The 247,900-nt window shown below is 40.3% G+C and overlaps 5 protein-coding genes across 8 annotated transcripts; 3 read left to right on the top strand and 2 right to left on the bottom strand.

Moving 5' to 3' along the window:
• Window positions 1-26,723: 26,723 nt before the first annotated feature.
• zbtb16a (zinc finger and BTB domain containing 16a) lies at window positions 26,724-170,980 on the top strand. Its single transcript, XM_085364687.1, has 7 exons — window positions 26,724-26,931; window positions 29,978-31,304; window positions 81,761-81,858; window positions 115,663-115,749; window positions 150,365-150,535; window positions 165,385-165,555; window positions 168,651-170,980. The coding sequence occupies exons 2-7, from the start codon at window positions 30,067-30,069 to the stop codon at window positions 168,878-168,880; spliced, it is 1,995 nt and encodes a 664-aa protein (XP_085220813.1). The 5' UTR covers window positions 26,724-26,931; window positions 29,978-30,066; the 3' UTR covers window positions 168,881-170,980.
• Window positions 170,981-192,717: 21,737 nt separating this feature from the next.
• Window positions 192,718-198,990, bottom strand: htr3a (5-hydroxytryptamine (serotonin) receptor 3A). Its single transcript, XM_085364058.1, has 9 exons — window positions 198,921-198,990; window positions 197,954-198,117; window positions 197,614-197,658; window positions 196,977-197,086; window positions 196,715-196,884; window positions 196,093-196,253; window positions 193,758-193,968; window positions 193,170-193,406; window positions 192,718-193,028 (listed from the first exon to the last, which is right to left on the bottom strand). The coding sequence occupies exons 1-9, from the start codon at window positions 198,988-198,990 to the stop codon at window positions 192,718-192,720; spliced, it is 1,479 nt and encodes a 492-aa protein (XP_085220184.1).
• Window positions 198,991-201,957: 2,967 nt separating this feature from the next.
• On the bottom strand, window positions 201,958-210,107 carry htr3b (5-hydroxytryptamine (serotonin) receptor 3B). The gene is made up of 9 exons (XM_085364057.1): window positions 210,074-210,107; window positions 209,246-209,409; window positions 209,011-209,055; window positions 208,760-208,869; window positions 208,010-208,179; window positions 206,442-206,599; window positions 203,428-203,638; window positions 202,635-202,844; window positions 201,958-202,223 (listed from the first exon to the last, which is right to left on the bottom strand). Exons 1-9 carry the CDS (start codon window positions 210,105-210,107, stop codon window positions 201,958-201,960), a joined length of 1,368 nt encoding a protein of 455 aa, XP_085220183.1.
• An 808-nt stretch (window positions 210,108-210,915) lies between these two features.
• usp28 (ubiquitin specific peptidase 28) lies at window positions 210,916-236,470 on the top strand. Of its 3 annotated transcripts, none has more exons than XM_085364686.1 (26): window positions 210,916-211,059; window positions 213,691-213,768; window positions 215,132-215,252; window positions 215,953-216,040; window positions 217,045-217,207; window positions 220,634-220,720; window positions 220,829-220,966; window positions 223,002-223,072; window positions 223,176-223,252; window positions 223,330-223,478; window positions 223,591-223,718; window positions 223,908-224,003; window positions 224,072-224,251; window positions 224,456-224,664; window positions 225,518-225,588; window positions 225,853-226,081; window positions 227,500-227,835; window positions 228,520-228,653; window positions 229,177-229,458; window positions 229,734-229,829; window positions 230,424-230,602; window positions 230,917-230,995; window positions 231,855-231,934; window positions 232,397-232,520; window positions 234,217-234,415; window positions 235,218-236,470. In XM_085364686.1, exons 1-26 carry the CDS (start codon window positions 211,000-211,002, stop codon window positions 235,391-235,393), a joined length of 3,630 nt encoding a protein of 1,209 aa, XP_085220812.1. In that variant the 5' UTR covers window positions 210,916-210,999; the 3' UTR covers window positions 235,394-236,470. The 3 variants fall into 3 exon arrangements, with proteins under 3 accessions (XP_085220812.1, XP_085220811.1, XP_085220810.1); XM_085364685.1 differs by having other exon boundaries at window positions 210,918-211,059; window positions 213,694-213,768; XM_085364684.1 differs by having other exon boundaries at window positions 210,918-211,059; window positions 227,503-227,835.
• Window positions 236,471-238,806: 2,336 nt separating this feature from the next.
• On the top strand, window positions 238,807-244,697 carry orai2 (ORAI calcium release-activated calcium modulator 2). 2 transcript variants are annotated; one of them, XM_085364056.1, is made up of 3 exons: window positions 238,807-239,073; window positions 240,711-240,934; window positions 241,841-244,697. In XM_085364056.1, exons 2-3 carry the CDS (start codon window positions 240,716-240,718, stop codon window positions 242,408-242,410), a joined length of 789 nt encoding a protein of 262 aa, XP_085220182.1. In that variant the 5' UTR covers window positions 238,807-239,073; window positions 240,711-240,715; the 3' UTR covers window positions 242,411-244,697. The 2 variants fall into 2 exon arrangements, with proteins under 2 accessions (XP_085220182.1, XP_085220181.1); XM_085364055.1 differs by having other exon boundaries at window positions 238,807-239,089.
• The last annotated feature ends 3,203 nt before the right edge of the window (window positions 244,698-247,900 follow it).

The following is a 247,900-nucleotide window of genomic DNA, read 5'->3' as shown; positions in this document are numbered from 1 at the left end:
GTCATTTGGTTCATATTCAGACTTTTTTTTTGTTGTCTCTGAAGGTTTCTGGTCCAGATGTATCCTAAGCCATGATAAATGAAAGAAAACACCAGTGAAAAATGTATCATGCTATAAGTACTACTATTAATTGGTTTCAACCCTGTTGTCCTAAAAATGACATTTATATACAGCAATCTAATGGTTTTTTACAAGACACGTAGCTAATGCATGCTTACAAATTATTTTATAGATTTGCTCCGAGTTAAGGGCAAGTCTATAAACAGTGCATTATTTGAATTACACGCATCAACACGTTTGGGGTAAAACACAGAGAAGGTGATCATGCATACATTTTGACTGAATGTATTTGTGCAACCTATTATCATGTTGCTTATTAAGTGTATATAAACTTAAGTTTCAGGAGACAAGTTGGGTTTAAATTAAGTGGTGACAGTGAAGAATACCGAAGAGTACAAATGTGTTTCTTTGCAGTGATTACATCTCTTAAAGTCCAGCTTTCAAGGCTGGATGAAGTCTTGTTTCAAAGAAGAATTGCTACCTTATTTTTGTCTGAATTTGGTGAAAACTTCTGTTACATACTCGATATCATCAGTATCCTAAAACCCACTAGTCATTTATTAATACTGTTTTCGCTCTTCACCAGCTCAAGCAAGTTAACATGTGACCAAATGTAATAGACGGATTGATCATTGATTATATATTAAATAAATGGGACCAATGAAATGGGATGCTACAGGATGTAAATAATGGAAATCTGACTTATGGCCACTATTTCTTCTGGGTAGTACTTCGGTAAATTAAGCTATATAGATAGATCTGCAACTAATATTTGACACTGTCTGCTCTCTACCTTACATTGAAAATAATGCAACTTCCTGTGTATAATTTTTGGTCTCACTGTTTGACTACAGCAAACCATTAGTTTTAGTCCTTGTGAGTTTACCTTGGAAGCAGTATATAACAACACAAACCCATTAACGTTTTTAGATTAATGGAGGAAATTTACCTTTACCTCCTTTTCTCTCACATGCTGTCACCTCAAAGTCTCCTTCTAGAGGTCTCCTTTAAGCATTCTTGACCAGCTGTTTACATGACAGCTTTGGGCTTAAATGTGAATCAGAGGCCAGATGTGTTCAGTTCAGTTTGTTTGTTTGAACTTTAGCTTAGGGTTGTTGAATATTTGACACAGATTTGTCTTGACTGGGCTAACCTCCATCACTCACCGGGAGATTCAAAAGCTCAGCTTGTTTAGATTCGCTTACCTGTCAGTGATTTAACCGTCTAATTGTCTCAGCTGTTGTTTTTACACTTGCACCACAGCTGCACTCAGTGTGAGCTTGTGTTACCACTGCATTTACCAACAAAGTCTAGTTGCTGGAAACTTTATTAAAAATGTCCGAAAGTTTGTAGATGAGTTGGTTAAGTGATCATCTTGAGCTTTTTGTGTAACCAGTCTATAATTGTAACTGCTTCTTTCTATTAGGAAACCTAATATCAACCATTCTCTGATCATTACAGAAATTTGTGAGCATGTACAGTACAAAGACATAAGCTGCTTGTGCATAGAAACCCATACCATAAAGCTCCCGGTGCACAGATTTTGCGTTAATGCCAGAGGAGGTTTTAAATTCTGCAGTTATTGAGTCAGCAGAGCATTGGCAGCATTTACACTCTATGCGTCTCAGCACTCAGCCACTCTGCTCTATAATTTCATAGGGTCTGCCAAGTCATGGCTGAGTGGCTGTGGTTGCTAAACCTTTCCACTTTGTAATACCACTTACAGCTCATTGGGGGAAAGGGAAGAAATTTCGCAAACTGACTTGTTGCAACGGTGGCATCCTATTACAGTACCACGTTCAAATTGAGTGAGCGCTTTAGAACGACCCATTTTTTCACAAATGTTTCTAAAACCAGACTGTGTGGCCAAGATGCTTGATTTTATACATCTGCAGCAGTGGGTCTGAAAACCCCTAAATTCACAGATTTTTTTTGAACCAATAAAAATATCCAATCTGTCACAGACCATAAGGATTTCTAAAGAAAAATGTGATTAAAAACCTGGATTAGTGACTTGAAATGAATGTACACTCTAACCTTTTCAGCAAATCTTAACGAACTTGGCCTCTTTTAAGCAGGAATTAAACGTATCCTTGGAAATGAAAGATCTCGTCATATGTTTAGAAGTTCACCGAAAACATTTTTTCCACACTGCTATGGATTTGAAAGGTAATGAGACTATGTGTGACCTTTTTTTGTACAGTGTTCCTCCTACTTTAGGCTGCAAGCTAGTACACTGAATGTGTGAAGCCATTGAGTCCTTTGTCATAGAGTTGAAATAGCTTGTGAAACATGTAGCTGATAGTATGCGACAGAATTAGCAACACCGATGTACAGAAGTCTGACAGCAGCAAACTGGAAAGACACAGTGCCTTTAAATATGAAAATGTTGGCATGCGATCAGTTTCTTTCAGTGTCTGCATTAAACATTTCACATCTCCATTTCCCTGCTGATTTGCTTTTTCATTTACTGCATTTGATTTGTTAATTAAGCCGAGCTTTGTTGTCTCATATAAGTCTTAAATGGCTGTATCATTGTGTTATTATGAGTGCTTGCAGTGTCCTTGCTGAAGGAGAATTCTGGTTTATTATAATTTGGTCTTGTATACAGTATTTATGTTTGGTCATCACTTCTGTCATAATAAATGGAAATTTTAAATGCCTAAATACACACGTGGTGTAGATCTTTATAGTTAACCTCTTGTCATAACTAATACAAGTCAAAACTGTAATAAACTGAACTGGGGGGCAAACCATATTACAAAGATGTTTCGAAAACACTGACATTGGAGTACAAGGCACATTGACGCTCAGGTCTCACATTCTCTATAATATTTGAAACACATTTGTCTAAAGCAAGCATGCAACATATATTAGAAGGATACTACCACGTAATCACTTTTGCTATGTAAAAACTATTTATGGCTTAATGAATTGTATTGACCCTGTGTTGTGTAACTTTGTCCTGTTTGCGCAATTTTGCTTCAAAAGAAACGTGATTTCCTTGCACAGCTCTGAATTGTAATTTTTTTTTTAAAGGGTGCGGTCTCATGACCAAACCTCACTGTTTCCCCTGTGAAAGTATTGTACATGAAAACTTTTTCCACTCCAGTCACACCTCCTAAAATTCATTTGTGAAGTCACATCGGGTGAGCCAGAGGCCTTTGTTCAAAGCCTCAAAAATACAAGAACGACACAGAAGCAGCCTTGGATTTTTCCTTTGACTCCACCACTTGATTCAGTAAGAATAAAGACATCTAGTTCTACTCGAGGAGTTTTTCAGGTTTTCAAAAAGATGAAAAGCATCCTTTCAAGGTTCTCTATCTCACAGAGAATAGAATAAATCCCCTGCACACAAATGTCTAACCCCAAACTTCTTCCTATTCAGTCAGACAGGAGCCTTCAGCTTCCACTGCCAACACTGGTCACTCTCTTTGATCCAGAGCTCCCCATTCTTTTTTTTCTTATGCTTTGTGTGTGTGTGTGTGTGTAAACATCAGCTCTATGCTGCAGGTAAAAAAATCTGTAGGCTGCCACTCTTCTGTCTGTCTGCCCACTGTCGCAATTGTAAATACTGAATACTAACTGAGGCAAAAAGAACATTCTGACCTTGCATTCTGCCGGAAATTTTGTGTTCAATAAAATTAAAGGAAAAATGCATCTTGTTAAGGTTTTTTCTTTCATACCAAGAATTGTGCAGACACACATGATGGGATGCTTACTACCTCGTTTGCATATTTAAACATGCATTTCAGAAAACTTGCAATGAAAAAATTGTTCTTTATGTAAGTAACCTAGAAAAGTTCACCGGTGATATCTGTTAGTCAAATGTTTGTCAAAGAAGACTGAAAGCTACAGTTAAGATTAGTTATCACATTCATTATTTGAAGGTAAATACCTTCAAAGCAGTGGCCTGTATTTTAAGGCAATAATTTATCGAGCAAAATTTCTTTTGATCTTTTAAAGAAGGAAAATGTGGCTATTCAGCGACAGTACCTTGAATTTTATTCTTATTAAACATTCTGAGAATTGTATTAAAGTATTTTCATAGTAGGAAAAAATAACTAGACATATAAGGGATCGCCACAGCAGATGGTTCCGCGTGTTTACGCTGGGAATGTTTTTTTACGATGCCCTTTCTTGACGCAGCCACAGAGGGATCTGCGTCTTCTCCAAGCATCAGACTGGGGATATTTGACTTGTAAGGCAAAAATGCAAACCATTATTGTAGCCAGATGCCATGTTCATGGTCAAGAAATTCACTACTACTGCAACTGATTTCAAAACACTTACCTAGACTTAAAAAAAAAGAAAAATAAGCTTTTTGTTGTTGTAAATAATTATATTAATTATTAATTATATTTAATATATAACATATAAAGTGAATATTTGTGTTAAAGTATTAATATTTTTAAATACTGTATGTTTATATACTAGACTTGTCGCAGTAACATGTTAAATACTGGATTAACAGAACATAAATGTTGAGTAAATAAAATACATTTACAGAGTATGACCTTAAAATTCAGTTTGCCACCTCTTTAAATTGCTTACATTACTAATGTTTGTTTTTTGGGTTTGTTTTATTTTTTACCTAAAAAGAAATATCCACTCATTTATGAACATAAAAACAGCATTTTTACTTAACACCTTATATTAGCTGGGAGTTTTTACATGGATGAAACAGAAACATTAGTATTTTTTTTCTTTTTCTTCTCCTCTTTGACGTATGAAACACTCATGCTGATAAACTTCTTGTTACAAGAAGAAATACCCATTGACATACATTTATACACTGCATCAGACCCTATGCAGTTCTCTATAATGACCATTAGAGAGCAGTATGCTCCCAAGCTTGAAAATGGACCTGACGCTAAACAACTAAATCACAGGATGATTTAGTTGTTACAAGATTAGTGACACTACATTATTTTCTGTAATTAACATAATATTACTCTATTATCTTTTAATGTCTTTATAAACTAAATAACTAGATATTGTCGATTTCTGACAACAATAGAACATCTAATGTTAAACTCTGTTCCATTTTAGTACTAAATTAACAGCAGACACATTTTAATGAATGCTTGTGGGACTAATTAGACCCTTGCCGTCTAAATAATCAGACTTTCCTCAGTAGTTCTTATGGATATTAAATGATCCTATGTTTTCCAAAAGGTGGCAGGCTAACTCAAGAAATGTTGAGCAAAAGCAATCAATACATGATTAGATTGTCTTTAAATCAGAAATGTTGAAGCACTGTAGAAGGAATACAAATCGCTGTAAATAAAATCAGTTCACTAACACTAATGAGGTTTATGTTAGACTGGTAAAAGATGTGAAGTTGAGCTGTTTTTGTATTTTACACTTGAGGTATGTTTAACTACCCTAATATATGTGTGTGTGTGTGTGTGTGTGTGTGTGTGTGTGTGTGTGTGTATACATACATACACACACACACACACACACACACACACACACACACACACACACACACACACACACACACGTCTAGTACAAGTTTACTTGCACTAGATTATTTGTGCTCTGTGGAAGCGCTAGTTACACCCTAGTAAAAAAGAGCATTTAAACAAAGTTGTGGAGCTGTGATTCACAGCAGTATGCAGGTCCCATTTTCATGCGGTTTATCAGAACCAAGTATCAGCTACATAAGTAATATGACTCTTCAAAGCTCCATATCATCCCATTTCTCCTTTTCTGTAGAGATCATTCCACTCATCTGCTCAACTTTGCACTCACCAGATTAGGGTGCTTTTCAAGGGCTCTGTCCCTCCCCCCTTTCTATAACAATGGTCCAGTGTGGTTTTCGTTGGCCTGGGATTGATCCCATACACAGATAACTACAAGCACATAGCCTAACCTCGTGGCTACTACCTGTCTGAACACACATTTAATTCTGCCGTCGCGCACACACAGCCTTATAATAGTGAAGCCATGTGTTACGCTGATTGGTACACACCACACCTATCTCTTGTTTAGAGAGGACATTAGTCAACGTGTGGTAATGAGTTAATTAGTAAAGTGGTTGAGTCATTTATGTAGATTTTTGTCTACCTTTTGTCATTGTCAAAGTTTCCATTTGCAGCATGTTTTAAGCATTAATTGCTGTCCGAATGGCACAAGTGAGAAAATATACAACTGTGGAGATGACCACACATTGTAAAAGGTCTACCTGGATGATTGAGCGTGCATCAAGATACTCGGGCCTGTGTTGAACTGAGATGGGGACAGCAAATGAGTTAACACTAAAGACTGAGCACATAAACATCTTACCGTATAAGCTTGAGAAATTTAATAGTGGTCATCAACAACCCAGTTTTGGGGTAATTTTCTTACAAACCTTAGGAACTTTTTCCTTCTGGTTCTTTTTAGAAGAGTTTATTGTTAGGATACCTGGTGTCTCTGTGATTTAAGGCACAATTTCACAGTGAACTCACTTGCCACACAGAGTCAGAGCAATTAGCTTCTTCTCTCTTTGTGAGATTTCCTGGCATTTTTCTGCGTGTGACTAATTTCGATTTATTCTAAAGTGCAAACAGAAATTAACCACAAGAAACAAGAAATTTCACATTCAGATATGCGCATATATGTGAGAAGCGTCTGAAAGTGTTCAAATGTTTCCCTGATTGCTTCTGACAGTGCCTGTCTGCTGTAGCGATTTGAGCACGATCTGGGTCTTTGAACTGCCTTGGAGCCCACCCTCGGCATAAGCATCAATATAATGTTCCCAAACAGAATGCCGGTAATATTTTGTGCCAAACGATAGAATAATTTTCCAAATTAAAAGCCTGTAAATTGTTGTAAACAATCAAATGTATTCACTGGAGATGGAATGATTTGATGAAACAGAAGGCCACGCTTCTCATCATAGTCAGCTTTGTTGAGCAGATTAGAATGCAGTCTGAATGTACCAGACACTGAGCCTCGGTTTGTTCTTGAAATATACAGAAGCAGATGTTTGCACAGCAGATTCTCTCTCTCTTTTCTCATAGCTTTCCTTTCAGATTTTTGAGACGTATTTGTTTTTTGTCATTCAGAGCCACGTTTTGGTCTTCTCATTTCCAGGCTGTTCCTGTCTTGTTCCTTTTTCTTTTGCCTCAGCACAGGGTCAGCCAGCCATGAATTCCTATCCAGAACACTCTGCTTCATCTCTGCTTCCCAACCTCTAAATCACATCAGTGTTACATCATAGCACACACAGACACACGCACATAGACACACACGCACACAAACTCACACACTGTGGCCACCATGCCAAGAACTTTTCTTCTCATACAATTCCCCCTCCCTTCTCCCAAACTTTCCTTGTGAAGAGTCATCTACATTTTTAAGCCAATCTTTAACCAAGAAGAACCTGTTTTTATTGTGCTATAATTTTTGGATGGACATCGAGTACTTTTGGTTTAGATGTGCTTCTGAGAAGGCAGTACAGGGCAATAGGCATCTGTTTAATTAATCTTTTGAGTTAAATAGTAACAAATAGGAATCAACAATTGGGGGGGGGGGGGGGGGGGGGGAAGAAAAAGAAAAGAAGAGTTCTCCAAAATTCAGTTTTTATTTCATTCTTGAGTAATCGTAAAATGTTTAAAAGCAGGAAAAAGTTTTTTTTTATTTGTTTAGATGTGAGCTAATCTTTATATTTTTATTTATTTCAGTCTTTGAATTTGGCAAAACCAAATCAAAATACAATATTCTAGGAGCTGAGTAAAGTAGCAGAATATACAGTAGATGGACAACAGATTTCATCATTTAATGCTATTTGTACTGCCGTAAGTCGCTTCCAGTATGCACGCATGCTGGAAGGGAAAAAAGCCATTCTTTACAGTAAGATCTTGTAAACTTTATTTCTTTATTTTGTTTTTTAGTAGCATTCAGCAGACAGACAGCTGGCACAAAAGATGTTTGATATGCAGACATGGATACATTGTGCACAAATAATCAGTTTTTATCAGTTTTTTTGCACTGGGGAATAAAGTGTGACTGATACTCTGACACTGGGAAAATAACATGCTAAAAAGAAAAAATGACAAACGACCCAAAGAGCTTTCCAGATCTCTTTCAGCAACTTTCTCTTTTTGCTATGAACTCTTTATGTATAGACGACATTTATATTTTCCTCTACATGAGCTTATTTTCCTAGTATTATGTTTGGTTTTGCATTTTTTTGCAGCAGGGCTGAAATTTAATAATAATAATGATAATAATAACAATAGTTTTGTGTTACACAACTATTCTGTGTTTGATATATTAATAAATAGGTTTTTTATGTGTAAAGGTGAAATGAGGCCAATAATAACACAAAAGTTTAGATTTTAAAAGAAAATCTACATTTTGCAAATCGTTGTTTAAGTTAATATTTGTACCATGTGAAAGACTTATACTACATAAATGAAAAGCACCATTCCTACACAGTGTTGTACTTTTTTCTTTTTCTTTTGTGGCTGAATTCCATTATTACAAGAGGATTAGTGTTATTGTGCTTTGGTATTTGGCACTGACCCAGCTTATAGTACATTAATAATTCAACTTCACAGACTTCTGCTTTTTATCTCAATTTCAAGACTCCTTATAAGCATTTTTAAATACAGAAAGTGCAGTCATCAAGGGGCTTATCACTAACCATAAGTGATAACTAAACTTAAAAATATGTATGTAGAAAATAATGTAATTTGGGTAGTTTGTTGATTTGTTTTTAAAGTCACACATATATATGTAGAAAATTTTCAGTGTATTCACATACTTTTTACAGAAAATCAGACTGCCCATTTTCTTTTCCTGTTTTGGTATTCTCTTAGTGTACTGGACCTTTCACAGGAATGCACCAGGAGTTCCGGCAAATTACAGAACCTTCGGTTTTTTATCAGCAAATCTTCAGAAGGGGGCTTCTTCAAAGAAATAACTTCCCACTTCACTTCTTAAGCTGAACAAAAACTCCTTTTAAATGAATGGCTTTTGCTCACAGCTTGTGGCCGCAGCTGGCAGTATTGTTGCCCACTCTCGTCCTCTGGTCACAGAACAGACAGACAGAGGATGAAGGGGGTTGACACAACAGGTACACACATGAAACAACTGCAATTATTGCACCCCCCCCTCCTTCTCACCATCTCGCTTGACGAAGCCGATTTATTATAATTTGTTTTATTTCGTTTTATTCTCCTCCGATGTGTTTGTTGTCTGGAATGTCTAGGAAAAGTGTAACCAAGACAATCTTTGATTCTCTGGTTTGGTTTAATGAAGATCACTGAAGATCTGAAAAGCACTGCAGGCCACGTATTGTTAACACAAAACTGGAACTGGACAATACAGATTTCCAAAAGAATGATTACATTGGATTGGAGATGGATGGATGGATGGATGGATGGATGGATGGATGGATGGATGGATGGATGTCCTGAGAAAAAGATATGATGGGGAAGTGCAATAAATGCCCCTCGTGTGTTATCAGTTCATGTGTGTAAAATAGCTAAAGCACTGTGTATGCGTGGGTGTGTGTGGGTGTGCCTTGTACAGTAAAATGCTTAAAGTGCTCAACAAAAATAGAAAAGCCCTACATAGATCTGTTCCATCCACCAACAATCTAAAGAACTCTACCCGCATCGCTTTGTGTGTAATGACCACAAGCATGCGATTTCTACGATATCGACCTGCTCTGCTCTTTTATGAAAACATATCCAAATGCCTCAAATTAAACCATGTGTTTGACAACTGTAAACTGTTCTTCAGTCGCTGATTTATCTGTTCTTCGATTCTTCGCGCGTGAAGACGTGCAGTATTTCCTCTGACCTTAATCTTCCATGCTACCTCAATTTGTTCCACTCTGGGCATATTAACTCAGATGAATCTAAAGTCAAGAGCTTTTTTTCCTTTAAGTCTGAAATAGATTTGCGTTACTTAACCCATTGTATAAAACTGAACCCTGTTTTACATCCTCTTCCACAACTACACAAACTTTTGAGAAAGGTAGAATTGGTCAAGAAATCTGGATGAAGGAAAGCCCTGACCTTGCTGACTATCATACTCTGCTCTTGGAGTGATCTGACCTTAAGGAGGACCCTTAAGGACAATGCGGTACCTGGCAGGTCAACACGTACTGGGGTAAGTGATGGGGCGGGGGGGACAAAAGAACTAACTGAAATACATGAAGGTGGGTAAACTAACTGGAGCCAAAAACTAGAACCAAAGCACTAAGGTGGTTTCATCTTTAAGCTTTAGTTAACAGGAAACACTATCTACATATGCTAAGTGTCAGCAAGAAACTCCTTTTTTCATTTTTATTTTGTCCATCATCTCCGTCTGCTTTGCTAAAACTGTACTTATAGTTTATTTGAAGGCAAAGTGAAAAGTCCACACATTAGCAGATAATCTGTGTTGAACATCAGTATTAGTTAGAGGATAAACAAATCAAGGTTATCCTGAATGATTCATTTACAGATACTGGAATCTAGATGGAAGAGAGAATAGGGAGAAAAGAAAGAGAGAGATGTGCTAAAGGATTAGCTGTGAGAAGCTTTCCTGCGGTGAGTAGGCCTTCTTTTTTCCGGGAACACCAGGAACACTGTAAGGTGATTACTGTGTCGTTTGCCATCGGTCCAGTGGTTAAGCACTATGGACACAAGAGCTTGACTGGCTCTACTCAGCACAATGGGAATCAGAGCAAGACTTTTTACTCCCCCCCCCCCCCCCCTTTTTTTTTTTTTACCTGCCTTTCATCAACCAATGTGCAAACAAAAAAAAAGTGTGTTTACTCTTTAAATTAAATATTGTCGACTGAGAATCTGGCAACTAAAAAAAGGAGCAGGGAAATCTGGCAAATTGAGCCAGGAAATATATCGGAGAGATGTTTGTAATTCTGCTTTGCTGGAGAGAGCTTGGTTTTTACACTTTGTATAAGTGTGTGTGTGTGTGTGTGTGTGTGTTAGGTTGGCGATAGGATGAAAAAGTGGGTGATGAGGAGAGGAGAGGTGGTTCTTTTCTTTCCTCTCAATGAAAGGCAGATGTGGTCTTTCCACAGGAAGTAGACAAGACGTGGTAAATGGTGGAGACAAGGAGTCAGCTCACATACACTCACCTAAACACATACGGCTCTTTAAAGTGTAATTAATAATGTATATTTTTATGCTTTACAAACACCCACACCATATGCATATTAATAAAACCAGTAATCATTTTTGTGTATGTGCATATATGTAGTGTGAGTATCACAGTTATGATAACAGCTTATGTTATTATTGTTGGGCAGATCATGTTTAAATAGAGAAAACACTTGAAGAGAATTAAAACTGCACTGGTGGATGCATATTAAAAATATTTACATTAACAATTTATTTCTTGACGGACTATTGATGAACTCGATGGAACCTGACTGCTGCTGATTAGTTGCAATCATACAACAAGACTGTGGAAGATAATGAATTAATGAGTTTCATGCAAAGGGTACCTGGGGGCACCAGTGCTATCAGACATCCAGAATGAGCTCAGAGCGGAGCTACAGCTTATTCTTGTTGCTTCTTCAGTTTAGTGGATTTATGCATCTGATCAGGATTTTCCAAGAGCTTCCAGCTGGTGGGAGACCCCAGCATAGGCAGTGAGATTATACACTATATGGAAAAGTAAAACTCTTTGGTGTTTCCAGTCCTGGAAACACCAAAGAGTTTGCACATAGTTGTATAGTCTAGCTTTATAAACATTTGTGAATTAAAGGGGTCGTCCTGAAGCACACGTTAAATTCACATATCATAAAAGGATGCCACCACTGCAACAAGTCAGTTTGTGAAATTCCTTCCCTCCTAGATATTCCACAATTAACTGTAAGTGGCATCATTACAAAGTGGAAGAGTTTAGGAACCACAGCAACTTGTGCGCACTGAGACACACAGTGTGTAAATGTTGCCAACACTCTGCTAAATCAGTGACTGCTAACTTCTAGACCTCCTGTGGCATTAACCTCAGCACAAAAACTGTGCATCACAAGCTTTATGACCTTTGTTTCAATGCTAAGCCACTGAAATGGCATAAATGGCGTAATAGTTCTGTCTGTATATGTACTCTTTTTTTTTTTTTAGGAGAGCTCTGGGAATCCCCCAGGTAGGGCTGAAGAATGTTGCTAGGACAACTGGACTACTTTGTCTAACCTGCTCAACCACTGTGAGCTGACTTGGGATATGTGTCAAAAATGATCGTGTCTTTGAAGTCAGAATGCACCAGCAATGCAGCTCACGCGGAATCAAAGTTATCCTTGAATTATCATTCAAAAACAGACACAACATTTACATAAACGAAGCAGATAATAAAAAATATTCCGCATCTAGCAGTAAGCTTATACTACATATTTAAAAGCTGAAACTAGATAGGGCTTCTCACATTATTCTTTAAATGTTGCCAATATCAGATTCCAGAATGAACTAGTTACTCTGCTCAAATGACCTGGATGGCCAAAAGGACCACAACAATGATGTCACCGTTGTTGAGACCACTACAGTGCAGTGAAATGAGTCGAATTTATATGAATGATTGTGTGTTTGTGTGATGATGCAAAGTTGAAGCCGGGAGTTGTTGAAGCATGAAATGAACGGCTTCACTCAAAGAGATTTCTTACAAAATTTCAGGATTTAAAGGACCGGTGCCGCTTTCAGCTCCTCTTCACAAGAGCAAGACACACAGGTTATGCGAGTGATGTAAAAGTTGCAGTGCACCAGTGATGCCCTTTCATCTGAGCAAGTCTGATCCTGTGCAAAATCCCAGTACAATGGACAGATATGCTTTGTCACAGCAGTGTGTTTGAAAAAGGTCGTGTGGGGGATAGCGGTGGAGATAGTAAAGAGGCTTTCAAGCCACAGTAAATTACACATTTTTAAATTTATTAATAGAAAGAAAAAACTTTGTGTACATTTCATCTCATACACTCAGTTAACCATACATTCAAGGCAAACATTAAAATTCATACTTTTTTAATACAGCAAAATGTAGCTGTACTCATTGCCTTCATCGAGGTATTCACCATATGCCTTAATGAACTGTGAGTTGCAAGGAGCAAACAAACAGAATGAAAGCATTGGCGAGGCTGTCAGAAAGGCTGAAAACCTGGGCTATAGTATCTTTAAAAGTGCAACCGCAATAAAAAAAAAAGACAACTACAAAGCTTAGCCTTGATGCCAGTCGAGCTTGTGAGTCTGAAATCTGTAACTTTTAGAAAGTAATTTCTGCATCGCATTGTCTAAGTCTTTCTAAGATAACTGGGAGGCGACTCTTTGAATGGGCAACCCAGATTTCGGTAATACAAGGACGCTGCTCAACTGTTCAGTCACAAAGGTAGGCCTTTGGATCAGTTTGTGTTGACAGGCTGCCTCAAGATCTGCAGAATTATCACCTGTTAGGAACCTCAGCAGCTGTGAACATGTGTGACTTTCACAAATTTCTTTTGATCAATAGAGTCATTGTGACTGAAATAAAAAGATCACTATGACACATGCTTTAGTCTACTCCATTCTGCTCTTGTTTAGTGAAATAATGACACGAGCACAGCGTCTCAAAATCATGTTCCGTGGTGCACTGCAAAAAAAATCATTCCAGAGTTCTGACAGAACAACTCTCAAAACACCTCCGTAGCCCACAGCCTTTTAAAGCCTTCAGATTCACCTGCAATTGAATGTCTTCTGCCAAGATCATCCTTCAGATGTACATATTTTTTTAAAAAAAATCTACGTTCACTAAGAGGTTTTGCAAGTTCCTGAAGAATCTTTAATGAGGAACAAAAAATATTCTTGACTCGCTTTTTCTGGTGATTGTTTCCTGTAATATTTCCACAGAAAGAGGCAAATTCACGTATATTCTTCAAAGCATCCACGCCGAGTACTGCTGCATGTAAAAATATTTCAAAAATACACGGGTATTTTTCAAAACGCAGATTTTTCTATGCGTTTGCACCTTTCGTCCACACATAAACGGCGTTTTCGGTCACTGAAAACAGAGATTTCTAAAAAACGCCTGCCAGGGTGGATAATTTCGAAAACTCAGTTTTTTAGGAATATATCGCCACCTGTTGCTTTGGCATGTTCCTAGCAGCGTTTTCCTTCATTTCTGCGTTTACGTGTGGACGGGATTATTTTTTAAAACGAAAATGGAAAATCTCCGTTTTCAAAAATACCCGTGTACCTGTGGACGTATCAGCTGGGTTAAAAAAAAAAAGAAAACCAGAAACTCACACCTTTCACCTGCAAATGCTGCTCTGCTTCTAACGTAGCATGACATCACAAGTAGCTATCTCTGCAGGTATTCTGGGAGTATAATAACAAATGTCAAGTGTGTCATGTGTCTCTTCACTTTATTGTGCAGTTGTGACTCTGTTCAGCTCTGAATGTTTGTCAGCAGAGGTGTCTGTCCTACTGGATGTTAAACAGAAAGGTAAGACCGGTAACTTTCTTATTTGGAATTTCTGAAAACTACATTTATTTTACTCCATTCACTCCTTTTCCCATGTTATATTTTTTTTTCAATTTTTCTGAACCTTGTTTTATTGGAGATGCAAAACCTTCAAATAGCAAACAGAATACATGCACGTCATTTTAAAGAAAGAGGTTACTTTGAGGCAGTTCTTGCTGTTGCTCTGATAACAGCTTAACACTTAATCAAAGCTCCATCTTCTATTATCTTGTATTGCGCTGCAAAATGTTGTGCTGGGACTTTACTTTTGAAACTTGAATCCCTAAAAGCAGTTGCAACATGTCCAATAACAGCAATAGCATGTCAGTGACAAATATGACAGGAATTTAAAAAAAAAAAAAAAACCCGTTTCCCAAATGTTTTTATTTGCTATTTAACCCAGATTTTATTTGAAGATATAGGACCAGAGGCTATTTTACTGACTCTTATCGTGGTTTTATTTTGTGTGTTTTAATTTAAAAATATTTTTTGCATGCTTTTATTATTTCCTACCAACATCTTCCTAATCAAAAAAGTTATCAACACCTCCGCAGTCACTGTGTAGAAACGACAGGAAGTCAGCACAGACAGAGAGGAGACGCACAGCAGACACGCAGCGGAGCTTCAGCAGAGCAAGAGGGAAGTAACAAGATGGACATTGCAGACAGATGGGATGCAAAACAAGACCTGGGATTGGCCATGAAGTTGTGTTTGTGGAACTGGCGTCTGATGTGGAGGAGATGGACCCAGTAAAAGGTGCTTGCAGTGAGACACAAATCCAGTGAAAATAATGCCAGAGCATTTGTGTTGAGACTGTTGCATGCACATTATATCTAAGACTGGCCTGCTAATATAATTGGTTTTAGTTGTGTGTGTGTGTGTGTTTTAAGGCCCTCTGCATGTTTTAATTGTATATATTTTTTATTATTTTCTAAAATCTCTTACACTGGGTATTGCACTCCTTGGCTAAAATCCCCCCTTTCCCCCTCTAGCTGCCCACCAACTAATGAAAAAGAACCTTATTTTCCTTTAGGAGGTACAACAGACTAACAAAAAGGTGCTTTATCGTTTTCCTTTTATCCTAAATTTAAAACAGATATGTAGATTTTCCAAATTATAATAATTGTTTTACATTTATGTAAAACTTCTAGATCTCATGATATGATTCACTCATTAGAGCAGCTGCCGTTCATGTTTTTTCATGCATCATAATGTTTACTCGATTCAAACTTAATTCCCGTAGTCATGTTGCCTCATAGTATTTATCAGTGGCTTGTGTGAGTCTTATGACACAATACATTTAAATCATAAATAGTAATTGTAATATTTATGTAAACACTTCAACCACACATCGGATATTTATGAACAAAACATTAAAGTTGAAAAACTTTGTTAACATTGATTGCTTTGTGCAACAGTGACTGGAAACTAAACTAATCCCTGTTTTGAGGGTTGGATTCAAAATGATGTTAAAAGTCAAAGATAAAAGTTACAGTCTAATCCAACTTGCTTCATAATCTGGCTCATTAGTATGTATGGCCCCCATTTGCCCATATGTACTCCCAACATCTGGTCATTCTCCTGATGAGACAGTGGATGGTTTACTGGGGGATCTCCTTCCAGACCTGGATCAGGGTTCCTGGACAGTCTGTGGTGTTATTTGGCAGCAATACATAAAGTCCCTGAGGCTGTAAATTGGATTCAAGTCTTTGAGGAATGTGAGGGCCAGCCAGTGGTATCAATGCCCTCATCATCCAGGACACTTTAGCCACACGAGGCCAAGCATTGTCCAGCACAGGAGGAACCCAGGGCTCATGGCACCAGCATAAGGTCTGACAATGGGCCTGAAGATTTTATCTCAGTACCCAACAGCTGTCGGGTTACTATTGGCGAGCACGTAGAGACCCTCCCAGGATCTGCCTCCACAGATCACCACTGCCCCACTGCCAAACCGGTCATGCTGGACGGTACTGCAGGCAGCATATCAGTCACCATGATGTCTCCAGACTCTTTCACATCTGTCACATGTGCTCGGAATGAACCTGCTCTCATCTGTGAAGACAACAGAATGCCAATGGTGGGCCTGCTAGCTCTGATGTTGTCTGGCAAATGGCAATCTAGATGCATGATGCTGGTCTGTGAACACAGGTACCACCCTCATGCCACTCCCATAGAGCCTGACTATGACAGTTTGATCAGAAATATACATGAGTACCCCTCTGGAGGTCATTTTGTAGTGCTCCTCCTGCAGTGCTCCTCCTGTTCCTCCATACACATAGGGCTAAATGTCATTCCCACTGTTGGGCTGATGCCCTACAATGGCCCTATCCCATCTCCTGGTATCTCTTCCACACTCTTGAGATTGTGTTGGGAGGCACAGCAAACATTCTTGCAACAGCAAATATGGATGTACCATGCTGGAAGAGCTGGATGGGCTGCGCAACCTGAATGAGCTGCTTCACGCTGCCAGGAAATGCCAAGGGCACTAACCAAAACCAAAACTAGAAAAAAAAAGAAATAACAGAGAAAGCTGACTCTGTGTTTCCCTTATTCTTTTTCCGAGTTTTATTTCGTTTGCTGATAGGTATAATTGTTTTGTTCCCCTGCTGCTTCTTTTACCAGCGCAGGTGTATATCCACTACTCTAACTGCACCTCACGGATTACTGTGCATCGCATTTCTGGATGAAGTAGAAACTTTACTGTATGCTATTAAGCACTACACCGGATCTACCAATCACTGAACCTGTGCTTTAATCTCCTTCATTTTGTCTCACTCTTTAGCCTGTCTCTTTTCTCCTTACTGCCTGTCCTTCTGCATTTATTTCTTCACCCACCATTTCACCATTGAGTTCTTCTCTTACTCATTACAGTGATGTGAGATTAATTTAAGTACACGGACTAGGCGCTAAACTAGTCTATCTGTGGGCTTTTTGGCCCTTCCAAGATGTCCATGCAATCTCCTCTGAAAGGAAAGGGGCTATTAAGCAGCGCATCAAAAAAGGATGGAGAGAATTAAAACCGAGGGCAATTGAACACAGGTAGACAAACAAATTCACACAGTGACACCGGGAAGAAATTGAGGTGTGCATGTGCGTGTGTGTTTGTAGGTCTTCGTTCTATTGTCAAGTATTTAACAAATACCCTGAGTGTACGGTTGCAGCGTCTGTGAATACAGCAAACATATGTTGGTGTTTCAGGCTCAAAAGAAAACTGAGCATATGTAGGTTACATCTCTGTATAAAGTCTCAAAGAAAGGCTGTTTAGATGTCAAGATGTTTTTGATAGCATGTACAGTATCCAAAAGACAGTCATAAAAACAAGAGTGCAGTAAGTATAAGACAGGGAAGTCACTGAAAATGTTCACTACCACTTCAAATTTACATGCACCAAATGCATTCAATCCAACAATCGCCTAATTCCACATGCTCCCTCAACTCAAATGATCCATCAAAAAGCAACAAATGAGTCCTTCTTATGCAAAGGAACAATAAGGAGATCCCATGCATCAGCATTACTTTGAGTGGGATCGTTATAATATTCGACATTAGCACCACTTTACCAACAGAGCAGCTGAAAGTGCAGAAGAGAGCACAGTTCAGGGTGTCTTAACAAAATACAGAAGAGGCTGTTCTGTACAGGTTACTGGGCAGAGTTACTTTGCTTGATTTATTCATGAAATACTTTTTTTAAAATTGTTTTTAAATGCGACTTCTTGCCCAGTGATGTCTATGTATGCAGCATATTGATCATAAAGACATTTATTGAATTAGTTTGTCAAGATTGTCCAGGTTTTTCAGTGCCCTGATGAATAATGCACAGCCCACAAACTTGTAACATTCAATTTCTGGCTGCCTAAGCCTTTAATGCATCATACGCCCTTCTTTTTCTTCTCATTCCCCAGCTGTATCTCCTCAAGTGCTTGAAAAATGCACAAATGGAAAGTTGTCTGAAACCTCTTAGCTCAGGTTTCATTTCCAAGGCAGGCATTTCACCAGGCATGGTTTGACAAACCGGTAACAAAAATATATGAAATAGCAAGCTAGCTGAGGCACAAAGCCCGATCCATTTGAGACAAACGGTGAAAGTAAACCAAAGGCTTTCTGCCAGACCTCTCACAAAGGTCTCGTCTGTTATCGGGCTTAATAAACTCCATTTAATGGAAAAATGAAAAAAGAAGCCCCTACTTTGCTATCTAGGGATGTCATAATACAAAAAAGTATGAATTCTACTGTATGATATTCAATGGCATCGAGTTTATAAAAAAATATGGGAAAAAAATTAATCTATTTAAATTCACAAAAGCACATCTGCACACAGTGTGTGTTAGCTCACATACATACACAACATTGTACTCAGACAGTAGAAACAGCAATTACCTAAAAAAAAAAAAGTATAAGCGCTGCCCCAGTAAACAAAGAAAATGTTCAATAAACACAAAACTAAACTAAACTTTTTTTAGTTTTGAAAATAAAGTCAACAGATTGAAGTTGTATGGAACACTGGACTGTTTATGCTACTTTTAGACAGTGACATGATGTGTATTATTTGATAGAAGTTATGGGAAACAAGTGGCATCAAGTCAAGTAGAAAGATCGTGGACAAAGTACAGATTCAATCCAAGAAGTAGATTAACATAAAAGGTATCCCTGATTAGCCAGAAGTGCTTATTTCCTATTTATTTAATGTATCAATCTTATATCTTTAAGGGTTTATAAAAAGTGCAAAGACCACATGTCCATGTGCTTCCCACAGGCTTGAACCAATGTGGTTCTGGAATGGGATTTCCCTGAAGAAAGAATGCATTCAACATACAGTGAAAATCCCTCTGATTTATTTGGTCAATGTCTGCCTCATCCACTCTCACTGTACAATGCATAAGGACTACCTAAGGCATGAGAGGGAATTGATCTCCTGTCAGACTGTGAGTCGGGCTCTCTCCTCTCAGATCACCACTTTTCTGCTGTGATTTCTTCAACCGGGGATCAGCTGACATTGGCGAAGAGTTTAAATGGGTTCAAATATGTTAATTATTAATGAGAAAATTACCCCACCAAAGTCCATGTGGGGTTTTGTGTTTGTCTGCCCACCTTTTCTTTTTTTTCTGTGTATCACCTGTCTAAACCAAAATAGATCCAGATCTCAAAGCTTTGTTGCAGAATTTAAATTCTAGAATTCAAAAAGAAACTGAATAGGAAGGATTATATAAAACGGATCTCTAAACAATACCTGGGGTGATCTCCTTATTTCGCTTACAATTAGCCTTATCAGTGTTCATTTAGCTTAAAAATAATATGGTGAAAAAGCGATGAGTAGACGCTGCGCTCGCAGATATCAGAGTCGGAGAAATACATAAAGCTTCAAGATAAAAGAGGTTTTCTCTGCTGTCTGCCTTTCCTTCTCCTTTAAAAAATGCTTTTGTTCTTTTTGTTGTTCTAATTTTGTTGTTTTGTTCTGAATAATTTGCACTCGTGTTTGAAAATACAATGAATCATCACAGTAATGCTGCCTTCCCCTGAAAAATAGCAGGGCCGCAGTGACAGTTTGTCACACATAGACATACCAACGGTTTTTTGTTTTCTTCAGCAGTATGGCCGCTCGCGATGCCGGGTCATAAATTTCTTCAATAACTTAGCTAGACATCACACACCGACATCACAAGGGCACATCCATTATTTTAGGGTAGATGCTATAAATGACCCAAAGTCTCACTGCAAGGATAAAGCCACTTGTTTCACCGAAGTTAGCGTTGTTCGCTTTGATTGCTTGCATTTTGGATTTTGTGCTGCTCGTTTTTCATTTTCTGTTTGTTTTTTCTGCCCCCACGCATGGCAATACGTCAAATATGCGCACAGGACATTGGAATAATCTGACACCATACATTTACTATAAGCACAAAAGTTATATCAGTGAATAATCATGAGACAAAACGCAGACTCATCAGTTTTCTTAAGTGCTCTTTTTTGATAGCTAGTGCTACAGAAGTGTTCTAATACATGAAGGAGTACAAATAAATACTATTTTGTAAATTTGATTAAAAAAAGTTGGGTGGGTTTTCCCCCCGTAGCTATGTGAGAGATAATACATTTAATATTTTATCAGATTTGATGTTTAGCCAGTGAACACAGAACCAGTATGAATTATTTGATTTTTTTAACGGCTTTTTGAGGTGAAAAGTGCATTCTGTTTTACAACGGAAAAATGTTATCTACAGATGATAATTTATTGCCTTTTCACTAGCAACCTTATCGCCTTTGTAATAACCATCCTTTCAACACAGCCAATGGTCTGTCAATGGTTGGTTAAGAAATGATTGCAGAGTCTTAGATCAAGGGGCTCCTCACCTGAAACTGACCAAACAAGTCCTGTTTGTGGGGCTGCCATTCTTTTGCCATTCAAGAAAAGAGAAGTATTGATCCAGGGGATTCTCTTAAGCGCTGTAGTTTGTCCTCTGAGGGTGCAGCTGAAGGCTTGGAATGGAGAAGTAAACAGGCACTTGGTAAATAAAACACCTAGGTCAACATAGCCATTTCACCCATTAACCTGTTGCAGGTTCGAGCATTCTGTCTGTGGAAGTGGACAAACCTGTAACTTGGTAAACAGAGAAGAGCTGGTCATTCAGGGGTCAGAAAAATGAAGTGCACTCGTTTTGGACGAGTGAACTACTTTAGATTCATGCTTTTCACTTTTGCTCTAATTCGCTTACATTTGTTATTTCTGTTCTAATAGTTACTTTCCTTGGATTTTGTGTTTTATGAAAAAAAGTTATTTTGGTTACACAAATGTTGTCATATTAGTATAAAATGCTTGAACTACAGTCTGCAGGAGATTGTGTGTCTGTGGGATCAAACTAAAATCCACAGTGAAAGATTTTTGGCTTTCACCATAAGCACATGGCAACCAAAAAAAGTACCTCCTGACCAAATCCAGCAAGGCCAGAGGTGAGGGTCAGGGGTCAGAGAGGTGTGGCCTCAGTGCCGGAGACGCCCCCAGGTTTACACAAGTGTAAAAAGAGTCCATTCAGTTTGGCTGCATGGGCAGAGTTTCACAAAGGTCCACTGTGTGGGGCCTATACACACACCCCCCACCCACAGACACTCATACACAGGCGCGCACACACATCACCTCCAAGCGCCGTGGCTACACAGGATACAGACAATGGGGGGTTTCTGGTCAGCAGAGCCTCAAAGATCTTAACCTGAAATATTTTCCTTCGTGACAGAACCATTAACCAGGTTTTCCTGTCACCTCTGTCTATGCTTGAGAATTTAGTCTGAATCGAAGCCTAAAACTTTGTGTTCGTTAGAAGGTAGGAGAGTAAATAACTACTAAGAAACTGTAAGATTGACACAGTACAGCTACAGTTTAAATAATGCAGTCATAAAAAATTTTGGCTGAGCAAATACACGCCGAAGATCATCAAACATTATTATGTTAGGTTATTCTAACAGTCAGCATGCGTTATAATATGATACCAAAATGTTCAAATGGCTACCACCATTACCCTGAAAATAACTTTTGACCTTATATCTGTCTGGGGGTCTAAAAAGCTGATTTGGTGAGACCCAACCAAACACTAATACTGAAGACGAAGGCCTTGAAAAATGGGTCGCACAGCTTAATTTTGATATGAGTTTAGTAAGCTGTAGGTTTTAGGAAATGCTGTCCAGATAGCAGTAAAAATGTTGTTTACTTTTAGTGGTTTAATAGCACGGATATGATGTCTTGGTGGGTATTTACACGAGTACAACAGTTTAAGTGTGATTGACCTGAAATGAATTTCACAATCTGTGGTCATGGTAATGAGGCAAAATAATGCCATGTTTCCCAGCAACAACATGGCTCCATTATTTTTTAATATTCAATATATAGACATAATATTTAATTTATTTTGGGGAACTGCAAAGCTCTGTGGCACAGACAAATTAAAAAATATCAGACTTTGACCGCCTCTCGTCCTGTGGTTTGTAAGGACGTCTTTCTCTTAATAAACTGCACGTGCCCAGTCTGACTTGTTTTCTGAGTTTCCCCTGAATCTGTGACATATTTTGCTTTTAATTTGGATCGGATTGCTCTAATTATTTTCAAGATTATGGGCCTGATCACATTCCTGAGTATGGTTTTGAACAAGAAAACTGATAATTAGCCAATCGGATTCAGGAGAACTTTAATCATCCCCAGGGGGAAACTGCAGTCGCTTAAGATTGTGAAGTTGTAAAATTTAGTAATAAGTTTTAATAATTGAAAATGAATGTAAAAAAAAAATTACAATTTAATTCAGCAGCAAGAGGATGAAATGTGTGGATGGCCAAAGTGTTTAGTCATTATAACTCTGGGGGTGAACACACTTCTCTGGCTGGCCAGAACAGCGTGTGAAGTGTGGGAGAGGTTGTCCATGATGGAGAGGACTTCTGACATCTTTCTCTGTGCAGACTGGAGATTGTCCAGCTCCACCCCAGCGACTGACCCAGCCTTCCTGAAATGTTTTGGTTTCGTCCGTCATCAGGCTTTTGTCCAAGCAGACTACAGTGTAGGAAACGGACACCACAAACTCACAGGAGATCTGCAGCATGGTGCCACTTAAAATGAAAGTGTGGAGCCTTCACAGAAAAACAATCTTAGCCTTAGTGTACTGAAAAAATGAGTAATACTGCTTGTATTTGTTATTTTATTTCCATTTGTCTGTTTTTGCTGTTTTAACTGGTTACTTTTCTCATTTTATTTCACTGTGCTCTGTAAATCTCTCTGTAAATGTGCATATATACAAAAACTATTACTCTTACTCATGATTATATTAATCCTGGATCTCCTCGCCTCCTTTATTTGCTGATGTGGAGTTGCACAGAACTGTGCACCATCCTTTGATATTTCCAAAAAGCATACCATATTTGTATATTAGCTGTGCACATGCATTTATTTTTATTGAAAAGCACTACATAAGGATTTTCATTATTACTGATCACCTTCTTTTAGCAAAGAAAACAACGGTAGAGTGAGCTGCAGTATATATCTGTGGGAATGCAATGGAAACCTGTGCAGCCCAGATAACCTGCCACTGAATCACACCGGAGCTCCTATTAACTCAGTGACATTTAATGATCCCATTCGGAACCAAAACTTCCTCCAGGCAGCCCATCTTTTTCCAACTCTTGGTATTTTTTTTAAAGTGTAGTGATGATCTGGTTTTTATAATTTAGCCCACATCTTCCTTCCCCTCAGTAAAATGGTGGATTATTGCCAGATTAAGGGAGTGCCTTTTTCTTTATCCCTGGGTAAGCCTGCACAGCACGCAGCTCAGAGGTAATGAAGCACTCTGTGATCCGTGCCCGGATGAATCTAAAAATTCCCAGAGCACCACTGTATTTTAAAGGAAATGAGATTTCCCTGAAAGCCTCCGAACCTATGCTTCCCATTTTGAAATGGCTATAAACCGCGGGCCTGCTTACAACCTGGTGCAAGAACCTCGACTTGTTGCTGTTTTTAAAATCATTTCAATAAGCACGAAGAGAAAGCTTGACATTGTAACAAATACTGCCGAGGAAGTGTTTGCTTTCTTTGCCTGAGAAAATGATAGCGATTACTAATTCCAATTGAGCCCGCTTATTTTTCAGTCTGACATTTAAATCTACGATTGCCGTGACCTTTACTGACCACCTGGCCAGTCGCTACTAAAAGATTTCTGACAGGCGGTTTATTAAAGCATCCTGGTGTTTTTACAGTCCAGCGGCTGATCCGTGAGGGTGACTGTCACAGGTACTGAGTCATTTATGTGAGTAGGAAACAAAACTCATGAGAGAAAAACAGAAATTAGAAAAAAAACAAAAACTGGTTGAGCAATACAAAGCAAAAGTCATTAGCTGTCTGGGAGTTTGAACAGGAATAAAGTTTCTATGTTACCCAAGACTGTCATGCAGAACTGAAATGCTTGTCTGTTGCTGGTGGCTCTGAATGACAGTCCAAAGACATTTTAGTCAAATGTATCATCTATTAAAAAAAACTAAAGAACACTCTTGATCAGTTTTTATGCCTTGGCTATGAGGCATCTTTTGTCATTTTTGTAAATATTAATGATTATCTTTTTCTTTCCTCTGGAAACCATAAGGCTGCTGTCAGACACTGACTGATAGGGCATGCCGAGTGATCTGTTGCAGACACTGAGCGACCCCGGTCTCCCTGAGAAAGTCTACTCTGACCTGACTCGTCCATTGCTTCAATTTTATCAGCTTCAGTCAGTTGAGTGTTGATGTGAGCCTGAGGTGCGAAGGTGTTCGAACTCATCACGCTGGATGATTTGGCCCTCCCAGCTTTTTTGGCCTTACAGCCGTTGTGTTGTAAATGGTTCTTCTTTAAACTGCACCACTTTGCAAAGGTTCAGTTTTGTAGGATTTTAAACTGCCGGACTTTTACTGGTAAAAATATTCCATTCTACCTCAAACAATATGCATTCCTTAACCACTGAACAGATATATATAAATGTCAACTCATTTAACCCCCAAGGCATTATATTTATGCACTTTGTTAACAGAATAGCTGATAATAAATGTTTGCCATTCAAAATAACAATTACAGTTATTTTGGAATCACACAGATTACATATGTCTGTATAGATTTATGTGCCATGATGGTGAAATATTTCATTTGTTGCTTGTAATCTTTAACCCTCTTAAAGCAGTAGATAAAAAGTTTGCTTAACAATAAAAGAGAAAACAAAGCAGGAGCTGGGGAACATAAATGTTTGCACAAATGGATAACTTGGATAAGGATTTATGTACACATCATGTCCATTCTCTCAACTTCCTTCTGAGTTACGGGCAATTTTTATTTGTGACTTTAGGAAAGTAAGAGCTCTCAAGAAGCACTTAAAGGCAACGTAACAGCAAAAATGAAAATATAGTGACATAAAACCGAGGGTAAAGGATCGCCACTAGACAGTGATCATCATTAGGGCAAAACCATCTATCAAATTTATATCCAGAAAAGAGCCAAATTATGCTTTTACAATAGAGAGTTTTATCAAGCCAAACAATTATGAGGTGAGCTGCCCATTGCATCGCTTGTTATAGGTCAATGGAAAAAAAAGAGGAGGATAAAAACAATCCAGGGCTGGTAATGCACTACAAAACCATTTGGCTGAAAGTCATTCACTGCACTGATCATTTGGATGGATTTTTATAAAACAAGAAATTAGTTGGCCCACAGCTGCATGCGTAGCTTTGTTTCTCCAGTAGTTTCCTTCCTTCCTGTTGTCAGTATTTTAAAACGAGGGACCTAAGACTCAAGCGAATGAAAATTACTTCTATGAAATCAGTGAAATCAGATGCAGATCTTGGATATATTTAATCACACTGAATTGTGAGCTCATTCAGAGTTTTGTTGGCAGTGACTGACACTTCCATGTCTATTAACCCTTTTTTAACATAACATTTGAACCATGTTGTGGTTAAAGGTATTAGATTCTGATTTAGGTATACCCATTTTTCAGTCCATCATTTACTTTGGATGGTTATAAACTTTATTCTAGCCATTACACAGTTAAATCGCGAGTATTATAATTTTGCACTGACCTAAAAATCCCCCTAGTTTCTTGAATATTCCACTGTAAAATCTGTTAATGACAGCAATAGTGGTGTAGCGGTTTGAATTTAGGATTTAAAATAATAATAATTTAATGCGTAGTTCGTAAAATGATAGAAGTGGGAGGATAGGATAGGAAGCTGGAAGCACTAATATCACAGAATATCGATGTGAAACTACATCATTGCCAGGAACACAAATAATGAAATTATAATGTGTTTTGCTTTCTGATTGTAGGACATCAAGTCATGGAACACGATGTTACTTTTTAAGAAGATAGAAAGAGAGCCTTTTTTTAATTGAATAATTTCTCCATTTGTTTTTTGGGTACGCTAATTATGTGCCAGACAGCACAGCTACACAGCTTCATCGCTCCTTTGCACTAAGTCATACCTGTCCCTCTGCTACACCAATTTTTGAACCGATATGAATGGAGTGAAAATATTAGAGGGTTTTTTTTTATGAGCCCCTCTTCTTGAGTTTCCCTCCTGTAACGCCGAACCCATAAGTCAGCTCCTGGCTCGAGTTAAAGAACAACCGCAGGCTATGTGTGCGTTCAGGAAGCTGGAGAGAGGGCAGTGTCGCTCACCTTTCACTGCCATACTGTAACACAGGCGTTTGACATGAGACAGCCCCCTAGGTGTCTCACTTTCTCAGTGTTTGTATGGACTGGAGCGCAGCGCCGGCTGCCCGCCTGCCTGCTTCTCGTCTGGCTGCGTTGACGTCAGCGCCGTGTTGATTTGCTAAGGCGAGAGAAGAAAGGAGTTAGAGCATGTTCTGAGAGCGGGTACTGCGAACTGCCTTACTATGCTGTAGCCCCAATCCCCCTGCACTATCCGGAATCAAAACGTGCAACTTAGGTGAGTACCAATCCGGGCTAAATGCAGCTGCAGTTTCCCGGCGACAAGTGCCAGACCCGCTACTCTGCATGTATCTAGTACTGTTTTCTTCGCGTACTTTCATTCACCATATGGATGTTTTGATGTGTTTATAGTGCTGAGGATCGGCTTTTTTATGCGTGTCCCCATTCAACCTCACGCTGAAGTTGACTGCAAACGCGACTTTGGCATGCGAGTTGGACTTGCGCACCGGAGTTCTGGATGAAAACAAGTGTTTACCTGATTGCGCTGCAAGGTGTTGAAGTTTGCATTAACGCACTGTAGCTCAGTGTAGAGATGTTAAGGTTGACGTAACCCCCCCTTCTTCTTCTCGGGCTCGTTAGTATTCTGGAGATCGCAGTCAGAGGACGTGAGGTCTGGCTGTTTCACGGGGAGCCAGACAACATATGACGCCTCGCTGCGTGTGACTTTGAAATCGCGTTAGCTTGTTTTGGTGGAAATTTTGCCCATATTTTTTTTTTAAGGACGGCGACACTCATGCTTGTCCTTGTGTCTCCAGACGCACCAGCGTGGCTTATTTAGCCGTGATGACATCATGATGGGGGACTAGAGACACTGGTTTTTACACACGAAACAACCGTAAATCCAGTCACTGTACAGGCGCACTGCCATTGATTGACAGCCAGCTAAATGTTTGATTGGTTACCAATAATCGGCTCGCCGTAGCACGCGCAGCACACTGTGAGGTGGGGGAACTGGTAACAGATGGCAAATTGATTTGTTATCGAGTGTGTCTGATCTCTCTCTTCCCCTTTCACTCTTTTTTTCCTCTTTATCCCTTAGGCAGCTTTCCCGAGACCAAACCCCCCTTCTTTCTCCTTCACTGTTACAAGGTAGCGCTACAGTGTTCATCATGCCTCAAAGTCCACCTGTGCGTTGATCAAATGAGAGCTGGCTCAAATCGGAGACCCTTGCCTGCCGTCTGTGTCGCGTGTACTTTTTTAGCAGGCACCGGTATCTGATTGCCCCCCCTCCCCGTACCATTTTGATCTCTCCGCGTTTGTGTCTGTCAGTGTGGCTCATGGTCTGGAATATTGAACGCTGTTTATTCTTGTTGTGGCTGGCTCGTCAAGGCGCGCTATGGCAGACAACTCGTGATCAGATTGATTATGCTGCCTCTCTGTGAAGTCGGCGTGATGTGGTTATTGTCAGCGGTCCATATCGTCCTCCTGGGAGGAAATCTCTCCAGGCTTAATGTACTTAATGTAGTACGTGATGTTTTGCTTAACGCATAATGTTGTGTATAATTTGTCTGGTGCGTCTGGCTAAAATTAACGCCGTCTAGACCCACGCAGCCTTTTTCCTTTATTAATAGAAAACAGACAAAGTCCCCAGACAGCAACTTTACATCCCAGTGAAGCCACAGTTTAGTTGATAACCCACAGAGCGCAACAAGCATTGATCATTTACGGGGCCATAAATCGGCGCTATTGGCATACCTGCAATAAAGATAATGTCGGGTTTTAGGCATGATCTCTGTTTACTGAGAGGCTAATTTCAGTTAGAGGAGAACCTGTGGTTTTATCATTACCTACATTCTACATCGATTTTTGTCAAGGTACGGAAAAGACAAACCGCCCAGTGCCCCAAAAGCCGGGAGAATTATTTTCCGTTACTCTCAGCACTAACAATAGGTGCAGCATCATTTACCCCCTGAATATTCAGATTCAGTGTGTTTAGATGATCTTATTTATATATTATAGAAGGTTTGGCAAGAAAAAGAAACCTTATCATTTTTTCAAGGTTTATTTTTCCTTTCTTCTTTTCTTCTTTCTTCCTTTTCTTTTCTTTTTTTACAGGTGTGAAGGGAGGGAAAGAGCTGCCCAAGTTGTCTGTTTCATAATCTTTAAAAATTAATTTGAAGATTATTATTAATAAAAGCAATAATAATATTACAAATTTAGACAGCGTGTCACTTCTCACCAGACTTCATCTGACACACTTTGTCATTTGTCATAAGCCTGACTTATTCACTCTTCCGAAAACCTAAAAATTGGCCCTGAGTGAGCTTTTGTAGGTCAAAGGCGACACTAATCTGGTGACCATTCCTGCTTCACTTGGAGTAGGTGCAGTGGCAAATAACTGTTTAGTTAATTGGGACAATGAAGAAGCAGCATAGTTCAGTGTTAAACTGAATGTAGTGGTGAATCTGTGTATTCAATCTAAGCCAGCTTTAATTATTTTTTTGGTGCAGGTCAAAGTATAGGGTTGTGGGAGCGTGTTGCGTTGTTAACTTCAGTAATCAGGTTAACAGGAGTAGGAGGAGGACAAATTTGCGATTTTCAACATTAGCGACTGAGAGCTGTGTTTGGTACAGCAGTGTTGTGTGCTTTTGCCTCATCCTACTTTCCTTTCCACCCATTTCTGGCCGCTGCTCTCTGCTCCCGTCTGTGATGAGAATACTGAGTAAGATGCTATTTAATTTCAGAAAGGCTGCTGATGGTCTTTGTGAACCGAGCGGCAGTGAAAACCCACAATTCACACTTGTTTAACTGGTGTACATACCGATTAGATAACTAAATGAAGACATCTTTGTAACGTAACATATGTTGGACTGATTGATATGCAGGTTGAGCATGTTGGCTCACAAATTGTTTCCCTTCAGAAATCTACAGTCAATACTCTCTGCTGAATTTAAGAACAATGCCACTGAGCGGAGTGTTTACCACACTGGCAGGATATTTGCAATTGCCTCACACTTGCCATTTAGAGAGAGAAAGAGGTGGTATGTTTTAAATAAGCGTAACAAATTCATCACATTTATTTGCAGCGTGATTGCAATAATGAAAGGCACTTGTATTTTATGATAAACTGGAATTTAAAAAATTTTTCAAAAGAGAAAGCCCTTTCATTCATTCAGATTCTGAAGGGAAGAAAAAAAAAAACGCAGACTGAGCATGTTGGATTTAAATGTGTAAAGACTAATATCTTTTTAACTCATGATACTTTGTACTCATGATACTCTACCAGAGCTGATTTTTTTTCTCCCCTCTTGTCTTCCATACAGGTTTCATCTTGTTTACAAAGATAGCTAAAAACATTGTTGATCGGGGAAGGAGAGCCTCATGAGTCGGCCTCGTGGTTTGCATCGACATCATGGATTTAACTAAAATGGGTATGATCCAGCTTCAGAACCCCAACCACCCCAATTCCCTGCTGCAGAAGGCCAACCAGATGCGTCTGGCTGGAACTCTGTGTGACGTGGTCATCATGGTAGACAGCCAGGAGTTTCACGCTCACAGGACTGTGCTAGCCTGCACCAGCAAAATGTTTGAAATCCTCTTTCACCGCAGCAGCCAGCATTATACCCTGGACTTTCTATCACCAAAGACTTTTCAGCAGATTTTGGAGTATGCTTACACTGCCACGCTCCAGGCCAAGGTGGAAGACTTGGATGACCTTCTGTATGCAGCCGAGATACTTGAGATTGAGTACTTAGAAGAGCAATGCCTGAAGATCCTGGAAACCATCCAGTCCTCAGATGAAAATGATGCTGAGGTCAACGCTAACGATGGAAGCACAGAGGAAGACGATGAGCGCAAAGGTCACAATGGAGCCAAAAACTCAAAAAAGCATTCCATGGGGAGCCCCTATCTGTCAGGTACACAGCAAGTCTCTAACATGCCCGGGGTCGTCGACCAGAGTCCCTCCGTCTCCACTTCCTTTGGTGTCTCCACCCTGAGTCCCACCAAAGCTGCTGTGGACAGTCTGATGAGCATCGGCCAGTCTCTGCTCCAGCAGGGCTTTGGTGGTGAACAACTAGTTCACGGCAACTCCAACCAACTGATGACTGAGATCAAGACTGAGATGATGCAAGTGGATATGGGTGGCAATGGCCACGAAAGCCCACAGAACATGGAGTCCAGTGCCTCCAGCAATGGAGAACGAAGTGGGGAGGACAGGAACAGAGATGGTCCCGGAACGCCAACCAGGAGCAGCGTGATCACCAGTGCCCGTGAGCTGCATTACGTCCGTGACGAAGGCATGGGCGACTCTCAAGCTGAAGTCAGTCAGATGGGGATGGAAGCAATGGCTGGAATGACTGAGAAACATCTGGCCTCTCTCTACTCCTTACCTGTCAATCATAAATCAGATGCCATGATGTCCATGCCAGTATCCATGGCGTCCGCTCTGCCCATGTCCCCAGCCCTGGCTATGTCTATGGACTTCAGTGCCTATGGGGGACTCCTGCCTCAGAGTTTCATCCAGAGAGAATTCTTCAGCAAGCTTGGGGAGCTGGCAGTGGGCATGAAACCAGACGGCAGGAACCAGCATGAACGTTGCAATGTTTGCGGTGCAGAGCTACCAGATAATGAAGCTGTGGAGCAGCACAGGTAAGACAACTTTTCTTCTGAAGATAGTTGCTTAAAAAATTTTTTTTAAAATTGTTTTGTTCTTGAAATTTGTGTCCCTTTTTTAGCATTTCAACTACCCTTAATTTGACTGAAATTTTGAATGTTTATTTATGAATTCTTGATGTGCATCAGAATGTGAAATTAAGTCACTTGGCTTCATTTTACTAATTCATGATCCACATAGTAACTTAATTCCTATTGTTAATAATTTAAAGTGGACAGCTTTTTGCTTTGAAATTATGAGAAATAGCAAATAGTAACATCCTTTTATAATCACAGAAACCTTAGTTTTGTGTGGCTGACAGCTCAAACTTGGAGATTTGCTCCTTCAGTAACTACCAGGCCTGTCCAGGTGACCGCTGAAGGAGTGCTGTCTTAACATTGTCCAAGACCATTAGTCACACCTTACAAGATGTGGGCGGCAGCTATCACACACACTTACCAAAGTGGAACCCCCTCATCCTGGAATCAATTCCCCTCCCCTTTCCCATAACTGCACAAGGGGGGCCTTTATTAGCTTGATAATTGGAGTAGATGGTCAGTCCAGGAAATGAGTGCTGAACCTGGGCTTTGAGACAAGGAGGTAGCTCTTGGACAGGAGAGTGACAGTAAACCAGAAAAACCCCCAGAGTTTTTGCCCCGAAACCTCACTTGAATTACTGAAAGTTTTTCAAATCTCTCTATCCCTTTTTTCTGACATAATACCCTGCTCAATTTGATATATTTCACTGGATTTCTGTCATATTTGGATTGACCCTGGTTGAGCAAGCAAACTGAATATTAATCTTGCATGACCTCTCTTTCGTGCTGTCGTAATGTTTAAGAAATTTTACTTTGAAGGCCACCTTCTCACCCTGCAGTGTTTGCTTGAATCAATGCAAAGGAATGCACAGTGGTTAAAGTTCACCGGAGGATTTGAACCTTATCACCCGTCCCATCATTCTTGAGCTGGTATCTTGGCATACATGGCTAAGCACTGAAGTGATTCAGTCCAGACTTTCAAGTTAAAGAAATATTACCGAATAGGTTTGACTCTATTAAAGACATACAGGAAGTCACAGTGTATATATTTGTGTGACCTTCATGATCAGAGCTAATTTTTCATTAAGTTAAAGAGGATTTTTGCATTGACTCATATTACACGTCTAAAAATCATAAGGAGAGAAAAAGAAGTGGCTTTTGCGCATATGATTAGTTCATCCTAAGCAGGCTTTTACAGCCACTTTTTAAAAAGAAAAGAAGCACAATAGCCTCTTCTTTAGATGCATTAATGTAGCCGAACTGCGTTAACGGACAGGCTACGCTCGTCTCTGTCTTGAGAAAAAGTGTGGCGTGTGAAATGGTTGCCTGTGTTTCAAGAGGAATTTCATCAATTCACTCAAGCTGGGAAATCTTGTATCAAAGGAGATTTCCAAACCGTTTCATGCATTGATCTCACCGCCTCACCCCATAGCATACTAATGGGCTAATTTACACTGGTTGATACACCGACACGACACTGTTTAATATTGTATGTGCTGTCCTGACAGCCTCCTGAAGTGTAGAAATCAAACATTGCATCATCCGCTGTCTGCTCTGCCATTTTGACATGAAAGGTCCGCTTCGCCTGAGATGCTTGATAATTCAGACGCTTCTCGTGTCCTCACAAACTCCACTGTGGGTCATTTGGTATCATATCCAGTCCCTGCTTCTTCTTTTTTTTCTTTATTTATTGCTTATTTTTTATGGCTATCCTGTCACACTTCTTAATCGTCCTGATGGGTATGCAAGATGTTTTATTTCAGACAAGTGGAGTCGTGTTCCCTCTGACTAATTACGCATCATTCCCCCGGAGCAACTGTGTCAGGGTCAGCACTGCCTCTGCAACAAACGCATAAAAAAGTTGGCAAAGTTCACTTAGGTGCGGGCAGGTCAAGTCAAACATGAGTCTAATTGTTTCCAGATGTGGCACAGGTCAGTGGTGTGAGGTGTCAATGTGGGCTTCTATGTTTAAATGAATGCACCGAAAAGTGCCCACTTCCTGTATAAATCTAGTTTCTGCAACCTTTCATAAAAACACTGAATTCATTATGTATTGGCAAAACAAGTGTAAGGAGTTGCTTATTGACTGTGTTTGCTTCTTTTTAAGCAGCAGAGATGCTACCTTGATATTAGGTTAATGAAAGCCTTATAATGTACATCAGTTTAGAATAAATTATTATAATTGAAGGGAAAAAGCTTATATTGAATGTTATGTCAGAAGTAGATTTTTGCCTGCTTTTTCTGATCTGATAGCTGATCAATTAACTTAACTTTAGACTAATTCCTTTAATGATTGACTATCTTAAGATAACTATAGATATTTGAGGATTTTGCCTTCTTTGAACTACTTTATAAGTAGTTGTGTTATCTGTATTTTACCTTGGGTATTGTAAAAGCACTGATGTTGAAAGTTTAACTTATTGTGCAAACAAAAATGAGCTTAATGAAAGGTTTACTCTGACTTATAAGTGCCTGAGTTTCCTTGTATTTAATCTAAGTCTATCTGACCATGGCAACTTTTCCCCTCCACCTTCCCTCCATCAGGCCACCAGCTCACGTCCCCACTGACAAGCCCTAGATTTATTTAGCCCACGGTGTGCATTGTTGGGGCTTTAGGCAGACAGGATTACAGCAATATTTTAGCAACCCTTGCACTGAGAAAATAATCAACACAGGAAGGGCCTGAGTGATTATTTAGAAAATAAATGCATGATGCAGGGGGCTAATTCTGCAGAGGCAGTGGGGGTAGTTGGGGGGGGGGGGGCTCCTCTGCTTGGTATTCCAAACACAGCATCCAATTCACGGGAACTAGCCTTGGGTTTATCTCTTTCACTTAATCGTCCATTCTCATGCAAATGATTGACCCTCGCTGTAATGTACATCACATAAGTGAAAAAAAAGAGCCTGTTTGAAAGGAGCTTTTCCAGCATATAGCCGTTAAACATTACTGATAAGTATCAATGCTATAGCAGTGTCTTTTCATAGTACAGCCTGGGTTTATTTTTGGAGGGGCACAGGGGCGATGAATGAACGGGATAAGTCAATGAATTCCTTTTTGTCTGCTCTGTTTTCGCTCCTGTTATTTTTATTATTGATGGCAGTGTTTGGGGCAGAGGCTGGCAGCGGTGGAAATAATCACCCTCGCATTAACCTCCGCACGCGCACACACTTGTGTTCATTACTTTTCACATACACTCCCCTCAGCAGTAGCAGGCAGCGCTCACTCTTCCATTTCCTCCTCTTTTGTGGCAAAGGGGACGGAGGGCGCTCTAATACCCCAGGCCGCAGGTGTTTAAACAGCAGGCCCAAGGCCCTTATCTGTGCATATCAGAGTGGGACAGATAACCCTTGGCGCTCCTTCTTAGTAAACCAAGAGCAGATTGAGTTCAGATAGCGGTCCAATGCATTTGTTGCAGGTGATAACAATGTATGCACATACACACACGTATGTAACCTGCACACTAAGGGGAAGCTGTTGGAAGGTATAGATGTTGTTTCCTTACACAATGACATTCGGTTGCTTTGGTCACTAGCAACAATTAACCACCACTAGGGCTGGGCCATATTATACCGTTCACGGTAATACCGGTATAATGTTAGGCAACGATAGGAAAATGAAATATCGCGATAGAATGGGAGTAAAACGCGCATGCGCAGTGCCTTTGTTTTCATACGCACATGGCCGATTGTTGAGTGAAACAAATGAACCAGAATTGGTTTGTAAAAATGGTGCAACTTCAGTGATGTGGAACTGGTTTGGCGTTTGTCCGTCAGATACACGACAAAGCACATTTTTTTGCAGAACATGCAAGCGGCCGTCGTTATTGTCGTATTTGTCGGACTAAGATGCTCTTAAATCTGGGAGTAATCTGGGTCCTAAACTCCGTAAACCTTCAGGTCAAACAACACTGCAGCATCACTGAGAGTTTAAAAACTGTCTAAATTCTTTCATCTTTAATAAAACGATCAGCATTGCTGCTTTACCAGGTGTAACTATGAAGTTTAACTTCCAGGCATCCATGAAAACAAAATTTATTACATTTAACGGAGTTAGAAGTTAGCAGGAAGCTAGCGGAAGTTAGCTCGCTAGTTTCGCTAGTTACCCAAGCATGATATAGCATGTTCTGACTGAGAGATTTCTGAATAAATTCAAACGTACAGCTCTGCTATCACTTCCAACATAAATGAAGACGGGAAACTAAACAGCAGTGACGTTTGTAGGGTTACTGAAGTTGGGCTAGCTGGTATATAATGATGTGCTACGTGATCGCTAGCGACACAGCTATGTTAGCATGACATAAACAGTGAAGCTGGAGGACGAACACTAACACTTTTCCACTTATAAAAGTTAACGTGCCTGATAGTTAGAGACAAATGCAATCGCATGGCAGGATGCTGTAAACGGACCAAACTTCAGTCAGGAGAACAACTGAGATCATCCATAACAACTGAGATAATCCATCCACAATAAGAGGTTAGTCATTAATATACTGCAACAACATGGGAATAGAGCAGCTGCCAGAGAATTCAACATTAATGAATCAATGGTACAGAAGTGGAGGAAGCAAGAAGAATGAGTTTAATAAAGTTTGATTTATCTGACTGCCTTGTTTCGCTTAATGTGCCTTATAATCCCGTGCACCTTATGGTCCGAAAAATACGTACTGCACACTGCAGTTTAATGTTGCAAAGCACCTCTTTTTAACTTCAGTGGATATTATACATGGTTATGCTCAGGATATGTCAGCCCATTTCTACTGGAAATGCCTTTTGGTTAAACTTTCAGCAAGGAATTTGTATTCGCACTGTTAAATTTTTATATAGCTTTAATGTACATAAAAACCAGCTTCTTGTTTAAGTGAAAATAAAAGGAAGGTTGTCTTTTTGCACTAGTAATGTTGTGGAGTTGTATTTTGTCTCGCATCAATTATATCGTCAGTTATATCGTTATCGCAAATTTTCAAATATATATCGTGATAAATATTTTTGGCCATATCGCCCTGCTCTAACCACCACCCCCATCCCCAGTGAGCTCCAATAAGCATAAAGGATGCCTGCAAGACAGTCGAAGGGACTCAATGGTACCAAATGTCAACTAATAAATACACCTGTTTCATGACAACAAAAACACACATTTTTTGTAAATACAGTATGTCTATATACTCATATATATATATATATATATATATATATATATATATATATATATATATATATATATATAAATAAAATACTTCTTTTGATATATTTTTTTCCGCACTTCACCAATTTTTCCAGTTGTAACTGTCTGGGTTAGGATTTACAGGAATACGTGTGATGGCATCCAGTGATGAAAACCACTGACAAAAATATAAATCGAACAGCATGCAAATGTGGAGATGCACCAAAATAAACCCCCAAAACCTTTCGATGTCTTTATAAGATGCATATATATGTATGTGTATGTATATATAAGTCCCTTATGGTGTTGTCATGTTGTTATGGTTAGATAAAGTTATTTGAATACATATAATAAAAACTGTAAAAGCATTTAAAATTAAACTAACTTATCTTTTTAACTATTCGGATCTTTGTGATTGGTGGTCAAACTGACAATTCAGAAACACGGAATAACATCCTCTGTGATATAGTCGACAATCCAGTCATAGTCACCAGTCTTTTCACTCGTGGTGATTGATAGTGCCTGTCATAAAATTGCAAAAGGACCTGTCAAAAATTTCAAACCAGCACAGCACTGCGCCCATTTTGCAACCACAGCAGTTGTAGCTTAATGTGGTAGCCAACTACCTCGGGCCATGTCGTTTTAACTCTCACGATTAGATATATTAATATTATCTCATAAGTTCCATAGCTCTTATTTCTATTAGCAGCTAGACTGAAGACTCTACAACACTGAGCAGTGTTGTTCTTTCGACATACAACAAAACCACAAGGTTCTGATGCCGTAAGAAAACTGTCTGTGCCGATCACAGTGCATAACCTCACAAATAGAGTGTGTGTGTGTGTGTGTGTGTATAAAAAATCAGACTGTTGCTGTTGTTTGAGAGGTGACATCCGGTATAGTTTGTGCAAAATCCCCAGACAGCAGTCCAGAGTGTTTGTTGACCTCAAAATAAGAGCCCTTCTGTATCCTGCTCATCTTAAATGTAAAAAGTAGGGGAAAAAACTACATGTGCTAACAATAAAGGATAAATATCTGTGCTTTGAAGTAGGTAGTCAGATATTTGCTTCATTGTCACAGTCTTACTCACTGAATACAGTATGTCGCCTTTGATCTTAAATAAGAATGACTAAGGGAGCAGCAGACTTTTGATTCTAACCTGTAAAACTGTGCAAGCATTTTCCTGCTTCCTGAAAGTAGCTGGGCAACAAAGCATCCATTACATGGCAGTGGATTACCCTCTATTTGAAATCACTCAGTGAGTTAAGTCTCCCCTGCTTGCACTCAGAGGTACAGTACATGTTGGTGTAATAATCCAATAGCACAAAAAGCCTCACTCAACGAAAAACACCTCTCCAAGAAACACCTAAGCCACAGACAACAGCAGAGGGCTTATTCAAGTCTGGCTGCCACATCATTTCCCTTTTATCCTCGCACAGGTGCTTTCTTTTTTTGCCCCTATTGGAGGTGCGGTGTTTGTTTGTGCCCCTAAGGAACTGCTGCTTTGACCAGGCCCGTGGTGATAGCCAGAGCCGAGGCAGCTGCTGGCTGAGTCCCAATTATAGACAGGCTTTAAAAGGCTCTGGTTGAACGGTAAAGATTTACACCGCCATCGCTGTGATCTCAGATCTGGGCTCTGTCCTCACTGTCAGGATAGGGAGATGTATCGATTAAAGACTTAACTCAGGGGGCTGCATCTTGTGGAATATACTACACGCACACAAGCGTGCAGATCAAGCGTCTTATTGTCCTACACTGCGATGTCATCAGGTGGCACAGGAAAGTAGTCTTTTTAGAGAGGGCGGGGGGAAAAGATGCTTTTTTGGAAACGGTGTGGTGGTGGTGGTAAGAAATAAGATAAGTAAGAGAAGGGCAGCACCAAGATAGGGGTTGGGGGATACCAATATGCAGACAGTGGCTGTGGCAATGGAGGGAGGCGATCTAATCAAGCAGCAGATTAGATCGCCTTCCTCCCTGAGATAAGAGTGGAGGGAGTGTGCTTGTGCAATAAAAGTTAGCAGCTTGACTCGGTGTGACCAGCTGCCTCTGTGTGGCTAACAGCGCTCAGCAGACGTGGCCTTTGCTGATGCGGTCTGGCTTGGAGTGCTATGAAGCAAATACACTGAGGCCCCCATCTTTTGTCTATGTGGGGGAACTTGTGGTTTGGAGAGAGGGTTAATGATAACATACTGTACTCTAAGTTGGCCTTCTTTGTAACCATGCAAGCTTGTGGATTTTTTTCTCTTGTATTTTTTTGAGAGGCCAGGGTGGGGACTCAAGGGGAGTGCTAATTACTGCTAGTTATCAGGTGACATGCAAATGCATTATCACCCCTAACTTCCTGATGTGTATCTCTAGTCCCAGAAGCTGCAGTGCGAGTGTTGGCAGGAGGAGAGGCTGTGGCACAAAGGCTGTGTGTAAATTACCGCACAGATAAATGCATAAGCAGAGTTTCTCTATTTTACAATCTGCCTTTTGGCAGACTTTTCTTACTGTATTAAGGTCCATGCATCCATTGTCAGCTTTCCCATTAAATAAGAAAAAGTCAATAGAATTAGAATGATCTGACCTTAAAGCTCAGTGGGTTTTAGTTCTGGTTCATGGAGCCCTTCCTCTGTTCTCCTGGACCTGAACGCTGTGGGTTCTAATCCCATCGATATCCCATTAGCATCCCCTCTCCGGGTCCCCGCCACATGAAAGAAGATGTGCCGGTTCCCTCTCTCTGATTCTATCACTCTGGCGGACCGTAGGGAGGACGGCCACAATGAGTAAATGTGCTGAAGCCAAAGGGCCAACCCAAGTGTGCTCACAAATGTCCTGTGAGTATGCGCCTGTGTGTATGTGTGTGAAATAGCTGCCACCGCCACCTCGGAGGCCCCCTAGCCTCCCTGGGAAGTATCAAACCGGAGCCCTTCGCAGCTTCAAGCGAGAGAGCTACTAATTAGCCTCTTTGTTGCCACTTGAATGGTTTGCCAGAGATTGGCAAGGGGCCCCAATGGAGTGATACCAGCACACTAAGAAGCTGGTCATAAAAATTACCCCCCATTCTCTCCACCATCACCTGTCACAAAGGAGCTCTCAGGTAGGAAAATGAGGCCAGAACAGCACAACGTGAGCTTTTTATCCTTCTCTTTAGAGACTGACGGATGATGTTTGCTCAACAGGTTGATTCTGGGTTCGTGCTAGCTATCTGCTCATAAGCTGGAGGGCAAGGCCACATATAATTGCAACAGCTTTAATGTTATTGATAGCATAAGCTCAGCGTTCTCCTCTTTAAATTGCTGAGTGAGAAGTCGAGTTAACATCGAGTAGCAAATCGATATGCAAAATCAGATTATTTTAGAAGTGCTGCTGATGTAAGCCAGGTTATTGGCTTGTTTAAGTGAACGCACAACCACTTTTCTCTATAGGTGAAAAAAAAAGTAAAAACAGTGTGGGTGAGTTTTACAATTATGTACCCTGAACAAGAACTAATATGGCATAAAGAACCACCAAATCAATACTTTGCACAAAAGAGTTGTTTGCTACAATAACATTATCAGATTTTGTGGGTTATGAGATTTATTTGTTTTCTTAGTGTTCCTTGAGACAGTTATCCAAACAAAAGTTAATAGTTCCATACTCCCTAATTTATGCTTTAGTATTAAAATACATCAACCCCCCCCCCCCCCCCCCCCCCCCCGAAAGTTATTTATTTCAACACACTAATTGGAAGAACAAGAATTTGAGTAAATAATGTTAGAGGTGGTGCTTTTTATGTTTTTTAGATTACATCATTGATTAACCTCTAAAAACATTATTACTATAATAATTTACATTGAGTATTTCTTCACGGGTTTGTCAGGAATCTCAGCCCTGACCCTGAACCTTAAATAAGAGGCTACAAGAGTTAAATGTTTTCTTAAAAGTTGTATTACTAAAGATGAATGTGATTATGTTATAACAAAGCAGCCTGTCTGACTGTCAGACTATTCAAAATGCTCTCCGATCCATATTTCTGGCAACTGACATGCTGCTCGGTGAGCGCCGTGGCAGGAGTGCAATGAATGTCAAGGCGACTTGCAGCTTTAGCCCTGACCGACACATTTTAAGCTCCGCTGTAATCCAGGAGGGATCAGTTGGGTAAATCATGGCATAAAGCTTAAAACCATAATTGATTTATGTATTTGCTGACCGAAGACGCCCAGAGAGATTAACGGAGGGAGAGAGCCGATGATGGATATGCCGACCCCCTCGTGCAGCCTGCGTGCTAGGTGGGGGGATGAATTCAATTGAAGGGAGATTTGTCAGCTTGAAAAGGAAGAATGTCTAAAAACAGAGTGAGAGTCTGAGAATAGTCTCACTGGAGTTGCATTTAAAACTTCAATCTGTATGTAAGTGTCTGTATTTTTTGTTGTTGTCAGCTTTAGTAGCTGATTAAATTAAACTTGTGCCAAAACAGGCTTGGTGTGATCAGTAGATTTGATTAGCCTCCAGTTCGTTCACATATTTTAATGTTGTCCTGATAAGTGCTGACACACATGATAGCCACTGTAGAAATATTATCATATCATGAATCCAATTTCTTTCTCTTTTTTTTTTTTTTTTGAGAAATGAGAAAATTTCTCATGTTAATTTTTCTGTTACTTTAAGTATTATATTTAAAATCAAATTTAAATTTTTCTTTCTTTAAGGCAGCCAAATTATTCTTCATTTAATGTTAATCTAATTTAATATTCCTGTCACAGCCAACAGTATTTTTACTGATTACATGACCTTGGTGTGATAGCTGCTGTTACCCACTGTTGATTTATTTTTATACATTTATAAAAATGACAATAAGGATATATAGTATGCAACTCTATGTAGCATTTACATTCCTGTGCTGATCATAGACATGTCTTCGTAAAAAGACATCATCAATCTCACATTAATTGGCATTATAATTTCCAGATTGTCACTGATGAGCTACTTGACACTCATTTAATTGGTCAGATGGCGACCCTGGTGTAGCCAGCACGTGAATTTCTCTGACACCTTATGAATCCTCTCTTTCTTGTTTACTGCCCGACTGTCAGACATCTCCAAGGTCTTTCTTGACCATTTCCAGATTGTTTCGTGTTTGTCTGTTTGTCCCTGGGCCCCGAAAGGCGAGAGTGGGATAGTAAAAAGAAGGAGGGAGAAAAAAAAGCCATTCCATTTCCTGGACTGATCGCTGAAGCGGATTGCTCTGACATGTCATGACTCAAACAGCATCATTTCTGCCACTCCTGTCTCGGTGCTGACCTTACAAATGATGCTGTAGGCTCCCGCCATATGCCATTAAGCATGCTGTAAAACGGGATGGGGTTTTATCCCCCTTCAAGCGTGCAACAGCTTTCACTCTCTGTTCTCACCTCTCGGAAAACAAAAAGGAGATTACAGGAGTGTTTTTCTCTCTCATAGTTTTGTCCATATACTTTTTTCTCCTCTTCCATTCCCAGCTTGTGTTTTATTGCCTCCTGTGAGTGTTGGTCTGAGGCAAGGAGCTGAAGCTTCCCTAACAGGTGTTTGGGTGCTTATCACACACGTCTGTGCCCTTATCTCTAGCCCTCAGCTTCCTGCATCCTCTCTCTTGCATGCCTCAGAGTGGGGATATATTTCACTTAGCCTCTGACCCAAAACCTTCCTCTCTATCTCTTTGGGTCTCTCTTCCTCCTTCGCTCGCTTGCTCTTGCTAACACACTCTCTCTCTCACACACACACTCTCACACACACACACACACACACACACACACACACACACACACACACACTGTGTGATAGACGAAACGAGACTATGAAGACATTTCATCATTTTAACGCAACTTGACTTTCTTTGATCATTTCGTTTTCTTCATATTAATCATAGCCCGCAGTATGCTCCTTAAATTGAAGATTCTTGGGAATAAGTAAGAGTGCAGCAACAATTACTTTAGTTATCAGCATCTCTTCTTGTTTATTTTCTGTAATAAATGATCAGCGGTGAAGGATGTGAGACGTCAAGAAATGGTGAAGAATTCCAGCTTTTGGCCGAGGCGATGTTCTTAAAAAAGTTTCGGTTTTTCCAAGTTACATGTTTTGTTAATTACGAAAAAATTGTGTTGCCCCACCAAAATCAAATGGTATCCTCCAACTGGCATAGGCTGTTATAGAGAGGGAGGAAAAAACCTTGAATTACAGCGTAAATATTTTAGTGGCTTTGGCACAGGGGCAGCTTTGATGTTGTTCAGACCCGTGAGTTTGATGCAGCATTTTGTCAGAGTGATTGGTCTCAGGCTTTAGCCCTTCCTCCACATTCCCTCCATCCTTCCCTACTCCCAAGCCCCACACAGGGACAAAGGCTAAAGTGTCTGTGGGATGGGGTTGTGATGGTGGTTTGGAGGGGGTTGACCCCATCCAAGGACCTGACAGGGGCCCTTCTTTTTTTTTTTTTTTCCATAATCCCCATTCTGAGTGGGTACAGAGGGGAGAGAACCCGCACTCTAACACCCATGAGAGACTCTATTGTGAGTAGCAGGCTCTGTTACAGTAGGACGGATGCAGGGGTCTAAGGCCCAGATAAACGCTGGGGTCAGCCAGGCCCCCGTTATTTACAGTAGACCCTTTCATTGGCCGCCTGAAACAGGAGCCTGTGGTGGAGGTGGTGGCGGCGGGGCTTCAGGGGACGATCACTGTTTGTGCTCAGCCAGGCCTCCACTATAGGTCAAAGAGCACGGGGGGGTGGGGCCACAGGGGTTACAGACCTGACTTTTGTCTGTGCGTTGGGGGAGTTGCTGCTTCATCGAGGAGAAGAAAAGGTGTTGGGGGTGGGAAGGGTTGTGTCCGTCCAAAAACGGCAGCCAAGATGACTTCCATGAACACTTTTCTATAATGTGACATAACTAGATTTAGATCTAAAGGAAAAAAGAGCAAAACTGTGTGTCAAAGGTATGTTATTAATGTGTGTACATTTTTTTTCATACATTATATTTCTTATACAACAAAGTCCAGCACTGTACATGAAGCTTAATAATTCTAAAATCAAGGAATTATTTTTATTTATTTTACATTATTTCAAGACAATTGGATTAAAGTGTAGATATTTTTGCACAACAATATGTAAGTTAGTATTTAACCTCATTGTACAGCAAATTATTTATCACAACAATTAATTCTGCCCCAGAACTAACAGTTTTAGAGTCTTCATCATGTCAAATTGCAGTTTGGTTCAACATTTGTCGTCTGGGTTGAAGATATTGTTAGTACCAACTCAAACTGGCATTTATATTTCAAGTTTTACTTTATTTTAGGCAAAGAATATTTTATTTTTGATGTCATTCTTTCAAAAACTAATCAATTAATACGTTTTGAAGTTTCTCAGATTATTAAAGACATGTTTATTTTTGCCCATTTTCTTTTTATTCCTGGACAATAATAACACTTTGCTAGAAAACAAGATGAAATTCTGCAGAACTGTCCAACACAAAGAGCAATGGCAGCAGTATAAAAGCAAAATATTTTATTTTAATTTTTTTATCGTTTTTGCCAGGTGAAAAAAACTGAAAATTCAGCACCGTCACAAATAACCGCATGCCTGTTTCAATTGTCCTGCAGTGACTCAGTGACCTAAAAACACGTCCTGCCATAGAAGGTAAAGAAACATAGCCTTTAAAAGAAAACAAAGGTGTTAGCTACTTGCTGTAACCCGATGCTTCAGATTTAGTTAGGTCATCTTCATTGTCCCGTGACATTCAATTCTCTGTAATAATCCCTTTTTTGTGACAAATCCAAAGTCCAAATGGTCAAAGCAAGTCTCCTCTACACTTAAAATAGTTGCTGTCAAGTGCATTTATTAACCTTAATCTGATCCGATCCATTATCAACCTAATTCCTGTTTGCTGTCTGTCATTAAGAAATGAGAACTTGCCAATGTCCAACATAGCACGAGAAAGTAAACTGGTACCATCTGCCAGAAGACTCGGGCGTAATCTTACCATAATCTTAGTGTCAACCCTTCCACGTTATGAGGCTAGGATGGAGGGAAAGCCAAGCGGAGACATACAATAAGGACAGCCGTCTCTCAGGCATTCATTTGGCGGAACAGATTTAGTTATTTTTTCTTGGACAAAGACAGGAGGGGTTAAAGGTCAGCAGGCGAGAACTTTACAGATGAAGTGGGGTGTGGTGGGGGGGTGTAGAAGTTTTATTTGACCCTGCACTTCTCACCCCTATTGTCCTGTAAGAACACAATAGGTTCTGTCAAACTCAAGCGGTCAGCGTTTCGGCCAAGCCTGCTGAGCCACAGAAGTGCAATCAGAGATTTTAAATATGGCTGAAGGACGCTACAGATGACCAGTCAGGAGACAAAGATAAAGAAGAGATTTGTCTTCTCAAAAGTATTTTTCTTACGTGTAAGAAGGAACATTTGTGAGTGTTTAATATTTGTTTTACTACAGTACGACTACTCCGGAACATTTTTTGAAACATTGGTAATTAATAGTTTCACATTCCTATTTTACATATAGAAATGTAACGGGTGATAAAAATGAGTTATTACAAATGAGAATGCTATAATACATGATTAAAACATCCTGTGAAAATGCATCAGTGTTCCATAATTAAATAATGTGAATTTTCCTGATATTTAAAAGTGCAATTTACTGAGAGCTGCCTAAACTAATAATCAGATGAAGTAAAAATAATAATAATAATAATAATTGTCTTATAATTGTTTTGCTTAAATCATTGTCTTAGTCATCTGACAAGTTACAGTTTTCAGTAATATCTATTGTGTATTTTTCATCAAAAGAGTTTTACAATATAATGGGGAATAATAATGCTGTGAAAATATGGGAAATAATAGTAGGTCCAAAAAAAAAAGTTAAAAAATCATATATTTCTTTCAGAGTGATAAAAGGCAGTTGGTTGCGTTCTGATTGGCCATAAAAAGCCGCATTTTAACACAGAGCTCTGGTGCAACTAGGCTATATGTCAACAGCTACTTTTCTGTAACAGTGACTGTGGCAGCTTGCGTTGTAAATGCCAAAGTCTTGCTGACATTTTTCACCTCAAAAGAAAGGGGGAAGAATGCAAAAAAGTAAAAATATATAGGATCAGAGAGCAGAACTGCAGCGTGAAAAGGGCTCTCTGGCCTTACATTCTCTCTGCTTATGTCTTGCTTTCTGTCCTCTAAATACCCTTGACATATGGAGGAGATCAAAAGAAAGGGAGGGATGAGGGTTGCATGTGTGTGTCAAGGTACAATGCAGGCCATAGCGAGGCCTTACAAACAGAGGATGTGGTGTGGAGTTTGAGTTCTCACCGTCTCTTTTTTGATTTGCTTTGGTTGTTGTCATTGATGGTTTTTTTTTTTTTAGTTTTTTTTTTTTACTGGAAGTATCTGGATAGGGTGTCATTTTAATTAAACCTTTGCCAAAAATCCAAAAAATTGTTTTTTTTGTTTATTTTTTTAAGGAATTTCAAGCACCTAATATCTTTTTTCTCTTAATGCTAACAAGGGTCCATTGAATTCGCAGCTCTTTGTGATTGATAGCTGCATATTCAATTGTGAGGGAAGCAGCAAAATATATATATAAATAAATATATATATTTTTTCTGTACGTATATACCTGCGATACCGGAACAGGGATTTAACAGGGAAAAAAGCCCAGAGTATTTCCGTTCACCGTTCCAGGCTGGTGGTAGGTAACTGTTGTCAGGAAGGAGCTTCATTAAATGGTCCATTAATGAAGGCTTTATGGAATACAACAGTAAACACCACTTCGCTCACAAACATAATTTTTTGACTGGCTTTTCTTTTGAGATGTCAAGCCTGGCATCGTCTTTCTCCTAAACTCTCAAAGCTGTAAAGGCTGGTCAGTTTGCTGTAATAGCCTGCAATATGGCGAATGGGCCTGTACAGGCGTTCAGAGGTCAGTGGACATGGTACAGCTTTCACATGGCCCTGAGGTCCTGACCCCCACCTTTGTTGGCCGTAGTTACCCCCCTCTTCCCAGCAAGGACCGAAGCCCTTTGAGCCAAGCCCTCAACCCCCTGCAGTGCGCGCCCCTTCAGCACATTAATAGTGGCACTGGAACTAATTGCCCAACCTTAGATGTGCTTGAGACCCAGATTGCCTCAGCTGCCAGCGCGCCACAAACCCCCCAACACTCCACCCCAAACAGAAGAAAACCTTCAAAAGAAGAATTGCAAAATTGCTGGTTTCTCTGCCCAGTCCTTTGGTAAAACACAGCTCTTCTCCTCAAAGGGTTTCATTTATTTCTTTGTGTTACTGTAAATGTGCATCCATTCAAGCTTGTTTTGAAAACATCGCCCTCCCTTTTTGCGCCGCACTCTCGATTTTTGTCTCGCCATTCACTGATGGCTTGGTTTTGCTTTTATTCCTGCGAGAGGACTGACAAGTACTCACTATGTACCTCGCGCCTTGGCGAGACCTTCCCACACATGCCATCCACCGCCATTTTGTTGCTAACCCCGTCAGGCACGATAAAGCGCCAAATCACCCTTTTGTATTCGGCACACGTATCGGTAATCCATCCCATCATTCTAAAATATTTTCTTTCAGGCGTGCGCTTTGAACTGTGAATTGCAGTACTGGTGTAAAGTGGTGTCTAGCACCAGACTGTTGCTGTTCACACTGTCACGTCTGCCGTCTCCTCCGCTGCAGTCAGCCTCACCCGAGTTCAAAGACACACTGAAAGAGAGGGAAGCAGTCTGATGGGCGTTTTATGATTTTATTGGGTCAGAGGAAGAATTGTTGGGAAGGTGTTGGTTCGTTGTCTGTGCTCAATCTTTCGTAATGTGTCTACAGACTGGTGGTCTGCTTGTTTTTGGATGCATTTGCCTATAAGATATGTTCTCACGGCATTAAGTGCTGCTTTATTGGCATGGAAATGTGCGTTTCTGGCCATATTCCTTTGTCAGTTGCAGCAGAGAGACGGCAAAGGAATATGGTACCTTTTTATCAGGTAAATGGAAACATCAAAGCGGATCATTTCTAATGGATGGTCAGATTAACTGCACACAAGAGAACGTGTGTCATGGCCATATGTAGATAATAATAATAATAATAATAATAAATAAAGCTTTCTAACTCTATCATGTTATGTTCAGTGTGTCTACACGAAAAAAATAGATTCTGGTAATAAAGCAAAGAAAAACCTTTCAGCTATTGTTGGTTTTGAGCACATGGAACAAAACAAAATGCAAACATGCTCACTGTTAAGGGCTTAAACTGTTAGATTTTCCAAAAAATACTAGCTGCCTTACACAAAGAGTCACCTTTGTACTGTGCAAACACATTGAGGGATAGGTTTCAGTCAGGGTGTGACTGGCAAAAACATGAATGATATTGTTTGACAGCCTTACTTCAACTTTATATATTCTGATGGTCTATTAATCCCAGTTTAAGGATCACGATGTTTGCCAAGTCCCAAAGCAGAAAAAACAAATACTTTTAATCACGCAATGTCAAGTCACAAATAAATTAATACAGGACATATTAGCAGTGTTGGTAATGACAGCGTGTTTTCTGCTGAAATATCCAGCTTCTAAGTAAGGTGTAATTTGAGTGCCTTGTTGACTGGTGCAGTTCAGACAGCACAACATTTCATCAACTACTATTTAGCCTGTTTAACCTTATCGGCGGAGCCATCTAGACCTTTGGCTATGATGTTAGTTACATAGCACAGACAGGAACAGTAAAGGCTGGGCTTTTTAGATGTAGAACATTTTTAAACAAAACCAGATTCAAGCATTGAATCTTACAGAAAAGGCTTTATAGCACTTCATGGAAGTCATGAGCATCAATAAAAATAGTAGTAGCCTTTTAATGCGGGAGATGGTGTCATAGCAAAACTTTATTTTCTCTATAAAAGACTTCCTTTCTCTTAATTAATCGAGTTTTTAATGTAGCTAGTGAAAGTGCACGGGTGGAAAGTAGTGCTGTATTGAATTTTTAACCATAATTTCAAATGTCCATGTGCGATAAGGCACTGGTTTGGCAACCTCGCTGTGGTTGTCGTGTAACGTGTATATACACACCAAACATGCTGTGTTTTTGTGGTAATTTGTCCTGAAAACACAGTATGAAAAAAGCTGACATGAAGCAATGAGGAGCTGGTCCTTATGGTCAAAGAAAAGGAAGAAACAGAAATACTGGGTTCTCACGAGAAGGCAGGAGCAGGGAGAAATTTCATGGTTTGAGCCATGAGTTGAAGCTGTATCACGACCGCTTTCGTACGTATTTCAGGATGTCGGCGGGGCCGTTTTGAGCTCTTGTTTGTGGAGTTGAGACCAGATCTGAGGAGGCAGAGAAATAATTTCAAAGAGTTGATTGACCCAGAGCAGAATCTGGTTTTGTGTCGAAAAATTGAACTTGCAAAAAACATAAACGCCAATGGATTCAGCAAAATCATATGGTGTGAACTGCCTGTATTAAGAATAAGTGAGTTTGAAAAATATTTTTAATGCATTAACAGCCTTAAGACTCAAAATATAGAGCGGTGAATCTGAAAAAGTTGATTCTGTTCAACTGGACGTCACATGGATGAGTGATAAAACGTTTCTCCCACTGAAACTGCTACGTCCATATGAACAGAATTAACTTTTTGGGATTTCCTTGCTGTCGAAAATACAGTTTGTTGGCACATGTTGCGACAATGATACTCTGTATTTGATTTAATACAAAACAAGAAAAAATGAATCGGCATTAGCTCTCCAACTTAAGCTTCCATATGGAAAAATCCCAGAAATCCCAGCTACGGCACAAAGAGATTTCATGTCGCCGGCCACTAGCTAGCTTTTGTTCACCTGCTAGAGCAGCAATGGATTGACATAGCAAATTGAACACAAAGGAGCAATGGCAACAGATTATTGCATTGCAGACCAAGAATGTTTGTACTTTGCAGATATAATGCCAGTTCATGTGTGACCTAAGTCTCAGGCCATAGTGTTAAATAAAACTCTCCACTGAAACCAAAAGTGATTGAATTCTTTGAGCCTTAGCAACTCTTTAAAGACCTAGTAGCAGGTCCTTTCACAAGTATTCAAGTTATGTCCTTGCTTTTCAGAGCTAGTATTTCATAATCTACACTTTGACTGAACCAAGGTAACTGTTCCCATACCATCAATCTACATTGATTAAAAAAATATATATCCATGGACACATTGTGACTGAATATATATTTTAAAATGGCTACATTTCGTAATCTTTAAACTTTGCTTCAATGCCACAGCTTTTCAGCGTTATTCCATTCAAAGCATTCCAGACATTTATGTAGGTTGTATTCATATCCAACCTCCATCAGTGACATACATTGATATACAGCTGTATCCAAAAAAAACAAGCATTGCAGACCACATATTTCTCCCTGAAACACTCAGACCCTTTTGGCTTTTCTAGGACAGCGTCTGCCCACTGAGGCCCAACACTCCCTGCTCTTTATGAAATATTGCATGTCATACTTCAGTCTCCATGTTTCCATCACATATCTTCTTCCTTCTTTAAATAAACTCTACTACGGCAGCAGAAGTAGTAGCAGCGTGTCTGCCGGCCAGTATGATAATCCTCCAAGGAAACGTAGCCACTGACAGATGTGTGTGTTGCTATCAAGAATTACAGCTGTGATAAGAAAGATTGAACTTTATCCTCTTGTAGAAATGATACAGTGATGGAGCTCTACAGTGTTATTATATGGTAAATATCCTGTACATACCATGCCCACTCTAATCCAATGACCATGCGCTTTAAATCTCTTTTTGCTGTGTATGTGGGTATGTTGTGAATCTGTGTTGTGTTAAGAGCATATACAGGTGTTCAGTTTTGGCTGACCTGTTAATCAGCCTTTGATTATGTGAGGTCTGAACAGAAAGAAGTTTGAATGATGGAAGTTTATCAGCAACAAAAAGCTTCTACTAGTATTTGCATAATGAGTAAGAGAGAAAGAGGAGGTTGGTTCCTAAAAGGCCCAAAACATCGATATCTTGGACTTTATGACATGATATTTGAGCTTTGTTATAAAATGTAGGTTTGCACATGTGCTGTTCTGGGACACTAATCATACAACATAAATGCGTGCATTATATTGTTCATGTCTGTAACAGTAGCAGGTGTAGATTTGCTAGTAATGACCAGTTTGGATGGGGTCCACCTTCTGGAGGCTGTTTTCTTTTAATTTTTCAGAGGTTCTAACCTGTACATTGCATCTGCACAGCATCTACAGTATTTCTAATTACTGCAGCCACTCTGCCACTCCACCACTGTCTGCAAGAGTAGATAAAGTAAATCCTCTATTTTATGTCAGGCATGTGATGAAAAACTTGAAATAATGCCACTTTATTGAATTACATTGTTTGAGGCTCTGAAACTCTTGATGATTGAGTATAATAAAAGAAATATACTCACAGAAAATAAGGTTTAGTTTAATGTCTATCCATGAGCTGTGTTACATAGAAGACTAGAAGAAGGATAACATCAAGATCACCACTTATTGCATCAGAAAAGAAACATCCTCCATTCAGTATTATACAAATGAAGCTGTCAGAAGCTGTTTTAAATATTGTGAATCGGGCTCTCAAGTATGTGAGACAAGCTTATGACCTTGTAGAGAGTCATTCTTGCTGAAGGGGAGTGCACAATCACTGTAAAAAAAGGAAAAAACAGTAAAGACTTTGCTGCTAACGCTGAATATGCCACACCTGTTTTTTCTCCGCACTGCTTTTTCACAACTAAATGAACGTTTTCTCCTTTTTGTTAATGCTACAGTTTGCTATTCAAAGTGAAGTGCTAAAGCTCAAGTACCTTATCTCTCCCTTCAGGCTGAGGTATGTGTTTATTTATTGGACTGTCAGTCGGTCTGTCTCAACATTTTTGTCCAATGTAAAGTATCTCGGCAACAGCTAGATTGCCACTGAATTATCAGCATAACTTAATCATAATAGGCAGATTCTTAATAGGTTTGATGGCTCACTGAATCTGTTGGAATGTGACATTAAAGTTCATTACCAAGGCTTTGATTAGTAGCAAGGTATCTCAGAAATATGCAGCATATTTACAGCTTTTCTTTTCTTCTTTTTTTACTGTACAATACTGGAGTTTGAAACTTTAATATAACACCTTGAAAAATGTTGATACTCTACACAGTTCTTATTACCACAAAGATGTATCCCTGACATTTGGGGCAAAATATTTATTTATTTATTTTCCTCATTGCTATCAAGAATCACAGCTTTCGTAAGAAAAGACTGAACTTTATCCTCTTGTAGTAATGAAACATTAATGGCTCTACACTCTTATTATATGGAAAATATCCTGGACGTAGCGAGCTCGCTCTAATCCAATTACTGTGCACTTTAAATCTCTCCTCCTGTATGTTGAGAACTCACACCAAAACAATCTAGATGGATTATGTACCTTGACATGGCAGAGGAAATATGGGTAAATTTGATTTTTGTCTTCCCTGCTGTCGTGAAAATCTGGCTCCCAAACCGAGGTTCATGGCAAACCGTGGATTTTGTGTAAATTCATTCAAAAATCCATTAAAAATATCAATGTTCTATTCATGTGTTGGACTTAAAGTCCTGTTACTTCAATATAAATATTTCAGGCAACTTATAAATCATAATTATGGTTCGTTGTTAAGCAAACTCGAGCAGTGTCTCGGATGTGAGACAGCGTCAGTTGTTTCAGCAAATTAAATCATGTTTACATTCAAGGACCGAAGCCCTCTGGTAGGCATAGTAATGTAGAGAGCGTGGGTGACGTTGTTATAGAGCCACATGTTTGCGCAGGATAGACTTGGGCGGATGAATGGGTTAACAAAACATTTGACTTAACACGGGAGACTGCCTAACCGTATTCTCATTCAGATTAGATTACTTAATGCCTCATTTATTATAAAGTTAAAAGTGATGAAATGGCAATTTAAAAAAAAAATCTTGGAAATGGAAAATTTTGTTTGTGATTCTACTCTAGTTTTACTTTTGCAAAATGAGGAAATGGATGGAGAGAGTTAGCAGCTTTGGTTATTTTACCATCCATTAAATTTGATGAGCAGTTGTTGATGGAGTTTGGTGAGGCTGCATAGCAAAAAAAGGCAGCCTGTAATGTGGAAATCATCAGTGCAGCAATAGTGTTATTTTCTCACCCAGTTTTTCTGACCTTGCTGCAAAGTCTTAGTTAACATTTTTTTCCAGGCAGCTAGCTGATTATTATGTATTTGACTAGAGCTTGGTTAGTTTTTCCTCTCCCCAGATACTCAAAATACATATTTGAGAATCAGTCTAACTCTTAGCCGCAGCTTCCAAAATGTGGCAATAAGGAATTTAGTGATTTCTATTGGGTTTATTCTTTCTTTATGTACTCGTTATAAACTCCTTATAAACGACTTTATTTTATATAACGTGTTTTTTCTAAAACAGATTACTGGTGTTAGGTTTAAGCTTTCCAAAATAAAATACCACAGCACCACTAATCTCACGAGTTAATTCCAAGCCTGTTTGTACCTCACGGTTTTCATAATCAATGCTACAGAAGTTCAAGTCAATCATAAAAAAATCTTCTTTTCAGCAAAAATTAGTCTCAGAAAAGCTACTGGCTGTTTACAGAAGTGCACCTTTTCATTATGTCAAGCACCAGCATAAATGACTTTATTAACAAGAGTAAGCAGAACTTGGTAGCAAACCTGCACTTAGCTTGTTTTTGCCCTGCGAGTCAGCTACATCTTTGCCAAAAATCTCTTTATTTATTTATTTTTTACTACAACAATCTTATTTTGTAAAATAAGCAGCATCACGACAGTTTTGTCAGTAACAGTAGTGATATCATAACAGTTTATTTTCCTACCATCTCCTAATTTGTTGACGGGTGTTTTTCCCAAAATATGGAACTAATGAGATCAGCTCTTTACATCTCACAGTATCTATTTAAAACAAGCAGGCTGTGGATTTCACCAAAAACAAACACGAGTGCAGAAGAGCAGCTCAGGAGAGCAAACAGGGCCTCAGTCAGTGACTCTTTTTTCCAGCCCCCCGCTTGCGATTTTGGAGATCATTTGGCCATGCCACCATGTCACTGTCACCGTCTAATCTCATTGGTAAGCCCCAGGCATGCCACACTGTCCCGGCAGCCCACATCTGAACAAACACCCTCAGAGAGAAAGACACCAACCTTTCTGTGAGGTGACAGAGAAATGATGAGCGAGGGAGGGAAGCATTAGCAAGGGGGAAATGTACAGTGCAGTCACCAGCACCTGTCTCGATATTCATCTTGGTAGTGCAAGAACAGAATCCCCTGTCCGCCTACAAATGATAGCAGTGAGTGGCTTTAGGTAAAAGGAGGAGTGTACAGCAACACGGTACCTGTCAGGATGTATATACCAGGAGCTTTTTATGTTGTATAGCTCTTGAAAGTTGTGGCGCTGAAGAATGCTAGAAATTCCAATGGAGATTAAAATTATCATCAGTTAAAAAAGAATTGGCTACTCTCTTTAATAGAAGCGTACATATTGTAGCAATAAACACAGTATGATGCTGCTTTTAAGCTTGTGTTACTTTCAGATATCTGTTACTTGGTTTTTAACATTTCATGAGAGAATAATAGCAATGCAGCTCACATTTAGACTGCAAAATGGCACAACGCACAAGATGGGCTTGGAAAGAATGGGCAGATGCGAGCTTCTAAAGATGATGAGCAACTGCAATACAGTGATGGGAGTCAATAATTGAGTTTTGGGAAACAACATTTATTTTGCAAGTTGACATAGCCACACTAAAAGAACCAATTAAGGTGGTCAGATGTGTTCTCTTATTGTGCTTCCTCCACCATCCCCTATTTTGTAACAAAGCTAATTAAAAATGGCGTGTTTTGTCTGAACGGCCAGTGCCAGTCACAGTGTTGACTTTGTTTGGAGGACCGGGATGTTGCCAACAGGAATGGTTCCAGCAGAGACTATTGAAAAGAAGGCTCATTTTCACGCTTCAAAATAACACCAGGGAACAATCAAGGTCGTGTTTATTAAAACACATCAGAGAGGTGGACTCCCCGCCAAAAGCCCTGCTCAGCCAAATGCAACACCCGCTCTGTGATCACAGAGAGAAAAATGCATCCTTCATCATTTTAATAAAATGATAAGGTGGCTGGATCCACATGGCCGTGCTGGGCTTTTTTTTTTGTTTGTTTGTTTGTTTGTTTTTACAGCCTTTCGGGGGACTGTTCAGAGTTAATCCTTTTTTGTAATCAATTCCTTTTTGCATCACTTTCAACAATAAAGCGGCCCGGGCTGCAAACAAAGCAGAAGAAACATATGACAAAGAAATATTTCAGTGCTCGTGCACACGTGTGTGCAAGTGTGCGTTTAAGCAGCTACTTCCCTCAACAAAAACACAGGCATGCAATATTTGAACTTATTCAGCACTTGGTAAAATAAGTGCAGACCTCAAAATGAGGAAGTGATAGTGACATGGAGGAGCTGCTTCCAGCTCTGTTTAGGATCGCTCACGAGTCCTGCTTTATTATTAGCACAGACATCACTGAGTTTACTACAGTGCACTGGGCAGCCGTGAGGGAAGCCAGTTAAAGAAACTTTGTTTGTATTTTGTTTTATTTTAATTCAGGTCAAACGATTTTAGAACAACTTTGTGTTAGAAGATTTTTTGTGTGGCCACTTTCAATATTATCTAATTGTAAAGCTCTTTCCGATAATCTAGCTAAATCGCCTACAGACTGCCTTGTGAATGCAAAACCAAAAACTCTAACTAAATACTTTGTTGTGACTGCACTTTACCCTGTGAGATTTTTGTAGAGTTAAGCCGCTTCACTGTCTCCTGTCTTTTCACGTAAGCCCAGACTAACTCAGGGCTGTGTGGGGGCCGTATCAGTTCTTGCAGAATGCCTTGTTCATCTTGTTCCTCAAGTTTTGACTCTGCAGTATGTTTGGAGTCATTGTCATGCACTGTAGAATCAGTTTCAGACTCAGCAGATCCCTCCTTAATGTTATTGCCTGATGCAGAACGATACAAATGTTAAATATCTACATTGTTTGGCATTTAGTTATGGTAGCAGTGGATGTGCAACACATGGGAAATGTGGGGAGTTGAGAGATATGGTTTGTTTGGATGTCACTGTTATGTGTTACATTAATTCACCGAAAGGTCTAAATATCCTGTCACAGGACGTTCATTGTCTAATATCCTGTCATTTAAAATTCAGAATGCAGTTTTTGAGCGTATCCTTTGCTCATTTATTGATTTCTATCCCAGCTCTGCTCCATGCAGGACCATAATATATTTCTTCTGGACTAGGGAGAATTCTTTTTGGCTAGTAGTCTTGTTAAGCATGGAAAAGCTTTTCTTTTAATCTTGCCTGGATTTTATAACTGTAATAATAAAAAAAAAACTTTGTATAGAGATTTAAATGAGCACTTCTGTCTCGATCTTCCTCTACTGTACACCTCCATGTGTGGGCGGTGGAGCTACATTTCAAACATTTTTGAAGTTTTTTTTCATCCTTTTTCTTTTCTTGTCTTCTCGTCACACCTGATTTTTTTGGGGGGGGAGAGCCACTGTCGCGAAACATTACTGGAACACTACCCAATACAATTGAGTATCTACTTCTCCCCCAGGACTGGTCTAACGTTAAACTGGTTTCACAGAGTCTGAGCCTGAATGCTTTCCAGTGCAATTACGAGGCTGGACAGGAATGAAAAGCCTACTAGACAAAGCAGGCCTAAACAAGACCTTGTAACCACCTGTGAGCCACAGTAGAGGCTCACGGCCTCACTTCTTCATGTCATCTTAGAGCTGGAAATAAGCAATCACCCTGAGCATACACACAAACCTTTTACAGCTACGTTTAACACACACAAACACACAACACACGGATGCTTCCTTCAGACCTTGATTGACAAGTGCGGAATGGACGCCTTTGCCGATGCCATTGTCTTGTGGTTAAGCTTTGCGTCATTTCCCTCTTGGACAAAGGTCATTCATCATGACAGCATAAAGCCCTGGCCATTAGTGGTTGATGAATGACCTGGCCTACCGGTCAAGCCTTGACCTCCCTCCTCTTTCACTCCCTCACTGGTGTAATCTGCTCTTTTTCTCAGGACACAAGGCAGAGTTTGAGGAGTGTTGGAGTTGTAAGATTGCTGTTGGTCAGGCTTTACTGTATGTATTTGCCCAGCGGCTGGTATTAGTCACACAGCACATATATATACACACAGGATGCTTTCGGTCCTTATCTCTGCTGCTTTTAGGACAGCTGTTGAGTGCAAGAAGCTGACCTCTGACCTCTAGCACCACTAGGCTCCTTCCCTCCCTTCACCACCGGTACAACCAGCATGACAACCCCCACCCTCTATAAATTCCTTCCCCTTCCAGCTCTGCAGTACTTTGTTGTCTGTCTGGTGTTTGTCCAAATAAGAGTTTTGAAACATCCTGTCTTTAGTACATTCCTTTGTACTAAAGACATAAATGCGCATTATTGAAAGAAATTAAGGTCTAAACCATATTTCTTCACTGTGTCTCTTTGTGCACATTGTTTTAACCACACCATGTGTAAGGAGTTGGCATCTACATGGTCGTTCACTTCTTGCATAAATTCCTTTCCTCCCCTCCTCTCTGTGTCTGAAAACATATGTGAGGGGCAGAGGGTCTGTTAAGGTCATGCATACACCTGAAAAAAATAACAACAGAGGGTCTCTACTTTTCATCTGTGCATTGCGCCTCTCTCTCCCTCTCTCACTGACCACATTAAACCCATATGCTCTCTGAGTTTGGTTTGGTTTTCGCCTAGAGGGCACTACTGCGTTTAACAGGAGCTTCCACGGCAACCTGAACACATATATGCACACATACACACACGTACGGGGAAAGAGAGCTGGACTGAACAGCCCAAACTGCTCTTTAACTCAGAAAGTGATCAGATGGACTCTCTGAGAGCTTAAAAGGTGCCAGTCAACACTTGCTAAGACTGGAATTTTGGATTGAAAAGCAATTAAATTGTACTTTATTCTGTCAGAGGGATAATTCAAGCCAGAAGAGTCACTGTACTGAGGGCAGTGTTTTTTTTCTTTTTCTTTCATATACTCATTTTGAGTACTTTGCAACTACAACAGTAACTTTTGTAAGCAGTCCTAGCAGAAATTACCTCATCTTTTCAGTGTGAAATGTTAATCAAGTAACAACACAGCTGTCAGTGAAGTAAAGCTCTATATATCCTCTGAAAGTGACAATATTGACCTGAATTGGTGCTCTATTTAATTTAATTTATCCATCCTTTACATACCAGTGCATAGGAAATCATTGCTGCTGTGTAAGGTGTACTCATATCCTATATGTAGGTAAAAGTAATATTACCAAAAAAGATATTGATAATGATCAGGAAGAACATCCCACAGGTTAAGTGAAATAGTATCAGAGCATAAAGGGAATACGCTGCAGCTTCAAAATTCTATACAAATATCTTTTACTCAGTTTCACTAAAACGAATTGCGGCATATTCGCCGCTTCAAACACATGCTTTAGTGATTGCTCGTGCTGGTAGTGAGTGTGCTGTCAATTATTGCTTCAAGATGCACTGCAAGACTGTGTTCTGTAAACCCTCAAGCTGCGCTCATTTATATTGAAACCTAGCCTGTTTAAACGCTGCAGTTAAAATGACAGAATAATAGTCCGCTTGTAGTATGCATACTTGCAGCTCATTGCAACTCATGCATGTGTTCTTTTCAGTGTCGGTGCAGAGCACATATGCTTGTATCGCTAAATACAACGCACAAAAGATGATAATCTTACAACAAGCAGTCTCCCATTGGCGAGCGGGTCAGTCATTACAAACTTGTGCTGTTCGTACACACACTGTTGAACTGTCGTTTGACTGGATCGATTGATCAGATTCAAGTTTCTTCTTTCGCTGCATTTCAATTATCTGAATCCAGTGGAGCAAAGTTTTGCAGAAAGGTGCCGTGCTATTTTCAGCAAAGATTAGCGGCAGCGCGCATCCTCGTGCACACATTCTGATTTCGCTGCTCACTCAGACTTAATTGTTCTCCTCTCACTCTTTGCAGTGTGAAAATTTGCTGAGTGCCAAATTGAAATCAACTTAAATGTTAAGCAATGAGCATGGAATAAAGAGAAGCCCAGTAAACTACACTTGACCGCTCTTGACAATAGTGCTTGCTCCCACCAAATTCGCATTGATTAATTAATTAGAATCCCTTATTAGCAAATTGACTGTCTCAGCTGATTATCAAATTCAGTTTCTTTATTAGACGCAGCTGGCGCGCCGCTGCCCTGATGCTCAATCTTTGCTCTCGGGCCACTCGGCTCCAGAGCGGCACTCACCCTGCCGTCTGAAGCTGTCCTCTATGAACTAATGATCAGACCCGACTCTGCAACGTTGCCAGAGTGTAAATGTAAATTTATGGTCTGTCGAAAGCAGTTCTTTTTGTATTTGCGGTGTCAGATCAATACGTGGGTGTGAGGTCTTGCAGTGCATGTTTGCAATTTATCTGCATGTCATGTGCCCTGGTACCACTTAAGTCGTATGACTATGATGGAAAGTTTTTCCATCTCTGTCCTGTTTTGGAGATTTTCTGATCTGAATTTGATCAAATAAACTCATGCAGAAACACTGAATCTGTGTTATTGTATCAAAATGTTTGGATTTGGATTTTTTTAGTAGTACTTCTGTTTGTTCAAACATAACTCCAAGTCTCTTGTAGTGATCAGAAAGGTGGTCGGTATATTGAATATGCTTGTGGAAATGTGGGAATGGAAATGAGCCTCTAGAAAACCCTTTTCTATCAGAGTGAATTTTATTCAGGTCCTGGTCAGGGATGTAGTTTTTTTTTGTCAGGGACTAAAGGAATTGGCTAAACTCAGCATTTTGCCATACAACGAAATGGTGAACAGGCATTTGGTTTGTCTGTTGTCCATTCATAGCTGGTATGTATGGTGTTTTTGCAAGCTGGAGTCATATGATGATTTGAAATGGTGATAAAATAAGTGAATAAGGAAACAATCATCTCATTGACCCTTTGGCTAATGATATGTTGACCTTAGGCAGCATTCTTTACATCCACACAGTTGTGCGGGCATCGCAGCAGGCATCTCAAATGACCCTTTTCACCCTAGCCGAGCCACGAGGAAGGAACCATGGGGCAAACACACACACACACACACACACACACACACACACACACACACACACACTCAGTGGAAGTGATGGCTGTCCCCTACTGGAGCCGATGGATGTGTAAGCCTGTGCCTCCAGCGCCAGTAGGAATGAAAAAGCCAACAGTGTGAGTCCTGACTGGCCATTGGACCACATGGACGGGCCTGTGTAGAGCCATTGTGGCCAGTGTCTTTGTCCAGATGGTTCACATACCTTTATTCGTGCACTGGGTGAGGAATGTACTCCCTCGGGACGGTTCCCGACCCTGGAAACAAGGGCCAACGTAAACACCCATCCCCAACCCCCACTATGGCCCTCACCTAAAAATCCCTTCAATCCCTGATAATAAGGTTGCGGCAGGAAGAGGATAACAGGAAAAACAGAAAAAAAAATGCCAGTGCTGGCTGTTATTTTCAGAGTTTTATTTAATTTATTTATTTATTTTTACTTCAGAAGTATTTCCATCATTCTCCTGGAGGTTTGTGTATGACACAGTCTGAGCAGAATTAAGAGTGACAAAAGTATTTTGTCACATGATAGTATTAGGATGCAGTGTTCTAAAAAAGCGCGAGTGTGTGTGAGAATGGGAGAGAGGGAGACTAAGAAAGAAACCGAGAGAATAAATGTGAGATTACTGCCTGACTAATTACCTTGTAAAATGCCGTTCCTTCCATTTAAAACACAGCAATGCCACAATTCCAATAAACAAGCATTATTCCAAACAAAAAGCAGAGCGAGCGTGGCCTGGAACCCTCTGTTCCAGCTGTCTTGTAAACAGCGGTTGTCATGGCAGGATGATTTTGTTCCATTTTTATCAGCGAACATATAAAAAGCAAGTATTTATATTTTCCTATCTTTCTCTAGGAGAAAAATTCAGCATAAGTCTACTCATCTGTTCCCAGAGATAAGTGTTTATTCTGACATATTTGTACAGGGAGAAATTAGACACTGTTTAGAGCACTACTCTGCTCTTTGTGCCTCTTCTCCTACCGCTGATGCTTTTCAGGTTAGTAAAAATGTTCCCGTGCTGTGTACAGAAGAGAAATGAGAGACTGAGCAAAATGTATTGACACAGAATTAAAGGAAGCCTCCTGCTCTTGGCTGTTATAGATTTATCCTAACAGAGTATACTTGGAGACAACAGCAGCAGTAGATGAATGACATGTGATGCGAGTGTCCCTGCTGTTTTTCTTTAAACTCCTTCTATTCTGAGTTTTGCTTTAAGGGTTTCTCCAAAAGTTGGAGGACGACTGGTGTACCCTGACTGTAGCCAAAAAGGATTAAGGCAGGCCGAGCAAGTCTTTTGGTTTGTTAATTTCTCCCTAATCAATATTTATAGCAGACAAATTTATAACCCCCAATAAGAATTTGTTAAGGTTTTGTCCTAAAACTATTAAAAAAATCATTTAGCTGGCACTGCTTATCTTGTAGTATCAAATAACTGGATTGCAGGGTTTCACGAAAGCCAGCAGGGATGCCAATAACTGTCAGGTCTAAATCTATCTATCTATATATTTAAAAAAAATAAGCGCGTACGCAAACAGTCCTCAGGTTTAAGATGGCTTAAAGGCAGGCAGGCTACCATTTTCTATCCTCTACTCCTCCTCCGTCTCTTCCTCCTCTGCAGGTATCGAGGCCCGCACTCTCTCGCACATCTGTCGGCATGTATCCGCCGCTCAATCGCTCTCGCTGGGCCACGGCGGGTTCCCTAACAGCTCAGTATGGCTCTTCCATTAATCAAAGACACTTCCAGTGTCCCATTACAGAAACACTGCTACTCGGCCTGTCTGAAGCTGACAGCTCACCAATTCATCTTCTGTGAGGGGGAAAAAAAAGCTATTGTGGCACGCCAGTCGCCTTTACCTGTTCAAACGAAGGGCTGTTAGGAGCGCAGGAAGACCCCTCTGAAATTGTTTTCTCTAGGTCAGGCAAACAACAAAAAAGGTAAATTGCTTGTCTCAGGTAACACACACAGGGGGAGTCTGGCGGTGGCAGTTGGCGTGAGGGGGAAGTTGGGGTCGGATGGAGGAGTGGGTCAGAGACAAAATAAGAGGATGGAGATGTGTTTGTTAAGAAGCTGATTTCAATGAGGCTACAGGGGATGAAATGCACCGATGCATTTTACCAAAACGGTCTAAACACTGTCCTGACACCACATTGGACCCTCCGCAGGGGCTTGCTGCCACTAAGTACATCTCTTTATACATCCCCTGTCGCCTGAGGACGGCAGGTCGGGGTGTTTAGTTCTTCTAGTGGCGATGGAGAACATAGCGAGGGGAAAATCTGCACCTTTCATGTTATTTCGGGAGGAAAAAATATGTGAGAAATGGAAGTCTTTGCCAAGTTCTGTATGCAAAACCCCCATCTCTTACTTTTCAGTCATGTTGTCTCCCTACATTTAACATTGTGAAAACTATTACTAGAGCATCAACAAAATTTTAATATCCGTTCCAATTTCCTTCGAGATCAAGTATTTGAATGAGAGTTTAGATGATACGCATGGTATCGTTTTAGCTTTTCTGGGAGCAAACCAAATCACATGCCTGTTAAAACTGAACACTAAGTGCAAGCAGAAGTGCGCTTTGCAGGCATCATTCTCAGTTCATTCTGAAGCGATTGGCATAAAGGTCAAAAATGAAAAGGAGTAATTCGTGTGAACTCCCAGCACTGAAATTGTAAGAGGCAGATATGTGCTTTAAGAGAGTGAGAAGATGTTGACAGCAAAGTTTCAGTTTCAGCCTAAATCACAGTTATTATTTTGAAGGACTTTGCTGGCACGCAGACTGTAAATAGTTTACTCTGTACAGTTTAGAGGGAAAAGGAAAAGTGAAAACTCAAAACTCGGCTCCGGGTGTGCGGCACGGCTGGCAGATCCAACATTTTTATTTTTTTAGATTTTTTGTAGGGGAAGGAGTGGTGAGAGTGACTAAACTAGGATAAAATCTGAGAATAAAAAAAATACCAGGCTTGGCCATTTCTTGGGCGCTCATTGCGATGACGTTGTTGCTCTCATTAGGATCAGATCGTTCTATTATCACGAACACATGGACACTGAACGGGAGAGAGGCAGAATGCGAGAGGACAGCTCGTTCCCTCCTTTTTCCACTCCCAATCATCCACCCCACCCCACCCCAACCCCCCCTCTGGTCGATTTGATTGGCATAATGAGGTGAAGGCTAGTTGGCACAAAGCTGCTCTGGGGGGCAAATGGAGACATTATTTTGTGTGTGTGCGTGTGTGTGTGTGTGTGTGTGTGTGTGTGTGTGTGTGTGTGTGTGTGTAAAAGGGTGTCTGTCTTGGCAATCACACCCAGGCCCCACTGGGCTATTAATTACCTTCTCTGTAACATGGCATCTGCTGAGAGAAAACGATAGAGCGAGCACTGCCAACATGGACATCGCTGCTCTCTCTCCGTCTCTTGTCTCAGTGGACCCCAGCTGCAGGCTTGCTCTGCGCTTATTGGATTCTATCTACATGTATGATTGATTCAACACCTGAACTGTGCTTTTCATGACAAGCGGGCCAAGCACACAAACACAGAGTCAGACACACACACACACACACACACGTTCTACAGAGAAAAGCACCCCAGCTGGCAAATATTTAACCAACCATGAGACTCGCTAAGATGCCCGCTCTGTTCAAGTAGGTTGGGACATTTTCTGAGCAGCTGTTGGATTTGCTGTTCTGGAAGAGAAAAAAAGATATGGGTTTTCTTTTCTTTTAAAAGACGAGTCAAACATGTGCGTCTGTGTGCGTCTGTGTTTGAGTGTGCCTGGCTTTGTTTTCTTATATTTCTCACAATTTTGATTTAAAGGGAAGAAGGACATTGAAATCGTCAGTGTACCGAAAGATACTTTTCCCGTTAGTGCTCCCGCCAAATTCATCCTTGTTCAACTTTCCCTATACTCAGGTTATTCTAGAATACAAGGGGTCCAAGTTGCCTTTAAGTGCCGTAAACACGTTATAAAGGACCCATGCCTTAAACCGGTGCTTCTGAAAGTTGGGTGCGATGACTCCCACAGGTCTGTGACCCACTGGCTCTGCAAAATGATTCATAATCAACGTGGGGACTATTACAGCCATAAAACAAACATATTGTGTCCATTACTCACACCTACATTATCTGTGTACATATGCAAACTCTGATATCACTGTGACACATCAATTTGTCATGAAATTAGTCACTTCACTCAGTTTGCACAGCATGGCTTATTAGCCAGCAGAGAAAAAAAATGAATTAAAAATGATTTATGAAGCACGCCTGATATTAAGCATATACACTTTAGGTGTTGGGATTATGATGAGGGCCATTTAAAATCATTTTAAGTTGGACCTGGCCACAAAAAGTCTGGCAATCGCTGTCCAAGGTAATCGCGTCGTGAGCTGTGAGCCTGTTATATATTCACAATGATGCATTTTCTTTTGTTCATTAGGAGACATTCAGTTGGATGTCCCTCGCAAACAATACAAATGAATCTTATTTTGAGGTTTGCAGCCTTTCCTTGCTTGCAAGTGATGTTCTTCCCCTTTCAAGAACACAGATCATGTTCTCAGTATGTTTTTTTTTTTTTCCCCTTTTTTAGGAATTTAGTGATTTTTAGTGAACTAAAGTGGAGTTGAGGTCATTGTGGAAAAAATTAGGATCCATGGACTAATTTATGACAATGCTGATTGCATATACTGCAATATTAGGGACTGTCCATATTATGTAGTATACATGTACACCTGTGTGCTGCTTTTGCTATGGAGGACATTTAAAGGTCTTGTTTATTGTTTAAATCACCATCCTGCTCCCTGTCTTCCCCCACTACCACATCTGCACACAACCACACGCAGACACAAGGGTCTGGTGAGTCACAGCATTAGCAGTCATATCGATTTCTTCCTTTATGCTCTCTCTAACCTGTTGTAAAGAAAAGGTACACCCACACCCCTCTCTCTGCCAGCCAAACCACCAAAACACATCAGAGCCACTGCAGAAGCCAGAAGTATAATAAATTGTCTAATAAATTGTGTTTTGTTTTTTTGTTTTTTTTTATTATCCGCGATTCCTTCAAAAGTACAGTGTAAAATCTCATTATGTAACAATTCCATTAAGCGACAAAGCACTAATTCGGAGTGTTTTTATACATCCCACTCCTAATGTTTCACCACGTTGCACAAGCAGCCCCTGCTTTTTGTAATGAATAACACGGTTTTGTTGATCTGACAGCTGTTTCTGTAGTTACACGTGTCACATGTGGACGAGTTAGTACATTATCTGTCAGATACTACATTATCGGTTGACTGTAGTGTTGTGTGATGTTTTCCTAGCTGGGGTCAGGGAAAGTCTGCTCTCGAGTGAAGGGAGCGACCCCGGCCTGACACTCAGACGCTACTATTTCAGTGTTCTAGCCCTCCGGCCAAAAAGCTGTCAGCACATATTTTATCCTTTCGCTCATACAATATAGTTCCTCTCTCTCCTTATTTTCTTGTTAGAGCTCTTGACTCATGCTCCTGACTCTTTTCTGTGTACATAGGCTCAATGCAAGTGTTGATTAAAACCATGTGAGTTCAGAGTCCTTAAAGCCCCAATTTGTTAAGTCCTGTTATTAAAGTTGCCTTCCACAGTTTCTGTGCAGATTTTTTTTGTACTTGTGACAGTAATATGTATGTTGAGCTAGCAGTGCATTACTTTGCTCTCCTTTTTTTGTATACTTCAGTGTGGTTTAACTCTATTAATAACATCTGAATAGATGACAGTCTGTTTTCTTAGCTGTATTTTTCGTCAGTGGCTCTTAAATTTTGACCCTGCTGGCTTCAAAAGCTTCTAGCATAGGCTGTTTTGAAATCTAACAGTTTACCTGATGCATAGATGACACTTACTCTTTTGTGATTTCTGGATTACTCCAATGTTATTAATTGAACTGCCACAGACAGCACAAACTGCCCCAATACAACTTAATCGCTGGCAGCAAAAAAAAAAAAAAAAGGTGTGTGGGGGGGGGGGGGTGTTAAAAGCCACCGATCACTTTGTTATTAGCTATATTTCACACTCGCAAACCAAACTCACACATGACCCTCCTCTGTGCAGGCAAAGGCACTGATTCAAGCTGACAGAAATTCTTGGCACAGACCGCCCACTCTATTCACTGGCTGCTCTTCAGCTGTCATACTCACTCGTCTAAGTTTTCTCCCCTTAATGGGGGTGCCGTGGAGAGATGAAGGTACTAATATAAGCAATATGTTTATCCATAGTTAACTGCATGTTATAGGTCAGATATGATGGGCCTGAGTGGAATGCTATGTCACAGCAGGGAAGAAGAGACATCAGGTATAAATAAGAGCAGAACAAGCTCTGCTTACATAATATACAACAATGATTCCCAAAGTCAGGTTAAGGAACCTCCAGGGAACATCAGCGGGGCTTCCAGAAATAGGAGCAATTGTCATGCTTCATTATCTTTTTGCTTCCTTTGAGCTAGCTTAGTCTGTGGTAAGTCATATTTAATGCAGTTCGTTTCCCATAAGGATGACGCGATTTCATTTTATTTATTTGACTAAATGAAAGTTAGGGGTAAAATCTGGATCCCAGATTTAGTAATGCATGCAAAAATTATATATATATAAAAAGGCTAGGACTGTGTGATTTATGCTGTGATTTTCTTAACCGCTTGTCCAATTCATGGCCACGGGACGGCTTAAGCCAAACCCAGCGGTCACCAGGCAAGAAGCGGGGTACAACCCTGGATAATTAGATATGAATTTAAGATATAGCAGCCAGCATTTCCTCCTAAATGACATTTAGTGATAATCAAACATGGAGTTGATTAAACTAATCAGTAAAGGCTAATCGGTAAAGAGCAAATTACTGCAAAGGTCTAAATAAGCAGCTGTCTTATGTTGTTCGTCACATAGTTTATTGATGCATTGGGTGCAGTTTTTATAAATGACTTTCTGTTGCCTACATTGTGTCTGTAACATGTTCAAGTTGGTGGAAGTACTGGGTGCCCATCAAAAAGGGAAAAAACACTCTGCTATTACAAGCACTCTGTCTGCAGGAAAAAAGCAGAGTATCACAGAGCCTAACCCCCCCTCCACACACACACACGCACACACACACACTGTCTGAGATGAGAGCGACTTGTTTACTGCAGCCCCGCAGAGCTCCGGCTGGGGCTGTTTGGGACGCCCGTGGGTGCTGTGCAACTCTTGGAAGGCGGACGTGCAGCGAATGACAGTGCAGATGGCCCAGCGCCACCGCTGCCACCTGAACCTCCCCAAGCTGCCGCACATACTCTTAAGTTTCTAAGGTCCGGCACATCAAAACAACCTGCCTGCGCCCCTCTCGAGTATCAAAATAAGACCCTGCAATCTTATTTTTCTCCCAACCCTTTTTTCTTCTTCTTAAAAAAGCTCTTTTATTTCTTCTGTGGAAACCCACTATCTTTTTCCCAGAACGTCCTGCGTAACGTGGTATACAGTAAATCAATCCCCCAGGTATTGCATAATAGTTTGAGAGCGGTATCCAAATACCAAAATAATCACCTTGTCAACTGGTCTGCTCTGGCTCACGCTGGCTACAAATAATAAAATCACAAGGTCCCTTTCCTGTTTCCAGACAAACAAGAGTGTTTACACTGGGCAGCATTATGAAGTTGGAGCTCTGCTTTTGATGAAATAGGCTTTGTGACAGTGAGCCAGGATTTTCTGAGATAAGCAACATCTGCTCAGTGGTAGCAGTAATAATTCTGAAGCTATGCGAATGCACATCTGGAAATACAGTTTGTGTACTGCAACGTAGCGATTGTCTGATTTAGACTGTCAGGTCTGAATTCTACACATATTAAATTTACTGCTGTATTTTTTTTTCTTTTATTTTTCTTACAATCCACAGGTCGGTGTGTGTTCCTTCCTTCTAAATCTATTTGTAAAAGAATACAGTATTTTTTCACTCTTATATACTTGTTTTTGTTGGTACAAAAAAGTATGGGTGTAAATTTTTGTTAATTAGTGGAACAAAGCCAAAGGAAAAACACAAAGCCATTTTAAAAAACTGTTAAAATTGATTTTATTTGCCTTTTACACAGACCGGTCACGCTGACCTGCAGAGACTATTGAATTGACCTAGGTGAAAGACTGATTTTAGATACAGTACATTGTCTTGGCAATATTTCAATACGACATGATATGATCTTTCGATTTCATTTACTTCAATCCTGTCTTGTCTTGCTCTAAAGATTGTATTTTCTTTCCCAATTCCTTTCCATTTTCCTTTTCTCTCCTTTCCAAGTGGCCTTATTTTCCCTAAATAAAATGTTTCTTTAGCTCGTGAGCTGCCATAAGCCTCTCAAGTTTCTCCCTTTTTGTTTTAAACTGCCAAAGAACAGACAAACCTTCTCTACAAGGTCAAAGTTTGATTCTGTGTCATATAATTTATTTCAACCCTTTCCCGCATTACATGCTCCTCGCTATCTGCATTTAACTGTTTTTGTTTCTTTCTTTCTTTTTTTGTGAGTGCTGTGCCATCACACAGGTTGTTGTTGTCGTTCTTGTTGCGAAATGCAGCTTTTATTGATGTAACAGGTGCTTAGCTCGACTGTGGCAGTCAAAATAACACATCTCCTCCTCTGTTTGGCTTTCAGAGTGGAAGCTAAAGTTAGACATCTTTGAGGTTTTTCTGCCACTTGATGGAAGGTGATGCCAATGCATAATGCATGAGGAGAGAGGGAAGACTTTGTCTGGCTGCTTTTTATAGACCACCAAAGCTCTGCTACCCCACACACACACACACACACACACACACACACACAAAGAGACGCACACGCCTGAGCCAACCGTCTCACTCGATGCGCTCTAACCTCTCACACATCAAGAAAGCAGGAGCAGAGGAAAAACAGGATTCGAGCAAACTGGCAACATTGTCGAGAGTCACAAAAAAAAAAAACTGAAAAGAAATAAGAAGAAACAAAATGTTGACGTGCTATTTTCAGACGACAGGGTCTTTTGATGCGCAAACCCAAAGAGAAGCGAGGGGAAGAGGAGCAGCGGGGCTGGTGTTTGTCTCAGAGATGGGCTTTAACAGAAATACTTTATACATGTGATCTTACATGCTCTCCCTCGTCTTTGTTCCCACTGTTTCAACGCTTGAGTGAAAGTGTCTTTGGGTCTAGTTAAAATGAGAAAAATAAGGGGGGGAAAGGGGGTGTGAAATTATTTGCAGGCAAAGCCAAGCTCCTACTTCAGCTCGCAGACTTTGCAAACACCATTTGCTGCCCTCAAAAGTGTGAAGTTATTTTCTCCTTATCCCTCTAATCCTTATATAACCAGGCTGGTTGACTAAGAGCACACTGTCATTTATAGTAATGACCTGGGGAAGAAAACTGCAGAGAGTTGCACATATACACACACTCACACCTGTGTGCTGCCCAGTACCTACAGACAGTGACAGGTCACAGCCTCTGTACTTGGCTCCATTCATCTTCTGAATTATTTGGCAGAGTTTTTGGGTCAGTGTGCGCATTCAAAGAAAAAAGGCTGTGTGTTACTCGTGTCTCTCGGTTTTCTCTTAACTGAACAAATTTCGTTTATTGTCACTTTAGCCAACGCGTTTTACGAGTTAGGTGGTTGATAACTAGCTAAACGCTCGCACATGTGCTCTTCCTGCAGCAGCGCACTTGCCTTGTGAACGGTTTTTTGTGTGTTTGTAGGCTGCTGCAAAGTTTGAATATAACATCCTGTGCATTTGAGGTGTCTTGTCACGTGTGCCTTTAACAGTCTTTGATCATTTTTTTTTTCTGTCTCCACTGAAATTTCTTTCTCCCAGCCTGGGGATTTGAATTTCAACCTCCAGGTCATATTCTCTCTTCATTGTCACCCATTATTGAATAAAAGGGCTTCGTCGGAAGGGGTTGGGTGGGGGGCACTTTAAATTGAGTGGAACAGTAGAAAAGAGGTTGAAATGGTATTCTGAGTAACACTGAGGGTATTAGAGAGTGAATCCTACTTTCTGCGCTTTGGGGGAATCCAGGTATCTAACTAGGATTAGGTTGAACAGTGTCTTACTGCCCGGGAAGCACAATTAGAAGTTCCTTGTTATTGTCCTCTTACCTTAAAACCAAGGCTTTCTGAACTGTGCGTGCATAGCAGTCATGCCTGGGTGGTAATAATTAGTTTGCATTTAAGCTGATGCTTTAATTTTTTTTTGTTTTGTCTTTCTTTCTTTTTAACTTGTGCTCCCGTACAGCTGTTGAAACACACAAGCTGAGAAACAGCACTGCATGCTGCTGCTCTCGGTAGACTCTAGCAGGCTCTGCAACTGCATTTTGAAACTGATCTCACCCGAAACGTCACTGCAGTAATTTCATTTTGGGGTCTGAGGGGTCATTCTTAGTGGTCGTAATGCAATTCACTTGTAAATTTTCAAAACGGTTAACTCATAATGTTTGAAATCACAAAATTAGTATATTTGAGCAAAAGAGGCAAAAATGTAAATTGTGTATCACACAGAACAGTTATGGAAGTGGAAAACAAATGAGATTCCTCATTTAATGTACCTCTACACCTGTGCTCTGTCTGGCTTTTATAAAATAAGCACTAGAATCTTTCTACTAATAAATAATGGAAATGGTGACAGCATTTATTAAGGGGACTCACTGAGAGGCAGGATGAGTGTCTGTCACACTCCAAACAGTCATTAATTAAGGCTTCAATATCAAAAATATATATATATATTTATTTGAACTGACAGTATTCTTTCACATCATTTAATTTATCAAAGCATTTGCCTCACCCGCCAGTGCCGTCATATCCAAACTAAACCATGAGGAGCATTAAGGCAAAGGGCGCCTAATGTATGTCTATATGACTGGAAGCCAGCAGTTCGACATCCTCCACGTCTCAAAGTGGTTTAAAGTCCTTTAGCATGTTTACATTAGTTTGCATCATTAGTATCAGCTTTAACGAGAACCTTATTACTGCCATTGTGTGAAATAATGCATGACTTTACTCAGAATGTCTGATTTTAATTGCACTATTTCACCTTGGCAGTAGCTTACTAAGGCCAGAATAGAGTGAGAGAGGTGTTTTTGAAAAAATACGCAACAGGTTGTATTGGAAGCTTGGTCATTACAGACAGAAAATGATGAGCATACAACCTTAAAGCAACGTCTGTCCCCACTAATAGCTTGTGCGGTACATAAATTAGGCTTGTAGGCTAACTAAGACATGACTGATTGGACTTTAATAACACATATGGCTATCATTAATCTAACTCTTTAAAGCCAGCTGTAAAAAATCACACCCATAATGAAAAATGCACTGATCAGATTTGATGGATGTTAAGAAAAATGTCACATCTCACAACCAGGCAAAAGTTGACGAGACATTTACAGGTCACATACAGGCCGAGAAGTAGGCCGTGCGGTGAAGGGAATATCTTTACTGTTATTGTTTTTTTCTTTTTACCCGACGATGTGGTATAGCGTTTTTCTCTCGAGACGCCCTCAGGGCAAATTTGGGGGTGGTAGTGTCTGAGATATTATAAATAACACAACGAGGATGAAAGGCAGTGGCATTCTCCCTCCCCATCCTTCTGTCTCGCCTCTTTTCCTCTTGCCCTGCTGCTCATCTATGCTCAACACGAGTGCCTCGGCGTTCGCGTGTGTGGCTTGAATTTATATGAACGTCTCCCCCGCGGGGGGACAACGGGGGCCAAGTCATTGATATGTGCAGGAGGACTCAGGATAAACAGCCCACGCCGACCGATGTTACGCCAGCCTGCCTGATACATTTTGATTGAGCAAAGACAGAGGTGTGAGATGGGGATGGCAGGGCAATGGAACTGGGGAAGCTTAAAAGCAGGGATAAAATGATAGAGAGCTTTTTTCCTTTCTCTTTCTCTCTCTACCTGCTTCTCCAGACTGCAACAAAATGGATGTATGTAAATGTTAAGAACTGCACATTGCTCATGAACAGCTCACTAGACCAGATATGTGTTTGCCACTGTGCTTTGGAGGACAACAAACAAATGGATGAGGCGTTATATCCTATCATTGTTTTTTTCTGTTTTTTTTTTAAACACGCGCTGTAATTTATCTGACTATCAAGTTCCTTTTATTTCCTCTCTGATGGTCCTTTTGTTTCACGGAACACCACTACCATGATTATACTCTTACATCTCCCAGCCATGTTTGTTTGCATGACATGGTCATCCCTTTAATGGACTGGAAATTCATGTTTAAAAAAGTCTCTTGTTCCTCCTCCTCTATCTCTCTCTGTCAGGGAACCAAAATAAGAGGTGGCGGCAGCACACTGCGCCACTTATGGCCGCATTAGGATCAGCCACCAAAGTGTCACTGAATTGCCTCGTGCATCATTTTGGCTTTGTTCACCATGACAGAAACTTGTGTGTGTGTGGCAGTGGTCCTTGTCCACCCTGTGCTTTTATCCCCAAATGGATATAGCATTGGCTAGGCTTTTACGTCTGGAGTGCATTATCCCACTTATATCACGGATAATTTTTAAAGTCTTTTTATTGACCTGTGTTTGCAGTGTAATGCTTATTGACCTGTCTTTTAAATAAATGTCATGTTAATAGATAAAGCCACTGTCTTTTTTTTTTTTCTGCAACCAAACAGTGGTGATAAATCCAGAGAAACGCTGAACCGAACAGAAGAGCAACCACAAATGTAACGACTAAGAAAAAAACTTTGAACAAAAGGATGTAATATGAAAGCCTATTAAGATGATTATGGGATACGGAATGATCAAATCTGTTTATGATAAAAGAAAACTGAAGGGGCCCACTGACGTAGGGGTGCATGTATGGTTATATCTTTGTTTATAATACGTATTTTGTTACAGTATCTATTAAAACTATCTCTGTTATTGTTTTTAAGTGCCACTTGTCTTTCCTTGCAGTGTAATCTGATAGTAAGTGGTGCCGCTGAGATGTTTTTTTCTGTTTCTTAGAGTCAGTCCGACCCATATGGGTTGCTCATATTTCTGCAACGGTTAAAATGATGTAAGATTTCCAAGCGGACAAACGGATGGAGAGGCTGGAATGCTGCAACCTGAGGCTGAGAATGATGTTTGTGAGATCTCCAAAAAGTTGATTCTGTTCATCTGGACGTAGCGTTTTGTGGGAGAAACGTTTTGTCACTCATCCAAGTGACGACTGAAGAAGAAATTTACTTCCCTGGATGGTTGAGAATACATCAAGATGTTTGTGAGATGTTTAGCCAGAATAATAAAATGGGTGGGCGGAGCCAGGTGGCATGAAGGTAGAATCATCTGTAGTGGTTAATGTGCAATATGCACAGGAGTCCAAAACTCAGTCCTATTTAATGTAGCTTGTGTAGTGTCATATGAGCGTTGTGTAGTTTTGTATTGAATGACTTTTGAAAGAATGTGTCGTGTCCACTGATTGCTGTTGAAACTGGCAGGTCTTTTTCCCAGTCTTGAAGCTTTTGTGGAGGAATATATTCAGCTTTTAGTAGAAGTTTATATAATTTTGAGAATTATCTTTTCCAAGTGAATATGGGTTTGAGTTCAGTAATCAGTGGAGGTTGTTGAAGGGTTGGCTGAAATTTTGATTTTTCCTTTTAAACTGTTTTTTTCAGATTTGAATATTATAATAGGAAAAAAAACCTGCTATTACCAATGTCACTGACTGTTTTAGTGTTTTCATACCCTAATGAATGTTCCAAGTGAGTGATTCTTGCTTTTTTCCATGAGTGGAATATAAGGGGTCTATTTTTGGTTATGCCAAAATGGCGTAATTTTATTTATTTTTTATTTTTTACAAGACATTGTGAGCCCGGCGGTTTGTTTTTCACCAAGCTATCATGGTTCTACATGGTTTTTAAAGCAGTTGTTGTGTTTAATTGACTCCTGCAAACATGTATGTATTTGAGATCATTTGCTAGGTATTTGTGTCTGAGAGCTAGGTCTCCACACTCTTTTGGTTTCTGTAAAGTAGATTCCTTAATCTTTTTACTTTCTTAAGTTTACAGTAAAATTTTGTTATAATGAGTAGACGAGAATTATTTTTAAAATTATTTTAGTGAATATGGACAATTTTATTGCTGTTTTCCTTCCAAATAATGAGTTCTTCCAGTTATTGAGATCGTATTCTAAGATTTTGAGAACTGATGAATAGTTTAGAGGTAATCATCCTGACAGCTAGAAGGAAACGTGGTTTATCCCTTCCTCACAGTGTGGTAGACATTTAGATTTGGCCTGATTCATTAATTTTATCATTATGGATACTAGGTTAAAAACTTGTGGAAGGTCCAGTGGAGAATTTAAATAAATATAATCTGTATATAAACTGATTTCATGATGAAAGTGCCCTGTTTGTGCGTGTTTTGTTGAATACCTGCTGTGAGGGGCTCAGTTAAAATAGCAAAGTGGACGACCTTGTCTTGTACCTCACTCTAACGTCTTCTTCGAGAGGTCCGGGTATTAGTTACAACTGGTGCAGAGTGTGAGCGGTAAAGAGGTTTGATCCAATGAAGGAACCAGCGCCCAAACCAAAATGTCCTTGGGATCGCAAAGAGGAAAGTCTTAACTTTATCAAAAGGTTTTTTGTGCATTCGGTGCCGTTATGGTTTTGAAGCGGTCTCTGAGATTAACAGGCGGCGCGTGTTGGTTGTCTATGTTTAATAAAGCCTGTTTGGTCTGAGTGAGTTAATGAAGATATAACTGTCTCTAATCTATTGGCTGGTGTTTTACTGATTATTTTTAGGTCATAGTTGGTAAGACTTAATGGTCTGTAGCTGGAAGTGAGGTCTTTGTCGGTCATTGGTAATAGTGTAATAAGAGCCGTGTGTTTATGTGCGCGGGTGTGAGTCCTGATAATTTGATTCCTTTGACCATTATGTTGAATAAGGGAGAGATGACTTGCCAGAAGTGTTTAAAGAATTCCAGTGGATAGCCATCAAACCGAGAGATTTCTTGTTGGGCAATGAAGAGATGGAATTTCTTCTGAAGTTTGGGTTGGTCTGGTATGTCAGGCTGTGCTTTGGATAATTTTGAAAGTTCAGGAATGTCAAGGAAGTTGTGAATGTTGAGGATAATTGGTACTTTTTGCGAGTAATAGTCTCTCTCATAGTAATCATAGAACATCCTGTGATGAGGATGTTTTGCTTTGTTTTTTTCCAAGTTTTCCATTTTTTTTCTGCTCGTCCCACAGAAACAGGGGGATGGGATTTGTTTTCTAATTCTTGTTGCTTTGTCAAATATGACTATGATTTGCCACCTAAGAAATGTTGTTGCTATTTTAATTATGATGGTGAGATTTCTGGAGAATGTATTTGGAAAAGAAGAGAAGTGCTGTTTTATGTTGCTAAGGTTATGGTAGCTTTTCAGATGTATCTGTACTTTGAATAGTATAGTAGGAAAAAAATGCTTCCAATCTGCTAACCGATTTCTGTAGCGGAGAGCATTCAGTTTTATCTGACCCGCTGATTCCCAAACTACAACCTGTAGACTCCTGTTAGGCTTTGAAGGTTCTGCAAATGAGCAGGTTGTGTTTACAATAAATAAAAAGTACTATAAATACCTGATGACGTCAAACTAACCTGCGTTTTAATCTGTTTTGTCTCTGCTTAACCCAGAGAAAAAGACTTTTCTTGCTCAATGTTTACCACAATTGTTTCCTCCACATATTGGCAAACTTTGTCATTTTGGTGCCAGACATGCAGTTTACATTTGGTATTTTGAAGCATTTCCATTGAAAACAGCTGCCTGGTGTGGTTAAGTGGCGTTTACCACCTGGTATAATAAAACGGTGACGTCAAGCATGCATAACGCGAAGAGGATTGTAAAGTCAGACGATGATTGTCTGCAGGATTGTTAAGAGTGATTCTTTTTCACTGCTTTGATCCATTCTTACTTATGATGATATTGATTAGTGCTGCTTTGAGAATAAAGAGAACAGAAGGTGGAAAGGAATGAAAACACTTTACAGAAAGAATGGGTTCCATTTTGTTTGTGTTTTAAGCTAACACATGAGATAAATGAACAACTAAGCTGTAGTGCCTCTTCACCTCACTGTACAATACCTTTTGTGCAATACTTTTGTAAATAGTCAACGGTGCAATAGACTCAATACTTGAAATGTGCAATTCACTTGTATTTTTATTTTTATTCCTATTTATTCTATTTATCCCCTTCGTATATTTTATTTATATTGTCTCTGTATTTATATATATGTGTGTGTGTATAACTCTGTAACTTCTGTCGGTGCTGTGCTTTTTTGGAAATCGAATTTCCCAGAGGAACCCACCCGAGGGATTAATAAAGTTCTATCTTATCTTATCTTATCTTATCTTATCTTAAATGGGATTCGCAACTCTATTTTTTTTCCCTTAATCATCAACAAATGTCTCAGATGCCCACATGAGATCCCTCTGGTATTTAAGTCCGAGCTCTATTCATTGGCCTTGCTTTTTCCCAATTATCAGTTCTTTTTCTTCTGACCCTCAGAACTAATGAACAAACAGCCACAGACACACTGCACAGCCCTTCCTCAATTTACCACCTCCTATCAGTTGCCTCCCTTTATCTTTTAGTGCTTTCTTCTTTCCATCTTAACACCCACATTTTTTTTCCTGCAAAGCTTTTATTTACAAACATCATTTTCGGGTGTTTTATGGCTCCCTTTAGGAATGGAGGGTGGAAGAAAAAAATGGAAAAATAAAAGATGAAAGGATGTACGAGGATCGAGAACAACACTTAAGGCTGCCGAGGGAGAAATAGATTTCAGACGAGCAATGATAAATAAGTGCAAGTCATCAAGCATGGTTCTGCTTCTCTCCTCTTCTTCTTTTTTTTTTTTTTTTGTAGAATAGTTTGAATGTGGTGATATAAAATGGTTATCTGAACTTGAGAGGATATCAGCATGAGTTTCAAGCAGAGTCATTTGATTTAACAGGGTTTGGCAGTAGTTCTGCTGCCTCTGTCAAAGCTCAATTGTATGAAATCTGGATGACCCAAAGCCATCAAAGAACCATGGAGTATAGTATTAGTATCTTGTGTGTATTAATAGTGTGTCACCTTATTTTGACTTTTAAAATCTGTTACAAGTTGATAGCAGGTGGAAAGCTTGGGTCTTTACAGCGCAAGTTATGATATATGGCGAGCCAAGACTGGCGGGAAAATAGGAAAGGAGAGCTCAGAAACTACATAAGGCAAGCTGTTACGGCTCAATAACACAGGCCTGTAATCGACTCACGTTTCAAACATACACACATGAAGTGAAACAGCCCTTGGTTGGGCTGCTTTTTATGAGGAAGCACTCTGCACGAGGTGATCAGCATATGTTTTGTTGACATAAATTTAAAATTTATTGTCGTTGTCAAAAGTGACTGTTGGACAAAGTCGATTATTAACTGAGTAAATGGCCTGAGAGAGTTTTATGTGAACTTCCTTAATGGGTACAGTCAGTCTGTTTCAAATCACCCTCCCTCCCTGGACTGCCACCCACCACACACCCTCGTTTAGACACGCACACACCTCATCATCTATTTCAGTAGCACAACATGAAAGCAGACAGTTACGATGGGATTTGAGAAAGGGTGTGCACAGAGGGGGGTCTATCTCAAGTAAATCACTAAGCTGAGACAATATTTTAGTATCCTTATGCATGCCATTAAACCTTGTTAAAGCACTGAAGTGTGTGAAACAGAATTACTGAATAGCCATTATCAGCTCTACTTAAGCACACGGAGCATTTCAAGGCATATAAAGTATGCCTTAAGTACTAACTGTTTTCTAATGATGCATACTATTCTGCTGTACTGCACTGTCCCCAAAGAAGTAGGGTTCATAAATACTTGCTGTTATTAGACAAACTAATCACAACATTCATCTTCATAAAGGTATTTTTTTCACCCTGTCTCGTGTATATAACGGGTAAACCTTTCTTTATGATCATCATCACGGGCGACCATGGCTCAGGGGGTTGGGAAGCGTATCTGTAACCGGAAGGTCGCCGGTTCGATCTCCGGGCTCTCTGTCCTGGTCGTTGTGTCCTTGGGCAAGACACTTTACCCTACCGCCTACTGGTATTGGCCGATGGCGCAATATGGCAGCCTCGCTTCTGTCAGTCTGCCCCAGGGCAGCTGTGGCTACAACCGTAGCTTGCCTCCACCAGTGTGTGAATGTGAGAGTGAATGAATAGTGGCATTGTAAAGCGCTTTGGGTGTCTTGAAAAGCGCTATATAAATCCCATCCATTATTATTATTATTATTATTATTATTATTATTATTATTATTATTATAATCATGGTATCCAGTCAAGGTGGATAGACTGACTGAAACAATGTTACACATGGATTATACTCTGATACAGATAAAGACATCTGCCGACGACATGGATGAGTAGTCATTCCTGTTATACGTCTTTGAAATCCTCCCAAAGGGCGCATGCATTGAGGTGCGTTGTAGTCCCCGTGTCCCCATGGACCAGTCCACCAAGTGACAAGAAAAAGCAGAGAGCCTTGCGCTCACTGATGACGGAGTTTTTCCCACTAGCATCCAAGTGGACTCATAGATGAACTAAACTAACACACCAATTAATGAGTCATGTGTTGGCTTAATTATGGCAGCTGTACAGATAAAGCTGCTTATACTGCATCAGGTTAGCTTGTGGAAGTCATCAGCAGTTTGAATTTTTACCGCTGCCGAAGCCCGAGGTGACCGTATTTGGATCAGAGAGTAGAACAATAAAGTTACATCCACGGTGGAAGCAATTTGTAGTGACGTGGCAAATAGAGAACGTAGAAAGTGAATGACCTTGCATGACTTCAAGTAACTGTGAGCACTAACTGCTGGCAACAGGAAGTGGGTAGGACCTCAGGTAAACTTTTCTCAGCTTCCAGGCAAGCAACTGAAGTGCCTACCAATGAGAGTGAAGAATACCAATTATTGACATATGACCTGGGAGTAAACATATTAGAGGTTTCACCTAGGCAACTGTAGCCTGGAATGTCCACAAGAAAACCTAGCCGTCGGCTTGAAATACGAGTATTTCACTGACCAAAACTGGAGCACAGATTCAGACCAGCAGCTAGCACAATCAACCAGATTAAGCTACACTGTGTCTTACATAACTGCTAATACACCAAAACATGGCCGAGAGGTCCAGTTCCGTTAGACGGTTTAGAGAACAAGAAGCAGACGGCTAGCAGACAGCTGTCAGCTACAGCTTCCTGTGTTGCCATTCACCTGTCAGTGTTCATGTCTCTACACTTAAGCCTTAATAAAGGGAGTTCTAAAAAAAATCATCTAAAAAAATCATCCACCATGCAAACTGTAATAAAGAGAGAAATAGGACAAAATAATTTTTCGAGCCTGTAAATATTCTTTTATCTGCTGTCTAGTTGGGCCTTTAAACATTTCAGTTAGCCTCAAGTGGCCTGTAGAGAATCTGCAGTTTTTGCCAAAAGAAATGCGTTTTTAAAAAGGCGGTCTTCTAAAATTCCCAACCCTTCCCTTTAACACACAGAATCACTTTAACAGGTGCTGTTGCCATTCTGTTGAACATCAAGTAATGTGCTTTTTCAGTAGGTAGTGCTAGCCATTGCAGTTAAAGTTAACACAGCCCCAGCTACAGACGTGCACACCACCCTTTGCTCATCAATGCTACATTTACGGTGAAAATACATGGCATTGGCTCCGCTTTGAGTGCCCTTAATAAGTCCATCCATACCGTTTCAGTGCTCTGTCTGGGGGGCACAATGGCCAGATTGAGGAGGGACACAAAAGGCCTTTGAAAGGCTTTGTCCTCTGTGTATGTTGTGGCTTACCACGTACGTGTGTTTTCTCCTTATCTCATTGAGAGCGTGTGAGTACATCGCATATGACTCTTACAGGAAAGAAAAACCCTTTTCCATAGCTTTTTCCAGTTGGTCTTTTGTCAAATATTTTTTCAGTTTTTAAAATTGTAAATTTTGTTTTTAATATTTCTAAAACAATAGGAATAAACGCTAGTCTTTGATGCCCTCGAGTAAAAGAAAAGGTCATTTTTAAGGGTTACTGTTTTGAAACCAGTCACAGAGGAACTCTATTATAGAAGCGGAGAAAAAGAGTTGACAGTTTGTCCATTGGCGGTTGCCTCAATAGAACTGAATACAATGCAGCTCTACTGCACTTGAGCAATTTGGAGTTTGAGCAATTGCTTTAGAGTTTTTCAAATATTTGTGCAACAAAACAACATCCTGATGTCATTTTGATGCCATGTTGTCATGCCTGTTTGCCAAGTTTTTCAAATTAGATTAAGATGTTTGTTTTATGCTACTCTTATGATGTGCAGCTGCTAAATATAACATCGGTATCTGGAGCGTTATTGCCCTTTAACGATATGTAACACTCTATGACACTTTGTTTCTCCTATTTTGTTGTTTTTAAGTGTCCTCTTCCCTTTTGGGGGCAGTTAGCATTTAGAGGACCTTTTAATTGCTGACTGCATGCCAAAGGGCTGTCATTCTGCCCTTGATTTCCAGGGTCTCTTCACAACTTCTAACCTCTCTTTAATTTCATACTTCTCTGGTTTTTACCCTGCTCGTGTCAGGTTTGGGGGATATTTTGCAGCAATTAATTGTAAGTGAAGTCATACTAGACTTGATAGCTTAATAACTCCCAAAGCCATTGCCATAGCATACGCTATAATCTCTTTCTGTCTGTCCTGGTCTCAATCCTCGCTTTGTCTCTTCCTTTCCCTCTCGAGGCACAAAAGAGAGCTGTAAATCAATTTGCATTCGACATCTGACATCAATCAGTCATGTTTTGGGAAAGTGGCACCACCTCCTCCTCTGTAGCTTTGTTGAGCCGCTAAGATGGATGGCTGTCATCTCACCCAAGTTGAGCAGAACTCTCATCAAGGGCATTGTTTCCCCAAGAATGCACTTGGCTGATCACTTTTTGCCACCTGACTAGTCAGTGGAGAGCGTGAGCTGTATTTGATGTTGTCTTTTTTTGCCTGCTTGAAGCATACACTCACCTGAGTATAGAATCATGTCTTTTTCCTGTGCACTTTTTTTTGGTATGATTTTTTTTTTTCAGCTAAAGGCTTTTTCACAACCTGTCACTTCTTTTTTCTCCCCCACAATCTAGTATTACCATCAAAAAAGTAATGCTTCATTTTTGGAGCTGTGTTGTATGAAAGAGCAACAGTTGTAGAAGACTAAACGTGCCAAATCAGAAACAGCACAAACTTGACGATGATTACAATCATGGGTGTGTCTGTGGCTTTGTGTACCTCTCTCAAGGCGAGGTATTTGAAGTTCTCAAGATGCTTAAGGCACTGTGGCAGTTGTTTGGCAATTCGTGTCACTTTAATTGCTTTAGAGCACTTTCAGATATCTCTCAAGAATAATATGCTTTGTACTGAGCCGTGGGGTATTTGAGGATTTGAGGAACAGAGAGAGCCGTAAGACTAGACTTTTCTGTTGTCAGATGTTATTTACTTAGCTAACCTTCAAGGCCTTTACTTCATAATCAAATATTGACCCTTAGTCTTGTCTGACCTTGTGTGCTTAAACTACGTTACAGCTTAATGACTGTCCATTTGGAAATAGACAATTTATTGCAAATCTGATTTGGCTTCAAGCTACGCAACAGCTCATAGCTCTGAGAGCAGTCATCAAAAACTGTTCCATAAATGGTTCGTAACAGTAAGTAGAGGTTTTGCGTGTTTCTGTTTCACTATTTATTTTAGTCTATTTCACTTTACAGCATCGTATCCCTCTGCAGCGCTCTAGATGTAGGTAGCTGATAATGCCGCCTCTGCTTGAATAGCACCTTGTGATTTACAGCGGCAAGTCATGGTCTACTGGTCCCTGCAGATAATATGTGTGGTAGATGGATGACTTGTTACACTCATGGTTACTGTTTTGTGCTGATGTTAAGACTGATGGAGTGTGACATATTCTCTCAAAATGCACAAGGCCAAACTTTCTCTGTTCTGGAAGTTTTTAGTTATGAGCTGTAAAAAGCCGCTTTTTTAGAGACACAAACGTCTATCGGTGGTACATTAAGCGCTGGCTGGTCTCACTGAAAGATGGTAAAATATTTCTTTTTGCTCTTTGTCAACAGAAAGATGCACAGTGGAATGAAGACCTACAGCTGTGAGCTGTGTGGGAAGAGCTTCCTGGACAGCCTCCGTCTACGAATGCATTTGCTGTCTCATTCAGGTAAGGAAATCAAACTAACCCCAAAACCACAACCCCTCGCTGTGATCACTGTTGAGCTAGCAGTAACAGTCTTTAAAGAAAAGAGCATTCATTGCTGCCACTTTGTACAGAAAAGCGCTACTGGCAGATTTTACTGCTGTCCAAAAATTCAAACTATGACTCCAAATTAAGTGAAAAGTAGTCATTTGGAACCCCACTGATAACCCACGGAGCCTGGGCCTGAAATGTCTCATATGTTTGGATCCATGCATTGAAAATTATACATTTTTAATATATCTGGTGATGCCTTTCATAGAAACCAGAGTATTCTTTAATTCATTGAAATATATTTTGCATAATGAATGTAATTATGTAATATGTGTGTAAAAAAAGTAGTTGACTTGGCAATACAATGGTGTTAAGATGAGGAGTCAAAATCTCTGTCAAATAAATTTTGGATAAGCTGCTCAAAAGGGAAAATTATTTAGTCATTGTGACTGAGTAAGGTAGCAAAATGTTGGTAAAGTGTATCACCTGCTGATGAAGCATGCCATGTTAATTCATGTGAAGTATTTCCAGGTTAAAAGCTCTGAAATGAGTTGGGGTTTTTAAGTACGCACAGAAAGTGCAACTTGTCAGTCACCTTGGCACTTACCGCTACAAACAAAACGAGACAATGATCATTTTCACCATTTTCGGTGCATCAAAAGCTGCAAAGTAATAGAACAAGAATGAGCAGCCACAGCGAGCCGTTAGATAAGGAGCTGCAGGCGACAGGCTGTACTCCACCAACTTCTCAACGAGGTAACCAACTCCTCTGACTGTGCCCTGCTGTTTGCAGACTCGTGCCATGTGCAGCATTAAATCAGATCGCAGTTGCTCACAGGGTGATAGAAAAAGGCCAATTAGTGTCTGACTTCTTTAATAAAATGACAGTAGTTTGTTTTGCTGCTCCATAATTTTTTGACCTGAGGTACTTTCATCCGCTACAGACGTCACCAAATCAGTAGTAAAAAATACCAGAACAATACTGTAAGAAAGGTTAGAGGACAAATATTTAGGAACCACAAGCTTGACATGTGACTAAACGTAGTTAGTTAGTTTGGCTCCCCCCCCCCCCCCCCCCCCCCTCCCTCCTCTGCATTTACTTCCTTTATTATGTATTTCTCCCAGTGACACCACCTCACTGTCATACATAGTAGTTAGAGCCTTGGAGTTAACTCATAAAACTGTTTTATGTTCCTGAAAGTAGGTGGTGTTGTAGTTATTATAGTTAGTGATAGTTAATTAGGACTAATAGAATCCAAATACACTGTAACAGGCTTTCAGTATGATCAGTGATACAAAAATACATATGACCTAATGGGCTAAACATGCATTTTAGCTTTAAACTTCATACTCTTAAGTTGTCATAATCATGCTAGCATCTGTTAACAGATACAAAGACTGATTTGTCACTATAGACCATAAATGCACTGTGCAGAATATATTTGTTGCAAGCTGATTTTTACATTTAAGCATTTACAATAGACTCCAGTACTGAAGTTGCTGCTGCCTGAAATTGGAATAGAGGGAAAAGTTGACTTACATTTGCTTTGTCCTACTATAAATATTCTATATTGAACATGTGAATGTGGAGCATAACCTAGTTGCAGTGATTTGTGGATTAAATGACTCTTCAAGCTGAGCAGCTCTGGGAAACTTAACCCAAGAGGTGCCTGCACATCATCATCCTGTCATCCTACACCTCTGTGACATTAGAGGTCTGAAAGGTAGTACAAGTCAGAACAGTGGACACATTGATTGGTGGAGTCTGACACTATTACACCCACCCACTTGCACACATACACACACACACCCACACCCTAGCAGTCTGGGTGCTCTGAGCCTACTGCTTTAATGGAATGAACCGTCTTTTATAGGCGGCAAAGAGTTCCCCACTGCTAAGGCCCTAAGTGCAGATGGTTTATTGAGACACCGTAAAAGCCATGGAACCTCATGAGGCAACACCTCCTGCACACATACACAAAACCCCAAATTTGTGTTAATGTTGGCCCAAGGATGGAGCCATTTGTCCAGAACTCTGTTTATAATGGGACACGCTGAATTTTCTACTTAGCGCCACCTTTATCACTAACAACCACGCTGACAGAAACGGAGAAAAAGAGTGAGAGATAGATGTGTGTTTGAGATTTTATGATCATAATTACTTCCTGAATAAAGCAGGGCCTCTTGTTTAAAAAGGAATCTTTTTCTTAATTAGAAGAAAGTAGCAGAGTATAAATAAAGTCTTCTAACGGGTTGTTTTGTAGACGCTGAAGTAATATTTGAATAGATTTCCAACAGAAAGCGGTTTTATCAACAGGTTAATAAAAACTCACAATTTGTACCCATTATCATGAGGTGAAAACTCTGCTGATAGGAGATCAAATGGAAAAAAAGAGCGAGAGAGATGACTGAAAACTCTAGGAAGAACCACACACTCCACCTTGAAAATGGCAACTGAGCGGAAGATATGGGCAGTGTATTTTTAGCAACTGTGGCAGCAAGTGCACAAACTTTTTTTCTTCTTCTTTCTTTCTCTTTTTTCCTCTTTCCATGCGAGGCAGCCTTGACGCACGACATCAACCTGTACTGTTACACACATCAGTGTTGATTCATAGCCGCTTTGGTCTGGCGTAAAAGGCAAGACGAGCGCTTCTGTCGAGACGGGCGACGGTTAGGGAAGAGACAGCGCTGAGGCAAAGCTTCTTTGATAGTTTTTGTTGTCTTTTTTTATTTTTTGCACTTTTTCAGTTTCTTTTTTTTCTCCTACACCTCCGCCTCCACTGTTTGACTTTCAAGGCTTTTTCTCGGTCTGACACCACGTCTGGATTTTTTTTTTTTTTGGTCGTGTTTCTCTGTAATGATGACACTTTACAAAGTCCCAAAACCCTTAACCTCAGCCCCTCCACCCTTCCTCCTCCTCCTCCTCCACCGCTGCCGCCATCATCCTTCAGCTCGCTTCATAAAAGGCAGAATATCAGGGAGATGAAGCAAGAGAGTGGAGAGGCTTTTTGGGATGCACAGCGTGTCGTGGATGTGGAGCATTTCAGACATTGCTGCTGCTGCTGCCGCCTCCTCCCTCCCCTCTGCTTTCCACTCTGTCTCTCACTCTCTGCCTGTCTATCTGCCCGTCTGTCTGTCTCTCTGTGCTTGTTGTACGGAGGACTTGGCAGCTCGCCAGTCTGGGCTGCCTGCCACCACTGAGGGTACAGTATGTACAGTCTACCTTGTGCCAGCTATTTATTTTTTTCTTCTCGTCTTGTTCTGTCTCAGTCCGTTCCACGTTGTTGTTTTCTTTTCTTTTTTTTCCTTTTTTCTAATCTCGGCCTGACGTTTACTGTTTGACAGCCTTTGCTGAGCCAAGGCCTGCAGATGGAGGCTTGAACAGGGTGGGGAACTCTGACTCAGCCACTTTTGGGCGCATTTAAAGGACCATAATGTTATTGTTCATGAAATTGTAGCAGCACCTTTTATAGTATCAATGCCTCAACTTAAAAGTACTGCTGAACTTTTGCAGTAAATTAGTTCATCAATAGACCATCAATGTATTAAATCTGTCATCTCATATGCTGCCCCCAGTCCCCCCCCATTGAGCCTGAGATTCTTGGACTCAGTCTCAGTGGTCTCTTAAAAAACCAAATACCGAACAAAGGTTTACTTATTTAACCTACATTTACTCACATATATCCAAATCTACTGTGTCCCATTAACGAAAATGTGCAATTAGTCAAAAGCAGATTCAGCATTTCATTCATCAGCTGCCCATTTCTGGTTTCAGTGATTGTTCCACTTTTAAGATTAAAATTATTTTTCTTTATTTTTAATACATTCAGTTTACTTTTTTTTCATTGATAACTGGTTGATTTTACTACACAGTTAAAGTAATTAGCTTTTACATTTGATTTATGTATTTCTTGTAAATTATGTTACATTAAAAAAAAGTATCAGCATCAGTAGTAGTGGAGAAAATGCAATACAGTGATGCACAGCAGTTTCTTTAAACAGGTAAGCCCATTTAAAAATGGTATAGTTTCTACTAATTACCCCTCAAAAAAACAAAAAAACAAGACAGTGAAAATGCATTGCATTGTTTCAACCATGTCAAAAATAGTCTGGCTTTCAGACAGCACCCAGTTGTGTGCGCATGTGCATGTGTGAGTATTGTCACACACCAACCAAGACCAGACCAGACTGATATGATTCACAGTTTGTTTTCCAAGTGAGATTGCAGTATAATAAGATTACCAAAAAGACTCTTCCTGAGCACCCATATTGCCATCTCTGTTACCACCAACTTTTCATCTCACTGCCTTTATAGCTTAAGAGACTTAATCTTCACTTTATGTTATGTGTACATAGTAGAGAGCTCCTGGATTAGCCGGCCGAGTATGTGTATGAGAGAGAGAGGGGAAGAAAGACTTGATGCACATCGTACTGTAAAGTGTTTTGCTAAAGGGCACAATGTGAAGATGTATGAATGGAGAGATGGTATCAGTAATATGTTTCTTGCTAGTAAGAGAATCAGGAAAACCACGCTGCATGTTTACTTCTTGTAAGTGCCTGTTACCTCTGTCTGTTTCCTTTAAATCAATGTTTATCCATGATTATGATACAGTATGTAGTCTTTTTGTTAACAGAAAATGGAGGTCTTTCAGGTTAAATTTGTTTTCGCCATTTCTCAACTTGAATCTATTATGGTACTTCATAGAAGAGAACTACATAGCGTACACTATGTATTTACTAGTTATCTTCCAACAGAGCAGTGTCTCCAATCAAACACAGTATGTTGTGCACTTATTGGAAATGGGATAATTGCATTTGGCTGTGATTGACACGCCAGCTGCTGCTTTATATAAATATTTACAACTTGTCCAGCCTCCGACTACACATTTTAAAGGCTTCTGTGTTAAAGATGACAATTTAATACTAACCAACATCAAACAGTAGCGCCACACAATGCCTGAAAAAACATGTATCACTGTTAGCTAGCTATCTGGAATTAGTATCTTCCCTTATGTAGCCAAAATAAAAACAACTGAGTCTTGTTTTTGACACCACTCAGTTGTTTTTGACTGTTATGAGTTATGACTGTTATGAGTACACCATCTGGACACAGAATTTATTTACTGAAAATAGCAAGTGTAATGGAACTATAGAGTTTGAGTCATGGCTAACATTTCTAGTGTTTCTTCATGTTAGCTCATTAGATGAACAGGCAGAACTCGATTTCCCAGTGGAGTTTAGTTGAGTCAGTTATTTTAGTTGTTTACCAGTTGCTGTGGTGAATCCAGTTTGAGCAACCACTTAAATGTCTCCATTCACTAATTATAAAGATGGGGGAAATAACTTTTTTAACATAACTGAGAGTGGCACAAATTCAGGAAACTCTTCTATCTTCTTCAAAAGTGATATGCTGAGAAGTTTGGTGATTTAATTTATTTTTATAAAAATCATTAGAACATTCAACAAATAATCTTACTAAAATAAATATTGTTTTAGTTCTTATAACTGGAACAGATGTTTATTACTTAAACAGTGGAAACTTTTGAAACCTAAGCACAAAATGATGATATTAAAAACACTTGACAGTATTTTGTTTTAGTGTGAATTCAATATCTCAATATGCACTTAGTTTCTGACATGCTGTCAAAAACTTTGTGGAGATGAACCAGCACAGTATTTGGTGTTTGCCCTTTGTGCAAGATTGTAAGAGTTCTTGCAGTACTACAAAATAACGAGCACGAAATAATGAACTTTTTATAAGATAAGATAAGATAAGATAGAACTTTATTAATCCCTCGGGTGGGTTCCTCTGGGAAATTCGACTTCCAAAAAAAGCACAGCAACGACCAAAGTTACAGTTACAGAACTGTTATATATATATATATATACACACACACACACACACACACACACACACACACACACACACACACACACATATATATATAAATACAGAGACAAATATAAATAAAATATACAAAGGGGATAAATAGAATAAATAGGAATAAAAAATAAAAATACAAGTGAATTGCACATTTCAAGTATTGAGTCTATTGCACTGTTGACTATTTACAAAAAGTATTGCACAAGGTATTGTACAGTGAGGTGAAGAGGCACTACAGCTTAGTTGTTCCCCCCTCCTTTGTCCTCCTGTTTCCCCTCCCTCTCCCCTCCAGAGAGGAGTTAAACAGTCTGATGGCGTGTGGGACAAAGGAGTTTTTAAGTCTGTTAGTTCTTGTCTTGGGGAGAAGCAACCTGTCACTGAACAGACTCTTCTGGTTGTTTATGGCCGTGTGCAGAGGATGCCCAGCATTGTCCATAATGTCTGTCCATAATTATATGGAGCAAACTAGTTCTGATACAGCTGGTGTTTACCCATCATGCTCTCGAGCTTAATTACAGTTTACCCACAAACACATATTATCTCAGAGCATCACATTATTGATGGAAACATAACTTTACATGATAATCTCTTGGCATTTTGGGGTCATGTGTTCTCATTGTGTGGTGTTTCACACTGGCCTCATCAGTTTGGTATGCTTGTGTTTGGCTTGTGCATTAGTCAGCCTGTACAGCCAGTACAGTGTTATTTCCCGTGTGAGGTTTACTGTTTAGAGATGTGTTTCTAACCAGCCTGAAGGGAATTTATCTTTTGTTGGTTGATCTTTTAGGGTTGCGTGCAGAAAAACAAAACCAGTGTGTTGTGTTTATCACATAAAGCCAATGTGTGGAGAAATTGACGATATCACATGATGAAGCTGCCCAAGTGGTAATGGAATGATGTTGCATGAAACTGGAAAAAGTATATATTTACCGCATTATTCAGATGCTTGACTACTTCTTTTTTTTTTTTTAAACAGAAGTAATCGATGAAAGAATAACGATGTAAATGTCTGTTTTAAATACCTTGCTCTGCAACTCATTGGATTAGGACAGTACGCATTAACATTGCAGAAAAATCTGGCAGAGTTATTCAAAACACTAGTTTTCCTGTTGTGCTTGACCAGCTGTTTAAGTTGCCTCCCTTAAATTGAAAGCTTTGTTCCAAGCCGATCCCAATCTGAGTGTGGGAGTAAGATGCCCACGTAAATGTCTAGAACATTTAGGTGAGGAAAAATGCAAAGAATTTGGATATGAATGTGGCGAGGCGGGAGGGCTGCTTTCCCATTGCTCTTTGTCTGTGTTTCTATCTCCGTGGCGTTTGGTTGTTTGGCAGTCAACTGGTCGGCTGTTTTGGCTTTGTGCCGGTTCTTCCCTCAGAGTGATGACGACATATTTGTGCCGGCAGGTCTGGATGTTCTGCCAGCATTCCAGCATTTATGATCGCTCGCAGATGTGAGTCCAGGAACACACTGTACTGTACCCAAACCCAGAAATTAATGAAACTTGACTGCCTTCCAGGCCAAAAATTCCTAAATGTGTATGTGTCTGACTGTGTGTGTATGCATGAGTGAGAAGAGAGACAGGAGACACAAGGGAGGGAGGGGTGGCAGGGGGGGAAGTGCTATTAAAAGCAAGTAGCAGGAAAAGAAGTAGTTCAGGAAAAAAACAAAAGTATGACCCAAAGTGTCGAGCTTTTTGCATGTACATTTTTCTTTTACCACAGCTGATGTTCTGTCCTGCATGCACACACACAAATGCATGCACACACACATTGTTTTCTCGGGTGGGTTAACACAAGATGACAGACAAAGCAAACAGCAGTAGCTTATTTTGTAGTGCCATAACATTACTCCTGTGCAACTTAAAACTTCCCCTGCAATTCTTGCAATACTTCCCCCAACCTGTTGATTTACTGTTCCGAGCACGACTGGGATTATGCAGCTGGAGAAATCTCAGCTGGGTTATATTACATGAGAGGGCACATGGGGGACAGGCAGAAGGTGACACAGCACAGGGGTCTACTTGGAATACTATAGCATCAGGCGCTGCTGTCAGTATTTTTATTTCCCTTCCAGGGGCAGGGGAGGGGAGTATGTGAAAGGAGAACTTGTTAGACCACTGTCACGAGCAAATGTGGCTTCATTAAAAACGTGTTGGTCTGTGCAGCTGCGATCCTTAGTGAGAACTCGGTGTACCTGTGCTCTGGGCTTCTTGGAAAGGCAGTGGTTTAAAGAAATAAATCATAAAAATAGCCTGGCTGAACAGAGTAAGAGATGATCTTTTCTGACAATATGGCCGGTTGGCAGCTCTGTGTCTGGAACCTCCCTTAAAGTCAATAGCCAGTGCCTTAAATGTCATTTTAGTCAGCGTGGCTTTACCTGACACCTGTAGCTGTCTTCCTGGAAGCAATTGACAGGGTATTACCCGTATCGCTTACTTCCATGAGTGTCTCACTGTCTAATAATATGTTTTGTATTATGATATGTTTTCCAACAGAGCTGGAAATTATATTGCAAAGCAATATAATTAATGCTCTGGTATAAACATAGGTGGTATGTAGGCATGTGGAGCATTTTTGCATCAGACTTGATGATATGAAATTCTGTCCTCATGTTAATCCTCTAGTTAGTTTTTTTGCATAGAATAACTTGTGTTGTTTGTTCAGTCCAAACCTTTTACGCTGCTATTTCAACTTTAGATATTTAGACTTGCAAAATATTTTTTTCAGTTTTTCTATTTTACTCTTCACTCATTCAAAAAAAAAAAAAAAACTTCCCACAGAAAAAATAGCTCTCTTCCAATTTTGTCATTCTGGCAGAACTGTATAGCAGAACTGTAAAAACAGGTTTGCAACTGGAAAAGGCTGCCAGTCTTCTTTTGACAGCTGTTTTTTCTGCCAAAGAAGTCTCAATAGTAATTTGTCTAACAAGTTAAATATGAATATCTTTTCAAACTGCCTATCATTTTACAGTTATATACAGTGATGCAAATGTTTGAAAAACTCATAACTGTAAGTAAAGCAAGAAGATGGTTTTGAGTCAATTACGCGCAGTTGTTGAAATTACAATACTTGCTTAAGGTAAAGTGGTACTGTGCAGATTTGTTTTCATGTGTCCTCACAAATAACCACCAGTGAAGAAGCAGTTGCAGCGTATTAGCCCATAATATAATGATTATGTTACTTCAGAGAGCTCTGGTATAGGTTACTCCTAAAGACCGTCATTCAAAAAAGTTGGACAAAAAGTTAAAAGTTGACTTTTCAGCCCTCTCTATTTTCAGACAGGAAGAAAAAACATGAGGACTTGATCTTATTCCTTTTATTACAGGGATATTGCAGCTTTAAATCCTTTTGGTTGCTAAGTAGCGAGTGCCCCTGTGCTCCCTTAATGGGCCTGATTTGGTATTCCGCTCTGATGCCAAGTCTTATTTTTGTATGCGAGACAAAGTGTTTTGATGGTAAGTGATTGCTGAAATGTCTGTGTCTACCAAAGGCTGTTTTTTTTCTTCTTTTCTTTTTTTTGGTTGAGAGTGAGAGTTTTATGGCCTCTCACAGTACAGTACACTGTGTGCCTTCTGCTCAAAACAAGAACACAGTCGATTGAATTTTGGATTCGCTTCATCATCCCTCCCTCCTCCCAGCAGCTTTGTTGTCAGCGAGCAGCATGTGTGTATGTGTCTAAGAGAGAGATGTGAGCGCTCTGTCTGTCTGTCTGTCTGTCTGTCTGTGTGTGTGTGTGTGTGTGTGTGTGTGTGTGTGTGTGTGTGTGTGTGTGTGTGGTAAAAGTCAATTATTGCAAAAGGCTGCCAATTAATTTGCTCTCCTGGAAATTCAAATGATACTGTAGAATGCACATAAACACACATGCAAATCAAGCACGCACGCACACTCACATGCACACAAACATGTGGTGAGCGACACATACATGCATGTGTGCACACACACACGCACAGTGCTCACCATTAAGTCAAAAGGAGGGAGAAGATACAGAGGCTGCAGACATTTGTTTGCTCCAGAGTGTGATGTTAAATTAGGTCGTCTGTGTGTGTGTGTGTATGTGTGTTTGGTGAGCTCTTACTGGCTGAATAGTGAGCATTGCTCAAGGGGGCTAAAGCAGGATCAGGTGGAATTTCTCAGTCTAGTTTCCAGGTATTCTGAGAGTGTCTTTTTTTAGGCAAAGGGTCCTTCAGACTGTCTTGGGGCATTTGGATGACAGAGTGGCGGAGCTGATTGAATCCTCAGTGGTACTTGTCTGGACACAATAAGTCTTCACTTTAAGCTTCTTGCCTAACATTATCATCATCGTCATCATCATAAAAAATGCAGTAATATATATATATATATATATATATATATATATATATATATATATACATACACTCTTAAAATCCCCAGTAATGCAAAATGTAGTCCACTGGGATTAAAAAAAAGAATAAAATGTGTAGAGAAGTAGTAAAACTCCTCTTTGAAAAACCAGATTCTTTTCCTCTGTGATTTGAATTTGGTCCTACAAACGCTACATACCACACTACGAACAGTGCATAACGAGAAATGCAGTGGCAATAGCTTCCTGTCGGGTAGAATCAAAACAAAAGGATGACCAAGTGAAACCAAAATTGACCAAGAAAAGCTTTCAGTTATGTAAAAACTTAAAAGTGTGTTTTTGAGAGTGTGTATATGTGGGACTGGCAAGGTCCAGTTGTGCACTTCTGAATAGCAATTAGTGGTATTTGCCACATTTGGACGAGGTTCTGCTATGTGTGTCGGGCCTGCACATGTTGATATAAACCCAGTTACATTTTTATTTTCGTTTTTATCTTTGTCTTTGATATGTAATTATTCTTGGCCAAATTATTCACAAGGATCGTTAAGTTCCTGACTTCTTGCACGTTCGTGGTAGGCCTGTATGTATGTAATGGTCATTTGAGATGTGTGTGTGTGTGTGTGTGTGTGTGTGTGTGTGTGTGTGTGTGTGAGTGAAAGTGAAGGGACTCTTAAAGGATTCCCAAATGCATTACAAACACCCCACTCCCACAAGAAAAGAGGGGGGAAAAAAATCAGAGGCAGTGATGAGAGGTTGGTTGTATGAGGGGTGGGGGGGAGATAAGGTTGTGAGAGCAGGAGGCTAAATTTAAATCGTAATTGGCCGACTTCCACAAGCTTGTGGGCATTTTAATGAGTCATAATAACTTCATTTAAAACCAGCTGAGCAGAAAATAGATTGGAGAGGAGCCTGTGGCTAGTATGGATTTGTGTTGCTTTGTGCGAGTGTGTGCGCAGGCATGGGTGTATTGAGCTCGACTGTAAAACCTACAAACATGCACGTACACACGCTTGTGCACACAGACACAGAGACACACACGTATGTACACATCCCAGTGCAGAAAGTAACCGGCGCGACATTTACACAGGACAGCTCACAGGACAGCGCCAAGCTCGTTTTCACGCGGTGCTTGTTTGTCTGTCGATAGACTGTAACGACACGATCGATGCATTTGTAATGTGGTGGCCATGACGTTGTTTGCCACATACTAACTCTACGGTTCCAACTAATTCTCTCCACCTAATAGTCAAATTGTGTTGAGTGTGAGGATGGAAACAATCTGCAGAAGAGAAGAAAAAATGCCTTTTTCAGCAGAAAACACAAGCTCAAAGGAAGAACATGAGCCCATCAATTTAAATATATTTATATAATATGTAGTAACTTTTCTATGCAAAAAAGTTTCTATGTTATAGTTGCTGTAGGACTCATTTAAAACCAAAGGGTTGTGTGTAGTTAAAACAGGCCTATACTTTAATAGTCTATTGTATGACCACAGTCTTTTAGTCATGTGTGCTAATATCCAAGCATGAAATGTGCTTTATGTCTAAGGGTGGTATGTCATGTAAACTGCCTGTGGTGAGTGCTGCTGAGACTCTGTAGCTGTCAGCCAGCTGAACACTTGCTGTCGTATCAAATCAGAGCTTGCTCTGACAACCCTCTCTGTGTATTGTTACCATCATCTTCTCACAAGCTGGATAGGGAGTCACACCTGGAAGTGAAGTGAGAGTTATCCATGAGATAGACGGCGTGTGACCAATTCCTGCCGGGGACGGGGGTAAAATCGTTGTTCTCATTTAAAAAATGCCTCAGATTGCTTCAGCATTATGTCCAACAGTAAAACATTGTTCCTGTAATGATATAACAGTGTGTCATACATTCACGCTGGCTATTAGATTTTCACTAGCACTTGTCGCACTTTCTCTAATGAGCCCCTGGTATGCACTGACATCGGCAGAAATGGAAGTTAGCCAATCAAATTTGACAGCTCCTTCATTGTGTCATGACAGTGTGTGTAATTAGGCAGGTTTCACGTCAGCGTAGACAGTCACACTCTCTGTTCGCATGGCCTGCCCAGTTGTTCTTCTCTTAGATTATCATCACGCCCGTGCCTCATATCGAGGCGGTTTTTAAGGGATTGGCATTTCTGGGGCCAGACAAATGCTTTTTGTGTGTGTGTGTCTGTGTGCGTGCGTGTGTCTTGACCTCGCCATGTGACAGTCTCATGAATTATGCAAGTGTCATTGTCTTTGCCCACTTCACACAGCATCCAGGCTGCGCACCGTTTAAATTTTGCTGTTTAATTTTGCCCGCTTTTATATTATTAAATCAAATCCATCAGTGCTGTTTTAGTTTTTGACAGCTGGCTCCAAATTTGCTTTATATTCCCAAAAAAGAAAAAAGGAAAAGAGTTTGTAAGTTTGTATGAGATGTTTTAAAGACTTTTTTCTTTTGCAAAGCATCAAAATTCTGTTACAGCCCCAACTGAGAAAGCTGAGTGAGGGGTTTGTTTGTGACACAAATGGTAATAAAAGTAAATATTCTCTCAGGCGCGACCTTTTATTGCATTATGTAAGTTGGCCAATAGCTCTGGGAAACTTTTTAGATCAATTTCGCAGCACAGATTAGAAAGCTATGAATCCCATTTATGGAAGAGCTCCCTCATGAAATGCTCTTTGAAACTTTTATATTTTCGGATGAAGAGAGAATGAACCCGGCTAAGCAAAGATCTGCCGACGGCACTTTCATGTGGGGGGAAGAAAGAAAGCAAGAGAAAGTGAAAGGAGACGGAGCGAGCGAGGCAGAGGGAAAAGATAAAAGCACTCCCAAAGCCATCTGGAAGTAGCCAGGACACACAAGGATTGCTTTTATGCTACTAATTCCACTGGGAGGTGCGACATAAAAGCAAAGCATGGATATTGTGTTATAACTGTTGAAAACAAGCGAGTGGTCACGGAATACTAATACGACTGGTCAGAAGGAAAAGCAGTTCAATCCGGGAGTAAACAGGCTTTTGGTTGGATGCCCCCCACCACCATGCCCCCGAGGATTTTAGGGGGGCTTAGGTGGTACAGAGTATATTGATTTGGAACTGTCAGTCCAGTGTCTTATAGACCGATTCGGAAACAATTTGCACAGACTTTTAGGCACCGCCATATCTATAACAGCGTATATTATATGTCTGTCTTATACAAGTTGTGCTTTAAATTCTGATTTAAATATATAACTCCTCAGGTTTTCAACATATCAAATAGACAAAGATGCCAGTCGATCCAGAGGTCACAACATTATTGTCCGTTATCTTTCTCTTCTTAGCTCAAACAGAATAGTGAAGTGTCTGCTGCCTGAACTGCCTGACGCCAAAGCAGGCAGGACTGGAACCTTTAGAATAATAAACTCTTGGAGAACTAAAGGCTGCTATGATCTGTGCTAGGGCTGGGCCATATTATACCGTTCACGGTAATACCGGTATAATGTTAGGCAACGATAGGAAAATGAAATATCGCGATAGAATGGGAGTAAAACGCGCATGCGCAGTGCCTTTGTTTTCATACGCACATGGCCGATTGTTGAGTGAAACAAATGAACCAGAATTGGTTTGTAAAAATGGTGCAACTTCAGTGATGTGGAACTGGTTTGGCGTTTGTCCGTCAGATACACAACAAAGCACATTTTTTTGCAGAACATGCAAGCGGCCGTCGTTATTGTCGTATTTGTCGGACTAAGATGCTCTTAAATCTGGGAGTAATCTGGGTCCTAAACTCCGTAAACCTTCAGGTCAAACAACACTGCAGCATCACTGAGAGTTTAAAAACTGTCTAAATTCTTTCATCTTTAATAAAACGATCAGCATTGCTGCTTTACCAGGTGTAACTATGAAGTTTAACTTCCAGGCATCCATGAAAACAAAATTTATTACATTTAACGGAGTTAGAAGTTAGCAGGAAGCTAGCGGAAGTTAGCTCGCTAGTTTCGCTAGTTACCCAAGCATGATATAGCATGTTCTGACTGAGAGATTTCTGAATAAATTCAAACGTACAGCTCTGCTATCACTTCCAACATAAATGAAGACGGGAAACTAAACAGCAGTGACGTTTGTAGGGTTACTGAAGTTGGGCTAGCTGGTATATAATGATGTGCTACGTGATCGCTAGCGACACAGCTATGTTAGCATGACATAAACAGTGAAGCTGGAGGACGAACACTAACACTTTTCCACTTATAAAAGTTAACGTGCCTGATAGTTAGAGACAAATGCAATCGCATGGCAGGATGCTGTAAACGGACCAAACTTCAGTCAGGAGAACAACTGAGATAATCCATAACAACTGAGATAATCCATCCACAATACGAGGTTAGTCATTAATATACTGCAACAACATGGGAATAGAGCAGCTGCCAGAGAATTCAACATTAATGAATCAATGGTACAGAAATGGAGGAAGCAAGAAGAATGAGTTTAATAAAGTTTGATTTATCTGACTGCCTTGTTTCGCTTAATGTGCCTTATAATCCCGTGCACCTTATGGTCCGAAAAATACGTACTGCACACTGCAGTTTAATGTTGCAAAGCACCTCTTTTTAACTTCAGTGGATATTATACATGGTTATGCTCAGGATATGTCAGCCCATTTCTACTGGAAATGCCTTTTGGTTAAACTTTCAGCAAGGAATTTGTATTCGCACTGTTAAATTTTTATATAGCTTTAATGTACATAAAAACCAGCTTCTTGTTTAAGTGAAAATAAAAGGAAGGTTGTCTTTTTGCGCTAGTAATGTTGTGGAGTTGTATTTTGTCTTGCATCAATTATATCGTCAGTTATATTGTTATCGCAAATTTTCAAATATATATCGTGATAAATATTTTTGGCCATATCGCCCTGCTCTAATCTGTGCGAGCATGCCACAGACAACAAAATAAATACAACACAACAGAAACAACGTTATCCTGACAGCACTGTTTGTCCAGTTATGCCTGTGGCAGTCTGTGTGATATGACATTGCGCTGCTGCTTCTGATTACCTTGTAATGTCTGCATCCATTGGCCCAAAACATCTTTGGCTTACTCGATGGTTTTAAAAAGGCATTGCGTGGAAATGTTCCCAGCCATGACATTATCACCAGCAACCTGTTTTACAGTCGTTGTACTCAGAAACAATGATGAACAAGGGAGCCACACTCGAAAGTTCACTTCAGGCAATATTAGGGGAAGAGACAAAACTACTTGGTTAGTATTACATAACAATTTATTCATGTGAGCTCCCGCAACAGTCCCAGCACCTCTCATGCTCTCTACTGTAGACTACTCGTCTACAGGGCTACCCTCCAAATTGAAAAATTACCTTAAATGAGTACCCATTGACTAAAATGTGCTGAGATTCCGCACGAGCCTCAGCATGTGCCGAGCTGGAAATGAGACCACAGCGCTAATTCCTCAGAAACTTTACTACAAATGCGCGTTAAATAAATAAAGAAATATCTGTGGGTTAAACTGAAAGACAAAAGAGTACAAAGACATAATGAGCGCACCCAGCATGAGAGCAGCACATCATCACCAACACAGATGTTTCTGTCAAACTGTCACCTACTTTCAGACTTAAACCAAACCTTTAAAAAAAGAAAAGAAACTCTACTGTATGTAAACTGAGGATGTTTCCATCCGTTTGGTTGAAGTGAGGAAATCGGCTCCTGAAAGATCAAAAAGCACAAAGAAAACCTTCTATATTCTGTCACTTTTGCGGCACAGTTAAACACAGGCCATTAAAGTTTCATCTTTTTAATGTTACACGCTCTAGAAGGTGACAAAATCTTAACCGGTTGTTAAATGATGCAGAAAGCTTTCGTTTTATTGTTCAAAAACTTTACAACTAATGGAAATGTCACAACCTTACTGACTTTGCATGGTTGCAGAAAAAAATGTCAAAATGTGTTGATTTAAAAAAAAATAACTAAATCAGGTTTTTAGTCATTAGATCAGATATGTGATTGCCCTTTGCATTTAGCATTATTCGGGTGGTTTAGCAAGTCTAAAGAGATTCGGACGGCACATCCCAGTGCACAAATTCGTTGCATGTTATAAATAAATAAAATAAAATTGAATGCTTGCCCAGAAAAGAATTTATTTCATAGCGCTTTAAGTAATAGCAGGAAAAGAGGGGAAAAGCCCTACTCAGAGAGCAGCTAGAGAGGACAGACGAACCTTTTGAACCATACAGTCACCATTTGGCCTATTTCTGCCTCAGCTGATTGTATCCCCCCACCACCACCACCGCCACCTCCACCCACACATATATACACACACTTCCCTACTTTTGGCTGCCTGCCAAGAGCTGTCATTGCCTCTACAGTATCAGTTCTGCTGTATCTATATCCAGAGCTGTGCGGTTGCCCGTGCACAATGTGGTGGGTCTGCAGACGGAGAAGCGCTGGCAACTCCTCACTTGAAAACTTCAAAACTTTAGTAAAAAGTGGAAAATGATTAACTACTTTTTTTTTCCACAAGAGCTCATTTTCAAATTTATCCATGCATTTATTTATATAGCATTCAATCATACCATAGTGCCTTCTCGCACTTTATGTAATGAGTGCAAGATCCGAGGTAGATTACCTTGGACTATATTAAATGTAGAGTAAAACTAGAATTGCTTTCAGTCAGAAACTACAATTAACGGAACGTTTCTCCTTCTTTTTTTTTAATCTATGAAAAAACATATACGTAATTAAACTTGCTTGTCTTTTAACTTTATTGTCTCACAAAATGAAAGCAGCTGAGGAAGGCAGTGAGAAAAGTAATCTCAGGCTTGCGTAAATGATAACTAATTGGAAATCGGTGTCATCTGTGGTGTTCGTCTGGACAGGATCTTAGCATGGGGATTTTCTTAATCATTTCTTGAGTTCACTCAACAAATAATATCCTCATTCTGACACCCCATTCAGGGAAAAACAGATGACCTAATGGAAAAGCGCTACTAACCTCTGTATGGTGTCATTTGGCAGATAATGCAGGCTTGATGACTTCAAGTTCTGTGGTATTTTGAGGTAAGTTTATTCGCCTAAATAGCTCTTGTTGTGAGATTTCCCTAATTGATCCAATTTGTCCGTTTGAAGTCAGTACTTATTAAGTTTTATGTGGAAGATTTAACAGGGTGGAAGAGAGGATTTTGGAATCAAACAAAATAAACAAGTATGTAAATCAATGCACCTGAGTGCAGTAAAAAAAAACTGCATGCTTCAAGTATTTCCTGTTGCTTAGCCATTCTTATCTTCTGCATTTCTTTCTCCAGTTGTTTCTTTGGCTCAGCTTGGCCTCTTAGCAATAACACATGTGTAGCAATGAAATAATCTTCACACTGTGGTATGGGAACAGGTAGAAGACTGGAGAGCGTAACTAAAATGTTGAAATATTTGAAATTATCTTTTCAAAATGCTTTTTTTTCATGAGAACATTTATTTTTTTTTACATTTTGCTCTGAGCGTATACACTTCCTGTAAAATTTCACAACAGAAATCAGAGTTCCCCTTCTTTCTTACAGTTTTACTACCCAGTCAACTCTGTATTCCCTGATTTCCACTCATGTCTCCAACCTTAATAAACTCAGTGTTACCTTTGACAATGTCTGACTTGAAAGCAGAAAATAATGGGCCCTAAGCACTAAATCTTTACAGGGTATTGACTGTGAGACGGGGAGGGACATTGGGATGGCCACCAACCAACTTCTGCCGCAAGTTCTCATCTCGTGTATCATTTTGATTTATCATATAAAAGAGCAGAGACAAACGAGCAGGATAACAGTGATAGGATTTTGAAGTACAAAATGCAGAGGTGGCATAGTGCAGATAGTAGTGTTAAAAAATACTCCAGTAACAGCTGAACTACTGATTCAGCTCTATTCAAGTAAAAGTGAAAAAGTATCGGTATGGGCTCAAACTCAAAGAAAATAATAGGTAACTCTTTCAAGAGCAGTTTTTGTGCAACATTAACTGAACCTTGTGTTATGTTAATGTTATGTTGATAAATTAATATTAGTACATATTATAATTTTAATTACAATAAAGGCACTCAGTGTTAAATAGTTAAGTAGAACATGAACATAGAAAAAGATGGAATATAGAAACAACAGCTCTGTTTTTTCTTTCCTCCTCTGTAGAGTGACTTTGGCTCTAAACAGGAAAATTAATAGGGAAGAGGCTACAATGGGATTCAGCAGTCGGGAGAACCTTTAAATGCATCACAGTGTAGCCAAGCTAACCTGTTTATCCTGCACTAAACTGCTGAGTATTTTCATGCAACCTTTAAATAACACAGTTAGTCTACCTCAGTTTCACAATATGAAAAAAAGCATAATGTCACATGTACAGACGTAATATCTGATTTAAAAACACGAGGACTTACATGTAAGCTTTAAATTTGCAGTTTATCAAATACTACTGAGCAGTCCTTACCTTTACATCTAACTTCTCTTCTTCCTCTCCTTCTCTTTCTCCATCTCTGAGTGAAGTTAGCTCTTTTTCTCTGTCCCTGTGAAATGCAGCAGCCGAACCTTTAGCTAGCAACACACTGTTTGACAACATGCACACAAACAGTTTGTGTGTCTGCTGATATTTGTTGAGCTGATAGAAACGTTGCATTTGAACCTACCTGCCACTTAAAAAATGATACTGTCTTCATGCTTTTTGCTCGTCTTTTGTAGCGGTAGCTAGTTGCCCAAGTTGCAACAGCAACTTATTGGCACCTGCAGTCGTTTATTTATATCGATAAATAAAAACACCGGCCCACTTTAACCCCTGACTTTGGCACACAGGTTTGCCTCCTTCATCTCTTTTTACCCGGTGATTAATCCACAAAGAGGACTGCCTTTCATGTGTTACTGTTTAGACTCAGCAAATCCATTATACGTAAAGCAAGGAGCTCATTTTGAAAATGTAAGGAGTAGAAAGTACAGATATTTGGTTTAAAATGTAGAGAGGAAAAGTATAAAAGTATTCAAGTACAGATACATGAAAATGTTTGTTTGTTCCACATGCATGTATATATATCAGCCCTGCAATGCTCTCTCCTATTCCACCAGTAAAATTCCAGGAAAGCCCGGTCTTCTTTTTTTTCCCTTTAAAAAACCCCAAAAACTTTTTGCCTGTTACCAAAAAAGAAGGAAATAAAAAAGCAGGGTATCAAGTGTCAATTCTATGTCTAGATTTTTTTGTTTAGCAATTACCTTAAACCTCAGTCTACCAGTCGCACCCCCCGGGCAGCAAACTACAGCTAAAATGAGTTTTCCTGCTACAGTCCAGCAGCATTCTTATCTCTTCCTCTCTTAAACTATAAATGCATTTACAGCACTGTAAAAAGGATGTCAATTGCTGGATTCCCAGCAGCTGGCTGAGCAACAGTGTGTGGTGGTCGCAGGGGTAAGAGTTCAACTGCTGGTCGAAGTTGCAGGATTGTTGCCCTGTGCTTGTTTTCTCTTCCCAGCACACAGGGACTAAAGCTAATATAGTATGTAAATGAGCTAGCTGGCAGTGGCATGTCCTTAGCCAGGTGATGCCCCTCTGTCAGCTTGTCCAACATTTTCTTCAAGACCAAGGTGCCTCAACACTGCAGGCCCAGTAAACTGAGTCTGTTCTCACTGGTTATTTCTCTGAAGTCAAGGAGAGAGCGTGCTTGGGTGTTATCTTTTTAAAGCCAGACTGGTCTTTTCCTAGCCCGTACCACAGAGGTGTTCAATGGGGAAATACTAAATTACTGGTTTTGTAAGCAAATGGACAAAGATTGTGTTGGAAAATTAAGGAAAAAAATCTTTATTTTCTAGTACAGTTTGACAGACTTGTTGCTACCAGCTGATTCTAGTGAAGTTTCCTTGATTCCTTGGACTTGTGACAAGTGTTAAATATAGACATTCTTTAGCTATATTGTTTAGCCTATTACAATGCCAAGTTGACATTAACATTGTTGCAGTCTTGTAATTTATATACAGAACCTGTCAAATTCTGCATTTCCATAAATGTGTTTACCGCTTACACTGTGGCCACAATGGAAAGATCCAGACTCCTGGGTGGCTATTTGACAAACTCTGCCAGCTTCTGTTTTATGTTGGACTGATTTGGAAAACTTGTCACGGGTGAAGGAGCTAGTTTGAAGTTTTTAGGCAGTGGAAATTTAACAGTAACAGTCTCTAGCCTCAGATGCAGATGAAATAAGTCTTAGAATTGAGCTCCCTTAGAAGAATTAAAAGAGCAAGAAAAAAGAAAACGTTGCTTTTGCAGCCACCTTTTACATTACATTTACCACATAATGCTCGTGAATTATTGTGACCGTATGCTTGCTTAACAATATCATTTTTAAAAAACTACTGTTAGTCTAATTTAGAATGCATGGTGACTGATTCTCAGTGGATGGGTGGACTGCTTCTGTAGCCTTGGAGTTCTTTGGTAAATCTTTTAGTTGCTCTTCTGTGAGTCATTTTGAGTTACACATTAACTTAATCCAGCATCGTACTTACAAGTTGCTATAGGCTGACCTTGAACTGAATGCCATATTGATTATATTTAGAAGTCTGACCTCACATGTAGTTCTGGTATGAGGTGTGGTTACTGATAAGACTGATAATTGCTACTTGATGGTTAGTAATCAGTAGTAAAATCCAAACATTTTAACATTGTCATGATATAATTGTCTGCAATTAACACTTTAACATCCAGCACTGATATACTTTGTTTAGGCTGAATGCCGCATAGTAGTGGTAGTCTTGAAATCTCTAACAGCTAAACAATGTAGGCTATTTGGATGTAACAAAAATAAAAATTAAAAAAATAATGTTGTTTTTTTTTTTCAACATAATATTCATGGATCTCATCTGAAATTGCTCATATGTATTTTAATTCAGATCTGGCTTAGGTTATTTATCCAAGCTGCATCTTTGTGAGCGTTTTTAACCAAAAAAAAAAAAAAAAAAAAAGAACATGAGTTAAACTTCTTTATTTAGGCTGAAAATGCTAATTTAATCCTAATGGTTTTTTTTTCTATTGATCAATATACATTCTTAGGCTACAGAAGAAGATTGTTTACATAAGCACATATTAACTCAGCGGTCCCCAACCCCCGGGCCTCGGATCGGTACCGGTCCGTGAGTCGTTTGGTACCGGGCTGCGAGAGTTGAGGCTCAGGTGTGAAATGTATAGTTTTCAGGGTTTTTATCGGTTTTCAGCGTTAAAATCGTTAACTCAGTTTTCCTGGGTCTTTTCACGTGTGTTATGAGTAAATCTTATTTTTTTCGGTACCAGTACTAGTTTTATTTTGTTGTATTTATCCGCGACACCTTAAAGGCCGGTCCGTGAAAATATTGTCGGGCACAAACCGGTCCGTGGCGCAAAAAAGGTTGGGGACCACTGTATTAACTGATCACTTTGGTTGTTTTAAAAGAATCTTGCTTAGAAAACACACACGTATATAAATGAGCCATAGGCTCATTTTCATGTGTTTTTCTTTGTCATGTTCTTTGCTTCATACATTTGTATGCTTTTTCAGGATGGACACGGACAGATCTTTTGTTTCTGTCCAAACAGTGTCTATTAAAACCGGATCCAGTACTTGTACGAAAAGCCCTACTTTGGCATTTTTGTGGCAACCTAATTCACTTCCTGCCACTTCACAGCAAAATAGCCTCCAGTGGTTCCTCTGTGCATCTAGCTCTTGCTTCCCGTCCTGCACTTTTTTATCCTCTTCCACGTATCCCGACACAAGCACACATCATCCACCCAAGACCCTGAAGATAGCCTCATTTCTAAGGATTTCAGGAAACATGGGTACATGTCAAAACCTCATTTTCTTTTCTCATTTTGAAAATGTACAGGGGTTGAAAGCAACATTGAAAACCCTCAACATCTTTCACCTCTAGGATCAACCTGAATCGTATTTTCTTTAGTTTCCTGATAACTTTTTACTTTTCCTTACACACAAATATCTTCACTTTCTACTCCTTACATTTTCAAAACAGCCTGGTTACTTCAGGTTTAACACATTTGAGGGGAATTAATTGATTATATTACATCGGTGGTGGGAACAATAATGCATACAAGACAGTCCTGTTGGTATTTCCATCACCAGTGCTTATGGCACACAGTGAGTTTATAGTGCTATACTCAGTGGTTAAAGTGGGCTGGAGCATCTGGAATGGTAATTTTGGTGCACGTGTCAATAAGTTGTGGTTGTGGTACTTCAGTATCTCGTTCAGGACAGAGAAGAGGAGCGAGCTCAAAGAGTAACATTTTTTAAGTGGCAGGTAATTTCAAATGCAACATTTTAAACACCTCAACAAATATCAACACACACACAAACTGTATCTGTGGAGTTTATGATAAAACCGCTAGCTACGTTTGCTTTATACCCCAGAGAGAGAAAAGAATGAGCTAACTTCACTCAGAGGTGGAGAAAGATCTAAGTGAGACAGGACATTAAAGTAGTTTTAAAGGTAAGAGCTAATCAATGACATTTGATAAAGTGGAAATTTAAATCTTACACAAAATATCACAATTAATTTCAGATTGGTTCAGATTGGTTCTCTGCTTGATGATTTTTCATATTGTGAAAATCTTTAAAAACGAATTTAAATGCTGTACTATTACTATACAAAAATACAATACTAACTGTTATTGTTCAAAGTTTGTATGGAAATATCAGAGTTTTTTGCAGGCTACACTGGTTAATTAGCAGTACTGTGGTGAAGTTTACATTAAAGCAGTACGTTAGAGTGGTGCAGTGCAGCTTTTGTGTTGATGGTCAGTGTTGGGTTACACCAGGGTATGCAGACAGCAGTTGAATAAAATCATTTGGTGAATTTTAACAATAAGCTAGCTTTCTACTGTCTAGGGGGTGGAATTACGTCGTGATGGGCCATGAAATATCTCCTAATACAGTGTTATTGTCATTAAAATTAGAATTTAAGTTGAAATTAAGTTTTTATTCCCTTCTCTAGTAATTTTATTTCATTTTTAGATTAATATGGCAGGTGGCGGATTAGTTAGCTTTTCACAAAACAGGTGGTAGAAGAGCTACTTTTTGCTTTTATACTTGGAGCACATTTCAGAGTCTACACTTTTTCCACGTCAGTAAAGAAGTTGTATCAGTACTTCAACTTTAACCAGAGCATTTTCTTAACACAGGTATCTGCACTTCTACTTAAGTGAACAATGTGTGTACTTTTGCCACCTCTGGGCGTTCGCCAAGGTGCGCTCAACAGGAATCAAGTGAACATAATGGGCTTTAAAATTTGAATAAGGTAATATGTTTTCCAGTAAGATACACAGAAACAAACTTCATGGCGGTGTCTCTGTAAAAACAAAAAATAATAAGATATCAGTTGTCAGGATGTTAATACTAGCTACCCTTTGACACGTTGACTAAAAATCTGATAGTACTAAATGAAAAAGAAACACTCTTAAGTTATACTTGTGTTGATCTCCTCTTGTTTCAGTGCACACTTCAAGCCAGCTTTCTCTGTTGTCAAGACAATTTGAAAGTAGAGGGAACTGGTCAGAAAGAAATACAAGGAAGGAAGCAAATACGGGAAAGGCGAACTAACATGCCCAGAATCTCCTAAGAAGCAGAAAGCTCTGGAAAAGACTTCATCATTCAGAGAAAGTAATACAAAGGTGAGGGAGAAATAAACAGTACATGAGAACAGGGAACAGTTAGAGCAGGAAACTGTCTATGACCTACTGGACAAACAAATTGGTTTGCAGGCAGAATGGATTAAGAGGTTGAGCTTGGCTAAAAAAAACAAAACAAGGGTGACTGATGTTGCAATGTGAGCTTATCCATTTTGAAGGGGGGCTGAATTTAGAGGCTTCGTGTGGAAGTGTATTGTGTATTTTCCCAGTCTGTGTGTGCGTGCGCTTGTGTACGTGTGTGCATGCGAACGCTCTGCAAGTCAATATTTGTCTGCTTTGCCACGTCCCTAGACATCCCATTCGGCGCAACAGACCGTAAAGCTGTCAAATGCGACCTGAATATTCTCTGTCTTCATCTGCTTCCTTTTTCTCTCCCTCTCTCTTCCTCGTGCTCTCTCGCTTCCCTTTGATTTCTTTTTCCCTTCCGTCGATAACAATATCATCAAGAGCAAACATGTTCGCTTTTGCGCTTTTGATGGCTTGTCTACCCCTCCACCTCCCATAGAATATCTCGTCTTATCTATATTGCCATGTTTGCTCACACCATAAAGTCATTTCTGCCTGTGTAAGTCTGTTTGATACTTGTGAGAACCAGTGCATGTTTTATGGGTAGTGCAATATCATCTACTAGGACATTAAGTTTTTCCGTGTACAGCTACTTTGTTTTTGCTAGGTACACTTTGTAATTACACCATATCAGTTCGTTTTACTACTATAGCTATTTGTCTCCTCATGTCCTGTTACAGATTCCACACTTCTTATTTGCCCCATTAGCAAACAAGAGGGCTTCAAGACTTGAGGGTAATTTAGGCCATATAGCCCATGAATCTGCAAGTTTATCTAGCTAATGGCATTTCTGTCCTAACTTTAGTACTTTGCCACTCTGCTACAATTGGATTAGCGTTCCTTTATGGGAGCTGTCACTTCCTCATAGGTGAAACCAAAGTTTTGCTCTTCTACTCGGCTCTCTGTGGAGCACATCACCTGCCATGACTACCAGTCCATCAGTCGATCTCACGCTCTACATTAGAGATTTGCAAATTCCAGCATTTAAGGCAACTCAACCAAGAAGGAGCAATCCATTATTTTCAAAAAACAAAACGTGAAGGTGGAGAGGGTGGAGAACTTCCTCCATGCTGCTTCACATATGCCTGCAAACTGCCCCAGTGCATGCTGTTAATCATGTTTGATGAGGCAAACAGAATCACATCATCTGCAAAACTCAGGGTTTCAGTTCTGACTGTACTGTAAGTGATGACAATTCTACAATTTCTTGTGTTTACATCTTTTTCACCTCGAGGCCTTCAGATAGATATTTAATATTTATGTAGCATAATGCCTGCATCTGAAAAAGATTGTTAAAAGGACTTAAATCCCTTTTAGCTGTACTCGTGCTGTGTGACCTGTGTACTGTTGTGCTTGTAGTCGTGGTGCGTTATTGCCAACTCATCCTGTTTCTGTGTGCCTGCGTGTGAGTGTGTTTTATTATTTTGAGAGGCAGCCTGGCGCAAGCCCAGACTTTTTCCAAGCCTTGATAAAAACGTGCTGGGGGCATGGCGATATACACCTACTCCACTACAGGGTACAGGCAGTACTGTGGCCTGTCCTCTCCAATTGGCAGCCTCTGTGCTGCTGTACTGCTGATAAGAGGTTGGTGTAAATAAAACTGTACAGCAGAGCTCGTTATAACGCTGAAGGTAGAGGGTGCAAGGGAGGGAGTGGGGGATGAGAGAGCGTGTGGTGTCTGTACTCATTGTTCTGACAGCATACTGCGTCTGTGTGTGTTCCCATGAATGCGTGTATACTTGTTGTGCTATTTGTGTGTGTGTGTGAGAACCAGATTGAGTTTTAGATGCTGCAAATAAATCTCCTTTTTTTTCTCTTGTTGATATTTTGTCATTTTGGCCAACGTTTCGGTTTATTTTTAAAGGTCAAGATTAACAGTGTAAATCTAAAAATACAAAGCAGAAATATTTTTTTGTGGTTGTGATAATAAATGTAAGTCCTCAGAAGTGTGGTGAGACCAATATGTGTGTATGAATGTGTTTATGTGTGTGTGCGGGGGTGGGGGGAGGGGGCGAATGGGGCTGTCTGTGTGTGTTTATGGATTTTTGCTGTTTTTTGGTACTGAGAGTACTTTCTTACGTAAGCCATTTATGTAGGCTCAGTGAACAGCCAGGCTATGTTTTTGTTGGTGACTGTGCTTGTCTGCCTCCCTCCCTCTGTCTCACACACACACACACACACACACACATTCTGCCTCCCTAATCTGCCTCTCTGCTCTCTAGCCTGCCCTGTTTACACTGCTAAAAAACCCCACTGAGTGTGATATTGGCCGGCCATCGACATATACACTGTAATTAGCCTTTTTAATTTCCCATTTAGCCTCTCTGACTCTTGAGAAAAGATCCTTCAGACACTTCCAGCAGAAATATGTGCGCATACAGAAAAGTATGTCATGCAAACAAATGTTGCACAGGGGGATTAAAGTGGGTGAAAAAATCATGTGTAAGATTATGTCATGTCAAGTTAACTTTCCTACAGCTATTTGTGTGTGTGTGTGTGTGTGGGGGGGGGGAGTCATCCATCCTAGAAGAATTTCTGGGCACTGCAACGTCTCAGTGGGCTTTTAATATCTGACCTAACTTCTGTTATGTCAAACATTAGTACAATTTTTCAGGTCACTGTGGTCCGTTCTATGTGTGCTCTAATGGGGATTTTTTACTTGAGACACCTTTTTAGGCCAGATGGCAATACCTGCTTAACAGAGCATACAAAATAGATTTCCAGATTAAGCTTCTGTCGTTAGAATTCAGCAGATCATTTTCATATTAAAACTTGAGAAAACCTGAACATGTTCCTTTGACATTTTCAATAAACTATTATAGTTGTGGTAAGCTGAAAAAAAATTCTCAAATTAGAAGGTAGTTTCACAAAGTCTGACAAACAGGCCATTGTCTAAAGGGCAACAGTTATGCTTAAAGTCAGTAAAACCACGATAAAGTTTAGAGAATTGTGGTGTAAAGTCAGGGAACTCCAAAATTGTTACATGCCTAGCTAACACGAAGCTTGGTATATTATCTCCGTTGTCACCCTTGCACACGGTAGTGCACGCCAAAAGTGAAGTCATAGCTGATGGCACACAGTGCACTTTGGTAGTGCTTCAGCTGGTCGCCCATCACCAAATTTTTGTAACGTGGCATGCACAGTGAGGCTGGCGCGTATGCATATTGGACGAGCTGGATTGTGTGTGCAGATCGCTCTCTACAGGCTTCCATGCAATCAGTGCGGGAGTATAGGGATTCCCAGTTGGCTCAAAATTCTTAAAGGGAGGTTGTTGCAACAGACTGCAGCCTCTTACACTCGACCTAGTGTGCATCATCTCTTCTATTGTTTTCCAGGGATGTAGCCATGTCTTTTCCTGCTCAGTGACACCTCTAATTTGAAAGGAGACGTTAACAAGTGTTGATATAATTTGCGCACGCGGTGACCAACGTGTGTACAATTACCACCTGTTAGGCTATTTTTTGCAAGTCTGCACTATTAATACAACTGCTGATACTACTGTCTTTACTGCAGTTAAGTTAAAAAAGACATCTGGTAAATTATTCATAGCTGAACAGTTTGTTTATTGTGGCTTTGTTTTAGTTGTCTGTTTCTACATGTAATGGATTGTACAGAACTCTCTGTGCACAGCTCCACTGTTAAACTGTTAAGTATGTGTTGTGTGCGTCTGTCTGTGTGCATGCTAAATAGGGTCATGCCAACTCATGCAAGTGGCCATGTAAGGCCTTTTGACAAGATATTCTCATGACTGTGTTGCAGGAAACAGATGGACTTGGCATGACTTTGCCGATTTTTAAACACTTGCTCGTTTAATCCTGTTTTTGTATTTAGGTAGGAAAGAAAAAAATAGATAAACTGTTTCATGTGTTGCAACGGGCAGATTGATGGCTCAATCATGTTACAAAATGGCCAGTGGTTGTTACAGAAGAAAAATATTTGTTTCTTTATCTCCCATACAGGATGAAATGTTAAACTTTGGTATCAACATTGTGGCCTAGTTTTTTGTTTTTTTGTTTTTTTCGTACATTGCTATGAGCACAGACAGACTCTCTAACTCTTATGTTTAATTCTGTGATTGTCTTTGATGAAAGATTCTGTTTAGACTGTGATCCCCAAAGGGGGGGCCATCTGTTGCAATCTTAGCATATATGATCTACCTGTGAAAGTGAGTTGGGACAACAAGTAAGTGTCAAGTGTGGGAATGTAGTTTTTTTTTTTTAAAAACAAAAACAAAAAGCTCCTCTGCTGCTGCAGGAAAAACAGAACTATCAGCCCAAACAAACAAGGCCTTTCTGTGTCTGACAAATTCTTTTGAATGAGAAGAGCTTCTGAATGGTGGCATTATGAGATCACATTGCTGAACTAGATGATGCGAGCGTGGCGATGTGCGTTGTGTGTGTGCTGCTGTACCCAAATACGTTAATCACACCCATAAATACCCAGATGGGCAGTGGGGTTACTTTCCTCCGCCTCAGCATCATAAGAGAACGATGGTTTTCATATTAGACTCAGATTTCATGCTCACATGGAATGAGTGTAATAGCAAATAAAACATTACACCATCACCACATTATTTAGGGAAATTGGAGAATGAGCACTTAGCATGTCAGGGGAAATTACAGGCAAGGGAACGCACCATCGCTTTCTTGGAAAGGCTGTGGGCTTATCCACGGTCTTCAACACATCTACTTGTGATGAAGACCGTGTCACTGCTACGGAAACCCATAACCACTAAGTTTACTGTAAGTGAAACACCCTTAAGTACCTACAGTCAACTAGGCACAACGGTAACCACAATTTTAAAGTGTAGAACACAACAGAGAAACAGTGAAGAAAAATTTGAATGAGAAGATTTGTGAAATTGTTTTTGCAAGCATTATGGGAACATTAAGCCGACTCAGGATGTTTATTTTTGTGTGTTTTTGCACGTGCTTGCTTGAAAAAAGGTTTTTGAGATACAGATAAACTCTTTGATATATATAAATATATATATTTTTTATTTTCCTTGACTTGACTTTCATGTTGGGCCCAACTTTCTGTTTTTTGTTATTTTTGTTTTTTTTAATAAAAATATATTTTTACCCAGTGCTCTTGACCATCTAAAATACCAATCTAATAGAAGGTGGGCTCTAACTTAACCTCCTCAGCAAGGACAAAGACACCTTAAATACCCAGTAATGCACCAGCAAGGAAGAATACATTGAAATAAAGTGGCACGGTTTTCAGCCTGTAAATGTACATTCCTCTAATTAGAATATGCATTTACAGAAACAATAGCCAATTTAATGTGCCCAGCGTACCAAGAGGTTATTGGAAAACACCAAAGCACTACCTGAAGGGAAGTCTCCTTTATCTGTGGGATAAGATGGATCAGGCGTATAGTGTATGTGGAACCATTACTTTAGTATTTGCTGCTGGGCACTGTAGGATGCTTACTTGTTGGGCACGGAGCTCTGTTCTCTTGTTCTCTTTTACTGTATTTTATTATGAAATAACTGAGCCAAACTGCTCTGCAACAGCAGTTGTGCAATATTGACAAAGGAGAAGTGAAAAAGGAAGTGGCTTCAGCGGCATGTGGCACCTGATCACCACTCTATCCCCATCTCCCAACACACATGTACACACACACACCAACTCATCATGCGTTGTGCAACTTTTATTATGTCAGCAAAGGCCTGAATCTGTGGAAAAGTAACATGGGAGTCCCCGCTAACAGCAGATTAGGCATTTGGAGATTCCTTTATTTTTTTCTTCCTCTTTTCATCTTTTAGATTTTCTGACAGATAACTTGTATTTACATCATGTTATTTTGTGAGTGCTCATTCATTTACATGTTCCCCGTTGAGCTTCTCTACGATGCCATCATTTTTGTTAGTTTTGTGAGAATTAAAATATGACTCATTTAAATGAAAGCTCAAGATCATTTCAGTGGTAAAAGAATTTTCCTTTAGACTCTACAGTGAGGATTTGAATGGGCCCCCCTGGTAAGGCAGTAGTTTATTATTTTAGGACACAAATCACAAGGGTAACAGTGTGTGTCTCCTCTATCCCAGCTCCCTTCTCCCTCTAACTAACAAGTTCACTCTCTTGTGATCAAAGGGGGCCTCAAGATTTATCACTTTAATTTGGCACCAAAAATGGCTAATGGAGGCTGTTACCAAGTGGAGGGGCCCCCCGTTAGCACTCAGCTGGCTAACTAGAGTGACGGTCATCTGGCTGGGTGGCTGCCTGGCGGTGTGTACCCTGGATTCTTGTGCTTCCACTTTTCCACCCCCTTTGCCCTACATTGACCTCGCACAAGTCCATTCTCCTTGAAGCAAGGCACCATGCAGGCATTTCCTGACAATTTATGTCCTTGTGCCACAAGCAGGGGCATGCCCTGCACTAAAATCCTATCCCTGGCCTATTTAGCACACGCCTCTTGGCCTCCCAGAAGAGTGGTTATAGTGCTGCACCACTGTCTCTCAGGCGAAATCGTTACTTACTGGTTACTATGCAAGTGTAAAGCTGAGTACCTTGCAGACATCAGTGAACACCAAATTTCACATTTCCTATGAAATAACAGGTTTTACAGTAGATCTACAGGAACATGCAGCAGCACAGTTACACATACTCGCATCTGGAAGCTGCAGCGCACAATCACACTTTGGTCTGATGGCATCTGAGAAGCCCATTGGCCGTTGAGGGGCACCTGGTAATGAATGTAGGGAGTTTGTAAACTGAAACTGTGCCGCTTACTTACTTATCTTACTTCTTAGATGAGGGGAATTAATTTAGCCTCGTTGCTACCTGGAAGAAAATCCACGTTTAAAACCTAAGACCTCAATTGAAATGACAATAACTAATGTAATGTATGCATGTGGTGGACAGGCTTCTATATCTAATGTAAAAATGTGAATGTGTATTTACTTTGAGCTCTGTTTAGACTCTCAACAGCATATGATAGAATTGGAGTCAGAAGTTGCCTTCATAAAATTGTCTCAGTTGCTCGCTGCAAGGGCAATCGATGAGCTCAAATCAATAGAGGAAAAAGTCCAAGGAAGGTTAACAGAGCAACCGCAGCCTGTAAAAATAATAATTACAGTTTCCATGATAATGAATCAGAAGTTAAAGAAGCAAAAGAGGCACTATCCGATTAATGCAAATCAGGGACATCAGTGGGGGTGTTTGGGGGGTGGGGAGTGTTCTGCCTACACCTCCACTACATGTCTTATTCCTCAAAGGTTAAGTGGATGCTTTTGCCGGCTAATTCGGCCATATGCTCATCTGTGCATTCGACACCAGCGCACCATACGCTCAAACAGCAAATTACGCCTCTTGAATATGCAGCCAATTAAAGAAGACATTGCTCCGCGGCTCACTCTCTTTAGTCACAAGTAGTTAAATGGAAATATATCTTGTGATGCTGCAGATGAATGCAGGATATGCTAGCGTTTATAGGTCGCATTACAGTGGCTTATGATCTTGTCACGCTCAGTGTACCATCTTTTGCATAACTTGTTGCATAAGCATGTTCTGGCAGGCACACTCTGTCGTGTACGGTCCGTGTTATTTCTCCTTTTTTTTAGGGTTCATTACAGTACAGGCCGTTCCCTAGTGCCACTGTGGTTGCAAAACCACATAAGCCATCTTTCCCTGACTTTTTTTTCTGTCATCTAAGAATTGGCTTCCTGTTTTCATTGTGTTCTCTTTCTCTCTCTCTCTCTCTCTGGAGGTGTCGTAACCCAGGAGGCTGTGCCAAGAACAAACCAAGGTCTAATCAGTAGAGATTGCTCTGTGCTTGCACTGGAAACAGGCACACACCCACACACACGTAGAGTCATTTTGTACACACAACATCCAGATGTTAAACTGCGTGTGTGTGCATGTGTGTGCTGGTGAAAAGTGTGTTGCATGTATGGTGCTCATTGCCAAGCAATAAAAATTCATTTGCTGGAGCCTGATCTGATTTGCCCTTCAACAAAACACTGGATGTGTACATGCCAGCTTCCTGTTTTTTTTTCTTTCCTTTTTTTTTAAAGTTGTTGTAAAAGGTTGTACACATTCACAAAGTGTAGGTGAACATGATAATTTAGACTACGGCTCAAGGGCTACTTATTTGATCTACTTGAATTAACAGCACGGAGCAACAAAAGTGCAAGAGCACATGACAACAACTTTATGATTTTGAGTCAATAGCCTACTTCAAGTTAATGGCAGGTGTGTCTACTAAGCCAATGCGATTTGTATGTGTGTGCACAACCACTGTTGATACGTAAGTTAGCTTATACGATAATTGATGTATGACAGTTACAGTGACAGTTTCATCAATGTGTTAAACCTAAACATGGACTGTTAGCCATGTTTCTAATGTAATGTAATGGCAGGGATAGCTCAGTAGGTAGAGTGGTGGCCCCATGATTGGAATGTCGGGGATTGAATCCCCTGAACAGCTACCCTGGGGTACCCTTGAGCAAGGTACCGTCCCTCCACACTGCTCCCCGGGTGCTAGATTTGTGGCTGCCCACTGCTTCACTAAGTGAGGTTAAATGCAGAGAGAAATTTCCCCGTGGGGATCAATAAAGTATACATAAATATGCTTAAAAAAAAAAAGACTGACCTCAAAAGAAAAACAACAATAGTAGCTGATTTTTCAAAAGGTTAAAATGATTGTCATCTCTGTCAGTGACCTCGCACATGGAATGTCCATCTTTTTCAGAAAGGCCCCTGGGTGGGATTTGTAACCAGGAAAATTTAGAGTAAGCTTGTTACAGATGGGAGAGTTTGCCTTTTGAACATATGGCTGTGAAAGGCTCTATTTCACAAGAACCATTATGTTTCTCTAACCCTACTCAAACCGTATGATCCAGACACCACCTCACCTCTCTCCTCCAAATATGGGTTCTGTCAGTGTTTTTGCTGCTTTGGTACAGGACGCTAGTGTTACAGTTTCGACAATCGCTGCCAATCGACTTAATTTGTTGCTTAGAAATGAGGATGTGTTGGTCACAGATGCTGGGCTCGCTTTCTTTTCTTCTTTTCTTTTAGCGTTTGAATTTTGGGGGGAAATTAGACTACATTAGTCAGAAAAGGATATGACACCTTCTGTTGCATATTCATTAAATTTGGACCAGAAGCTGACCATTGTGAAAGTGGATAGATTGACTCATCAAGTTATAGCGCTAATTGTACTGCAGGCTTAATTATATTGTACAATCCACTCATTAATCAATCAGATGTGGAAAAAATATGAATCTAAATTCTGAAAAAAAAAGACAGGCTGAAATAATGACAGTCAGGTCTTTATAGAATAATGTGGAAAAAAACATTATCAGTCATTTTTCAGCATCTATAGCCAAATCATATAGATATCATTTGTAACCTGAAAATAAAACTAAGTAATTCTCTCACAGGATATGCATCAAGGTGAATGTAATTAAAATGAGTTTAAACCAATATTCATTCATTCAAGTCCTCTCCACTTCCTCAGTAAACTTAAAACCTGATTATTTGAGCCTCACCAATGCTTTCTCAGGCCAGTTATTAATGTTTTACTAGTTGAAATACCTTTTATTAGTATATTAGCAAATATATGGTCAAACATAATTTGGAAATCTTTTAATTAATTACTGGAATAAAGTGCTCCCTGGTGGACAAAACAAAGCTTTTACATTGCTGACATATCTTAATGTGTTTAAGTGTAAAGCAACAAAAAAATATAAGAGTAAATAAACAAGTCAGAGTTTTGAGTGAAATGTATTTCTTTAATTTGTCTCATCTGAGCTTTAACCCTGTTTTCCCCTCACCAGTTCATATACATATTTTTTCATTGTGTGTAATAAGCATCCACTTTCTGTCTCTTGTCCAGCTGGCGAGAAGGCCATAGTTTGTGACCAGTGTGGCGCCCAGTTCCAGACAGAAGAATCCCTGGAGGCTCACCGGCAGATCCACACCGGTATGAACGCACACACGCAGACATGTCATCATGACTGTGCACATAAACAGAAAGATTATGAGCTTCTCTGCTTGATTTTTGTCCTGAAAGCTCCAGCTGATTGTGTTCTCCATGGTAATTCATGGAGGGAGTGAAATTCTTTTTAAATGGCGATGGAAGAAGGAAGTCAAGTAATCAGATCAAATTTAAAAAATGAGAAAAACTGAGATCACGTTGAATTTTCTGATCCTCGTGATTCACACTCCCAGTCTATTTATTGTGTATTTTCACAAATCTGCATGCATGTCATGGCGAGGTGTGTTTAGATGCTCATTCAACCTTCACAGGTAAAAACAGTCTTTTTCTAGATGATCACTTTTTAGCACAGTCTCAGAAATAATCCCCATCTATACTAAGATGCATGTAAGGGAACATCACATTTACACATTTGTCATGTGTGTGTAAACATGAAGCAGAGGGTTGTTGGAAGATACTGCCTAGGTAGAACAGCAGTGGTTAAAAGAAAAAAGGCCATAATAAGGTGGAATTGTTTCTGAGAAACTATTTCAACTGTTTCAAACCAAAAAGCATTCATGTGGACAAACTCTCTTCCAGCCATCTCTGGCTAACTGGAGCCATGGATTGAGAGATAGGATAGTTCACATCAGCTTGGATTAGTCCTACTTGCCCTAAATCAAGACAGACCCAACAGTAATCAACAAACCGCGAAAACTTGGCAGGCCAAAGTTGTTTATCAGTGCTCAGCTATGAAGATGGCAAGATGGGGATGATGTAGGTGCCAAGATGTAAATGGGAAGAAGTAAATCCCCCTTCAGCAGATGTGTGATGGCCCAAGATGGTTTTACTGCTAGTGATGAACTCTTTAATCTGGAAGCTGGATTGTCTCGAATGACCTCCACTTTGTTTTGGACATGATGCGCCTTGAGCATCATGCAGCGTGCATCGTGCTCGGATGAATGTGAGGTCTTTGTTTGTTTATTTATACCTTTTTTTTTAATTTCATGGGTTTTTTTGTCCAGATATTTAAAACATTTTAGAAAACCACTCCAGGTCCATAATAATTAGACCCCATCCTCGAGTGCCTCACAGCTGCTAATTTGAGGGTTGTTGGAAAATATTGGCGCATAATATTACTCACAACGGATATGGAGGACTAATTTGCAGCTAAAAACAAAACAAAAAAAGCAAGGTGGTGCAAAGAGGTTAGCTTTGACTCATGTCTGTCAGTATATGCTTCATAACTTAGAAAGCAGTACTTAAATTGTTTCTGATTATTTTACACTCAGCCTTTATTAGATTTAAACCCTGTGAATAAGTGTGCACTTTGTGTTAAATATGGTGTAGCTGTGTGTTGTGGCATGTTGTCCACATAAATGTCAACAGCAGGTTTTATGCCAAAGCAGGAATTTGTCTGTGATAATTGAGTTGTAAGAGGACATTATATGCTAAGGGCATTGTTACAGGAAAACTCATGAAGTACAAAAATGAAAAAATGTCCATTGGCTGCAGTCTCTCTGAATGTGCTCAGTGGATTTTATGGCAATCTGCTCAGCAGATTTTGCTGTCTTTTCTACATGTAGACACTTTGGCCTAATGGGTGCATTGAATGAAAGGGGAAGGGATTACCAATAAACCAATCAACCTGACCACGTCAGCCTTTCTCAGATTTGTCAAACAAAAGGAAATGAGAGACAAGAGAGCTGCTAGCACACTGAGACCAGAAGCGGATCTCAAAAATAGCCACACTTTATCATTATCATCTTGTGTTTTGTCCTTCATCTGAAGCCGTGACCCCCAAGCTCCCAGTAGAAGCTCCCTTCGAGTGGCTCTACTTTTTCTTTGCTCTGCCACACACACACATGCAGGGACCTCCTCAACATTTGACAGGGGAAGGTGGGGCAGTGTAGTCAGGAATTGGTGGCGGTGGGGAGAACTACTCCTAAGGGGCATGCCCTCAGCCAATCAGCCCATTGGAAGTAAAGAAGGGTTAAACGAGGCTAATGATTCAACAGCCATAACAGCGGAAAGGAGCACTCTAAATATAGGCATTCCAGTCTGGAACGAATGGAAGGGGTTGCGGGGGGCAGCCGCAGCTCGAGCCAGACGTGTCTTCCAGCCAGACAACTGGAGCAGCAGCACCAGTAATAGTATAGTAATCATCCATGTGCTGGACCTCTGCGTGGAATAAGAGTGTGGAAAATTGGCTCTGGTGAAATGATGAGCCGGTTTAACTGCACCCTCTGATTTTCAGTTTCACTTTCTCTTTCCTTATACTCTGGTAGCCAGTATACACTTACATTATGGAACACACTGCACCGAATTTGAACACCTGACCTTTGACATCCCTGTTCTAAAAGCAACCCCCCCCCCCTTCTTTTTTAGCATGAATTTCTATGAGTCTTGTCAATGCAAATGACATATATCTGCATTTGACATCAGACTCAGTCAAGAATAAATTAGTTAACTCAGAAATGAAAAAAAAAATAATAATAATTTGGTCTAAATGGGATTTGGGCACAAAAAGGTTAATTGTAGTTCCCTGTTGTAATTTCTACTACGTATGTACATTGTTTCCTTATGTTTCTAGTGCGATTGCTGATTTCATATGCATATAATGACATTCAAAGGTTAATTAGTCATGTCCAGGTTGACAGCGTGTAGCAAGTTGGTCCACAGTGACAGAATGAGAGACGTAAAAAAGTGTTTTCTCTGACTTGTATTACAAGAGTTCTTCTTGTATTCAGGAGAGCTCTATATATATCCAGTTTTAAAAGTTCCTAGAATAGGCAAGAATACATGAGATGCTACAGTATAGAGCTGGAGCCCCAAAATGTAACATTCATAAGGTACTCATCAGACAAGCAGCAGCTACAACCTGATAGAAGTCAGTAACCTCTTTAAGCTTTTCTTTTAACTGTTTGGAAATGATCAATCAGGATACATACCAGAATGCTATACTTTTATGGCTTGTCTGTAAGATATGCTAAAGGATTTTTTTTTCTTCAGACAATTTAAAAATGTATTATTTTATTAATTTAGTTCTGTTAACGTCCTTCAGCCCTAGAATTTTGGTGCGTTAGGATTTATATTAAGTTAAAAAGGCTCTGACTCTCTTAATGTTGTGCTGCAATGGTTTGAGATGCTGATTGTTGTAATTCAATGCTAATTTTAAACGAGAAGAATAGAAAAGAAAAAGCAAATCAGTTTGAACTTGAAAGCCAATGTGGAGAAATTTATACAAAAATCAGTGTACAGTAGCCAAGACACAAAATATTAGAGAGTGCATGTGGTGGAAGCAGGGGGTTACTGAGGGCCATCAAAGCTAGTTTTGATCTCTGCCTGCCTCTTGGCAGTGCTTCAGCCCTTGGCTAATGTTCTCTGATGACAATATTTGGCCTCTGAAACTGTGGCTTTTTCTTGCTGCTTTGAATGGGAACCATTGTGGCATCTCTTCTGCTGGCCTGATCAGCTGCAGTCTGACTCAACCTCTGTCTCTTTCTCACTTTGTCTGTCCATGCCTTATTAAACAGCTGCCCATGCGCACACACCTCTATCCTTACTCAAGTCTTATGTGACCCTAAATTTGGCAAGTCATCATCCAAAACCATGTGACAGTTTGGAGGCTGCTAAAGCATTCCTGAAGTTGTCAACATTGGCAAGCTTTTTTGCATGTGTGTGTAAGTGGGTGTGGGGGCTGGATGCCAGGGGATGTAGCATCAAAACATCATGTGGTTGAACTTGTGCAAATCCACATGTACAGATACAAAACACAAACTATGGCCTGCTTGGCTGTGTTGTGAAATACACGCACATTCACACAAATCCAGGAATGTCAGTGTTCAGGAGATGAATCCACTTGTGAGTTGTATTACGTCCACTGATGGCTAATTTTTGTCCCCAAACTGGATGCTATTGCATCAAAGTCGGTCTCTTTCTAAACTGGGACTCGCTTCATGGCATTTGTAGGCAAAGAACATCATCTGTCGGGCTTTCATGGAACTCTTTCTTTAACAAAAAACCCCTGCTGCCATTTATTTTGGTAATCCACTGACAGGTCTTATGCAGCATATGGAAACGCAAATCTTTCACGAGTCAAAATGTTGCGATGTTAACCAGCTTCCAAGCAAACGTAACATATAGACACGCTTTTTTATGTTGAAAACTTTTATCAGGTGGCTGTCAGGTGATTGAAAGGAAGCAGGTAGCAACATGATGTGGAGCAATCACAAACCCCTATTTTTAAGCTGTGTTTGGCAGGTAGGAATTATTTTTAAAAAACCCAGAAATCTCAATGACTCATTCATTTAATCAAAGTTTCTAAATAACACTTTTTGTATAAACTTTGTTATTCATATTGCTCCATGGGTGACTGACATATTAAGACAGTTCAGACATAAGCAGTAAATCTGTTTCAGACATCAGTAGTGACTGCTACAGCAGTAGCAGTTGCTGCACTGCTAATTTTAACCTTGAAAAATGTCAAGCAAAGATTTCATAATATCTAGCTGGCATTTTCATATTTCTTACAAAATGTTTATTCTTTTTTTTTTTAATGTGGTCGGGCTGTTGTGCAAGCAAATTTGAAACCATGTAGGTAGCCTCCAAAATGTTAAAAAGAAAACCATATAGAGATTTCACTTGGTGTTATGCCAGACTGTAGCCTACTCAGTCAGTATTGTTTCTTTCAGAGACTTCTTTTTCTTCACAATGCAAATTAACATTACAAGCAGGTGCATCCTCTTTTCCACTGGAAACATATACAGGCGTAGAGGGCAGCTTATTTTATTTCATGTAAAACAATTATGTCAATGTCAGCATGAGCTTCAAATTTTGCTGTTCCACTGGTAATGTGGTTTTTCGAATAGCCCAGGCTGTGCCAAAAACATTTGGCTACAATCAGCCAGTGTATCTGGCAGAAAAGCTGTAGCGGTCCATCAGTGCTGTATACAGTATCATTTCCTCTTTGTGATCAGCTGTAGGCTTTTTCCAAAGCTATTTTAATTTGGATTTTGTTCCACACCATAATATCACATGGTGAAACTGTTGTGCTCATTTAAACACGACCGCTTCCAACGTGTCATTTTCAGTTTGCATTTCCAGTAAAGCCGCTCCCTTTCGGTCTGTACAAGATTATTCTCAGCTCTGAGCTGCTGCTTTTCACTCGATCTGTTTCGATGTCTTTACTTTAGCTATCTTTATCTCACTTTTTTTTTTCATGGGATTGTTTGATCTCCCCCATAACTTGTATACGTATTCTATTGATAACCCCACCGCACTCCCGTTCCACATGATTAAATTGTGGCTTGTTGCTGAAAAGCAAAAGGTCATAAGATGCGCACACAGAAAGTGTCTCGCAAACAAGAAAAAACAAGCAATAAATTCAAATTAAAGTAGATTTTACTGCTGCAGATTCATTTTACAAGCCCTGCAGCTCATTCGGGCCATATATTCACAAATGCACACTTTGTAATTTGCACTGGAATCAGCACATTCAAGTGCCAAATTAGGGCTACATTCAGTATGAACAGTCGCCTGTTATTCAGAGTGAACTGCGAGTAGCACCAGAAACAACAGGGACTGAATCTCTCATGTGACTTGTGTAGAAATTAGTTTGGAGTCCACAGGCCTCAGAAGAATTTGTTGTCCGACTGTTGGTGTTCCTGTTTATACATGAATCATCTGTATGTGTCCCCACACACAAACACACATACAGACACGGCAGCACCAGAGAAAATCCACGCATAATAGGAGGGGGAGGCTCTTATTCTTTTCACTTTCCTTCTTTCTCTTTTTCTTTTTTATCTGTCCTTTTTTAACGTCTTGTAATACAGGGAAAATATGCAAACCATGGAGTGGCAATAGTGGGTTTAGCCAGTGGGAACACAGCGTGATTCCAGCAGGCCCCGGCCGCAGAGTAAACACTTTCTTTTCTCAAGCCAGAAATAGTTTGGCTGGATAGAGTGTGCTGGAAAGGGAGGGAGTGAGGATAGGAGGAGAGAGAGAGAGAGAGAAGTGGGGGGAGTATAACAAGGATATGATGGTCAGAAAGGAGCGCTTTTAAGCCACATTATTTCTTTTCGTTCTTATCTTTTTTTTTCCTAGTAAATTGTTCACACTGGTGGCCTTGCAATCATTTACTCCAGATACAGAAAGACACACTCAAACACACAGACACACATACACAGTCCAGTCGTGTCACTCAAGCAAATTAGGCCAATGGCAGCGCTACACAGGGGTCACGTCAAAAGTGCCGATTGTCTCAATCACATTAGTCCAGCACTGGCATCTGTTTAGCATTTAGTTAATTGTGATGTTATTAAGTTGTCAGTGAGCATTAGGGTGGCAATAAGCAAAGCAAATATTCTTCCAGCCGATGCAGGCAGTGCTACACATGTGCTGCTGTTACCGCTGACAAACAGGCGCATACAGCAAACAAGCAGGCAGCCTCCATGGACGCTGCAAGCGTGGATGGTTTTGCACTCAACCTTCTGATCTCTCTTAGCCATTGTTTGCTATTTAAATGAAATGATCACTAAGCAGACCCAATAAGAGTGTTTATGAGTCATTTCAGTTTAGTGCGGCTCTTCGTCAAAGGGCAGATGTGCATTAGCATTATGACTTCTGATCACAAAATGCTGGCATGTTGAGCTTCCTGTCTGTGTCATCTGGTGAGTCAAAATGCTGATTAGCACCATGCTAATGCTTGGGTTTTTTTTTTTTCAGCATCCCACTCATAATTGAGCAAGCTGTCCATGGTCTGCAGCAGATTATCCGTCTGTCTGTCTGTGCGCGGCTGGCGAGACAGCTCACGCGAGGCATTTTGGGTCACAGTGGCTATCAGGTGCCATATTCACCATGGCAGGCCAGCAGCATGACTCCCAGGGACACCATGTTGATTGTACTGCAACAAAATGCTGTGGTGTTTGATGGAGGGTCATATAGATGAGTGGAGGGTATTTTTTATTTATTTTAATTTATTTTAGTCTATGATATGTATAAAGATATTTTTCCATATTGCTAGTTTAGTAAAAAAACTAAACAAAAAAAACCCCCAACTCAGATATATTAGTTTATTGGCTTTTTCTTCAGATAATTATTCAGATAATTAACAGATAATTAAGTTTCTGTGTAGCTATATTCACTGAGGATGTCCTCATCTTTTGGATCTGTGTTCACTCTTTGTTCGCCCAGCTCTATTTACCATTAAAACGTCTCTAAGCTGATCATTTAAGACCCCACAGTTCACTTTACCAGTGCACCCGTAAACAAATACCTCTTTCTTGCTGCTTTCCTCGATCTCCCCCTCCTTGGCACTCAGTCTCTCCCACCTTCCAAAATGAGAAGAGTACAAGTGGTCAGAGACACTATCGGTTGCTAAATTAAATCAAGCAGCACTAGCCTAGACTACAGTCACTTCTGCTACTAACCTCCTCCCTCTCCCTCAGCAAACAAATTTTTCCTCAGATAAGATCTAAATGAGTTTTTCCAGGCGGAGGAAGATCCTCTCTTTGGCTGATGGATACTGAGCAGGGCTGCAGTGTGACCAGCACCCGGTAGTAATCATCCGCCACGATCATAGGGCGCTGTGCATAACACTTATGTGAATAGAGGATGTGTGGCTTGTGTGTAAATGAGATAAAATGTGTGAATGAGAGTTGGCACTGCTACATTTCCCTGCACCCAGCTTCATTCATTGAGAAATACCCAACTGGGCCCCTGTACTGCAGAGCTTCAGTGCCGAGGCTTAATGTCATGGTGGGCACAGTCGCATTGAGGCATCGCCACAGGAAACCATGGGACAACAGCATGTCAGACAGGGAGGTAGTATTCTTATAAGGGGAATATAGGTGGGTGGGATCCAGTAGCAAATTGGGATGTCCATAGTGGTGCAACAGTCTAGCTGCGAGAGAATCCCCACATGGATGGATCATTGTAAACCACGGACAGCAGCCACACATCCAGAGAGACCAATAAAATGATGTGGTATGGGCAGAGGGAGGGTGGGCAGTGGGGGCGGATTATAGACTCCCAGAGGGCTCTGCGATTCACGGCCCATAAAATGGAAGTCAGCAGGACACGCTGCAAATCTGGCCAGCCAATATCCACCATCCCCTTCTTCGCTCGTTCGACCCCGAGGATGCGTCTTAGCTGTACGTCACAATGCAACCCCAGTGAGCATGTCCCGTTGTCGGACAATCTTAACTCCCTTGGACGCCGCCATTCTCCCTGTTACATTTGCATGTCAGCCGCTGCGGCTTTGTTCAAGATCTGCTTGGTTAAGGGGAAAAAAAGGATAGATAAGGAAAGAGACAGAACAGTGGAAATCAACGAAGGCCTTTGCCATCCGGAGAATTAAAAGGCCGCTTTTGTTAGGAGGTTCCCTACTTTCAGATATCCCATCGCATTTTAACCTTGGCAAGGCGAGGACTTTGAATATAAAAGGATTCGCCCAAGAGAGTGAAAGAGAGAAAGAGATGTGGAACAGTGGCCCAACGTCAACAATAGCCAGGCCTCTTTTGTCCACAGAGTTATTTGGAGTAAATCTCCCTTTGTAATTAGATTGGAACTGTTTGTGGACATCTTAGGAGAGCGCGTCAGTGTTAAAACAGCAACGCGCGAGGGCCATTTTAATTTACAGTGCAAATACCTTTCGATTAGCGTGGAGAGAGGTGGGGGGGGGGAGCAGGGACTGAGAAGGAGGGACAATAGAAGAGTCTTTCAAGCCTTTTCTTTTTGTTGTTGTTGTTTGAGAGCGGGAAGAGGTTTGAGCAGCTCTCCTGTGTTCGTTAATTGTGAAGCAAGGAGATTAGTACGAGTGCTTCCAACCTTTCACCCCAAACAAAGGAGCCATCAGATCCAGTTGCCTAGTGACACGGGGTTTCACACCGGCAAATTTAGCCACTGCCTTCATCACTCCAGCTCCTTGTGGTACATCTTATGAGAAGGAATGAAATCTCCAGACTTTGCCTGTGCACCCCATGCAAACCATTTCTGTCCCTGTCCATCTGACAGCACCCTTAATGGCAAGAAGCAGCCACTCTAATGAAAATGGCCGTTCATCCTCACTCCAAGTCTGTCTCTCAGACTCATATAAAAGTTAATGTACCCGTGACAACGACATTCAGAAGACCGTTTAGCTTTGGACAAATGCTGCATTTCTTGGTGGCAAGAGCAGCCAGGCACACAGAAATGTCCTTTTACACTACGTGCAGCTCAATCAAAGGGCACTTAGCGGTGTCATATTGATTATGGGAGCTTAACCCCCGTCAATCTCTGATGGGTCATTTTGGCAGTCTTCCCATAGCTTCAGTGAATATGCCTGGCTCAAAAGGAAGAAAGGGGTTCCCTCGTCTTCAGTCGATGATTGTGACCTCTCACAAACAATATCCATAAATACGTGTTTGTCAGAAGCAGGTAGTATGTATGTGTAACCTATGGGCTTTGTGTCTTTCTCTGACTGTGGCTTGAGTCAGGAGAATATTTAGTTAAAAAAAAGAAGCTAACTTTGACCGTATTTCATTCCTTTAAATTATCTTATCTGTAGTCTCTGTATATTCCAGGGATATCTTTCAGGGAAACTAATGTACAAACACACAGTTTCCCAACGTATCCCATAAACTCTTGCTGTTACTCAGAGTAAACCCCAGGATTTCATTAGATTTCATCGACCTGTCGAAAGAAAGCACATTTGTTTTTTATTTCTATACATTTCACTAATTAAAATGTATTTAATTAGATTTTGCTTAAAAAAACTTGTAACGCTGAATTTTTGGTAATATTTCAAGTTAAATATTTGTATTAATAACTATTATGTTCCCAGAAAATATGTCATTTTACATTCTTTTCAGGAATTAGTCTTTTCTTCCAAAAACCTGGACTTGAACTCAACAGTCTTTCTAGTTTTGTTCCTTTTTATGTTTTTTTTTCAAAGGGAATATTTCATATATCATTCAGAGCTTAATTTACTACAACTTTTTCTTTTAAATGTAGTAAAAAAATATATTATTTTTATTTTTTAAATTCCTGTTGATGATTGAATTTTCTGACTTGCAAAGTGAAAAAAGAAATAGCCCCATCTGTAAAAAACTACAACCCACGCATTACCTCACACTAATGTGCAGTGAAAATTAAACAATGAAACCAACCTTTTGCAATATTTCTGGTATTGGGCACAAATCACAACATAAGTAAATAATACCTCCTTTGCACCTCCGAAGACAATAATTTTCAAAATATATGAAACAAAAACTATTTCTTTGAGAGAATGTAATGAAGTGGTGAAGTGATACATGTAAGGTAAAAACTTCTAACCTATTCACCATTGCAAGAACAGCTTTGAGGACCTGTGGTGGAAGTCTTTGTTAATACTTTTTAAGTAGTACTTTTTGTTTTACTTTCACAGGCAGGTATTATTGTCATTATAAGTATATTAAATTACTAAAATCTTACTCTTTGAATTATTTAAATCAATTCAAACCATTCTTTACTGTGTGGTTTTATTAATATAAAAAACACATCAAAATTACAAACTATGTTTTTGCTTTAAGAAAAAAATCTCACACACACTGTAGGCTAAAACAGTGCCCACATGATAATATATTTCACCAACATAAGCTGATATGGATATGTAAATAAGAGAATTAATCTGTATAAAAACAGACTTTAGTGTGGTGGCTGCAGGAAATGAAGGATAACTTCATCTCAGCTGTTCTGGGTGACGTTCAGGCCATATGTGAGTATGGGGCAACTACCATACTTTAAGACAGTTAGTAGTAAAACGGAGAGCAGTGACTGGGTTGGGATTGTCTTGATGGTGGCCAGCTAGGACAATACTCCAAAAAGGAACTCAAGTGGGACCCATTACACCCCACTGAGGGCAGACTCTTATCACTTAATAGCAGGTTTCCCTCTGAGAGCAGATTGTTTTGATAGATGGCACCAAGTCAGGCCTTTGCAACCAGCTGCAAAAGAGAGAAAAAAAGAAAAGAAAAACCTAACAGAGTACGCTAGATAAGCTCTTTGAGTGGGTGAAAAATTAAAAAGGGCATCGTATAAGAGTTAATTTGTACACCGATGCAGAGAAGAAGTGGAGTAAACTTTATTGTTTAACTTCTTGGATTCTTTGCTCATAGTAACAATGAGTCCTTGCAAAGTTGCCACGATAAAAGAGAACCAGCAGTTCACCTTGCACCTTACAACATTCTTGCTACACATTACACATCTCCTGCACCTGGAATGCTTTGATCTTAGTAGTTTGATGATGCAGTTGAGTCTTATACGGCCTATTTTAATTGATGTGTAAATTGATTTTTATAATTTCCGGGAGGCACTTTGCAATGCAGGTTTTGATACGCGCTATACAAATAGACTTTATTTATTCATATTATTGGATGTGCATCAGTTGCTATTCTGCCAGTATGTTCATCTTGTTTTCAGTAACAAAAGCTGTAATTTGACCTCCATAATCTCTGCTGCTTTTTATGACTTATAATCTTTACTGCCAGCAACAGAGTGGATGATGAGTTATTGTGAAGTGGGTTTCCCACCGTGTGAATGCATGAACCAAACAAGTTAACACTGTAGATCAGCTGTTAAACGTGTCATTTCCAACTAATTTACAAATATAACATGATACAAATAGCTGCTAAACAATCCCTGTCAAGAAAAATTCACATGACTTGGAAACATTCACACCCTTTTATACACACCCACTCACTTTATACTGACTAGCAAAGAGAGACAGCTAACATACAGCCAAGTATTGTATTATATAGTACACTTAAAAAAAAGGGTTTTAGCCTTCCTTATTTTTGTTTTTGGAATGGAATGATGATGTTTGCCTTGACATGCAATCAGCACAGAGTGAACAGTAAATCTCGATGTCATTACTTATCAGCAACACTATCATAATCTTGCAGGAGGCGACAGTGGGCAAAGAAGCTGTATTCCATTAATATACATGTTAAAATGAAATACAAAGGTATGCCTTATTTAAAAGTATTAAGAACAAATTAACCCTGTTACCAGTAACTGGTGTCTGTGATCACCATGTGGCCCTTTCCTTATTTTATTTGCTTCATTCCTGTTCTTTTGCTTCTAATATTTAAATGTTCTATTGAAATTTAATTTAAGATTTAATTGTGTATTTATTTATTGAAAAGAAAAGCTCAATTCAATATAATATTCCCTGACCTTGACTAACGTTTGTAGCAACAGTGTCATTTCACTGGAGAAACATTTGTTTTATAGTGTACTGATGACATGTGTAGTAAAAGTGCAATTAGTTTTGTTCAAATCTGTTTGTTTTTTTAAATTCAGTCTCATACTGAAACCTCTAAAAATTGCAGTAAACATTAAATAAATGCATTACCTGGTTTCCATTATGAATGGATTAATAATAATAATAATGAAAATCTGTATTTTCAAAACTCGAGCGAAACCTTTAAAGAATGCTCAGCACAGCATGAAAAAAGTTTAACAGTAATACACTTAAAATTGAATCCAGTATTTTATGTGAGGTAAACGAGATAAAGAGGCTATCACATAATATTATATTTACACTATAGGTCTATTTTGTAAAGCCTGTTGGACTTGAGTGCATTTACTGTAGTCTTGAGGGACACTTAAAGAACGCTTCTTTAGTCAAGGCCAGTGTTCCATTTCAAATTTCAAATCCAGTCACAGCAGAACTGAAGCAGGTCTTGCTTTGCACATAATCAACAAAGTTTGATGAAATTTCACTTTGTAGTTTTTGCTTTAATTACACACAAAAAAAGCCAATTGATAAATAAGACATAAGTCCACCTTGGCTTTTTTTGTTTTGCTAAAGAAAATATTCAGCTAATCTTTGCGGTCATGTTCAAATACCAAAAAGTATCAGCATTTATCGAGAATAAAATGAGTGGAATTTAGAAGGAATAAGAAAATGTGTAGAGAAATGTTATTTTAAAACATCGGTGTAATTTCTCCATCATTTATTGTGTGTGTTTCTTTTTTGCAGCTATTTGTTGTTGGTTTAATTTATTTATTTTTTACTTATTTGAAATTCTCTTCATTTTTGAAATCCTTTTTCATTGGCAAAGCATATTCTGAGCGTTTGTCAATAGGAGACGTTTTCAGCGTAAACAGCAGTGGAAAATTCGAGAACTATCTGATCCCTGAAAGGATAAAATCTCGTGGAAGTCTGTTTCCAGATGCTTTGAGTGCTTTCATAATTTGAAAAAAATGAAAATCAGTAAAGACTAAATGAAGAGCTTTATTTGTAGGCCACTGCGGTGAAGAGGTTCAGTTTCTTTTGGCACTTGTTTACTGCAGACAAATAATTACTCATAACCACATTTCTCACAGTAAAATTAAATTTGGCAGGATAACGTTGAAAACTTGGATAAGCTGAAATAAGCCCTTTTGGGGGGTTTTTTAAAGAAAATATCTTGACCAGCTAAACATTCATTTCTGAATCCCCCTCCCTTAACAAAAAAAAGGAAAAAAAATTCCACCTAGGAATGCTTAAGGGTTGGTCCGCTGGTCCGACTGCGGTGTCCTCTCACAGTCCAGCTGACCAACGGGCTCTAGGAGTTGATTGATTGGGTGGTGCTGGGGCCACCAAGGACCCTTTCTGCAGCTTTAGAGGTTAGAGGTCATCTCTTCTGCAAATCTGCTTCCTTTTGTACAGTCGCAATACCGGGAGAGCAGTGTCACATCACCCCCTCCTCTTTTCTCCCCCATCCCTCCTCCCTCTCATCTTCACCCTGGGAAAATGGGGGAAGCGTCAATTAAACCTTTTCTCTCTTTCGCTTCACTTCTCTCTATCTTCTGAAGTTGCTCTTTTAAAAAAAAAAGCAAATTCTTTAGGTTTAAATGCAAAGAGGCGCTCAGGGCCAAGCCACGGCGCTGTTAAAAATGGTTTGTTAAGGTTTCCTGAGAATAAAACTAATGATAATGGCGCATACAAGCTGTTGTTGGAACACTCTTTAATGGATTACTTAAGCAAGCAATTAGCAGTACACTAGCAGCTAGATATCAGCATCTGAATGGTCTAAAATATGTGTTAGTTGTGATGCTATGTAGCAATTACTCTTGTTAATAGATTGTTGTGAAATTGGTTGGACTGAGGCATTGATACAATGACAAAAAAACCCTGCTTTTTTTCCTGCTGTCTCTGGCGCTTTTGACAAGCTCTCAAACTAGACTCAAAGTTTAAGCTGTATTGTACAATCTTCACCCCCACACAATCAAGAGCCAAACCAGAATCTAAAAGCATAACTGACTGATTTGGAGTGCTTGATTGGGAGGGAAAGCGGAATAAAAGTTTGGGCTGTGCGGCAGTCTTTACACACCAGAGCAGAGAAGACCGCTGCAATATATAATCCTTTGATATGCAGTCAGTCCGAAGGTTTTGCTGAGGGATAACGCTGCAATTCGGAAAATGTGGCTGGTCCTTGGCCCTCAGGGGCCAAGCCTTTGTGGTCACAGGACCAGGATTACACTTTAACCTCCACCACCACAAGCAACCAGCTCCCCCACCCCTCTAGCTAAGGCCCGAGGTCAGGTGAAAGGCCAGGAATCTTAAACAGGGTAGGAGAGAAGGAAAAAGAGGGTGGGGCGGGGACTAGAAAGTCCGTCTTTCTACCGTCCCAATGTGCAGCTCTTTGACTCAGTCCTGCATTTCATTTGAATTCCACAATTCAATACCAAAGCTTGTGCTTAGAGTCCAATTAGTACATGCAGGATGTTTTTCTAGACATATTTACATCTTCATTCAAGCAAATGTTAGGAACCTTTTATTTGATCTCAAAGAACTCACTTTCAATCTTACTCTGAGAGAAATAATATTGATCTCTTACTATGAGGGTCGAAAGAAATGAGACTGAGAAATTGGTATGGCTGCAACATATTTTGTCAAAGTAAGGTACAAGTATTGAACTATAATGGAGAGGAATTTAATTTGTTGGAGCCCTTAAATTGGTCCACAACAGCCATTCGCAAACGTTGCTAACCTTGCCTATTCAATATATAGAAATAAAGTCCCTGTGTCTAAATTTAGAGTTGATCACATCTTCTACTGGCAAAGCATGTCTTGATTAGATTACAGTCTGACTCATGATGAGAAAGTTGAACATATAGGAAATGTGTTACTTCACTAAGCGTGGTCGTCATCCATCAGGAGGAGGAAAATCAGGAGGAACTGGAGTTTGTGTGGTGGCCAAAGAGGCTCTTCCACTGTATATGTTAGTTTTGAGTTTCTTCTTTCTGCCGTTTTGCTGCAAACAAAGGTCTCTTTGCACGCATCTAACATTCTCTTTTATTTACTTCTTCCAACATGTTGGAAGATTCTGGTAAAATGTGATGAAAACAGGACAATAGGGATGCCGAGCTGTTTTTCTTAAGTTCTCCAGTTACTCTGTTTGATGTTAAAATTGTCCTGGGGAGCCAGATAACAAAAATTATGCCCGGCCAGAGAAATGGTCTCATGAACCAGTTTGAAAACGTAACTTTTCCTGTCAACAACGCATGATCAGAAATCTGAGCGTGTGTTTGCTCCGCGGACAAACTCTTTGTTGCAAAACTCATTGTGGCTGCGCTGGTATTCCACTTTCACATGCATCCAGGCAAAAAGGCCGTCTCTGTTTGTAGCCACTGCATGTTTTCTCTCCTGCCCACCCAAGTGTGTGAGCGGAGGCTGTGTTTGCGTCTGGTGTGTGTTGCTGTTGAGTGTGTCTGTCAGCTAGTTCGCAGGCCAGATACACTGAGGAAATGGTGGGGTCAAGGTGGGAGACCCCCGCACCTTTACCCAACACACACACACACTAAAAAGCGTGGATTTATAGCAACAAGTCTGGGTCAGAGAGCTAGTGGTCTCTCCTTCCCACACCGCACTATAATTTCCTATTCTCCGACAACGGAGAAATATGGCCTAGAGACATAGAGGTAGAGGAAGAGCTAAAGATAGAGATGACAGAGCAGATGCAAAGTGGGGAGAGGAGGAAGATGTCAACAAGCTGCATGTTGTGCTTTCTGAATTTCCAACTTTTTTACGTCGCTTTGTTCTGCGGGTAGTGTTAGCCTAATTTAAACAAACACGCAAACAAATTTTTCTTCTTCCAGGTGTTTCCAGGTATGCCCAAGTGCCCTTTTCCCCCTTCTTTTTTATAATCCCGTTAGGGTGTATTGTTACTTATTCTTACCTTTAGGATCTTTCCTTGTGCAGGATTTCCTAAATGAACTCCCTTTAGAGTTAATGAAGGCCACATTTCCTATATATTCAACTTTCTCGTCATGAGTCAGAATGTAATCTAGTCGTGACACGCTTCACCAGCAGAAGACGTGATAACAGATCCTCTCCAAACGCTAAACTGTGACTCTTAAAACATTCTGAAAGGGATTTGTGTACTTAGAATTCTTGCAAAATCCATTAAAATGTTTGAATCATCAGACAAAAACAAAAATTATTTTTATTTTATTATGCACTTCATTGTAAAGTGTAGATGTATGTCTCACTTTTTAAAATCAACTACCACAAAAGGGCCATTTCGTCAATATATATATGCAGTGGAAAAGGAAAAATATCTATATAACACTCCAGTGACTTCGGTTAATCTAGCATTTTTTAGGCACAAACATGCAAACATTTCACGGAGTCTTCAGCAGAGTTGAAGTTGAAGTGGTAAGAAGTAGCAGAACCCAAAGTCATCAAGGTTTCTATTTGTAGATAAATGTATCCATATGAATCAAAGACGGTATACCCTCTGTGAACCCCCCGCCCTCCCAAGTGCTACGTAAGTAACACCTGACCCTCTAAACTACCTTCTAATCTCCATTCTCAGTCATTAAGTGTCTCAGCAGTGGACACTGAGGCTGTTAAGTCTTACCATATACCATATAAGAGGCTTTTTCTCTGAAGGCAAACTCCTGTGAACTAGAAGGTCATGTGAGGACTTCTCCCCTTCCCTGTTGCTCTGGCTCTGCCTTGTGAAGCAGCGTGTGCATATGTAGAAAGATGGAGCTCCCCCTGCTGGCCATAGGCAGCACCGAGCCCTGCAGACAGATGTCTCGCACATGCTACCCCAGCACTAGCACTTTGCTGTTTTATTCCCACTCATCTGTATCGCCTGTTCTTTATTCAGAGGTGACTTTATGGGGCCGTTTTGTTGCGATCGGCGCTATCATCGCCATTATATGATTATCTTCCACTAATCTCTCCAATGTAATAGTCCTGCAGGACCAATTTCTGGAGCAGGATCGTTTCTTATCTGCATTTTTAGGCAATCTGGGGCAGCAGGCTTCACACTTCTCTCCAGAGATGGGGGCTTAAGATGATGGTCTTTTAGTAATGATTTCATTTCTGCCTTCAGTGAATCCCAATTCGATCATCATGAGTGAGTGTATTCAGCGTAGCTTCCATGGAATTTTGCAGTGTTTTGGATTACTGTATGAATTTTCAGCGGTATACAATCAATGCACATGACTGTGAGAATTACAAATCTGTGTGACTGCAAAGTTGTATTTTCTTTCTTCTTTCTTTGGAAGATCATTTTAGGATTAGTTTTCAATCCTCCGGGGTATCAGGCTCTTTGTGCGAGCTATTTTAGAAACCACAGGTGGGCTCATACAGGTGGTTGTTAACAGTCCTGGCACTGAATACACTTGTTTTCGTTCCTCTCTCTTTCTGTCTGCGAAGCTTTTGAGCCTCGCCGAGTTCCTCGTCTGCCTTTGATTCATCCATACAAATGTGCAAAACATGAACCTCCTCTGCTCTCATCTGCCTGAGCAATGCACGCTGCAAAGTGACTAAATCTACAAGCTGCTCATTGATATTGTGATAAGTGAAGTTCCCTGGTGCAAAAAAAGATGAAGATAGGAATTAAATCAAAGCCACAATTTAGATGTGTAGCTGGACTGTCATCTTTTCCCCCCCTCTCCTCCTCTGTCATACAAAAATTAAATATTGGCTTCGTGTGAAGAGCAGATGAGCATGTATTAATATTTGGATATCTGGGTTTTTTTCTTTTCTCTGCTTTTTCAGTAGTTCAGATTTCACACTGGATGAATTATAGAGTTTAGGCAGTAACTTTATAAATTTTTTAAATATGGTTTAGTGGTATGTTATTCAATATGCACAGTGTGCTAACAGCCTGCTTCTTTTTCAATGCAATTCACTCTAATGAATAAAATATAGGTCATCATAATGATACAAAATTTTCTAAAACCATTAAAGCAAAAACTGATCAATATTTATTCAAAATTTTCCTTTTCTTATCATCATCCAATTCACTTAAATGTGAATAAATAATAAGTTTCCAATCATCTTAGAGTTCATTTGTTAATATTTAGGACTGCTGAAAACAAAAACTGGTCAAGTCCTGTGTTAAAAACCCTGTGTTGATGCTCTGGTTGACAATGTTCTGCTTCTAAAAGTTCAAGTGTTGGAATTTTAATTGAATCTGATTAACTTTTAGATTTAAAACAAAATGTATAAAAATAGTTATAAATACGTTTAATTTGCTGCCTAAAGATGAATTCCTCCAGTTTAATGTAACTCTTCTCGTCCCGAACTCTTTGATGGCATGCATTTTTATTTCTCTTTGCTATTTGTGCTGATTTGGACCTGATGAATGTAAAAACAAAGAATTACGTGATTTATTTATTTATTTATTTTAATCTGATTTTTGTTTCTGAGAAGAATGAGATCCACATAAGAGGACATTCGCTTTAAATTTTGATAGAACAGTGGCAGTTTAATTTCCTCTTAAGTGGATATCAGGCCCTTGTAGAGCAAAATTTTGTATTTTGATCTAGACAACCCAAAATGTGATGTCCACATATGTGGACGCCAGGTCCTAGGAGGTTAAAATATTATCTAAAAAAATATCACAGATGCTGATCCAAACTCCAAATCTCTAAAAAATAAATATAAAAACACCTTGGAAACATAACTAGGAAGAATTTTAGCAGATGTATGTTTCCATGCCGCTGGAGTGGTGGCTGTTCTGCAGCAAGAAATCTTACATTCAGTCTTTCTCCCGTGGTCTTCAAGCATGTTTCAGTGTTGATAATAACAATGGTGTGTATTCACATGCTGCATAACCCCATTCAGCTGTAATCCTTATTTATATTCTGTTTTAATATTTATATTCCTTTTCTTTCCCCCCCTTGCTTCTTGTTGCTGCAGTGAGCCACTTCCCCCCACAGGGATCATTAAAGTTTCATCTCTTTTTTTTAACCCCCTTATTACTGTATATCATAGAACAACAGCACACTACTGTATGTAGTACCACCACAAGAATTGCAAATAAATGCAACAAGCCCATGACTTCATCACAATTGTAATAGAAAGAGAGAAGTACCCTGAGCACTTCCCCTCCACCCCCACACCCCAATCATCCCCACAACCTCAAAATCAATTTCCTTTAAATGGAATTAAGTGAGATTGAGGCACACCACTGTATTAGTTCTTCAAAAAGCAACCCTCCGAGCAACCCAGGCGCGCACACGCACACTCTTTTCCTGCTCGCTCTAACGGCCGCCGCTTTCCCCTCGATGGAGTTTGATCGACACACAGCTGATCTATAAATAAAGGCTTTTCTTCCAACCCACAAAGTCACGTCGGCCGCTTGCAGTTCAGCTCCAAGGTCACAGCTGCCTCCACTACCTTTTATTGCGTTCATTCCCCACTTGTTTGGGAAACGAGTTTAAATGCGCTTCGAGCTAATGTAACTCTTGTTTGATGGAAATGGACACATAAAAAGAACTAATGAATGCATATTTAAAAGTGCTTAGAGTTTTAAATTTAGCCTCTGATGCGATGCTTGTAAGCTTACCTGAATGCTTTTTTAATACCTATAATCACAAATTTTCCCTTGAATGCATCACCATAAGTGAGCATCATCTTCTAAAGGCTGCGTAGGAATTGGGTCTTATGAATGAAGCGATTAGTTTTTGTGTTTAAACTGTTTGTTTTTTTTGTTTTTAAGACAAACAACGCACCGGGAACTACATAATTTCTAATGAATAATTCACTTGCCCAACACCATTTAATACATCTAATGAAATTACTCTTTTTGCCACCTCACTCAACAAATTACTTTGTGGTGCAGTATTGTTACTTTCCTATTTACCGTTTCCTCATCATTACTTAAGTTTTTCCACAGCTTCTCAGTCTGTCCGTGCCCTCGTTGCTCATGTTGTGTGCAATTTGCCGCACAGTTGCATTTCTTGTGATCTGTAGCTTTCAGTGCACTGCTGAGGTGTTTGCTGCCGTCTTTCGCTTACTTTCTGTGACTTGTTTAGTTCGCTGCGATGACGGCACGTTGGGTGATTCTGTCGAGCCTTTTTGCAGCGTCTTAATCTCATTGAGAAGAACTTGAGTGTCAGGCGAGTATTTTTTCCCATTATATTGTTGTGCCTTTCATTCCTGGTGATGGCTCAGATGTCATGGCCACTGCCGCTTCCTTGCGGCATGCCGATGACTGCTTTGCAGCACAAGAAGGGCACAGCCTTCACCTTCTCTCTTCTCCCTGTGTTTCCTCGGAAGGAAAAACTTTCAGTATGTATGTTTAATGTGAACCTCCCCAACAATGGAGGCTTGTAGTGCACTGTGACTTTTCTCTCAAACCTCCACCCCTGGACTCATCCTCTGCTATTAACAACAAAAGGCCTATGTTAACTACATTAAGCTGCCCTAGAAGCATGCCATCTCCATTGTAGTTAATACCTTTATAATTCAGTAGCGATTTGGCTATGGTTTTCCCTGTGTTACATTCATCAGATAGCCTCCTATTACCAATTCCAATACCTCTCATTCCTGCTTCTTTTTGTTTCACCCTTCCCTTCCTTTACCCTCTTCCCAGGCCGTCTGAGAAAACAAAACAAACACTCCATCCTGTCCAGCATGTATGTGTTGCAAAGGATGTGTGTGTGTATGCGCGCTAAGGTTTGGACAGTAGAGTGAGGTGCTAAAAGCCTTTTGTCCAGCAGGAAAGACGGTGTCAGCAGCCACAGTGAGGGGGGGGGAAAGTAAGGGGGAGCTGGGGTCATTTGGCTTCAGCTTCTTGTGTGTGTATAAGTGTGTATGGGTCGAAGAACCTAAGAGCCTGTGACTAATGTGGGTTTGCAACCCCGTCACCCAGCCCCCTTTTCCTTTTACATTGTCTGCCCCCACTGTCCAGATGGCCGGTGAGAAGAATAAATCCTGGGAAGGCGAGGAGAGATTTGGGATTCCATTGCAGGACACGGGGTAAAGGTGGGGGGGTGATGGGAGTTTGACAGGGTTTGGATGGAGTTGGGTAAGTCGCTACCAGTCCATCTCTCCCATGAACCTTTTATACTCTAGGGGAGCGGAGCATGTCCTGTGAATTGAAAAGCTTTTCATACCTTTAATTAAGTTTAGATAATAAACAGACAAAACAGTTAGTTTAAAGGGGAAAAAAAGAAATAAAACTCTCATACACAAAGCCTGTGTTATAACAGCACTTGTTAGGAGACACACAGAATGGAAGTGATGATGGTCAAGAGGGTATAAGAAATTAGCAGCAATAGCACAGGTCTATATCCACCGTGAGCTTTTGGCGGAGGCTTAAGGAGACTTTGGTGGCCTCTGAAAGCCATTATGAAAATACTTATTGCAAAGCAGACCACCCCTAATGGACTGTACCTTTAATTTTATGAGCCCCCTGATGCTGTATGGCTGCAGTGATCTGAGCAGCTACTTGCTTTGTTTGCATTTACCTGATTGTTTGCTGTGGAGCTGTAAATAAACTGAGAAATAGGATTACTGTACAGTATATGCAATACAAAAAATACACATGTTGTTCATATGGAACCCAACTGATAGCAAAAAATTTAAAAAAAATTAGAAAAAAAAGAAAATTAAAGATATGAGTAGTTATTTTTTTAACTGAATTAATGTAAAGGGAAAAAAGCAACATCTACAGACTGAATACCTAAAACTTCTAAAGCCTTATGTTTAATTTACACTGTGCTACATAATTGTGTTTAACACCAATCAGCGACCAAAAGGAGTTTTTCCAGTCTTGTAGCAGGATATTTCCAACATTAATTGAATAAATATCTACGAAAAAAACACAAAAACTGAAGCTATATGACATCATGTCAATGTGATCCAAAAATATGATGCTCAGTCCAAGATCGCTCTCTGTAGCTACATCTTCCATTCACATTTTTACATTTTGATGTTTCAGCCTTGACAATGAACACCTAATAACACCATTCCTAATTTATTAGCTGAAAAATCTTCTGTGAATATCTGTATTTCTATTTAGCACGTAGAGGGTGATGTTGTATTTAATTTAATATCTGGAGAACTGGCTAAAAATAATCTTTCATGAAAATCAGATAATGCTCCTGCTTTCTTTTAATTAATTATACATGTAAATGGATTCACTGTTTTGGTATACACCAACGAGTCTGGCTGTGGAGACTGCTTGGGTATACTGACTTGTTTGTACTGGTTATAAGGGGTTCAAGGAGAAAGGATAGTTGACCTTGCATTTCCATGTGTGCAGAAACTGGGCACACATGGAAATGAGACGGCATTATGGTAACTGTTTTTGTCTTTGTTTGCATGTTCTGTAAAGTTTTAGGACTTTTTGTATTCTTATCCATCACGCAATCAGGAAGACATCCGAGCCGTCTCAGATCTTTCTGTAGTCCATGACAATGAGCCCAAACATAGTCTTAAAAAGAAAACATCTTTAGGGATAAGTGGAAGGAGGAGTCCTGGAGCTGATAGTATAACCACCAAAGACCCCTGATCTCAACAACAAAACAAAGCAGCAGCATACACTGAAGAGTACCATGTATATGGATTTGATTTGAATGTTTTTACATTGTATAAGGTTCATTCATAAATTTATAATTCTGGGAATTTCCTTAACCCTCCTCTCCTTTCCCTCCTTGCTCGAAACTGCTGCGCAGCTGCTGTTTTCTGTCTTCAGCTCTAAATAAAGCCTTTGTTTCTCATCAGCTATTAAATGTAGTTATTTTGTTTTTATTCATCATTTTACAGTACAAACGTGAACTCTTTTAATATACTCGTTTGACAATTGTGTTAAGGTGCTTTTTTAAAAAGGGGGGGAAGGTGGCATGTTTTTTCTCCTCTTATTCAAGATCATTAATCTTGGTGACAGGGATTTACATCAGCCGACAGACTCACTGATATATTTAGAGTGAAAATGTCTCCATTTCCTGTTAAAGAGAAAAATAGAGCTGCACTCAAATGCGGTACTTCATCTGTAAACACACAATTGAGTATTCTATGTGGAGAAAACAGAGTATACAAATGACCGAGCTGCGCAAATTTCTCTCTGGGATACTCGAACCTCCTACTGAATGCTGTCATTTATTTTCATTGGTTTCATGCAGTAATGGACTTCGCTTGAACAGCATCTTTGTATTTAACCTTGAGACTGAAACATTTGAGTGCATATGTGCATTTATGTAGAGGCACAAACACACGGAGACACACACTTTACTATGATAATGATCATCTCCCTATTTTTTCCTCCTAATGGCACATTTCACTTTTGTAATTACCGAGGAGTTGCGGTAAAAATGAAGTTCAGTGTTTCTATTTAATGCAGAGTCCATAAGGCTTTACTGGCTAACAGCGTTACATGTACAGGTCTCTGCTGCTGGAGCAAACATTGCGTACCGCTATATAGCGTAAAAGAAATAAAACTCAGGCGTGTAACCAAATATTTAATAGGAAGCAGCTCCGTCAAAGAGATCAAGTCTGTTTTTAAATTCAAAATTAACAGTTTTAAACTTACAGAGGTTATTTTCTCAATTTACTCAGATGTGATGATCCAGATCCAGATGACACAGTAAAGAATTGGCTGATTTATTTTAATCATGTTTGAGTTCTGATCATTAAATATTGTCTTACAATATATTTTCTTTGTTCTGTGAAAAGCTTCCCAACATAACATGCACCTACATTAAAGTCCCAAATGTTAATATTAAGACTTGACAAGCTCCCATGCCCAGACTCCAATTCTCTGTTTGGTTTATTTGTCACATTTTCATCAAATATGATGAAATTAAAATATGGAGTTAGAGCCTTCTCACTGGCCCCTGCTGGCTGTTTACTAGTTTTACACCCCAAGCTGTTGAAAATGGGCCCTTGCTTGACTGAAGGAGAGGGGAGTGGAGAGCCAGTTGTCATGGTCAGGCTGGCTGAAAGTTGCTGGGGCCAGCTGTAGCACAGGAGCCATTCCCTCTCATTTCCACTTCATTTATCTGCTCCTGCTCTTTCCTCCATCCATCCATCTATTCCTCCTTCTTTTCCTCTGCCAGTGGACCAACACTCTCTCCATGCTGAGCTCCACTGTGCCCAGTCAACTGTGGCAGAGCAAATGGCATCTCTTTGTTTCTTGTCTGTCTCCCTCAGAGTTTTATTTGCTAAAATAACACAGTGTACTTCATGTATGTCCAAACCCTTCGATATTAAATACACTAACAGGTTTATGTTTATTTCCTTAATTATGTTTCACTCTTTTGTTCGTTTTCTCAGCCTCGAATTTTGAAGGAATATTTATCGCTTCATTGCTTCAGGTAAAAAAGAAAAATAATACTAATAATTGCAAGTAGTCGGGGTTGTATATTTGTTTTACTTATAAAAAAAAACGATAACTGGAGTCATGCAGGAAATAAACAAACATAAAGGAAAGCAAATCACTTCCAGATCTGACCCACTGTAGAGCAGAGCCAGGTCCAGACAGAGCATTCTCTCCGTTTCCTTTTCTCTCCCTCCCTCCTCTTCTTGGTATGAATCTGCCGTATCTCATTCCCCAGCGCTAATTCCAATTTAATTGCCAGTAGCCTGAAGCCTCCTCAATAGGAGTAACAAATGGTTTGATTCTGTAGACTTCATCAGACTGCATTTTAAATGCGACACAGTAACCCGGTGCGAATGCCAATGAAGCCTGGCGAGTAGCTCCTCTGTTTACTAATTATCCTTTTTCTTACTCCAAGCCACACTGCACAAGTTGTCTGATTAAATCGGATTTGTGGGGATTGGAGGGTGGGGTAGGTGGGTGCTCCGGTGGTGGTGGTGGTGGTTGGGGCCGGGTGGATTGGATGGCAACCGTTGTCCATCTTTGCAAATGATCCCCACGTCCACAACACCAAGGGCCCGCTGGTGCGACTGTAAATCATGTTAAAGGGCTGTGCCACTGTTCTTCACATTGACATTAATTCCCAGCTTGTGCCGTTGATGATCTTTACAGTCAGCATGGTGGTGAGGAAAAAACAAACACACGCTGGCAAGTGTATTCTAATGACATTTCGGAATTGATATCCACCGCAGTCATGCAGGGAACAGGCTTTGAAATTTGAGATTTCTTGAATGTGGGTGAGATGTGCAGTTAAGATCTGAAAACTTTTAAAGAGCCATGTTATATGAGGGTAGATTCACAACAGCAGCTCTTAGCCACAACCTTTTTGTTTCCAATGAACAAGTAAATCTTTTTTTTTAATTGGGTCACTGTAGTATTTTGGCTCAAACCAGAGTAAATAGTACATTTGAATGAGATTATTAGAGCTCAGTGAAATTAAGTAAACAACAGAGTGGGGCAGTGTATTTGTACATAGTATAGTAACTATTTCTCTCATTATCTAACATATCTCTAATTCACTTTTTCTTCCTGTCTCTTGTGCTGCAGTAACAAGTGAATTTCCCCCAGTGTTGGATTAAATAAACTCTGTCTATGTCTAAAAAAGGCAAAACAGATCTTTTAATATATACGCATAAGATGTTTTACATTTATTTGTCTGTTCTGGCTTTATTGGCACTTTGTACTTGGAAGTAGGGTAAATTCAATACAGAGTTAGCTGTTTTCATTTGTTCATAATGAGGAAAATATGGATATTATTACCAACCTTATCAATTTAGCAAACCTTAATCACAGCTACGTTTCTAAAATGAAGTAACAACGGATCGCTGGAAAACATTCACTTATTAAGCCTCCCTCTCAATGTATTGTCCATCATAGCGCACCGCAGACACCGAGCTAACACTACAAATTTGAGCAATAATGTGCAGCAGTAATGAAGTGCTCCAGTTGCTACAGTAGAGAGAGAATATGGCGGGGCTCTGAACGCTGTGCAGATGAGGAAATTTGCACCGCTATAAAGACCTCTCCCTGTCAACTAAATGGGCAGTTGAGCTGCCATATGGTTGTGCTGACATTATCTCTGGGTAATTAATATGGCATCTCGCCTGGCATCTGGTGGCATTAATCTAGCTGGGAGCAGTTCATCTTACAATGTCAGCGCTGCTGCGGGCCCGACGTGAATTATCACTGCCCGATGGAACAGGGAGGAAGGGACGAAACAAAACAAAACACAGCGGGGCAGGGTCTGTTGACTGCGTGGCGTTGCATCTTCTTATAATAGCGGTTGCCTTTTTACTTTGATTTCTTGTTTATTTCATCTGCATGAATAATGTGAGCGAGTTATTGGTTCTTTGAACTGACTCCTTGGCAGTCCCGTGTCATTACTGAAATGCTCGTATGAGTGCGATAATGTCTTCAGTGAGTCGTTTTGTTGTATTTAATTGCAATTGTGCCAAACTATTGTAGCTCTAGTTTTGTATTTTTCCCAATTATTAAGTTGCATGCTATTATATTGTAATTTTTCCAAGTTTCCTTATATTCTTTAGAGGTAGCGTAGTATAAAAACAATGTATAGTATAATTACGATTATAAATGTTGGTGTGATGTAAAGCATTTCCTTCCAACGTTGTCATATAATATTTTGCCATCCATCTTGCGTCTAGTGTCAAGACGGAGGTGATTATTTTTTTTGGACTGCCTCGATGCCTCCTCTTTTATTAATCACCCTTTTGCTGATCGACAGCCTCTCAGTTTCCTAATCCCGAGTTAAGAGTCACTGAAATAAGGTTTGTCCAGACAGATCTTAGTTTAGCAGCCTGCTTCTCCCATATGTTTTTAGAGGCTTAAATAAATTGATTTTGTGTGACCAGCTATGGCATTGCACTTGGGTGAAGCAGAAGTGTCCATCAGAACTAACTGCCACAGGCTAATTTCAATTAATAAAAGGGTTGTTTTTCCACGCACGAGGGAAAATCTCGTTTTTTTTCAAAGTATGTTCATGACCTCGGATAACCCACCCCCCCTAAAAACATGAAATCTCTACCTGGTTAGAAGTAACCACTTTAAAATCTGTTGCCTCAATCCAGGGGTTTTATTCAGATGTAGAGCTCCCTTTCTCTGTTACCCCTGAAGCCTCATTTCAGCAGTCATTCCAGCTTCCCCCAGTTTGATCAATAAATAATTCTGTGGAGGTGTTTTAAATAAATTAGCAGAAGCGCAAACATTCCATCTTATTTTCTTTCTCGTGCCGAATACACAAACGCGCTACAACACAGGGTGCCTCAGTAGATGCCAGACCCCTGTGTTTATTTTTCTCGTGTTATGCATCTGCGTTTTGAAGCACAAGGGAGGAACTATACTGATAATGTGAGTTGAGAAAAGAGGATTTATGGGAGTGCTGCACCTGGTTGGATAACAGGATACTCTGATTGAAAAGCGCATATCAAACGTGGCATTCACCTACAGGTTATTATTCTGAAAAGCTGCGTCTGTTGAAGTTGAGGTAAACATGAGATGTCTCCAGCAGCAACAGGTTCAACGCTAAAATCCTTAACACGTCGAATAAACAGCTCTTTGAGGGGAAATCTGAGGAGATTTCAGGATGTAGTACAGACCACAGGGGATGAAAATCTCATAAAGTAGTCCTAACTTACACCAGGAATGTTTTCTTGCCAAATTGAAACTGTTTGCATGCAACAAACAGATCATTTGCTAAGGGTGTGCAGAGTGATGTAATTCAGATGCAATGCACAATATGTAAACCACTTGAACAGAATGCTTATTTCCCCATTTCTGCATCTGCGTTGGCAGTTCTTTGGCTTCTACTTAGCACCATGTGGTAGCTTTACTGCACAATCACTTTAAATGTACAGTTCTCCACGATGCAATGAAAAGCTCTCAAACAGTTTTCCACATGAATATCGATCCCCTGAACATTTTCTGAAGATTTAGTTGGCAGAAGAAACCCCAGCCATTTTTCTCTTCAGTGTTAAAAACAAATTTGTTTTCTTGAGCATCTGTCGGAGCGATCGTTATCATACCGAGGAGCATATGTCTAACAGTTTGTTTCAGTGGCTACGACTGAATGAGGCTAAGAGTCTGTCACTCTTTTGATTATGTTACGTGGTAATGAGGAAATCCCTGAGACAGTGGAAAGGACCGCACACTGTAAAGAAATCCACTGGCGTTAGCAGTAAGATCTTCTAGTATTGCACATTCTTACATCTTTTTCCCTGATGCTTTTTTCCCTGCTTATCCTTTTTTGTTGTTGTGTTTTGGAAGAAACTTTGTGTGGTGGTGCTACAGACAGGCAACTGTTGCCCAAAGTGGAAAGGATATCCCTTATAATCAATTTAAAGACTCCTTTCAGTCCATAAAAAAGTAAATTAAAGAAGGCGTTTATTTACTTATTTATTTATTCATTCACTGTGAGATGCATATCTCTGATGACACCCCACGGAGGCGGCGGTAAAAAGGTGCTCTGCGACCTTTTCAGAAAGACTCTGGCTTGATATGCGATGAAGCCTGATTGCAGATGAACAACAAACACTTGACAAAGCTAAAGAGCAGCAGGAACATCGCTGTTTCTTTGATTTCTCACACCTTGTCCTGCTAGCACAGGCGGGGATGTTGTGACTGGTGTTTGTGGAGACTGTCAGTTACATGGTGGGAGATAGGAGAGCAGCCAGTAGGACGGATGTTGTTGTGACTGAATGCTGTTGTACTGTAGAGCAGCGATAGTTCAAGGCAAGAAAATGAAAGAAGACGCTGAGATTTGCGTACTAATAATCTAAACATTCAGCTGCGATGGTCACTCCAACTAAACAGGACATGCCGAGAATAATTCGCCTACCGCTGATTTCCTGTAAGGAAACGGACTGAAAAGGTCTAGTTCGACAAACCAAACCAGCACGTCCCGGGGAAGTGTCAGCGATCGGTTGTACTGCTGCCAATGGCTTAGTCAGGTTGAGTCATTTGCGGTTGATTTTTGATTGTCACTATTCAAATGCGCTTGTCCATGTGGCAGAGGCGCTAAAAGGGGGGTAAAGTTAAAATCTGTGACTCTGAATCTAAGACAGCAAATGCTTCTGAGAATAGTGTGGTTTCCTTTTGACCAGGCCACAAAAAAGAAGTCACTTGAAGGTAAACGAAGTAAATAAAGCAAGGGTATATTCACTGGCCTTTCAGGATTTAAGCCTCATGTTTGACAGCTGGGTGCATTCATTTTTCAAACTTCTATTTCCACATCAGGTATGAACGCTCCTTATCAAGATGAATCACATTTAGGTAACTTATCAAGGCAGCAGCTCAGAAAAGAACTCAGATTTCACATGATGCGGTGACTTTGGGATCATGTTTCTGTTATTACGCCTCAAATTGGGACATCTCCAATTAATACTAGTGCACTAGGATGCAGACACCTACATTTAGTCACTATTCTGCCCTCTGTATAGATAAAGTATAGCTTGCTATAGATTGCTATTGACAAGAGCAAGCAGTAACAGAGGTTGAGGGCTGCGGTAATGGCCTGTGATTGAACACCTTGTGCTGAGGTCCCGCTGCTCTCTGCCTCATTAACTCTGGCAGTTCCTCTGTTCAGCACGCTGCATTGCAGGCCACAGTCAGGACGCATTTAACTCTCTCAGCTACAGTCCTGGAAACGTGCATTCAGAAAGGATTTAAACCAGCATAAGGACTTTTAATGCTTCGTCTCGAAAAACGCCTGCGAGTCGTTGCAAATATCCCAGGTAGCTGTTAAGCTTCTAATCGAGGAGCATAGGCTGCTGTTATGTAGCGTATGTGAGTGGCAGCACCTTGAGGTGTACGTGGAGATTTTCAGGTGTGTAGTTACATTTTACCACTCATCAAAATCCATTTCTTCAAGCTTTAGAGTCCTCAAAATGTTCTGAGATCCTGATGGTCCTCAGTCGTGCTGCATTCTGTCACTTCCACATTTAATTCAAATGGCCACCGTGGTGGAACCTATAACCTAGAATTATAGGAACAGTCTTAAGCTGTTTTCATACATGCACTTCAGATCTGAACTTTTCTAGACGTTACCCAACGGAGCTGCAGAGCTGTGAGAATGCAAATGTCCCTTTTATCCGGATCAGACATTAAAACTGCCTTTAACCTGCCAGATCCTCTGATGCAAAGTCAGTGTGATGTCTGCACGTGTGAGACAAGTGCAGCAAACTCTGAAGAGAATGAATGAGCACCATGTGTCCAGTATCAAACACTCAAACCACCCTTGCCTAATCCAGAGTATTTCCAGTAGAGGCCACATGTCTGAAGCAGATTTCCTGTGGTTTGCTAAATGTATGGAGAAAAGGAAACTTCATACAATGTCCCAGCCAGAGTCTCCTATAAATAGACTGATTCTTATATAGTGTTTCACTGCTCGAGCACTGAAAGTATTTTATACAACATGTGTCATTCGCCTATTTGCACCCATTCATGCAAGCACTGTTTTCAACACACTGAAACAATTAAAACTAAGATAACGCACACTGGAGAGCAACTAGGGGTTCAGCGTCTTGCCCAAGGATACATTGCCACACAGAGTGGAGCAGCCAGGGTTAGAACGAGCAACCTTCCGACCTTCAGATTACTACAGCTCAGTTCACCTGTGATAACGGCTCTTGTTGATTTATGCAGATTTATGCAGGTGACAACTGTAAGAATTTCTGATAATTTTTGAAGCCATTAATCAAGATGGATAATTTTTCTGAATAGGTGCGTGAGTGGTGGGTGGTTACCCTGCTGCTGGAAGCGCCAGCCTCAATGGCAAGCATCTAGCTACAGGCCATTTCTCTGCTCCTTGCCCATCCGGCCACTGTCACCTCCCATCGCGGGGTATTCCTCTCCATTACCAGCCTGTGTCCATCCCCCACTTAAATAACAGCAGCCCTGCCACTCCAGACCCATTAAGATACTACCGGCACTGCTGCGGCCCCGCACACAAACAGCCACAAACTGCCCAAGCCTTTATAAATAGATGGCACGAGAAGAATAGAGAGGCTGGTTAAAGGAGGTAAATTATTCCAAAACAGCCAAACAGGACTGAGACTAAGAACCCTCCACCGCTCTGGCTCCACAGCTCCTCCTTTCAGGTGTCACTTTGGGCTGACTCAATTTTACACTGTAATGGACCTCCTGGGTCAACTACCTTTCTCCCACCTTTCCTTCCTTTTTTATCTCTCCACTGCTCTCTTCATCTATCAGCAGCTGACAAGCCTTTTACTCACTTTACTGCAACACACAATTATTCCCTGTTCTGAAGTTTGGACCGCTTAATTTTATCTAACAGTAATCAACGTTAGCACTTTGCTACAAACTGTGCTTTGCAGACAAGGAGGGCAAACGATAGCAAGGAGGAAGCAATTTCCTACAGTACATAGACTCAGCAGCATAGGTGAAAGATCTGGGATGTAACGTGCAGTTTGTGGAAAAAGTCTTAAAGACTTTTTTTACTTACTGGTGTCAGATGGACTTTCTGTACTGGCTGGTTAGTCAAACCATTTATTTCTATGATGTTATTTGTACTGTTATTAAAGTTCTGGAACTAGTTGGACTTTTTCCCACATTTAATTAAACATAGGATGTAGAAAGTCTTACTGTAGTTGGTGTATTCCTACACTCCAATGAGATCCATAGAAACATATTAACAGGAAAATTAATCATTTCTGTGCTCGTTAGCTAGTTTGCTAACATTGCTAACCTTTGGTTAGGTTTAAGCACAAAACACCACATGGTTTGGCTTAAAATAATTAGTTTGTTAAGGTCTAGGGGCCTTGCGTGATCCCGCAGTAGTAAATATGCAGTTGTTATGCAGGATTCTAGGAATGGTCGTGGTTAGAAGAAACGGCATTAACTAAGCAACAAATATCGATCTGCAATACAAGTGTATGTAATCTTATCAGTTCATCTACCCAACACAACATCCGCCCTGCAAAAATAATTGGACTTCCTCCTTTGCTGCTGTCGGAGCTACAACAGGCACTAAAGTGCTTTGTATCTTAAAATGAATAGAGATGGCAATTACATGTAAATGTGGGTTGTAATAAGATGCTTTAGTGTTGGCAAAATGCCTGAAACATTAGTTAATAGCAGCTCTTCGAGGCTCAGAAAGTCAAAAACTGCATAAATATGTGGTCATTTTTGATTATTTACTTGTGTGGTGTTTAGAGAGCAGCATGTTTAAACGTCCATCACTTTCTGGTGGTTTGCTTGTACTAACCATCTTTGTTCCAGTGTTCTCAGCTAGATTGTATTGCTTTTGATAAAAGCAGTCACTGTCAGAGCTCTTTTAAAGTTGATACACACTTTGGTGATGCATATTGTTCACCATAATGCGCCGCGCCACTGTAACTGCCCTGACTTCAAAGTCGTGTTTTTCATGCGGTGCTTCCACTTTTTTGTTCCACTGCTTTGTTTTTCTGTGTGTGTCTGTCTGCGTGTGTGTTGGTATCTGGGTTTCAGATTTCCACCATGCCTTGGCCTAAACCTGAGGTCAGAGGTCTGCTGACCTTTTACATTCCAAAACCTTTTTTTTTCCCTCTAATTCTTGATCTTTGGCCAAAGTCTCCACCCAACCCTACCCCCAAGTCCACTATTCTCTCATTTTCTCTGATGCCCATTTCACCTCTTGTGCACTTACACCATTGTTAGTTTCTTCTTTCAATAATAGAACTTTATTTTTACATATTCAGTCCAACTCTGAATGTTGTGATTGATCTGATATAGCCTAAAGGAAGAAGTATTGTGCTTATGGAGGATCACTGAGTTAGCCAGACCTTAGATGGATTACAAGCTAAAGAAGGAGGAGTGAGGTAGAAAAAGGTGAGAAGTGACTAAAACCTGGATTGTCAGTCAAAGCTATTATCGTACCTGAAATGTCCTGAAGGGATTCTAAAAGCAATAATAGGCATTCATTGGCCTCTTCAGTGGCCTTTTCAATGATAAACGCAGAGAGGACAAGAAGACAGAATTGAAAAAAGAGCAAGCAAGTTTAGATGTAAGTTTAGATGTAGATGTAGGAAATAGATAGATAGATAAATAGATGTTCTGAGCTAAGAAGTGGCTAATTTCCAAAGGGTGATCCTCAAGGTGGCATGAATATGCTCGGAAAAATTAAAAAGCAAAAGGTTGCAAAAACGCTGCCCTGTGTTTGGGGGGGAATAAGTTGGTCAGCAGCACATTTGGAGTTATCCTCCAAGGAGCATGAATATAACTGACATCACATGTAGGGCTGGAAGATTAGTACCTCGGGCTTTCAGTCATGAGTGCTCACCACGGTGTTAATGAAAACTCTACACTCCTGTAGACAAGCCTGATTCCTTTCATGTACAAGAAAAAATGAGAAATAGAGACAGTCCGAAAGTCAGAAGGGAAAGGTTTGTCAATATTTATTTTTTCTCCACTACTTGCAACAAAGTGAGAATTTTTTTTCCTCGTTTCGCTCTTCAGCATCACTTTCTTCTGCTACAAACCGAAATCTCCTCTCTTTACCTGCTTTCCAGCAACTCTTTTCTATCCTTCCTCCTATCATCATTCTCCAGCAATATACTCCCTCCCTTCATCCCGGTTCTTTAGCGTGTAGAGCAGCAGAGACAGTGATTGATCTGGTGTGGAGGCTGTCGTGGGCCCGCCTCCTCCTCCAGTGGTTATGAACATGAGGCGGGCTGCTCTTCATAGATTTTTAAATTAGTGTCAGCTTTGCCCCAAAGATGTGTTATTGACTGATGAAATAGAAACTGAGCTCCAAACACTCAGTCCTTCCCCAGAGTTTTCCCCAGCCTGGTAATTGAAAAAGTGTGAAGGTAGTGTGTTCAAAGGAGCGTGCAGTTGGGTGTGTGTGTGCGTGTTTGTGTGTGTGTGCGTGTGTTCTGCTGTGTTTGTGGGCTCTTTATCTCTGCTGGAGAAAAATGCACAGTGCTCGCTGGAGTCAAGATTCGATTGAAGTATTGCATAGGAGATCTTTATCTTTCTACACACCCACCCTAAAACATGAATGCTGCATGCAACTTTAATCCTATAAATACAGTATTTTTTTACATGCACTTGTGAAAAAGTTTTTTGTTTTCCTGGGTTCTTTTCTTTTTCTTCATTCAAATTTGATGTGCTAAAGTTCTCGACATCATACCTGTGTTGTTATCCTGTATTTTAATCACTGTAAGGATACACAGCCGTGTGTGATTGGTTTGAGAAAAGCTGGCTTTGGCTGTCACTCTGGATCTACATTGAAGTGCTACTGAATAGCTCCGTAGTGACAGTGCTTTATTCTTCCTGAAATAACCACTGCACAACTTGGATCTAAGTTTTTTTTTTTTAACACAAGCACCTATAAGGTCATATTCATCCCTTTAATTGCAAAAGAATGGATACACAAAAAGACATGCGACAAGTCAAGAAACGTGAGGTCGGATGACTTTTAATAAATAATGTTTGCCTCGAATTAACTTGCGGTGTTTTTTGCTCCGCAGGCTCGGACATGGCCATCTTTTGCCTGCTTTGTGGGAAGCGCTTCCAGACCCAGACAGCATTGCAGCAGCACATGGAAGTCCATGCCGGAGTTCGCAGCTACATTTGCAGCGAATGCAACCGGACTTTCCCCAGCCATACTGCACTCAAGCGTCACCTACGCTCACACACAGGTCAGTGAAAGCCGCCTGTGGTGATAAGGCGGCGATATCATTTCACCGAGGTGTTCCATGGGGCGTTATCTGTCTATTCATATCCAGCCTTTTCTCTTGGTCTGGAATATGCGAATGCTGTAACAAATTAAGTGCAGTAGTCCATAATACATTCTCTGTTTGATCTTGGGCGACCCGCATGTACCCACACCAGGTCGGAAAGGTAATCCCTTTGCTCTTTTTTTCTGTATCCTAGAGTCTGCTTTGATTTTAATTCAAAATACCTCCAAAAGTAGGATTCATCATAATTAGATGTCTGAACCACCTCCTTCCTAATGCTAAGGAAGCACATCCAGAACTAGTCCCTGTAATTCCTAGCTGAGTAACAGTCACCTTCCAAAACTTTGAGTATATAGTAGATGAAACACGAAGACCTGACAACTGCAGCCATTTGTTTTGTTAAATCAGTGCACTTATACAGCTTAGCCTTTTGATTCATTTCCTTAGCGTATTTAACAAAAACAACTCAAATCCTTCTAATAAAATGGATGGCATTGCGCACTAACAAGTAGTTGATATCTTTAACTTCTAAGTAGTTTCCATGAATGACATGCTAACTCATGTGCACAAAGTCTGTATTTTTTACTTTTTAAGGTTTCTTCAAGTCCAAAAGCTGCTGTGTGTTTACTTTAGGATGGGAGTTTTAACTTTCACTGTCCAGGACAACTGGGTGTGATAAGAGAGAGTAAAAGAAGTGATGCCACTGCCTTTATTTCCTTTTCTTTAGGGCAACAAATACGATACATACATGAACTCTCATACAACTTACACATATTTAAGCTCGTCATACAACAAAGGACCTTCATCACATATAGGATGCCTGAATGAAAAGGTACATAGACCCATATGAATGGTAGTGACAGTATCACTCCCTATCAGATATCCAGTTCTCTTATCAGTTAGCCAGGAGCGGAGCACGTGTATGTAGATAAAGGACTTTCAGGTGGAAGCCTTAGTAATCACCAAAGTATTGACTATTGGAGAAATGATTAGTAGGAATTAATAATGGCAGAATACATTTTCCACCCAGCTCATACTGATGCCAGATTTCCGTTTTATTTATCGTGCATGCCCACACCTACTAGACCACAGACGTGCAGTCCCTGTGGTTCCATAAAATCTACATTTATTATTATTCCAGCTGATGCTCTACCTAAACGGTACATATTCTTAATTTTTGTGTGTGTTTAATGGAGGCTAGTATAATGTCCAGCAGTGTCCCATAATTCAGGTCATCTGAGTTCATTTTTAGCATAAAATAAAATATAATTCATTCTCAAACAACACGTAGGGATAGGGTGGCTAGTAGAGCAGGGCGATATGGCCAAAAATATTTATCACGATATATATTTGAAAATTTGCGATAACGATATAACTGACGATATAATTGATGCAAGACAAAATACAACTCCACAACATTACTAGTGCAAAAAGACAACCTTCCTTTTATTTTCACTTAAACAAGAAGCTGGTTTTTATGTACATTAAAGCTATATAAAAATTTAACAGTGCGAATACAAATTCCTTGCTGAAAGTTTAACCAAAAGGCATTTCCAGTAGAAATGGGCTGACATATCCTGAGCATAACCATGTATAATATCCACTGAAGTTAAAAAGAGGTGCTTTGCAACATTAAACTGCAGTGTGCAGTACGTATTTTTCGGACCATAAGGTGCACGGGATTATAAGGCACATTAAGCGAAACAAGGCAGTCAGATAAATCAAACTTTATTAAACTCATTCTTCTTGCTTCCTCCACTTCTGTACCATTGATTCATTAATGTTGAATTCTCTGGCAGCTGCTCTATTCCCATGTTGTTGCAGTATTGTAACGATGGTTAAGTGTTACTGGACAGTGACATGTTGGTTTTCTCTGCACACTGTTGTTGTTCCTTTAAGATTCATGTTTGGTTGGGCTGCAGGAAGTAGTGAGGGTGGTGTACAGGAAGGGGTGGGGGGACCTGGTTGTTCTGTGTGTGTGCCAGGCTGAAGAGAGGTGTAGTTCGAGAGCGCTTCCCCCTGAGTTAACAACCCGCTGGCTTATGTGCCGAATAAACGGACAAACTGAGACCCCAACCGTCTGGTTCTTGTGAACGTTACATTGGTGTCAGAAGTGAAGAAAGAAAAAAGAACCCCAGAACGCCCGAGACCCTGTTGCCGGCGACGCTTGCCGTTACGAGACGAGGATGTTGCCGGGCAGGATTAAGAAGGAGACGGAGGAGAGGGAGGTTCGTCCGCGCTCGCCCGCCCATGGAGTGAGGGAAACGGCGCTGCGGCTGTCTGCCGAGGCTGGATTTTCTCCAGGTTTGACTAGGCTCGGGAACTGTTCGCACAGCGGCCGCGATTCCGGCGGGAAGGAGTCGACCTCGCTTGGCGCGCCGTCACGTGATGTAAACAAACATGGCGGCGCCCAGCAAGCTGCAGCGAATATAAAAACGCCTAAGTTCAGCGGCAAGACGCCATGGGAAGTGTTTATCGCACAGTTCGAGCTGTTAGCTGTTGCAGCTGGCTGGTCTGAGGAACATAAAGCTCTCCAATTGGCTTTGTGCCTGTGTAAGGATGCAGCTGCATGCCTGCTGCTGCTGACCGAGGAGCAGAGGGGAGATTATAATGCTCTGGTCGGAGCACTTCAGAGGCGCTTCGGGCAGTATAACCAACCAGTGCTGCTGAGGTCGGAGTTCCACAACAGACGCAGATTGCCAGGTGAGCCCCTCCGCATTTTGGCCCATGAAGTCGAGTGCCTTTGCCGGAGGGCGTATGACAGCATGCCACCATCAGTGCAGGCGGAGTTAGCTCGGGACCAGTTCCTGCAGGCCCTGAGCCCTAAAGAGCTCCGCATGCAAACTCAGCTTGCTCGGCCGGCCACACTCAGTGCAGCCCTGGAGCTAGCGTTGGAGAGGGAGATGCTTGCAGGATCCTCTGGGGGCGCTGACGACGCACACATGGTGAGGGCTGTGTCAGCACCTGTGGAACAGATGGAGACGCCAGCGGGCCTGTGCAGTTTGGTGCAGACAGCTTCGCTGCAGTCGCCTTCCCCTCGGGCTGGCCCACACCGCCGACCTCAGAGCTGCTGGGGATGTGGACAAGTCGGACACCTCATCAGGCAGTGCCCCAAGCTTGCAGCGGTTCAGGGAAACGCCCACGGGCCCGTGTAGGCGGGAGTACACGGGCCTGGGAGAACGACATCCCCACACCACCGCCACCTCCACCCGGTGCGGCCATCACTGTGGGCTGGACCCAGGTTGGCGGCTTTTGCCATGTTCCAGTGACGATTGCGGGGGTGTCCTGTACGGCCCTGCTGGACACGGGATCCAATGCAACGCTGGTCCGACCCGATATTGTCCCAACCGGAGCTGCTGTACAACCGACTAACGTGCAACTTAAGACTGTGACCGGTGATCTGGCCCCAATGAGAGGGAAGGGAGTGTTCCAGTTCAAGGTGGGGGACCTCGGTGTGTCTTATGCTGCCTGGGTGGCTGACGTGCAGGATGCCTGCATCCTTGGGCTGGATTTTTTACGAGCCATTGGTGGTGTACTGGACTTAGGCAAAGGCCTCCTCGTACTCCCTGATGGGAAGAAGGTGCCGCTTATTCCTCCCCCGGTCTGCACAGCATCTGCCGCGGCGTCCACCTCCACCGCAGAGACCCCTGCAGACCCGCCAGCAGAACAGCGAGCGGAGGAGGAGGAGGAGGAGGAGAGGCTCTCAGCAGTGAGGAGTATCTGGTCAAAGAACTGTGAGGGGCTGACTCCACAGCAGCAAGAGAGTCTATGGCAGGTACTAAAAGAGTTTAGTGACATTTTTGCCCTGAAAGAAAGTGATGTTGGCTTGACACACTTGGTAGAGCACGTCATTGAGACCGGGGATGCCCAGCCTATTAAAGTGCGCCCCCGCCGCCTGCCCCTGGCTCATCAGGAGGCTGCAGACAGGGAGCTGTGTGAAATGATGAAGGCGGGCATCATAGAACCATCTGATAGCCCGTGGGCCTCCGCGGTGGTGATGGTGCCTAAGAAAAAAAGTCCTAGGATGCGTTTCTGTGTGGACTACAGACCACTCAACAAAGTGACGAAGAAAGACTCTTACCCCCTTCCCAGGATTGATGAGTCCCTCGACTTAGTAGCCGGGTCCTCCTGGTTTTCCACCCTGGACCTGCGGAGTGGCTACTGGCAGGTGCCACTGTCCCCGGAATCCAGACCGAAGACAGCCTTCTGCACTAACAGGGGACTATGGCAGTTCAAAGTCCTGAGTTTTGGCCTTTGCAACGCTCCTGCGACCTTCGAGAGGCTCATGGACAGTGTGCTGGCTGGCGTCCCACGGCAACGGTGTCTGGTTTACCTGGATGATCTTCTAGTGCACGGGAGCTCCTTTGATGCTGCCCTGGATGCCCTGAGACAAGTGTTGGAGAGGGTGGCGGCTGCAGGCCTGAAGCTGCATCCCGACAAGTGCCACTTCATGAGGAGGGAGGTGGAGTTTCTGGGCCACAAGCTGGGTCGTGAGGGCATCAGCACTTTGGAGGAAAAAATTCACACCATTACCGAGTGGCCCACACCAGCAGACCAGAAACGGCTCAAAAGCTTCCTAGGACTGGCGTCTTATTACAGGAGGTTTGTGAAGGGCTTTTCCTCCATAGCCGCACCACTCTTCCACCTGCTGCAGAAGGACCGTGACTTCATCTGGACCCAGGACTGTCAGCAGGCGTTCGACACCCTCCGCAGATCGCTGACAGAGTCCCCAGTCCTTGCCCCCCCTGACCCCGCCCTGCCTTTTGTCCTGGACACTGACGCAAGTAATGTGGGGCTGGGAGCGGTGTTGTCGCAGGTTGGACCGGAAGGGGAGAAGGTGGTGGCGTACTTCAGCCGGGTCCTGAACAGGAGCGAGCGGCGCTACTGTGTCACACGACGAGAGCTGTTGGCTGTGGTGGCGGGGGTGAGACACTTTAAATACTACCTGTGCGGCACAGCATTTGTTGTCAGAACTGATCATGCTGCCCTTCAGTGGCTGATGTCTTTCAGGGAGCCAGAGGGACAGGTGGCTCGCTGGCTGGAGGAGCTCCAAGCCTTCAATTTCACCGTGGAGCACAGAGCAGGGACGCACCATTCTAACGCAGACGCCCTCTCTCGCCGCCCATGTGCTGCAGCTGGCTGCCGTTACTGTGAGAAGCGAGAGGAAATAGAGCGGGAACTCACGACAATAGACGGAGCAGCACAGCTCGCCTGCAGGGTTCTTCTGGTGGTGGATGCAGCGGAGTGGAGGGCACGGCAGGAACAAGACACAGACCTGCTGCCGGTCCTGCAGTGGCTGGAGAAGGGGGAGCAACCCCTTTGGGATGAGGTCACTGGGTTTTCCATCTGTACCAGGGGGCTGTGGGCCAAGTTTGCAGCTCTCAGGCTGAAGGAGGGGGTGTTGGAGCGTGCCTGGAAGGATCCTGCCACGGGGGAGGAGAGGTGGCAGGTTGTGGTGCCAAGGTCGCTGAGGTCAGCTGTGCTGGGAGCCTGCCATGGGAGCACTGGCTCTGGCCACTTTGGGGTCTCCAAGACTCTTCGCCGCCTCCGCCAGGGCTATTACTGGGGTCAACAGCGGAGGGATGTGGAGGACTTTTGCCGCAGCTGTGATGCATGTTCCTCACACAAAGGGCCACAAGACCAGTCCCGGGCTCAGCTTCAGCAGCAACCAGCAGGAGCCCCAATGGAGCGAGTAGCTGTGGACGTCATGGGCCCATTTCCTCGCACAGACAGAGGAAACCGCTATGTTCTTGTGGCCATGGACTATTTTACCAAGTGGCCGGAAGCATACGCCATCCCAGATCAGGAGGCTGAGACGGTCGCTGATGTATTAGTGGAGGGGATGTTCAGCCGCTTTGGAACAGCAGAGACCCTCCACAGTGACCAGGGGCGTAACTTTGAGTCCAAGGTATTTGCTGCCATGTGTGAACGCCTTGGGACTAAGAAAACCCGCACCACCCCACTTCACCCCCAAAGCGATGGGCTGGTGGAAAGGTTTAACAGGACGCTGGCCCAGCAGCTAGCCATCCTTACCTCAGAACACCAACGGGACTGGGATTACCATCTTCCCCTTACCCTCATGGCCTACAGGTCGGCAGTGCAGGACTCCACCCAATGTACACCTGCCCTGCTCATGTTAGGGAGAGAGCTGAGAACTCCTGCAGAGTTGGCTTTTGGGAAACCCCCGGACGCGCCAGAGGCACCACCGGGCCGGGACTACGCAAGGAAGCTGCAGGACCGGCTGGATTCTGCACATTCCTACGCCCGAGAGCAGCTGGCGAAGGCAGGCCTGCGCCAAAAGAGGAATTACGACATCACCACTAAAGGGAGGCACTTCCGTGCTGGGGAGCTGGTGTGGGTCTACAGCCCAAAGAGGAAGAAGGGACGGTGTCCTAAACTGGATAGCAGCTGGGTGGGGCCCTGCAGCGTCCTAGAGCGAGTGGGGGAGGTTGTTTACAGGGTGCAGTTGCCTCCTAGGGGGAGGATAGTAGCGCTGCACAGAGACCGGATGGCCCCCTACAGAGGACAGTCCCTCCCCTCCTTTCCAGAGGGACGTGTACAGAGCGTCCATGACCCTGCTCAGAGGGGCCCCCGACCGGGGCTGCGTTCCCCCCCCTCGGACTCTTCACCCCAAAGCCCCGAAGCTCCGCGTCCTCCTCAGGGGCTCAGGAGGTCAAGGAGGGAACGTAGGCTACCGCCCCGCCTCAGAGACTGTGTCGTTCCCTCGGGGACGAGGAACTTATTGCTGGGGGGGCAGTGTAACGATGGTTAAGTGTTACTGGACAGTGACATGTTGGTTTTCTCTGCACACTGTTGTTGTTCCTTTAAGATTCATGTTTGGTTGGGCTGCAGGAAGTAGTGAGGGTGGTGTACAGGAAGGGGTGGGGGGACCTGGTTGTTCTGTGTGTGTGCCAGGCTGAAGAGAGGTGTAGTTCGAGAGCGCTTCCCCCTGAGTTAACAACCCGCTGGCTTATGTGCCGAATAAACGGACAAACTGAGACCCCAACCGTCTGGTTCTTGTGAACGTTACAGTATATTAATGACTAACCTCGTATTGTGGATGGATTATCTCAGTTGTTATGGATTATCTCAGTTGTTCTCCTGACTGAAGTTTGGTCCGTTTACAGCATCCTGCCATGCGATTGCATTTGTCTCTAACTATCAGGCACGTTAACTTTTATAAGTGGAAAAGTGTTAGTGTTCGTCCTCCAGCTTCACTGTTTATGTCATGCTAACATAGCTGTGTCGCTAGCGATCACGTAGCACATCATTATATACCAGCTAGCCCAACTTCAGTAACCCTACAAACGTCACTGCTGTTTAGTTTCCCGTCTTCATTTATGTTGGAAGTGATAGCAGAGCTGTACGTTTGAATTTATTCAGAAATCTCTCAGTCAGAACATGCTATATCATGCTTGGGTAACTAGCGAAACTAGCGAGCTAACTTCCGCTAGCTTCCTGCTAACTTCTAACTCCGTTAAATGTAATAAATTTTGTTTTCATGGATGCCTGGAAGTTAAACTTCATAGTTACACCTGGTAAAGCAGCAATGCTGATCGTTTTATTAAAGATGAAAGAATTTAGACAGTTTTTAAACTCTCAGTGATGCTGCAGTGTTGTTTGACCTGAAGGTTTACGGAGTTTAGGACCCAGATTACTCCCAGATTTAAGAGCATCTTAGTCCGACAAATACGACAATAACGACGGCCGCTTGCATGTTCTGCAAAAAAATGTGCTTTGTCGTGTATCTGACGGACAAACGCCAAACCAGTTCCACATCACTGAAGTTGCACCATTTTTACAAACCAATTCTGGTTCATTTGTTTCACTCAACAATCGGCCATGTGCGTATGAAAACAAAGGCACTGCGCATGCGCGTTTTACTCCCATTCTATCGCGATATTTCATTTTCCTATCGTTGCCTAACATTATACCGGTATTACCGTGAACGGTATAATATGGCCCAGCCCTAGTGGCTAGTACAGCACAGCCAGCGTAGGGTTGCCATCGACAAATATAGGTATACAAATAAAGAATTCATGTTTTGTTTGTAGCAAATTTGAGTGAATTATGTTACCACTTTCCTGTTACGCTGTTGTTTTTGCTCATCTGAATAAACAGTATTAATTCAGGTCAACACAAAATGAATTCTGCAGCAGTCACAAAAAGCGTATTTACAGCAACTATTTTTTTCTTGTTGTTGCTGTTGTTGGGTTTTTTGGTTTGTTTGTTTGTTTTTTTTCCCCCCTTTTTGTCAACTTGTAATACTCACGGTGTTGGCTCTCTACTGAGATGAGGCCAGGATACTAATACATTTTTGCGAGGGAGCAGAGGTAGCCTGACGGATGCGGCTATTCAGAGTAAAGAGAAAAAAGCCGTAGCCATGACAGAATATGAACACATGGAAATGAATCCCATTTCACTGGCAAGGGGATGGACGCTTTTTTCCTTCCCCCTCTCTCTCTCTGTCTCTTAGCCAGCCGCCTGTCTGCGACCTTAAATAACAGTCTCACTGTCAGAGCCGATTTAGCTCACCGGCTCACGGATAAATATTTGAAACGAAAGGCAGTGAGATGAGAGCAGTCGGCCCTATTTACAAGTCAGGCGAATACACCATTAGTGTGTGATGGTGGCAGAAGCCGGGGGGGGGTTGAGGTGGCGGAGGAGAGAGGGGGGGGAGGCGGACGTGGCTGCTTGAGCCGCCTGTACAGTAGCGGTGCACACATCTGTTCTATCTACCAGACATTGGAGGGGACACATGCAGCGTCTCTGATCCACCTGCCCACCCGGGCGACGCAAATGTCACCTCAGCTCGTCAGTGGAGCTGCAGATGAGACTTTGCAGCCTCCTGCCACTTTGAACCTCATCCCACTGTGGCCGTGTGTTAAATCACAATGAGCCAGCCGTGAAAGCAATCGTTTAAATATGATGCAGAGCCTTTTGTCAGGGGATTATAAAGTCAGCAACTCGCACAGCCATCATAGGCGCCAGAAATAGGTCTAATTTACCCTCCAAAAAAAAAAAGTAGAGGCATGGTGTTCCTCTGCATTTACACTTTGATGTTAATAATCTCATTCACACTTTGCTTGGTAACGAGGCAAAAATAGTGCTTAAAAACAGACAGCTAGACAGCGTATCCACCTTAGAGAATCAGCCTTATAACTTTACCTTCATGTGATGCAGAGGCACGTGCACTCTCACCTAGCAAAGTTCAAGTTCGGATTTTTGTCTAATTCTTTTCTTTATATTTTGTTATTTGTTCCTTAATGTATCAATGTTGTGTTTTCAAGTTTTATCGGATGCATCAAACATGCAGAACCCATAAAAGGGTTGGTTGGGTTAAGATGTGGAAACGATTCAATTAATAACGCCCTAATTAACTTATTTTCACTTGTATCAAACGTTAGATCTACACCTTAACTAAAGTGCCATCCTCGCTTGTTTTGTGCATGTATTTTCTAGGAGAATATTCCATTCAAAAAGAAATATAGATTAAGTGAGCATGCAAAGGGGTGTATCTGTAAAGATAAATTAGACGTTAAGCCTGTCTGAATGTAGCCCTAGAGGCAAAGCTGCAGTAATGTAAGTCTGTAAATGTAAATAAATTATGTCCGTCTGTATGTTCTTATCAGCTAGGATCTTTTCTCGTCTGGATTCTGTAAGTCAGCTCAGCTCAAGACATTTGAGTGATTAAAAGCAAATTGCATAAAGAAAGCTGCCATGTATTGGAAAGGAAATCTTTAAACCAACCAAAGTTTCTGCAGTAATGTGCATTTGCTTTATTTATTTACTTCTAGTTAAGTTTATGCAAGCGCCAAAAAGCAGATAAAATGGGAACCATTGGCTCTTCCTTCTATAGTTTTAGTTCTGGTCCTAAAAACATCAAAACCGTTGTCATTAATGCTGATTAATGGCATACGCTATCAAAGACAGTTTATCCATATTGCAAAAGCTAACAGTGCTTAGTAATTGCTAACTAATTACTTTGATAAATGGAAGTAGTGACTAAGAGATGTTTCCATTTGGTGTCATATTTTGTCTGGATTAATAAAGACTCATCACTGAACACATTTAAATTTAAGATCTGAGATATGTGTAAATTACTTTTTGAATGAAGGTTCAGCTCTATAGGTTTTCTCTCGATTTAAAAATGATTCCTTAAAAAACTGTGCTTTAAAATAAAAATGTAAACTCCAAAATTTAAATCTAAAAAAGCATATATTATAATAATTGTGACATCATTGTATATTTTCATGTAAGTATTATATTATATTATATTACACTTGCATTATATATTAAAGCAGCACAACAGTGTCCCTGTTGACAAAACCTGCTTTGCAAAGGGAGGAGAAAAACCTTTCACATGCCGCCATTTTTTTTCTCTTTGTTTTTCTAATTTTGGGAAAAGCAGTTAGTTATATGCCAAGTTAAATCACAAAATTAATTCATTCTTCTTGTCTGTTCTCTTATTCTGATTTAGTGATGGTTGATCTGTTTTTGTTGTTTTCGGAGGGTGTGCTGTTCTTACAGATTTAGCCTTCCGCTTCATTCAGACCTGGAAAAATTGTATTTCCTCTCATCTGGACTTAAGGCAGACACTGAAACATGGAAAGTAATTGAAAACAAAACACTGCAGGAGAAACGCTGATCCATATTATATTACCGTAATAATGGCTTTTCAGTGGCAGACTTTGGCGTTTAGGTGTGACAGTTGTGTGGTAAATGAGGTTTGGATGAGGTGTCTTTGTTCCAGTGTGCGCAGTTGTTTCCAGCACACAAATGTATCATGGATGCACTGGTTCCTGGCAGGTATTTTCCCAGAAGCACGGCTCAGTTTTGACAAAAAATCCCCAGTAAATACCAAAACCTCAATTCCTGGTATTCAACCTTAATTTTTATGGACAGACAATGGCAGCTCATCTTCCATACAAAGCATTCTAGATATTGCTTGGTTATTGGTTGACTCACTATTCGGTTGTATCAGCTGACAGCAGAAAGCAGCAAAAGCACTTTTATGGACATTCATTACGCGTGCTTCATTTTACCTGTCTGCAGCTTTATCTTTTGAACGCAGCCTTGCTGGTGCGGGCTTTGACACTGGATCACCGTTTAGGACGAGGAAGCAGGAAAAAAAAAACAACCTGATTTAATGGTGTTTATTTCAGCATCTTAATCTTGCCATCTCTCTTTCGCCTCCATCACTGTGTTTTCATTTTCTTCCATCCACCTGCGGTTTCATTACCTCCCCTTAACATCCTATTGCACATTCTTACTGCGATGTTGCCTATCTGTTAAATTTATTTTTGTCTTTATTTCGCGCATGTAGTACAGTATAGGTTCGAGCACTCACGCACAAATGCACAATGTTGGCTCATAAAAAGTGGCAGTCATAGCAGCTGTGTTATTTTTCTTCCCCGGCACCACATGCACACAGACATACACACTCTCTCTTTACAGACCAGACCTTCATTAATATTCTGTTGTTGTGCACTGTCTGTGTGTAAGTGTCTGTTTTTTTTTTCCCTTTTTTTTTTTTTTTTTAACTCTGGGCCAATTTGCTGTCTGCTGTGGCGGGGTGTTTTGTGTTCGCAGCTGTATTTGATAGTGCTACAGCCAGAAAGAGAGAGAGAGCGAGAGAGGGCTGAATTGAATTTAGAGAGAGAGAGAATGAGGCAGTTTCTGGTCCTGGCAGTGATGGAGCCTGGTGATTTACAGCCTCTTACCGTATATAATGAACACGCACCGTGTGCCCATGGGCACAGGAACCCTCAGCAGTCCTTTGGGGTGTCAAAGGAGGTGATGAGGAGGGGTCAGGAGACGCAGGTGGTGATGCTCGGGGGCACCCTTGGGTTCAGTCACCATGCTGTGGTTCCACCTCACTTTGCCGGGTCCTCATCTGTCGCGTCCCTGCCATGTGGTCACACCACAGAGGGATGGAGAAATGGAGAGAAAATAAAGAGGAAAGCAAGAATGGAAGGATGGAGAGATGGGGGAAGTAATAGTAGCAGATTTGGGATGGACGGAGGACGTGTTCCTATTATTCTCCGCCTCCCATGAGAATATATCCTGACAAAATGAAGCCTTGTCTGCTCCTTTACATTCTCACAATGTGATTACAGAATTGTGTCCGACTTATATAAAACTCTGCAGTGCAACTTTGCACTTTGGCGTCCCCGAGTGGCAATGGGAGATAACATGCGTGATGAGCATCCAGCAACAGGGTGCTTGAGTGAGACCGAACCCCCTCTGTATGTTATACCACGGTTATTTTTTAGCTTCTGCTGATACCAGAAGCTCCTTAATTAGATTTACACTGGGTCTCTAAGCCTGAATATTATATATTTGTTGTCTATTCATTATATATAGCTAAAGCAGTTGTAGCCAGCACAGACTAACAGAGGCACCCTTACTTTAGCGCAGTAACTGTAGCATTGATTTGTGTGTTTGGGTATAGGAAAACTATTTTTTTTGTTTTGCATTGTTGTCAAATATGATTTTGAGGTTGTTTTCTTCTTGCTTTTTGTTTATTGCTGTTATTTCTTGTAAGATTTGCATAAATGTCTACAGTAACTTGAGATAAAGTCAGTGTAAATGGGTTAAATTGAAGTGATTTATAAACCAAATCTAAGCTTCAGATCATTTACAAAGCTATAAGAGAGATCATGGACACTCTCCAAAACTCTTTATTGTGTTTTCCAATTTAATTTAAATAGCACTAACTCACCATCACAAACATACAGAATACATATTGTGTAGAAATCTGTATTGTGCAGAAATCCTTTATTATATTATCAAATGAATCAAGTTCTTTCCTACTAATGGAAGATTTTTGATGTTTGCCAACAGCACACGTTAGCACAGAAACACGCATCTAAACGTAAATAGCCCTCCACAGACATTCTTCGAGTATTAGCATCCCACTTGCTGGTTTGATCGGAGGCCTTAATTAAAGGCAGGTGAATCTGAGCTCAATTATTATTCTTGCAGCATCGTGCAAGCCCACCGAGCTCTGTGATGGATTGTGATCTCTGCTGTGGTTGAAACGCTAGAAAGAGCATAATGTCTTACAGCGGGAGCCACTGATAACTTCATGCAGACAAATAAAGACTGTCACTTTTATTGATTTTTGCCCAGCCCCCACCACTGCCACCATATACACCCACATCCCCTGCTCCATCCCTGTCTCAGTTTTATCCCTCCCCCTTTACCCCCTCCAATCCCCAGCATTCCCTTTAATGGGAATGCATCCAGCATCAGAAGGCTTTGAAAACATTTCCCTCCCCAAAAGTATAACATAGCCGACACGTGATCAACATTTAAAGAGTATCCAGTTTACATTCCTTTCCCATCCTTTCTTTGTCTCTCCTTCTAAATAAACCAGTTACATGTGTGCATACTCTATGTGCATACATAAAATCTCAAATAAAATATGCAGGATGGAAGTGAAATAGTCTCTTAACAGCGGGGCAGTGGTAGCAGCACATAACGAGAAATGCAATTTATTCTCTGGCACGTTGCTACTTGGACAGGCAGATAATGAAAGGCATAGGTCAGTGATGGTGACTTAAACCTGCAGCGGTAGAGTGAAATACATTAATAAATATCCACAACATTACTTGGATGGAGAGTGTAACACTGGGGGGAAGCAAATGACGCAAGAAGCAGCCCCTCATCAAACACGGAAATACAATTAGTCTTTGGACTGCTGGTGAGAGGCTCCTGCAAATCATAATATCCCTGATCACTGACATCTGAATATGCATTACAGCAGCCCTGTGGGGACCTGTGCAGTGGCAGCATGAGGGGGAGAATGTTATCATTCTCATTTCTGAAAGCATGCATGCTATACAACCGCCAGCAGTCTGATGCCTACAATAACTGTGATGTCTCAGGAAGGAAATATGATGCTATCTAAGGAAAAATTAAGGAAGGGTGGAGACGGGGCGTAAGGAGGCTAATATAAGCCAGTCAACATGCTGCCAGTGAATGTCAAGACATGGTACATTTATCTTCATTTACATTTTTAGGCATTGTCATTTAACCGTGATGATGACACACTGTCTAAAATACAAATATTGTGTTTTAGGACCGGCTACATGGCAGTGATCGAGGATGCAGAGTAATTTGGACTCTACGACTAGACCAGTTAAAGACAAATGCCTGAATTTGGGTCTGCTTAAACACATATATATCCAAGGATAATAGATTCTGTGATGACAAACTCACTTCTTTATCCTAGGTTTGCACATTAGTTAGGTGATCCATTAGTGCATTGTGACACTGGGTCTGCATGGTCAATAATACATCTCGAGGCTGGTGAGCAGCCATGACAGGCTACAATTATTTAAGGGTTTGGACAAAGCAAAACAACAGCGCAGGTGATTTGTAGACAAAGACAACAGATGGGTTATACTTGTCTGCTGTTATTAAAGGCTTTATGTAGCTACGCATTGGAAGATACTGCATGCTGCTCTTGCATTGTGCACAACCCCGACAAAATAATCAGATAAAGTAAAACATTTTGCAATGCGGCTTCCTTCACAGTAGCTTTCTAATTTTTTTTGAAGGTGGAAGCTATTTTCAGACATTTGACGTTCTTCTTTGTCACAATTACTAGAGTAACACTTGAATTGTACATGTAAATAAAGACAAAACCTAAGCTTCTTGGTGCTGTCATTTGCACTGAGTTGTCATTAACCCTTCGAGCTATCTTTTCACGAGCTCAACCAGTGCAGTCTTTAGCCTTTTTATGATACAATGTCATCAGCAGTTTGTGTGAATGTGTCCTATTTTTTCTTTCCACATTTTAGCCGGGGACCACCCATTTGAGTGTGAGTTCTGCGGGAGCTGCTTCCGAGATGAGAGCACGCTGAAGGGCCACAAGCGCATCCACACCGGAGAGAAGCCCTATGAATGTAACGGGTGTGGGAAGAAGTTCAGCCTCAAGCACCAGCTGGAAACCCACTACCGTGTGCACACAGGTACTGTGACCAAAATAAGTAAAGGCTTTAGCGATAATGGATAACAATCAAAGCATTCGGAACTATTTATTCTCACTTGATTCTGTGTTGTTTGCGGTAGAAAATGAAAATCTATCGTGTGCAACACAGTGTAGCATCACAACAACTTTAGCTTTTTGTTTCAGAGCAAAAAACTGTAGAACTTCCTGTTCAACATTTTTCATATATACTCAGTTAACAAATGTTTTGGTGTCTGTAGAGGCCCAGTGACCCCCAAACTTGGGCAGGACAAAAATGGATGCCAGATCATTTCAGATACAATATGTTAACAAATTAATTTTGCAGGTGATAGCAGCTATGTGAAAAAGGCCAGACTAGTGTTTTACACTTGCTTTTGAGTCTTTTACTGTACTAAGTTCTTCTCACCTCACTTGCAGAAAGAGCATAAACTGCAGTAATGAGGTGTTCTAAAACATATGGTGCATGATGGGGGAGCCTGTTAAGGGACTCTCTTCTAGAAAATCCAAGTTGCAAGGCGCAGACCAAACCAGATGAATATCTTTGTTGCTGAGATACAGTAGATGAATGTCTCAGAAGACTTTGTATTGATCTTAGTATATTTAGAGCCCCATAAAGATGTTGACACAGTGATAAGCTAGGTGCCCTGGAGAATGAGTGCGTGCTACGTAGCAGAGTGAGCAAGGATACCACAAGTGCTCACCAGGATGGCACACAGCCAAAGGTTTATGCTTCCTCACCATCCCTTTTTCTCAAACACACACATAGCAGCACCCTCCCATCTCCCATTCAATAAACCAGCTGTTAAGCCACACTATCAAGGCAGCCTGTCCAATAATTGGCTTCCCCCCCCATCCACCCTTTCGCCTTTTGTGTTGGGGAGGGGGGCTTTGCGTTAAGCTGGAGAGCAACAGCAGATAACAAGAGCAAGTGACAAGCTCACAGTCAAAGGCCACCTCGCACAAAAGGGAGCTGCTTGATGAATCATCGACATTGGCAACCCAACCCCTCCCCGACCCGTCCTCTCCACACATTCCAAATGCCAATGGCGGATCAATACCTGGGCCCTATTTGCAATTCATTATTAGCTGGTTATTTGAAGCGACCCTGTTTACAGTCTGGTTATCAATATCAACATCATGCAGGTGTCCACACTGCTACAAAGAAGCGCGGGGCCTGCAACACTGTATTTATGCTTATTGGCTCAATGGAAGCGTAACCCGGGCCCTGTGGAGGTCAAGGTTAACCGGGGATTCAAAGGAGCAGACGGGCTGGGCAGCAGAGGCACAAAGTCGGACGTTTCGCAGCACACATGCGCAAAGATCTAGCTGAAAGGTGACAGCGAGCGCTGGGCCAGATCACTTCCGACAGCTCATTTCAAATGCCATTGGTAAAGGTCAGCATTTACATGTCTAATTTGCGTCTGCCGGCTTGAGCGCTGGTGGATTATTCCGTGCCATCACTCAAATCATTAGCACATTTAGGCTGGCCGCTGTTGCTGAATTGAAATGTGCCTCTGGAATATAGCAGCCCCCACAGCAAGAAAGCAGTGTTGCACTATGATTTATGACACTTGCAGGAGTTCTCGGTGTCGTCAGCTGTATTTTCTTGTAATGTGCTGTAGATTAGTTGATTAGATCATATTCTATAAAAGTAAATACGCCTGGAATTTCTTTCTTCTTCTGATTGTACTGACTGGTTCTTATCACAGGTAAACAGGTGATATGATTTAGAGAGTCTCTTATAACTCTTGTATTCTCTAATTTGGGTCATTTTGAGCATATTTCTACCGCTACTCACTCTAATAAGTACTAAGAGCTGAATTTTGAATTTTACAGTTTTTACAAGTAATAACAAATAAAGTATATGTTAAATTATCCTCTGCATGTACTTTAAAACTGCTGGCATAATATTCCATGTATATTAGTTTTAATAGCAGAACATCTCCTTTTCTTTTTCTTCTGTTGCACAGCCTGATGTAACTAAAACCTTGATCCTTCAAAAATCTCTTTACACAGGGGTATTTTAATAAAATAATGACATGGAAACAGTTCTATCCCTTTAAAGTAAGAATAATTAGTAAACAAATCATCATGTGCGCTGCTGCTGTGAGGGGATACTTTGACTGGACCTGACGGGTATTCTATTTATTTCTCAGAGGTGAGAAAACTGCACTAATGTACTTGGAGCTTTTTATTCTCCTCTCACTTCTGATTTGTATCAATTATCGAAGGCTGTTGAGAATGACTTTAAAGAGTTACCATTATCTTTTACTGGTGCACAGTGTCGTCTGGAAGACATTTGGGATTTCACCTCTGGGTTTTGACTTGTCACTTTTTAGATGCATCGTTCAATTATCATAATAGCGTCAATGTTTCTTGTGAGCCACACAGAGAAAAAAATCTCTTAGTGGTGATGGGATTTTTTTTCTCTCCCACAACTTTTACTTCTTTGGTGCAAAAGACACCATGTTTAAACTGTCGGTAGATTTGGGTTGATTACATCTTGGGTCTGGCTGTTGTCCAAAGACATAAAGATGGCAACACAAGGTCAAAACAGACCATGTAGTGAAACCTAACTGACAGGGATGAACCACCTTCACCTTAGCTCCTCTTTTGAGGCAATGTTTAACTTGAAAATCTGTAAGATTTTTCTGACATCCAGATATTCAAAATAACCTAGTATACCTTTGACTGCTGCGGCCTTGGTGATTGAAGACACAGAACAGTAGCTGAATCCTCAGAAGCAGCTCAGACAGTTGCTAACCTGTTGGTCCATTTGCTGTTTGTGTGTTTATCTGACTTATGTTAGAAAAAAAAAAAATATATATATATATATATATAACTCAAATGTAATTTAAAATCGTTGGCTGTAGAAATACACACATTTTTTACTGCATTTTGAACAGCAAGGATTTTTCTCATTGCATTAAATAAAGTTAATAAGTTTTAAGGCAAAGAAGCAGAAGTCATGCACTTATCAGTAACATCTTACAGACTAGTACAGTTTTTCCATCCCTCTAATGGATTTCAGTACTGAATTCCTTTATTTGCTGTTTAACGTCACACTTAGGCTAACACTGTTGTCTTCATCTTTAGGTGAGAAGCCATTCGAGTGCAAGCTGTGCCACCAGCGATCCAGGGACTACTCGGCCATGATCAAGCACCTGCGCACCCACAATGGCGCCTCGCCCTACCAATGCACCATCTGCCTGGAGTACTGCCCCAGCCTGTCAGCCATGCAGAAGCACATGAAAGGCCACAAGCCCGAAGACATCCCCCCAGACTGGCGTATAGAGAAGACCTACCTGTACCTCTGCTATGTCTGAGTCTAGGAAAGTGAATGAAGAGGGTAGGGGATGGGTTGAGAGGTAAGGGGAATGTAACAAAGCGGATAGGAGGCATGAGTGTTGACGATCGAGGAATGTCAACGAGAAGTGACTGGAAAGCAAGAGGGTTTGTTTTCTGTTTTTTGTTTTCATGCAAAGGCAAGCGATGAGGGCGGGGTGGGGGGAAAGGGTGGTGATGGTGGGGCAAACGTGCTAAGAAGAGGAAGTCTTGGACACGGAGATCAATTCTCCACCATTGTTCGGATTCACCGGGTCATTCACTACATCTGCAACTGTGTTATTGTTTCAGGTCATTTCATGCAGCGCCATAAAGTGAGCAAGCTGCAAGGAAGTGACTTCTTGGATGCTGCTGAGTTGAGAAAGCAGATTCTCAAGGGCTATCTGAACCTCTACATCCATGCTGTCGGGAGCCTTCACTGCGTTTTGAGGTCTTGTTTTGCTCAAAAAATGGAAAACTTTTTGGGGGGGTTTTGTTCTGCAGTGGTACTTTGTGCTTTCATGCTCAAAGTATCACTGCAAACCTACATCTTTCTGGTTACGAACTACATAAAAAAATATGTCAGAAGAAGACTGAGACATGTTTTTTAACATGCATGCATCCTGAAGAAACTAATACTGTGGAGTAAATGAACAGCTTTGGGGGGGACATACACGCAACCTTCTCCTTTTCCAGTAGAGGATGTATAGGTTTTGTCACCTTTTTTGTTTTATGCATGAGCAGTTTTCACAGAAATCTGCCCGTTATCCTGTCCATGTCTGAAAAACCTTCAGATCCCAATGGTGGCAGTGAGATAGCCCCTGAGAATCAGCAGCAGAGCCGGTAGGCTTATGCAGTAGATGAAAACAGTTGAACTGGACGAGTAGAAGCATTAATTTAATGCTGCAAACCAAGCACCCATTTGGTTGTGAGTGGGGAAAATGCTAGCGCTGCTCTTTGTCGGAAGTGTCGAAAGTGTTCTCAGTAGTCTTCCTCGTTCTGCATCTCTTTCAGATGAGGGCTGGAGAAGGTTGAGTCACAACTGGCCACTCACGGTTCTCCCCAGAGAGCCACAGGCTAACTTGTGTTACTTTTTCATCATATATATACATACATATATATATATTTTTATTTTTTATCTTTTTTGCTCTGCATCGTAGTTTATTACGGCTTAATTGCACAAGTAAAACAAACTACGACAACAGTCTCTGTTTGACGTCAGCAAGGTATATACTTTTTTTTTCATCCGCTCATAACTCGCTACAATATTTCACATTAAACCCCGCCTATTCACTTATTGAGCAATAGATAACTGGACTGCTTGTATCCATGTACGTTTAACCAGATGACTATCATTTTTCCCACACTAACAAGAAAGTACATAAACTGACTGACACGCAAACACTTCAACTGCAAGAGATCTGTCAGTTCACCGGAGTGATTTGAAATCCAAGCAGCGGAAAGTGACTTGGGAAAAGGTTGCTGTCTGTGAGAGTCCTGTGACTTTACCTGCTAGTTGTAAATGTTGAGGATGCCTTAGCTGCACACCTTAATGTTTGTCATAGGTGGTGTGGCAGTTTGAAGACTGTTATATGGCATAGTGACATGAATGTGAACGCTTGTAAGCCCGGCTTCTACTACCATGTAAGCATACATACTGTAGCAGGTTAATGCTGCCTTTCAGTCAGTAATTCCCAGGTTATGATTAGTTTCCAGTGGGTCACACTGGAAGACTTTCTCCATCCAACATTAACAGCATGCATGCTTACGTTCCAGCAGGCAAGACTTGCTGGGCTACGCACCTTTTCATCCACGAGCCCCAGGTCATTGTGTGGAAGTGAGGTTTATTTTGGAATGTGCACCACTTGAGTACTGGCAGGTCCTGCGTTATGTTACAGATATTGTATTCAGATGATGCATATTCCCAAATGTAGTTGCACTGATTTGAATTACCACTGAGGCTTTTGGCAAAGATATAGCTAAAAGGATGTGTGTTGGATACCTGTTTACAACACAGCATAGGGAAAAGGGTAACAGCTGTAAAGCAGGCGTGATATTTCATGCTAAGCTGTAACACTGACCTTGGTTCTCTTGGGGGGGGGGGGGAAAAAACACATAACCTGAGAAACTCCTGCTCCAACATTTTCTCTGACTACAAGTCGGCAAAGTCTTTTCTTACACCTTTGAAATGCAGCATTAGACCTTTACGGTATACGCAGTCAGGTATTATGGTTGAACCTTGGGAGTTTTGATGAATATCACTGCACGTCACAGCGTTGTATCTGGTTGATCACATATCCAAGAAGGGGGAGATCACTGATTGGACGAGACACAGCCCAGCAGCTTAGGGGGCGACCAGTAAGATGACAGAATAAATCAACTCTTTCTCTGTGGTTTTTGTCCCTGCACTTCGTCTCTCTCTCTCTCGTCTTGTTTTGTTGTTGTGGGTTTTGTTTTTTTCTTATGATTTACCTTGAGTTTGATCTCAACACATTGTACTTGAATTACCTCGTTTTTGTGACCTCATGTTCCTTTTGTGTATTTTAATTTTCCCTTTTGTTTCATTCGTTTTGTTTAGTTGTTTTTTGGGGGAGTTCTTCTTTTGTTTTTATTTGTTAGTTAGCGTGTGTTGGAAAGGTGCATTGCGAACATGATTGAAGCAATGCGTACACGGAAAAAAAAAATAAGTGCCACGGCGAAGAGATTTGTTTGTTTTTTTCTTATGTTGCGTATTTCTTTGTGCATTACTCGTTACCAAACTTGGTATTATTAACCCTGCTTGTTAAAGAGCTGGAAGGTTTGGTCATTTGTTATAAAAGCTACCTCTAAGTTGTCGTGTTGGGTTTTTTTTTTTCTTTTTCTTGTTTTTTTCTTGGTAAAAGCACATTTTTTGCATTTGTGTTTTGCATTGTTTCATCTCATGCTTTTTTTTTTAAGTTGATTTATGATTGTCTGTTTTTTTAAGCAAAATGTATATAAAAGGATGAGAGATAACAAAGTAGAGGCTGATAGGATGAGAAATGCCAAATGATGTTTATTCTTCTCTTATAGTCCCCCCAAACCTGCACCTCCAACCACAGAAGAGCAGAGAGAATGGAGGGGGAAAAAAGCAATTTTGAAGCCTTAAGTGATGAGGGATACAGCAAATAAGAGGAAGTACTATTGCTTTTAAGAGGGTTTAAAAACAAGAATCTAAACTTGAACATATGTGAATAGAATTGTAGTTTTGTAATGTGAAAAAAAAAAAAAAAAAAACCAGAAAGTTCATCTAAAAAACGCTGAACCACCCAGGACAGGTCATTTTTGCAGTGATGCAGAGTGCGTTGGACAATTGGAACTGGAAGTGGTAATCAAAAAAGGAGGGAGAAAAAACCACACATAAAACAAAAGGTTAAAAATAGAGATTCTCTCAGCAGACAAGCTCTCTTGAGAAATGAGTGTATTCCTGAACAAGAGCCAATAGAGGCAATTTGATATATAAAAATTGTGATATTTTTGTATTCAGTGTCAGTCCTTTTTCCATTTGTGGAGGGTTATAGCAGGGCACAAATATTTGTATTTCTTTTTCTTTTTTTTTTAACCTGTTTTTTTTTTTTCTCTTTTTGGGTGTGAATCATTTTATTTGCCTTGCTCCTCTTTGATATTGTTGAACAAAAAAACATGTGTGTGAACATATTGTAATAATAAGTGTTGCTTTCTGGATGTCAATTGCATTGTAGGTGAAGGACTAAATCTATCCGCCACAAATTTTACGAGTGTGTGTGTGTGTGTGTGTATGTGACAAAGTTAAGAGAGAAAAAAAAAGAAGAAAAAAAAAGATGATAATATGCGGGGCGGCAGGGGGACGCGGCCAAACCGACCAATTAATACTTGTCATTCATGATTTTTCAATCAAACTTGACTGTCGACATGTTTTTTTGTTTTGTTTTTGTACTTGAAAAAAAAAGAAAAAAGAAGGGATGGCATGTCCCGTGGTGTCTTGCCATTTTATTCTCTAACACTGTGATTTGAGGGAGCTTTTTTTCACCCTCGCATAATATCCACCCACTATAATATACCCAGTCACGGTTCAGTCTGAACACCACAATGCAAGACCTGTTCAGTCACATTATTCCTATCATCATCCTCTGAATGTTTTCTACTTTCTTGTGCAGGTGAAAGAGTGCATGAAAGAGTGTGTAACTGTGTGTGTGCGTGTGGGTGTGTATTAGTGGAAAAATGCACTAAACAGATCAGATACAAAATAAATGATATTCTATGCCACTTTTTTTCTGTGGGAAAAATATATATATACATTGGCATTGATATAGTTCTTCCCTCAGTGTTTCTCCGATGTTTCTGTACTATCTTTGTGCCTAAAAATGGAAATTGTTCAACAAAAATATCCATCTATATCTGCTTAGTTTCTGTATTTTCAGAAGAAAATAAAAATGGTGTCTCCAGCGCCCTAGGGATGTCATGACGCTCTAAAATGACCTGATTTTCTTTCTTTTTTTCCTTTTTAATCCTGAATAGAGCAGTGCCTCTTCTTTTCTTGTTTTTTTTCAAGGACTGCAATAAACCCTTAATGCTATTGAAATAGCAACTAGGATTGTGCATTCGCTTCTGTTCTTTGGCTCTGCTCTATGATTGGCTCCTAGAAGCATTTATTTAGCAACACAAAACAAAACATGGGGAAAATTTACTGAAATTTGTGCTGCAGTCGTGAAACTATTAGAGACTTTTGGGGACGAGATCTGCTTTGTGATTTATTTTTCTGTTTTCTTGCGAGCAAACGAGGCCCCGAGTCTGCTTCTCTAATTCTAATTTTCTCTTTTTGTCAGCAACAGGTTTGCTGAGCAGAACATTTTATTGTTCTGGAAAAAATGTAAAAAAAAAAAGATAAAGAAACCTCCATTTGGGTAGGTTAGCACCGGGGTATTACCCTTCTGTTGCTTCAGTTTTGTTTGTTTTTTAAGTACTTTTTCTTTGCTACAAAAAAGCATTTAAGAGGGGATGTTCAATTCGTCAGAGAGGAATCATGGCATCCCTGGACCTGGCACTCTGTGTTTGGGTGTGGTGTTTCTAGAACAAAGTAGCCATTTCATGCAGTGTTGCAATGCATGTGTCATCGAGGTCTAGACTAAACTTGTTTGAGTAACAAAGCACCAAGACATTGTATTTTTTTATATTAGCACTGAGGACCAATTGCCCTGTCGGACCAAGCATAACAAAGCTTTTTATGTAACAAAGCTTTTCTCTCTCTGTCTTTCCCTGGCTTGTCTGTGCTACTTCTTTCCTCCATTGTTGTGACAGCACAAGTGCCAGTCAAGTTGCTCTATATTAAGAAAATAGTGTTTTTATTATGATTTGAATGGTTATAGTTTTTGTCTACCTCAGCACCTAATCTTAGCCTAATCTTAGAAGGTGCCCAATTATTATTTTTTATTTTCTTTATTTTGGTCTCTTATTGTTGTCAGGTATATAAATTTTTTTTTTTTTTTTTTTTTTTGGGAGAAAATTGGCATTAGAGCTTTGCAAAGGTCCTTTGTCTTTTCCAGCGACAACGTGCTATTTCTTTCTGTGGCAGTACGTTTCCTGTTGAGCTGTGCCACCAATCTATAGCCACTGTCTGTTGATATAGAAGTTGTTCTTTTTCGTTTCTTTCCATGTAGAATCAGACACATCTCTTTGTAACATTTCAGTGTTCTCTGATGGAGTGTGAAAAAAATAAAAAGGAAAAATAAAAGAATTATGCTGCAGGTTTTCTTCTCCATGTTGTCGATAAAGTCAATGTTGTGCCTTTGATAGTGAAAATATAACGATTTTTTGTTTTGTTTTTTTACATCCTACTAACAGTAGATTGTTTTTGTTTGTTTTTTTGTAGTGAAATTTTTTTGTAATTTTATTTATGAGTCTCATAACAGAAATCAAATCATGATGTTCAGTTGTATACTTTCAAACTGCAGTTAGAAAAAAAAATAAAAAATGGACTTCATGTTGTCTGTGTTAGCCCTCTTTCTGGCTCACTATTTTATTTACAGTAGTGGAAACCCTGTTTCACAAGAGACAAAGACTCACACCTTTTGAATCGTTGTTAAAGTTACATACAAACTTTGGCAAAAGTAGGAAAAAGTCTGCGTGGAATAGCTGCAGACATCTATCAGGGTAGATGGACAGTACTTCCACATTCAGTATTATCCTAAAAACTAAAGGCATTAAATAAAAGAGCAAGGTATTATATATCTCAAAGAAAATAACTATTATACTGCAGATATGAAAATACCAAATAAATAAACGCCAAAGACGACCGGTTACATTTAAAGGACCAGTGAATATGAGAGATTTTATCTTTATCTCATTTTATCTCAACACAACTCACCATATGCTGTACTTTTATTTTCAGAATGACTATATCAATAATATTATTGTATAACTAGTATTTAATCTGGTGAAAAGACATTATTTTTACTCATTTTTAAAACTAAGATTTCGTCCACTCTTGCTTTACTTTATTGTAATGTGGGCAGGGTCATGTTTACGAGCAGCAAGACATACTTAAAGCAAAAAATAAATATCCACATTAAGTAACCGGAATCAACGTTTTATAACCATTTCAAAGTATCTGACTGATGCCACCATCAGTTTTCTGTGAATCTGCTTTATTTTTCAACAAATGCTCAGAGCTGAAGTGCATTCAGTTGTCTAGCTTTGCACTCAGCATCTGGCTGTTTGCCACCAGTTCTCACTCATAATGTACTAACGGTAACTGTTGCACCACTTCAAGCCTGACTGCCTTTTGTCTGTTCAGTCGCTAATGCCATAGAGGTCATAAATGCTATCATTAGATATGCAGGGGCATGTTTATCTGCGCACCTGTGCTCTCACACAGGCATGATTGTCATTAGAGAGGAAGCGAAGCAAGACAAAAAATGTTCCGATTTTGCACAAAGATAGACCCCCTGTTTGGGGTCGTCTTTCTGTGGCAAGTTATAGCTGATGTTTATCACCTGTTATCATTTTGCATCGTTGGTCAAGCTCACATCAAAACATCAAATATTTTGATATAGCATTTAAATTTATACAGCAGGTATTGAATAATTGTTCCACGGTTTTAGAGCAGATCATTGTGAAGCTAAAGAAACAGCCAGTGTTTAGAGAGGCTTAATCCCTGTCTTTAAAAGTAAAAAGAGAAGATCAGTCTATGAGTCCAATATCTGTTTCAATGCAGCGAAGTCTTCTTTAATTAGGAGAACTTTTAACAAAAGGATCACAATGAAACTTTTGATCACTTAAGACAAGTTTAAGACAAATTTGGAAGTTCGATTCTGCACATGAGCCATATTTTAGTATTTCTAGTAGTCATAAACTATATTTAACTGTCCACTATTAAAGGTTTTTATTAAGAGATAACACAGTGAAATTTTCCTTTTTTTTAATTCCAAGTTTTCTGAAACTGTTCACCGTAATTAAACAAATGAGGTATCTCATTACTTATTTAGCAATTTGCAGACACTGACAGGAGAAATAGAGGAAAATGAACACAGAAATCTGTGCTTGGTTATTTTGTGAACCCTAGTTTGACCAAATATAACAAGCCAGAAATCACCTTTGCATTGCTCATTGGATTTGTAACCACTGCTATTGCAGGGACTCTCTGCCATTTGGTCTTAGAGCTGAAAAAGCTTGTCGGGTGAGAGGTGAAGCATCTTCAAGAAACTTAAAGAAGTCCCATCAGTTTTCCTTCGAATCTCCTTAGATTATCATGAGCTGGATAACTGAGAACCTACACTGCTATTGTTTCTACACATGCTTCACTAATAATATTTTGTCACTTCGTCACTGATGCATATCTCATCTGAATTCGACAGCCAATTAAAACAGTTACTACTTTTGTCAGTCAGACTTTTCTCTCCTTAATATTGTCCAGCATGACGTTTTTTGGTTGTTTGTTTTTTTTTAGTCAAATCAAATATGTATGAAAAAGTAAAGAAAGCACTTTCTATTTTACTGGAGCACTCAAAGTGCTTTATACAACATGCTTCATTCACCCCTTCATGCTTTTTTTCCAGTACAGCATTTTTCCAGTCTTCTGATATCTAGTTTGAAATGTAGCCTCGGTTTTCTGACCTTAGCTGACAGGAGTGGCATCCTGTATGGTGTTCTGGTGCTGCAGCTCATCTGCATCAAGTTCCAGTGTGTTGTGAGTGTTCTGCATACCTTCGTTGTAATGAATCATTATTTGAGTTGCTGTGACCTTCCTATCAGCTCAAAGTAGTCTTCTCCTTTAACCTCCGCTATCAACAAGGCTTTTTGTTTTCTCTTTTCTGACCGTTCATTGTAAACGTAAGAGATAATTGTGTAGGAAAATTCCAGTAGATCAGCAGTTCTGACCAGCCCATCTGGCATCAACAACCATGCCACACTGAGTCACCTTTCTTCCTAATTCTGATACTTGGCTTGAGTTTCAGCAGCTCATCTTGATCATGTCTGTGTGCCTAAGTGTTTTGAGATAATGCCATGTGATTGGCTGTAACATTTGAGTCAGTTTTTCCTCAGCTGGTTTGATGCAGCAGAAAAGTCTCTCTTAATGCAGTTCTCACAACACTTCAGACATTTTTCATAACGCAGAATCAGCTGTGCAAAAGACACTGAAAGATTCAAAATACCCTTTTCACATTTATCAAAACACGAATAGTGAGTCAATCACTTCAACTCTGTGATGAAAGAATCAAACCCTTTCACCACTCTTTAAAGAATTAGTCATTGAAATGTTTAGTTGTTTCTTTGTCTTAAACCCTTAGTGACTTTGAGAGATTTCTGCAAAAATGTGAAGGATTTTTTGACACTTTACAAAATTGCTGAAATTGAGAAAAGCTAAATAATACCCATTAAATTCTATGCATCAGAAAACGGACAAGTCAAATATATATAATCTGAGACCTGAACACCAACTACTGTGTGGGCCAGAAAAGTCACGCTACATACATTTAGCAACCACTTTATTAGATATGCTTGTTCCAATGCTTGTTACAGTAATCCAAATATCTAATCAGCCTTTAACATCAGCAGCAACTCAAAGTATTTAGGCATGTAGACATGATTAACTTAAATAACCACTCATTAGAAACAGGCTAGGCAGAAGAGCATCCCTGAAAGTACAACATGTCTGGCCTTGAAGGAGATCTGTACTTCAGATGGGTACAGAAGACCACACTGGGGGCTACACCCATCAGCTAATAACAGAAATACCTAATGTAACCAGTATGTAACAAAATATATAAACAATGGGCAAATCAGAAGATTTCAGGAACGACAGGAGCCCAGAGGATGGGTAACCACAATGAAAACACAACTGCAAATGATGAAGCAATAGTTCAACTGTATTTGAAATTTGTGCACTGTATTGCCTTTACAATAACAACCAAAATTGTGTGTGCGCGCACAGATACCCAAAATAAAAAAAGAAAAGAATGTTAGACCCGGGTCTTTTAAAGTGTCAATAGGATCCAGATCAGGCCTGTTTGGTGATCTGGTGAGTTATTGGTGTGAGTTCAGTCCACGATCGATGTATGGTTTGCACTGTCCTATCCTACCACAGTTCAGGCAACCAGACTTCAAGATTCAATTCCAAATGGGCTGTGGCTCGCCATCCATTGCAATGGAAAATTATTCCTCTTCTGCGGATTTCCACAAAGTCTGTAATCCAATGTTCTCCGAGGAGTCTCGGCTCCTTTCTCCAACTCAAAAAACCTGACCTAAGAGTGAGGTCAGAATTACTTCAAATGAACATGGTTCACACTTAACTAACACTTCTGTTTAAAGTATAAATCATGAACAAAATGTGTTTCAATTTCTAATGTTGTACAACTAATCAAATTCTAAACGTTTTCATTACATGGCAATGTAGCTATCACCAATCATTAAAGCAATTCACACTGCTCATTAAAAGCAGCAAACTCAATATACTCTGCTCACGGTCAAGTAACAACAGTGATGAATAAAAGTAACACAATAAAACATTTCAATACAACAGATAGACATACTGTTTTTTCCTTAACCTAACAACAGCTAATAAGTTCTCAACTAACGCTTAACAACGGGAGTGAGCGTTTAGCACACTCGCTAGCTACTTGCATAGTACCGTCACCATTAGCGTTTGTTTTTTGAAGCGAACAACATTAACATTTCAGGATGCCGATCAGCGGCTATAACAGTTTCGTTACTCACCAGTGCAAAGCACTTCGTATTCATAAAACTAGCTTCGGCTATCCAAATCTGGCGGCTAATCAAGCAGACACCAACAGCTTCGCTGTTTCAACAGCTACCACGTTTTCCCCACAGGTACTGCTATGGCGCGTGTGGTCTAAGCAGCCTTAGCAGCGCAACCAAACATGAAAAACAAGGCGGGACAAACAATCCCATTGGTTGGACTGCATTTGTATCCAGGTCAAAAAATAACCTTTGAGAAACAAAATAAATAAATAAATAAATAACACAAATAATGCAATTCCATACAAAATAATTTGGATTTTTTCTTTAGAGTCTCTCTCCAATCATGAGTGCTTTTAACTGAACAAAATAAAACACCTTTAATAATAATTACAATAAACAGTCTCTAATTCCATCTGTTTGCCACTGGGCTACACTCTCCCCTCCTAAATTCATGCAAGTCCCTTTGCATGGGAGATGGCTGTGACCTCACCACCTGAGAGAGTGGCTCCTGGTAAGTTCCAACCTCCTTACTCTCTTGCAAAGCATCAGTAAAAGCTAAGCTCAAGCCTTGGAATAAGGATTGCACAATAGATATCAGTGGATTACCCAACTGGGTGTACTGCAGTCTTTCTGGCGGACCTCTATTCCTCACTGAACGTCGAAGAGTGTCCATTTTATCACCTTCCACGCTCTGTTGTGAATCTTCTTTGTTAAAGGCCTCAGGCTCACTGTCAGAGTCTTCTCTGCTTAGAAGAACATCTCCCTGAAAGGTGGATGTGTCTGCTAAGTCATTTCCACTTCCAGGTACATCAGCAGCTGAGCGTTTTTCACTCACGGCATCCAAGGCAGTATCCTCCAAAATGATTTCTGCATTTCCATGAGACAAGTCTTCTCTGACTACCGTATCATTAACAGCTAAGCAGTCTTCAGTTAAATTTATCTGTGCTGCCTCACCATCATCGGTGTCAGGGGATGATTTTGGAATCTCGTACAATGTGGTGAATCGAATGGTTTCTCTGGGACGCCTCTCACGAAACCAAACGGTATCCTCCTCTGTCTCAGAAGGTTCAGTCTCATCATACTGTTTAGCTGATTGCCGTGTTACAGGCTTGCGTGTGGAGTTTGTCATAACAGGCTTCTCCTTAGTGGGTGTGACAAAACCACAAGGGAGTAGGAGATCTCGATGGACAGTTCGCCAAGGAGCGTCTCTGTTCTCAGGTTTTATTGTGTAAACTGGGAGATCTCCCGCCTGCTTTACCACCACATAAACATCTGACTCCCACTTATCAGCAAGCTTATGTTTCCCTCTTAGGCGTACAGCACGCACTAAAACTCTGTCTCCTTCTTCCAATTTAGAAGCGGTTACACGCAAGTCAAATCTGGTCTTATTCTTGTCAGCAATTTTTGCTGCGTTTTGTGCCGCGATCCTGTAACTCTCTTCCAGACGTGACTTCAAACTTTGCACATATTGCGAATGTGACTTGTAGCCGTCGTCTCTGAGGGGAAGACCAAAAGCCAGGTCAATGGGCAATCTGGGTTTACGGCCATACATTAATTCATAAGGTGAGTACCCTGTAACGTCGTTCTTTGTACAATTGTACGCATGAACCAATGGTTTCACAAAGCTATGCCACTGTGATTTGTCCTTGTTTTCCAATGTGCCAAGCATGCTCAACAGCGTCCTATTAAAACGCTCTACAGGGTTTCCCCTAGGATGGTAGGGCGTAGTACGAATCTTGTGAACACCCAGGATGTTGCATAGTTCTTTGATGATGTGTGACTCAAAGTCAGGCCCTTGGTCACTATGCAAACGTTCAGGAATGCCGTAATGGACAATGAAATTATCCCACAGGCACTTGGCAACTGTTTGAGCTTTCTGATTGGGAGTTGGGACGGCAATGGCATACTTAGTAAAGTGGTCTGTAAGTACGAGGACGTCCTTAATATTGCTCCTATCAGGCTCAATGGACAAAAAGTCCATACAAACAAGCTCAAGAGGTCTGGTGGACTTTATGGTGACCAAAGGAGCAGCTTTTTCAGGAAGGGATTTTCTCAGAACACAGCGATCACAGGTTTTAACCTTTTTCTCAACATCTGCAGCCATCCTTGGCCAGTAAAACCTTGTTCTCACCAGGTCGAGAGTGCGTTCAATCCCTAAGTGGCCCATATCATCATGGAGGCTATGGAGGACTGTGTCTCGAAACTGCTCTGGAAGAACAAGTTGCCAGGTTACACAATCTCCATCTTGTCGTGTTCGGTACAGTATTTGATTGTGTAGCTCAAGGCGACTGAATTCCCTGATTAGTAAGGGAATATCGGGCAGTTGCTTTCTAACGGTGGGTGGAACCTTGTCCCCAGTCTCGAGTTGAGCTATAATTTCCCTCAAACACGGGTCAGCTTGTTGTTCTGCCCTTAGCTGCTCTACTGGCATATGGGGAATAACTGGTAACCCACCACACTGATCTTCATTCACAAACTCATCTGGTATAGCAGATACAGACATGGCCAAAGAGTCTACCAGGGTGAAAGCACAATCCATCTCTTTGTTTTCACTTGGGCTACAGCCAATGAGGTGCCTCTCACAGATAGCTGGGACCACGTCTGGGCCAAGAGTGACTCCTTGACCAGACAGATGTGTTTCAGTGAACCGCTGTATACGTTCCTGCTCTTTTTGTGAAACGGTGTCATTGAGCAGTTCTCCATGTGGTCGTCTTGAAAGACCGTCTGCATCAGAATTTAACTTTCCAGCTCTGTACTGAAGCTGGAAGTTAAACGTGGAGAGTGCTGCTAGCCAACGATAGCTCATTGCATCCAACTTGGCTGTAGACAGAACATATGTTAAGGGATTGCTGTCAGTTACAACCATGAATTGGCTACCATAGAGGTAATCAGAAAATTTTTCTGTAACTGCCCACTTTAGAGCTAAAAACTCTAGTTTGTGGGCAGGGTAGCGAGACTCACTCTTGGACAAACCTCGGCTAGCATATGCTATTACTCTCATCTGCCCCTCCTGCTCCTGATACAAAGCAGCACCCAACCCCATAGTGCTGGCATCCGTATGGAGAGTGTAGGGCAACTTGGGGTCAGCAAAACCCAAGATCGGAGCAGTAGTTAGCTTTTCAATGATCGCTCGGAAAGCTTGTTCACACTCTGGAGTCCATCGCTCACCAAAGGGTTTTTTCGGATCATGATACTGAGGAGTGTTAGCTTTGGGCTTGGTACCTTTGCGAAGGGGTGGGTAACCTGAGGTCAGATTGGTGAGGGGCTTCACTAGGTTAGAATAGCTTTTAATGAAGCGTCTGTAATACCCTGCAAAACCAAGAAAAGACCTCAGTTCTTTCAGATCAGTAGGCACTGGCCAAGTTTGCAGAGCCTTCACTTTTTCAGGGTCAGTCTCCACCCCATTACGAGACACAACATGTCCCAAGTACCTCACTGATGTCTGAAAAAATTTACATTTCTCAGGGGATAATTTCAACCCGTACTCTTTCAGACGGTTGAGAACTTTGATCAGTCGGGTCTCATGTTCTTCCAGCGTTTTAGAGAAAACAATGATGTCATCAAGGAAGACAAGAACCTCCTTCAGGTTCATATCCCCCATGTATTTCTCCATGAGACGCTGAAATGTGCTTGGAGCGTTCGTAATGCCCTGCGGCATATGGTTAAACTCCCAAAATCCAATGGGACAAACGAAAGCTGTCTTCGGTTTGTCAGCCTCTTCAACCTCAATCTAGTAGTAACCAGATTTTAAGTCGAGGACAGAAAACCACTGGGAACCAGTCAGCGTGGAGAAAGTCTCCTCCAAGTTTGGGAGTGCATAAGCATCCTTCACTGTTTGCAGATTGAGCTTCCTGTAATCAACAGAGACGCACATCCCCATTCTTCTTCCTCACCACCACTATGGGAGAAGAGAAGGGTGATGTGGACTCCCTGATCACACCTGCCTGTTGAAGTTCTAGCAAGTGCTTTCGGACAGCTTCCAGATCATTTGGGTGTATGGGGCGTGCCCTGTGCTTAAATGGAGTCTCATCAGATAGCTTGATTTGGTGTTTTACCTGATTAGTTCTCCCAAAGTCAATGTCATTTTGCGCGAAGACCTCCGGCATATTGGCAAGTTTTTGTGTTACTCTCTCTCTCCACTCAGCACTTATGGGTGAGTCCTCGAAGTTGAAGTTGAGGCCTAGCTTCTGCTTGGTGCTAGAATCTGGTGTCACCACACAATGCTCATGTGAGAGAGAACACGATGAAATGCACTGATTTCCCCAATCACACACTTCTGGGGAATAACAACATCATGATCCAGCTCATTAGTCATTACGACTGGCACTTTATATGGCGCTTTCTGGGGCAAGTCAATGAGGCAAGGTTTAACTAACACCCCACCTGGCAGTGCTGACAAGGAGGGATGTTCTAAGAGGACAGATTTCTCAGTGGTATGACTGTTAACATCAATGAACCCCTCTAACACTACGGTTTGTCCTGCTGGAACTAGCTGGGGGTCTTTTCCGAGCGAGGTGACCAGACCAAGGCGGTTATCCTTGCACTGCCTGTGTCGCAGCCCCAAAATCTTTAGCACTGCTTTGTAACCATATTGTGATGGTTCATACTCTTCAGGACAGGTATCACGATGGAGTTCGTAAAGTAGATCTAGTGTGTTAGTACCTATCAAAACTAGTGGCTGGGGGACTGTACGAACATCTGGAACCACCAATGCTAGTGTGGGGACTTCAACCTCAGCACCTAAAAACTCTTTGGGGAATACAACATTAATCTCAATGTAGCCTAGATAAGGCACAGATTGGCCATTGGCTCCTTCAACCTCCAAAAGCTCAAAGAGAGGCCGGATCTCATGTTGTGACAGGTTCTGATTGTAAAACGACTGGGGAACAGTGGTGACTTGAGAGCCTGTATCCATTAAGCAGCTAACACAATTGCCCTCTATTTGAACCTGTGCTGTAGTTTTCGCCCCTATTAAACCTTTGGGTAATTTGAAATTACCACGCTCAGCATTCAATGTTAACATGGCACCCTTCTTAGTGGTCACTTTAGGCTTCTTATCAGCGGGACGTGTTTGACCCGTTGCAGTCCCCATCTGTCCCACGACAGGGACTGAATTCAGTTTAACGAAGGTGTGTTTCGGTGTTGGCTTTCCCATAACTGCTGACGGATTCTCAGTTCCTTTCTTTTAGCAGCTACCAGGGCAGGATTTGGATCTGACTCACAGGTGGCCACAATATGACCATCCTCCCCACAACGGAAACAGTACCACGGTTTTGGCTTTACAGTTAAAGCGCTGTGTGGAGGGGGCCCTGGTTCAGTCTTTGCATGGTCAGGTTTTTTAGTTTCATCTTTCTGCATGTGTTCTTTCTTAGAAGCAGTGGGTTTTCTTTGTTTCATGAGTGCTGTCAATTGACTCTTCAAGTCAGCAACTTGCTTCTTTAACTTACTTAGGTCACTTGATTCAGATTCAGCTTGTGTTTCGCTTGTTTCCTGAACACTCTGTCTATGGGAGACAACCTTAGGTTTGGTAGTACCAAGGTGCCGTTTCATTCTACTAGTTTTTGTTTCTTGCCTATTTTCTGCAGTACGCAGCAGCAACAAAAGCTCAGCGAGTGATGGGGGTTGTCGATCCTTAAGTTCTAGCTGCAAGACAGCAAGCAAGTCATGATTCCAACAACCCCTGTAAAATTGTTTCAGGAGGTGTTTGTCGACCTCTTGTGGCTGTACACCTCCCCTGCGTACAGTACGGTTCAATGCCACCTGCAGGCGATGCAGGTAAGCTGAGGGTTTTTCTCCAGGATCTTGCAATGTGTTCATGAACCTCACCAACAATTCCTCCCCATCCTCAACTGTGCCAAAGGCAGATTCCAATAATTGCAGGTAGGTAGATGGTGGCGCTTCAGGTCCAAGATGTCGAACTACATCTGAAGCAGGAATGAGGAGGCTCTCGAGAATTTTATGAGTCTTCTCCAAGTCAAAAACAGAAGTGTCCTCCATCATTAAATCAACATGAGAGCGCCAAGTATCATAATCAGCTTCATTATATGGCCGGGGAATCTTCCCAGAAAAAGCTCTCAGTCTCAAGGTGGAATGGGTACGTGACATCTTATCATCACTCTTTACAATGTGTTCAACCACAATTCTCTGTACGTCTGGTGGGTTAAGCTCACCAGGATTTAGAGTCAGGGATCTCTTGGTTCCAGAGCTTAAAGTCGGTGTGCGATATTCATCATCAGCGTGGCCAAGCTTAGGACAGACTGAAATACCAGCTGATTCAATAAAAGTAGCAGGGGTCTGGCTGGGCCTGTCAGTATGATCAACTTCCTCTATTTCAACCTCAGTACTGAGTGCAACACTTTCTTCGGCGACACCCACAGACTTTTCAATTTTTGTCATCACCTCTCTCAGTACCTCTTCAAAATCTTTCCCACTTAGCTTGGCTATTCCTCGCAGTTCACTCAGGTAAGTATCTGTGACACTCCCCCCAACTCTCTGGGAATAAACATCTGTCAAAGCATGTACAGAAAATACTACATCAGGATTGGCAGCTGAGGGGTGGACATAGGGCAACAAGGGTCCTAATGTTTGCACTGCTACTCCTGAGTTATACTCCACTATCTGATCCTTGTTGAATTCAGATACTTGATCATCAATGGTGAGGACCCTACTAATAGAGCCGTACTGCTTTAAGAACTCAAAAATCTCTTCATCCTTTTCTGATCCTGTTACCCCACGCACTATGACAGCATTTGGGACCTTAATACCTAATTTTTCAACAAAATCCATCTTTTGGTGCGACAGACGGTCTTACCAAAAGCTCAATCACACAATATGCTTCACTATCGTCACCCATTAATTCAAGGCTCCTGGCTGGCTCGCCACTTTTACACTGTAACCAGTATGTAACAAAATATATAAACAATGGGCAAATCAGAAGATTTCAGGAACGACAGGAGCCCAGAGGATGGGTAACCACAATGAAAACACAACTGCAAATGATGAAGCAATAGTTCAACTGTATTTGAAATTTGTGCACTGTATTGCCTTTACAATAACAACCAAAATTGTGTGTGCGCGCACAGATACCCAAAATAAAAAAAGAAAAGAATGTTAGACCCGGGTCTTTTAAAGTGTCAATAGGATCCAGATGAGGCCTGTTTGGTGATCTGGTGAGTTATTGGTGTGAGTTCAGTCCACGATCGATGTATGGTTTGCACTGTCCTGTCCTACCACAGTTCAGGCAACCAGACTTCAAGATTCAATTCCAAATGGGCTGTGGCTCGCCATCCATTGCAATGGAAAATTATTCCTCTTCTGCGGATTTCCACAAAGTCTGTAATCCAATGTTCTCAGAGGAGTCTCGGCTCCTTTCTCCAACTCAAAAAACCTGACCTAAGAGTGAGGTCAGAATTACTTCAAATGAACATGGTTCACACTTAACTAACACTTCTGTTTAAAGTATAAATCATGAACAAAATGTGTTTCAATTTCTAATGTTGTACAACTAATCAAATTCTAAACGTTTTCATTACATGGCAATGTAGCTATCACCAATCATTAAAGCAATTCACACTGCTCATTAAAAGCAGCAAACTCAATATACTCTGCTCACGGTCAAGTAACAACAGTGATGAATAAAAGTAACACAATAAAACATTTCAATACAACAGATAGACATACTGTTTTTTCCTTAACCTAACAACAGCTAATAAGTTCTCAACTAACGCTTAACAACGGGAGTGAGCGTTTAGCACACTCGCTAGCTACTTACATAGTACCGTCACCATTAGCGTTTGTTTTTTGAAGCGAACAACATTAACATTTCAGGATGCCGATCAGCGGCTATAACAGTTTCGTTACTCACCAGTGCAAAGCACTTCGTATTCATAAAACTAGCTTCGGCTATCCAAATCTGGCGGCTAATCAAGCAGACACCAACAGCTTCGCTGTTTCAACAGCTACCACGTTTTCCCCACAGGTACTGCTATGGCGCGTGTGGTCTAAGCAGCCTTAGCAGCGCAACTAAACATGAAAAACAAGGCGGGACAAACAATCCCATTGGTTGGACTGCATTTGTATCCAGGTCAAAAAAATAACCTTTGAGAAACAAAATAAATAAATAACACAAATAATGCAATTCCATACAAAATAATTTGGATTTTTTCTTTAGAGTCTCTCTCCAATCATGAGTGCTTTTAACTGAACAAAATAAAACACCTTTAATAATAATTACAATAAACAGTCTCTAATTCCATCTGTTTGCCACTGGGCTACACTAAGGCTACATTGGTGAGTCACACAGTCTCACCAAAATACAGAAGACTGAAAAAACTGTACTCCAATGGCCTTCAGTCAACAGTATCCAGTAGAGCATCCTTGGGGCTGCTTAAAAGGGAAACTTGGATGAGCAGCTGACACTAACCTGAAAGTATGCATTTCTATTTGTTGCAAGTAAACCTCTGAATAGGCGTTACTGTATTTGCTCTTTCATACAAGCTTGAAGTCACTGGACTGGAAACATTAATGCAATGCTGGACAGTATTAGTAGAAAAAGGGTGTTTTCTGTCACGGTCTGGCTGGCAGACCGTGGGGATGTGGGGAAAGGAGGACCCAAAACGCAGACTCTGCGATGCAAACAGTGCTCTTTATTTACAGTGAAAAGGCTGTAAATACAATAACTCCCCGTTGCTCCCTCGAACCCCGTGTGCGTGCTTCCCTCCGATATCTGTGCTCGTGCTCCCCGCTGTTGTGTTTCCGCACCCCCGTGCGTGCTGCCTCTCCGGACCACTCCTCCTCCTGTAGGGAAACCAGAGACGCAGCCGTCAACACTAACCCTCGGCGGGCATATACGCACAGCACAGACCTAAGCTAACACACACTGACTTGGTAAGATAACTCAATGATCCCGCGTCGGTGGGAGCTCCAAGACTCTCCTAAGTAGCTCCCCCGACGAGCCCTGATCAGCGGCAGGTGTGTGGCTTCGGGTGTGGCCAGTCCCTCCGCAGGGCCACACCCCTCAGGCCTGCAGGTGGCCGAGCTCCATCCTCCAGGCACACCCGCAGACATACACACCCATACCTCGCCTAAACATATGAGTGGGACACAGACTAACACAGCACAGAGAAACACACATATGTACACGCACAGAGAAGGGGAAACGACACCAAAAATACATAATAATAATACACAGGTCCATGACTGCCCAGGGATCCTGGGTCGCCCAGTCCCAGGACCCTGACATTTTCATATTCAAATGACATAATTTCCTTAGGGATTATTAAAGTATTCTGATTCTGAAGTTCATCAAGACAGTAACAAATATCTTTAGTAGTGTAACAATAGCAGTATCACTGGACAATTTATTAGGTACACCTTTTGGTAGATCTGTCTAGTACTGGTTTGGATCCCAATAGGTGATTCTATTGTGTAAAATGTTTAATTCTTCACATTTCATTTTTGGGTCTGGACACTATTTTTTTAGGGCCAGTAAAAAAAATTGTTGGTATTTTTTGATAAAAAGTAGAAAAACATTTTGATGTCAAAGTCCTAAAACAGCAGTGAGTAAAGGCTTTTACTCAGCGGTCACTGTGTTTAAGTGAAGTGCTCGACTGCATATTCTAACTCATGTGAAACAAGCTTTGATTGTTGAATTGTATCAAAACAATTGAGAAAACTTAAAAAAAAGAAATATGGTAATTATTATTCATCATTTTACTTACTTATGCTTACGTTAAATAGTATTATGAACATAATCATGTTCATAATTTGGTGAGGGAGCAGGATTTATTTGTCTCCTCTGGTGCATTGGACATGTTTTTTTGTATGAATGCTTTAACAAGGCCTGATATTTTTTTTCCCAGTGCCATCATCAGGCTAAAATCTCCACACGCTACCCTTTCCAAACAAAACACAGCACTGAATAGGTGGATTGTACAACATTTGCTGAGAAAATGTATGTTTCCTGAGAAGAAACTCCTTTGACTTCACTGATTTGAGGGTCTTTTCTGTACCATGATACTTAGAGCAAGCTTTGAAATTTCATCCTCAGTGCTGGTGAGGCTTAAATGTTGCATTCACATCACACAGGCAGGATAGGAAAAAACAAAAGACATCCCTCTAACTGTCCTTTCATTGCTATAGTCAGCAATTAAATGTACTAACAATGAGGTGTTCTGACATCAGTATAATCATCCTGCCTGAGTGTGCATTACTGCGCAGCGCATAATATATATGGAGTATATTTTGTAAATGCTTGCAGTGTTGTGTGTTTGTAGTTAATGTCATCGCCGCTCATATCTGGGGTAATAAACATCCATTGTCAGTTCTGTGTGGTTCCCAGAATTTTATGCCCAATAAAACTAGAGAAGGCAAGCCCGGCTGTGTGTGTCCAACAAATAAATACAGTGTCACATCAAAAGTGTCTCCAATATTTCCCAATAATCTTCCTATATTTGCTCATTTCCTCTCTCTGGCACACGAGATCAGATCTTGACTTCAGCGTATTGGAAACTAATGAGGCAGCTCTCCAGTTTCCCTGTTCATTTATGCAGAACACTCCAAAGTATTACATCCAAAACACATTGCAGATTAGTGTAGTTTTTCCCGTTTGATTTTTTCTTCTTTTCTTGTTTTTTTGGGAGAAAACAAAAACAGGAAATGAGGCCAAAAACTAACTGTGAGCAGATTTGTTGGACTTTGATGTGACTTTCATGTTATTTTGGGGCATGGGGAAGGAAAGGGCAGTGGTAAGTGAATGGTTTGTCAGGATGGTAGAAGGAACAGTGTAGGGGCTTTGTTTTACAGAATCAGGTTTGAGTGCTGATCTTTGACCCACATATGTAAAGAGTGGATTATTAGAGTGATGACTCCAAGGTTCCCTGTTTGGTGGTGAAGGGAGGATTAATGATGGTTTAATTCCAACTATTAATCGCTTACTCAACCAGACTGTTTTTAAATCAACCACATGAACTACGCCATTGAAATCTGAATCTGAAATCTTGTCAGCAAAGACGTAAACAGTTCAGACATAACCCCAGTCATCGGTCAATGATTTAAGAGGAAGCTAAGTTGATATATGTTAGAGCTTTTCAGATATGATGTTATCATCACAGTGCATTTTACATAGCACATACCTTAAGTTGCACAGCTTATTGCTCAGAGGTAAAATAGAAGCTTAAGCGAGTCTTAAGACTTAAGAGATCCCTTATTCCTTTAAATTTTGCTTCCAAAGAGACACACTTCCTTTTCATTTTTAAGTGGTCATGAGCAATAGTTCTTCAGGCTTTCTGATTGCTTTTTCAGTCACTTTCAGTCCAGTCCTTGTACCTGACCAGAGCAATGCTTTGTTTGTTTTTTAAGCCACTTAACACTGACCTAAAAAAAAAAGGTTCCTAAAACTGCCAGTGCAGAAAAAGCATACCCGGAGAGAAAAACACACAACAGAACACTGCCAGTCATAGATTGGCCTCCCCAGTAACTAGATGTCAACATTACTGAAGCAGTGTGGGATCATCTTGACAGCGAACAGAACAAAAGACGGCCAACACCCGAAGCAGAGCTTTAAATGTCCTTCAAGAAGCCCGGTTAACTATTCCTGAGGACTACTTAAGGAAATTGCGAGAAAGCTTTTCTCAGAAAGTTCAGGCATGTACTGAAGAATAAAAGTAGTCATTACCAATATTAACATTCGAGGTTATTGGAAATGTACAAACTCTTTTTGTGTACTTTATTTCCATGTATGTTTGTATGTTGCTGTACCTATTTCCCATTTTCCTGAGAGAAAAACAAAACTAAGGAAGAGCTATACTTTAAAATGATTATTCATCTTTTAGCATGCAATTGTGATGGGGCTAGGGAGGAGACCTTATATAGTGTCATTCATCTCATTTGCATTGTGTTTTTGCACAAAGAGCTACAAGTTGAACAGACTGATAGGTCGTGTAAACTGATTTAATTAACCTTTAACGTGACATTGTCCAAATTGTGGAACATGAAAGTGGGAGAAAAAATCCACAAAATGCATTTAGTCTAACTTACACAATCATTTAATCATACTAGAGAAAAAGATGGCAGTGAATATCGCAAATGTATTCCCCCTCTGCTATTACTCTAAAAATTCTCTGGGTGCACTAAAACTGATAAGAAGCATTCATGCGGGCCACTGATAATATGCACATCAGACCTTCAGTGACTCACTGCTATTGAGGGAAACTGATGTTATTGTACATGGTGCCATCCTCTGGCAGCTGTGGTGGACTGCAGGCAGAAAAAAAGCTAAAAAGTCTATTTTGTTATAAACTGCACATCACATGTGACACGTACTGTACTGTGTGTGAGTGTGTTTGTCTAATATCTGTGGGTTCATTTGCAAGGCACGTTACAGCTTCAGTGGCTTGGTTATGATTCTTTTTGTGATAAATTCTATGAAAAGGTGTTTTTCTCTGTTACGATTTTTTAAAACTCTGAACTTCAGCATTATATTTTTAGTAGAGTGGAACAATGCAGCTTCCGAAACCTAAACTATGGAAGTCATTTTTCATTTCATAGTGTCCAGGTGCAAAGACATATCTTTAAAAAACGTCATTTTACACACCATTACATAAATGGAAGCTCTTATAAATGTAGTTTTTATCATTTGCTTTGTTTGATTTTATGTTTTATATGACTGTGTATTTTTAATGAAATACTGTGGCACACATGGACTTCTATAAAAAGCAAAGACTGCTATTTTTTTTATTATTTTTTTTACTTCTTTTATTTGATGACTAACCAGTGGTATTTTTAACTGGTTGTAAATGAACATTATGCATTTTACATTTTTTTTTAACATTCTACATTTTTTCAGTGTATAATTATACAGACATTGTATTTTTTCACTGTATATAATTATATATCATCTCTTGATGGCACAAAAACACCAGAAAGTGTGTAATAAAAAGAATTCAATAGATTTCACATATTTCTCATGCTTTGAAGCATGAAAATAATTAACAGTCTTCTGTCCAAAAAAGACACTAAATAAACAAACAACATCACTCGTATGCAAAGCAGTTAATAAAATGCAATTCTTGCCTCACTAATATAAATTAATGTACAGATAACACACATGCTGGATATTTGGACTTGCATTTACATAGCACTTTTCTTCTATGCATGTTAAGCACTTTAATTTCTCACATATATCTTCTGCTCCCAGAACCTACCACTCACCACTTAACCCAACAACGACTGTAGACTACTTGAGTTCAAATTTGACACAGCAACATCTGCGATAACAACCTTAATGTCACCACTTTGACCAATTTTACTTTTTTTATGTGTATCTCCTGGTTTGTCACAGCACTTTTGCTATATTCGTCTGGGTTTTATACGATATTTACCTGCATTTTATGCTGTATTTTCATGTTTGTCTTGCAGATCTGAGTCACACGCTTCTGTTCTTGCTTCTCATTCTTTGTAATCCCTCATAATGATGGATAATAGGTGCATTTTCATGTGTGTGGGACTATTTGTATTGTTTCATATCCAGTTGCTATGTGAGTGCCTTAATGTATCCTATGAGCTACATGTGGCACAGGCCGACTAACTCTGGCATTCTTGATTTCCTGCTTTCGAGCTTGTGCCCACAGCAGTACAGTGCTATAACTTAGGCGGCCTGCCAAACAGACCACAGTGTGCCCAGGGTGATGCTGTAGGCCACCACGGCCACCAAGTAGACTCTGAAGAGCAGCACGTCAAGCACATAGCCAACCTGGAGCCACTCCTTGGCAATTTCACGGCACTTGTCCCTCTTCTCTAGGAAGTGACGTATCGTTGTCACCTCTTGCAGGATGTTGTCCATGAGAGGTGGGACGTTGTCCTTAGCTGGAGTCAGGTGCAGTCCAAGCAGTCCATCTTCTCTCTCATGCTGGCTGAACTTTCGGCCGATTTCACAGGTGTGGTGGAGTGAGCACGGGGCTGTAGGGTTTGATTGGAGTTGTAGGATTATTTACAGTGCTAAAGCTTAAAAGCATTTAGGGATTTTTCCTTATTTTCTGCATTATTTAAGTGCGATTATGAATTATATTAGCCACTTTACTTGTTTTCTTCAATACCTACCACTTCCATAGTTGTTTTCCTTGTAGTTCTCCATGTCAGTGGACTGAGAGGAAAGTCTGGAACATAGCCGGTGCTTTTTGTGGATGCAGAAAAGGACTGGAGCTCTTTCCAACACCAGATACTTCAGCCACTGGGGCACAGGGGGCTGCAGGTCTTGTTTGTGGACCAAACGTACAATCAGTACAGTTTCTGTTAGGCTGATTACTAGGAGGGCCATGCAAACCACAAAGTACACACCTGTAGGACAGATAAGATTAAAAAAATAAATGAATTGTAGTATATAAATGATAAAGGGTAGTATGGTAAATGGTGAAAGGATGTGGCCTGACACCCAATCCATCCTGGGATAGTTTTCAGCTCAGGTGATGTTTTGCCCTCAGCCATCTGTCACTGCATGCTTTACTACAAACCAATAGCTGTTCATGGTGTTGATCTCCCCTGACATATTTTTCTCTGTTTTGTTTACCCATACATTTAAAGAAAAGTAAGACTGCCTTCAGGCAAAATATTTTAAACTCATCTCTACATAGTCACAGAAAATGCTCATTTGAATACAAACTGCCGGTGAGCGTAATTGATTCTAGTCACCAATTAGCGGGGTTCCTATGGCAGTGGCAGGCAGAGTGTCAGACACAATGATGAGGAAGACAGAGTAGCCCAGCAGCAAAGTGATCTTGAATGAAACTCTCTCTCCACTGTCTGGTGGCAGATAGAAACCCACAATGTCCATCACCATTAAGAAGATGCTGGGCAGCAGCAGGTTCACGGTGTAGAATAATGGTCGCCGTCGGATCACCACCTGGGAGATTTAGTTTAGAGTCAAGTTAAAATGTGTGCTATCAAATGAGGGAGGACATGTTTAGCATTTCTTTTCATAAAAACTGGGAATCTGGGGAACAGATGGGAACATGTTTCTTGTTTCTTGTTGGTATAAGCAGTTTATCAACAGTGTTATCACCTGGGAATAGATTTTGAGTAATTGTACCACAGGCAATGAGAAAAATACACACAAGGTAAAATGATTTTTTTAAAAAGACCTTTCAGCTTTCTCTGTAAATCATAGTAAGAACATTAACTATAACCTATAAACAGGGGCGCACATAAGTGGTCCACATGTGCGCATTCGCTGTCAAAATAAAAGAAGCGCACCCAATAAGAAGTTGCAACGCGCGTTTGCGTCCATATAAAAAGCACTGTTTTTGTCCTGTAGAGTGGGATTTTCACGGCATATTCTGCACCACATCTCTGTGCGTTTATCATTTGTTTGAAGCCAGCTCACCTCCTGCAACCACTTTTCCGAGAATACGTGCTTCTTTTGTGGTTCGGACTCCTTCTGACATTTCTTTGGAGGTGGAGGAACACCAAAGTAATTGCTTAAAGGAGCTTGCATCTTCGACATCTTTAAGAGTTCTAAACAAATGTCTGTCCTCCTCCAGAAAATCTTATCTCAAACGCGCGTTGCAACTTCTTATCTGGTGCGCGTCTTTTATTTTGACAGCGAATGCGCACCTGCGGACCACTTATGTGCAGCCCCTGACTATAAAGCATGATGATGAATACATAGTCAGGTCCAAAGTTATTTGGAAGTATTTGAACAATTGTAATTTTACCTCTCGGGACCACTGCAGTGGATTTGAAATAAAACACTGATAATTTTATTAAAGTGAAGATTTAAATTCAAGAGGTTACACAAAAGTGTTGCATTAGTTGTTTAGGAATTATACCAATTTTTATCCATAGTCCCCTATTTTCACAGGTTCAAAGAGAATTGGCTTGACAACATTTCACGATCAGGTGATGCCTGTCTTTTTTCAATTCCAAGTACTGAACTTGCATTTGGTGCCTGTTCAAGAGACATCCAAGAGATGTCTGTGCAAGTAAACAAGACCGTCATCTGGTTGAAAAATGAAAATAAACCTGTCAGAGAGATAGCAAAAGCCTTTTTAGTGGCTTTTGCGACAGTTTGATGTGTGCTTAAAAAGAATGAATTCACTGTAGTTCATCAACACCAAAAGGTCTGAAAGACCACAAAAGATAACTAAAGTAAATGATCACAGAATTATTTCCATGGTTAAGAAAAACAACTTCACAACACCTTGCTAAGCCAAGAGCACTCTCAAGAAGGTATGTGTATCATGATCAAAGTCTCCAATTGAGAGATGGTTTCATCATCGTAAATGCAGTTTACGACAACGTGCAAACCACTTGTTCCACTCAAAAACAAGAAGGCCAGATTAGACTTTTCTAAAGATCTAAAGGAGCCTGCACAGCTCTGGAAAAAAATCCAAATCATGGAACGAGGATTCACTTGTAACAGACTGACTGGAAAAGAAACGTATGGAGAGGGAAAGGAATGGCCCACATCATCTGTCAAACATGGCTTTCCATAGAGACAGGTCACTGGTGTTTAGTAATGACTCAACTGCTGATAAAAGTATCAGGATGAATTCTGAAGTGCAAAGGGTTATACTTTCCTAGATTCCACCAAATCCTGCCAGCCAGACAGCGTTTCACAGAGCAAATGGTTAGTGATGCAAAACAACCTGCAAAAGCACCTCACAAGTTTTTCAAAGCAGAAAAATGGGATAGTCCTTAATCGCCGGAGGAAAAAGATGATGGCCATGGACTTCAGGCAGTCAGTGAGTGCAAAGAATTTAATCATAAAAAAATTCTTTTGTTTAACATCGGGGTTGTCCGGTTACTTTTGAACTTCCAAAAATGAGGGACTTTGTATAAAAATGCTTGAATTTCTGAAGAGTTAATTCAGTACTTCTGATAAACCCCTTAAATTGAAGCTGAAATTCTTATGTCTATTTTTTATTTTTGGTCAGTCTATTGTTTTCACTGTTTCTCTATCTTGACCTATTAGATTGGTTCTGAGTTTTTGTATGCTCTATACAACTTAGTAAATCTTTACACTCACATGAAATTTCATTTCAGCGTAATACTCTTCTTTGTCCACACTGAAGTTCTTATATTTGGATAGTACATGAAGTAACTCCCACTCTCCTTGGTTCATGAAGACACTCTTGTCTTTACTGAGTTCCTCGGGCTCTCGCATCAGGGTGATGTTGATGTCATCAACTACAAATCGAACACAATATTGGGAGCAGCGTGAAACAGCCATGGCAACACGTCAGCCTTCACCTACCTCTGTGCTCTCTCACAGCGGGAGAGAGTTGATGGATTCATCAAACAGAGCAGTTGTTCTAGCCAAGACTTACAAGAAGTGGTGCTGCTTCAAAGACATTGATTGGATTTAGCTTTTTTTTTCTGTTTAGTTCAATTTGCATGCAGGTAATTGATAAATATGAACTATTCATTGCATTTTTTTTAAAGCATTCACAAATACTTCTAACCTAAAATGTACGTTTGGCTTGTTAGAGGCTTGTTAGCATTCTTATACATGGGAATACTTTTAGGAATAAAAATAATAAAATGTTCATTTAAATGTCATATAATAAAAATGTTTTTAGAAAAACAAAATTGTGAGAATGACTGTTATGTAATGATAAATTAATTAATAACTCGGTGAAATATCTTACTGGTATGGAGCCAGCTTTGGAAGGTCAGGCTGCAATTCTGTACATCAAATGGGAAGTTGTAGATATTGAGAGTGCAAGCTGTGACAACCTGGATGGGCTTGTAGTTGTGCACAACTCCATCATCTGTGACATAAACGTAAGGAATGTCTGGAGACTTCCCCACGTCTACACTGCAGGTCACAGGCAGAAATAACAGTTTTAATCATTGTAACAGAAATGCGAGAGGGTCTGTCTGTTAGAACTAGTAATAGCATAATCTTACAACTCATTGATGAGGATGTCAGGAACCCAAACATTAGCCGTGGGTATGGAAATTTTTTTGACTCCATCAAAGTCCTGTGAATCCCACACCAGGAACTCATCTTTCCATGACTGAAATATTCAGGAGTGCAGAAAGAACCAAACAGAATGTAAAGATTTTTTTAATTGCACTATGTCAGAAAATATGGACTGAGTGTGGTGTCATTATTAAGTGAACACAAAGGAATACAAAGAAAAGCAAACACAGATGTAAGTTAAAGCAAACATATTTCATGCAGCACTTTATAAGTTGACTAATGTCTAAATTTTATAGATAATACTTTGTGTCTTTTAATGGCGTATTTATTGATTTAGTCATTTGTCCAAACAAAGACAAGCAAACATTTGGTTTGTTTGTCTGTGTTTATGGCACTTACACAGCCCCATGAGAAAATGTAATGGTTTCAAAGAGGGGAAAAAAATCAATCATAACTGAAAGTTTTTTGTTTTAAATGGCATGAATGTGAATACTAAAACTTATTGTTGAGTAACCACATGTTTGCCATGTCAAATAGATCAAATATGTGATAAATTAATAATACCACAATTACAGATAAAGTAAGCAAACAATATACATCAAGATTTTTTATTTTTCTTACCTGTCTGTACCAGACGTATGTTGTTAACACCTGATTCTTCTCATCCTTTAACACAAAACAAAACAGAGAAATCAGGGGAAAAACAAAAAATGGTATATGGTCCACGTTACATTGGTGCTTCTATGTTTTTTTTAAAAAAAATCCTAACATGTGAAAGCAATGATTTAGATTCAGTTTTACAAAATGACTGTGTATTTGTGCATGCTCATGTATGCATAATTATGACACATTGTGTACTTAATGATGATTTCTTTATATATATAATGTTATATATACTATATAAAATATATATATATAACACACAGAAAATAGTAATTGCTTTGTAGACAGCATAACTCACCACATTAAGGATAGAGTATACCATGAGGTCAATTTCCACATTAGTAGGGGTGTTCCAGTCTTTCACTGGTCTCACTCCTTTCTTATAACCGACACTCAAAAATTCTGCCAGTCGCACTAAGGTGGCATTGGCAAATCTTCCAGTGCTGCTGCCCAGTTTCTTTGCTGAAAAAGTTACAGTGAAAATTTGAAAAACCCATAAAAAATCTAATAGACACACTAATATAATATATATATATAATAATATCTGCACATATAAATATATGCCGTTAAAGAAATAGTTAAAATCACAAATGACAAACAAATGTGTAATAAGATCGGTTGCATCTGTGGTCAACTTCAATAAAAATAAAAATGGAATTCATCAAAAATAATTAGAAGGAAATCATTATGAATATTAAATGCACTGAATATTTTTAAACTAAATGTATTTCATAAGGAATATGCATTTCTTGTTTCAGATGACAGATAACAGCTACATGTCACGTATATTTAATCAAAAAGCTACATTTCCAAGCATTCAAAGCATAAATGTTTTGAAGTTCCATAACGTATTTCACCACAAATATAACAGTACTTTAAGTGTTCATTGCTTTTTTTATTTCTCAACATATATCCTTTATCTTTTATACGTACAATTAATGTCAGCTGTTTCTGCGATATTTCTTTCTTTGTTTGAGACACTTTAATTTTATTTAATTTAAATGATAGATATATATAATTATTAGTTACTAAGATTCATTATTAAGATTCAACTTTTTGCAAAAACACTTAATTTGTTAGCAGACAGATGTGACTAAAATAAAACAGCTAAGATTGGACTAGAAAGTCAAATGAAGACTAGCAAAAATATTACACAGGAAAGCTAATACCATTTTAAACTATCATTAATATTTTCCCTGATATTTGGTGAACCCAAGGCCCAAAACTGGCTTAGGTTAACAATAAAATTAAATCCTCTGGTGTACCTGTGCATTCTTTTGAGGCTTCATTAATCAGAAGGAAGCAGAGTGCTGTCCAGGCTGATGAGAATCTCATGCTGCTAGTTCACCTGTGTTTTCCCTTGTTGCTGCTGAAGTCTGCCTGTCGCTCTGATGAAAGGCCTCAGGATGCCTGGCACCTATATCCTCCACATCCATCCACTATATGCATCGCTTCGCTCACATCCACTATCAAAACCTTGTTAGTGTCACTCCACTCATGAGGGTGTATCCGTCTGCTCTGACACCACTCCTTGTTCAATAAAGCAGCAGCTCGCTCAGATAAATGGAGCCAGAGTTCTGCGACTGGATCATATGTCATGTCTGAGAAGTTATTTAATTCAATAATACGATCACAGGCCAATATGTTACAATGTTTACCAATTAAGAAACCATTAGGCAAGAATGTCATCTCATTTTAGTCTCAAAGTGTCAGCAATTAATGCCTTAAAAACAATTAAAAAGGAGCGTGGCGGTGTGAATTTTTATTAGCCAGTTTTCAGCTGTCCTCAGTTTTACATCAGGGTACATTTTGTTTGGTAAATATGCCCATTAACTTTTAAGGAAAGGGCATAATATTTTGTTCACACCTCAGAGCATACTATACTGCAAATGTTCGTGGCCAGGATTGCTCTATCTACAGTACTTACTATGAGTAAACTGATTATGTGCCGCATACAGCCCAGTTATCTTTACAACACTGAAATAATCTTTGCTGGATCTGCCTTCAAAATGCTCCATCATCCCTATTACTACTGAGTCTACTATCATTACACTTGCTGTACAATTTCCAGACAACAGTGAAGTCCACAAATGCACGTAAGCTTCACATGTTCTGTGCTTTTGGATTTAAACAACAGTAGTATGTTGCAATTTATCAGGATCTAGAAATACTATTTACTTTCAATACATTTTCATGGCTATACAAGGAATAGTGGTATGCCTTATTAAAAAATTTAAATGATTAATGAATCATTTGCAACTGTTAGCCTTTGAAAAGTAGCAAGGTGAACTGGGCTCTTTGGCAGGCCAGTTTTATTCAGTTCAATTCAATTTTATTTATACAGCGCCAAATCACAACAACAGTCTCCTCAAGGCGCTTTATATTGTAAGGTAGACCCTACAATAATACATACAGAGAAAAAAAAACCCAACAATCATGTGACCAAGCACTTTGGTAACAGTGGGAAGGAAAAACTCCCTTTTAACAGGAAGAAACCTCCAGCAGAACCAGGCTCAGGGAGGGGCGGAGCCATCTGCCGCGACTGGTTGGGGTGAGAGAAGGAAGACAGGATAAAGACGTGCTGTGGAAGAGAGACAGATTAATAACAAGTATGATTCAATGCAGAGAGGTCTGTTAACACATAGTGAGTGAGAAAGCTGACTGAAGAAGAAATACTCAATGCATCATGGGAATCCCCCAGCAGCCTAAACCTATTGCAGCATAACTAAGGGAGATTTCAGGGTTACCTGATCCAGCCTTAACTATATGCTTTAGCAAAAAGGAAAGTTTTAAGCCTAATCCTAAAATCTTAAAATTCTGGCCTCTGTGCCACATGTTTAGCCCCTGATCTTAACTGCACCTTGAAAGAGGACAATATTGTAGTTCACTTTCACACTGACTATATCTAAAATACTGAAAGCTTTGGTTTTTGACTCATATAATGTAAGTAGTTTTCAAATTCAGATTGCAATTCAAACAAAAAAACCTAGGTTTGATTTGGATTGAACCTTTAGCTCTAAGCCATGGAGGGTTGTAACAACTCTTTAGTTTCATTCATGTGAAATTTCCTAAAGAAAGGTTTTGTGGCCTACTTTTTCACTCGCCTGCTCTCCGGGTTTCAGAAATAATGAATATGAGCAGCGAAGCCTTTGAAGGCTTGTAGCTGTCTCTCTAAATGGATGCATACTAAGTCTGTAATCATGTGTATTTCAGAAAGGCAGGATCCATCGTTCATTTGCCTCACAAAAGCTTTTGTTGCTTCTTCTGTCATGTTTTATCTTTGCAAAATAATCACATTCTTTTTGTGGTTATTATTTTTATTTAAAAAAAAAAAACAGGCACAAACATCTACAGATTACATTTATATCCAAAACAAAGCGAATGCAGACATCTTAAACAGCCACTGGAAGCCTCATAGAGACACTAACAAAGCAATGATGAAAGATTTATTTTCAGATGTGTTGCATAACATCGTGTAACCAGATATACTGGAAAAAAGAGGTTGCTGATACCGTCAAAACTACATTAATATTGATCGTTACACTGGCAAGTTTTCTGTGCACATTTGATATTCTTATTAGGACTATTAGGAAACCACCAGGGAGTAGAGACACAGCAGCTGAGCTCTGAAAGGTTTTCACTGATCCATTTTGTGGCAGTAGGATGGAGATTAAAGTATGAATACAATATCATAGCATCACACTGGAAGTGAGAATTTTCTCCTGAGATTTACTTTATTGTACAGTATCTCTGAGTAAATCTTCACTGCCGGGAAACATAATAACAGAGCCGATACAATAATGTCTTTGTCAGAATGATGATACAGTGCTACGATGGCTAGAGCGGTGGCGGTTACGCGAGCAGCATATTTAAAGAGTAGCTATTGCTCCAGAAGACTTCAAGTGTACTTTTTGCAGTTTTGCCAAATATTTGTACTGGCTATTTAAAAGGCATTACTCAATCTGTCAGTAATAAACATAGTTTTTTTTAATAATTTATATAATCTGAATAAACTGTTGTTTTGACCACATCCTGTTCTTAGACCCCAAAGGTCCAAAACTGTGATTAAAACTAAAAACAGTCAAAAAACAGCCACATTGCAACATATAAAATACAACAACAACATACAAATAAAGTGTATTGTAACCAGTGGTTTCTTAGGTTAAATATATATGAGCACTTCTTGAAGTAGCCTATATTTTTATTTAAGTCAGGTTTATTCTATACACAGCAACAGTGCAGTATTTATCTCTGCAAGTACAGTGGACATAGGCAAGAACTGTTTTTAAATGTGCAGTTAAGTCAAGCAAAGCTCCAGTTGACCCAGAGCAGCAGCAGCGTTCCAGCATACAAGCCCAGAACCAGCAGATAAAGGCGAAACAGGAAGCAGTCGAGCTTAGAGCAGAGGGCCAGCCATTCGCTCTGAGCTGAAGACTCGCTGTCCTCCTGGGAAAAAGCTAGACGGAGGGAAACCAGCTCTCGGAGGAGCCACTCCAGCCCAGTGGGAGTATCCTGGATCTCATTCAGGGACAGCAGATCCTCATCCAGTGAGTTTTCAAGCTCATAGTCTAAGAAAAAAAAACATTACAATGTAAGTAATGGATATATATTTATGGAGTAGGAGACAGTTTATATCCTTTACCAGCTTTATATCCTGTACAATAGCCCCATTGACTTGGCCCACTGTGCCACCCTGCTGCTATTCCACCCTCAACTATTCCGCTAATGCATTTTTGTCCTACTTTCAAAAAGAGTTTCCATACGCTTTGGCACAGTGTGTATTTCTATTTCTATTTTTAGGGCTTAAATTTTCCCACAGATAAGATGTGCCTTGGCTCCCGTTTAAGTGTTTTTCCTCCCATGACTCATGATGTTGTTTTCAATTTTGCTGAAGCAAAGTTTAAAAAAAAAGAAAAAAAAAGTGTACTCTTATATCCGCTTCCAATAGCACATTTGGGAAAACGAGTCTTAAAGTTTACCTCCAGACGGGTTTATGTGGTCGAGGGTTTTGATGGAAGTTAAAGCACTCTCAGTAAAGACATGACCAGCTGAGCCGTACTTGTCCAACAGGCAGGCAGACACTGACATTTCCTTGACCTCCTTCTCACTGTAGTGAAGCAGCTTCACAACCAGTATAGACTTGATCAGACTGAGCATCAGCAGGGCCATGCACACCACAAAGAATACCCCTAAATGGAGATTGCATAGTTCAGAAACTTGGTGGAGAATATAGAAACACTTACAATAGTGTCTAGTTACATAAAATCCAAACTATAACCGATATTTACAATAAAGCTTTACTGATTGCCCAGACACCTATTTCCATGCTCACAGTCTGATTCTACCTCAAACTGCCTTCATATTGTGACACACTGCCAGTCTTGGGGTATTTAGTCTAAGAGTGATCTTTTCTGTGGTTTAACATTACCCTTACTCTTTATAGGTTTTTCATGGAGCACTCTATTTAAGGCAGAGCAGGTTTGCAGCCTCCCCAGATAAATTACTGTGTGTAAAATTAAATGTGGGGAGCACTCAGAGCTTCATAATTTAATTAAGGTATTTCAGATTCTGCTTCTTCAATTAGGCTCCACTTGTTTTTCCTCTTGTATTCCCCCAGTACTACTAGACATACTATTGTCATTCTACAAATTAATGTTTTGCAGACAGTGCACATTGGAATTTATTTTACATTAACCTTTCTGGCTTCAGTTACAGAATAAAAAACAGGATATAGGTTGTTTGCTTTACATATGTGTGTCTTTAAAATCCCACCAATGAGTGAAGTTCTGACAGCAGTAACAGGCAGTTCATCTGTCATGTTGACTCTGAAGACGGTGTAGCCGAGCAGTATGCTGATCTTAAAGGTGATGCGTGTACCGCTGTTCAGAGGCAGGTAGAAGCTCATCACATCTACCAACATGAGGAAGATGCTCGGGATGAGGAGTCCTACCACGTACAGCAGGGGGCGCCGGCGAATCAACACCTGAATAAAAGATGAGGCCAGTGAGCTGAGGTATGAAGGACAGAAGACAGACAGAAATAATATCCACAAGTCTTGACAGTTCACACATCTAATTTTGGAGTCACTTTTAAATATAACCAAGGAATATTTGTTTATCTCTCCAGACAAACAGCTGTGTGCATGAAACACTTATCTCTGACATTTCTGCCCCCAAACCCACCTGAATGGAACTGAGGAACATTTTACTTAGGACACAAAACAGCAGCAGCACTGTCTTGTTTCACAAAATAAATGTCCTTATTAGTCTGTATAATCCACAAAACACATTATCAGCTGTAACATAAAGGACAACCAGACTAAAGAAAAACAGTTTCTATCCACAGGCCATCAGGCTACTGAATCACTAACTAATTGTTGAACTGTAATGATCTCTCACCTGTAAATTTGCAATTTTGTACATTTATATATGTATATATTTATAACACAACTTCATACAATATAAACATTGCATACTCTGCATATATTACACTGGGACAGTGTTGCAACTACTTGCACTTTAAATTCTGACTACACCTACACATAAGCTGCACTTGTTTTACTTTATTATTATTTTCAGTGCTATTTTCTATGTTCAGGGTTAAGTTTACTCTTTTAGTTAGTTGTTATTTAAATGTGTGAAGGGAACCTGCAAAGTAAGAATTTCATTGCTCTGCATAACTACTTGTATTTTGTGGTGTATATGACAATAAACTTCACGAATCTTGAACATATTTCCACTGTCACTCCATCCATTTTCTTTCATTTATTCTGTGTTGGACCGTATCCCAGCTGCCATAGGGCAAGAGGCAGGATATGCACTGGACAGGTCACCAGTTTGTCGCAGGGTTAACGCAGACTGGCAACCATTCATTTAGAATCACCTAAATTGTCTAACCCCACTGACTGCATGTCTTTGGACTGTGGGAGGAAGCCAGGGTACCCGGTAAGAACCCACACAGACATGGTGAGAACATGCAAACTCCACACAGAAAGACCCCAGCCAGATGGTGGATTTTAACCCAAGGACTTCTTGCTGTGTGGTAACAGTCCTAACCACCGCTGCCTGTTGGCTCCTGTGCGATAACACGAGTGAACTTGTGTGTTGAGTACAAGTAATAATATAAAATTCAATTATGTCTGATTTTGATAACCACAAACCCTGAAAAACCACCATTAAATCCCTCTCTAGTGTGTTCATGTGTCTGAGCTGCCGTGATGGTGATTAATGAAAAACTAAACATAATCCTGTTAGAAAGTTTCCCGTCATAACAAGTTGAAACCATCCCTGATAATAATTACCAGCTAACTGATGTTTCACTAGCTGCTGCTGTGAGGGAGCCTTTCATTACTCTCTCTGAGAGAATGAGTCCCCGAAGTAACTTCTGTTTACACTGCACTCGTTAAACTTTGTTAGCATTCACAGCACATATGATATGTAATCACAGGAGTGTCTTATTCATCACATCTAGGACACTCTCTCTCAAAGTCATTTTCCATCGTTCTCTGCAGAATATCAGCTGTCTACAAACACGTCTATCACTCAGCTCGTCTCAATTTGTCAAGCTACAGCCTGCTTCACAAAGTGATTTATGAGCACTACTCTGGTACAGATTGCAAAAATTGCTGGCATCCCAAGTTATCATCACTCGCAAATTAAATATAAATTTGCAAGTCTGACAGTCCTTTCCCATGTTCGGGCATAGGATTCAAGGTTTTCATTTCTTCAGATCAGTTAAAAGTGAGAAAATTAGTGTGAAAGTAGTTGACCCCAATTGCCAAATTCATGAAATGGGCCCCAGTCATCAACGAGAGATAAAAAAGAGCCAAGCCATTATTATTTATGTAACAACAATATAGCAGTGTGCATTGACATCAAGTGGCCCACTGTTAAATAAGCTTGTGTTCCAAGGCATGAATAGGCGTCACTATGAATGCTTTAGTGCATTTTTTTACTTCCAAACTGGAACGAATATGTTTGGATTTCACTTTGACTTTTCATTTCGATGAATAGAGAATCAGGTCTTCTCGGGCTATAGATTTCGATTCTGAATGTGTGTAGATTTGTTTGTTCATGTTCAAGTATTTGGGTTATTAATAGCAGCTGAATGTTGCTCTGTTACTTTCTCCAGCTTGTGAAAAGCAACATTTTCTCAGAAGTCAGACGTTTTTATATAAAATATCTATTGCACGCAACAACACTGTCACAGTGTAACAATATCCCAGTGAGCCATGAAATGCTCCATTACAAAAAAAACCTTGGCTCTTTGAGCTGGATAACTAGCAGCCCTCCCTGCTCTCCACCTGCAATGGGCTATGGGGCCATTTTGCTCCCCGCTAACAAGAAGTCCATTGATCAGGCAGCCACTGAGACAGTCTCATTATGGTTGCTCACCCTCCCCTGTCTATCAGCTTCTCTCTCTCTATCTGTCTCTTTACTTGCCAGAAACAGCCTCAGCCTCATCATTTGGCATTAGCTCTCTAGCTCAATCCATGAAGGTCGCAGCCAATTGCTTTACACTTTACAATTCCACCGCAACGCTTCAGGGTGTAACCCGCAGAGAACTACAGTTTAAAGCTCACCATCGACTAGCAATCAGAGCCATCACAGCACAGTTACTCTCTCACTTGTTACAGAGCGTTTACGCCTCTGAAGTAATAATCTATCAAACACCCGAAATATTAGTATTTGATTGCTGTTAGATTTATAAGATAACCGGTTTCATTTAAATTACTCCCAATAACAGTAAATGTGATGAATGTACGCTAAGTACGATAAGTCACGTACGTTAAACTGGATGTAGGCATATTCAGTTTCGTTTTGTTGACTCAGCCGGTAGCGTGAAGGAATGGACAGCAGTTCCCATTCTCCATCATTCATGAACTGCTTTCTATCCTTAGCAGTGGTGTTTTCATTCCTCAACAGGGCCAAGTTTATTTCTTGCACTGCAGAGGGAGAGATAATGAAGAATAAAAGATGGCAGAAGAAACAACAATGAGCGTAGTGTGTATCTGCTATCTCCTTGTACTGTGTTGTCACCTTTGTCTCACAGTGGCAGACAAATCAGTTTCAAATTATTCAGTTTTCCTTCTACTATCCACAGATTTTTAAGCAAGGTGCACTGTCATATCTACATGTCATCTGTCAGCTGTGGCAAACCCTACAGCTGAATGGAATGATAAACACTGCAAATACGGAATAAAATAAGCTCAGCATTTCACTCACTGTCTTTATCGGTTGATGACTTTCATCAGTTGTCCTAGAGATGGTTCAGATTTTATCACAGGGCTGAAGCTATGTCGTTTACAAGGCAATGATAACTGATGGTTGCAAAGGCATATGAAAGAACACTAGCTGAAATTACAAAACATTAGCTGTACAGCTTCTACAGTTCGACTGTTTACTGCTTTAGTGGATCACCATAGTCTTTCATCCCGTCTTCCTTCTCTCACCCCAACCGGTCGCAGCAGATGGCCCCGCCCCTCGCTGAGCCTGGTTCTGCCGGAGGTTTCTTCCTGTTAAAAGGGAGTTTTTCCTTCCCACTGTCGCCAAAGTGCTTCTTCATATGGAGTCATATGATTGTTGGGTTTATTTCTCTGTATGCATTATTGTAGGGTCTACTCTACAATATAAAGTGCCTTGAGGAGACTGTTGTTGTGATTTGACGCTATATAAATAAAATTGAATTGAACTGAATTGAATTGAATTGAATTAGAAGAATAAGACAAGTTAAGTGAGTTTTGTTGAACTTTATGCAGCAATAGATATCTATGATTCTATTAACAGATGTAAACTGGATGAATTCATCAGAGCTTTTGGTTAGATTTTTTAACTTTGTAAAATATTGTAACATTTAATTTATTTTACTTAGTTACTGTTCTTACTTTCTTCGAGCAACTGTGACCACATAATTAAGGTTTTCTGATTCTGAAATTATAAAAAACAAAAGTTCAATTTATGTGATACTAAATAAAAACACTGTTGATCTAATCAGCCTCAACCTGTTGAATCACCATAGGTGCTCCTATTTTTTCTAATTTCTTTATTTTTATTATTATTTTATTTCTTTGTCTCCCTCCCTCACTAACATAGGCTTTTGGACTGAATAGAGCCCCATACTTCCACACAGCAGCCCCTATAACACACACACACCTACACACACTCATATATCTCGTCACATCCTGTCTTCTCTTGCACAATAAAAAACAATAAAAACGCTGTTGTTTTTGAGATTAAGCAGATACACCAAGTGAAGTCATTCTGACTGAATTTCTCTACTTAAAGCTGGTGAAAGTCTCCACCACAGGTATGAAAACTGTACTCTCCTGCTGTAAACGTAGGCTGATTTTACAGACCTGAGTGCAACAAACTTCGGAAGGTGAGGCTGCAATTCTGCTTGTCAAATGGAAAGGCATACATCTCGAGAGTGCAAGCTAGCACTGCCTGTATGGGCCGTTTGTTCTTTACTGAGCCAGAAGAGTTGACGTAAACGTAGGGGATCGGAGGGGACTTCCCTTCGTCCACACTGGAATGGATATGAGGAGAAAGAGGGGAGAACAGGTGAGATCATCAAGACACCTTTTGTTGAGCTGATCCATAACTAAAGTGGCTGTTTCGTGGACCTTGTCCCATGAACGGGGACATGCTAAACCAGCACCTATAAATGCTCAGGTTTAACATGAATCCTAACCTAATTTTGATTAGACTTACTGAGATTGAGACGTACATAATTTCCTCTGCCATTAATAAAGTATTGTGATTCTGATTATTTCATGATTACCTCTGGGATGCCAAAATCCAATTTCAAATACAGAAACATGACATCAGCAGTTACCGGAAAGATGTAATTTCCTAACAGTTTACAACTAAATTAAAAAAAACATTGCCATGTTAAAAGATATGTGAATATTTTAATGTACTGCAAATGTAAACCATGTTATCAATTGATGTATTATTGCTTTAATACAATACAAAACAATCAGATCAGTAGGAATCTGTGGTACATTTCTAAAATCAAAGAAACTCAATCATGTTTGAGACTTGGGCAAAATTGAAGGACACTGCACTGAACACAAGAAAAAAAGTTTGTGCAGACACTTTCTTACAATTCACTAATGATAACATCAGGTATCCAGATAGCTTCAGATGACAGCGAGATCTCTTTGATACCCTCAAACTCGTCTGGATCCCAAACCAGGAACTCATCTGTCCAGACCTGAAAAGTGCAAAGGATTTTTCAGCTAAACTAAAAAGCTCTTTTATCCATAAAGATATATATTTTAATACACTGAAAAATGCCTTTTTTTCTTAACTTGTGTAGCAAGAAACAATAAGGAAGCACAAAAAGGCTATTTACCTGTCTGTACCAAATACTTGTAGTGATGCTCTGAGTCTTTCCATCCTGAAGAAAAGAAAATGAGTTTCAACACAATTTCTAAAATTTTTCTTATATATTAACTCTTCCAAGGTTACTGTTTGAGTTGCTTTGTAAACAACATAGAAATGCATGAAAAGTGATACTGAATAAAATGCAATATCATAAACGTTAGGAGCAATACAAACACAGCAGAAAGCATTCAAAACTAACATACCACATCAAGGACAGACCGTAGTGTCAGGTCTATGTAGACAGTAGTAGGAGTGGTCCAATTGTGAACAGGTCGAACGCCGCAGTCGTAGTTCCTCAGCAGGGTCCTGGTCAGCTGGTTCAGAGCTGACCTCTTTGGCTTCTCTGGCACACATTCAGCCAGATGGGCTGAAAATTAAAGAAAGATTACCACTTGGACAAACAACTCACACTCACAGGACACAAAGGACAAAACGATGTGCTGCTACCCAGTGGTGCAGAGGAAAATCTGAGGCTTAAACTATTACATCAGTGGATTACTAAAAAAGATATCATATCATGCCTAGACTCAATATCTGTTGCCTACTTGAATTTACACAACACAAAAAGAATTGGATAATTAAGTTTTGGGGTAAGCTGGGGGTATCAAGAAGTCCCCTTTGAATTTCCTGGATCACTTATTAAGTCTTGCAAAAAGGTAGCTGCATGAGCCATTCATTGTTCCGCATTCCCTTCATTTTGCCACTTTAATGTAAAGCGATGAGAATAATGTAAGGAAATCCACATTTTTTAAATAAATTTGTATTGATTTAAACACATTGTTAAGAGGATGCTTATAATAACCATCAGACAAGGTGACTTTTTCTTTATCTCTGCATTTATCGTAACATCTGAATGTGTCTGGTATTGCTGACCAAATACAATAAGCAAAGCAATGGCTCAAACAATTAAAACAAAACAAAAAATCAGGACATGTGACAGCTGCTTCATTCTGATGTGAAATGCCACAAAGACGAAGCATCTAAATGAATTCATGTGGACATCTCAATCAATTACAAAAAGAGCATCTTACCTGAGATCAGCAGCGTCAGCCAAATGAGAGACATCAAGCTAAAAACCAAGATTACAGGTGTTATCCAAGTCATACCCAAAATGATTGCCCTGTTAAAGTAGAAATATCCACAGTTTCATCAAATAAGTTCAACAGCAGCAATCCTGACAGGAGGGGAGGAGCAATGAACAGGGTAGAGCAGACATTTTTTTGGTTGTCATTGATTTTCCACTACCCGGGTAAGGTGATACATGTGATAGAAACACCCCAGAGAGACAGCTCCCTGGAGGTGTTTTTAGTCCAGTTTACAGCTTCGGATAATTCTAAACACTTAAGTATGTGTTGTAAAAGTGCTGGAAGCATCTAACAGAAGAACTAAAGAATGGACTGATGGGTAATTGTACATGTCTGCGAACCAGAGAGTGGAAAATAAAGCCATAAAATGCAAGGCATAAAAATATTTCACATTACAGATTGCCGTGACTGTAATACCATGGATATAAATGCATATCATTTATATTGCAATCACATTTAGTTTCTCGTAAGAAAAGCAGTAATTCAATTACAAAAACAACAATAAGGCTCTTAGAGACGAGGAAATTGTTTTGTTTTGTTTTTTTGTTTTTTCTGTAAGAGAGGCGGAAGTCACCGTATTGTAAACTAGCTACATAATTGCTGTAAAGCCATTAACGTTGGATAATAAATCTGCCATAGACACTGGAAGTATTTCATTACCTGAGGAAACGTCCCGACAATCACGTAACGGGTGCGCGCGGGTTTTAAGTTAGCGACCATTGACTGTAGTTAGCGATCGCTCCAAGGCACGCGCGTGTCTGGATAGGTGAGCGCGCACAGCTGGCCTGTCGCTCTCGTGCCTGACAGATGGAGCTGGTTTGAGTCGGAGGCAGTGCTGGAAGCATTTGGGGGGAAAAAATCAGAAGGAATTCATGTTTTCGTCTGCAATGAGAGCCGATCAGTCTGAAAATGGAGAAAACTCAACCAACTCGGTGAGAGCTCAGGATGATGGAGCTGCTATTAACACAATAAGTGGCATGTTTGTGACGCCTGCAGAGCTAACCTTAACACTAACCCCTCTGTTGTGTGGGCACAACCCCCGGAGGCCAGTGTGTGTTCAAAAATCTGCGATTTTAAAGTTTCCTCTGATATTCTTTAATGTAACTCAAAATAAAAATACATTTTAAAACGTTTTCAAATTTTAAAAAATAACGTTTTTTAAATCGGTAGGCATAAAATACACTTTTTATTTTTAAATCAAACTTCCGACATGGCTTTTTAACCAGATGTGACTACTTAACTGAGCCTTGTTTGATTGAACTTCTATTTTTTTTTTTTTTTTTTTTTTTTTGCTCGTTTAGTGACCAACAGATAAAATAATGTCTGTGAAGGTTCTCAGTCATCCAGGTCATCGTAGTCAAAGGAGCTTGCAAAGATAAAATAATAACACTTTAATTATGCAGAGTTTTTTGTATATAAATACATATTTTATTAATAATTCCCACTAGTTAAACGTAAACTACGTAACATTTACATTTAAACCGTTATTTGGCTCAGTAACTATTAATCCAACCGATTGCTCTTTCAATAGGCTTTTGTAATTATTCTAAGACAGTGTGGAGTGATTAGTGATTTTATACTTCAGGGAGGGCTTTCCTCTAATTATATATGATGTGGTGTTAATGAAAATGCAATGCAATCTAAACGTTTATTACACTTTTTTGGTTTGGTATTGACACAGGAGGTGTGTTTGAAGACAGAAAGAGACAGACCCACTACTGCCCACTCACCATGCCTGGTGGCATGGTGAGTGGAATGATAAACAGAAGCTTGTGCTATCCATGTCAGTAGCTGAAAATAGAGCCTAACCAAGAGGGTCTCAGATAGCCACTGGACTCCATATAAGTCTGGTCAGCCTGCTCCTGGCTTCCTTTGTGTGTAAGAGAAAGATACCATGACATGTGCACCTGGTGTCAGGGTTGCAGGCTTTATATAGAGCCTCTAACTCAGTAAACGTGTGTTATTTCTTTTTTAAAACTTCATGTGTCTGTGAGGTCAAAGTATATGACTGCCTGGGAACACTTGTGTTTGCCTGTCCGTGTGTGGAACAAATAATGTGGTGGTGGGAGACTGACCATGCAAAGCCTGCTGGCTAAAAGAGGGGGATCTAATTGGAGGAAGGGTACCTGAAAGTGCCCCCGATTGGCCAGTGTCCCTGATTCACTGGTCTACTTGAAACTAAACAGAGAAGGCAGATACACAGACTGACATCCCAGCAAATCGCTAAGGTTTATTCAGTTGCTCCCTTTAGGAATCTCAGCGGATCATTTCCCTCCATTTCATTATCTCCCTTGCATCCTGTTCTGTCACACCAGCCAGTCTGCATGTCCTCTTTCAATACATCCATTAATCTTCTCTGTGGTCTTCCTCTTTTCCACCTGCCTGGCAGCTCCATCTTCAACATCCTTTGCCCAGTATGTGCACTATTCTTCCTCTGCACTTGTCCAAGCCATCCCAGCCTTGGCTTTCTCACTTTGTCTCCAAACTGCTCAACCTGAACTCTCCCTCTAATGTACTTATTTCTAAAGCTGTCCATCTTTAACATCTTCATCTACATCTCCTGGCTTTTTGTCAGTGTCTGATCTGACATTCTGATCAGTTGATCCATTTTGTTGTTGTGGAACTCACCCATAAATTACTGCCTCTCAATATCTCTAGCTATTCCAAAGCTTCTTCCAACTATGTTTCAGTTCTACTCATTGGAAATATAATTTCATTTTTGTTTAACTGTTCCTACTCAGAAAACTGCCTGTGTAAGTCACAGAATAGAGATGAGCCACACATGAGCCATGCACTTATGTGGTCCTCAGTTTGTTCCACTCCATGTACATTAGGTAAGGAGGACTGTAAGTGGGATGACACACTAACCTTGACATCTTTTGGTTACCACAAGTGACTTTCTTAGACTGGTCTTGTGTACCCTCAGTACTGGTGATATATAGACCAGACGTCACTTTCTGGCAGGAGTAATGCCAGCTGAATGATCGTGAGATCCCCTCTGAAATCCTGGTGTTTTCTCTGCTGAGGGAATGCTCATAAGGAAGTTGACTGGTGTTTTACTTTTGAATTCCTTTGGATAAATCATCTTTTTTGCCTCTTCTGACAACAGGGCTCTTTTTTTCTCTTTTGAAAGTCAATTTTTCACATTTTTCTTTCTTTGAGTGCCATTTCAGCTATCAGAGAAAAACTACCAATAGCTTTTGGTGAGAACAAAAGCACTATTCATTTATTTTGCTGGTGGCGTATTCTTTACAACATATTTCATTCTTGATGGAGGACAGACTTGGATAGTGAAAGCAAGGATTATTGAGCCAATCTAAATGGAGGACTTATTGTTGCCATTGTTACTGTAGTGATATTTATTTCGTAACAGTTGTAACTTCAAAGCCAATAATACTTCCAGTGGATCGCCTACTTGTGCTACAGTTATGTCCATTTTGTCTACCCAAATGGAAATGAAATGCCAGCCCATCACTGCCTCTAATGCATGGATCCGATACAGGAAGTTGTGTGTAATGGTGATAGAAAGATCTAAAGTCTGCCTGGTGTTTTCGTTCTCTCAGCAGAGTGAAATGCTGATCAGCCAGCTGAGGGAGATCACTGGCATCCAGGACCAACAGATCCTCTACAGAGCCCTGAATGTAAGGCCCAACAACTTAGCATCAGCTTTTAGAATCTGCAGCATCACATGTTTAGGGTACTACAGTTGTTTGACACTATGACTTTCAGACAGTAGAACAACATTCACGGGATTCCCGTGGCTGAGAGATTTGTAGTTTTAATGTGATTAAAAAGCTTGTAGGCCATTTAAAACACCATGAACCACAAACTGATAGAGCTAATACCATTTCTTATTTAGCCTGCTCAGCAGACCAGCCTCAACAAGAATCTGCTGTTTCACTTTAATAATATTTCATTTTAATATGATTGTCTATATAGTCGACTAATGAAGGGGTTTAGGTCAGGCTAACCTGAACTTACATTTCATGGAAGAAAAGGTTTACACTTTTTCTTCCACTCATCAAGCTTCTCGCTCCCTGTTGCCACAATATTTGAAACGTGTTATGGGCTATTATAAAATGATGACATTATTAAAGGTACAAAATGGACGATTTATTCCAGACATTCAGGAAATTGTTTATATTTAAAATGATTTTTGAGAAAGAAATGAAATACATAGAGTAAAGACTAATCTGAATGTGTGTATTTTTTAATTGATTATTTGCCCACATCTCATAATGGTAAAGTATCCTTACAAACATTCCTAGATTAATATCCAGATTCCCTAAAAATGTGAAACATTTCTAAGTTATGCTACGTCTGGTAAATGCATCTCCATCCATAACTTTATGAGTAATGCTGCTAACAAACAGATAAGCTAGCAAACATCCTGAAGCCATAGTTATTTGTAAAGAAATCCAAATGGTAATCTAAGTAATGGTGAGAATTCTGCTTTTAGCTGGAGAAATATATTAGACAGTTTAAAAGGTAGGAGATGTTTTATAGCAAGATTTAATACCATGAAGAACATGAATCTAAAACTGTTAAACTGTAGCAATCCATTCCCGCACTATTAGGCAGCTAAAGAGTCTTTGAAGTGTAAATTATGTTAAAGACCCCATAGGGTCCCATTTTTTCACTCCAGCACTCTACCTCAAGCTTACCATGTTTAAATACAGCTGCATATGAAAACCCCGTTAAAAGATTGAATGAATTGGAACATCATAAAAGTAACAGTTAAACAAACAGTACATTAAACACACTGGTTAACTTTCACAGGCATCGTGTAACCAGATGCAGACGGCAATAGGGTTATGTATTCGTTGAGTCATACAAGTCTAAAATTCTTGTTTAAAGCACAATCGACTGGATATGGCCATGTGTTTATATTTTGATTTGTGTGTCTTTAAAATGTGTTGATTTATCCTTGTGATGTATTATTAGATGTTGCAGTCACAGATAAAATCCTCAATATTTATATATTCCTTCTTCTCTCTCCTCAAGGTCAGTCAGGGGGACATTGGACATGCTGTTGGACTGCTGACAACCCAGACTGCAGAGGTTCAGGACCCTGGAGAACCACAGGAGTCAGGGACATCTGGAGAGGCCTGGGAGGGCCAGAAAGGTACTCTGGGGATGCAAATTGACACAAAGCTGATAGCAGAAGTGACACTTCCAGCACAAATGCAAACTGAGCTTAATGGATGAATATAAAGAAAGCTTTACTATGAGACATCAAAAGAGAAGAGAAGACAGCAGTAAATGCATTCAGTTGGCCAGCAAAAGGCTGTTGGTTTGAGTCCAGCCGGAGACACAAATCTCCTTTGGGGTGGCATTAAGAAGGGCATCCAGAGTAAAACTCTGCCAAATCAAACATGTGGTGACCCCTTGTGGCAAGGGGGCAGCCAAAAGTGGCTACTACAGATTTGCCAAAATCGATTGACTTATGTGTGGCGTTAGGGAAATTAGGTATGAAACAGATAAGGAACACACTGCTCTTCAAACACAAGTAAAATGTACAAAGAATGTGTCAAGCTTTTTTTTTTCGAGGTGAACTTACACATATTTTAATATACATTTAAAGTATTGCCATTCATAGCCATCTGTTTGGGGATTTTAATGGTAAGTAAGCTAACAGGAGAATATCTGAGCAATGTTATGGGTCATCCATTTACTTTAGTTAGAAAACAATGTTTGAGTGAAGGCAGAGTCACATAGAAGAAACAGAATTTTATTATGAGTGCTCAGTGTGATTTTTACATTAACCCATTTTAAGTTGAATTTATAGGATCTCTGTTGTAACGCTCTTGTGGTTTTTTGTTCAGGGCTTCCTAAAGATGAACTGCAGACCGCTATAGAACTCAGCCTGCAGGAGTCCCACAAAGCCCAGGAAGAGGAGCGAGAATTTCATAGGTAAAGGACGACTTTTCATTTGATACAACACTTGTTTTTGGTTTAATTCACTTTTTAATTTCAATAGAGAGAACTATGAAAATTAAAATGTTAGCGGCATGAGTGTTTTTCCTCTCAGGCTACTAAATGGCCATGGATGCCACAACTATTATCTTGGCTGTGTGAGTGTTACACTCTCAGCAAAGGTCACTGCTGACAGCTGACAGTTCACACAGAGCAAAAACACACAAAACAGTGTGGTCTAGCAGTTAATCTGAGATCAAAAGTAGATAAAATAGCAAAGAACTTTAAGTGTCTGACTACACTTTCTCTCTAGCCATGCTGGATGGATTGAAATGAAATTTCTTTCAGATGATAACCATCTATCAAAGACCTTAACTAATTATCGTAATGGTGATTCATTGACTTTTGATGAAGAGGAGATTTCATTTATCCAATCATAGATGGCCCTAAGATGATTTAGCTCCATGTCTTTGGGGAACCTCAGATTTCTTAACGTTTCATCCCATGCAGTGTTTCAGTTTACACTGAAAATGGGTAGTTATGGCGGTTTTGGTCCAGCAGTACCCCACACAGTTTACCCAAGGACACTTGGGTAAACTGTGTGCAGCTTGGGAGCTGCAGTTTTAACACTGAACCTGGAGTTGCTTCCAGTAACAGGCCCGCGTTTTGCATTGCAGCTCTTTTGCCACTGAGATGTGAGCAGATGAATAGGGCAGTTACTTCAGCATAGTTCATTCACCATGAGCTGTTCTTCATTTCAAATGCTGGATTTAATGTATAAGCATGTTGATGCTCATAATTCCCACAATACTGATTACCTGTTAGACTCATTTGCTCCTCTTGATGTACATTTAATGTTTTTCTACAAATCTTTTTGGGGTGATTTTACTTATAAAGATTACATTATACTAACCCTAACCCATAACACTGGGAATGAGTTAACCTGTGTTCAATAGCGTTGTCAGATAACCATTTTAAAGTGGTAAACTGATGTTGTGCAGGGCTCTGGAAGCCAGTGCAGAGGAGAATGCTGCGAGAATAAAGAGGAAGAGATGTGAAGCCCAGAGTGAAATGTGTAGCCCTGCAGAGTGGATCCGTCAGGAAGATTGGCCTGTGGGCATTCGTAATGTAGGAAACACCTGCTGGTTCAGTGCTGTCATCCAGGTGAGGACAAGGAGCTTTTTTCACCTAACAAATAATAAGATGAAAAAGGAGCATTTTGGTTACAGAGGTCAGATTAATAACAACAAATGTCCATAAATATAACCCCTATCATGCTTCACAGAGAGATACTAAACAATCAAAATGTTGCTAAAATCTATTATTGCTTGTAAAATAGTGTAATTTATTTAGAATGAAAAAAAACAAACCCTCAATCATAAATATGATCAAATAGGAACACATGACATTGTAATGCCATAAACGTCCTGAATATGTTGATATAGAATGAGATCCATGTGAATTTAAGCAAATGGATGTAATACTTTAATTGACTTGTCTGTAACAGACTTACTTAAAATTCCTTATAAAATAACTATCTTAAAATTTAAGTATTTAAGACAAGTAAAAAACATATGGAAGAACAAATATGCAAAACATAATAGGGAATCTGTTGACTTATAACAGATATTTACCACCAATTTGAGGAGGAATTAGGAGGTTGAGGGTTAGCATTAGCAGTCACAAGTGTTTTAATTTTTTTTTTTTTTTTTACTTTTTGTTTTAAGTTGTTTCATTTAGTTTCCTAAATTGATTTTCTTGGTTCATTTTTGGGTGAAAGCATTTTGAGTTTCAGTCTTTTTAATTATCATTGTATAAAGGGCATATGTCAGAGGCAAGATTTAGCAAAATCAGTTCAGGTATTACAATAAAAACACTACTTTTTTGAAAGCAGCTGACTCACAATCTTGTAGACATCTATCGACTCAAAAACAAGGCCATCAAAGCCTCATCAGCCAAGCTGTAATAGCTTAAGCAGTAAACAGTTTTAAGTTTAATTTTAGTTGACTGTAATAACCCTGATACCCACTAACATAAATTAGTGTTGTATTTTTAATGTAGTGTATATATAACACATGTCGATGTTAGACCCATATGACACTTGACCACAAAAGTATTCAAATTCATATTCAGAAAACATAGCGACACCTAGCATGTATTCTGTTGCATGAAACTCATCACCGATCTCCACCTGTTCTAACAGTCTCGCCTCTGTTGCTCCCAAGACCTAAATAGCTCTTGCACTTAGTTCAACAAACATTTATAGACTTGGAGTTTCCTTTCAAAGATTTCTAACTTCTCTTGATCCAGTGTCAATCATCACATGTCTGTTTTGCTTTCAGCAATATCTGTCACCTAGTTTTTCCATGGTAAAATTTGACCACACTGGGTTAAAATGTACAGTACAGACATCTTTTTAAAGCGAAAGCAGAACCTGTTCAGCTACACAAGAATCTCCCTTCTATCTCACCTTTTCATCAACCCTCTATCTTGCTAATAAAGTTAAACATCTTCCCGGTGAGCTTGAGCATACAGTATTAATCTGAGCTCTTAATTCTATTATAAGTCCATTCCAGCTAACTTAACTTTTCCAGGCCTATCAGGTAGCTCGGCAGAAACCAGAACCCTAACTGAGATACACCGGCTATATTGATAATTAAATAGCGAGCGAGGACGGAGTGAGCGGTGGCAGCCTGAGTATAAAGTAAACAGAAGAGACTGTGATTGTTTCTCTCTGTTAAACTCAGATATGCTTCCATATCTGTTAAGAAGTCCCACCCGCATATGACGGGCCTTTATCTGGAAATTGAAATGGGGGAAATAAGGCCGCATTGTTAGAATACAAATGGCGTTCAGATCATACCTTTTTTTCTCTGTTTATTGTACCAGAGTCACTTCCTTGTTTTACAACTGAGCTGTTGTAGATTCAACAGAGCTTGACTCGTCGTCTCCCCTAGAAAATTTTTATGCTATCAGATTGAGGCTGAGTGACCACGTGACTCAGTTGTCAGCTCATATTTCTTCAATTATCCTTTGTGGACTAAATTGCAGTAAAACTGAGATAAACCGTAATTGAATTTCCCTCTGAAATGTAAATGCATATCTTGATACTCAGAAGTGCTTATAAGCTCCCATCAGCCCTGCACATGACACATAAGATTAGTATTAATGCATTTAGTTTATCCTGAGAAACATAGGTATCTTATGACAAATTGATATGGGGTTTGTTCCTGGCTGTAAATATATTAAGCTATTGACATATACCGTTATAAAACCTTATTTTCCGACTTGCTGACTTCTTAGTCTTTTGCATATTTGTCACACTTACATGTTTCAGATGGTAATGAACTAGTGATTTGATTCAGGTGTGTTGACCCAGGGTAATATCTAAAACCTGCAGGACAGCGGCCTTTGTGGCCTGGAGTTTCCCCCACCCCTGTTTTACATCATCAATGTAACGTTTTCCCCCCCGAAAAAACCTAAATAAATAGCTCAATACATTTTTAAGTAATAAATTGCACCCATAAAATACGGAATGTAGCCAATTTATGTGTCTTTTATTATTATTTTTTGGCAATAATTTCAGGGTTCAGGCTTTAAAGGGTTAAACAGGCTGTTCATCCTCAAAAACCCTCCAATGTAGCTGAATTAAAGCAATTCTGGAGAGAAGAGTGGGCCAAAATTCCTCCACAGTGATATGAAAGACTCATTGCCAGTTATCACAAACACTTGATTACAGTTCTTGTTGCCAAGGGTGGCACAAGCAGTTATTAGCTGTAGGGGGCAGTTACTTTTTCACATAGGGTTGGATAGCTTTTTTCCCCTTAATAAATATACTCATCATGTTAAACTTTATTTTGTGTTTGCCCAGGTTATCTTTATCTAGTTTTTTTCATGATCTGAAACATGTAAGTGTGAAAAATGTCCACAAATAAGAGATTAGGAAGGGAGCAGGTACTCTTTCGCAACACTGTATGTGAAGAAAAAAGAATAACAAAAAAACAGAGGATGTTGGCCTATTTTAGCCTACATTTTTGAATCCAGGTGAAACTACACCACAGTATTCATATGCAGATCAGCCACAACATCAAAACCTTCCACCAATTATTTAACCACCAAAATATCTCTGACCCGTTGTGGCATGGATACAGGACTTTGGTTGCTCTTTGTGGTTTTCGCAGTTGATGCTTTGGAAGTTTGGATGCTTGGTCGTTGCCTGTGCCTCATGTATTCCTCAAGCCATTCCCAAGCAACTATTTTTCCCTGCAGAACATTGCATTAAAAAAATAGAACTGATGTCATTAGCCTCACCTTTCAGTTATTGTGATGGTTGTTTGATGTGTGAATACTTAATCTACTTAACACTCGCATGCAAATTTCCAAACAGCAAGCTAAATGTCAGTGGCAGAACATTAGCAGTGTTCTTTGTTAATCAAGCAACATATTTGTAAACATATGTCCACATTTTCTCCTCAACCAAGTTACAATAAATGTTCTGCTGTAGCGATGATCTGCCATCTGGTAATCTCCCATATCCAACCTTCAGTGGATGGCTGGATTTATGTGCCTTGTTATGCTGTCTTGTTACAGTCACTCTTCCACCTGCCTGTGTTCAGGAGACTGGTTCTCAACTACCATCTGTCTGAGAAAATACTGGAGAAGTGTAAAAGCCATTCAGTAAGTAAGCTACTGTCACGAGTATATACAGAACAGGATAACACATAACTCTTCTTACTTTGCCGCTGTGATATAAGGGTGATGAAGTTGATGAGTTTACGTTAACAGGACAAGAGGAACATAGCCTTCATGCAGGAGCTGCGCTGCCTGTTTGCCCTCATGGTGGGCTCTACCCGCAGGTTTGTGGATCCTTCTGCTGCTGTGGAGTTATTGCGTGACGCCTTCAGGACCAATGAGGCCCAACAGGTACAAGATATGTACAGTATTTGTCTTTTTAAGGAACAACCTAACTCCGCACCTGCTTTTAATACTCTCTGACTTGCTGATAAAGCTGAGGTGTTCCTCTCTCAGATACAGTAACCAGAGCACATCTGTCAGCACCTTTTCTGCAGGGCACTTCAGACTTCTGGTTTCTCTGAAATTTGTAGCCACTGCCTCATTGTTTCTCATTAACTACAGGGACATGTAGGCTTTAATGGTCAGCAGTCTCTCTATTTTTCAGCTGCTGTCCTTCTCAGACTCATTTTCTTTATTTTTTCTATTTTCCAGCTGAATATTTTATTTGTGTCTTTGAAGGATTTATGATGTTTTAACTCTTCTAAACCACCATGACAGAAACCAGCCATAATTTTCCAGAGCAAGTCTGCCCACAAACTTTTTTTTTAGTGTCCATTGTAATAGGATCAGCAGACGGCAGGCATCATTATCTGGGTTTTGCACTGAATCCATTAAATTTACATGCAGTCCGTGTTTGCCCTGACCTGCTCTTAGCCCAGTTCTGTCAGGGCCACTTTAGTTAAAAGAGGTTTGTTACTTCATCTGTAATAATTATGAATTTTAGGCTGGGACCTTCCAATCCTTCTACCTGCAGATTTGCAAAGTCTATAGGGAGAGCAGCAACAAGACTGCTTAAGTGAAAAGAGCAGGCATTAAAGAAAGGGGCTGATCTCTGGGTGAATTCAGGAGGACTGTTTCAAGCTGATAGGAAGGCAAAACTCAAATAACGTCATACCGAGTTACAACCAATATATGCAGAAGAGCATCTCTGAATGCACAATATGCTAACACCAGGTGTGACCTCTGTCAGCTAAGAACAGGAAACTGAGGCCACAGTTTTTATGCACTCACCAAAACTGGACAATAGAAGATGTTGCCTGGTCAGCTGACTCTTGATTTCTGCTGCAACATTTGGATAATGGGGTCAAAATTTGGTGTAAACAACATGAAAGCACAGATCCACCCTGCCTCGACTCAATGGTTCAGGTCAGTGGTGGTGTTGTAATGGTGTGGTGGATATTTTCTTGGCGCATTTGGGCCCATAGTACCAACTGAGCATTGTTTAAATGCCTCAGCCTATCACATGTTGCCAACCATGCCGATCCCTTTAGACCACAGTGTACCCATCATCTGATAGCTATTTCCAGCAGAATAACGCACCATGCCACAAAGCTCAGATCATCTCAGACTCGTTTTGTGACATGACAATGAGTTCACTGTACTCATTTGGGCTCCACATTCACCAGATATCAATCCAATAGAGCACCTTTGTGATGTGACTAAACAGGAGATGGCTCGTCACGGTTGTGCAGTCTACAAATGTGCAGCAACTTCATGTCATTTCCAGCACCTTGTTGAATCTATGCCATAATAATTAAGGCAGTTATGAGGGCACTATAAGGTTCATTCCAGCACTGGCAAGGTGTACCTAATGAAGCGGACAGTGAGATTATAAGCAGGCTGAAACTGTTTAAATAGGATGCCAATTTGAGACTCTTTTATTCCCCGGTAAAATTCACAGAAGGGAATCAGCTGAAGATTTAGCTAATGTGGCTGACTGAGTTCAAGTGTTCAGCATGCCAGAGGTAGTGCTATGCACACCTGGTCATCATTTAGTCTTGGTTTAAGACTTCCCAGTGGTCATGCAACAGGTGGTCATACACTTAGACAAGCTCCATTCACTGGGGAAGACCATGAGATGATACTGAAACAAGTTGATCTTTTATTAAGATTTTAATTAAGAGCTAAAAGACTTTTTCTTTATCTAACTTTCAGTGAAGATTGTCATGTAAATGTAATAATATTTAACCTTCCCATTTGTTGTTTATATGTTTATGTAGATTCAGCACATACTAATGCTCAGCAGTCCCTTTAGTTCTTAGACAGCCCTTCATTAGGTCTTTATACATCAGAGACAGAGTACAGAAAAAGCACATAACAGAAAGACAATTAAATAAATGACTCAGACAAGTAAATTGCCCTTTTTGAAATGTGTCCCTTTTAGGATGTCAGTGAGTTTTCCCACAAACTGCTTGACTGGCTCGAGGATGCATTTCAGCTGGCTGCCAGTGGAAAGTACGTTTTAAGCTGATGGCACCCAGCGTGTTTTGTCATTGTCATCTTTAGTGCACTACTGCTTGCTAAATTAATTTAAAATAATGCCATGTTTTACTTTTAGAAATGCAGAAGATAAACAACATAACCCCATGGTCCAGCTCTTCTATGGTACCTTTGTGACAGAAAGAAGACACGAGGGTATGAGTTTGGTCTTTTTATTGGTGTTGTCTATGATTTTCAGTCATCCCCTGGTATCTATGTGATTTTTTTCTCAGGTAAGATGGTATATAATATTGAGCAGTTTGGCCAGTACCCCCTGCAAGTCAATGGCTTCAACAATCTTGATGAATGCTTAGAAGGTGCTATGGTAGAGAAGGAGATTGAGTCGGTTCATTCAGAGCATCATGTCACATCTGGACGTGAGGTGAAGAATTTGATAAACTTAAAATTGAATCTCTCTTTGTGCAGCACGCTCGGCTAGAGTTTGTGAAATTTAATGATCTGCTAAGAAACTCTTTATTTATTCATGTTTTCAGAGATGGTTCAAAAAGCTACCACCAGTCTTGACATTTGAACTTTCAAGATTTGAATTCAACACCCAGCTTGGGCGCCCTGAGAAGATACATAAGAAACTGGAGTTTCCTCAAATCATTTATATGGACAGGTGAGTTTAAAACAGAGGGGGATGGTTCCAGACTAGGCTTGTTGATAACTTAGGCCGCGGTCATTTCCACCAAAATGGTCATCCAACTTTATTCCATTGGTATTTTATGATGTGTGTATGGTGTAAATATTTAAATATAACTTTGCCACATTTTTAATTGTAGGAATCTTCTTGTTTTTGTGGTTACAGATATCTTCACAAAAACATTGAGCAGACCCATGAGAGGAGAGGAGAAGTAAAGAAACTAAAGGAGCAACTGGCAGTCCTTCAACAGAAACTTGAGTGGTAAGTTTTATCCTTTCTTTTTTTTAAGGTCAAATCTCCATCTAATTATCTGCTTTCTTTACTCACAGTTATAAAAACTATGGCTCTGGACCTACAAAGTACCCTCTAGCTGACATGCTCCAGTTTGTGCTGGAGTTTGCTACCACCAAGCCGACTAGCGTTTCCCCAGCTGAAGACTCGAGACAGGCCGCATCGTCACCGACTCCTCCAAGTGCCCCCCTCAGTGAAGCCATTGCCAAAGAAAGCAGGTGTTTACCTTTTTCAACTCTACTCTTCTTGTATAGAGCAACAGCATTATACTCACCGAGGCCACAAGTGGGATCTCGAAAATGAAATCATCTTTTAATAGATTTAATTTATTCTCAGTTAGTGTGGTTCCACACAGTCGTCTCTTTAAATGGGAAATCCTGACATGCTTGTAACTGCTGTGTCGTTGTTCTTGCCTTCTTTAGTGATCCCGGAGAATCAGTTTCATCAGAGAGCCTGGGTTCCAGTGTTTCCAGTTGCCAGAGGACCCCCATATACAAGCCCTTCACTCAGTGCAGACAACCTATTGACTGCCCACCACACCCTGCCCCCCACAGCATCACAGAAGAAGAGCTGCACTTTGCTAAAACCTGTCTTCAGCGTTGGAGGACTGAAGTTGAGAATGACATAAATGGTATGCTAATGATAATTCTCTTTTTATACCCACATTGATATTACCTTAAAGATTTACTTATATTGCTTTGTAAGCATCATATGAAATCATAACATCCTTCAGCTTTCTTTGTGTTGTGTTTTCAGTTGTTAAGCTGCAAACGATTTGTCTTTTGGTGCCTTGCTTGAGGGTTGATAAGTTCAGAGTGAGTAAACCAAAACAATCAAGCTGCATAGTATAAAACCCAAACATGCATAGAGTAGAGTGGGGTCATAAATCTCCTTGGGTTTTTTACCTTGTCTGGCATATTCCACATTATATAAACTCACTTGAACACCCAGTAATAAAAACACTGTGCTTAAAGATATGCTTCAATAAAACTGCTGCCAAACTGGATACAGCAGATGATGATGATGCATTAATGTGGGTAGCCTTGACAGTGAAATTGCAATGAGCCCCACGGTTTCCAATGACACTTGGTCTGCTACACTTATTCGCCATCTTCAGTGGAATAAAATACATTTCATTAAATATAAGTGCTGCAGGTGAGTAAAGAACAAAAAGTGTACTGGCACAGAGCTGTGCACCTGCACAAAAATAGAGCCAATGTTCTTCTGCTGACTGTGACTCATTCAGGCGCAGACAATACATCAGAATATGTTAAATGTCAAGATGAGTCATATTTCTTTAAATACGGGTGATAGACATTTGGCCGGCTCTCTCAACTTCCCCATTATGGCACATATCATATAAAATGTAGGACAGCTATGCAAGCATGCAAATTAGTATTATTCAGATTGACTTATTTTTGTTCCAACAGTTGTGAAAATCATTTCCTTTCAGGGTCTGTGTTTATTTTTTGCTTGTTTGCCAGAACTAAAGGCCAGCATTGACAGGCTCACTCAGACGCTCGAGGGCATGTACTCAGACAACAGTCTCTGCCAGGTAAGGCCTGCACACTCACCTAATTTAGCAATTCAATTACATATTTTACATCTGCAGCTGTAGAAAGTGAATGAGCTGAGATTAGATTAAACTTTACTGATATCTACAGAGAAACAGAAAATAGTGTCATGTAAACAGGACAACAGGACACAAATAAGAACAGGTCAACTGAAAGTAATGTTGCAGTTCATGGCGAACAGCTGATATTAAGTTGGGAAGCTGGATTCCAGTGTTCTTTCTCTATGTCTCTTGTGTGACTCTTAGGCCCCCTACAGACTCCATGCAGTGCTTGTCCATGAAGGCCAGGCATCAGCTGGTCATTACTGGGCTTACATCTATGACCATGCTAACCAGCGCTGGCTGAAGTACAATGACATAAGTGTCACTGAGTCATCGTGGGATGAGCTGGAGCGAGACTCCTTTGGAGGCATGACCAACGCAAGTGCCTACTGCCTAATGTACATTGACGACAGGCTACCTCAGCTCATCACAGGTACACCTACCTTTCAGTTATTTTATTTTTAAGAGGAAATGAGAGGAATGAAAGCAATTTTTGCAGAGCGTTCTCCGTTTACTTGATGCAAAGAGGCAGTTCAGAGGTTTCAGCTGCTCTCTCCAGTGCAAAGATTCCTTTGTCCAACCTTAATATTCAAGAGAGGAATGCTATCAAACACCTGAGCAGAAACCAAAGCATCAACATACTATAGCTGACAAGCGGAGGTGTACCATTCAAGTCAATTCAACTGAAATATATTTATTTTTAAAACAAAGGTTTATCACTTTGTTTATTAGCCAGGATTTATTTGAGATTTTATAGATTTATAAATGTATACCAAACTAGTACATTTCATTTGCCAAATTCAAGTAAATTTAAAATTCACACTGTATTTATGAAACAAAATGCTCAGCATATCATTATAAAAATGGTTTGTCAAGAATTCCTCATTCCAGTATTCAATTCAGTTCAGTTTTAAATAGCTCGAATCACGACAATAGTCGCCCCAAGGCGCTTTATATTGTAAGATGATGGATACAAGCACTTGGCGACAGTGGGAAGGAAAAACTCCCTTTTAACAGTAAGAAACCTTGGGCACAACCAGGCTTAGAGAGGGGCTAGAGGTGAGAGGAGGGGGAGACAGGACAAGAGATGCTGTGAGTGTGCATAAATACATGTAGAGTGAAAGGAGAGTGAAAGAATGGTTATTAAAGAAGAAAGAACACTCTGTGCTTCATTGCAAGTCCCCCAGCAGCAAAGGTCTGTTGTAGTGTAACTAAAAGATGTTTTTTTAAAGTCACCTGATCCAGCCCTAACTATAACCTTAGGAAAGTTTTGAGCCAAATCTCAAAAGTAGAGAGGGTGTCTGTCTCCTGAAACTAAACTGGAAGCTGGTTCCGCAGAAGAGTGACTATTCTACCTATAAATACTGTAGTAACCACAAGCCAGCAGTCTGTGAACTGCTGAGTGAGTCTGTTGGGGTGATACGGTACTCTGAGGTCTTTAAAATATTCAAGACCTTTTATATGAGGGGACACATCACTAGATAGACAGCATCACTTATGTATGTACTTATGTAAGTGCTAAGCAACGTTAAGGAGCAAAAAATATGTTTTTTCCTGTAACTTGGACTCATGTAGTGAGATTCAGTAAAGATAAAGGAAACTGAAATGAAAACAATTTATGTATAAATTATATGGAGTTCACCCAGTAGTGAAGTAGTGGCTAGATACTAGAAACTAGAAACGCATAAACATTTTTCTATGCAAACATTTTAAGTATAGTAGCATATTGAAATACCTATTTGTACAATGGATATTAATATGCATGAATTCAAATGGTATTACTTGAAAGGCATTAAAATGATAATAAATGACAGTTAATTTCCTAACTAAAATGTCTTACATCCCACCCAGAAGACACAGATGATGAGACGGGCCAGGTGCTCCATGGCATGGACTCTCTGCCACCCATCCTCAGGCGCTTTGTCCACGAAGATAACCGCTGGTTCCAGCAGGAGCTCAGCGAATGGGAGGAGCAGTTCTGCCAGACAGCAACCCCGCAGGAAGAGTCCACCGCCTCTGCAGAGCCCACAAGTCCCAGTCTGGATAACATACAGCAGTCACCTGTTGAGCCAGCACCCCAGTCAGGATCCACTACTGAAGAGGTGGATGAAGGAGTTGCTCCAGAGCCACAGTCAGACCAAGAAGCAGAGAAAGAGCCAGAACCTGATCTCAGAAAAGAGCCAGAAGGTCTGTAGTGATGCCTGAAAAAGTGAGAATGACATAAAATATTTCATCACCACTCTAGATAATGTGGAGATGTATATGAAACATGTAGTCATTGTAATTATGTTCACACCAGGGCAACTAAGCCAGTTCAATCAAATCTTGAACCTCTTTCAGGAGCACAATATATACAGGATGAGACTTAAGAAGCAGATTAAAACACAAAGTATTATATATCTGTTCAAGCTTTAGCCTAAGGAGCCCAAAACAGCAGTAGACATTGTATTTAAAAACTGTATGGACCCAAAATATAATTAGCAAGGATAAGCAATTCTCAATAGAAGAAAATCTAATTCTACATGAAATATTGAACTAGTTGATTGCACTTCTTTGTCCAATTAAGCAGGTGTCAGTTATCACTTTCTCTCCAACAAAATCACCTCCCTCCAATGTAGTTTTATTGGCTGTGTAACAAGAGCCCATCAAAAATGTAATGAACACTTGTTACTGCAGAGCTTTCTTAACTCTAGACAGAAGTCTGCCCTCAGGCTGGACGAATAGACTGTATCATTGCTCAGACCTTCTAGGTGGGGTCTCTAATACCAGATGAGATTAGAATATATCCAGTAATCTAATTATATATTTAGCACTTCTTCTTTTCAAAAGACACATGAAGAGTCAAAGCCTGTCTTTCTTTTTTGACCTTAGCGCAAACAGATTTATCTCCCCCACCACCAGAGGGCCCTGGCTGCCAGCCAGGTGATACCAGCACTCCAACAGTCACTGACACCACGGGGGTCAGCCAGAGCACTGATTCAGAGGAGAAGGAGCCGCAGAATCAGGTGAACAAGTACACGACACCTCACCCTATCATTCCCTACCCTACCATGTTGAATATGGGTCGGAAATTCTAGGCCACAAAAATAAAGTGCGTCCATCTGGGTCAGCAATCAGATTTCCCCAGTTAGCATGGTGATGACCCTTCAGGACTTATGTAGAGCTTATTTAGAGACCTATTTAGATTAGTGTACAGATAACAAGTAGTTATTTGAAGTAATTTTTGCACTTTTTGTTGTGATCATAATATAAACATAACTGTTTTTGCTGACCCAGATAACCCGCTTCTGTTGAATGCAGATAACTATTCTGAATCACAATATTTCTCACCATGTTTCTCATTGAATACATTTGTTGTTAGAATTGCAAAGTACTGTAAATTAGCACTTTGAGACACACTGTTCAAGCCAGGTACTAGACTTCCAGAGCTTACTGGTATGCTGACAAGACCCCCAAAAGCTGTGAAAGCATACGCTGATATAAGAGAGTATATACTAACGTGTTCTATCTGAAAACTTTCTCTGTCAGATCCCTGGCCCTGATGTAGAGCTTTGCGATCAGACACCATCTGACATCCACGTAGAGAAGGATGACCCAGAGGTGGCCGGCCTCGTGTCTGAAACTGAAGAAGAGCCCCAGGCTTCTGGAGAGGCTCCTGAACCTATCGCAGAGCAAAGCAATCAGGAGCAGCAGCAGCAGCAGGAGGTTCCAGCCAGACCACGACAGACTGAGAATGAGGTCTCAGAAGTGGAGATCCCCAATGTGGGCCGGATCATGGTGAGGGCGGATGCTGACGGATACAATGAAGAGGTAAGGCCTAATGTCTTAATGGAGTGTGATTTAAGCAGTTATAAATACATACCTGCAGCTGATAGCTTTCCTAGTCAGTGGACACAAATATAAGCTAAATGATCAAATGCAGGGTTAATGTAAACGTTGATGAGATTTAAAGAGATACAATAGGTTTTGAGTCATATATCATATGTGTCATATGTTTTTTCTTTGTTTACCCTTTGGACTAATTATCTGTCATTTCATGGTATAATCATTCTCTTTTTTCTCTACATTGTCATGTCATTTCCCAGATGATGCTAACTCCAGCTATGCAGGGTGTCATTCTAGCCATAGCCAAGGCCAGACAAATTTTTGATAAGGAGGGTCCTGAGGCTGGCCTCATCAAGGTATTTTTTGTTTGGGATATTGATGTTCTTTTAATCACACATCAACTCTAAATTGCAAAAAATCTGTAAAAGCTGTATGACTGATTTGACCTGATTTAGACCCAGATACTCATAAACTGTCCTTGGATCAACCCGTGCTCTAATTGCAGTTTTTATCTCTCTGCGAGACAGTTTTATTAAAAATCCACTCAAAAACAAAAATGCGCATTTTATGGGACTTTTTCGCTAGAAGTTAATCCCTGAAGGAATTCCTTTTATCCTAAACTGGAGGTTCTCTTGCAATAAGCTCGGGAAGCAAGATTCACTTTGCAGGGTGAGAAGCCTCTTGAAGTATTCTTTCTGTATTTGATAAAGAACTTCTATGAAGCACAGTGTTTCATATTTAAAAAGATTAACATCAATAGCAAGATCTGTATTTTAACTTTGTCACTAAAGTCATGATGAAATCCCCATATTTCCTAGATTTTAAACAACAAAGAAAATACTTTAACTTGTGAAATGTGCGGTCCTTGTATAAGTCACACTGAGGCTTTAAAGTGTACAATTAATTAAATAAAGCATTAAAAACATTAAAATTTCCCGTGGTTCTTTCAGGCTTTCCATGAAGAGTATTCGCGCTTGTATGAGCTCTCTGAAGAGGAGACCACACCACAGGAGGATGCACGTCTGCAGCACGCTCTGGTCTACTTCTTCCAGAACAAGGCACCCAAGCGTGTCATTGAGAGGACGCTGCTTGAGCAGTTTACTGACCGCAACCTCAGTTTTGATGAGAGGTGCACACAGTCCTTGAGTGGCCAAAATAATTGTAACACAGATGAATTTTGTCCTAGATTACCCCAAATAAAAAAGTTTATAAATGAACTAACATAGAACAGAGGCATTTCAAGGTTGTAGCGTGTGTGTATATACAGGAATAGGAGTGTAATACTGTGGCTGGAAAGCAGAATGGTAACTAAAAATACAGTAGAATATATAGCATGCATATTGTGCCATCTAGTGTCCAGAGTTCGGAGCTGTAACTTTACAGTATCTTCTCCTTTCCATGCATTTGCTGTTAAACTTCATTTATCATTTTTGGTACTTACAGAGCCATCAGTATCATGAGGGAAGCCCGGGCCAAACTTCGTCTCATTAAGCCAGAAGACATGGACATGGAAGAATACATGGTACCGTCTCTAGGCTGAACGGATAAAATGTTTGATTTTTTTATGCAGGGAAAACATCATAAATATGCAAATAAAGAAATTAGTATAATTTTCAAACAGATATTTGATGAAAAAATGTCATTAGGTCCATGATGCAATATGGCAGTGATCTGTAACAGCAGCTGAGACTTGCCCCCAAAACAGAACAGGGGCAGACATCTGTTAAGTAGCTTCACTGGGTTGAATTTTTGTTCCACTGCTGAGCATCTGTGGAAAATTAGTGGCTCTGTTAACAGATTTGTGGCCAAATCACCTCATTCTTGCCTTTAATAGCAATAAAAGGCTAAAAATCCAAAAGTAAAAATAGACACCCTGCACTGCTCTCAAATGTCAGTTTTATTAAATATTTTGCGTTTATAAAAATATTATTACATGGCTATCTCAGCTTTATGAAGGAAGTTTGTTTGTGTTCAGTATATTAAATCCCTAATCTGTGTTTATTTGGGTCTGCGTGGTTGACATTCCAGTAGGGAGCATGTAAACCCAGTGACATTTGTTTACACTGGAATGAGAACTATGTCCAGCATGGAAAGACAGCTGGGATGGTGAAGACACCAATCACAGACTGCAGTAATAAACTGTTTCTTATATCAAGAATATAGCATAAACCTAACACCAAACTTGTCTTTGATTAAATGACATATTCTCTATGTCTTTATATCTGTGCAGCCTCTAACAGTCTGATTTTACTTCTTTTTTTTTCTTTTCTTTTTTTCTACAAAATAGAAGTTTTTATTCAAATACTGTCAAGTGGAAAAAATAGGAGGAGTGTAAAAGAGGGAATTACGTGATGGTGATATTTCTGTTTGCTCTCTCACAGCAGTGGCATGACGATTACAGGCTGTTCAGGACGGTCTTTGTCTATCTGTTGACTGGGCTGGAGCATTACCAGCACGGGAAGTAGGTGTCGAATATTCAGCACAACCCTACCCGATCAGCATGTGTCTGACCACATTTTTCCAGATTAATATATGGTTGTTTGTGCTCATTCGTGCGTTACACATAAAAAATCTCACACATCACTGATCCTTTTGACACTGCCTATTAAGTTATGAATTCTTTACACAGAGTAAAGATGCACTCGTTTAAAGCCAGGATATACATACCAAAGAATAGTTAATGATAGTACAGTTCAGATATCTATATCCTTGAATACTATAACTTTAGAGTAACATAACACGAAACAGTTTCTAAAAGCATGGGGACCCTCATTTTAAATACTTTTCATATGTTTTCAGATCATAAAACTAAATATTTTGCTTACATTTTGATTACATTGTGTGGGAAATAACCATTTCTTTTTTTACAAAAAGTGTATTTTTTGTGTAATATGACAGCAGTTGTTGCCTTTGCGTACTGCAGGATGCGTGATGCACTGAATTACTTGGCCCACGCCTACGAGACCAACAGCACCCTGCTGCGAAACGGAGAGAAACGTGGTGTGGACAAGTCTCTCATTGCTGTTTACAGGAGGAAGTGTCTCACTGTGAGTAGGACTATTTTCCACTCCGTCGAATTGCAGATAGATCGCTGAGCTCGATTCTTCTCTATAAAGTCTGAAATATCAATAAAGAAAAATTATCTAAAAATAAGAGGTTTTGGTTTGCTTAAAATAAGATGTTTGCAGATCATTAGAATCCATCCTCTGGGAGTGATCCATGTCCCCCTGACATTTTCTAAAATATATTTCTCTGTACCAAAAATGTGGATAGAAGGACTGACTGGCCAAGAGGGCCACATTTAGGAGAGGAAATGTTTTGATAAGCTGCGCTTGGTTTAGTTTCCCATTACAGCCTGTATAAAATCTAGTCGGACAGTATTAGAGCAGGAGTAGATTTGTTCTCCAATGTATTGAATTTTATAAAGTATATTGACTTGGAAACGACGGTTCTTTAATTGCTGTTTTGCAGCTTTTGATTGTGTCTCTCGAACCTTTACTTTTAAAATGCCCTACATTTAAAATAGTTTAGTATCAACCTCATTTTGAATTTGATGGCAGCAACACGTCTCAAAAAAGTTGGGACCAAGGCAACTGGTGTGAGTGGTGCTAAAAAGAAACCGCTGGAGGAACAATTTTCACTACTTAGGTTAACTGGCAACAGGTCAGTTACATGATTGGGTAACTAGTCAGGCAGCGTTTCTCATAAGTAAAGCAGACAGAGGTTCACCAATCTTCAAAAAGAAAATGTGTCTGCCAATTGTGGAAAAATTTCAGAATAATGTTCCTCCATGTAAAATTGCAAAGACTCGTGAAATATGACTCGTGAAATATCATGAAAAGGTTCTAAAATTTGGAAAAATCTGAATGCCTGTGATTTTCAGGCCCTCAGGCAGCACTATAATAAAATCAGGCCTGATTCTGTTATGGAAATCACTGCATGAGCTCAGGAAGACTTCCTGAAACTGGTGTCTGTGAATACAGTTCCCCATATTATCTGCAAATGCAGGTTAAAGCTCTGTCACGCAAAGAGGAAGCCATATATGAACATGATCCAGAAAGGCTGATGTTTTCTCTGGGTCACAGCTCATTTAAAACGGACTGAGCAAAAGTGGAAAACTGCTCCGTGGTCATGGACGCTGCATCCTCTGGACAAAAGAGGAAAGGGTTTATCCGACTTATCATCAGCACTCAGTTTAAAAAGCCTGCATTAGTGCCTATGGAATTGGCAGCTTACACATATGGAAAGGCTCCATTAGTGCTTAAAGATATATACAGGTTCTAGAACAACTTGTGCTCCCATCTAGATGACAGTTTTTTCAGGAAAGACCTTGAATATTTCGGCAAGACAATGCTAAACCGCATGCTGAATCTATTACAACAGCATGGCTTCATGCCCTGCAGTCCAGACCTTAAAACAGCTGAAAACATTTCATAAGCATAATCAAATGAATAAGATAAAACAAGGAAGCTCAGGACTGTTGAGCAGCTAGAATCCTCTATTAGACAAAAATGAGACAACATTCCCAAAAGTTCAGCAGCTGTTTTCCTGAGATCCCAGATGTTTACAGACTGCTGTTAAAAGGAGTTGAGAGGGCTACACAGTGGTTCCGGTGCTTGTGATTAAAATATAGGGTGATAACATGTGCAAATCATTGTATTCTGTTTTTTTTTTACACTTTACACAGCATCCTAGCATTTTCAGAACAGGGTTTGTACATATGTCCTGTCATCCACCACACAGGCACTAAATGAGAGCGCATCGCAGCTATTTTGCAGCGGTGAGGAGGCCAAAGTAGAAGAGGGTATTGCCATCATGGATGAAGCCGTCATCCCCTGCCTTCACCTGATGAACCGGGACTCGACTTTACCCCAGGAAGACCGAGATGCAATGGAGGCCATCCGCAGCCACTGGTGCTGCTGCCTGGGCCGAGACATGGATCGTAAGTTTAGATTGTACATCAGTCTGTACCGTCCAGCTCTATTATTCTTATAGCTGTATACATGATGTCTCATATGATGAGCTAGAAGTTTTAATTACAGCAGCTCAAAAAGAAATAAATATATAAGGTGGCTTGCTGCCATGGTTTTGTGCATTTTCTGCAATACCGACTTTTAGGATGCTTTTAGGTTGCTGTAGGGTTTGCATCAAAAATGTCAAAATACACTCAATTATTTTTTAACTTTCAATAAACACAAATCATTAATTTTCAGTTAAATGCAACTGACATATATGAAAGAAAGGGTTTATTTTTTCAAATAATTCATCACTGAAGAAAATGTGCTTGATATAAACTGGATGTATACCAGTAAAGTAAATTTCATTTGACCAGATTCCATTAAATTTTACATTATGACTTATGTAACAAAATTATATGGAAAATTCACATGTAATCAAATTACTTTAAGTCAGCATGTTGGTGCATCTTGAATAAATATTTTATGTGTATACAGTAGATGAGGATCCCTTATTCTGAGAGTTTGAAATACATTTAAATTAAAAGGAATGTGGGACAGAGGCATAAAGGCTTATATTGAGTCAATACAGTATAAAGTTTGCATACTCAATAGTGTAGGTGCACCCTTAGACAACATTTTGCTGTAATTACACACATACATTTAATTCTATACCAGTAATGCTGCTAGCTAATTAAAATTTAAACCTTAAATTGAAACAAAACTGCAATAAAGAAAATCAACAATAAACTAAGTCGCTCACTTCTGCTGCTCTTCCTTTGTGTTCAGAGTCATTGCAGGTGAAGCTCGGCGAGTTGCTTCCCAGAGTTCTGGACGGTTCAGCTGACACAGTAGTGCTTAAAGACCCACCCAAAGTCCACGTCACCCAGGCCTACGACCTGTGCAGTCGCCTGGCTGCTGTTATGGAATCCATCCACAACACATCAGTGGTCATTGTGAAGTGAAATCCCAACAACTCTTTTTAAACTGTGTATCTTAACTGAAAGTGTCCCGGCTGATGGTTTCTTCTCCACTGACAGACTGTAGGGCGGAGACATCATGTAGTTTTAGCACAGATTGTTTATTTTAGTATATCTGCTGTTTTGCATTGCACACTTGCCTTGTTCACATAGCAAACCCTGTGGGTAAATGATGGACCATGCAGGGCTGTCACCACACGAATACATAATTATTACAAGAACACATATCGTGGCATTTTACCCCAAAAGCCTCAAAAAGAAGTCAATGTTCTTCTCAAGAATATTAAGGTATGCACTTTGACTGCTCACCATACGCAAACAGCTATAATGTGTAAAAGAGGTGCAAACTGTACTTAAAATTTTAAGGACTACATCACAAGGATATGCAAAAAGAAGCCCAAAAGGTTGCAGTATTGCTATGTTTTGCCTGGTACAAGATGGAGAACCAGCAACTCTAAAGCGGGGATTATCTTTTCAGGTAACACCTAAAAGTTTGAAACTTGTCTGAAACTGTCTTTATGTTACCTGCTACAAAGAGACCGATAAAGATTTAAGTAGCTCTGACCATCTCAATTTACAAAACCAGCTTGCTGGAGAACAGTGAGGCATTGAAATTCTGATTGGTGCAAATGTTCATATATGGAAATGTTTAGCTGGGCTACCCCGTTAACTTGAAAAAGTGTTAACAGTTGTCCTGTCGCTCAGCTCTGCAGTAAGTGACTGGATTGATATTTGGATTGTGAATATACAAGACTAAAAAAAACCCACAAAATTTATACTGCACAGAAAATAATAGTGTTTAATAGATTTTTAAAAAATATATGTTTTATATTACTTTATTATCTTTGAAGGTCTATCTGTAAACGCTGTAAGCCTTTTGAAAGGAGACTTGATATTGGCAATCCTGTTTTGTGTCGCAGATTCAACACGTTATCGTGAATGAATGAGGATTTCTAGATGAGCTACTGTAACAGCCATTTTTGCCCACTGATTTCAGTCTTTCACTTGTGCTCTGTGATGATACAAATAAATGTTTTAAATACTCTCTGCGTGCTTATTATTGAGACTATTATTGTGACTTGTGTGGGCAGGCTTTGAAGCTGTTCCAGCTGTTGTTCCTTCCCAAAACCAAAGCAGCATCACAAACACCCAAACAGAATTAATCCGCCTAAGGAGTTTGGCTGTTCCCCAGTAAGTATTAAAGAAAAATAAATCAATGAGCAGCAATGTTTGGGGATTTTTTTTTTGCATTATAGTAAACATCTTATTTTGGATAGATAGCACATATGCCATGTGTTTTAATCCACAGAAGATAATTGATAATACCCATTTCCGGGCTGGCTGCTTCTTCCAAGGAGTCATACTTTATTGTATTTTTTTTTTTTCAAGTTGACTTGTGCACTAGTTGTCTTTATGCATATAAGACAAGGCTCTGTCATGGTTTGGTATTTCAGCCAGTGGTGTTGGAGATTGATGGAATTATGAACACAGAAAAGGACCATCAAATTTTGATCTGCCATGCAAAATTATCTAGAAAGTATCTGACTAGCAACAGCTTCAACATGGCAGTAATCCCAAACACACTGCGCAGATGCAGTAAATGCTTACCTGGTTAAAAAAGACACAATTGAACACTATCAGCCATGGATTGGCCTCCTCAGCTTCCAGAAGCAGTGTGGGATCATCTTGACAGAGAGCAGAACAAATGCAGGCAGCATCCAAAGAAGAGCTTTGAATCTCCTTCAAGACCCCTGGAGAACAATTCCTGGAGTTACTTAAAGAAAGTACAGGACAGCTTACCTAAGACACCCAGTTGCTGAAGAGTAAAGGTGGTCACACCAAATATTGATTTTCAAGCTTGTTAGAATTGTATAAACTATGTTTGTCCTCAAATATTGTATTTTCACTGATGTTTGCTTGCTTTTTTAACTACACGTATTTTCCTAGAAAAATATAATGAAATAAGAAGGGCTCCAGACTTTTGCACAGTACTGTAAATCTACAATAAGAACCAGTTATGTTACAGAAGTCAGACACACTTACCTCTCATTGGCCTATTAACAGATTTCTTTACATTAGGATAATACCAGATTTAGTTGGATTTTTTTCTTCTTCTTTTACTCTCAATGAGTTAATTTCATCTGCTGATTAGACCACGTGTAAATCTATTGCTATTTATGATCTCTCTGCAGTTATACTGAGATTAAGACAATAATACTTGAGAGTCAGAGTTGGCACGAGGTGGATTAAGATCTGATTTTCGCTAGTCAGCATTGTTGAAGGATGTCAAGGGGGGCTGTTGATATGTCTACAGCTGTTTGAAGTTTTCAGGACATGTAGTGTTATTGTTCCATCTGAAGTTCATCATTTGAGGAATGCAGCAACATTTTTAAAGGAGCATAGAAGTCCAGTGTTTCCCGGATTATATCTGGGACCACTTCAGCACACACACTGCTCTTTACAAACAGCAGTGACTGTTCTGTTTGTAAAGAGTTTCGCAATCCTCACAGCAGGTGCAAAGGCATGACCAGCTACTTTCAGCAACTACATAGGTATTCAACAACAAAAGCATGTATGCAAATTAAATAGACAATTTGTCAAGAGTTACTCTTAAAATATAATTTCAGAAACAACCAAAAAAAGATCTCTACAGGTAAGTAGTTTTGTGCATAAGGCAAGATTTCTCATAATATACAATACAATATTTCAGCCACAGGAAACTGACATGAGTGGCAAGCGTGAGCCTGGCTCCTGGATGAAAAATCTTTAAATAGATGCATCTAAAAAAAAAAAGTTTTGACAGCAGTAAATGCACTTCCACATACTGGCATTTTGCTAGTGCCAGTGGTGTGAGGGATATAACCACTCTGTCAGCTTTACAGAGGATATTACCTCCAAAATAGCCCTGGATGATCTTACCCACCAGTTACAGTTAGTTGCACTTTTGAGTTTGATCTAAAATTAACATTACAGGTCTTATTACATACTTTAAGAGGTATAATAACATTATTTAATTTATGTATCTTATTAACCCAGTGAGAGGCCTACTTTAGAGATTGTGACATAAAGCATTGCTGGGTCTAGAAACAATCACAACATGGTGCAAGTCATTTTTCTAAACCCAGTCTAGACAACTATTTATGCTTATAATGCAGTGTTATTGGGAACAGGGTTCACTGTTAAACTTTCTTTAATTGTTTTTAAGTGTTTTATGTGGAATTATTTTATGCATTAACAATGAAAGGGGCTTTTTGAACAGTCTTCCTTGTATTGTAGGAGACACCGGGAGGCTTCAACCTGCTTTTATTTTGAAAGTTACACGCCCAAGCGGAAACCTTTTATTTTAAGGACTTTAGTTTTCCTCAGCTTCCGTTCTGCACTCTGCTGGGACCGCACCATCCGAACCAGGAAACCAGGCGGCAGGTGAACTTACTTGGAATTGAAGCGCAACTGTCACGCAGGTTGTCGGGGTATGGAGGAGAGCAGTGCAGTTGGAGGACCTGGTTCAGATGCAGGAGTGAAACGGGGGTACTTTTATTGATTAACTACAAGCCAAGAGCGGAAGTTGTTTGACTAAAACACCCGGAGAGGACCGGAGAGCGTTCATTTGTCGGGTGGCAACGTGGAGAGAGGACTGTCTCGGAGTTTGCACCCGTAATTAAAAGGTACTTTGGCGGATAGGTAAGACGGAAAGTTAAGGAACAGGCGAACTTGCTGAGAATGGCTAGCTAAATAAGCTAGCTGGTAGAGACCTGCTTTTTCTGAATTTTGTTATGGTGCTCATATCAGGTGAAGATGGACTCAGGCTAAAATGCGCACCAGATTTTTTGCATAAGTATTCGCATTATGTCTTCCGGCTTTTACTGTTTAACGCTGACTGAAATAACAGCGGTATTTTAGCTTTCTGTTAGCGAAACTCTGTAAACGGATCCTGCCAACTTACCAGAGTTCTAAATATACATAGAGACGTAAAGGTGCACCCATCTGCTGAAACGTGTTACCCCTGCAAAATCATGGGGCCACCGTTTTGCACTTGTCTGTCTGTGTGTGTGTGTGTGTGTGTGTGTGTGTGTGTGTATATATAGATAGATGGAGAGAAAGAGAGTGGGCGAGATAGTGCGCACCACTATCTATATATCTAACTATCATAAGCACTGACGCATTAATGGTTAAAGTGCAAACTGTAAAATTCAGTGGTTTGTGTTTGCACAGCCTGTGCTTGCACATCGTGAAGGGAGATAGACGTACTGCTGCTGTGCAGTTTGTTGAATATTGTTGTTGAGTGCATCACTTTAGAATATGCCAGTGGATATGTGCTTATATATACATGCTTAAGTCTTTGCTTTTTTCATGTGTTTTTACTCATGGCATGGCTGTTTGTATTCATGCGTTAACTTTGTCTTTTTTTTCCACAATAGTGATTTCCTGTTCCCTCCCTTTAGCTCCCCTGGCTCTTTGCCAATAGGTTGTTGGTGCAAAACATTGTTGAGACAGCCCCCCTCTTCTCTCTCACACTCACACACACAGAGTTTGGGAGTATTTGGATAGTGAGCTCCTGTGATTGATGGTCACGAGAAAACACAGCAAAGATAAACATTCACAACCGAGCATTTCTTTATATATAAACTTTATTGGGTTACTATGATAACATCACAGTTAATAAACTGAAGGACCCATGATGTATCTTTTTTTTTTCTTTTTTTGTAATATGTAAACAGACCTAGATATGGGCAGGAGCTGGTAAACCATCTTGGCTATAAATGCTGCAGTATTGTATGGTTAAAAATATGAATGTCACAGATTGATGATTTATGAGCTACAATTGTCCACAGCAGCATCACCAAATGTAAATTTTTGTATCTGATGCGTATCTCCTGTGACCACAAGGGAAGTTTTCTGTTTTCAAAATGAGTCACTTAAAAAAAAAGGTTGGTTTTGTTAAATGTCCCACAGTACGCTGATCACAAGGTTAACACTGTCTCCTGCTTCTCAATCAATCATAATTTGGTGATTAATTTGAGGAAGTGCTTTCAAAATAAAGTTCATGGTAATGTGATAGAATAGCGGTTAACAGCTGTGACTGTTAACCGCTAAAGTAAGAATCACGCTAAAGTGGCTTAATTTTTTGCATAAAAGTGGTACATGTCAAAGGGTTCTTGCAGGAGATTTAAAAAAAAAAACTTTTGTTATTATCACTTAAACATGCCACGTGTATTAATCTCATATCTCTAATCTTAATCTGTAATGGGATCTGAGACACCAGGTCATTGATGTGATTCTGTCTCTGCTTCATATCCACCAGGTGAAATGAGCAGTGAGCTGAATGTGCCTATGGGTTCTCCAGCAGAGCATGCCCCAGACAACAGTGGGATGGACTACAGGGACTGGGTGCGACGTAGTTACCTGGAGTTGGTCAGCTCCAACCACCACTCAGTGCAGGCACTGTCATGGAGGAAACTCTATCTGAGCCGTGCCAAGCTGAAGGCCTCCAGCAGGACCTCTGCACTGTTGTCTGGCTTTGCAATGGTTAGTCAGTTTAGTCTAATATGAAAAATCCCCACTAACCTGCAGGAAGGAAGTGGTTTTAAATGTCATGTTTGTGCTGTCCATTTGCATTCTTAATGGGATGAGTGTTTTTTCTGACAATATAAATTAAATATATCGTTAAAGTTGATGAATTAAGTTTTTGACAGAGAAGCACATCTTGTGTTCTGTTGTGATCAAATTTGGACAGCAATTTTCCCACAAAGTAACAGCTATATAGTTAACTTAGTTGCTGTTTTGTTATCTCCATAGTAAATTAATTATTTTGCTCATCAAGAAGAAGCATTTGTAGCTGTTCTGGCATTGTGGCTTCTCACAAGACAAGCCACAGCCTCTGTTGCTATGGAGAGTAAGGCAGACAGAGCAAAACGCATTGCCTTCGAAACAGAATCTGACACTGACCCAGAAACTGAAATTTCATAAACCGCTTCATTTCCCGTGTGTGTGTGTGTGTGTGTGTGTGTGTGTGTGTGTGTGTGTGCGCGCGCGCGCGCCACCGGGTCTTTGCTGGGCCAATTCTGGCCCTCTTGCCTTATGCTTGACACCCCTGATCATTGGAGTTAGAGATTTATTCATGCTGAAGCCAATTCAAGCCTCCATTTGAGGGACTGCAGTTTGTTGGCTTTATTTTTCAGCCCTGGAAGCATGGTGGTTGTTATCTGACTTGAGAGTTAACATTCCAGAAAGTTTCTGAAGGCTTAGACTTGCCAAAAAACTGCTCTTTCTTAGTGGCTTAAATACTTCTGACCACAGTTAATGGGACCTCATACAGAAGGGTTAGAAAATGCCTGAAATTCTTTGCGTAGTATAGTTTGCATTGTGTTGGTGTGCTTTGATGTACTCATGGATGTAGAGTAATTTGGATATGTCTCTGTTTAAATGTCTCAGGTGGCCATGGTTGAGGTGCAGCTGGAAGTTCAATACAGTTACCCTCGTCTGCTTCTCATCGCCTTCAGTGTGTGCACCACCATCCTGGTGGCAGTGCACCTCTTTGCTCTGCTGATCAGCACCTGCATTCTTCCTAATGTGGAAGCTGTCAGCAACATCCACAACCTCAACTCCGTCAGCGAGTCGCCTCACGAACGCATGCACTACTACATCGAGCTGGCCTGGGGCTTCTCCACAGCCTTGGGGATCCTGTTGTTTTTAGCAGAAGTGGTGCTCCTCTGCTGGATCAAGTTCTTGCCTGTAGAATCTGGCAAGATCAAAAAGACAACTACCACATCAGCCACCCCTCTGGAAACCACCACCCCCTCGCAGCAGAACCCCGGCTGGCAGGCTGCCCTGGCCTCCACCATCATCATGGTCCCGGTGGGGGTGATTTTTGTGGTGTTCACCATTCACTTCTATCGCTCTCTGGTTCGCCACAAGACAGAGCGCCACCACCAGGAGATCGAAGAACTGCACAAGATTAAGGTGCAGCTGGACGGCCACGAGAGAGGACTCCAGAATGTCTGAAGACATGACGGCAGCTTTAATGACTTCACTTTGTCTCATATATTTATCAAACCCTCTCTCCCTTTTCTAAAATGTATTCTGGTCACTTTTAATACCTTGGACATGTCAGCAGTGAGCTTTAAAGTGTTGCAGTGCCGACAACCAATGTGTTCCAGACTGCTAATTTATTCTTATGGTGAACTTGTATTGTAGGATTTGTGCAGTGACTTTTTTCTGTGCTTTCAATCTTTAATCTGTGCTGATGAAAGGTCAAGTTAAAAGGTTTACAGAAAAAAAGGGCTATTAAGTTCTGTGTGCCATTCTTGCTATATCTCTGTTTTCATGTTAGGGTTGGGAGCTGGTGATGATTCCATTGTTGCAATGTTTGTTCAGTCTGAGAATGACTCATTTTTTTGGAATCTCTTATAAGTCCTCACTTAATGGCATAAAAGTAACCAATAATTCTCAAAAAGTTGTTCTGATTAAGCTTTGTTTATCATCTTGCCTTAAGTAATTTGCCATAATGTAATGTGGCTTTTGTTTGATTATTGTCTTTTCTGAAAACTGGTCTCTATGCTCAGCTTTATTTAGGCATAACTGTGACAGAGAGAGCCATAGCGTGCAGTATTTGTCATGCAAAGTGTAACGATGCTTTTGAACGTTCAGCTTTTCCTACTGTTGTTACTGAAAACATGTTTCTTTATGCATCTGTACCATCCCTCCCACGCAGATGCCATTTTGTGGGAGGGATCATTATATTAATCGTCGTATACGTGACATTATAATGAGCCGAGCTACTCACAAAGGTGAAAGAGATGCTCATAATCCTGTGACGCGGTTATCATATTGACCAAGGTTTTACTTCACTTGAAGATGACACATTTAGGTGCCATCAGATTCAAGTTAAAGAATGTGTGTCTGAAAGGGGTCTGAGTCTCAATCCAGAGTGGAAAAATTCTACTTTAGAGAGAGGTTTGTAGAAGGTCTTTGATGTCAATTATGGAATTGGTCAGTTTACCTTTTTTTAATTAGTTGTACCAAGTTAAGGTTTAATATTTTTACAGCACTTATATCTGAACACTCATACAAGCCACATTCACCCACAAAGCACTTTCTGAATAACATGTATGCACTGGAAGCTATTTCTTACCCAGTGCTACTTAGACACAATCTGTAGGAGCTGGGAATCAAACCACCAACTTTCTAATCATTAGAGAACCTGCTCTACCTTCTGAGCCACAGCCATCCTGATATAGAAAGATGCAGCTTTTTGCACCTACATGCTTAACTCTATAATGACAGGCAAAGTGTAACTGCCAACAAAAACGCGAGTTGTGTGTAATTGTCAGATGGATTCTGTGAGAGACTCAAAGATTTGGCTTTGTATAGCAAAGTCAATACTTGATTTAGGTTTGATGAAATGCTACTGAACCCCAGACCTCATGCATTATGTGGTGGCCTTATTGCTCACCCTCAACCTGCCCCTCCAGTGGGGTATACAACAAACTGCAAGCAGCTGTGCGGTGTCTCTGTTCTGACTGGAGGGGAATTGTTAAACTAAGTATCTATTGTTGGTATGTCTTAAAAAAGCTGCATTCTAGTGTTTTTTCAGCCAAAATCTCACAAATGCCTCAAACCTTTTTTTTTTTCCCTTTTTACTCAAATAGCTTTTACTGTCTGTTAAGACCTTGGATCCTTTGTAAAAGATGTCAAATGTGTCTATTCTGTATATACTGATGATGCACAAATTGCTTAAATATGAATGTGTTACTGTCCAAATATAGTTCTGCCTTACAGAATTGTTGCCTTTTATGAAACGCTGTTTTGCTAAAGGTCATAACACAAGTACATCTTTTGTTGGAAATGTAGTGAAGCTAAAATGTGAGTTGGGTGTCATCCAAATATTTGGAGGAAGAGTCACATATGAACAGTCACAAAGTGCATGTAACGAGCATGATTTATGGTGTTTACAGTTTAGTTTTTTAAATGTTTTCAGTTAAGTGCGGGTCCATGAACGGAAATCCGCACGGCGAATGACGATGTTTGAAAAAAGAAAAATGTTCAAAACAACATTCCAAATATGACTGACCAAAGTGTTGCTCAGTTATGTGTCGTTTCTTTCTTTTCAGAACAGAAAAAAGTGCACTTGTAGTTTAATTGTACAGTAAGTAAGTGTCGGTTTCTTATCAAAGAACGTCCTCCATTGTGTTGTGTTTGTTGCTTCTTAAATGGATACTGCAGAGGACACGGAGACCTGTGCTGTAAGATAATTAACACCCTGAAGGCTACCAAAAATAAAAATAAAAAGTTCTCTGTGTCTTTTATGTCCACGTCCATTTTTAGGCACTGTGAAAAATAATGATTTATCTTCACTCTGTCTATTGAAATGAACTGACCTCGTGTGGCTTGACTAATGGCCACAGGAGGAAATGGTACTTGAGAAAAAGATAAATAAAATCAAACTTTTCCTGTCTTGTTGCTCCTGTCCCAACCAGGTAAACTAGTTCTGATAATCTTCTCAGGATGAGACTGAGGCCTGAAATGTCCAAACGTTCTTAAAAAAAAAAAGTCTTGTAATGTGAGGTGGTGTTATTGAGGTAACAGGTCACACTGTGTTGTTTTGTGACGCATTCCTGCAGTGCTACATGCTAATAGTAAAAACATCTTCAGACTACTGCTGTCAAAAACATAATGTCTTAGACAAACCTTTGTAAGGAACCTTATTTTAGTGATAAACGTCCTTCTGATGTTCTTTGAACATTTCTTGAGAAGGCCGTGAGAACGTCATCAACACTGTGGGAGGATTTCCTGCTAGCTGGGAACTTGCAGTTGCCAGTATTACAAAATAACTGATTGACTGTGACTGATTAGCAAGCCAAAGACATCCTGAACAGCACGAGACAGCAAAAAAGTAAAAGATCTCCAACATGCAATATCAATATGATAGTGCACTTTTTTAGCATTTTGCATGGCTTGAACGATCCACGGTATTTAAAGCCAGAGGTTTCTGTGTGTGGCACTGAGTTAAATCATCACTCTTAACAGTTTGATAAAAATGCTAAACAGTGATGATGAATATGGTGAGCAAACAGGAATTCTTGTACTCCTGAAATGTAAATTCTGCTTGAAATCATTTGTTTAGATGAGTGTCACCAAGTGAAGTTTAGCCCATGTCTAAGACTAGTGCAGTGCGCTATATGAAGCAGCGAGCATGCCTCTGCTCAGCAGTGGAGGACATTGTGCATATTTTGAAGCACTTAACCTTTGAAAGACTCAAACCTTGTAAGAGAAACAGAACTCTGTCCAGGATTCAGAGAACCATTAAGCCGGCTGCACAAAGACTACTGAAGGACGCTGGCTTTGACTTAAAAACAGACTTCAAAAAGAGAAACTTGAAACATTTTGGTGTCATTTTAGAATTCGGTCCAACATTTACAGCAAAGAGAGAATTTGAGATTCAGTAAAAAGAGACCTATGCTCATACATAGAGCTTTAAACATGGGTTGTCATCAAGGACTCTATATTTGCTTAGTTATAGAACACCCTTTCAGAAAGGACCTTCAGGTAGAGCAATCATTCATAGTTTGCAGTACATATTACCTGTGGTGTAGCACAGAGTTCAATTTTTAGGTCATTTTTTATTTTCTGTTTACATCTCTTTTTCCACTAGGAAAAATCACCGACTTCCATCAGGTGTTTTTCTTTACTGCTCCACAGACAACTGTGCAGCAATGCAGCAATGCACAGTTCAAACCACATCAAGTTCGCCGATGACACGACTGTGTCAGCATATGGAGGAGGTGCAGCAGATAACTGACTGGTGTAGAACCAAGAACCTGTCTCTGAATGTTGACAAAACAAAGGAGATGATTGAGAGCACAGAGAGATCACTGTCCACTTAACATCAGTGGATCCTCTGTGGAGGTCGTCAAGACCACCAAATTCCTTGGTGCCCACCTGGCCGAGAACCACTCCTGGTCCCGCAACACCAGCTCCATAACTAAGAAGGCCCAACAGCGTCTCTACTTCCTGCGGAAGCTGAGAAAAGCCCATCTCCCTCCATCCATGCTCACCACGTTCTAGAGAGGGACTATCGAGAGCGTCCTAAGCAGCTGCATCACTCTCTGGTATGGTAACCGCACCGTATCCTATTGCAATACCCTACAACGAGCATTTGAGAAGATCATTTGAGCCTCTCTTCCCTTCATCACAGACAATTTTAGCACCCGCTCCATCTGCAAAGCCACAAGCATTGTGGAGGACCCCACACACCCCTCAAACACACTCTTCACCCCGCTGCCTTCTGGAAAGAGGTACCGGAGCATCCGGGCCTTCGCTGCCAGACTGCGGAACAGTTTATTCCCCCAAGACATCACACTCCTGAACACACAGTGACAGGAATGACACCACACACTTCATACACATCACTGCCAAGCACTTATCTGCAGAATCTCACACACACACACACACACACACACACACACACACACACACACACACACACACACACCTTCAGACACCAAGTTCTTTTTTGCACGTTTCCATTGCTCTTCCATATACCAGGATTGCAGTGATTGGTTTCACTAAGGTATACTTAAGAGCATCTCAAATAACCATTTTGAGTTTGCAGTTTAGACTTTACTGAAGATTTTACTCGCGTTTACACATAACCTGTTTATAGCACTAATGTTAAATGCATATGTGCCAGTTCACAGCTTTAATTTGTCAGGTTGAGGTAATTTTAGCTTCTAAGAGGTCAATACTTACTATTAAAAAAAAAAAAAAAAAATCCCCATGTCTAATGTACACCCTATAAATTCTTTACTATTCTTTTCACTCTTAGAGTTTGTATTCCTCTGGCATTAACCATCTGAACATCTTTTCTTCTCTGGTCTTGGTACTGCACTCTACTCCAATGCGGCACCAGCAATGTGGATAAAAGAAACTAAAACCCAGAGTGACTAAGCACACAAAGGTATGTTAACAATCCACATATTTGGCTAGTACACAAGAATGTTGTGTGACATTCCTTACTTTGTTGTCAATCTAGGGCTAAATATAGGCCTATAAACCCTATAGATGTATACATAATTCTGTGTATGTAAATATGTTACCTTTGAGACTTTGTGTATTCTGCCTTGACTTATATGTTGCAAATGTCTAGCTAACAAAAAAATAATAATTTTTCTTTATGACTCCACTCTTTAACCATTTATACACAGGGAACACTGACTCACCTATAGTTTGTGATTTAGCATTGATAAACTAAAGGAGCACTGATGGTGGCTTTAAACAGTCACATACGTCCATTAGTTGTGTCAGCTATAAAATAAAAAATAAAAAAAAAAAACACAAAAACAAAACACCCATATATTCATTCTGTGCCACTTGTCCAGGCCCGGGTTGCGGGGGCAGTAGACCCTCTCCTCAGCCACCTCCTCCCGCTCTTCCAGGGTGACCCCATGTGTTCCCAAGCCAGCCAAAAGATACAGTCTCTCCAGCACTGCCTCA

This window comes from Diplotaxodon limnothrissa, linkage group LG10 (genome assembly GCF_057381915.1).
Source record: "Diplotaxodon limnothrissa isolate DT_005_m linkage group LG10, D_limnothrissa_male_GT1.1, whole genome shotgun sequence".
Taxonomy (NCBI): Eukaryota; Metazoa; Chordata; class Actinopteri; order Cichliformes; family Cichlidae; genus Diplotaxodon; species Diplotaxodon limnothrissa.
This window is presented reverse-complemented; position numbering and strand designations above follow the sequence as displayed.

Bases quoted from the DNA above. Each gene is read 5' to 3' on its own strand.
- zbtb16a (XM_085364687.1), top strand. From the start codon at position 30,067: ATGGATTTAACTAAAATGGGTATGATCCAGCTTCAGAACCCCAACCAC. The intron at 81,859-115,662 runs GTAAGGAAATCA...TCTCTTGTCCAG, and splicing joins GCATTTGCTGTCTCATTCAG to CTGGCGAGAAGGCCATAGTT. The intron at 150,536-165,384 runs GTCAGTGAAAGC...TCCACATTTTAG, and splicing joins TCACCTACGCTCACACACAG to CCGGGGACCACCCATTTGAG.
- htr3a (XM_085364058.1), bottom strand. From the start codon at position 198,990: ATGAGATTCTCATCAGCCTGGACAGCACTCTGCTTCCTTCTGATTAAT. The intron at 196,254-196,714 runs GTAAGATATTTC...TTCGATTTGTAG, and splicing joins CCAAAGCTGGCTCCATACCA to TTGATGACATCAACATCACC. The intron at 193,969-196,092 runs GTGAGTGTAAAG...TAAATCTCCCAG, and splicing joins ACGCTGAAATGAAATTTCAT to GTGGTGATCCGACGGCGACC.
- htr3b (XM_085364057.1), bottom strand. From the start codon at position 210,107: ATGTCTCTCATTTGGCTGACGCTGCTGATCTCAG. The intron at 208,870-209,010 runs GTAAATAGCCTT...TGCACTTTTCAG, and splicing joins CAAGTATTTGGTACAGACAG to GTCTGGACAGATGAGTTCCT. The intron at 202,224-202,634 runs GTAAACTTTAAG...TTTTTTTCTTAG, and splicing joins CCACATAAACCCGTCTGGAG to ACTATGAGCTTGAAAACTCA.
- usp28 (XM_085364686.1), top strand. From the start codon at position 211,000: ATGTTTTCGTCTGCAATGAGAGCCGATCAGTCTGAAAATGGAGAAAAC. The intron at 220,721-220,828 runs GTAAGTAAGCTA...TTACGTTAACAG, and splicing joins AGAAGTGTAAAAGCCATTCA to GACAAGAGGAACATAGCCTT. The intron at 223,073-223,175 runs GTACGTTTTAAG...TTTTACTTTTAG, and splicing joins CAGCTGGCTGCCAGTGGAAA to AAATGCAGAAGATAAACAAC.
- orai2 (XM_085364056.1), top strand. From the start codon at position 240,716: ATGAGCAGTGAGCTGAATGTGCCTATGGGTTCTCCAGCAGAGCATGCC. The intron at 240,935-241,840 runs GTTAGTCAGTTT...TAAATGTCTCAG, and splicing joins TGTTGTCTGGCTTTGCAATG to GTGGCCATGGTTGAGGTGCA.